Genomic DNA, 259,158 nt, shown 5'->3' on the forward strand with positions numbered 1-259,158 from the left:
CTTGCATTTGGGTCCACCTGCTGAAACCGTGACACTACCATTAGATAACAGCAGAACACAGTGTAAATAACTAAGTATCTGTCTTTAAAACATATATGTGCATATATCATCAAATGTCAAAGTCTGAAAATATAGTCGTTATTCTGGCGCAATTGTTTCCCTTAATGTCCTCGTTATCAGTCTGAACTTTAATACTGTTCATAACAAAACCTGCATGAAGAAAAGTGTGTTTGCCTATTAGCCCCCCCCCCCCTATTAGCATGGGTGGGGGATACCACTAGTTGATGCTGTGATTTTAGCAAGGTGTTAACAATCACAAATTGTTGTAAACATATAAAGACTGCGGTGACCCCTGTGCGTAATGCTGCATGATGGCCCTGCTGGCCCTGCAGGAGGACTACACCAATGGAAGAATCAGGAGAGAAAGTGACTTCAGGGACCATGACGATGACTGGCTAATATGCCGATTTAGATTCCCTAAAGCTGAGCTCTTGGATCTATGTACTGAATTGGGTCCAGTAGAGAGGGGCAACGTGCCAGAACCGTGCCATCCCGGTCCAAATACAGGTCCTCGTCACTCTGGGGACAATCGGCTGTTTCCAAAGGGAAATGTCAGACAGATAAGGTTTTTTTAAAGCCTGTGATGATCAGTGGTGTCCGTCAGTCACTCTGACCCCACAACTAGCGTAACGCCTTTGATTCAATGCTGTGACCTTTAACTGAAGCCCCTTATTTGAGTAGTACTGAACGAAAATGAGCCAGTAATCTAACCCTAATATTACAGTCTTTGTCTGTGCACCTGACAGACACATGCAATGTTGTTGGTTACAGACACCGGGTGTGTGACAAAGTGAGATACATAGTCTTTGACCATGAAGAAGAGTGAGCACGCTGATTTTTCCTGTCCTTACCTTAACAGGATGCAGGTATCCACCCGGCCGGGAGGGCAGCGTGTGCTCAGCCAACACCCCCCCCTGGTCCAGTGTCTCTGTTAGGTAAGCTATGTAGTTGGTAGCCAGAAGCAGGACATCCAGCTTGGACAGTTTGGTGTCTGGGGGGACGGAGGGCAGAGCAGCCTGAGGACAGAGGAGGAATCATTCAGGTTAAACACATCATATGCTAATAACAGAGACACATTCAACCACGTCTAGTTTTTAATTCAATCTTGTGAGCTGTTCGATGTAAAATTGAGCATTAGGAAAGAAAATGTCAACCTCACGACAACAACAAGCTCCTGTTTGTTGTTTTTGGCAGAACAACAAGAAAAACACAAAAAGAGAAAATATAGTATGAATCCAGCTGAAGCCTCAAAATGGTTACACAAATCAGAATCAGGGTCAATAAAAAGGACACGGAGGCGTGTCGCTGTCCTAACAATGCTGAAGCTGCAAGACGACAGGAAGGACGAGAGCAGACAGCACAACAAACAACAACAAAAAAAAAAAAAAACCCCACAAGGAAAAACCCCCCCACACAGGGGGGGGGGGGGAATTTTTAATTTTTTTTTTTTTTTTCCGCAAGTGGAAGAGCTATTTTTGGGGACATTTGCTGCTGTTCTGTTTCAAACTGCTCTCACTGGGCCGGCGGTTCCTGGAACATTTTGCTAGCAGTGTTTTGAATGTAACAGTCGTTCAGTCTGTGTTTGACAGCTTGTGTGTGCTGTCTGAGGGAAAAGAAAGGCTTGAAGCCACGGTGGCCCAGTGGTTAGCACTGTTGCCTCACAGCAGAGTTGGGTCCCGGGACCGGGCAGGGCCGCTCGCTGTTTTCCTGGGTCTCCTCCCACCACGCTAGGAAGGAGATGCAGGGCGTTGGATCCACGGCACAGAGACGACAACCTGCTCTAAAATTCTCTGGTCACTGTGATTAATGGGGCTCAGCGGGCCGACACGCTGCTCCACTAGAAACATCTCTGATAGGAAGTCAGTTCAAATCGCCTTAAAGGTGTTCCAAGTGATGAGACGCGTTTTTTAGGCTACATCATTTTTTGTCACATACAGCAAACATCTCCTCACTATCCGCTAGCTGCCTGTCCCCTGAACACACTGTAAAAAACATCTTCTCACTATCTGCTAGCTGTCTGTACCCTGAACACACTGTAAAAAACATCTTCTCACTATCTGCTAGCTGTCTGTCCCCTGAACACACTGTAAAAACACACTGTAAAAAACATCTTCTCACTATCTGCTAGCTGTCTGTCCCCTGAACACACTGTAAAAACACACTGTAAAAAACATCTCCTCACTATCTGCTAGCTGTCTGTCCCCTGAACACACTGTAAAAACACACTGTAAAAAACATCTCCTCACTATCTGCTAGCTGCCTGTCTCCTGAACACACTGTAAAAAACATCTTCTCACTATCTGCTAGCTGTCTGTCCCCTGAACACACTGTAAAAAACATCTTCTCACTATCTGCTAGCTGTCTGTCCCCTGAACACACTGTAAAAAACATCTTCTCACTATCTGCTAGCTGTCTGTGCCCTGAACACACTGTAAAAAACATCTTCTCACTATCTGCTAGCTGTCTGTCCCCTGAACACACTGTAAAAAACATCTCCTCACTATCTGCTAACTGTCTGTCCCCTGAACACACTGTAAAAAACATCTCCTCACTATCTGCTAGCTGCCTGTCCCCTGAACACACTGTAAAAACACACTGTAAAAAACATCTTCTCACTATCTGCTAGCTGTCTGTCCCCTGAACACACTGTAAAAACACACTGTAAAAAACATCTCCTCACTATCTGCTAGCTGTCTTTCCCCTGAACACACTGTAAAAAACATCTTCTCACTATCTGCTAGCTGCCTGTCCCCTGAACACACTGTAAAAAAACATCTCCTCACTATCTGCTAGCTGTCTGTCCCCTGAACACACTGTAAAAAACATCTTCTCACTATCTGCTAGCTGCCTGTCCCCTGAACACACTGTAAAAACACACTGTAAAAAACATCTTCTCACTATCTGCTAGCTGTCTGTCCCCTGAACACACTGTAAAAAACATCTTCTCACTATCTGCTAGCTGCCTGTCCCCTGAACACACTGTAAAAACACACTGTAAAAAACATCTTCTCACTATCTGCTAGCTGTCTGTCCCCTGAACACACTGTAAAAACACACTGTAAAAAACATCTCCTCACTATCTGCTAGCTGTCTGTCCCCTGAACACACTGTAAAAAACATCTTCTCACTATCTGCTAGCTGTCTGTCCCCTGAACACACTGTAAAAAACATCTTCTCACTATCTGCTAGCTTTCTGTCCCCTGAACACACTGTAAAAAACATCTCACTATCTGCTAGCTGCCTGTCCCCTGAACACACTGTAAAAAACATCTTCTCACTATCTGCTAGCTGTCTGTCCCCTGAACACACTGTAAAAAACATCTTCTCACTATCTGCTAGCTGTCTGTCCCCTGAACACACTGTAAAAAACATCTCACTATCTGCTAGCTGCCTGTCCCCTGAACACACTGTAAAAAACATCTCCTCACTATCTGCTAGCTGCCTGTCCCCTGAACACACTTTTTTACAGTGTGTTCAGGGGACAGGCAGCTAGCAGCTAGTGAGGAGATGTTTGCTATATGCAGTGTTGGTCATCTTACTTTAAAAAAGGAATTAGTTACAGTTACAAATTACTTCTCCCAAAAAGTAATTGAGTTAGTAACTCAGTTACCACACTGTAAAAGTAATTAGTTACTCAGCAAAGTAACTGTGACTTTATTTTTTATGTTCTATAACGCTATTATGTTCTATAACGTCAAATATGTTTATATTAACTGATTGAAGAATAAAAACACTATATACAGTATTTTATTTTTATTTTTTTTGGTATTTAGGATAGCTCTGAATGACTCAGACTCCACAGTGGACAGGGGTAGCATGTTATCAACAACATACCTTGCAATCAATGTGTTCAGCTCGGCCTTGGTCACCTGCTGCTAACCCGAAAAATCGAGCGTTGCTTGTTTTAACAGAGTGGCTCCGTCTCCTTCGCTGGAGCTCCCGCTAGCTGCATTTGGGTTGGGCTTGGGTTAGCAGCAGCAACAAGTGTTGTGTAGCATGTGTTGATGTGAGGGGCTTCATAAGATTCAAGTTGCTTGAGGCAGACGTGGATAAAGTCTTTTTTCTTGGGCATAGCGTGCATGTTACATAAACATTCTTGCCTTTAATTTCAATGAGCGAGAAGTAGTGCCGGTACTTCCAGTTCGAGAACGCTACCTTTGAATGTCCCTGGCTTGTCGCCATTGTCGCTGTCTTGTGTTTAGTGGTAGTCAGTGTAGTCAGAGCATGCAGTGAGACAGCGTGGGCAGGGCATCCGCCCACCCAGCCAATCATCATCGCATTTGCAACAGTGTCATCATCCCGACCACTGTTCTCTCCCGGCAGCTGATGTGTAGCCTGCTGCCTGACACCTCGCGCTTCATTCAACCAAATTGTAGTAACGCGCCACTTTACATTCTCAGTAACGATAACGGCGTTGCAACGACGGGAAAAGTAATTAATTAGATTACTCCGTTACTGAAAAAATAACACCGTTAGTAACGCCGTTATACTTAAACGCCGTTACTCCCAACACTGGCTATACGTGACGAAAAATGTTGTAGCCTAAAAAACGCGCCACATCACTGAGAGCACCTTTAATATAACCGTAGGAAAAACCAATCGCCGATCATCTCTTTAATTGTCGGTGTTGTAATGCTACCTGTTGCTAGGGATTTAGGTCTTAGTGTCACTATCGTCAGTGTTCTGGTAGCCTGATATTGCCACACTAATTCACTAATAAGTCTGGAACCTCTTAATGCATTTTCAATTTTCAAGGGGCATTATCAATGACACAGACCAAAATGCCTCTGGCAGCAAGTGAATAGACCTTCAACCAATCAGAGCAACGAAACATAGCCTACAACCAATCAGATCAATCAATGAAACGAGACGAGGCTCTGAGCGACCATGCAAGTTGGGGCGGTGCTTGGTCCGTTTTCAAGAAGGAGAAAGCCTGGTGTGGTGCGCTGGACAGAGACTACGTTCAATCATGACGCTCCTCTGTCAGTCATTGTCTTAAACCCGCCCCATGTGAGATAAACGGTTGTGATTGATCTGCCCAGGGCCAGGTCGGCTGGAAGTCTGTCTGAACGTATCTGTCAGAGCAAATGAAAAGTGAGCTGGCAGATTTCTCTGGTTTCCAGGCTAGGGTTCTGGTTCAAGACTTGATTATAACTCCATCTAGCTGTTATCTATGATAAGGCACTGCCTGTCAATGTATGCATGCAAAACACTCAGGACCATCAAAATAAATTCATCAAACTGAATTCAACACCCAAACAGGAAGCAGGTGCTAAGACACAAACTAGCAGGGAATGGCTCAGAGTGAATGTTGATGTTCAGTTGACTCAGTGAAAGGGGGGGAGTGAACGTCCGGGTACCTGCAGGCTGTGGAAGGCCTGGCGGAGGTTGCGAACGCGGCTCCGCTCTCGCGCTGCGTTTTCTGGGGAGTGCTGACTCCTCAGTGTCCTGGACTGGACCGCAGACTCCCAACCAGAACCAGAGTTTGACCTGGACCCACACACAGACTGCACCTGCAGCAGAAGACATGTTTACAGCCAATCAAATAGGTTCACCTGGCTCGGAGACATTAGAATACAGTGACACAGAAGAGAGATTCTGTCCCAATATGAAAAATGTCCTTTTACTTACTTTGATAAAATAACATAGTTCACTCTAAAATATAACTTCATGTTGCAGTGTGTATTATCTGCATACAGAATCATCAGATCCCCCTTTTTAACCCTCTTTCATAATTCTGACTTTCATTAGAGACTTAGGACAGAATTATGGTTATTATTATTATTATTATTATTATTAACTGGTCACACATTTAACTATAGGATATCTACTGACTTTTATGGCACTGAGAGAAACTGAAAATGAATAAGTTGTGTTTGTAGCTGTTAGATACATGAGATTACTATGGAGAACAGTTTCTCAAACACTCCTCAGAACGGCTCCTGAACATGTGAAACAGGCTTGACAAGCACAAATCTGTTTCAGTCCTCCACAGCTCTTCCTTCATTAGTTTAGACAAGTTAACAGAACTTCATTTAAGTTCTCTTAAATCAAACCCTTCATGAAAAAGGGAGATTCCTATTAACTCTACATATCTTAAACAATCCACATCACACTAATAAGTTAGTGTGATGTGGATTAGTGGCGTAGTTTAAGTGTTGCCTGCTCTCCTACCGCCAGAGTTTTCCTGTGAGGGATTACATTTGACTAAGTGCTTTCCTTGCCATTTTCCCTTTTTTATATCCTGATGATGAAGGTTGCTCAGTCTTTGAGGTTGAGACTCACCCACTTCCTGGGCTCCCGGCTGCTGCGTGTGCTGTGCCTGAGTGCGTGCGGGGATGCTGGGCTCTGCTGCCTCTGTGGCTCAGCGGTGGGGCTGGAGACCAGCTGGTGCCTCGCCGCGACCGACATGAGACCTTCCAGAGGATTCACGGCCATGGCTGCTGCCGAAGCGCTGGAGCAGACTCCCCTGAACACTGAATTCACTTTGGCTCAGTCTATTTTCATTGGCTGGAAGGTGGTTTGCTTTCCTGTGTTTGTTGTGGAAGTATCATCCACTAAGTGCTTTGGTAAACACACAGTCTGAGCTCATCTCTCCATCGGAGCATTTTAAACATCTGGTGTAAAAACTGGCTCAACAACAGCTGAAATCATTCATCATTCTGTAGCTACTGAGGACGTCCTGTTCAAGGATCTCCACCTCTCTCTCTGTAGGTGCCCAGTTCCACTCAGACCCCTAAAAAACCCACAATCCCTGGCTGCCTCTCTGCGCATCAGAGTCCACCCAGAGAGTTCCTCCCAGTCTGACCCTCTCTCTCTCCGTCTGTCTCGGCTCGTTTCCTTATCGGGTGAGGTAATGTGGGGAACTTCATGTGGTCCTTATCTCAGCCGCCCGCTCGTCCTGATCCTCCCTTGGCTGTTTGCTGCCAAGAAGAGCAGGCGGCAGGCTGTCAGGCCTGGGGGAGTGCAGCACTGGGAGGGTGTCCCGAGCCAGGGCACTGGGGGGCTTGGGAAACTCAGAGCTCTGCTCACGACTGGACAGGGGTGGGGCTGGAAGCCCGGGGCACTGCGACATTGACCATTACCAAAGAGAGGCTTTTGGTTTGTTGAAGACATTCAGGGCATCCCATCATGTTCAACAACAGCCTCGTCAGGACAGGAAGCCCGTTTGGAGACATCACAACACTCTGCACATGCTTTATAACTCCAGTATTCCACGGAGATTACATGAACACATCTGTAACAGACGCGTTTTCATCGTCTTGGCTTTATGAATCTTTTTATTTTGCATCCGTTTACGGTCAACACAGCAGCATTAATAGAACTAGTCACCTCACCTGAAAGCACCATTATCTACCTTTTGTGCGGTTGCTGTTAATGTCACTTTTCTAAATATAACCAAATCATTTTCATCATTTAACTAAATCACTTTCAGCAGTACAGATGGGAATCAGCTTCTTCAAGATCAACATGGTGATTTACTCTTTATTTTCACGGTTGGTACATCAATAAAGTAAGCAGTGTGAATTGTAGTATTTTAAGCAACTCAAAGTCAATCAAAGAGACAGGATGTAGAGTGAATGCAAAATCAAAAACAGCTGTGTTTTACATTAAAGACATGGAATGAGTTGTAAGAAATCCAGCCTAACTCAGAGGTCTGAGGCTCTGTGTTATCAGTGAGAGGAATGTCTGGCACCTTGTTCAGGCTGTCAACACAATACCACCAGGTGGCCCCTGACCTCCCATCTGCAGCTGCTGAGTAAACTGTGTAATGCTAATACTACAAGGCTGAGGGAGTTGTAAAGGGGAGTTCTGAGGGAGGCTTCAGTGCTCGTCTCGTGTAGCTGTGGAAGTGTTAGGGACCCCCAGCACAACTCCTCCTCCAGACCACAGCAACACCGTGCATTACATTACATTACAAGTCATTTAGCTGACGCTTTTATCCAAAGCGACTTACAATGCTATATATCAGATGTCAGAGGTCGCATGCCTCTGGAGAAACTAGGGGTTAAGTGTCTTTACAACACCTGCTATAGTGATTTTCTGCAGAACTTGAATAGCACTGAACTAATAATAAAAGGCCCATTGTGACAACCCAATCAATTCACCTTTTGCTCTGTCCATTTAGCTTCTTTCACTGTTAAAGTTTCACACATTGTCTCGTATTAACGCAGCATAACTATATCATCAGCACCTTCATTCATTAAGCGTGTCCTTCAGATTTAATCATTTAGCCCATATACTTTTGGGTCATGCCATAGATTAGAGAAATAGATTTTATTTTTATTTCAATAAGTGCTCTTGTTTTGAAGCTTTGACTCACCTACTGCCTTATGGGTATTAAGACAGCATGGCAGGTGTGTCATTGGTCAGTGAGCACAGGTTTCTAATCTTAGCTGTCATGTTATTGGATCACTACACAGCCCGGTGCTTCTCCACTGTCTTGGTGAAGTTCTGGATGTCCTCGGCCATCAGCTGGGGCTCCTCCATGGCGGCAAAATGGCCGCCGCGGGCCATAGGCGTGAAGGTCACCAAGTTGCGGTATTTCTGTTTGAGCCACAGTTTGGGAGTGTGCATCAGCTCATTGGGGAAGCAGGCGAAGCCAGTGGGGACGTCCACAGGGATCCTGTGAGGAGACATCACACATATTATTACCTCAGCCACACCTTTCACCTGATGAGTCGGGGCTACTGCTGGGTGTGCTGCTGGGAACATCAGCCAACAGGCCAGCACAGTCAGCCAATGGTCTGCATGTTGCATGCTGCAACAGGATGACTGGTCCAGTCCTGCTCAACTTTGATCTTTTCATTGTATGTGCTTTGAAAGGTTATTTGTGACTCATGATTGGTAGCATTGAAACGAGTAGGCCCCGTCACTGTGAACATCTGCTCTTTCAGCACCAGAACACTGGATCACTCACTTAGAGTGAGGCACGTTCAGGCCTTTGCCAAAGTTCTCCTTGTAGAACCTCATGGAGGAGACGATGCAGCCAGACGTCCAGTAGATCATTACGTTAGTCAGCAGGTCATCCAGGGAGAACTTCCTGCAAGACAGACAGACAGACAGACAGACAGACAGACACACACACACACACACGCACAGAGGTTACAGTAATGAGGAGCCCATCATTTGTTGTCTATGTTAATATTTTGGGATAGTACTGCGACAGAGGAGCCTGGCTGCTGCTGATACATACATGTGCTACTGCCACTGATGCTACTCACAGCGGACTATGACTAGCACTGGCTCCATTATGTTCTGCTGTGTTCTCTGTACCTGGTGAGTCCTCCATCCTCCAGGTCCCTGAAGTCGCGGCTCGTCCACGTGGAGAACTTCTCCAAGATGTAGGCAGCCAGACCCACTGGGGAGTCATTCAGTCCTCGACCTGAGGGGAGAGATGGATTTGCTGATTAAAAAATTATTCTATGGACCTTTTTTAGACTGGACTGAAGCCAGTGGATCCTGTTTTCAGGTCCTTACCCACGGTGTCAGGCTTGGTGGCCTGGATGTGCATGTAGCCAGACTCTTTGATGGACTCCACCACCAGTTTCTCCATGCAGGGGAAGAGACGCTCCATGTCCAAGTCAGTGAAGCCAAACAGCTTAGGGAAATGACGGCCCAGCATGATGGACAGGGTCATGGGCAGCCCCGGATTGGGTGGGGCAAAGTTCACATGCAAGCCTCTGACGCTCCTGGAGAGAAAAACTGGAGTAACACCTTATTTCAGCATCTCTAAAGACTTTGTGTTTGTGTGTGTGTGTGTTACCTGGGCTCCAACTGAGCCATGTTGGTAGTGACCAGCCAGCCCCAGTCTCCTCCATGAGCGTAGAACTGCTGGAAGCCCAGACGTTTCATCAGCTTGTGGAAGATGTGTGCGGCACACACGGAATCAAAGCCTGTAGAAACACACTCACACGTCAAATTTTTTTAAATGGACATTTCAATCGTAAAGTCAAATTCTGGGAGTAACGGTTTCTTTTCATCAGTGCTGTTTCCAGTAACCTTGCATATACAAGTACATGTGATCTGCATATTCATTCTATTCCCACATCTGGCAATAATATATTCCCATGTCTGCAAGAAAACCAACTTTCCAGACTCACCTTTCTTATGTGGTGCTTCTGAAAAACCGTAGCCTGGTATGGAGGGACACACCACCTCAAACACAAGGTGGCTGGGGTCTGATGGTTCTGTTAGCAGAGGGATCAACCCATAGAACTCATAGAAGGAGCCGGGCCAGCCGTGCACCATGATCAGAGGAAGAGCAGTGGATCCCTCTGGCACCGCCTTGGGCTTCACATGCAGGTAGTGGATATCAATGCCTGGAAGATGGTTAGAGGATGCAGGTTAGAGGTAGGCCCATATCTTCTTCAGGAGTGTGTCAGTAGTGGAGACCAAACAATCTATGGAATGTTGCGATCAAAAAAATGCCTTGATTCCGTTGTGATAAGTTGAAGTTGAAAGTTGAAATGTCTTTAATGTCCACAAGGGGCAATTTGGTTCACAACATGTAGCCAACACATAAACATTAACACAAAAAAGCACATAAAACCTAAAATAGTAAATAGATAAAAACATAAATACACATGTACACTACACTTAAGATGACAAGTATATGCTGTGAAATGGCAGGGATGGCAGATGACCTATAGTTTATTGAGAAACCCAACAGCTGATGGTACAAATGATCTCAGGTATCTGTTAGACCGGGCATGTTTTCGGAAGGTATACCTCCTTCCAGATGGTAGGATATTACATGCCTATTATTTCACTAGTATATCTGCATTCTACTATCTCTCCTTGTATTTATCCTTGAAATTGTTTGTGCAGTGGTAACTGGAGTCTTCATGGACATCAGCCACATATCTATGGAGATCTAGAACGGAAAAATGGCAGCTGAAGTAGACCAAGGCGGCGATAAATGACAAAATGAAACTTGAGATTGTGGATGCTCGTTCGACTTTAGGAGCTGATATCTCAGTCCCAGACAAAGAGGACTCTTAATTTTATGTCAAGACCACCACTGCAGGAATATCACTTAATTGCCTGTGCAGTCACTGATTTATTTGAATTTTTACATCAGGGCTGATGTCAGCTCTGACATGTAACCGCCACACGCCGCGGAACCGCTCCCTCACCTGTTCCTCATATGTTCAGTGCCCATAGCTGCTGCACCTGTATTCCCCTGTGTCTCTTTAAAAAAACTGCTCCGGGCGTCCAGATAGCTCAGTTGGTAGAGCGGGCGCCCATGTATAGAGGATTACTCCTCGACGCAGCGGTCGCGGGTTCGACTCCGACCTGCGGCCCTTTGCTGCATGTCATCCTCCCCTCTCTCTCCCCCTTTCACGTCTTCAGCTGTCCTGTCAATTAAAGGCCTAAAATGCCCCAAAAATATAAAAAAAAAAAAACTGCTCCGATTGGTCAGCGATCTCCTCACCTGTGCTGTACTGTAGCTGTCTCTGTACTACTGCGTATGTAGCAGGACCGACAGAAATCATCGATAAAGGCTTCTAAACCAAAAACTATACAACCGGACATGTTTCAGCAGGGATGTCATCCGGAATTTAAAATAAATTCCTTGACGTTACCATACATGTGCTGCTCTGGAGCATTTTAGTGGGTCGCACCAATTCTATGGGAAACACACACACACACACATTCATATGTCTGGCCCAAATGCAATTCATGTCATTTTGTTTGCACATGTTTGGGTCTGCACTTTATGGTGTGCAGAGCTTGCTCACCTTCAATGTTGGTTTTGAAGTGGGGGTACTGGTTGAGTCTGTCCACCTGTCTCCTCCAGTCAAAGCCATTTCTCCAGTAAGACAGCACCGTGTGCAGGCACTGGGAGTTGAAGCCATAGGTGAAGTGGCTGTCCTCCAGAGAGGGGACAGGCCGAGTCTGGTCTATCCTCCTGTACAGGTCCTGGGACACAGGGACACAGGGACAGCATGAGGAATGGCTAGGACTGTATGACTGACAGACTGCGAGACAGACGGAGAAGGAATCCAACCTCCAGCTCCTCAGCACTGGTGCTGACTGTAAAGGGACGAATGGTGATGTCCTCCCCTCCATCAGGGGGGGCTCCGGCCCCCCACCAGCCGTCCTCTGTCCTCAGGACCTGGGTCCTGCTCCTCTGGACCAGGAAGTAGAGCAGCCCTCCAACCAGCAGAGCAACCAGCACCTCCGTCAACATGCTGCAAGGACACGGACAGACAGGGAGATGGGGAGACAGGGACGGGGACAGGGAGGGACAGGGAGGGACAGGGAGGCAGGGACGGGGAGGCAGGGAGGGATGGGGAGACAGGGAGGCATGGGCAGGGACAGGGAGTGACAGACAGGGTTGAGATGGATGATTGAGAACTACAGACTTAGATATTTGACATGGCCATCATTAAAACACAATGTTAACATTCAAACGTTTAGATTTTTTTGTCATCCTAAATCACATGATGTAATGACTGCACCATTAAAGAGTTGTTCATAAAAGACAGTTATTATGGACCAAATCATAAAGGGTCATTAAAGTGTCTACTGTGGTGTAGTTTAATGAGCTCAGAGAAAACTAAGTGGCAGTGTTGCTGTGGCCAGCTGATAGGATTAGGATGGGACACGTGATTAGCCCCTGGCTACATTACTGCCCTCATTAGCGCCAAACAGCAGTGTTCCCGGACTCTGACTTAAGTTCACGGTGATGTTACGTAAGCTGATATGGTAATGTTAATGTAACATTCTACAGAAATGTCCCAGTTTGGGATCAATAGTCTGTCTCTCAAATTCAAATTGCTTTATTGGCATGAGCGTCTAGAATAATACAATTCAATAATAATAAGATGAGGAGAAAATACATATATAGGCCTACAAGTTTAGGAAACTAAAAAACTCTCTGCTGGTCCCATCCAGCCAGCCCATCACTCCTCCAGTCTCACTGTAACGTCTCTACACTGTAACGTTACTATACTATATCGTTACTATACTTTACCGTTACTTAGTAGCTCACAGTAACATTAGTTACTCACCTACTGACTTAATGTCCACGGACAAGTGATCCAACACGTGTGCTGCTTGTTACTCTGCGAGGGTGAAGAAGGGAAACTGCTTCCCGAGGCATGACTGACCTGACTGGCCGTGGGGAAATACCAGAGGTGCATGATGGGTAATGTAGTACTTTGCGAATGTGGACAAAGTGGGTTGAGTTAATAACTCAGGGGATTACTGCAGTTCAAATCAAATCATTCACCCGAAATATAGAATGAAGAAATGATCTTCACAGCGCAGAGACCGGGGAAAACTGTAAAGCAATATTTCTTTTCTACCATTAATATTGAACATAGTGCAGTTTGAAGATGATGATGATAGCTTTATTGTTTGATCTAAGGTCCATTTAAAAACATACAACACAATTAAAAGGACAGACATAAAAGGACAGAGAGAGAACTATAGCATGCAACTTTTTGTTATTCTCTTTCCTCAGAGCACTGCTCAGCTTTGTCATTAACCAACACAGGACGTCCCATGGAGTTTCAGACCAGGCTATGGTTCACACCAAAGAAAGCCATCAGTGATTGGGAGTGTCACTGAAATGGGTGTCCTGTTGTGTTCTTTAACCCCCCAACGAAACACAAGTAGAATTTAAGTTTCTCAGTTACTGTTTTTTCTGTCAGATGGTTTATAGATCCGGACATTTCCACACTTGAAGGCAGCATCATTTCGCAGAGAAAGAAAGAAAAAAAGACAACAGTCAGCTGTTCCACTAACTCCTGGGCAGTTCAGAGCTTGTGTTTGGTGTTTTAAAACATCCTTGTGGCAGAGACGGAGGCAGAGAGGTTTCCTGTACAGGACTCTCACACCGACTCAAAACACAACGACCGAGTCTGATCCACGTGCACATGACTGGCCACAGCAGCGGGACACAGGGGGAGCTTCTCCACAAGTTCAATCTGTTACAACTTTTCCTTGAGCTGCTGCAGTTTTTCAGCCTCCACCGCTGCAGCCTAAACACACTATCCCTATTCAAATAAATGGAAAGATCTGCGTTTTCACCAGAGCGTCCGAGTGTGTGTGAACGCAGCCTTAATCATGCAGACATTTATGGTTCATAAACACAACACCAGATGTATACAGGAGAGACACTGGCTGTACTGGGGTAAATAAACGTTTATTGAACAAGTAACAATGATTCTCAGTCGACAAAATGGCATTAGTAGGTGTGTGGGGTTCCTCCACACTGTCGCCAGCCAATCAGAAGCTCCTGCTCCAGTGGTGTGGCACGAGTCCAGGAGGAAAAAACAAAAAGGAACCAAACGCTGTGCTGAAACTGAATCCAACATCGCTACATAGATGTGAATAGAAAAGACATGTAATGTCTCCATGCCCGTCCTCTTTTAAAAACTGAAATTAAATGCAGCTCCTCTACAGAAATCAAGGAGCCAGAGCTGCTCACACTGACACTCCCCTTCTTTAGAGTCATACCATCAGGGATGTGATCACAATGCCTGATAAGGAAAAGCAGGATAATGGGGTTTTTACTTTAAGTCTCATAAAAAAAAAAAGAAATATATTTTTCTGTATATTTCTATCACATCTCTGGTGGTATAACATCTATGTACACAGCCAGACCCCCCCCCAGACTCCACATGGCACTGTGATGGTCCTGTGCTCTAACAACCGTTGTGTCCTCTGCTCTGGAGCATTTTAGTCCGTCTCCATGGAGCCACTGTGCGTCTCCTTGGACACCATGAGTCTCATCAGTTTCCCGTGGAGCTTCTCGATCTTCTTCACGTCCTGGGCCTGGTCTGTCTTGTACTGTAAACACTGCAGGGACGGACAAAAGACTACATGAGGACAAGGATAGCTACAGCACCATTACCGTCGATGGGCTGACAATAATCTCACATTGCTATACCTACAGTCACATATCAAACATGGAACCCTAAACAACAACTTCCACTTTTACAGATAAGTATCTCCTTCTCAATGTGTCCACACACACACACACACACACACACACACACACACACACACACACACACACACACACACACACACACTTGTATGGTGACCAAAGATTATATTTTTGATTACTTTAATAACCCTGATTGTGAGTGATTGATGCATTCAGCTGATCAATCAATCAATCAATCAACAGAAGACTACAGATTACAGCTAAGTATTTTCAGGGAATAAGTATCTTTGAGTACAAAGTATGTGTGATCTAACATTATGGAAACATTATGGTGTCACGTGTTACTAAATAGTTCAGGTAAACATGACGTCACTTACCACGGCATTGTCGGTGACTTTGATGCAAAGGTTTCCGTCGCAGTGTCTGTACTTGAGAACCACTCTCACCTGGAAACACAACAACTGACGTCAGTGACTCACCTATAGCGTCACACGCACGGCTCTTACAGGCTAATCCTCAGCTAACAGGCTATCCAGCTAGCATGCTAAGCTGGTTCGGAGGTGTAGAGGCTCACCTTCATGGGGTCTGTCAGATAGAGCTTCTCTGCTGCGCGCGCGAACTCCTCCCAGGTGTGATAGTGAGGCATGGTTCTGGGTTCTGGATCTGGCGGAGAGAGTCAGTCCGGTGGAAAACAAGAATCGGAATCAACGAGCCGCTTCGCTCGCTTCAGAACACCACATCAGCACCAGCGGCAACACAGCCAATCAATGAAGAGAACGTACAGCGAAAACACTTCCGGGGAACCGTTTCAAAACAAGAGCAGAACACGTTTATAGATAGAATCAAAGTTCTTTGATAGAATGAAGGCTTTATACACATTATGAAGTTTGTGGTAATGAGTAATAGTCAATAGTAAGTCAAACAAACAGAAAGCTGTTTTATTGATTAATATTTGATTGTGATAAAGTTTAAAATGTATCATCACTACTAACAAAACGTCCCACTGACACAGCGGCTATGGTGCCATTCATTAGCTGCGAAGCCTAATGTTTCTATCTAAAAAATCAACCCTGATGCTGAATCTGATCGGTATTCTAACTCTGGTTTGCCTCGTGCTTAATGGGCCCGAACTTTGTTTTGAAAGGACCCTTAGTCACAGGACCGGAAATATCCCTGAACTGTATGGTGAGGGTTAGGGCGTGGGTTAGGGTCATGTCGCCCTCTAGTGGCTGCACCTACAGCTGACTGAGACACACTCTACCAACACAATGCCTCAAAAATATACAATACAAGACCGGTATAATATACAGAGATGATAGATGAGTCTAATGTTCATCTGCAGCATAATCAACTAGTACGAACAGCTGTCCGAGATGTAACATACCCCTTGACATGTAGCCTACACAGTGAGTGAGTGAACGTTGTTGAGAAGTCTGGTCCTCCAGAGGGTGGAGGTCTGGTGGAGGTCTGGTGGTGGAGGTGGAGTTCATGGGTTGGGCACCAGATGGCAGACAGAGTTGTGGTATTCTCACAGGCAGGGTTCAAAATTAACACCATTTACCAGCCAAATGCTGGTAAAATATGCAAGTGGCTGGTAGATTTGCTTCACTCATCAGCCAAAAAAACAATGGTAATCTATTGAGTGGCTGGTAAAATGTAAACATTTACTAGCCACTTGGCTTGTACACTTTGAACCCTGCTCACAGGATAGTGTCTGAACTCAGGAGACTGGAGGAGGAGGAGGAGGTCTTCCTGAGTATTTCACAGAGAGTAACAGTCACACTGTGTCCAACATCACCATATAGTGTTAACCAAATACTAGGGGTGTGCAAAAAAAAATCGATTCACATTTGAATCGCGATTCAAGCTCTACCAATTCAAAATGTATTCATAGAATTCCAAAAAATCAATATATATATATTATATATATTTTTTTAAATTGTATGTCTACTGCAATCACATGGGAAAAGTAACTACATTTACATACTGTGAATTGTTTTTTTAATTGAGAATCATTTTTGAATCGAAAATCGATTTTGAATCGAATCGTGACATTTACTGAATCGTACACCCCTAATACCTTGATATGCATATTGTATGGTTGGTGAGCTCACAAAATATTTACACAGTGACATTTTTGATAAATAATCAGCCTATATTCAATCAGTAATGTGGATATTCAACTCAACTTTATTGATAGTGTCAGCACCTAACAGGAGTTATCTCAGGACACTTTCTATTTACACTATCATTTACAGAGACCCAACAATCCCCCCAACAGCTAGCATTTGGTGGAAAGCGCAGAGGAGGCAGAAACCTCGGCCAGATCCTGGCTGTAATATAACCGGTACTATGACGATGTGTGTAAAAAGTTCAGAACATGACATCACTTTCCTGTAATGCAGCCTTTAAAACCAGGAAAAGACAACACTTATGTCATTTTATGATATCCAGAATCTAAGAGGATATCTAGTCTCATGATATCGATATAATACAGATATGAATCAGTCACAGTGTGACGTGCATCTGTTTCAGAATCAAATACATGAAAGGACTCTATTTGAAATATAATAATGACTAACAGATGTTTAGCATCAAGTCCCCCTGACATCAACCTATAAGTCCAGCTATTGTCTGGTAACATTTCTACCAAAGTACATTACATAATAGACCTTTTTATTTTATTTTTAGAAAACCCTTTCCTAATCCTCTTTTAAACCCTCAGACAACCATCATGGTTAACAGAGCTTCCTTTAAAACAGAACAGTTAGTGTGTTTCCACAGTTGTTCTCCACAGATTATGATAACATAATGGACACAATATTGTATGTGGCGTTTTCTATTGCGGGGTGCAAATGTTCCACCAAAACAAGACTATTTAACAGAGGCACCATCGCTGCGTCCAGAGCTTACACCCTGATTTTTTAGTTAAGTTCTCATGACCTTTTGCACTTGCAGGCGGTGTGAAAAACTTTGTTGTAAAGAAAACTTTCCCTTTGAGCTGTGGTCTTAATAAACACTGCGGTCATGTGAACATAAGAAGTCCTGTCCTGTCTGTGCTCTGGCCCTTCACTACTTTAGGAACCTGGTGCAGCTGAGCTCAGGCCCATTACTGTGAGAATGCAGAGCTGCTATTGGCTTATTGAAATCAGCCTCTGGTTGTCTTTGTTCATTATCAGACAGACGAGAACATTAGGCTACATAGTAAATACCAGAATACATATTGGTAGCTTCACTGTACCTACACCACCAAACAGTCTTCATAGCAACCGCTGACCCCACCTCATCTCATATGTGTGTGTGTGTGTGTGTGGCATGATTGAAACATACTCCTGGATAAATTAGATTTAGAAAGAATTAGACTTAGACTTCTCTTTATTGATCCTTTTGGGATGACTCCCGCAAGGAAATTAGTTAATGTTTATATATATACCGTAGGCCTATATATAATAATTTTTAACACACACACACACACACACACACACACACACATAGCCTCAGTTGTCAGTGGCAACCTGTACGTGCTACGTCGGCTACGTCCCACCAGTTACGTCACTTGCTGCCTTCAGGTACTGTGGGAAAGTCGACGAATTGTGAATAGAGCGCACATAAGTGACCCAGCCAAAGAGCTTGAACGCAACGTTTCCATGTGTAGTTCAGGTGCCGGACAGAGGCCATAACCAACAGGCCACAGTGACATCAAACTGTGTTTCACAGAATGTTTGATGAGGTTTCTACAGCACTGTGTGTGGCAGTTTGGTCAAATATATATATTTGTTATTATAATAATAATAATAATAATAATAATAATAATAATAATAATAATAATAATAATAATAGCTGCATCGTGTACCTAATGCACCAGTCAGTGATTCAGTTTAGCTCGTCAGGATTCAGAGACTGAGTCAATCAGGGAACGGTTCCCAGCTGGGGGGACTAAGGAGATTTCCGTGCGGCCGTGAACGCAGAGAGCGGCAGCGGCAGCGGCAGCGGCAGCGGAGCGGTTCGAGGAGCGGCACAGCACGCCGCATCAGCGAGCCGAGTGCGTCACAAGAAGCCGAGAGCCGCTTCCAGTGAGCGTTCAGCAGCAGCAGAGCCGCGATGCAAAGGATCATGTAGGATTCCACTGTTGCTTTTTGAAATCCATATTTTTCTTTTTTCTTTTCTTTTTTCTACTTTTACCGGATAGGCTGCAGACTGACACGCCGCCGGAGCCCTGAACCGAGCCGGCAACTTTTGGAAAACTACAAGTGAGCCGTCGTTGGTACCGCGAGGACTTTGGGATATTTCTGGCCTGAAAACACTTTGGTCATGAGGTAAGAAGCTCCCAGCGGTCTGAATATAGACATATCGATATAGAAATCTATAAATCTAGGAGTGTAAGATAAGCAGATGAAGTCAGGAGGGAGAGAGATGTAAGCTGAACGTGTTGCTTTGTCACACACACACACACACACACACACACACACACACACACACACACACACACACACACACACACACACACACACACACACACACACACACACACACACACACACACACAGAGCGGCTGCTGCTGCAGAGCCCTTTTACCGTGTTACCGGCTCCATGTTCAGCTTCATGGACCGACAGGCTCGTGCAGCAGTCTGTGCTGCAGCTGAGGACGTGCACGGGGTTGGAATCATTTCCACTGCCGCTCCCACTCTGCACGGAACACTGTGATAATGGGGCAGCATTTATTTAGGATTGTTACACACTCACACACACACACTCTCTCTCTCTCTCTCTCTCTCTCTCTCTCTCTTTTTTTTTTTTTTCTCTCCCCCTCTCTGAGAAGAGGTGTCCTGGGGACCGAGGCATATGTGGCTGTTGTGTAACATGGGGGAGCCAATAGAGACTGTAGCCAAGCAGGACTCTGAGGGACAGGAGACATGTGAGGGACAGGAGACATGAACCAGTGCTGAAGCCGTGTGTCCGTTCTGGAAGAGAAGATAGTGACACTTTGCATGGGTCAGCTGCATGGAAGGTCAGGGTTAGCGGTGCTGGTGCTGGTGCTGGGACGGTCTGGGAACACTGTAGCTGCATGTTGAAAGCCTCTCAGTGGAGACCCACGCAGTGTCCACGTCTGGAGATGACCTTGTTTCTGAAGGAGTTAGTTTGTGTTGGGTGTGTCCCGAAATGGGCTGATGATGCACAAAGTGTTGCTTTCACTTGATTCTGTGTTCACACAGCCCAGCAGCCATTCTGTCTGATGCTGCTCAGAGATGTTCAAACAGCTTCTATGGGCGTGTTTTCCATCTGCTCTAACATAGTGTGTATGTGAACTAAGAAGTGAGAGTGCAGTGTGGCTGGCCGGCCCCTTTAAGAAGAGAAAACCCCTAATTGAATCCAGCTGCTGGAATCTGTGGAGGCCAGACTGTGTTAACAATAGCTTTGCTTGTTGTGTCCATGTCCCACAATGGAAACCACTAACGTTTCATCTCTCTCACTTCCCTCCTCTTCCTCAAACTTTACAACAACTCTCTCATTCCTTGTTTTAAACCCTGTCCTGTGTTTTGGACTTGAGCAGGCAGGAATACCGACTGAAACACAAGATGTCCCTGCTGCCAGTCACAGGGACAAATGAGCACCCACTCGGGAGCTACTGATGTGTGAGTGGGAGTCAACAGGTGTGTGTGTGTGTGTTAGAGAGAGTGAGAGTGAGTGGCGGCCCCAGCTGCTCAGAGCTGACTCCTGCAGGACACTTGGTGCTGTGTTAAATGTTCTAAATTTGCTGAAGAATTGTGTTCTAGGTCTTAAATAATTTTAAACCGGTCTAAATGTTCTCGTTAAAATGCTCCTGCAGCTCTCTACAATGTTTTTTTTGTTTTTTTTATTCTGTGGTGTTGTAGTTCTTTCTTTCCCTTCTCCAAATATAATTCGCTGTATTACAGCTACAAATGAGACCAACATGCAACTTATGTTGCAGCCGAGTGCAAGGCGGCGTGAGTCTCTTTTGGAACGGATTTTATTCTTCAGCTATTGGGAAGTGCAAATTTAGCGATCTTTCCAGACTCTGACATTGACTGTTTTTAATTTTTTTATGTCGTGATAAAGGTCTTAAATTTCATTTATAATGGCCTTCAAAAGGTCCTAAAAAGTCTTAAATTTGACTTGGTGAAACCTGCAGAAACCGTGCTGTAACAGGCAGCTTTTTCCACCTGAATATGTGGGAACTTTGGCCGCTGTCAGCGGACTTTGCTCCCACCGCTGTGCGCAGAGGAATGGATTGAAACGCTCCACTCTGCCGTTATCCTAGCTGCCTGTGAACACCCATCAGGAGTTCTTGGTCCACTGGCTGTCCGGCACAAACTGACACTGTTGGTGTTCAGCATTATCGACCCATTTCCAAAATCTCCCCAGTTAACCTGTGATGCGTTCACACAGCTGACTCGTGTAGCACACACCTTGTGCAATCCAAGTCCATTAGTTTCCAGTAACAGCTGGCTGAACGAGGAAAGCTGAGAGAGCTATAGTAGAGAATAATTCGGTCTGGCAATCAGAGTTTCCAAGCTATTTAAAAACTCCAATAACTCAAAGTGGTGCTTGGGGAACCATTGCTCTCGTGGTTTGACTTACTAAGTCGACTTTAAAGACGTGACACATTGTCCCTCATTTTGCCTGAGTGGATGTGGTATGAGACTGTACTGGGACATCTGTGTGTTAGTGTCTCTGCTTCACAGCTAGTCCTGAGCACAGGGAGTCCTTCATGCTGCGCTTCTCTTCAGACACTCGGCAGACATGTGTTGGCTGCTGGTTGGAAGGTCAGAGATACCTGGCTGCAGCACATTCCTGGACCATGAGCCGGAGGATGGATATGTAGGGTGGTCGTTTAGTTCCCTGCGCTGTGTCAGACGGCACGTCGCGCTGATGTCTTCTTATCTGGGGCGGTTTGATAAGCGCATGGTCAGGGTGGCGGGCTGTGAAGTGTCATGGTAACGGGCCCTGACAACTGCTGACAGGCCTCGTCTCTCTCCCTTCCGATGAATGAGATGAGCTGAGTCTGCTCTGCAGGACAGACAGCCACAGTCACTCAGCAGTTGAGCTAGCCTACTTTAGAATGATAATGCACAATTGATTTAAAGAACTGAAGACACTGACTCAAAGTGTGTTTTGAGTTCTACTGAGTCTGAGCTAAGTCATGGTAAAGCTCTTCTTCACAGGACAGATTAAGAGATTGTTTTATCATAATCAAAAGTAGGACTTCATCACGAGCTCCAGAAGAAAATCTACTTTCTGTTCTTTCTTTATGTTAGACTGTCCATCTAGATATCGTATTGACCTGAATATAATACGACCCTGATTATAAGACGACCCCTTCATTTGCAAAACTAATTTTTAGGAAAAAGACTTTTTGAAGACCAAATCTCATTTTAATAAAGAAATCTGTATGAGTGTTTTTTCTTAATTTAATCACAAAGTGCTGAAAAGACTGCAGCAATTCTCTCTGCAGTCTGAGGGCAAGCGCTGGGTGAGACTTGTCCTCCGCCGCAAACGCAGCCCGTTACGGCACATCATTCGCCTGTGCTACAAGCCAAGGCTCGCCATCTCCGTACATTACACTAGGTGACGCCATATTTATTGGCTATTTGGCAGTTGTTTGAGGACTCTGCTGCGTTCATCACATAGCCTGGTTGACACCAGGCCCTTCTCAGCTGTAACTGAGAGTGGGTCTGGGAAAGGTTCATTGACAGTTCATTTCCAAAGGGGCGTCACCAACAGACGCTGCTCAAATGCCTCTGGGCGCAATTGGATAGTCCTTCAACCAATCAGACCAAAGATCCGGGTGACGCTGCGCTTCGGTAGACACCATGTTGAATGTAAACAAAAAGCTGCTCGCCTCAACGGTTGTGATTGATGTAAAGCCCGCCTCAGCGGTTGTGATTGGTGCCTCGATTTTGGGGACATTGGAAATGGATTTGAATGGGCTCTTGGCCAGACTGACTTGCAGAGCAAATCTCAAATTTGTACATTAATCAAAACTTTTTATCATTTCTTTGCTAACTTGGCGTAATTTTGAGCTGCTTTGTTTGGGACGCTCAACGTGTCTCTGCATCTTTCAGGCATCCTCGCTCTGTTGGGAGTTTGGATTGAGGGCTTTGGTCATGATAGGCACATTCAGTTTACAGCTATTTGGCGCTACATACATACATACATACATACATACATACATACATACATACATACATACAGTACAGGCCAAAAGTTTGGACACACCTTCACATTCAATGCGTTTCCTTTTTATTTTCATCTCACTGAAGGCATCAAAACTATGAATGAACACATATGGAATTATGTACTTAACAAAAAAGTGTGAAATAACTGAAAACATGTCTTATATTTTAGATTCTTCAAAGTAGCCACCCTTTGCTTTTTTATTAAAAAGGAAACAATTCCACTAATGAACCCTGACAGCACCACCTGTGAAGGTAAAACCATTTCAGGTGACTACCTCATGAAGCTCATTGAGAGAACACCAAGGGTTTGCAGATATCAAAAAAGCAAAGGGTGGCTACTTTGGTAATCTAAAAATATAAGACATGTTTTTTATTTTATTTTGTAATATGTTTTTTGTTTTTTTTTGTTTATATGGTGTGTGTGTGTGTGTGTTGTGTGTGTGTGTGTGTGTGTGTGTGTGTGTGTGTGTGTGTTGTATGTATATATATATAATGTATGTATATATTGTATGTGTGTATATATATTATGTATCATTATATATATTGTATGTATATATATATGTTGTATGTATATATATATGTATGTGTGTGTGTATATATAATATATATATATGTATATATATATGTATATATATATGTATATATTGTATATTATTATGTATGTATGTATATATTGTATCTATGTATTATATATTATGTATATATATGTATGTATGTGTGTATTATGTATATATATATGTATATGTATGTATATTATGTTTATATTTATATATATATATATATATGTTATTATGTTTTGTTGGTATTATAATATGTGTATTGTGTATTGTGTGTATATATATATATATATATATGTGTATGTATATGTGTGTGTGTTATGTATATATATAGTGTTGTGTATGTATGTGTATGTATATATGTGTATGTATGTTGTGTATATATAGTATATTGTATATATATATATATATGTAAATGTGTGATAATATGTGAGATATATATGTATGTGTATATATATAATATATAATAAAATATATGTAAATATATATAATAAAAAAAAAAGAAAAACTGAAATATCACATGGTCATAAGTATTCAGACCCTTTGCGGTGACACTCATATTTCTTCTGATCCTCCTTGAGATGGTTCTACTCCTTCATTGGAGTCCTGCTGTTTAATTAAACTGATTGGACTTGATTAGGAAAGGCACACACCTGTCTATATTAGACCTTACAGCTCACAGTGCATGTCAGAGCAAATGAGAATCATGAGGTCAAAGGAACTGCCCAAGGATCTCAGAGACAGAATTGTGGCAAAGCACAGATCTGGCCAAGGTTACAAAAGAACTTCTGCAGCACTCAAGGTTCCTAAGAGCACAGTAGCCTCAATAATCCTTAAATGGAAGAAGTTTTGGACAACCAGAACTCTTCCTAGACCTGGCCGTCCAGCCAAACTGAGCAATCGTGGGAGAAGAGCCTTGGTGAGAGAGGTAAAGAAGAACCCAAAGATCACTGTGGCTGAGCTCCAGAGATGCAGTAGGGAGATGGGAGAAAGTTCCACAAAGTCAACTATCACTGCAGCCCTCCACCAGTCGGGGCTTTATGGCAGAGTGGCCCGACGGAAGCCTCTCCTCAGTGCAAGACATATGAAAGCCTGCATAGAGTTTGCCAAAAAACACATGAAGGACTCCCGGACTATGAGAAATAAGATTCTCTGGTCTAATGAGACCAAGATTGAACTTTTTTGGCGTTAATTCTAAGCGGTATGTGTGGAGAAAACCAGGCACTGCTTATCACCTGCCCAATACAATCCCAACAGTGAAACATGGTGGTGGCAGCATCATGCTATGGGGGTGTTTTTCAGCTGCAGGGACAGGATGACTGGTTGCAATTGAAGGAAAGATGAATGCGGCCAAGTACAGAGATATCTGAAAGAAAACCTCATCCAGAGTGCTCAGGACCTCAGACTGGGCCGAAGGTTCACCTTCCGACAAGACAATGACCCTAAGCACACAGCTAAAATAACAAAAGAGTGGCTTTGGAACAACTCTGTGACCATTCTTGACTGGCCCAGCCAGGAGAAACCTGAAAATGGCTGTCTCATGGCTGTACTAGCTCAAAAGGGTGCTTCTACTCAATACTGAGCAAAGGGTTTGAATACTTATGACCATGTGCTATTTCAGTTTTTCTTTTTTAATAAATTTTCAAAAATTTCTACATTTCTGTTTTTTTCTGTCAAGATGGGGTGCTGAGTGTATATTAATGAGAAATAAAATGAACTTTTTGGGTTTTAGTAAATGGCTTCAATGAAACAAAGAGTGAAAAATGTAAAGGGGTCTGAATACTTTCCGTATCCACTGTGTGTGTATGTATGTATGTATGTATGTATGTATGTATGTATGTATGTATGTATGTATATATATATATATATATATATATATATATATATATTATATATATATATATATATATATATATATATATATATATTGCTACTCGGTGTCGGCCAATACTCAAGTCAAAGTATTGGAATTAGTACCAGTAAGGAAAGAATGGTGTCAGAAGATCTCTAGTTCTCAGTCAGTCTCAATGAAGCAGTGTTTGTTGAACTCCAATGGCTCAAGATGTCCTGACCAACAGGACTTGCTCGGTCCTATGTCTGTCCCATGCAATGCAACAGAAGTGGTAGCAAACTCTGGAGTCTATCATCTTCTCCTATTTGATCAAAAAGTCAAGTGGACACAGAAAACTGACATTTCATTTGAATAGAGTGTATTTATATCTTTTCTGTGGTATTGTCCCCATGTAAGTGCATACTGATACAAGGTTCCCTCCAGACCAGGTGATCGATATGATTTTAAATTGATGCCAGAGACTGTAGTCTTGAATAATTCCTATGAGTGGTTAAAGAGAGTGTTCCTGTTCTTCTCTCTGGATCTGAAGCTGGATTGAGCTATAAAGCTGAATGAGTGCACGTGAAGGAGGACGGGAGATTGAAGGTATTGTGCTCCAGTGATTTCTTCAAAGTTTTGAAAATTTTGATCGCAACTGGCTCCCAGCCACCATCTGCTCCTCGCACTCCTTATCTCCTCCCTCTGCAGTCTCTCTCCTCTCCACCAATCCCTCCCTAATCTCTCTCTCATTTCACCTTCTGCTGCTCCTCACAGGCCATCTCTTTTTCTTTTACTTCCATCCTTTCAGCGCTCACGTCTCAGTGTCCTGTTCCAGTGTCTGCTGACTGACTGTTAGCAGAGGGAAAGTCAACCCAAGGAGCAGAGTAATCACAGTGCGTCTCAGAATTACTGCTGAGTCACTGAAAGACATGACTTTGAGCCTCAAGCAGCAATGAGCGTTACTCACTATAATCACACTCTGTGTCCCAGCTGACCCAGTGATTTCTCTAATCTGTGTGTGTGTGTGTGTGTGTTTGTGTGTGTGTGTGTGTGTGTGTGTGTGTGTGTGTGTGTGTGTGTGTGTGTGTGTGTGTGTGTGTGTGTGTGTGTGTGTGTGTGTGTGTGTGTGTGTGTGTGTGTGTGTGTGTGTGTGTGTGTGTGTGTGTGTGTCACTTCATGGACACTCAGGATATTACAGACCTGTTTGTGTCCCATCTGGATGTGTCAGCTGGGTTAGGGTGTTCCTCTGTTTGGGCCAGTTGGTAGATAAACACTTGTGCCCATCGCAGAGAGACATTACGCCAGCTGTCTTTACCTGCTCAGAATTAGGAGAGGTAGTGATGCACCGATCCGACTCTTCCTGTCCCGGTAACTATTATGATAGCCAATCCCAATCTGATCCTACTCTCTGTCTTCCAAATGGGAAAACTGTAAACTACAACCATCATGTATGTGAGCCAACAGATGGGCATTGCTGTGTTTATAATGATCCCAGGAAAGAAATTAATATGGATCATGCCATGACCAATAGAGTCAGTATTGGCACCAATATATTGATCTAGCGTATGCTGAATAATTCCTGCATCAGTGGCTCTAACAAACGTGTCCATGTGACCATCAAGCTCTCCAAGCTAACACTAGTCAAAGTGTTGACATATGGAAGCATCAAACATGCATTTTAGATGAAGGAGATGAGAGTGTATCCATTGTTCCTGGTCCTCATGCACACAAACACTGCAATTAGCTCTGTTAGGAAATTTAGAGCAAAAAGATGACATTAACATCAATTTTCAATTCAATTCAATTCAATTCAATTTCAATTCAATTCAATTCAATTCAATTTCAATTCAATTCAATTTTATTTATAGTATCAAATCATAACATAAGTTATCTCGAGACACTTTACAGATAGAGTAGGTCTAGACCACACTCTATAATTTACAAAGCCCCAACAATTCCAACAATTCCAGTAATTCCCTCAAGAGCAAGCAGTGCGACAGTGGCGAGGAAAAACTCCCTCTTGGGAAGAAACCTCGGACAGACCCAGGCTCTTGGTAGGCGGTGTCTGACGAGCCGGTTGGGGGTGTGATGAACAGTGGCGATAGTAGTCACATTAATAATGGAACAGTGACTGGATGTAGCGGGAAGCTGCAGGGTTCAGCAGGACGCAGCATGACATTGCAGGGCATCGCTGAGCTCAGCAGGGAGTGCAGCAGGACCACGGCGACAGCTGCAACCAGGGTCTTGGTGCCAACGTTCTCCAAGGAAATACGCTGGGGGAAAAAAAAAGCATAAGGACTCCGGGGAGTAAACTCCCCAGAAGCTAGGATTAGTAACAAGCATTTCTGGGATGGGCTGCACACAAATAGTAATAGTAATAGTAACAGTAATAGTAACAGTAATAGAAAGGGAGAAGGAGAGCAGCTCAGTGTGTCAAAGAAAGGAAGTCCCCCGGCAGTCTAGGACTATAACAGCATAACTATAACAGGTAACTAAGAGAGACAGGTCATAAGGAGAGGTAGCTTTTTCGGGCTTAGAACTCTCCCCCTGCCGGATCTGGCTTGGCTGGCCTGCCTCCCTCTACTTTGTTATGTATTATTAATCTAACAATTATGAAGAGAAGCAGTTGGGCCAGTTAGGTGAACACTGCAACTCCTCACTCCCTAACTATAAGCTTTATCAAATAGGAGAGATTTTAAGTTCATTCTTGAATGAGGTGACAGTTTCTGCCCCCAACCCAGATCGGAGCTGGTTCCATAGGAGAGGAGCCTGATAACTGAAGGCTCTGGCTCCCATTCTACTTTTAGAGACTCTAGGTACCACCAGTAACTCTGCATTCTGGGAGCGCAGTGCTCTAGTGGGACAATAGGGTATTAGGAGCTCTTCTAGATATGATGGTGCTAGACCATTTAGAGCTTTGTAGGTCAAGAGAAGGACTTTAAACTCAATCCTGGATTCAACAGGAAGCCAATGCAGAGAAGCTAATACAGGAGAAATATGATCTCTTTTCTTAGTTCTTGTGAGAACACGGCTGCAGCATTCTGGATCAGCTGGAGAGTCTTAAGAGACTTATTTGAGCAACCTGACAGTAGGGAATTACAATAGTCCAGCCTGGAAGTAACAAATGCATGGACTAGTTTTTCAGCGTCGTTTTGAGACAGGATATTCCTAATTTTGGCAATGTTACGAAGATGAAAAAAGGCTGTTCTTGAGGTTTGTTTTAGATTGGCATTAAAGGATATATCCTGATCAAAGATAACTCCTAAATTTCTAACAGTGGTGCTGGAGGCCAAGGGCAACACCATCCAGAGTAGCTATATCTCTAGATAATGAAGTTCGGGGTGTTTAGGGCCCAGCACAATAACTTCAGTTTTGTTAGGGTTTAACATCAGAAAATTATAGGTCATCCAGGATTTTATATATCCCTTAATGCACTCTTGAAATTTTGCTAGCTGACTGGTTTCGTCTGGTTTGATTGACAAGTATAATTGGGTGTCATCCGCATAACAGTGAAAGTTAATGAGTGTTTTCTAATAATATTGCCTAGAGGAAGCATATATAAGGAGAATAGAATTGGTTCAAGCACTGAGCCTTGAGGGAACCCCATGGCTAACTTTAGCGTACTTGGAGGATTTATCATTAACATTCACAAATTGAGATCGATCAGAGAAATAGGACCTAAACCAACTCAGAGCAATTCCTTTAATGCCAACCAAGTGTTCCAATCTCTGTAACAGGATTGAATGGTCAATTGTGTCAAATGCAGCACTAAGATCTAGTAAAACAAGAATGGAGACAAGACCTTTGTCTGCAGCAGTTAAAAGGTCGTTAGTAATTTTCACCAGTGCCGTCTCTGTGCTATGATTCTTTCTAAATCCTGATTGAAAGTCATCAAATAAACTGTTGCTATGTAGAAAATCACATAACTGATTAGCAACCACCTTCTCAAGGATCTTGGATAGAAAAGGAAGGTTAGATATAGGTCTATAGTTTGCTAAGACCTCAGGATCCAGGGTGGGTTTTTTCAAAAGAGGTTTTATCACAGCTACTTTAAATGACTGTGGTACATAACCTGTTAATAGAGACATATTGATCATATCTAGTAATGAGGTGTTAACCACAGGTAATGCTTCTTTGAGTAGTCTCGTTGGGATGGGGTCCAAGAGACAGGTAGATGGCTTAGCTGAGGATATCTTTAACAATAATTGTTGAAGATCTATAGGATAAAAGCAGTCTAAGTATATGTCGAGACTAGTCTTTATTTCTAACGACTCTGCGTTTAAAGGTGAACCGTTAGAAGTTGAGTGTAAAAGGTGATGAATTTTATCTCTAATTGTTGTAATTTTATCATTGAAGAAGCTCATGAAGTCATCACTACTCAGAGCTAGAGGAATAGATGGCTCAGTAGAGCTGTGGCTATCTGTCAGCCTGGCGACAGTGCTGAAAAAAGCGAGGTTGTTCTTGTTTTCTTCTATTAGTGATGAGTAATAGTCTGATCTGGCCTTTCTTAGGGCCTTCCTATAGGTTTTGGGACTTTCTTGCCAATCCAAACGAGATTCTTCCACCTTGGTGGAACGCCACTACATTCGAGGTTTCGATGGATTTGTTTTAATTTTGCGAGTTTGGGAGTTATACCAAGGTGCTAGTTTCCTTTGCTTCATCATCTTCTTTTTCAGGGGGGAGGTCTAAGGTCCGAGTCGTTGGTCGCATGCCGTAACACCGTCTACAAATGCATCAATTTGAGAGGGACTGAGGTTAACATACAGGTCCTCTGTTATGTTAAGGCATGACATAGAGTCGAATGCTGTTGGAATATCTTCTTTAAATTTAGCTATAGCACTGTCAGATAAGCATCTGGTGTAGGAGCTTTTATCTAATTTAATATAATCAGGTAGTAAGAATTCGAAGTGATTAAAGAATGATCTGATAATACCGAATTCTGCGAAAAATATTATTAAATCCTCAATTTCAATACCATATGCCAGCACAAGGTCGAGGGTGTGGTTAAAACAGTGCGTCGCCTTGTGCACACTCTGACTGAAACCGATTGAATCCAGTAATGAGTTGAAAGCAGTACTCAGGCTGTCATTGTCAACGTCCACATGGATATTAAAATCACCTACAAAGAAAGTACTTGGTCTGTATTAAGGCTAAAAATTTTAAACTCTGATGAGAATTCAGATAAAAATTCAGAATACGGACCTGGAGCCCTGTAAATAACAATGAATATAATTGGCTGTAATGTTTTCCATTTTGGATGTTGAAGATTAAGAACAAGACTTTCAAATGAGTTATAATGTAATTTAGGTTTAGGAGTAATTAGCAGGCTTGCATCAAAGATGGCTGCAACTCCCCTCCTCCGGCCTGAGCCTCTAGGAATTTGAGTATTAATATGGCTGGGAGGAGTGGCTTCATTTAGACTAACATAGTCTTCATGGCCCAGCCAGGTTTCAGTAAGACAAAATAAATCAATTTTATTGTCTGATATCAACTCGTTTACCAGTACTGCTTTAGAAGACAGAGATCTAATATTTAATAGTCCACATCTAATTTTCCTATTTTGTTCTATTGCAGTAGTTTTAATTCCAATTAGGTTGTTAAGTATAGCGCATCTTTCGTTTACCTTTGATTTAACCGATCTGAGCCGGGGGACAGACACCGTGCTTATTAGACTATGAGTGGGCGACTGCTCCAACGGAAGTACAGAGGGGCGCGTAGCACTGCACCTCTGATTACTAATATCAAACTTGGGTTGTCATGGTTTATGTCTGATAAACTCGTTCAGATTTTTTGATATGAGAGCGGCACCGTCCCAGGTGGGATGAATGCCGTCTCTCTCAATCAGACCAGGCTTTCCCCAGAACGCCCTCCAGTTATTCACATAGCCCACATCATTAGCTGGGCACCACCCCGACAACCAGCGGTGGAAGGATGACGTACGGCTGTACATTTCATCATTGGTCAGGTTTGGCAGGGGTCCAGAGAAAACTACTGAGTCCGACATTGTCTTTGCGTATGCACAAAGTGACTCAACATTCATTTTAGTGATCTCCGATTTACGACCATTACCACCTACGTGAAGTATGATCTTACTGTATTTACGGTTCTTTTTTGCCAGCAGCTTTAGATGGGTTTCTATATCGCCCGCTCCAGCCCCGGGGGCACATATGACCGTAGGTAGGCCTACTGTAGCCGCCGGGGCCGCTGGCTTCACATATCGCAGTATAGAGCTCCCAATAACCAGAACTGGCTTCTCAGCGGGTGTATCGCTGAGTAGGGAGAAACTGTTAGAGAGGCGAAGACGCTCCGGTTTAGAGCGACCTTCATCATGTGCACTCCCTGGTCTAGATCTAACGCTACGCTTCCCTCGGACAGTCACCCACTCGCCCGGCTGCTCGGGGTCTGCCGGGGGACAGCTAGCAGAAGCTACAGAAGCTACAGTATGTTGGCCCGCATTAACTACATGGTGCTGGCTAGCTACGGAAGCATACGATTCTGATTCCATGGTGCGGAGCCGTGACTCAAATTCACTAAGCCTTGCCTCCAGAGCAGCGAATATACTACATTTATTACATGTATCGTTATCACTAAAGGAGGCAGGGGAATAGCTAAACATTTGACACACAGAGCAAGAGAGAGCAGGAGAGGGAGAGGAATTAGCCATTGCTAATGGCTAAGCTAAAGTAGCTAACAGTGTTTTAACAATTGTAAATTCAGCGAGTCAGTCGCTGTAAGTGAAGCTAAGTATAAGTGCTTGAGTAAAACAATTGTAATTCAAATGCAATCCAGGCAAATAGCTGCTAATTTAAACAGTGAAGCAGAGTTCAGTAAGTTTTTGCCGGAGCAGCAAACTAGCGTTTGTAACACGGGAACACCGGAAGTGACACAATACGCTCACCTTACACGTCGGCACGTCACAGCACGTCTGTCCAATTAGTGCTGCCCATTAGTTTAGCCATCAGAACATAAAGCGTTGTCCAAATGACCTTAATATTGCCTTAACGCAGATTGGCTGCTGGTTTTATGGTAGAAACGATATAGAGAATGCACCATAGACATTTTAATGTTGTTTTAAAGATGTATGTGGTCATATCACCCAGCCCTACAACATCCCTCTTCTCTGAATACCAACCGCTGCTAAGTGCAAATCAAACGCTTGAAGCTGTCGTTTGTTAGCACGGCTGAACTCTAAAGCTAACTCTGAGTGCACCTTCATTCTTCCAGGGTCGTTTTGAAGCGGCTGTGTTGTTTTCTGATGCTTTTTATTTGTAGCTCTGTGCCTGATTTAATAAAAGATTTAATAACATAAGTATACTCCACTGCTCGACTATATTTAATATTTTACGTGTTATATAAGGAATTATTAATCATTAATTCAGCTCACCTCTGACGTGTGAGCTGTGTTTGTATTTGTATTCCCTCTTTATATAAATGTCTTCTATTAGAGTGTTTCTTCAGATACATAATAACACAGCAGCATGTGATTGGCCCGCACGACAAGCCACGACCATTGACATATATATATATATATATATATTGCCCGTACGACAAGCCCGACCATTGACATATATATATATATATATATATATATATATATATGTGTGTATATATATGTATATATGTATATATGTGTATATATGTATATGTATATATATATATGTATATATATGTATATATGTATATATATGTATATATATGTATATATATATATATATATGTCAATGGTTATCACGTGATCGGGGCTATATATATATATATATATATATATATATATATATATATATATATATATATATATATATATATATATAAATAAATATATATATAAATATATATATAAATATATATATAAATATAAAATAATGGACCAACAGATCCCGTTGCTCTGGACGGAGACCAGTGAAGGCTATTAGAAGCATATATATATATATATATATATATATATATATATATAATGGACCAACAGATCCCGTTGCTCTGGACGGAGACCAGTGAAGGCTATTAGAAGCATATATATATATATATATATATATATATATATATATATATATATATAATGGACCAACAGATCCCGTTGCTCTGGGACGGAGACCAGTGAAGGCTATTAGAAGCACTTTTCCGGTGATCTCTTGCTTTACTGCGCAGCCTCCAACTGACAGAGACAACGTAAATGTGACGTGAGCAACGTGTCTGAAAGTGTGAAGTCTTCTGGTAGCTGTGCCAAGAGAAATCTCAATCATTCCCAATCTTACAGAGATGGAGAGTGTAGGTATATGTAAGGAGATAACATAGGCACAGGCTAATTATTGATCACTAACATGCTAGTTAACATCAGTAATTAAACCTAAACAGCTCATGTAAGTCCAAACTGCCTGCGAGCTTCTCCTGTACTATACAGTAATTCCTCTACTATGCGACAGTAAGTCACTTGGTTATGACACAATTGTTAGCCTATTTTTATAAAAACGTCTGCTACAGAGCCATAACGTTAACCTTTTATACATTGTCGTGTTTCTTTAGAAATGAACAATGGACAAATAGTCTTTAATCGCTTCAGATGTAAAGTTATTCGCTGTCAAAGTGACGTCAAAATGAATCGCAGTCAATGGAATGCTAACAGCGGGTGATCACTTGTTAGCATCAAAATGGCGCCATAGGAGCTATGCATTCCAGATGCTCGCTTACCCCCTTGGCCACGACCGCTCATGAATGTGCATTTCTCCGCACTGCTCCTCCTTCTGGTTGAACTGATGCCACTGAGTCGTTATTAGCCGTCATGCTAACGTTAAATGTTAATGTTAACGTGAATTCAATTCAATTTTATTTATAGTATCAAATCATAACCGAGATATCTCAAGACACTTTACAGATAGAGTAGGTGTAGACCACACTCTATAAATTCCTAAACCCCAACAATTACAGTAATTCCCTCAAGAGCAAGCATTAGCAGTGGCTATCGCGACAGTGGCGAGGAAAAACTCCCTTTTAGGAAGAAACCTCGGCAGACCCAGACTCTTGGTAGGCGGTGTCTGACGGGCCAGTTGGGGGTGTGATGAACAGTGGCACATAATAGTCACATTAAAGATAATGGAACAGTGACTTCGAAGGTCATCGTGGAAGTTCATGTCATGTCGGATGCGGCAGGACGCAGCAGGATGCAGCCGGGAATTGCAGAGAATCGCAGAGCATAGATTTCTTAGGGCCTTCCTATAGGTTTTGAGACTTTCTTGCCAATCCAAACGAGATTCTTCCACTTTGGTGGAACGCCATTTACTTTCGATGTTTCGCGAGATTTGTTTTAATTTGCGAGTTTGGGAGTTATACGAAGGTTCTAGTTTCCTTTGCTTAATCATCTTCTTTTTGAGGGGAGCAACGGAGTCTAAAGTCGTCCGTAGGCAGGTCGTAGCACTGTCTACAAATGTATCAATTTGAGAGGGACTGAGGTTAACATACAGGTCCTCTGTTATGTTAAGGCATGACATAGAGTCAAATGCTGTTGGAATCTCTTCCTTAAATTGAGCTATAGCACTGTCAGACAGGCATCTAGTGTAGAAGCTTTTATCTAATTTAGTATATTCAGGTATTAAGAATTTGAAAGTAATTAAAGAATGATCTGATAATACCGAATTCTGCGTAAATATTATTAAATCCTCAATTTCAATACCGTATGCCAGCACAAGGTCGAGAGTGTGGTTAAAACAGTGCGTCGCCTTGTGCACACTCTGACTGAAACCGACTGAATCCAATAATGAGTTGAAAGCAGTGCTAAGGCTATCATTGTCAACGTCCATATGGATATTACAATCACCTACAATAAGTACTTTGTCTGATTTAAGGACTAAACATGATAAAAACTCTGAGAATTCAGATAAAAATTCAGAATATGGACCTGGAGCCCTGTAAATAACAACGAATATAATTGCCTGTAATGTTTTCCATTTTGGATGTTGAAGATTAAGAACAAGACTCTCAAACGAGTTATAATTTAGTGTAGGTTTAGGATTAATAACAGGCTTGAATCAAAGATGGCTGCAACTCCCCCTCCTCAGCCCGAGCCTCTAGGAATTTGAGTATTAATATGACTGGGAGGAGTGGCTTCATTTAGACTAACATATTCTTCATGGCCCAGCCAGGTTTCAGTAAGACAAAATAAATCAATTTTATTATCTGATATCAAATCGTTTACCAATACTACTTTAGAAGACAGAGATCTAATATTTAATAGTCCACATCTAATTTTCCTATTTTGTTCTATCGTTGCAGTCGTTATTGTAATTAGGTTGTTAAGTATTGCACATCTTTTGTTTACCTTTGATTTAACCGATCTGAGTCAGGGGACAGACACCATGCTTATTAGACTATGAGTGGGCGACTGCTCCAACGGAAGCACAGAGGGGCGCATTGCACTGCACCTCTGATTACTAATATCAAACTTGGGTTGTCATGGTTTATGACCGATAATAGACTCAGTCAGATTTTTTGATATGAGAGCGGCTCCGTCCCAGGTGGGATGAATGCCGTCTCTCCTAATCAGACCAGGCTTTCCCCAGAATGCCCTCCAGTTATTCACATAGCCCACATCATTAGCTGGGGCACCACCCCGACAACCAGCAGTGGAAGGATGACGTATGGCTGTACATTTCATCACTGATCAGGTTTGGCGGGCTCCAGGGGCCAGAAAACTACTGAGTCCGACATTGTCTTGTGCGTATGCACAAAGTGACTCAACATTAATTTTAGTGATCTCCGATTTACGACCACTACCCCCTACGTAGAAGTATGATCTTACTGTATTTACGGTTCTTTTTAGCCAACAGCTTTAGATGGGATTCTATATCGCCCGCTCTAGCCCCGGGGACACATATGACCACGAGCCGCTGGGCACGGGCTTCACATATCGCAGTATAGAGCTCCCAATAACCAGAACTGGCTTCTCAGCGGGTGTATCACTGAGTAGGGAGAAACTGTTAGAGAGGCGCGGGCGCCCGGGTTTAGACGCGACCGTCATCATGTGCACTCCCTGGTTTAGATCTAACGCTCGCGCTCTCGGACAGTCACCCACTCGCCCGGCTGCTCGGGGTCTGCCGGGGGACAGCTAGCAGAAGCTGCAGAAGCTACAGTATGTTGGCCTGCTTCAGCTACATGGCGCTGGCTAGCTACGGAAACATATGATTCTGATTCCATAATGCGTAGCCGTGCCTCAAACTCACTAAGCCTTGCCTCCAGAGCAGCGAATATACTACATTTATTACATGTATCGTTATCACTAAAGGAGGCAGAGGAATAGCTAAACATTTGACAAACAGAGCAAGAGACAGCAGGAGAGGGAGAGGAATTAGCCATTGCTAAATGGCTAAGCTAAAGTAGCTAACAGCGTTTTAACAACTGTAAGATCAGCGAGGCAGTCGCTGTAAGGGAAGCGAAGTATAAGTGCTTGAGTAGAACAACTGTAATTCAAATGCAATCCAGGCAAATAGCTGCTAATTTAAACAATAAAGCAGAGTTGAGTAAGTTTTTGCAGGAGCAGCAAACTAGCGTTTGGAACCGAACACGGGAACACTGGAAGTGACACAATACGCTTACTGTACACGTCAGCACGTCAGGGGAAGTGTGAAGCGTGGTGAGTTGAACCTTGCCAATCTCTCTCGCTGGATTCCTCTTTCTTTTTCCTCTTTGGGGCTACAGTATTAGCGATGTGTGCACGTTTAGTGTCCACTTATAGCATATATAAAAAATTTTCAGTGTTAGGGTTCTTTTTCTCACGTGACGCCGGCAGTCCATCACAGAAAGGGAAAAAAACACCGGGAGATTTGCTGATCCTGCTTGAAATGGAAAGCTAGTTTTGATTTAGAATGAAATCCTAACACCTACTGAAGACTTTGACTCTGAAAGGACTGAAGGTAAAATGAAACTGGTTGTTTGCTTCAGCAGCAGTGACTTTAATCTTTGTTGGTTGAGTGAATGATCCCTTTAAATGACAGCAGTGTGTTCCAGGTTCAGATACCACTGTATCATGTCTCTGCCGCGCTGCACCCGCTCAACAGCACCAACCGAATAGTTCTGTCCTGGCAACACAACGCTGCTACATTGACACTCTTTGTTTAGCCGATTGTAGCCTTGCTAGATCTTAAATGACGGGACAGGAGAAATAAGAGCTGCTGCTCCGGGGGGGGGGGGGCGTATAAAGGCCAAGAGGGAGGGAGGGAAGGAGGGAGGCGTGTAAAGGGTGAGTTGGGAAACATGTCATCCACGTCCCAGTCGGGCCTTATTTGGCCTCCATAATGAACAGGCCCTGGACAAACAGCTCCATCTTTGTCCCTGCACAATGGCACTGAGGGCTCTGTGCACTGAGAGAGAGAGAGAGAACCATCTGACACAACTGCCCAACAAGCTGGACCCGGACCCAGACCCAGACCTGGCACTGGACAGTTTATCAGTCACTCTGGCACCAAACAGAAGTGCTTTAAACTTTTCAAACGATGAAAGAGTTAATAAGCCGTTGTTCCAGTATCCCCGCCCTTTCCCATCACTTCACTTCACAATGAACACAGGTGATCTCAGTCAATTTGAACCAAGGTTATTTTTTGTATCATATTACTAACAATGTGCGTGTGCGTCTGTGTGTGTTCTCCGGTGTCGACAGGCGATAAGCAGGCAGCTTGTGAGCGGCAGCATTGTGACTGAAAGTTTAATCAGGCTCTTGTTTTAGAGTTGAGGGGACAGGAAGTGAAGCCCTGGCTGGCTGGCTGTCCTTTAAGGCCCTGACACACCAAGCCGACGGCCAGGAACTAGGGGCGACGCAGGCTGACTGTGGCGTCGCCTCTCTTCGGCCCTCGTCGTCTTTGTCTTGGCCAGAAATGAAGAAACTGGAACACGCCGCGGAGACTACTGCTGACGGCCAAGTACCACGTACGTTCTGCGCCAGCGTGAGAGGAAATAACTCTCCACACCAGCAGGCGGCGTAGTAATCTATTCGTCATCATTCAACAAGGGAAACCGGATACAAACGCTGCTATGATACCCCCATCTCATGAGGGTGGGAGGTCTATTACAGTCTTTATATTAAATATCACGGTATAGGATATTAGTTAATTAACATGTAGGTATGTAAAGATCTTTTAAAAGACATGTTATTGTTAAAATAAATATAGCTACACAAGTAGTTATGTATATCTACTGTTCCCCGCGCCATTTCACCTAAAACTACCATGAAGTGGGACTGCTACACGAAAAAAAGAGGACACGCTGAATCTCTAGATGAGCCGCAGCCGAACGGCGCCTGATTGAACCGTGCTGCAACATGTGTTACAGGTTGAGTTTTATAAAAAAACTAACTACAAAAAAAACATGCCACATGGTAAAACCGCCTGTGACCGCACAGAACAAGTTCTGCTTTCAAATTTTGACTTAAAGTAGAAAGAGAGGCATTATCAGCACAATGTACTTCAAGGTGGAGACTTAACTCTGATATAATGCTGAATATCTAATGCATCATATTTTCATTGTGATATTTTGTGAGTAGAATCTGCAACGTTCTCTGTCAGGTAATGTAGTAGTACAATGTTTTCCTCTGAAGTACAAGCACACACTAAGTCATTATATAGGCCTACAGTTGCATCTTCAGTGCTTTGGGTGCCTTCTGTAAGTAATTTCGGAGTTCAATGATGGTGGAGAACGCTGCGATACAGGAGGCCAAGCAACCTGCCCATTCCAAACATGCCTGTTTACTAGTGCACTAGTAATTTAAAAAGTTGATTTTGTGTGTGTGTGTGTGTGTGTGTGCGTCCTGGCTGTAATAATCTCCCCAGTGAACATTAGTCCGATTACAGCTGAGGGTCCAGCAGCACTGCAGCAGGCCGTGGGCTGGATTAGCTCTTTAACCTTTGTGTCTGGGCTTAAAATGATTAGTTTGGCGAGTGTGACGGATGTTAGAAACTTGGGTAATGAAGTGTGGACTGCCAGAGCAACAGGAATACTCTCATGTTCTCCTTCTGTTATCTAGAAGCTTACATTGTCTATGTATTTCATCACTGGCAACACATGAGTGAAGTAGGGTGAAGATGAGAGGGCTTATGGCGCTTACCCACTGCTGGTACCAGCTCTACTCTACTCTGCTCGACTCGACCGCGGTGCCCCGCCCTTCATTTTCCATTGCAGATTTAGTACCGCCTCATGCCTGAGGCGAGTGTGGCTGGTCGTTATAGCGACACCACAGGAAACTGTTGTGACCTAACGCGTGTTTTTGATTCTCGGCATGTGGCTGTTACCAGAAGACACATTTTGTTTCAAAAGAAGCTGGAGGCAGCTAAAGAAACACAGCTGGCTAAACTATTCAAAAATGGCGGGTTTGTTCAGGACCCCCCCGTCTGTCGCTAGCAATGATGATGCAGTGATTAGTGTCGATTCACTCCGACCAACCAGTAGTCTGCAGGTTTTCACCTCACCTTTTGCTATCACCTCAGCTCGCTTGGAACCTTGACGGAGGTGATACTAAAAAGGGACTTTTTTACGTAATGGAAAACCAAAAATTATGTAGAGATCATAGACTGTATATAAAGATGTAGAGATCATAGACTGTATATAAAGATGTAGAGATCATAGACTGCATATGAAGATGTAGAGATCATAGACTGCATATGAAGATGTAGAGATCATAGACTGCATATGAAGATGTAGCGATAGGCATTCACCAGATCTGCTGCCGTTGCCTGGATTGAGGACAGGATCTTGCTCCATTTTTTGCTACAACAGATAAATTAACCGGACTTCTTTCTGCGGATTGATGGTTTGATGAGTGAGTGATTGATTGATTTATTGATGTCCTTCAGGGTGATTAGAACTGCGTCCCTGGCAACACTCTGCTATGCATGGCAACGGTCTGTTATGCAGTATTAGCACACCGCAGAGTTAAGTGATTACACATGTGTAATAATCAAATGTATTGTAGTTTCTCAGCTCCACTATGACTGCATCATGCTGCCAGTGTTGCTGTGTTATCAGTGCGACTGCTGTATCCACACATGGAACCTCAGGCACACTGTCACTGGCAGTAAAACCTGGAAGTGGCCTACTTAACTGTATGTGGCAGGCTGTGAGGCCTCTGCCAACCTAATGCTCAGTGCCCTGCCGTGTGTGTGTGTGTGTGTGTGTGTGTGTGTGTGTTGTATGTGTGTGTGTGTGTGTGTGTGTGTGTGTGTGTGTGTGTGTGTGTGTGTGTGTGTGTGTGTGTGTGTGTGTGTGTGTGTGTGGTGGGGGGGGTTGGTTGAAGAAAGCTGACTTCTTTTTGTTATTAATCTGGCTGAAGAGGACAGGTGGCTGCTCCGTTTGTCCATCTGTCCCATGTCCCACAGCAGATGTCGGTCCTATCCACTTTCTCCTCTGTGTTGTGTGCCGTGTGAGCAGCGAGCACAGGTCAAGGGACACAAACTACACTACACTGACAAGATAATGTTATTGTGTAGTACAATACATTTTCTCCTGCATTTTCCTTCTGTAGAAGCTTCCCTAAATTGCTTAAATGGTTTCCAGATTTCCCCATATACTCCCAATTTGTTCTTAATATGTACAGTATGTTTTTCTCTCCATTGACATACATTGTGCCATATTCTTGATCCAAGCACCAACTGTAGCCTCCATTTTCTCCCAATTCAATTTTCAATTCAATTCAATTCAATTTTATTTATAGTATCAAATCATAACATAAGTTATCTCGAGACACTTTACAGATAGAGTAGGTCTAGACCACACTCTATAATTTACAAAGCCCCAACAATTCCAACAATTCCAGTAATTCCCTCAAGAGCAAGCAGTGCGACAGTGGCGAGGAAAAACTCCCTCTTGGGAAGAAACCTCGGACAGACCCAGGCTCTTGGTAGGCGGTGTCTGACCAGTATCTCAATATAGCAAAAATGAATACATTTATATTGTTAGGCTTTCAGATAGAGGTCTGTTGGATACAGGTGCAGCTATATTTTTTGGGGGTTGAGTGGAATATTCGCAGACAGGATGATCATGGTTTTAGTGAACACTCACAGACACAGTGCCTACATGTTCCCTGAGTCATTTAAAGCATATGTCCGGTATATGACGTTTGTATTTATTTAATTAGACAGGAGTTGTGTATGTCTGCATCAGCCAATTATATTAAAGTAGCTTTTTGTTTAGTGTATTTAATGTCAGTCTGTCATCATTTCCCAGAGCCCAGGTGTAAGATATGTGTATATATGTATGTATGTATATATGTGTGTGTATATATATATATATATATATATATATGTATGTATGTATGTATGTATGAATGTATATATATATATATGTATATGTGTATATATATATATATGTGTATATGTATATATATGTGTATATGTATATATATATATATATGTGTATATATATATATATATGTATATATATATATATATATATATATATATATATATATATATATATATAATATAAATATATATATATATATATATACATATATATATATATATAATATCTAATAGGGGACGACTAAGGTGGGCATTGTTTATCTTGTCAATCTTTACTCAGTTGATAGTGCATTTGTTTGAGGATCTGTTTAGCAGCGGATTACACACACACACACACACACACACACACCTGTGGACCTGAAAGGATTTGCCGAACTAACAAGGTGATTAATACTACTGCTGATTTTACATTTTCTGTTGATCGACTAATCGGCAAATCCTTTCAGGTCCACAGGTGTGTGTGTGTGTGTGTGTGTGTGTGTTAATCCGCTGCTGAAACTAGTCCTCAACAAATGCACTATTCTCAACTGAGTAAAGATTGATAAGATCTACAATGCCCACCTTAGTGGTCCCCTAATACTGTATCTGAAGTTTCTTTTATATAGGCCTTAGTGGTCCCCTAATACTGTATCTGAAGTCTCTTTTATATAGGCCTTAGTGGTCCCCTAATACTGTATCTGAAGTCTCTTTTATATAGACCTTAGTGGTCCCCCAATACTGTATCTGAAGTCTCTTTTATATTGACCTTAGTGGTCCCCTAATACTGTATCTGAAGTCTCTTTTATATAGGCCTTAGTGGTCTAGCACTGGGTCTCGGTAAACAGCTGAACATTCTATCTCATGCTGAAAAAGTAGAGACGATTGTAGACGAAAATGAAGAGAGATTTTATCTTAGTTTTTATTTTATGCAATACATTTTAGTCTCGTCTTTTTTCGTCAACAATAATGCATGTTAATTTAGTCTTAGTCAGCGTTTTTGTACATTGGCGCAGTCTCGTCATTGTCTCGTCTTAGTAATGGAAAAAAAGGTCGTTGACGAACATATTTAGTCTCGTCTGACGAAATTAACACTACCCTAACACTGTATCTGAAGTCTCTTTTATATAGACCTTAGTGGTCCCCTAATACTGTATCTGAAGTCTCTTTTATATAGACCTTAGTGGTCCCCTAATACTGTATCTGAAGTCTCTTTTATATAGACCTTAGTGGTCCCCTAATACTGTATCTGAAGTCTCTTTTATATAGACCTTAGTGGTACCCTAATACTGTATCTGAAGTCTCTTTTATATAGACCTTAGTGGTCCCCTAATACTGTATCTGAAGTCTCTTTTATATAGACCTTAGTGGTCCCCTAATACTGTATCTGAAGTCTCTTTTATATAGACCTTAGTGGTCCCCTAATACTGTATCTGAAGTCTCTTTTATATAGACTTTAGTTGTCCCCTAATACTGTATCTGAAGTCTCTTTTATATAGACCTTAGTGGTCCCCTAATACTGTATCTGAAGTCTCCTTTATATAGACCTTAGTGGTCCCCTAATACTGTATCTGAAGTCTCTTTTATATAGACTTTAGTTGTCCCATAATACTGTATCTGAAGTCTCTTTTATATAGACCTTAGTGGTCCCCTAATACTGTATCTGAAGTCTCTTTTATATAGACCTTAGTGGTCCCTAATACTATATCTGAAGTCTCTTTTATATAGACTTTAATGGTCCCCTAATACTGTAACTGAAGTCTCTTTTATATAGACCTTAGTGGTCCCCTAATACTGTATCTGAAGTCTCTTTTATATAGACCTTAGTGGTCCCCTAATACTGTATCTGAAGTCTCTTTTATATAGACCTTAGTGGTCCCCTAATACTGTATCTGAAGTCTCTTTTATATAGACCTTAGTGGTCCCCTAATACTGTATCTGAAGTCTCTTTTATATAGACTTTAGTTGTCCCATAATACTGTATCTGAAGTCTCTTTTATATAGACCTTAGTGGTCCCCTAATACTGTATCTGAAGTCTCTTTTATATAGACCTTAGTGGTCCCCTAATACTATATCTGAAGTCTCTTTTATATAGACTTTAATGGTCCCCTAATACTTTAACTGAAGTCTCTTTTATATAGACCTTAGTGGTCCCCTAATACTGTATCTGAAGTCTCTTTTATATAGACCTTAGTGGTCCCCTAATACTGTATCTGAAGTCTCTTTTATATAGACCTTAGTGGTCCCCTAATACTGTATCTGAAGTCCCTCTTTATATAGACCTTAGTGGTCCCCTTAATACTGTATCTGAAGTCTCTTTTATATAGACTTTAGTTGTCCCATAATACTGTATCTGAAGTCTCTCTTTATATAGACCTTAGTGGTCCCCTAATACTGTATCTGAAGTCTCTTTTATATAGACCTTAGTGGTCCCCTAATACTGTATCTGAAGTCTCTTTTATATAGACCTTAGTGGTCCCCTAATAATACTGTATCGGAAGTCTCTTTTATATAGACTTTAGTTGTCCCCTAATACTGTATCTGAAGTCTCTTTTATATAGACCTTGGTGTCCCCTAATACTGTATCTGAAGTCTCCTTTATATAGACCTTAGTGGTCCCCTAATACTGTATCTGAAGTATCTTTTATATAGACTTTAGTTGTCCCATAATACTGTATCTGAAGTCTCTTTTATATAGACCTTAGTGGTCCCCTAATACTGTATCTGAAGTCTCTTTTATATAGACCTTAGTGGTCCCCTAATACTATATCTGAAGTCTATTTTATATAGACTTTAATGGTCCCCTAATACTGTAACTGAAGTCTCTTTTATATAGACCTTAGTGGTCCCCTAATACTGTATCTGAAGTCTCTTTTATATAGACCTTAGTGGTCCCCTAATACTGTATCTGAAGTCTCTTTTATATAGACCTTAGTGGTCCCCTAATACTGTATCTGAAGTCTCTTTTATATAGACCTTAGTGGTCCCCTAATACTGTATCTGAAGTCTCTTTTATATAGACCTTAGTTGTCCCATAATACTGTATCTGAATTCTCTTTTATATAGACCTTAGTGGTCCCCTAATACTGTATCTGAAGTCTCTTTCATATAGACCTTAGTGGTCCCCTAATACTGTATCTGAAGTCTCTTTCTCGAAATTCAGCCTTGGTGCAGAATTACAGCCACTAGAGCCAGTCCTACAATGAGCTTTCCTTAGGATGTGCCATTTCTGTGTCTGTAGCTATTGAGGAGGAGAGGGGGGGGCAAGGTGGAGGGTGGGGGTGTGGCCTTGACCAACTGCCACTTTGCTCGTTTGAAAGCCATGATGTCTCTCTCTCATGGGTGGGCCAAATTCTCTGGGTGGGCAAAGCAGAGAAAGGGGAGGTAACCTTGCTCCTTATGACCTCATAAGGAGCTGATGGTCCTGATTGGTCCATCTGAGCTTTCATTTTCTCAAAGGCAGAGCAGGATACCCAGGGCTCTCTAATGGCATCTGAAGAATAGAGCAACACTGGACTTATGCCTTAATAAAGCTGTGTGTGTGTGTGTGTGTGTGTGTGTGTGTGTGTGTGTGTGTGTGTGTGTGTGTGTGTGTGTGTGGGTGTGTGTGGGTGTGTGTGGGCGTCCTACATCTTGCACTGAGGGTGCCAAGTCTGGTCTAATCAGCTCAGATAAAGAAAAACGCCATTCAGCTTCTTGATTTCTCTTTGTTTTATTCTCTTTGTTTCCATCTCCTCAATTTCTAGATTTGTTCTTTTTTCCCATCTTATTCCCATCACATTGAGAAGACATTTGATGCAAACAGTTGTTAAATGCAGATATATCTGTTCAGCTCTGCTGTTGTGCTCAAGCTTTCATTGTTTCAGCCCGTGCAGCATGTTGAGAGGGCCACATGTGACGTCCCTTCACTGTGCTGATGCAGCTTCTCACCCAGTGCAAATCACTCATGATAACTGCTGATATAGCGCCTTTTTGCTCCAGTTTTTCCTCATTAAAATGTGTGTGTTCCTGTTCTTTCACGGTCTCTTTGTCTTCATTCACTTCCATGATGTTCCTCTATCATCTTTTCCTCTTCTCACGCTCCACCTCGCCGTCGCTTCTCTCACTGTTACCGACTTTGTCACGCCCACACCAACAGATGGCTCGGAGCTCCTGTTTCACACCGCAAACACGGCCAGTTTATTAGGCTCTGACAGCAGGTGTGTGTGTGTGTGTGTGTGTGTGTGTGTGTGTGTGTGTGTGTGTGTGTGTGTGTGTGTGTGTGTGTGTGTTGTGTTGTGCATTATCAGTATGCAGGTCCAACACTGACAAGGGCTTAAAGCCACAGCTCTCATCAAATACATAACCTTTACTGAGAACCCAGCACCACTGGCACACACACACACACACACACACACACACACACACACACACACACACACACACACACACACACACACACACACACACACACACACACACACACACACACACCGAGACAGATAGACTTGAGAGCGTCTGGTGCTTCGCAGCACTGTCTGAATATTAACACTGGCTGTGCTGTTTCCTTCTCTGTGGATGATGTCTGTGAATAGAAATGACAGCTTTGAGCAACAAGTTGGCCCCATAAAATCCAAAGTAGTATCGGTGCTTTTAGTGGGCTTCTGATTTGTAGGTTTTATAAGCTGTATCAACATTTATTTAGCGACTTAGCCAAACTACGAAACAAACTGTTGCATCTAAATTTGCATTTCAAGATTGGTGTCTGCTCGTTCAGCCAAAGACGGTTTGTTGGAGAGAGAAACCGAGTAAAGACACTGTCAATCAGTACACAACAACTTTCCCAGCCTCAATATATTAAACTTGATACTGTGTCCCATGAAGCCGCCCCATTCATTCCTCTAAACGTCTGTCATAGGGCGGCACGGTGGCACAGTGGGAAGCACTGCTGCCTCACAGCGAGAACCCCGGTGGGGTGGGAGGCCTTTCTGTGTGCAGTATGCATGGGGGTTTCCCCCACCATAAAGACATACATGCTGGGTAACTGCTCCCTCTGGCCTTGATGAAGGTTCTGTCATTCCATTTCGAGTTGATCCCTGGGTGCAGGACTATGGCTGCACACCTTAATAGTTAGGATGGGTTTCCTGCACACTAGGGTCCTGTTGAGAGTAGAGCCCCTCGGATAAATTTGCCAGGCTATAGATACCAGTTTACTGGAGATAGATCCATAGCTATCTGTGCATATGCAGGCAGATGAAAATGAAAATGGGCTTTACAAAAGAGAAAAGGAGAGGATAAGGGGAAACAACTCCAAGTTCTTTCAGAAGAAAGGTGAACAGGTTTTGTTCTGGAGTTTGACACTCGCATCTCCGTCCTCCACTTGTCTGCTCACCAATACGATTCTATTCCAGTCTCGATCACTTGTCTTCCATTGTGTGGTATGCTAACTGTACGTACACACCACTGCCGACTTGAGCTTCTAAAGTTACCGCAAATCATTCATTTTCAATGGAAGCTGGCTTATCTCAGCTGCAAGGAGCGGCAAATCTGTCGGCGTCGCGTTTTGAGCGACCAGAGCGTCAATCAGAAAGTTGAAAGTATGTCAACTTTATGGTAATGAGCTATGACACGGTTCAGTGGCAAGCAGCGGCAAACGGCAGCAACCAATCGGAATATAGACGTCCTTCGCGCTGGCTGATTCCGGAGAAACATATGATGTAAACTTTCGTTCCTACCAAAACATTAGTTCCATAAAAATGGAGGAAAAGCTCATAATGGCCGTTGCTGGATTCCGTATCATTTATGATATGACATTGTTTGTGTATACGGACCAGATTACGTTACCTGCCGGTCACACGGTCTCTAAACAGTCCGCTCACGTGAAGTCCTGCACGGATCAACAGCTGGCGGCTGCTCGCTCTAGCTGCATTCTGCTGCGGTTCAGTGGCTAACGAGCGCGCTAACTGCTAACAGACACCGCTGCGACCAACAAACGCAGATCTCCAGAGGTCCGCTATTTAATTACTAAATTCACTTCTGAGACTTTTTTATGCGAGAAATCAACTATGTAGAGGTCAAATACGGGCCGTTTTATGAAAATTGATGGCTAATTGCAAATTTTGTTTGACTGTGTGTCGCAGTTCAGCAGGAGCTCAGCAGGCTAACATGACAGCGGCCGGTGCTGCCTCGCCGCCCGGTGTGTCCTCCTTGATAGACCCCGGCTCACTGTGCGCTAGATGGATCTCCGTCACGACCAGAAGCCCGCGGCGCTCCATACCCGTGCAAAGTCACCGTTTGCGGGTGACTGGACTACCAAATGCCGAGGCCCTGACAGAGCTCCAGGGCCTGCAGCTAGCCGCAATCTTTACCCATAGGATTGAAGGGACACCTGCAGCTAATGAAACCCCTCACATTCACAAAAATGCATTAAACTGAAATCGGACACAAGCGTTAGCTTTGTAAGACCTTATGGTAGCTGTTCTATAAGTGGCGTGACGAAATTCAAACTGTAAATATATTATAGTTATACCGAAATTGTAGCTAGGTAGGTAGCCTCGATCTTTAGCTACCCATAGGATTGAATGGACACTAGCAACTAACGAAACCCCTTCTATTCACAAAAATGCATTAAATTGAAATCGGACACAAGCGTTAACTGTGTAAGACTTTAGGGTAGCTGTTATATAAGGGGCGGGACGAAATTCAAACTGTAAATACATTATAGTTATGCCAGCAGCCGACCAGCTCCGCGGAGCCCCTAGCCCCGGTTGTCCAGTAGCTAACCCAGAAACGGTGACTTTGCCCTGGGTATGGAGTGCAGCGGGGCTGCCGCTGTCTCGTCAGACTGTGTGGACCTCCTGAAATCGGACACGTCTTACCAAATTTGCAATTAGCCATACATTTTCGTAAAACGGCCCATATTTGAGCTTTGTATAGTTGATTTCTCACATAAAAAAAGTCTCAGAATTGAATTTAGTAATGAAACATTGCAGTGTCTGAAATATGAGACCTGCTGTCGAGTCTCCAATGTGTTTATATGTGGTTCGCTCAAACCAATCAGCGTGCAGCTCATGTAAATATTCATGAGCATACCATATTTGGAAGAAAAGCTCTTGTTACAAATAAGGCCATATTCACAGGGTAGTTAAGGGCCCATAAAATAGCATTCGGGCAATTTTTAGCCCAACCAATGTTACATACCCTATTAGGAGACCTTAAGGAACAGTGTGAAATACCCTATATAATCATTCTATCACCCCTTTAAAGAAGCTCATGAAGTTGTCACTACTCAGAGCTATAGGAATAGATGGCTCAGTAGAGCTGTGACTCTCCGTCAGCCTGGCTACAGTGCTGAAAAGAAACCTTGGGTTGTTCTTATTTTCTTCTATTAATGATGAGTAATAGTCTGATCTGGCATTTCTGAGGGCCTTCCTATAGGTTTGCAGCCTGTCTTGCCAATCTAAACGACATTCTTCCAATTTGGTGGAACGTCATTTACTTTCAAGTTTTCGCGAGATTTGTTTTAATTTGCGAGTTTGGGAGTTATACCAAGGTGCTAGTTTTCTTTTGCTTTATCATCTTCTTTTTGAGAGGAGCAACAGAGTCTAAAGTAGTCCGTAGCGAGGCCGTATCCCCATCTACAAAATTATCAATTTGGGAGGGACTAAAATTAACATAAGAGTCCTCTGTTATATTAAGGAACGGCACTGAATTAAATGCTATTAGAATATCTTCCTTAAATGTAGCTATAGCACTGTCAGTTAGGCATCGAGTGTATATTAATTTCATATAGTTGGGTAGTAAGAATTCAAAAGTTATTAGAGAATGGTCTGATAATAAAAGATTCTGCAGAAATACTATTAAATCGTCAATTTCGATGCCATATGCCAGCACAAGGTCGAGGGTGTGGTTAAAACAGTGAGTGGCCTTATGCACACTCTGACTGAAACCAATTGAATCTAGTAGTGAGTTGAAAGCGATATTATGGCTGTCGTTGTCAACGTCCACATGGATATTAAAATCACCTACAATAAGTACTTTGTCTGACTTTAGGACTAAACATGATAAAAACTCAGATAAAAATTCAGAATACGGACCTGGAGCTCGGTAAACAACAACAAATATAATTGGCTATAATGTTTTCCATGTTGGATGTTGAAGATTAAGAACAAGGCTTTCAAACGAGTTATAATTTAGTTTAGGTTTAGGATTAATTAACAGGCTTGAATCAAATATGGCTGCAACTCCCCCTCCTCGGCCTGAGCCTCTAGGAATTTGAGTATTAATATGACTGGGAGGAGTGGCTTCATTTAGACTAACATATTCTTCATGGCCCAGCCAGGTTTCAGTAAGACAGAATAGATCAATTTGATTATCTGATATCAGATTGTTTACCAATACTGCTTTAGAAGACAGAGATCTAATATTTAATAGTCCACATCTAATTTTCCTATTCTGTTCTATCATTGCAGTGGTAGTTTTAATTCTAATTAGGTTGTTCAGTAGCGCCTCTATCAACCTTGGGTTGTCATGATTTATGGTCAGATTTCTTGATATGAGAGCGGCTCCGTACAGAGTGGGATGAATGCCGTCTCTCCTAATCAGACCAGCCTTTCCCCAGAACGCCCTCCAGTTATCTATGTAGCCCACATCATTCGCTGCGCACCACCCCGACAACCAGCGGTGGAAGGATGACATGCAGCTGTACATGTCATCGCTGATCAGGTTTGGCAGGGGTCCAGAGAAAACTATTGAGTCCGACATTGTCTTTCTAAATGCACAAAGTGACTTAAGATTGATTTTAGTGATCTCAGATTTGCGTAATTGGGTATCATTATCACCTACGTGAAGTATGATCTTACTGTATTTACGATTATTTTTATTTTTAGCCAGCAGCTTTAGATTGGATTCTATATTGCCCGCTCTGGCCCCAGGGATGCACACGACCGCAGCCGCTGGAGCCGCCAACTTCACGTTCCGCAATATAGAGCTCCCAATAAGCAGAGCTGGTTTTTCAGCGGGTGTATCACTGAGTGGGGAGAAACTGTTAGAAAGGCGAAGATGTTGGTGGTTAGCCATAGGCTCCAGTTTAGAGCAACTGCCACCATTGTGCGCTCCCCGGTTTAGAGCTAGCGCTACACTTCCTTCGGACAGTCACCCACTCGCCCGGCTGCTCGGGGCTGGCCGGGGGGGACTGCTTACAGAAGCTACAGTATGTTGGCCCGCATCAGCTACGGGGCGCTGGCTAGCATACGATTTTGATTCCATGGTGCGGAGCCGTGCCTCTAACTCACTAAGCCTCGCCTCCAGAGCAGTGAATAAACTACATTTATTACATGTATCATTATCACCAGAGGTTAAATTGGGATTTGTTATGTGGGGGGGCTTTCCCTAGGGGGGTCAATTTAAAAAAATTAAATAAACCGTTAAATGGCACTTTGTGGAGAGTTTTTTGCAAAGAAATGGAGAAATTGAGTCTTACATGATATGTGCAAAACTGCAAGGTTAAGAGCCTATACTTTGCATTGTTGTAGTATAAACAGGTATTAGGGCATTTAGCATTTACATTACTGTTAATCAGTCATCACTTGATTACACATTGTTTTACCTTGTTATGATATAAGAAGTGACCCATACAATGTGCCAAACATAATGTGCCACATGAAGAGACAGTGCAGCATGACAGTAGCAACAGCTGAGAAGATTTGGGTCTGTGGTGACCAGGTCCACCTCACACACACTTCTTCTCCCATTCTCTCTCTTTACTACAACACACACACACACACACACACACACACGCACACATGGCACCGAGTGGGGCTCTGCGATGCTCAGCCCTGCTGCTGGAGGAGATGCGAAAGCGAGACCCGGTTCCACGGCTTGGTCAGCGACATGAACTCGTAGTGGCCGGTGGAGCTTCCGAGCACCGAGCTTCCACCGCTGCGAACGGGGTTTTTAGCTTTAGGAGAAGGTGTTTTATCTGCTAATCCTACCGACGTAGACACTTTGGCGTTATGTAGTTGACCTGCAGTGGTGAATTGTCTGCAGTTCTGGGCGGGTTGTTGCCGTGTCCTGATTGTTCTCATCTCGGCTCCGCCGAGACAAAATAGACATGCCATTTCAAAAATCTTTCATTTATTGTCAGAAATATCATGTTTTCAAAAGCATCACTTTCATCAAATTTTATGTGACATATTTAGACTGCAAGCAGGCACATCCAGACAAACAAGCAGGCTTATGTGCCGGGGCTGAGCCCCAGAGAGCCCCGGCCCTGATTATCACTAAAGGAGGCAGAGGAATAGCTAAACATCTGACACACAGAACAAGAGAGAGCAGGAGAGGGAGAGGAATTAGCCATTGCTAATGGCTAAGCTAAAGTAGCTAACAGCTTTTTAACAATTGTGAGATCAGCGAGGCAGTCGCTGTAAGAGAAGAGAACTATAAGAGCTTGAGTATAACTAGTGTAGTTTAAATGAAAACCAGGCACTTAGCCTCTAAATTAAACAATAAAGCAGAGTTGAGTAAGTTTTTGCTGGAGCAGCAAAGTAGCGTCCGTGAGACAGGAACACCGGAAATGAGACAACACGCTTACCGTAAACGTCAGCACGTCAAAGCATCACACCACCACCACCACATACCGTCCCTGTTCACTAGTGATTATCTTGATGGATGTGTAGCGGGGGAGACAGTCTATGAACATGGCTCCTGAGTACTAAAATACAAAACTTGGTAAAGAGCGCTGATTTTTACGATGTAAAATGTTCTGCTTAGAATGTACCCCCCCCCCCCCAAGTACCAATATCAATATGGGACTCTTATACATCACGGACTGTCCCTAACCCTATCTAAGGAATTAACAGCCAAGGTGCACCATCATCAGAAACAGTGTGTTGGTATTTCAGGAGGGGAGGATAGGCAGGAAAGAGTGATGGCCAGGTTTTATGATACTGGAGACATGGGAGGCGGCAAGCTTGACTTCCGTAAATATTTTCAGTAATTGAGAAAATGCAAAGCCAAGGGAAAGCCATGTGAGAGGAGGGGAGCTTTTTGTTTCTTCTGCTGATGCTTTGGCTGAGCTCCTGTTGTCTTTGCACAAACACCAACAGCATACACAGAGACACACTTAAACTTATCTGCTTATCTGTTTGCTAAGGCTTGGAAACATAAGCAGGGAGACACAGAAACACTATACAAACCAAAGACAGTTGAATGGATCACTTTAATGAAGCCTCACAACACTTTGCAGGATGTACAGATCGCTGTGCGGTGGCAGTGCTTGTGTCTGACAGTGCAAGGTGAAAAAGGAAAGGTTTGTTTTATATTGTCAGTATTCTCACCAGTATATCTGCTGCTACCTAACATGGAGGATTCTGCCTGTAAAAGGGCTTTTATTTTGTCAAGCAAGGCCTTATGTAACATTCTTTTCACTCTAATCCCATACTATAAAAAACCCAATTCATGTACGCGTTCTGTTAGTGTTCATGTAATATGAGAGTGTGACACTTTGTGAACATGTGACCAAAAGGTCCAAGCAGTGATGTCACCTCGAGGCTGAGATGTCACAGATTGTGAACAGCAGCAAACACTTCTTTTGAATCATTGAAAGATATGACTTTACATTTAACTTGAGTTTCAGTCGAACCTGTCAGCAGGATATCTCACACACTGATCAGTGTTGCATCTGAGATTTCATTTATTGTCTTTTTCAGCAGTTCTGTTCCGTATTATGACTTCCTTTAAAAAGAGAAGAATGGGATTGGCTGTGTGCTTAGCTGGTGCGTTGTGCTGGTTCCTCAAGACTATTTAGCAGAAGCACCGTGGCTTTTCTCCGGTGCCTAGAACCGCCCAAGACGATTGTGATTGGTTTAAAGAAATGCCAATAAACCAGAGCACGTTTTCCTCCCATCCTCGAATGCTATGTGCGCTTTGGAGGAGGGTCTTGCAAAGCGAGACTACACAGTTTCTGAAAACACATACACACATACAGCCTACCAGTAGGTTTATGATGTGTCATCTGACCCCAATCACAACACCAAAAACCACAGCAGGTACGGAGGCCCAGCAGGATCAATCTGTTTGCTTTAAGGTTAATTGCCATGTTTCTTTTATTCAGCAGTAGAAAACATGCCCAGTAAACGGGGCGCCAGTGGGAGGAAGAGCTGAAATGCAAAAGCGGTTTCTTAATAAGAAAATAATGAAAGATTTTCAAAAGGTTGAACAGTGTGAATGAAATAAAAATTACAAAACAGTCAGCTTTAATAAAAAGGACTAACAATATAATTAATGAAGGCGTGCACTGCTGTCGGTTTGCTGTCAGCCTAACATGTAAAGTGTGAAATGGCTTCCCCTCCTCTCTGCAGGCTCCATTCCTCTTTGCTTTTCCACCATCAATCAGCTTATTACCAGCCGTCGTACTCCTTCTCTCTATCTTTATTTCTGACCACAGCAGCAGGCTGAGTCCAGAGCTCCGTGCTGCGACCCCTGCAGTCTTCTTGACATCATGGTCACAATGAGCTGCTGAGGCCCTGCAAGGAGACTCCGCAGGGCAGTCCCAATTTAACATTGCTACTTTGTTCTTCCACCCATTGTTTTATTTAGTGTGTACCTGTGAGCTGCAGCAGAGCACTCTTGGTAACTCCACGCTTTTAGTCAGTCCCCCACTTTTATCCACACTTACAATGAGGAAAATAAGTATTTGAACACCCTGCTATTTTGTAAGATCTCCCACTTGGAAATCATGGAGGGGTCTGAAATTGTCATCGTAGGTGCACGTCCACTGTGAGAGACATAATCTAAAAAAAAAAATCCAGAAATCACAATGTATGATTTTTTTAACTATTTATTTGTATGATACAGCTGCAAATAAGTATTTGAACACCTGTCTATCAGCTAGAATTCTGACCCTCAAAGACCTGTTAGTCTGCCTTTAAAATGTCCATCTCCACTCCATTTATTATCCTAAATTAGATGCACCTGTTTGAGGTCGTGCATAAAGACACCTGTCCACCCCATACAATCAGTAAGAATCCAACTACTAAGAGCTGTCCAAAGACACTAGAGACAAAATTGTACACCTCCACAAGGCTGGAAAGGGCTACGGGGAAATTGCCAAGCAGCTTGGTGAAAAAAGGTCCACTGTTGGAGCAATCATTAGAAAATGGAAGAAGCTAAACATGACCAGTAGTGAGCCATGTCAATCTCCCTCGGACTGGGGCTCCATGCAAGATCTCACCTCGTGGGGTCTCAATGATCCTAAGAAAGGTGAGAAATCAGCCCAGGACTACACGGGAGGAGCTGGTCAATGACCTGAAAAGAGCTGGGACCACCGTTTCCAAGGTTACTGTTGGTAATACACTAAGACGTCATGGTTTGAAATCATGCATGGCACGGAAGGTTCCCCTGCTTAAACCAGCACATGTCAAGGCCCGTCTTAAGTTTGCCAATGACCATCTGGATGATCCAGAGGAGTCATGGGAGAAAGTCATGTGGTCAGATGAGACCAAAATAGAACTTTTTGGTCATAATTCCACTAACCGTGTTTGGAGGAAGAAGAATGATGAGTACCATCCCAAGAACACCATCCCTACTGTGAAGCATGGGGGTGGTAGCATCATGCTTTGGGGGTGTTTTCCTGCACATGGGACAGGGCGACTGCAGTGTATTAAGGAGAGGATGACCGGGGCCATGTATTGCGAGATTTTGGGGAACAACCTCCTTCCCTCAGTTAGAGCATTGAAGATGGGTCGAGGCTGGGTCTTCCAACATGACAATGACCCGAAGCACACAGCCAGGATAACCAAGGAGGGGCTCTGTAAGAAGCATATCAAGGTTCTGGCGTGGCCTAGCCAGTCTCCTGACCTAAACCCAATAGAGAATCTTTGGAGGGAGCTCAAACTTCGTGTTTCTCAGCAACAGTCCAGAAACCTGACTGATCTAGAGAAGATCTGTGTGGAGGAGTGGGCCAAAATCCCTCCTGCAGTGTGTGCAAACCTGGTGAAAAACTACAGGAAACGTTTGACCTCTGTAATTGCAAACAAAGGCTACTGTACCAAATATTAACATTGATTTTCTCAGGTGTTCAAATATTTATTTGCAGCTGTATCATACAAATAAATAGTTAAAAAATCATACATTGTGATTTCTGGATTTTTATTTTTTTTGATTATGTCTCTCACAGTGGACATGCACCTACAATAACAATTTCAGACCCCTCCATGATTTCCAAGTGGGAGAACTTGCAAAATAGCAGTGTGTTCAAATACTTATTTTCATCACTGTAAATATCTCGACAGCTATTGGATGAATTGGCTGAGATTCATGGTGCTGAGAAAATTAATCCTAATGACTTTGGTGATCCTTCCTCTAGTGCCACCAGCAGCTCAAACCTTTCCGCAACCCCCAGCCCCCGCCTGCAGGACAGGCCCGCCAGGACCTTTGTGGCTCAGAGTATAAGATCTCCGCAACTTTTGGGCTTGATGGTGTTTTTTGCCTCCAACGGTGCCTTCCAGGCAGCTAACCCTAACCTTAACCCTAAACATAACCATTGCCCCGCTGCCTGGAAGAAGACGTTGGGGGCAAAAAACACCAAAGACCAACTTTTGGATGGATTACCATGCAATTTGTGAAACACTTTGGTTGATGAATGATATTCCCATCAGCCTCAACTGTACTTTGTGCTATTTAGCAAATGTTAGCACGCTAACACACTAAACTAAAGCCCCTGACACACCAACCCGACGGCCGACCGTTGACGGAAAAGGCAGTCGGACTGACCGAGGTCCAAAAAGTGCCTCAGAACACACCTAAGCGACGCCGACTTGAGAGTACGTTCTGCGTGTGCACAAGACGTAATACGTCTCCATAACAGCAGGTGGCGCTAATCTGTATTGTCTCCCAAAAAATTAAAACCAGCAGATTGGACGAACGCGTCACATGGGTCTGGCTGCTCCCAGATTTTTCAACTGGGCATAATGGCGGCTTCGTTCGGAATACGATCTCATATTTTACAAAGATAGTTCACCAAAACGTGTTTCTGAAAACATTTTAAGCGAGAAATAGGCCATGTAGTTGCTGAATCTGTCTTCATTTCAGAAAAAAATATATCAGCCTGTATCTAAAATGAGGAACCATAGCAACAGGGATGCAGTCGAAGCCTTTGTATATTATTTATTTCCAACCGTGAGTGAATCGTTAAGTCTTTCAGTACATCAGACTGGCATTACGTCGTCCAGAGGAGGCTCTGATCAGCAGTGTGAACGGAGGAAGCTGAACAAATCTCAACATTTTTTAGAATGTTTTTTTTTTAAATTTTAGGCCTTTTATTTGTGACAGGACAGCTTAGGCATGAAAGGGGAGAGCGAGTGGGAATAACATGCAGCAAAGTGCCGCAGGTCAGAATCGAACCCGCAACCACTGCGTCGAGGACTGAGCCTCTGTATATGGGCACATGCTCTACCAGGTGAGCTACCCAGGCGCTTTTGTTTTAGATTATTAAGGCTATTTCTTCCGCTGGAACCAACCAGATTATCACACGAAAGGCTCCAGGGTTCGCATGAAATGTACGAAACTGCTCAGGTGTGAAAACGCCTTTAATGAGTACATCATCCATGTTGTGCATGTATGTTTAGACTTTCTGTAGCTCATCGTCTTACACGTCTGCAGAGGCCTCCAGCCTTGTTATGGCAGCTGTCTGTAAACCCAGGAAACAGTCCCTGAAAGTCCTAAATAAAACCCCAACACACCCAAACAGATGCCTCTGTGAGTGCAGTTCCTCAGGCTCAACACAGAGCGGCTGCAGAGGTGGCAGGGGCCCCAACAAACCCTTTTTTAACATAAGCAAGAAGCATGTCAGTGGACTCTTATTTTGCTCGAAAGGAGATTCTAAAGCTGTGTGTGAGTTAACATGAGCAGGTCCTTGTCCTGCTCTGTTGAACCTAAAAGACATACATAGCGATGTTTTTCTTTGTTTGTCTGGTGTTGATTTTGAGCTGTGAGGGTATTAAGGCTATTGCTGTACGCAGACCGAATGAGAAAGACATGAACAATAGGATGAGAATGTGATTACCTTTCAGTTTAACCATCAAGCAGGCGGTCCATAACATATAGCCCAGAGCTATCTGACAGTAGTATGGCATTGAAATTGCCCTCACGCCACCAGCAGCTCAGCAGTTTCCTGAAGATACCATTCAAACAGAAGCGTTAATGCTGTGGATTACTCAGGTCGAATATGATGAAGGCTTCTGTTATCTTACTGGAGCGGCTGAGCTGCATTAAAGCAGCTTTAACTACTATAATGAATAAAATATATATTTAACACCAGAAATAATGAGGTTTGGTGAGTGAGATAACTCAATCATCATGTTCTGATACTCCATGTCTCTGGTATCGGACTAATCATTCAAAGTGTTCAGCAAGTGAGAGTGCCTCCAGCCTGTCAGTGGCATAATGAGTCGAGTGCTTACTACCTGTACAGTGTGCATGGATAAACCAGGTGACATCAGCCAACCTGGGTTGTGGGATTGGAATAATCTGGCGAAGTCACCCAGTGCATGCATTACTTGATTTCTTGTCCAACTGGGGGCAGAGCAACACACTGTAACATCAACATTAGGAGCCCATACCAGGCAGTTGCCACATGTAACTGTTTGTGACTAAAACATGTAAATTACTCTTTCAGCTCTCATATTTTCGAGATGTAACCACACTGGCGTTTGATAAATGTGAACATATTGTAGCAACAGAGCGTCTTACCAAACACAGCTAATGCTTGGCTGCAGATAGCTGTGTCAGCAACCCCATGCTGGCAGATCTATGTTATGTTTTTCATGCACACACACACACACACACACACACACACACACACACACACACACACACACACACACACACACACACACACACACACACACACACACACACACACACACACACACACACACACACACACAGTTTTAAAAAGAAAAACCTGGAATAATTGGTTCCTCACTCTGTGTAGCTACACACACATTTATTACACACACATTGCTCTGTTTGTCCCTAATCCTGTCAGTCCATTGGCCCGTTCCTCTCCAATAGAATGAAAAGTACATCACCATAGAGACCGCATCAATGGCCTATTAGCATGAGAGGTGAGCTGAGGAGATGAGAGGAGAGATGGTGAATGGACGGAGAGAGAATGAGAGAGAGAGAGAGAGAGAGAGAGTGCAGAGTTTAGGACAGATAGTGGGAAAGAGGACATACTGAGAGAAGAAGGGGAAAAAAATTGGCTGGAGGGAAAGGGATGGATGAATGGAGAGTGTGTTTGAGAGAGGGTGGAAGGCAGGGGGGGTGGTGGGGAGTGTAAAAGAAGTGATACATTTGCTCTTTCTGTTTATTGCCATGGATAACTGCTTTCCCTTCCTCTGCCTGTCTGTCTCTGCCTGCCTTCCTCTGCCTCTATCTCTGCCTCTCTGCCTGTGCTTGTCTGTCTCTGCCTCTCTGACTGTGCCTGTCTGCCTGTCCCTCTGTCTGTTTCTGCCTGTCTGCCTGTCCCTCTGTCTGTGTCTGCCTGTCTCTCTGTCTGTCTCTGCCTGTCTCTCCACTGGTCATGTGTATTGCTCCTGTTTCAACCTCTGTTACTCAAATCTAGAGTCAGCCTCTTCATTATACCCTTAATTTGGCTTCATTAGTGGAACATTGATAGAAATGTAATTTAGTTTTTTTTAAGACTTTTGAACTTTTTAGCGTCTTGATTGGGAAATAAAATGCCTCATTGTTGTACGCTACAGTTAGTCTATATATTAACCTGGATTTTGGCTACCAGAGAACCAAGGTTTCCCTCCCTGTTGAATTAAAACAGCATTATTTTGTCCCAGCATAGCATGATGACAGGCGTACTGTATCTATTTGGGTCTTTGGTGATAGAAGGATGAGGAATCTGCAGACAGCTCAGGTTATTTAGGAGCTGACATACTGTAGCAGTGGCTCACACCACTGGTTGGTCTGATGACAGACACCGGATACATTTTAACCTTTGACCTCCATGGTGTATTTTACATGACCTACATATTCTTTTAGGGTCAGGGCCATATGTGACTGAGTGTCACTGACACAGCGTCATTAATCACCTGTGTTGGCCTTTCTCAGGTGAATATAGCACATGCCATTCAAAGCCATGTAGGATCACAGGTTCCCTCCCCCTCTGCACCCATACTCCACTGGCCCTCAATAAATGACGATGGGGAGATTTCATCCATAGAACGGGTCTGCTGACTGTTTTGATGAAGGCCCAACATCTCTATGGATCCAGCCAGGCTATATACAGACCTCTGTGCTGTATGGAACTCATGGCTCAAGAGTACTGATATACTAACAACTGTGAGATTTTCACATTGAACGGTACACATTGATTGAACATAATTGATTGGAACTCAGGTTCCACTTCTACCCTTATTAATTCAGTTTAGTCAAGGCCTCAGTATCCTTCAAAGACAGCATGTTGCCCATGGCCTCTACCTCTTCTGAATGGCCCTTCTACTGGCTGCATCATACTGCCTTCCCAGTTCCTTTCGAAGGGCACAGGTCTTTTGTATTTCTTTGTTGTCTCGACGAAATACATTCATCATAAGCATGTGACCTGATTTGACCCTGCCCTCAAAGAATTGGAATCAGATTCGTTACGATACGAGACCCAACCATACTGATGACTGGTGTAGAAAAGGGTGTTATCTTCACAAAATACATTTATTGGCCTAATGATATTTTGAACATGCATCTCCAAAGCGAATTTATTGGTCAGGAGTGATTTAGGATAATTATTTAATGAAGTTGGGAGACTCAAAGAGACCTACAGTAGATGTCCTGACTTTTAGTCCCTTGTATGGGTCAAGCCCAAAAATGATGGACCCTACATTTCCCATAATGCAACCAATTGCCAACATCTTTCCAACTTCCACCCAACACCATTTTGTCCTAGCCCAAACTGTGATAACCCAAGTTATTTTCTCTAACTGGGGAACTTACCTTTGTGCATAAAGGTTGACACTTTAGCTAGGCCACCATGAGCTAGGTTTGACTGAGACTTGGAAGGATGATGTCACTGACTTGGGATGGCACGTTTCCTTCTTTGGTACCAGGTGGTAACATCTGTATCAGCATGAGTAAACTTCTAACAATCCCGCACATTTTCCAGGCTGATGAAGTGTGCAGGTCAGAATGTCTATTTTAGGAAAGGACAGAGAGACGACCCCCAACTGTAGAGCCATTGCACCCCCCACTCCCCCACCCAGCTGCTCCACTTTTAGCCCTGGCTGCAGTGTGGGTGGGTGGATGGGGGAAATGAGGAGGAGGTGTTACCAGCAGACCTTGCCGGTGGGGGCCTCGCCACTGTCACTGTCCATTAAATGCCGGTTGACCTCCCCCCTCTGAAGTCAGCCAGTCCGTGGTGGAGCCAGCCACGCAGCTGCTCACTCACTCAGTCTGTGGAGAAAGTGGACACTTCAGGAATTGGACCAAACGCCCAACAGCAGCTTCTCTTTTAGGTGGAGGTGCCGGATTCTCCCGAGACGCCCAGATGACTCGAGACTCGTAAGTTTCAGCGGCTGTTTGAGAAGCAGTGGAGCTACTGTAGGATTAAGATGGCAGCAGGTCACACTATTCCCTTTCCTTAGCGTCAGTATTATCACCTAAAGCAGATTTAGCATTTACAATCCAGGCTTCTGATTGAGGGTTAGCCCTTTGTCTCTCTTCCGACTCATATGAGGAACTAGCTTTAGCTTTTAGCGCCATCCACCTATCCATTCTTTATTTGGAGGCTCTCTCACCAGATGAGAAGCTCATGTGTTAAACTCCTCAGAGTCCAATTCGAGCGAGTTATGTCTCTCTGTGAGATGACGCAGCACTTTTGGAGCTGCTGTTGTATTTCCAGAGGACTTAATATTAAAAAGTGTATGTTTGTGGTGGTGATGGAGGCTGTTTGGTGCCTCTGTCATGGTAATTTCCCTAATACAGTATGTTGTATCAGTGTGAGCACTGCGGTGGAGGCGCTGCTGATTTGTGAAGTGCTACATTTATGAAATGTAAATGAGTGAAAGCGACCCATAAATATCTGCTTTCTTGCAAGGCATGCAGGCAAATGCCTTACAAAATGTGTCATCCTTCTGTCTGGCTATCTAAGTTGTGTTTTGCAGCCTTAAGAGATATTTACCATAGTTCTGTCTGGTTACATGTGAAGTTCAAAGATGTGTATGTCTCAATACAACAGAAGTAATGTTTGTATTTATCCTTTGCTCAGTGTGATGTCACGTCCTTCATAGAGCTGCAGCGTTGACTTAGCATCTGTCTGCATGTCACCTGTTGTCGGTCAGTTCACCCAGCAACAGTGACATCATTGTCCAGACGGGACAACAGAAGACAGAGTTATGCTCCTGTCCTGCTGTCTGTGTCATCCTAGATTGTTTAGATACAATTTATATTTGAAATATGTTAAGCACAATGTACTAACTACACAAACTGTTTTATAACAGTCCCAGTTTTATATTGACTTAATTTGGTTGCATTTGATCAGTGTATTGATTATCTGTGTCTGATCTATGTAGACAGTTTGACATGGCATAGCAGGATTACCACAGTTAGAAGTGATAACATGAATGATTTCCAATATTTACTTGTGGTTCTTCTTGAAAGGCTTCATATTTCTGTTGTTTCTGGCTCTAATCATGCTCACGGGTGGACGCACCCACAGCAGATGGTCTATGGCCAAAACACCCAAACTGTCACCACAGGGCCAATGGAATCTGAACCCTCATGAAACCTTTATAAACAAATTTAGGTTCAGGTTTCAACATTTGTAACTAAAGAAAAAAAAAAGGTCAAAATTCAACCCCTTTCCCATCATGCACTACAAACATGAACTTGTCTAACATTCTCCGGAGGAGCTGTTTTTGAAAACACAAATGTGTGAATCAGTTGGAGCGGACATTAAACGGTCTTTACCCTGCCAGCTCCCGAGTACAAAGTCTGGTTAGTGTCCGATTATGTGAACAGAGCCGCTTACTGTACGAACACACTGCCGCCAACTTGAGCTTCTAAAGTTACCGGAAGTCATTCATTTTCAATGGAAGCTTCTCTCAGCTGCAAGGAGTGGCAAATCTGTCGGTGTCGCGTTTTGAGCGACCAGAGCGTCATTCAGAAAGTTGAAAGTATGTCAACTTTATGGTAATGAGCTATGATGCGGTTCAGCGGCAAGCAGCGGCAAACGCCAGCAACCAATCGGAATATAGACGTCCTTTGCGCTGGCTGATTCAGGAGAAACATACGATGTAAACTTTCGTTCCTACCAAAACATTAGTTCTGTAAAAATGGAGGAAAAGCTCATAATGGCTGTTGCTGGATTCCCTATCATTTATGATATGACATTGTTTGCGTATAGGGACCAGTTAACGTTACCTGCCAGTCACACGGTCTCTAAACAGTCCGCTCGCAGCGAAGTCCTGCACGGATCAACAGCTGGCGGCTGCTCGCTCTGCCTGCATTCTGCTGCGGTTCAGCGGCTAACGAGCGCGCTAACTGCTAACAGACACCGCCGCGACCAACAAACAATACAAATTCTGTCATTATATATGTAATTCATAAAAGGTTTCTAGTGTCAATGTATTGGCTGTGCAGTGGCTGCATGTGCTTTTTCTTCAATCATGTGTTGAACATGATAGAACAGAGAAAGCTGCCACGTCAGAGCGGCCAAAGCCTCAAAAAGCTTCCCCGTACATTTTGACAAGCGTCCTTGACAGGGCGGCCAGAGCTTCTTTGCAGCTCAAGTCGTCGGCAGCATGTACGTACAGTTATTGTCCAGAGAGGTCACAGCGAGCGAGTGGCCGTGTTGATGATGTTTCTATCACACGGCTGGTGCGAAACCAGAAGAAAACAAACATCCAAGGGTGAAGAACCAGGGTGCTCTTACCAGCACCACCCCTCGCCTAAACCAAACGGAGGATTTCCAGGAAGTGAGAATGCATCTGAAACGATCAATTTGCTGTTGATGCTACATGTGAGGAAGGGAAACTTCGGATAATGTCCGAACCTGATTCATCAGACTTCATATGTGACAACGGCTTTACAGATTCTCTACTTTTTGTTGGCCGAGAAGGCAGAAGCAGTTTTGAGTGACAGTTTAGAGAACTATTAAATTAAAGCTTAAATGATTGATATGGTATGAATGAAAGTCTAACTGGGAGATTCTAACAGCTATATTATTTCATTAGAGGAGACTCGCCATTCTGTTGGCTTTGTTAAACCAGACTGATCTCATGAAGTGGCGTATGTATGACACGCCAATTCGTATGCCATTATTGGCGTGTTATCAAGACACATACTCGCTTTGTAGCGTGTATGTTAATGCCGTTTGGCCTCCATTCACTAACATTACCTTGCGATTGCGTGTGAATTTACGCCGTAGCGAGTAGTATGAAAGGGCGAAAATCAACAAACACAGGACTTTCACCAAGGAGACCGGAGACCAGGCATTGCGTCCCGCGCGTGACTTTTCCTAAATTCGACCGTCGCTTTCTACTTTTACTAACGCCAACCCCGTTTTTTTATTTCCTTAACCCAATCCCGTTCTTCTTTTCCTAAACTCAACTGTAGATTCTTGCGATAACACGTTCTTCTCGCGATAACACATTCTTCTCGTGATAAAATGCCAAGTGGCGTGTATGTGTATGTCCGCTCTATACAGCGTAGACATACACATGGATAGCTCAAAAAGCATACAGATAACACGCCACTTGGCTTAAGAAAGTTGGCCTGTATATTTACGCAAAGTCATGATGCCATGTTGGTTAAACTGCTTCTTCAGACAGTAGCTAATGGCTTCACCATTAATTGTTACAGCTGATATTATCTGCCACCAGAAACAATTCATTGCGTAAGTATGTCACTACTTGTTAGCATCAGCTAAAAATGAGAAGCCTGCTACTCCAATGTTTAGAGCATTACTAATAAAAAAGGAGGACAGACAAAATATTTGTTCGCCCCAGAGCAAAGGCAGCTATCAAAACCCGACCCTCACGGAGACATTGGATCAAAATATATAGGGGGAGAAAAAAAAATCATGTATTTGGTGAATTCATGTGAAAAAGTTTAAATGATAAACTGCAACTGATAGGTTTCCTCTCTGGGGTAGATGTTTGTAATGACTGTTGTATGATGTGTGTCCTTAATGAAGCATATTTTCTCAGCTTGTAAAATATAAGGTCAATAAGTGCTTCCCTTCCTCACACCTCTTCAGAGTGAATCACCTGCAATACCGACACACCTGCCAGCTCACATGATGTCACTGTTGGCAGGTGAAGTCTTGCTGTTTGCCTCGGGAGAACTATGTCCGACTAGATGCACTGCTCACACGAGATAAAAGAAATGGTGCGTGCCATAAGTGTTTGAGTCCCGAGCTGGCAGACAGGAACCAGATCCAAGGAGGCATTATACGTGTAAGATCTGTGAAGCCATTTCACTACTTCTAAAAAATATCAGGGTTTGCTTCACTCCCTGGTTTCAGGGTCAAGCTGCAGAGGAGAAAGGCAGAACTAGTGAAAGCAGCACGTCAGCTCCTGCTGAACACTATCAGTTTCATGTAAAATGATCCGTGAGCATCTCAGTGTTCCTGGAAACCCGCTGTGGGAGTGATGAGAGGACAAAGGCTGCTGTGTTGCACTGTGTTCTGTTCAGTTCTGCCATGGTGGCAGTAATAAGAAGCTCTCTGTCTATTGGAAGGGAGTGTTCTTACAGCCTGTGTGTTGTGTGGGGACAGTATGTCACATATTGAATAAAATGCACCATTGTTGACCATTTATTATATAAAACGTGTAATAATACAGTGGTATGCAAAAGTTTGGGCACCCCTGTAAATTTTCATGATTTTCCTTTATAAATCATTGGTTGTCTGGATAAGAAATTTCAGTTAAATATATCCTATAGGAGACAAACACAGTGATATTTGAGAAGTGAAATAAAGTTTATGTGATTTATGGAAAGTGTGCAGGAAATATTTAAACTAAATTAGGCATGTGCATAAATTTAGGCACCCTTGTCATTTTATTGATTTCAATACCTTTAGCACTAATTATTAGAACTCAAAATTGGTTTGGTAACCTCAGTGACCCTTGACCTCCATACACAGGTGAATCCAATCATGAGAAAGGGTATTTAAGGAGGCCAGTTGTAAGTATTTCTCCTCTTTGCATCTTCTCTGAACAGTGGCAACATGGGAGCCTCAAAACAACTCTCAGATGACCTGAAAACAAAGACTGTTCAACATCATGGTTTAGGGGAAGGATACAGAAAGCTGTCTCAGAGATTTAAGCTCTCAGTTTCAACTGTGAGGATCATTGTGAGGAATTGGAAGACCAGAGGCACAGTTCTAGTTAAGGCCCGAAGTGGCAGACCAAGAAAAATCTCAGATAAGCACAGGCGCAGGATGGTGAGAACAGTCCCAGTCAACCCACAGACCAGCTCCAAAGACCTACAACATCATCTTGCTGCAGATGGTGTCACTGTGCATCGTTCAGCTATTCAGCGCACTTTACACAAGGAGATGCTGCATGGACGAGTAATGCGGAAAAAGCCTTTTCTCTGCACACGCCACAAACAGTGTCGCTTGAGGTATGCTAAAGCACATTTGGACAAGCCAGCTTCATTTTGGAATAAGGTGCTGTGGACTAATGAAACTAAAATAAAGTTATTTGGGCAAAACAAGGGGCGTTATGCATGGCGGAAAAAGAACACAGCGTTCCAAGAAAAACACTTGCTACCTACAGTAAACTTTGGTGGTGGTTCCATCATGCTGTGGGGCTGTGTGGCCAGTGCAGGGACTGGGAATCTTGTTATCAGCAGATTCTGGAGAACAATGTCCAGGAATCAGTGACAAAGTTGAAGTTGCGCCGGGGCTGGATCTTTCAACAAGACCACGACCCTAAACACTGCTCAAATTCTACTAAGGCATTCATGCAGAGGAACAAGTACAACGTTCTGGAATGGCCATCTCAGTCCCCAGACCTGAATATTATTGAAAATTTGTGGTGTGATTTAAAGCGGGCTGTCATGCTCGGAAACCATCAAACCTGACAGAACTGGAGATTTTTGTAAAGAAGAATGGTCCAAAATACCTTCCGCCAGAATCCAGACTCTAATTGGAAGCTATAGAAAGCGTTTAGAGGCTGTTATTTATGCAAAAGGAAGATGCACAAAATATTGAGTTAATTATTCTTTTGTGGTGCCTAAATTTATGCACATGCCTAGTTTAGTTTAAATAATTCCTGCACACTTTCCATAAATCATATAAACTTTATTTCACTTCTCAAATATCACTGTGTTTGTCTCCTATATGATATATTTAACTAAAATTTCTTATCCAGACAACCAATGATTTATAAAGGAAAATCATGAAAATTTACAGGGGTGCCCAAACTTTTGCATACCACTGTAGTTATAGTAATAGACTAAAATTCACCACATAAAATGGGACAGAAGATAATGTTGAAGTTTCTTCAGTGTACTGTACTGGCTGATGTTTTTTAATCAGATTTTGTTCTGTGTTACAACACACATCAGTTCCAACCTCACGTGCACTTCCACAAACTGTCAAAGAACATATGGGACCCATTTCAAATAAATTGTTTGAACTGCTACAAGCCTGTAGTTGATCCAGACTAGTGCAGTGCCCGTTTGGAGGGCATAGCTGTTTGGAACAGGCCCATTGGTTGGTTCTCTTTTTTTCACAACTTTATCTAACTATAAGTGCGGTTCAGTCAGGCCAGTCTTGGCTGTGACTCATCTAGAGATTCGGCATGTCCCATTTTTTTTTTGTCTAGCCATTACACATCCAGGTAGGCTTAGGCGATGTGGCCCGGGCCGGGGGAGTATGGAGCCTGCTTGGGAAACTGCTTCAGCACGCAGAATGGCCAGAGATATGCCGCTGGCAACAAAACATTTGTGTGCTGGAGAACCCAGGAACTGGGCATTCATCGAACATGTGTTTGTGTACGTTCAATAACAGCAATCAGTTTTCGGCAGATGATCACTTTTTGTCACAACACCGGTAGCCCAATGCGAAGACATTCTTGGGCAACCCGTTCTCAGCCCGACCGCGGCGCTATAAGATGATCTAGTATTAGGAGAGATATCTGTAGCGAGTAGTATGAAAGACAGAAAATCCTCGCGAGGCAGGTTGGAGGGGGGGTGGATGGGTCAAACAACACAGGACTTTCACCCAGGAGACCGGGTTTGTAGCGGAGCCGGTGAACCGCAATCAATGAGCCTTCCAGATTCCTTGATTTGTAATTTAAAAAAACTCTCCCGGGTTTTCTGCGAGTAACTGGCTCATCTCAATTTTTCATATGTGAACAGCAACTATGAAACAAAGAAAAAAAGGAAAAAACCCTACACTCTGCTCTTGCTATACAATCACCTTTTATTTAGGAAAAACTAATGTTTCGGCCCTTCGGGACCTTCATCAAGAGTATCTCGAATGACAAACAAAACCGGATATAAATACATTTCTCCCCTCCCACTCTGTGTCTCCAGGTGTGGGACAATAGGCAATCACTTCTCAATGGGAGACCTGTGTCATTTTGCACTCATACCGACAAACACCATTTCATTTCATTTCATTTATTATACAGGAAAGTTAAAAGTAACATTAAGTTATAACATAAACGGGCCTGACTCAGTTTAAAAACTGGTTTCCAGCAGATTTCTGTTCTGCAGAGACATAAAACAACAATACAGTTACGGCACATTTGTACAGGACATTAGCATGGGCTAGACAGATACAGACAACTAAAGACAACAATACAGACAATGTGCAAGCAAGACTAGGACAATACATGAACAAATCAATGTGTGCAAGTGTAACTGTTGAGAAGGAACAGTTTGTATGCCTTTTTGAAATATGTGATGGATGGTAATGTTCTGATGTGATGGGGAATGTCATTCAAAATTTTGGTGTATGTATGAAAAAAGGATTTCTGACCATAGTTGTTTTTGTATGGGGGGGACTGGAATGAATGCCCGTGAGACGTACTGGTCTCATATTTTGTGTCAGGAGAAGTCCAGCAAGTGCTGGTAAAGTGCCATTTTGAATCTGAAAATAAAATGCAATAGCATGGCTGTTTATGTAGTTCTGGTAAGTCAGAGCGTGCAAGTGCAATGCAGTGGTGAGACCACTTTGGAAGATACTGCGGATCTTGAGAGCTTGATTGTATAGTCGTGCTATTGGTTCAGTAATTTCCTTGGTGGTAAGAGACCAGATTGGAAGACAGATGTTGAAAGCAAAATTGCATGTAGGTAGGTTTCAGAAACAGAAAAGGAAAGATATGATCTAATCTTGTTATACACATAAAGTTTCTGATTCAACTTTTTTGTTAAGTTAGAAATGTTTTCCCGGTATGTAAGGTGTGAATCAAGTAGCACACCAAGATATTTGTCTTTGTGACGACAAGATCTTGCTTTGCAAAGGTAATAGAATCATTAAAAGAGACTTTTTCTGGGTGAGTGAAAATACATACATTCAGTTTTCTTTTTTTATGGTCAGTGGTTCTTTTTCAACCAGTCATGTAAGAACTGAAGATCATATGATAATTTGGAATTAATGACATCAGGATTTGAGTCAGAGAGAAAAATCACAGTATCATCAGCGTACAGTAAGCATTTTGAATGATTACACACTTGAGGGAGATCATTGATGTATAAAAAAAAGGTAAGGGTCCAAGAATGCTGTCTTGTTGAACACCCATATCACAGACTAAAGGTTGGTAGGTAGACTTGGGTTGACTTGGGACTATATTGGGTGGGACCCAATATAGTCCCAAGTCAATATCTGCCTATGAAATCGTCTAGTCTTAATCTGCATTGCTATTTTTACTCGTTGTGAATATGCAGGCCACAAGAAGTAATTAGGTTTTGTTTTTGTTGTTGGGTCACTTTTACTCACGACATGCTAAACGGCAACATAGGATCCCATTCATTACACTAAGCTAAGCTAGCGCCACGGGACTAAGACAATGCATGCACTGAAACAAAAATGCGTTTGCCCACCTATATAAATATAGAGGAGACGGTGAATAACCCTATTTCAACAAACGGTGGCGTATTCCTTTAATGTTGCCAGGCTCTCTGTCCAGAAGAATGAGGCAGCCTCAGCACATCTTCCAGGAGTTATCTGCTGGCTCAGACATGACCCGTGCTCGGCAAGCAAATGGACAAGAAATACATTATCACAGAATGTCATTTTAGAAGATGGCAAGCTTCAAAATGTTACCACTCAGAGAATATATTTCTCTGGCCCCAAATCTGACTTCCTGTAGATTTTATCTTACATCAGAGTCATCATACATTCAGCCAGTCAGCAATGATTGTAAATTCATGCTTTCATTTTGAAGGCCGAACCAGCACTTCTCTGACACATGTAAGTAAACATCAGAAGAGTTAAGAAGCTGACGGGGATCACCGCTCCGTGTCCTCTCTCTCTATTTAGTCAGCTGTTTCTTTCTTGCCTGCTGACTGGCCTGATGATGTAATCTACTTTCCTCAGCAAGAAAACACACACACACACACACACACACACACACACACACACACACACACACACACACACACACACACACACACACACACACACACACACACACACACACAGTAGAGTTGAATAAAAGAGGAGGGCTGACGGTGAGATATTGTCCCCTCACTGGGACTCGGTCACAGCTCTGCTTAAACACACTGTTGGATTGCACACTGTTAATTAATCTCTCTATGAGAGCGCATACAAAGCAAGAGTGCCAAATGTAGTGAATGTAAATGCAGTGAAAGAAAAGTGACCGTATGAACTCACAACCCTGCAGCCAGCCATCTCTGCTATGTGTGTGTTGTGTGTGTGTGTGTGTGTGTGTGTGTGTGTGTGTGTCTTTGTGTGCGCAACTACGTATAGCTGATCTCTTCTGCAGTATTCATTATTTCTACTATGCTTGACGTTCATTTCAGCAGAAACAGACTGTGTGTTTCAGTTGGTGTGTCAGTCAGTGAAGTGTTGAAGGCGTGCGTTTGGCGTGTGTGTGGCATTTGAGCCATCCGTGCCCTGCAGCTTCCTGCGGTGATGCAGCCTGAAAAGGCATCAGGCCTCAGGGGAGAAGGACGTCTTGCTGCTCACCTCCCTCTCTTTCTTCTCCTGCTGCCTGTGTTTCTGTTCACAGGACTATTTACAGCCGCTATCTGCTTTATTCATCCTCCATCATCCTTCTTCACCTTCTCCCATCTCTCACCTTGTTCAGGCGGGATATCTGTTCTGTAGTGCTAAAGCCTGACTAATAGTTAGATCTCCAGTTGTCATCTTGACATTAGGCTGCAGACTTAATCCTGAATTACCGTACCATTACAGTCCTGTGTTCTGTAAAATATAATGGCATGGTACTGTGCTATTAGAATTGGATGGTAAATCAGATCACAATCAGACATGTGAGAAGCTAACTGAGCATCTTAAACAAGGTATGGCCCAACCAAAGTCCAGAACTTTCTTTCCATACTAACTTCTATTTTAAATATTTAGTAAGTATGAGGCGGTTATCACATGCTGAGTCACCCAGTCACAGTGCAGTATCTGAGTGCTCTCTCCCTTCTCTCCCCTCCTCCTTCTGTCTCTACCCCTCTTCTCCCCTCCTTCCTCCCTCCTCTCCCTCCTCTCCTCCCTCGCATCATCTGTGCTGCTAAAAGAGGCAGGAGCCTGTTACAGGTGCCTCCCACTGCTCCCCCCCACCCTCATTCCTCTGATAGATTGTAATAGCTCTTGATGTGTGCGCAGTGTTTGGACAGGTTTGACGGTGTGCTTAACCAGAGTGTGACAAACTGCTCACTTTGTAGACCTTTCATCGGTCACAGCCCGTTTCCTGGGGCGCATGCTACCTCTCCCTGCTTTGGAAAGTTATTTTCATAGTATGTGTCCTGTCAGTGTCAGACCACACCACTGTTTAATCATATATCATCCTTTATTTCTGAATCTGTAGAATATTGATACATTAGCCAAATATGTATTCCAACAAGTTAATGTTAGCTAATACTTCTGCAGTATATATAATGATAATTTAAGCAAAAACAGACATGTGTTTCAGTGTGTGTGTGTGTGTGTGTCAGTCAGTGAAGTGTTGTGTTGAAGGCTCAGTTAAGCACGGTGCTGGCTGAGAGCGTCATCGTGCACGTTAATTTGCTGAACAAAGGCACAAATATATATCGCTCCTCGAGCCCTTGTTGTTCCGACCTCCAGAGTTTGGTATAGCCTTCCCTCGCAGGCGTGTGTGTGTGTGTGTGTGTGTGTGTGTGTGTGCGCGTGAGCGTGTGTGTGTGTGTGCGCGTGAGCGTGTGTGTGTGTGTGCGCGTGAGCGTGTGTGCTGTGGGCTGATTTCATGCCTGTCCAGCCAGCCGGGAAAAGAGAAAAAAGCCCTTTATTTGCAACATGTGTAGTAATTACATCAACCCTTGAATTAGTTTGAAGCCTTCAAACCCTGGAAAAGCATGTGTTGTCAGTGACCGCTGCAGAGGAAGCTAATGGGCGTTATCGTTCAGCACCAAAAGCACCGGCTTCCAACATTATCAGCCCATTGGGATGGGCGGTATCAGTTGTTATCACTACCATAGATGTGAGGCGGTAGGATCCAACGCTACCTTCTAGTTGGCTCGGTAGGTCGTTATCATCCATTGGTAGGCTGGATCACCCGTCCAAGTGGATGGCTCAAACAAACACAGGACTGCCCCCTGGAGACTGGTGATCGTGTCCCGTGTAACACCAAATATCATTCAATCAGGAGAGACTTGGTTGAAAGGTGCAAATAAGTTTATTCATCACATAACGCACAAGATTGAACAGAGTCTTTGGCGATTTGACTTCATCGCCATGTAAATAATTTTATAAGAGGTAGAGGAGCCATGAGTAGGCATATCCCCCCGATGGCGCCTAGACCCTGGTGGTGGTGAAGGAGCCTGAAGAACTGGATGGATGTACGGGAGCGGGGCTTCTGGAGTAGGACCCAGGGTGCTGAGAATGATGACGACTGGAGGTGAATGGAGTGGAGGAGGGTTGCTCGATTTGCCTTACAGATTTTTAAAGCAGGGATGCAATGATGTGATTGGCTCATGGAATTCATGGCAAATTCTGATTGGTTTAACTGAAGAGTCAACACCCTGAATCAGCTGATCAGTTTAGGAAAGAGAAGAGAAAGCTTTAGAAGTCTTCCTAAAATAATTTACGCTGAGCTTCATATGTTGACATTTTTTAGGTTACGTAGGTAATTTAACTTTGTCTGAACTTGTTGTCTTTTTGTCCACAATGGAAATAAGCCTTAAATAAGTCGCACTTTATTGTGTTTTTATCCCTGGTGATTTTTGATGTCGGCCTATGTAATTATTGCTGTGCAATTTTCTTAAATAATCAAATCAAACAAACTTGCAGGGTAAGGGTTCCTAAACAACACCATGAATGTTAACCCAAACCACAATCTTTTCCTACACCTAACCAAGCAAAGTTAATTTTGTTTGAATTCACTGCAGGACTGCCAGAGCGTTGAGAAGGGGTCTTGAGCACGCTAACAGTGCCATTACCATGTGAAAAGATGATAACGGCCTTCTGAACCTACAGTAGGTGCAGCAGGCCCCTTCTATATCTCCTACATCTATTCAATGGACTGATAACATTCGAAATGGGTGACCAAAACTCTACTGAACTATCTACTAAATTACGAATGGCATATATAAGAAAGCCAAAGAATGAATGAATGAATGAATGAATGAGTTGGCATAGCAACCAATAAAACCCAGTAAGGGTTGCAGTACAGTATCAGCTCAGTGGGAAAGCCCAAATGTTTGGCTGAAAGCTTCCGATAGATATACAGTAGCTCCTGCCTAAACCACCATCTAAAGACATCAGATATTATAACTCTGGATTTGGATTTCACATGGAGCAGTAGTAAACATCATGATGTTTTCAGTGCTCTGATGCATGACTTAAATCTACATGCTTTATGTTTTCAGCACAATGCCAGTCCATTACATCTGAAATGGAGTGATTTAGACAGTGAATGTAAAGGAGAATTTCCCCCGTCAGAAAGGTGTTTGTCACTAATCCGGGTTCCAGAGCCACCAAACAGCCCTAATTCTGCTGCTTGTTTTTCCTAACTCTCCAGCATATTTCTGTAGGAGAGAGTGAGAGAGATGAGTTGGGTGGGTGTATGGCGAGTTAGAAATAGAGGGAGTGCGAGCGTGTGGAGAGTCACACAGATGAAAGCAGAGCGAGGATCTGGGAGGGAGGAAGGGAGTCAGCCACAGGCAGATGAAAGCGGGAGAGATCAAGTGGGAGACAAAAGGTATGCGATAGATGTAGCAGAGGGAACCAGGCGAGAGAAACAACACTGACGGAGAGCAATAGCCAGAAGGACTGAGCTGAGCCGTGCCGTGCTGGGCTGCATAACACCATCGCCGTGATTTCCCCCCCTAACAGCCTCTGCCACGGAGCCCAGAGAGCGCACGAGGGGGCTGTGCAGGAGCAGGAGCCTGTTGCCTGGATACCTCTGCTGTCGCCACGGCGGCAAAACGCCAGGATTGAACGGTGCGTGTGTTTTCTGGCTGGTGCTGCTGCCATGGGAAAAACACAGCTGGCTGACTGTCTGCATGGCTCCATCGCTGGCTGGCTGACTCGCTGACATCGCACGTATGAATAAGGAAGGAATCTCCCTGATACGGGGGCTTTGAGCAGAGGAGGTGGGAGGCTGGGGGTGGGACTTGCACTCTGCTTTGGATGATGAAGAAAGCTGTTTGGTAGAGAGGGAGAGGAAGCAGAGATTACCTTGGCGACCGAGTGAACGAGAGAAAGCTAGGGGAGGCGAGACCCTGAGACGGGGGAGGGGAGAGGAGTGGGGCCATGCAGATCCAGTCGTCCGGATCACAGTCCAAAGCTTCCAGCTTCATCCTCAGTCAGAGATGTGTGCTGGCCTCCAAAATGGAACCCCACCGGTACGTACCTGCTCTCATTCCAGTGGGTTCTTCTTCTGTTTCTCCATTAGCCTCTATTGCAAAGTCGTGCTCTTGTTGTGCTCATACAGCAGGAACCTTGTTAGCAACCGTCTTTATTGCTGCGTCCAAGGCCTCTGGTCTCATGGATGAGTAGTAACAAACTGTATGCTAGAGCCCTTCGCTTGCTGTCACATTTGAACCTGATTACACCTGCTCTGGAAACCGCTGGTTTTAAACTTTCAACTTCAGTTGATCCTTTCCTTTGTGTTGTAAAGAATGAAAGAAAAGCCCTTAATCACTTCGACACCAGAGAGACTTTAATGCACATGAAGTGCAGAAAGAACTGTGTTGTTAATGAGTTACTGAGTTGTATTTAAGCAATATATGGCATAACCTATTATTTTTCTTTTACCATTCAACAAACTTTTTAATTACTTTAAAACTGTTTATCTGGTAGTATTAATCGGTCAAAATGATAATTTTTATTGATTAACCCTATCAGAGTGCTGTATTTAGAACCTAGTTGCTAAATGTGTTTGCTCTGTGTTCATGCAGAAGCTGGACTTTAGTAGTTTGGCGGTGTCTGTTCTCCCTCAGGGCTTGTTTTGGATATGGCTAACTGCATCACTTCTCCTACATTTAGCAGCTGTAACGTAATGTTGTGGAAGAAGACACTGCTTAATTATTGATGCTGTTTGCTAAAATGTCAGAATCTCAGGGGGCCGAATGGGATGAGTTCACTTGGAGGAAGTGTTCCCTTTGAAAGATGGAATTCAGTTAAGGAAAATGGCCGCTTGTGAATGTGAATAAAATAAAGAAATCTATGAGATTGTGTCTGAATGGTGTAATGGACAGTTAAACATCAGGGTGTTGAGCCACAGAGACATGCTGTCCCTACACAGACTTTAACAGTGGAACGGAAATGTCATGTTTGACCCTCTTCATTTCCTGATTAGCTTGGTGGATAAGGTGAGCTTAGCTAGTTATTCCGGTCTGTCTGTCTTTCTACGTCAACAGCATATTCTGTCAGTCTTGTGCCCGGAGTGTGTGTGTGTGTGTGTGGGTGGGTGTGTGTGGGTGGGTGGGGGTGGGGGTGTTTGTAGGGTTACCCTCAAACTACATTTAAGGTAAAGTCATTAGTGCTAAAGTTGTTAATTTCTTTGTGATTAAAAGTGTATCTAAGTGTATCTGCTTTTTATGCTGCTGTTATGTGTCTATGCCAAAATATGACTTAATACCATACGGACACAGGATTTGGTGGCTAATTTGCAGCAATACAAACAGAAGAAAAAGAAAAGGTTTATTGGCACCTTTGTCCACCAAATAGTCTGTTTCCACACGTCTTTACTAATTATAGCCTGTTTTCTCTGTGCTACACCAACTTTGGTCTGTGTTGCAAATGCAACACATACAGTGCAGTATAGGTGACCCCTCCCCCTGGTTTCCCCTCAGTATTCACATGTGAATATTTGGCAATTCAACACAATTTCACAGATATTTAGCTTTGAAGGCATTTAGCCTCATTCCACTGTTGTGTTCACACTGCTGTTGAAACAAGCCTATACAGTTGTTCGTCTGAAGGCTTCACTTTTTGGTTTCCATGGTTAAATTCTGGGAGTGCTGCTTAGTCCAGTCCAGACCTGCCTTGTGGTCAATGTGTTCCCTGTCCCGGTGTGAATGGTAAGGTGATTGGACTCTTGTAAAATCTGCCAGGCTCCCAGTTAACACACGCGCTGAACCCTGGAAACACCCTGCAGTACACTACTCTGTGTGTGTGCTGTGTCTGCACAGTGACCAACACATGCAGAACATGCACGCTGACATTATCCCTGGAGAAAACAGTGTCTGGAGTGAGTTTCAGGATGTGGAGGAGATGCTTACAGTCCTTTGGTATCACAGATGTTTTAATTTCTGATACCAGGTGTCACTTTTAGTGTATGTCTCCTCTTTCTACCTCACTGACCAGGTGACCTCTTTTCTCTCACTTCCAGGATAGCTGCTGCTTTAGCATTGTAACTGCTTTTCTACTTGAAATGACTTCTACTTTCTCCTACTGCGTTCTTACCAATAAGCCAGCAGTAAAAGTCAGCCAAACTTCCATCTATTCTTTGGATTGTTTGTGACCCATTTGACAAAGGGTGCCATTTCATTTAGTGAAAGGTCAGATGGGCTTGTTAAGGGGATTCACACCCTGCTCTCTAGGGGGTGATCACGATGATGCTGGTTACCATGGCGCTGAAAAGGCCAGAGTCACTAAAGGCAATGAGAGAGGGGGGCCACCTGTGGATCCTTCCTCTGGGGCTGGGCCTCTTCACTCAGCTAATGGTTTCTGTGAGTGAGTTGGTCACAGCCTAATTGAATCCAAGAGGATTGTGTGTATCAGGCCCAACTACTCCTGAAACAAGTGTGGTGCTTGAGTAGGCCAGTCGATGGTCCAGGTAATTACTGGGCAATAGTGTTGTACGCCATAACGACCTGCATTAGGTGACTAGGAAATAATTAGGGAACAACATGTTAAATGTCATTCTCCGTTACATTCAACAGTACATGAAAACACAGTGGAAGTGTTCAACCTTAGAGCAATAATACCGTTCCTAATTGTGCAGCTAACAGCAGGATGAGTTTGCAATTGATCAAGGTAAAGGTAATCAAGTAAAGGGGATGTGATGTGGGCCCAAAAAGATGTTAAAATGAATCTTTCTACAAGGCCCAGAATTTAGTGCCACGCCCCTGACCCTGCAAGTGTCCTTGGGCAAGACACTGAACCCGGGATTGCTCCCGATGCTGCTCCATCGGTGTGTGAATGTGTGTGAATGTTTATCTGATGAGCAGGTGGCCCTTGGACGGCAGCCTCGGCCACCAATGTATGAATGTGTGTAAATGGTGAATGCTTCCTGTACTGTATGAACGAGCTTTGGGTAGTTGGCGCTTTATTAATACATTTACATATTTGAAAACCGTTGCGCACAATAATGATGATGCTCTCTGTCCATCTGGCTTTAATGTGTTGGACTGCACATGTACCCAGGTATAAATACACATATGACATTGAAATGTCGTATAGGATCAAGTGTAAGTGCATCAATCTTGCTCAGCCTGCTGTATTAGGTTTTTAATTATTTCTGCTTCAAGCTGCATGTATTTAAAATGAAGTAATTATTTTTTTTTAGATGCAGTCCAAAGCAGTAGTGCGGTCCTGTAGTGCATGTTCTGAAGGTGCATGAGAACAGATGGAAACAGCAGCAGCAAAAGCTGAGTGACTTACAGAAGGTAACTGCTGTTACTGTTGCTCTACACTGATACTTAGCTAATCTGTGCAATAGCATGTGTGATTTGTTTATAAAATAGATAGATATAGATCTATAGATAGTCTATATCCACAACCTTCCACTTCCGGGATTGTCCGTCCCCTTCCTCTTCCTTTGTGTTGGCGTTCTAACCTCCGGTGGATTTCTGAGGACTATGGTTAACTACTCCAGAACTACTTTTCTGTTACACGACTAAAACTACTTTTGATAAACCGGAGCACGTTTTTCTCCCATGCTGTTTGGACTAGTCAGACCCTACTCCGCAGTGCTGTGGAGGAAGGTCTGACAAAGCAAGACTATAAAATAGTCAGTAAAATAAAATAGATAACTCTAGTATAAGAAAGATAAAGGTAACTCAAGCTTGCTTTCTCTCTTTTCGCTCATGTGGACGAGAGAGCAGGAGTGTTTTCAGTTCATCAAAGGTAATTGTACGTCACCTCTGCAGCGTGTTCACGTCAGGGCAATGCTGATGAAGCGGTCGCAACTGTTGTTCCTTTTCCTCTGAGACGCGCTCGCAAAAAGATTACAAATTAACACAAAAATGTAGTTCATGAGAGCTACTGGCCGCTGCATCTGCAAAAAAACGCAAGTGTGAATGTAGGCTAATGTTAGGTTATTCACACATGTTCTCTTAACTACATTTTACAGTACGCACTAGGGGTGGAACGGTACATGTATTCGTATTGAACCGAAAGGGTAAGGGCTTCTCGGTTCGGTACATGAATTTACACGGAGCGTAATGCGAAACTACTGTTAGATACGTGTTTCTTTAGGGACACCTAATCTGTAGCCCCCTCTTTAGCTCTGACGCTCCCGAGCTCCGCCTACATGTCGACGGTCCAGTGAGTGAGTCAAAGCTAGCAGCACTATGGTGACTACCCTAGCCTATGGTGAGTGCTGGCGACCAACAACAGTTGATCGCAAGTTTGGGAAAACTGTGGTTTCCCAGTCAGTTCCAGTAGTACAGGCGAGAGAGTGGTGGATAAGACGAGGACTGTGTGTCACCGTTGTTCAGCAGTTGTTGGCTATGTGAGTGGAAATACATCTAACATGCTAATGCATATCCAACGCCATCACCCAGATGTGCCAATCACTGGAACGAGACAAAAAAAAACTGTCCAACTTCTCCTCCCATCTCGTGCTACGGAAAGCTCTCTCACGGTGACTGCTTATTTTATTAACTCTGAGTGGGAAATGAAAGCGTCAGTTGTACAGACGCGGCCCCTGTAGGAGCAGCAAGCACTCACTAGCTGAGGAGCTACAGGAGGTCGTGGCAGAGTGGAAACTAGAAAGGTATGCCTGTAGCACTTAATCGCAAGAATACTTTTGTGGGGGAAGGTCTCGCCTAAGAATGTTTTTGTTTTGTTATTATTCTATGTAATTTGCACTTTCATAAATGAGAGATGCTGTATTTTCAGTTTTATAGCTGATTGTCTTATTTTGTTTCCAAGTTCCAGATGGAGTCTGGAGATGATGTGGGGTACTTATTGTTTACAGTTTACATCTTACTGTACACACTTCAGCCTGAGACAGCTAGTCCCCCGGACTGGAGGACACTAGGTGGTACAGCCTGAGACAGCTAGCTCGGGGGACAGACTGGAGGACACTAGGTGGTACAGCCTGAGACAGCTAGCTCGGGGGACAGACTGGAGGACACTAGGTGGTACAGCCTGAGACAGCTAGCTCGGGGGACAGACTGGAGGACACTAGGTGGTACAGCCTGAGACAGCTAGCTCGGGGGACAGACTGGAGGACACTAGGTGGTACAGTCTGAGACAGCTAGCTTGGGGGACAGACTGGAGGACACTAGGTGGTACAGCCTGAGACAGCTAGAGGGGACAGACTGGAGGACACTAGGTGGTACAGCCTGAGACAGCTAGCTCGGGGGACAGACTGTAGGACACTAGGTGGTACAGCCTGAGACAGCTAGCTCGGGGGACAGACTGGAGGACACTAGGTGGTACAGCCTGAGACAGCTAGCTCGGGGGACAGACTGGAGGACACTAGGTGATACAGCCTGAGACAGCTAGCTCAGGGGACAGACTGGAGGACACTAGGTGGTACAGCCTGAGACATGCACAATAAAAAAAATTGCCTTCTGCATTTTTGTTTTGCCTTTCCCTCCAGCTGTACCGTGATGTCTGAACCGAGGTATGAATCAAACCGTGACTTGTGTGTACCGTTCCACCCCTGGTACGCACACATCTATCTTTAGGGTGAAAGGCTCCCACTGTCGAGCCCTGCTATATAGAGACAGACAGTATACGCTTTCATTACCTGAATATAAAGCATGTCATGTGACACTTCCGCCACAGCTGGGGGCTATGGCAATGTCATAGCATGGGATGACAGAATGGCAGAGATTCTGCTATACTTTGTTTCTCATAGTTTTTTACTAATAACGGTTTATCATTATATAATATAGTACTTAACATATCACGTTGCAGTTTAGAATTACATATAGCATTATAGATACCATATCAGCCCTCTGAGGAGGGAAAAGGTGCTCAGATTTCAGATGGACAGTAGTACAGTCAACTCAGGCCTGATATGTATTTTACTGTTCATTTTTATTGGCAGCAGTAAATGCCCCTGTGATTTGTGTTCCCATTGTTCCTAATGAGCCATTTCTCCCCTCCTCATTGATAATTGAATGCAGTAGGTTGTCACTTTAGTCACAGTTTTCCAGTGTGGGTGTTGTGAAGCCCTCGGAGACTGTGACTGATAAAATATAAATGACGACAAAAGTCATTATTGAATCCTGCTGAAGTAATTGGCCAGACTGTGACCTTTGCTCCCAGAAACAGAGCTGACAATCATCACTCCATTTCTGAGAGTGACACGCACACACGTGTGTGTGTGTGTGTGTGCATGTGCATATGTGCATCAGTAAAGTAGACAGCAGGTAACCTCCATGCAGACAAACAGCTGTTTGTGAATGAATGGTGAACCGGTACACTCTCTCTATCTCTCTTTCTGTCTTTTTAGAGGCGCACACACCTTGGCCTATGTTCGGCTCTGTTGCTAGGGTGACAACTCGGTTTGTAGTTCTAATAAAAAGGCAGCAGGGTTAGAAAAGGGAGCTGAAGGGGAGTCCAGTGTGTGACTGTTGATCACCACCTAGTCTGGATCAACAGAAGTACATTTCCAAGGATAACTGACATGTCCCCCTCATTCCACATTCATTCTGTGTTGGCGTTCTCAAACTCCGTTCTCTTCTGGAAACAACTAACTTGTAGCTAGCGAGCTACACGCTAAAAATGTTATGTTTTGAAGAACATTAACAAGACAGACCTGATTGGTTCTTTCAGGGAATGATTGTAAAGATTAATAAAGAATATGTTTAGATCATTTCCTCTCTAACTGGGAGGTTTTATAAAGAATATGTTAGATCATTTCCTCTCTAACTGGGAGGTTTTATAAAGAATATGTTAGATCATTTCCTCTCTAACTGGGAGGTTTTATAAAGAATATGTTTAGATCATTTCCTCTCTAACTGGGAGGTTTTATAAAGAATATGTTTAGATCATTTCCTCTCTAACTGGGAGGTTTTGGGACTGATTGGTAGGGTTGCTGTGGACCAAGTCCACACGGAGAGCCACTGGTAAGAGCCAATGAGGTTTAACCATGTATCAGCTAATTTAAATAGCTCACGTTACTGGATTTGGTCAACAGTTAACTTCATCTAATATTGTATGTGACGTTTTCTTTAGCGGGGTGCAAATGTTCCACCAAAACAAGTTCCTTCCTGAGACTATTTAGCAGAGCTTCTCCTGCCTCAGAATGGGCCTCTGGGAGGACATATTACGCGTGGGGTCTGTGGGTCCTCCCCCAGGAAATTTTTAGCGTGAAACACTTTATTTCCTGCATTCTGCGTACCGTATCCGGGTACAGCTGCTCGATCTGTGGCCAGGTATACTTGCAAAGGTGGTCTGGACTAGGCTAAAGTTCATACATACTCCCGTACTGTTGGTCCTAACTTAACCCTAACGTTCTCATTTTACAGCTAAACAGTAAAATATGTTTCTGAAAACACCTGAGGAGAGAAATAGGCAATGCAATACTGATAAGCGCTGCCTAGTTTGACTGCAGTTCACAAACAGTGATGGACACTGAGACTGCTAGGCTCTGATTGGTTGTTTCCCTGATGCCATTCACAGCAGAGAAACGTGATGATCTGATTAATGTAGGACATCGCCCAGATCAGCAGCACTGCAGCTGAGTCTTGCTGGTTGGAGATTTTGGAACAAAAGTATTGAAATTGTGGATAACATTGTTAGCTTTCTCATAATCAAAGAACTGTACTGTTGTGTTTATTTTTGGTGAAGATTTCGGAGTCTTTAGGAGAGGTGGGCATCCAATAATGGGTCAACTCTGCGAGCCCCTGTCTCCTGATTGGTCGCTCATTCTGGTTCTGACTCTCTCATCCAGGTTGACATGCAGCAACCGTGCCGTGGAGGAAGGTCTGGCAATGCGAGACTACTGCTTTCATAATGGCTTTTACTTTGTGTAGAGGTTGAAAATGCTGAAATAAAATGATTACATTTTTTAGAAGAACAACCTGAAACCATTTAAGAAGCTCTGCTTGTCCCTTGAGCCCACTTTGGAATCCAGTGTCCTTTACTGTGTTTCCAAACCCTGGCAGTACCTGCGGGCAGCGCTTCAGCAGGGACTCCTTTCGTCTGTTCCTGGCCTGATCACTTCCATATGGGCTGAAAGCACTCAGACTCTGCACCACACTACAAGTGATTGCTGATTAATGAGAGGGAGAGAAAGAGACCGATGAGGAGAAAATAGTTAGAGGAGGGTGAGTCAGTGAGGCAGAAAGCTATAAATTGAGTGAAAAAAAGAAGCTGAAGATTGAAGACATGGTTGCAAAGCCAGGGAAAGGAAGGATGCAGATGTGGGCTCCTTCCTTCCGTCCAGCTGCACTCCTCCCTGAACATCCCTCCGTCCCAGTACACCTCTCTCTTTCTGTCCTTCCGTCTCCTTCCTTTCCCAGCGAGGACTCCCCCTGGATTCCAGGTTCCACAACATTTTATGGTTCTGCTTGCATGTTTTGTTTCAGCTGCACAGGATTTATCATCCTCCCCCAGTTTGGAAACAGCTGACTCTGGCCTTTCAGAGCACAGTGTCAGTTTACTGTCAAATGGTTTCCAGCAAAAACTGCAGAGTGTATTTAGTGAGAGAGAAGTAGTCCAAGGAAAGAAATACCACTGCCATGAGTCCTATGCTGATCACAGCCAGAAGTCAAAGTGCTGTTGTGGCAGCAGCTGGAATGCTTACAGTCTCAGTGATTTCACAGGAAACTAATAGAAGCCAAGAACCGCTGAGAGTTCAATGAAATCCCCCTCATAACTAGGAAATGAATGCTGTAAAGACAGCTAAGTAAAACTTAGATAAGACTGCTCTACGAACAATATGATGATCTATAAAGCCATACTGTAGGAGGAGGGTTCACTTTACATGATGGGGTGTTCACTGTGTAATCGAAAGAATGCTTTATACCCCAACAACAAACTGAGAGAAATATCTTCTGTGCTTAACCAATAATTATTAATCTGCCAGTTGTTTTCTGCATTAGGTCGATAAAATGTCCGAAAATTTAAAAAAATGGTTTCCTCCTAAAGATGTTCAGTTTGCTGTGACATGACACAGATTGTTTTAGTCCGGAACCTTTTTGCTTAAATCACAATGAACACACTCCTCAGTATCAGCAGAAGGAATTGATTGGGTATTGGGAGAGAAAACGTTGATGTGTGATGGACGCAGCATTTGTAATGTCACCCATTGGTTTGTGGTTTTAAAGCCTCGAGTTTGGCGATAAGGCCGTTGCCATGCTGTTTGTTTGGAGCTGGGGAAGATGATGCGGCTAAACCTGTGTTGTTTATGGTTGCTATGGTGCTGTGCTAAGCTAAACCCTAAGAGGGAATGTTGCTGATTTTCAACCCTTCTGAAGCGAGTCATCAGGCGGAGATCTACCGGCATGTCATCTGCATGTACGGCAGAACAGAAGTCCAGTTAATTTTGCTGAAGTGAAAACACACAGTGAGAGGGTCAAAGTTTAACATGAAAACACACAGTGGTGGAAGAAGTATTCCGATCCTTTACTTAAAGTGATGGTTCGGAGTAATTTCACCCTAGGGTCCTTTGCACCATGATCTCGAGCCAAACACCCCCCCAGAAGCTTTTTTCACCTGGGTCGAACATTGGGAGCGTTAGCGTAGCGTAGCGTTATCAGCTGAATAGCTTAGCGCAGGGGCTAATGGATCCGAAGTGTCTCTTAACATTACCCCACTAATAATGCCCGAAATGATACCAAAGGTCTACAGTAGTACAAATAGGTTATGCACTCATAAAACGATGGATTGTAAAATTTGTAAGTACACCAGAAGTTTATGTAAATAACACTTGCCTGCTGGCTTCTGCTCTCTGCTGCTGCTGCTGCTGTTACTACCAGGCAGTAAGAGTGCTTAGGGACATCTACAAATTACAACACCGAAAAGAGATGCAACAAAAATATTTATTAATTTAATGATTAAATAAGGTAATGTCTCCAAACTTACCCCAATTATTACTTGTCTCCTGCTAGTTATATTACAGCACTTACTTTAAAAATAAGTTAAATTAAAAATATTTTTGTTGCATCTCTTTCGGTTTGTAATTTGTAGATGTCCCTAAGCACTCGTCTTACAGCAGCAACAACAACAGCAGAGAGCAGAAGCCAGCAGGCAAGTGTTATTTACATAACCTTCTGGTGTACTTACAAACTTTACAATCCATCGTTTTATGAGTGCATAACCTATATATACTAGTGTAGACCTTTGGTATCATTTCGGGCATTATTAGTGGGGTAATGTTAAGAGACACTTCGGATCCATTAGCCTCTGCGCTAAGCTATTCAGCGGCTAACGCTACGCTACGCTAACTCGTCCAATGTTAGACCCAGGTGAAAAAAGCTTCTGGGGGGGTGTTTGGCTCGAGGTCATGGTGCAAAGGACCCTAGGGTAAAATTACTCCGAACCATCACTTTAAGTAAAAATACTAATAACACTCTGTAAAAATACTCGGTAAAAGTCCTGCATTCAAAATGTTACTGTAGTGACAGTAAGTAGAAGTAGAAGTAGAAAGTGTCATGAAAATAAAATAAAAAAATACAAGTACCCCAACACCGCCAAAAACAAGCTAAGCCTCTGTCCTATTTTCAAATAAATGGGACCATCATTTAGTAAATGAACATCATGCTGTGTTAAAAGGAACCCCTACTAGTACGACATGTTGGCCTTGTAAGATTAACGTGGGCGTCAGCTATAAAAAGGTGGTACAAAAACACTCCATATGTTTTGTTTTTTGTTAAAAAATGCAGAAAATCTGTTCCCTCGTAGGCCGCCATGGTTATTTACGTCTCAATGCATTCTGGGGCAGTGACGTATAATGGTTGTACCCAAGGGGGTAAGCTTCGCTTCAGAACTCGAGCCATCATGGCGCCATTTTGTTGCTACCTGGCCATCACCTCCTGTTAGCATTCCGCTGACCGCCATTTTTTTTTTTACGTCACTTGACTGCAAATAACTTTAGATCTGAAGCGTTTAAAGACTCTATTTGTCCATTGTTTATTTCTAAAGAAACACGACAATGTATAAAAGGTTCCATTACCTTGTACCTCATGTTATGGCTCCGTAGCAGACATTTTTGTAAAAATAGGCTAACGATTGTGTCATAACCAAGTGACTTACTGTCAAACAGTAGAGGAATTACCGTATAGTACAGGAGAAGCTCGCAGGCAGTTTCGACTTACGTTAGCTGTTTAGGTTTAATTACTAATGTTAACCAGCATGTTAGTTAGCAATAATTAGCCTGTGCTTATGTTATCTCCTTACATATACCTACACTCTCCATCTCTGTAAGATTGGGAATGATTGAGATTTCTCTTGGCACAGCTACCAGAAGACTTCACACTTTCAGACACGTTGCTCACGTCACATTTACGTTGTCTCCGTCAGTTGGAGGCTGCGCAGTAAAGCAAGAGATCACCGGAAAAATGCTTCTAATAGCCTTCACTGGTCTCCGTCCAGGGCAACGGGATCTGTTGGTCCATTTTATATATGTCAATGGTTGTACCCTAACGTATCGGCTATTGACGGGTGCCAGTGGAGTCTTCCCTGCTGGAAGTTAGAGAGAATGCAGCCTTAAGGAGTGTCCCCCCTGCTGGAAGTTAGAGAGAATGCAGCTTTAAGGAGTCTCCCCCTGCAGGAAGTTAGAGAGAATACAGCTTTAAGGAGTCTCCCCCTGCTGGAAGTTAGAGAGAATACAGCTTTAAGGAGTCTCCCCCTGCTGGAAGTTAGAGAGAATACAGCTTTAAGGAGCTTCAGCGTTGGCGTCACTGTTCAGAGCCGTAAGCGTCGTCTAATATTTTTACAGTCTGTGTCTATAACTAATCCCAGCCATGAGAAGATAGTGTGACTGACAACATGAACCCAGAAGCCCGATTAGCATTCAGCCCTTCAGTACAACCTGTGCAGTGAAGGGTTACAAAGATGATTATATGTAAAGATAATGAGTTATCCTAATTAAGATTCCATATTCAATGATTAAAGAACACATTAGATAGTTGGCATTGCTGTGATTCCTCATTAATAAGCACAGCTCTAAAATGAAATGAGATCATCACACCAGAGGCCAGCTGTGCTGCATGGTCTGCACCATGACCAGATGGAAGACTAACCCTAACCCAAAACCCAGAACCCTCGGCCGGACTCCTCTCTCATTGCCTGGCTTTGTCAGACACACTCAGTGAGTTTTTCATAGCCCTTTTTGGTTGGTTTCTATTTTTAAATGCTTGGCTTGTTATGTAACTTTGGCCTTCAGCAGTGAAATGATCACACTTTCCACCCGTAGCAGTGATGGAGTGACTCAGTACAGTTAGGGAATGACTTGCTGCTTCTCTAGTTTTTATTTTGTAGCCACAGATAAGAAGGTGACCTACAGGAGAGTAGCGAGCTGATGGTCTACAGAGGACCATCTGGGATCCAGTCTTTATCCTGCTCTCGTCCTCTCTGCACTCCTAGCGCTGTTGCTCTCTGTACACCCCCCGCGCCCCCTTCACTCCTGGCAGGATGTGACATTATGGTGGTGAAGCCCCTAGAGCTGTTCTGTTCCTCTTTGAAATCAGAACCGTTCTTAAATCGGAGCATCATTAACATTAATGAAGGAGAAATTCTCATCTCATATCCTATTCCCCATTCCTATTCTCAGATCTGCAGATTCTTCATATATATGTGTGTGTGTGTGTGTGTGTGTGTGTGTGTGTGTGTGTGTGTGTGTGTGTGTGTGTGTGTGTGTGTGTGTGTGTGTGCGTGCGCACGTGTGTAACTGGGCTAGAGGCAGAGGGATATCTGGATCGCTCTGCTGTGTCTTTCAAGCTGTTTACTCACCTTGGAAATCAAAATGAAAGCATAATATTGATAGTTTTTTTCTGTCTCGTATTGAGATATTATACAGTCTAAGTTAAAACAATTCAATTTTCAATTCAATTTTATTTATAGTATCAAATCATAACAAAAGTTATCTCGAGACACTTTACAGATAGAGTAGGTCTAGACCACACTCTATAATTTCCAAAACCCCAACAATTACAGTAATTCCCTCAAGAGCAAGCATTAGCAGTGGCTATCGCGACAGTGGCGAGGAAAAACTCCCTTTTAGGAAGAAACCTCTGCAGACCCAGACTCTTGGTAGGCGGTGTCTGACGGGCCGGTTGGGGGTGTGATGAACAGTGGCGATAATAGTCACATTAGAGGTCACAGTGACTTCGAAGGTTATCATGGAAGTTCATGTCATAGCAGGGCACATCGTGTCATACTGAGTAGTGCAGTCCCCTATACCGGATCCAGACTACTCTGTGCATAGGAACATCACAGCAGGGCGTTGCGGGACGTAGCGTGGCGCTGCAGAGCATGGGTGGATGCGGCGGATGCAGCAGGACGCAGCAGGATGCGGCCGGGAATTGCAGAGAATCGCAGAGCATAGCTCTGCGAAGAAGAAACATAAGAACTCCGGGGAGTAAACTCCCCAGAGCTAGATTAGTAACAAGCAATTCTGGGACAGGATGCATACAAAAGTAACAAGTAGAGATGAGAGAGCAGCTCAGTGTGTCATAGGAAGGAAACAGCCTCCCCTGCAGTCTAGAACTTTAATAGCATAACTAAGAGAGGCAGGTTAAAGAGAGGTGCCTGGTCGGGCTAGAACTCTCCCCAACCGGATCGGGCTGTACTGGCCTGCCTCCCTCTACTCTTGCTATATTATTAATTATACAGTATATAAAACTGATGACTACGAGGAGAAGCAGGTGGGCCGGGTTAGGTGGACGCTGCAACTCCTCACTCCCTAACTATAAGCTTTGTCAAAGAGGAGGGTTTTCAGTTTACTCTTAAGTGTGGCGACGGTGTCTGCCCCTCGAACCCAGACTAGGGAGCTGGTTCCACAGAACCAAAAAATTTTTTAAGGATTAATTTGCGTCAAAATAAATTCGTCAATCTAGTCAAATATTGATCAAAAAATAACTCCCAAATTTCTGACAGCAGTGCTGGAGGCCAGGGCAATACCATCCAGAGTAGCTATATCTTTCAAAAACGAAGTTCGGCGGTGCGTTGGTCCTATCACAATAACTTCATATAACTTATCTACAATAACTTGTCTGAGTTTAACATCAGGAAATTGTGGGTCATCCAGGATTTTATATCCTCAATACACGTTTGAAGTCTTGCTAACTGACCACTTTCATCTGGCTTAATTGACAGATATAATTGGGTATCGTCTGCGTAACAGTGATAGTTAATTGAGTGTTTCCTAATAATATTACCTAGAGGAAGCATATATAAGGTAAATAGAATTGGTCCAAGCACTGAGCCTTGAGGAACGCCATGGCTAACTTTGGCGTGCTTGGAGGGTTTATCGTTAATGTTAACAAATTGGGATCGCTCAGAGAAATAGGACTTGAACCAGCTTAGTGCGATTCCTTTAATGCCAACTAAGTGTTCCAGTCTCTGTAACAGGATGGTATGGTCAATAGTGTCAAATGCAGCACTAAGATCTAGTAAAACAAGAATGGAGTCCTTTGTCTGCAGCTGTTAGAAGGTCGTTAGTAATTTTCACCAGTGAGGCGTACATCGCTGTCAGCAGGACCACAACTCTACAGAAGTCTTTTGGGAGAAACCTATAGACCCCAATGCAAACATACACCTGGCACTTTATGCAGACATGCTGATAGTGTGTTCTCAGTGGAGAGACTGGGGAGTACAGCTGATGTGTTTAGTGGAAGAGTTCAAATCCAAAAAAGGTCAATTAAATTTTGGCAGCATTTAAATCAAGCTGATAAAAATTCCATTGCATACAAAGCTCTCCTGAGCAACCAACAGTGTTCAGATGTCCACCCCCTCAACCAACTGGCTCGGAGGTACACTGAGCTAAACACAGTCAGTAATAGACAGACAGGTAGAGAGAGAGACAGGTACACTGAGCCTCAGAGCCGCCACAGACACAATCCTCAGTCTTCAATCAAAAGATTTGAAACTAAAATAAAAGAAGAGTATACAGAACAATGGCAAAATGAAAATAAAATACAACACAAACTCCTCTGTTATCAATCCCTGAACAGAGATATCATATTGGCCGAATATCTCAAAACAAAAAATCCAAAAGAAATACGAATTTTAACAAAATACAGAGTCTGTGACCATGAGCTTGAAATTGAAAGAGGCCGACATTTAAAAGTGTGGAGACCAAGAGAGGAACGAGTCTGTACACACTGCCACCAGGATATCGAAACAGAATTACATTTCTTATGTACATGTCCCAAATATGAAGGCTTAAGAACCAAATATTTCCAAAAATTCGAAAAACATATACCAGGCTTCACTACCTACACTGAGGACAAAAAGCTTCCTTTTTTATTAGCGGAAGATAAAAACACGGCATGGCTAGCAGCTAAATATGTCTTCTCCTGCCACAATACAAGGACCAATAAATAGAGAATTGTATAGATTATCATTTCTTTTCTAATTTATTATTTTAGTTATTTGTATTTTTTTTATATATATATATTGTTTCTATGTACCCTCTGAGGGAACTGCACAGAAGTTGTTTAGTATCTGCATTTATATCATAATTATAATATGTTTACTTGTATTATTATTATTACATCAGATGTATTTACTCCTTGTCATTTTATATGTATGCTTGTTCTTATGCTTTGGCAACCCAGATGTATTTTTTTTTGTCATGCCAATAAAGCAACATGAAATTGAAATTGAGTTAAGAAGAGAAGAGTATGGTCAACAGGATTAGATCCAGCAGTGATGAGACCACCAGAGAAAAGCTGCGGTGTCTCTGTGCTCCTCACATTTTCTCTTTATGCCTCATGTTGTTTTCCTTCTTTTAGTCGCCTTCTTCCTCTCCAAACACTTTGGGATGGATTCCTCTGGCTTTCTGCTCACAGTGCTTTCAGCTGAATCACCCTGCAAACCACACTACATCTACCACACAAACATGCACTGTGTGTGTGTGTGTGTGTGTGTGTGTTGCACATGTGTGTGTTGGAGGCACACTGTGTAGAGATTTGTGACTGAAACCATTGCAGGCAGAGGCTGTGGTCTCTGCAGTGGTCCTGCATTTATTCCATGGTATGAGAACACACTGACATCCCATCTGACCAAAGTGACCACAGTCAACAAAACATGCAGCAATGCAGTCATTATTCTTCAGTGTTTAAAGGGCCCTCTTTGATTGGCTGCATGTAATCATGAGAGCATCGCAGGCACAAACCAGACTGTCGTTAAGACATTAGTCCTTAGTCAGCTCACACACACATTAGTGTGTCTGCAGCAGAGGTGTCAAAAGTATTCACATTCATTACTCAAGTACAAGTATAGATACTAGGGTTTAAAAAGACTTCTGTAGAAGTTGAAGTATCAAGCTTTTTACTCAAGTAAAAGTGTAAAAGTACTGGTTTCAAAACTACTTAAAGTATAAAAGTAAAAGTAATGTAAGGGGGAAAAAATGCTATTAAGGACAAAAGCTTAGCCTGCCCCACAGGGGCCTATAGTGCACTACCCCACCTCCACAAAAACACATTTTTCTAAAGGCCATAATGACTATAATAATGTTATATTAAAATCATACGTACGAACTAAGAAGGGCTGAAAAAGGTGACACATCTCTTCTGTGTTTTTCAGACAACGGCAGCTACAGTCTGGTGTTACAATCCTCTCCAGTGAAATACAGACACACTTTACACCATTTAGCTGTCAGCATTGTAACCGTGTTTACTCCAGCTGCTAGCTAACGGTAGGCTAACGTTACCTGCTGTCTAGTGTAGTGTTAACTAGCTAACAGTAGGCTAACGTTACCTGCTGTGTAGTGTAGTGTTAACTAGCTAACGGTAGGCTAACGTTACCTGCTGTCGAGAGTAGCGTTAACTAGCTAACGGTAGGCTAACGTTACCTGCTGTCAGGTGTAGTGTTAACTAGCTAACGGTAGGGTAACGTTACCTGCTGTCGAGTGTAGTGTTAACTAGCTAACGGTAGGGTAACGTTACCTGCTGTCGAGTGTAGTGTTAACTAGCATCCCGTGCGGCGATGTTTCAATTCCCTCTAACGTCTGTTTTCAGAGCATCAGAGAGAAGCGCAGACATTTAAGTGGCACCTAATAAGGCACCGAAATCCGCGTTGCTATTCGGTCCGGTACCCAGCCAGCAATGACATGTGGGGCCCAGATGAGGGCTTCATGGGCGGCAAATGTGGGCCCCATTATGGGCTTGCACCCGGGATCCACATTGGGGCAAGCCGTGGAAGCCCAGACATACTAAAAGTGGGACCTGTAAGGGTACTGCATGGGTCTTAATTGGGCACTTCATGTCAGACCCATTTGGGCCCCACCTGCCCAAATGGGTCTAAAGTGGGCTTGCACCCGGGATCCAACCATGGCTACCCAGATGGGCTTTAAATGGGCTCTGTAAGAGTCTTATGTGGGTCCTAACTGGGCAATTCATGCCAGACCCATTGGGACCCCACCTGCCCAAAGGGGTTTAAAGTGGGTTTGCACCCAGGATCCAGCCGTGGATGCCCAGATGGGCTTTAAAAGGGACCTATAAGGGTGTTATGTGGGATCTTAACCGGGCAATTCATGACAGACCCATTTGGGCCCCACCTGCTTAAAGGGTGTTTAAAATGGGCTTGCACCCATGATCCACACGGGGGCCAGCCGTGGATGCCCAGATGGGTTTTAAGTGGGACCTGTAAGGGTCTTATGTGGGTCTTAACTGGGTAATTCATGTCAGACCCATTTGGGCCCCACCTGCCTAAAGGGCGTTTAAAATGGGCTTGCACCCGGGATCCACACAGGGGCCAGCCATGGATGCCCAGATGGGTTTTAAGTGGGACCTGTAAGGGTCTTATGTGGGTCTTAACTGGGTAATTCATGTCAGACCCATTTGGGCCCCACCTGCCTAAAGGGGTTTAAAGTGGGCTTGCACCAGGATTCAACTGTGAATGCCCCTATGGGCTTAAAGTGGGCTCTGTAAGGATCTTATGTGGGTCCTAACTGGGCAATTCATGCAAGGCCTATCTAAGCCCAACCATGCCAAATGGTTTAAGGAAACAATCTAAGAAAAACGAAGAATGAATATAAGTCCAAGATAAATACAAGACACTTGACGCTTTGAACTGCAAGAAATATATTGTTAAATTGAACAACAAAAATGATCTTTAAAAAACAATTTAAAGATCATGTCACAACATACCGGTAAACAAATCAAAAATATATTTTAAAAAAATCTCTGAAAAAAAAACATCTCTCCAAAAAAATACATTAATACAAAATTGTTACATCGAACAACAAACATAATCTTTAAAAAACAATTTAAATGTCACAACATACCGGTAAATAAATCAAAAATATATTTTTTTTAAAAATCTCTGAAAAAAAAAACCTCTCCAAAAAATACATTAATACAAAATTGTTACATCGAACAACAAACATAATCTTTAAAAAACAATTTAAATGTCACAACATACCGGTAAATAAATCAAAAATATATATTTTTTTTAAATCTCTGAAAAAAAAAAAAACACCTCTCCAAAAAATACATTAATACAAAATACACTCATGGCGTCTGTGTGGTGGATGCTCCTTTTTCTCTTTGGGCTCTTGCAGCCCTCTCACCTCCACGGTCACGTGCGCCGGTAAACTACTTCCAGCCAATTCCACTTCTTTGCGGTTCACATTTTGAGTCATTGCATTACTCTTCAGTGCACCTAAAAACAAAGGAGCATAAGTCAATTTAGCAAGGTTCTTTTTTGCTCCAACAAGTGCATGTTCTGCTCTTTCAATGGGTTGTCTCAGTCCATTTTTAGCACTAACAGTCACGGAGATATTCAAGCAGTTTAGCACCATGGATTTGGTTTTCTAGTTTGTGCTCACCTTTCTTTGAAAAGAAGTCAGTTACCAATTGTTTCCCCTCATTCTGTTTTCTCTCCTCCTCCTGTCTTTCCTTTCTTTTTGGTAGCCTGATTTGGGTTTCTTTGAGAAAGACATTTCTACAGCAGAAGTTTGTGCTCCACCAGACGCTCTCAACTGATCTAGCTAACATAATGCATGCAGGTGGACTAAACCATTTGGCACATTAGCAAGGGGGTGAGACCTTTTTGTATACAAAATGTAGTCAGTCAATCAACCAAGTTATTCAGCCAATACATTAACTTTACATTTCATCTGATATGCATTATGAAATGTTATTAGGAAATAAAAATATCCAGGTAAAATAAAATATATTCCAGACTTTTCAAGGGCCCTCTCTCCCCTTGGGCCCTGGTAATCAGTATTGGTTTTACCCCCGGTCCGATGCCCCTGGTGGGTCCGTGTACTTGGCGGCCAACGGATTTTCGTTTTGAAAGGAAAAAAACAAAAACGAAAAACAGCCAGTTTCCCAATTACCATTAGTAAATAGGAAAACAAAAAACGGAAAACAACCCATTATTCATTTTTTGTTCTGATATTCAGAAACGAAAAACCAAAACTATTCGTTATCCGATTTTTTTGATGTGTTTGTAGATGGAACTTCGGATTTGTAATTTTTCGAAGCCTTCGAAGTTATCGGTAGTAAGCTGCCACATACCGGAAATATTTGACATCAATGAGACCATGGACATTTATGATCTAAGGACGTAGATTTTAGACAATATGCTAGTTTTATATTAGAAAACCGAAAAATGGGATGTTTTTGAAGCTTGGTTTTGAATTCGATACGGGGTTTTCGAGAGGGTATGGGGAGCCGGTGTGAATGCTCAGCGAGGGACTTGTGGCGTAAACAACAGTTGACTTTTATTATGAAGTGGTCACGAGATGATCGCGCTCTCATTCATCCAAAATGAGTTCACACAACAAGACAACCATCATAGTCTAATAATAATAATAATAATGAAGCGAAAACATTTTCAAAATTTCTCATTTTCACATAAAAGGTCTCTAACGTTGTTTTGCCATTGCTTTGGCAAATATATCTGTCAAACAATACAAATCGAAACCATGATTTGGCTTTCCCTTATCAAATCTCGTAAAGACTCCGATTTAATACAACAATATCTGTCAAACAAACAGGGCTATAATTAGTATAAATAAGATATAAAATCAATATAAATGTGATTTTTGAGGTTAAAAACAACTAAGTAACTACATTTTAAATTAGTTACTTTTACTAGTAATTTTAATTGTACTTGAGTAAACAACAAAGTAACAGTACTTTTACTTAGCTAAGTAAAAATTTTTTTACTCTTTTCGCGGGATTTATTTAAATCTAAAAATTGCATAGACCTAGCCCTAGTCTGCATATCGGCCTAGCTGTGGTCAGCTTTTATTTACTTTAAGAGTAGCATTCATTTGTATGTTTAACAAAAGTGGTAAATGGCGATTGATTAAAAAAAAAAAAAAACTTGCCTCAGCAATACCTTCAGCGATTTCAACTTCAAGTTGGCCATCAGGACAGAAGTCCCTGACAAGTCCCTGCTGAGCACACCACCTCCGCACATTATTATTATTATTATTATTATTATTATTAGACTATGATGGTTGTCTTGTTGTGTAGATTCATTTTTGATGAATGAGAGCGGTCAGCGCTAATCTCCCGTGACCATAATAAAAGTCGACTTGTGTTTCGCCAGTAAAATGATTTTAATATTTGCATATTAAAAGCGATATGCAGACCAGGGCTAGGTCTATGCAATTTTTAGATTTAAATAAATCAGCAGAAGTGAAAAGAGTAAAAAAATGTTCTACTTAAGTAAAAGTACTGTTACTTTGTTGTTTACTCAAGTACAAGTAAAATTACTAGTAAAAGTAGCTAATTTAAAATGTAGAGTTACTTAGTTGCTTTTTAACCTCCAAAATCACATTTATATTGATTTTATATCTTATTTATACTAATTATAGCCCTGTTTGTTTGACAGATATTGTTGTATTAAATTGGAGTCTTTTGCGATTTGATAAGGGAAAGCCAAATCATGGTTTCGATTTTAGTTTGTTTGACAGATACTTTGCCAAAGCAATGGCGCAAAACAACATTAGAGACCTTTTATGTGAAAATGAGAGATTTTGAAAATGTTTTCGCTTCATTATTATTATTATTATTAGACTATGATGGTTGTCTTGTTGTGTAGACTCATTTTTGATGAATGAGAGCGGTCAGCGCTAATCTCCTGTGACCACTTCATAATAAAAGTCAACTTGTGTTTCGCCACAAGTCCCTGCTGAGCACACCGGCTCCGCACACTCCTCTCAGAAAACCCCCGTATCGTTCCAAACTGTGAACCCAACGCAGCTGCTATATCCCCACAAGACATCCCATTCTTTTGGTTTTCTAATATAAAACTAGCATATTCGTCTAAAAACATTTTTACGTCCGTATCATTCTTACTGTCCATGGTCTCATTGATGTCCAAATGATTTCCGGGTATGCAGCCGCTTACTACCTACGATCGCTTCCGGGTCACGAAAAAATTGAATGAGGAATAAGATTTATACACACATTTTAATTTCCGAGTTCCATCTACAAACACATCAAAGAAAATCGGATAACGAGATAGTTTTTCGTTTTCCGTTTTTTAATATCAAAACAAAAAACGAATAATGGGTTGTTTTCCGTTTTTTGTTTTCCTATTTACTAATGGTAATTGGGAAACTGGCCGTTTTTCGTTTTTGTTTTTTTCCTTTCAAAACGAAAATCCGTTGGCCGCCAAGTACACGGACCCTGGTGTCTGTGCCGCTGCTCATATCTATTTATCCAGAGAAAGTGAACACTAAGTGACGCACAGGTCTGCTTCAGAGCTCCGTGTGTTTGAGTCTGACCTGAGATGGGAAACGTCGCGTAATGAAAGGTTGACAAGTAAACGTGTGGCTGAGGGGGCGCCCTAGGATCATGTTTAATAAACATGTTTTATTTTGCTTGTCGTTCTAATTCTATTATTAATGGGAAGTAGACCTAAGGGCGACACGGTGCCCCCAACACATTTGACGCCCTAGGCAATCGCCTTGGTCGCCTATGGCAATCGCCGGCCCTGGTTGACAGCTATGCTGTAATGTATATCGAAATATCGGAAATGTGTTTAAAACTCACATCACCGTTATTGAATAAAAGTCTATCGTGATATATTAATTATTGTCCAACCTCTCCCGCTGTTTTTCCTTTTGGTTAGATTCTACATCAGATTAAACAGCACAAACCAAAAATACAGACCACTGTACAATCTGCAGTGTTATTTTTCTGGCAACATAATATTTCAACTTACCTCAATTTGTGAATGTCTGATATGAAGTTCTCCTTGAAGTCACAGCTAGCAGCAGTGCTTTCCGAATGGACTGTTAACGTTTTGAGCGCGAAACAAGGACATACTTTAGTCATTTTAAACCATTTCAAAAACCGATACCGATATTTACCGATGTTGAATTTTAAAGCCAATATCGGCCGATAATATCGAGCATAGTTATTTCTGCCCCAAGGGACAGGCGTCTGGGACTGGGCTATTATTTGAAGTGTTACGGTAGGCCTGCAACCTTTCTGAGAGTCCACTAATCAGCATAATTCAACACAGCGTAAACTCTGACCTATTTTGATGTTTTTTACATTTTTGGGAAGTTACAATTTTCATTTTCTGCACAACTAACAAAAATGACTGATGGATTGTTTTGGCAAAAGATCTACATGTATGCAATGTTTGTTCTTTGAAATGTATTGAGTTACAATTACTCAATCTCAACATGCTTGATTAGCCTACATGTAGAGTTACTACAAGTTACTAAAAATTGTACAGTAAGTAATTACATAACTCAATAGGCCTACATAGTTACTTTGCGCCTCTGCCATGCAGGACCCATATATGTGTTCCCAGTTCAAACCCATGGCCACTTGGCCCATAAAAATTCTATGCAGGACCCATATATGTGTTCCCAGTTCAAACCCATGGCCACTTGGCCCATAAAAATTCTATGCAGGACCCATATATGTGTTCCCAGTTCAAACCCATGGCCACTTGGCCCATAAAAATTCTATGCAGGACCCATATATGTGTTCCCAGTTCAAACCCATGGCCACTTGGCCCATAAAAATGCCATGCAGGACCCATATATGTGTTCCCAGATCAAAACCATGCCCACTTGGCCCATAAATATACCATGCAGGACCCATATATGTGTTCCTAGTTCAAACCCATGGCCACTTGGCCCATAAAAATGCCATGCAAGACCCATATATGTGTTTCCAGTTCAAACCCATGGCCACTTGGCCCATAAAAATGCCATGCAGGACCCATATATGTGTTCCCTGATCAAACCCATGCCCACTAGGCCCATAAACCTTCTATGCAGGATCCACATATGCATTCCCAGTTCAAACCCATGCCCACTAGGCCCATAAAACTTCTATGCAGGATCCACATATGCATTCCCAGTTCAAACCCATGCCCACTCGGCCCATAAATGTGCCATTCAAGACCCATATATGTGTTCCCAGTTCAAACCCATGCCCACTTGGACCATAAATATGCCATTCAAGACCCATATATGTGTTCCCAGTTCAAATCCATGGCCACTTGGCCCATAACAATGCCATGCAGGACCCATATATGCATTCCCAGTTCAAACCCATGCCCACTCGGCCCATAAATGTGCAATTCAAGACCCATATATGTGTTCCCAGATCAAACCCATGCCCACTTGGCCCATAAATATGCTATGCAGGACCCATATATGTGTTCTCAGTTCAAACCCATGCCCAATTGGCCCATGCCTGTCCCTTATGGGGCCCATGTAATCAGCTCATATGGGCTTCCTATGTGGGACTCATACTACAAAACCTACATGGGACCCGCTGATTTCACCCAGCCAAAGCCCATGCCCACACAGTAACCATGGAACCCGTACTTAACCCATCTTGGCCCCACATGTCATTGCTGGCTGGGTAGATAACGGTCGTTAAGGCACTGGTGCCGTATTAGCACCGGGTCTGTGCAGGTGCGATGGATCGCGTACAAACCAACAGGGTGTCGGAATGGTACAGTACAGGCCAAAAGTTTGGACACACCTTCTCATTCAATGTTTTTCTTTATTTTCATGACTATTTACATTGTAGATTCTCACCGAAGGCATCACAACTATGAATGAACACATATGGAATTATGTACTTCACAAAAAAGTGTGAAATAACTGAAAACATGTCTTATATTTTAGATTCTTCAAAGTAGCCACCCTTTGCTTATTTTGATAGCGCTGCAAACCCTTGGTGTTCTCTCAATGAGCTTCATGAGGTAGTCACCTGAAATGGTTTTCACTTCACAGGTGTGCTTTGTCAGGGTTAATTAGTGGAATTGTTTCCCTTATTAATAAAAAAGCAAAGGGTGGCTACTTTGAAGAATCTAAAATATAAGACATGTTTTCAGTTATTTCACACTTTTTTGTTAAGTACATAATTCCATATGTGTTCATTCATAGTTTTGATGCCTTCAGTGAGAATCTACAATGTAAATAGTCATGAAAATAAAAAGGAAACGCATTGAATGAGAAGGTGTGTACAAACTTTTCTAAGACACATGAAAAATCAGCTGTGGAATACTGCAGCTGTGAGCCGGCTCCCAGCGGCTGTGTAAGTCTGACTGTGCAGGCCACCTGTGAATCAGAAATAGCCTTTCTTTTAAAATGTCAACATGCATCAAACTAACTCTATATATACCACACATTTATAGCATAAAGATGTGTGTCTGCTGAAATCTCTATTATGAATGTGGGTGACTTTACCCTGTACTTCATCCAGTCATGGAACCACTGTAGCTGCTGCTCTGTGTCAATTAAAGATGTAAGGTTTAAAGGTCTCATGACATGGTGCTCTTTGGATGCTTTTATATAGACCTTAGTGGTCCCCTAATACTGTATCTGAAGTCTCTTTCCCAAAATTAAGCTTTGGTGCAGAATTACAGCCACTAGAGCCAGTCCTACAATGAGCTTTCCTTAGGATGTGCCATTTCTGTGTCTGAAGCTATTGAGGAGGAGAGAGGGGGGGGGGGCAAGGTGGATGGTGGGGGTGTGGCCTTGACCAACTGCCACTTTTCTCGTTTGAAAGCCATGATGTCTCTCTCTCATGGGTTGGCCAAATTCTCTGGGCGGGCAAAGCAGAGAAAGGGGAGGTAACCTTGCTTGTTATGACCTCATAACAAGCAGATTCCAAAACGACTCATCTGAGCTTTCATTTTCTTAAAGGCAGAGCAGGATACCCAGGGCTCGGTTTACACCTATCACCATTTCTAGCCATTGGGGGACCATAGACAGGCTGGGGGAACTCATATTAATGTTAAAAACCTCATGAAGTGAAATTTTCATGCCATGGGACCTTTAATCATTTGCCTGCATGTTCTGTAAAAGGTTATGAATGAATTATCCTGATTGATTTCTTTTCACCTCTAGTTTCTGCTCACAGTTAGCCACTTCCATATGTGCTGAGGTGTTAATGCATCATGGGAGAAAACAACAAATGGTAATATGAGTTCATCATCTGCTGCAGAGCGCTACCACACTTCAGCTTCTGTTGTTATTATGAAGCACATTAGCAGAGGTGTGTGTGTGTGTGTGTGTGTGTGTGTGTGTCTGTCTGTCTTTGACTGTGTAGAGGGCACACAGGAGACATGTTACAGAGCTGTTTCAAGAAGATTCAGTCTTGTAACAGAAAGTTATTTCAAATCTGGAGTGCATTTTCAGTAGCACTGTGCACGTATAAGAGCCTCATTCGGTGTTTCCTTGTCTCCATTTTCATGCCCTGGAACAAATCCTTTTTAAAAGGTCCTGTGTCCACCTGGCAGCAGAATGCGTGTCCACATGCGTCCTGAGTTAACACTTGTGATCGGATCTCATTTCCCTGCTCTGTATGCAAATAAACACGTTCATCATCGTTTGCATTTACAAAAATACATATTTGAATGAAAAAATATATAGAGTTGTTACTCTCACATAAATCATACATCATCACAAAAACATTTTACGAACCTAAAACAAAAAACAGTCTCCCGGCGGGACCTGTGCAGAAGAGACAGAGGGTTTTGAAAGTCTCTCAGAACGTTTGTAGCTTCTAACTGAATGTCTGTGGTTTGAAGTTTAGTTTCTATATTATATCTGCTTTATTTTACTTTTCATGTTCACTTATAGTGTTACTTTACTGCTGATGAAGACCCTAAATTTCCAGATTTTGCTTTTAATTTGCTTTTATTGTGAAGAAGTTATAGGAAGTGAAACCGTTTCACAGCTGCTGCTTTGACCACTCGGGCTCGCCGGCTTCTGAATAGCAACAGCAGAAGTTGCAACATAAGAATTGAATGTCTGCAGTAATGTCCTACATATTGGTGAATTCAGGTACATTTTATGAGATTATTGTCTGCCGGCGGTCCCCTGGGACCTCCATGCCGCCGACACAGCCGCCTTTTCCAGGCAGCAATCCAAAACACACCATTCTCTCACTTTCTGTGGCGTGAGAAATAGTTTCAAAATACTACTGTTTTAAAATACAAAGACAGCCAAGATATAGTGCAGAAGTGGACAAAGCCAGTGAATGAGTCCGTAAGTTCTGCTCACAGTTACGTAGGCGGTCCTTAATGTGGCCCAGGACACGTTCCCGTTCTCTGTTGCTGTTAGAATGATGCAGTCCAGACCACCTCCGTATGTTGTCTGAGTGATCGGATCTCATTGTGTCCTGGGTCGGTCTCTTTCTCTACTTGTATTCAGATTGTGACATACACAAATTCAAAGCACTGTAGTGCTTTCCTCTGTCGATCTGTGGTATTAGTAGTTGTAGTAGTACTACCCATCTGTGAAAAAGTTCTATATTGTCTGTCATCATGGGAAATGATATCTCAGCCTCTGTTGCTGATTTGAATTGGCCTTGTGAGAGTGGAACTGTGGTACTAAATATCCTGCCAGGTGTCCAGCTATCAGTCCCATGTCACTGAACTCTCTGTGAGCTAGTGATGTAGTGACAGATAATAATTACACATTCATTAGTTTGGTGCTCAGGGTGGAAATGGTCTGAATGGATCTGATCTCAGCTCCCCCTGGTGCTGGTGGGCTGTAACTACAGTCTGAAGACCCTGTCTCTGTCTCTGTCTTCATGTCCCCGTTCTGTCTCTGTCTTCATGTCCCATTCTGTCTTCATGTCCCCTTCTGTCTCTGTCTACATGTCCCCCTTCTGTCTCTGTCTTCATGTCCCCTTCTGTCTCTGTCTTCATGTCCCATTCTGTCTTCATGTCCCCTTCTGTCTCTGTCTTCATGTCTCCTTCTGTCTTCATGTCCCCCTTCTGTCTCTGTCTTCATGTCCCATTCTGTCTTCATGTCCCATTCTGTCTCTGTCTTCATATCCCCTTCTGTCTCTGTCTTCATGTCTCCTTCTGTCTGTGTCTACGTGTCCCCTTCTGTCTCGGTCTTCATGTCTCCTTCTGTCTGTGTCTACATGTCCCCCTTCTGTCTCTGTCTTCATGTCCCCTTCTGTCTCTGTCTTCACGTCCCATTCTGTCTTCATGTCCCCTTCTGTCTCTGTCTACATGTCCCCCTTCTGTCTCTGTCTTCATGTCCCCTTCTGTTTCTGTCTTCATGTCCCATTATGTCTTCATGTCCCCTTCTGTCTCTGTATTCATGTCTCCTTCTGTCTTCATGTCCCCTTCTGTCTCCATGTCCCATTCTGTCTTCATGTCCCCTTCTGTCTCTGTATTCATGTCTCCTTCTGTCTTCATGTCCCATTCTGTCTTCATGTCCCCTTCTGTCTCTGTATTCATGTCCCCTTCTGTCTTCATGTCCCATTCTGTCTGTCTTCATCACCTGTCCTCCTTCACTCTTCTCTGTGTTTAAGGGAACCATAAACTGGATTATTATTAATATTAAGATGTCGTAGAGTAACAGTAACAGTTTCAGGAAAAAACATCACAAACTTAGTTTGACTTTAAAAAGTGAAAGTAGTGAAGCCACCATGATTTTCTAAATAAAGGTATTCTTTGACATTAACATGGCAGCCTGTGCAGTAGTAGGAGACTCGCTGAACTATTTAGCAACAGATAGTAAATGAACATTAATTTTGTCTTTTTTGTGAAAGGAGTTTTTAATGACAGCAGTAGTCACATGGCCTGACTGATCACCATGGTATCACAGCTCAGAACATCGTCTTTTTTTTGTTGTGGGGGGGGGTTCCACCTTTATTCGACAGTACAGCTAGGTGAGAAAGGGGAGAGAGAGGGGGAAGACATGCAGGAAATCATCACAGGTCAGATTCAAACCCTGGACCACTGCGTCGAGGCATAAACCTCAAATTATTTGTGTGCCTGCTCTACCCACCGAGCCAACCTGGCCAGTGAACATCATCTTTAAGATGGTTGTCTATCGTGTTTTTGAGGAATTATCAGCAGCTGAAATGCATGATTGTACCGTGATTTCCTGTCTTTGTGTCTCTGCAGTGAACAGAGTATCTGCCAGGCACGAGCCGCTGTCATGGTGTACGACGACGCCAATAAGAAGTGGGTCCCAGCTGGAGGGTCCACGGGCTTCAGCAGGGTCCACATCTACCACCATACGGGCAACAACGCCTTCCGCGTAGTGGGACGCAAGATCCAGGATCACCAGGTGGGTGCAACCCTTCTTCAGTCAATGCCTGGAGTCAGTTGGTCTGATCCAACACTTTATTTACAGTGGAAATCAAGGTTGAATAACTGCTGTTAGAAATTGTAAACTGAAATCTCTGGTGGTGTTGGGGTTTCAGAATCACAATTACAAAAGCGTGTAATGCCTTCAAAGTGATATTCTGTCAGTAAGCTTTAAGAACTGTGTAGCCGCTGACCTTAGACCTTAACCACCACAACTACAACTGCTGTAAAACAGGAAGTACATCAGTGATGTCTGTAAACATGGGAACAGCTGTAATTATTATTTAATGGTCAAACATTTACTATTTGACATATATAATACCTTAGAATACACTCTAACCCCAACATATTGGTTTCACAGGTGTGTGTGTGTGTGTGTGTGTGTGTGTGTGTGTGTGTGTTTGATCGATGTTTAGCTACTGTGAATGAAACTCAACACTTCCTGTCGATGTTTCACAGTAAGAGTTGACCAGGAAACGGGCCGGAAAGCTTTTAATGTGAAACATCTGTGAGTGGAACTGAGTGGAATAATTTCATCAGTGAGAACAGTATTTCTGATACTAAGAGCAGCTTAGAGCAACAGTTGTATCATTGACATTAGAAATACATATGGAGGAAGTGTTAACAGTAAATCAAAATTGGAGCAGATGAGAAAACAGGGAGAATGTGATCATAAAAGAGACTCTGACGCTGCACTGTTGTCATCCTGCTGTGACCTTACCAAATAATAAAAAAGCATTGGGACGTCTGTGTTAGCGGGCTCAGGCTGATTCTCAGTTTGTGTGGCCAGTGACAATAAGCACCTGGACTTCCTCCATCTCAGTTTACTGGCTGCTTGTTGTAATCTTCAGTCCGTCAACAACAAAAGGCTTACTGTATGTGAGGGACAAACATTAGAATAACCACAGGCAGCGCTATACCTTGTTCAGTAAACTAGGGCAGGGATCTTCAACTGGGGGTCCGGGACCCCTAGGGGTACTTCAGAGTCAATGTGGGGGGCTTCCAAATTATTGTTAACTTTTGAAAGTTTTTTCATTAACATTAATCCAGGATACTATTAGCGAATATAAATCCCCACTGCTTACTGGCTTATAGTCAAGGTAGTCACTAAGGCCATCCACAGATGTGTGCCTCATGTATGTTTAACATTAAAAGATGATTTAGAAAATCATGCCAACAATTATTAGGCTATTTGAATAGCTTAGTATTCTATGCAAAATAGGTATGTATAAAGGCTTTAGGCCGCCCACATGTTATTGTAGGCCCAGTTTAATATGCACCTTCATTTTATCCAATATATGTAGTAGGGGGTCCCTGCTCTGTCTCTCTTTCAGCTAAGTGGTCCCACGTGTTACGGTGCTCAGGAGAACATATGGCTTTATGAAGGCAGGTCTCAGAACAGTTTCCTCTCTGTGTCACTGTGAGGTTCCTCAAAGACAAGCGTCCCTGTGAGAATGGTTTGGAGTCAGTCTCTTATTATTTTGGACATGAGATGACACAGGGATTAAACCACATTACACAGTGTTTCAGCTGATTCAGATGAGTGATTTTCCATCATTATGATGCAGATAAAGACCCTTCACGCTGTGTGCATGGAGGCTGCAAAAGTAGAGGGAGTCCCAGTCCTTAAGGTTCTCAATAACTCTTGACTCTGTGTTTCTGCTTGGCCGTGTGCCCAGGACACTGAACATCCCTGAAGTTAGCATCCAAAGCACCGTAAACACAGAGTGAGTGGATCATAAAGTCTCTTTACGAGCAAGTACTGTAAAAAGGAGCTTTTAGCACATAATGGCTGCAGAGCTCCAGTGTTGTCACTTTGTGTTTCATGAGTTTGGGCTTTTTCAGTATGTGGGTGTGTTGTGAGCTCCTGAGCGCAGCGGCAGGTGGACAGAGCGAGCGTCATGACTGACAGAAAGAGTCATAAATCTCAGGTTGGCCTTAAAGCATGCTGCCCCATTCAAGTTTTCCTTTCCACAAGACTGTTTCCTGTCAGTTTAAGTTCTCGACATGTCAGAAACATCGCAGTGTTCTTTGTTGCTCCGGAAATCAAGCTGTGATTTGTTTCTGATTGGGTTACTTGAAAAATGCTACCTCATTAATCATTTCTAAAAGAGGTTTCCTCTTTCCTCGTTTCCCTTTCCCCACCCGCTCATCATGGACCTCTCCAGGTGGTGATAAACTGTGCCATTCCCAAGGGGCTGAAGTACAACCAGGCTACGCAGACCTTCCACCAGTGGCGGGACGCCCGGCAGGTCTACGGCCTGAACTTCGGCAGCAAGGAGGACGCCAACGTGTTTGCCAGTGCCATGATGCACGCCCTGGAGGTGCTCAACTCCCAGGACTCAGGTAGGCCTGCTCTGTGTGGTGTGTCGGACAGATTGATACACTCCTGGCCATGTTGTCGATATGTGGAATGAGCTTTCAGCATTGGGCTACCAGGACGCCCCACTGCTACTCTGAATCAGCATTAGATATGAAGTGGACTGTCAGCTGAGCAGTTTTTAGTCAGTAGATTTGTCCATATTCACTTTTCCTTACTTAGACTTTTGTGAACATTGAGTGGGATGTATCTGTGTTGGTAGTGAGTACATTTTTTCATTATTTCCTGCATAGAGTAGCAATTGATTTCTCTTGATTTAAGCAGCTGATGCCAGAAGATGTCTTACATGAGATCAAGCAACATAAAGCCACTTTGACATTGTCCAGGTTTTTATTCCACAGTAGCTGTAGCTGCAGACCTCACCTACTTACAGGACCAAATCAGGTCAAGTTCACTTTAAACAGGTCTAACATCATTGTCTAATTGTCGTTGTATTAGGGATATAGTCTTTAGATCAGAATACAACGCTGCTATCCTAAAATCGCAGATGAGCTTTATTGTTTCCAGTTCCCAGGTGAGAATCAAAGACAGTCAGAGATTATAACAGAGGTTTCACCAGGTTAAAACAATCATTTATTAACCCAAAAATAGAATAACGTAATGTCAACATTTAACCTTCTTTATCCATCTGCCTTGTAACTTATTAAAAAGAAAGTAAATGGAACTAAAAGCGGTGACTACTATCACAACGACATCTCCAACGCGTCATGGAGGTACAACCAAGACAAAGAAAGGACCAAGTTATCTGGAAGATCAAATCAAGTTTAAAATAGGAATGAGGTACTGGTTTAACATCTATCAAGTGTTTGATAGGTAGAAACCTGAGTAAAAAAGTTAACCACTATGCTCCAGCTTTTAGCTTTTTCCATCACGTCTTTCGCTATAAAGTAAGAAACTGCGCTCGTTGTAATATATCCCCCTCCTTTTGATCACTTTTATATGAAGGCCCAATAGATGGTTGTGCTGCTTAAACCGGTAGACGGACTAACACAGGCGTATTTTTAGACTCTCAGTGTAGTCAACAATTTCCTCATCTTTGGAGTTGACTGTTCACGTCACCTTGGCGCTGGCCGGGTCCACCAGCAGCGGCTGAGGCTAGATGGTAACCGTAGCAGCTTAAACCGTGCATGAGGCAGGAAACGGGCGTGCTCTTTGATGTGTGAACTAAAAACTGCAGAATATACAAATGCTGTTCTATGTGGAGAAATGTAAAGTAAGAAAGTGGCACCCCACCCCACCTCCCATCTGATTCATGCCCAGCTGCTGGCTCGTGTGTGTGTGTGTGTGTGTGTGTGTGTGTGTGCTTTCATCTATTAGTGCATGCACACATCAGTGAAAGCAGCTGTGAGTCAAAAAGAAAGTATCTCTTCCTCTGACTCGGGGAAGAGAAGAAATTGATCAATTGATTAGTTTATAGGATGTCAGATAATGGGGTCAGCCCAGAATGGCAGTATTTAACCATGAGTAGAAAAGCAAAGAAAGTTAAAAGATGAAAAGTAAAAGCACTCATATGCTAATATAGATTGACCCCATTCAGAATGTTATGTCATTATTAATGAGTTTGATGAAATAATGTCTTTTTTCAGACATGGCAGTAGCTTGTCTCCATGGAGACATGTAATAAGTGCTCCTTTATTTTCAGTCTTTGTGGCCAACAGGCCAGGACCAGCTGCTTTTAGCAGGTTCGGGGGGTTAGCATGTGTAAACAGCGCACCACATGGGTCTGGCGTGTGTTTGCGCTCATCGGATGGTGACACCCCTCCCCTCCAAACCCTCCATCTGTCCCACTGGATGAGCTCATGGTCTCTGGCAACAGAGTGGCAGACTACACACTGCAACACAGCTGGACAACAGCAGAGACACTCAGACACGGAAAGACAGTCAGGCTTGGAAAGAAATGAAAAGAGAGAGAAAGGGACAGAGCAAATGAAAAAGTCAGAGAGAGAAGTGGAAAGCTCTGAGGTCTTCCCTGGCTGTTGCTGCTGCTGGAGGCTTTCCTGAGGCCCCTCACTGAGCTGTCCACAGACATGCCTGCTGCAGCCAGAGTCCAGCGCCTCCCCCAGGATCAGCAGAAGATCAGCCGGGGCTCAGATCACCCTCAGGAGTGAGTAGGACAGAACTACAACTCTTGTGTGTCTCAGGATTTAACTAGAAACCCTCCATGTTTGGGTAAAACGCTGAAACAATTAGTCATTGCTTGATCAACATCCTGGTCCTCACTGTAAATGTGAGGATCTTTCATATTATTGTAAATTGAAACTTTGGGTTTTGAAAGCAATTTAAAGACATCTAATGGCCATTTTGTCCTATTTTCTGACATTTTATAGACTACATGATTATTCAACACGTTAATCGTTTTGGTGCCTTTACTGATACCTGATCCTTTATTCCAGGGTTGGAGACATGACTACTGACCTTTGAAAACACAATCATAAACGTTCCAGTCTGAAGAATGTTGGCGTATGAACATCCTAGCTTGTAGTTGAAAGGTTTTGTGTTACTCTACTCAGGAATCAGGAGAGAAAAGGTAGAATGAGTTCATCTCTACTCAGCGTCATGCAGCTGTTCCACCGCTGCTTTCTTGCGCAAATAACGATGTGTGTGTGTGTGTGTGTGTATGTGTGTGTGTGTGTGTGTGTGTGTGTGTGTGTGTGTGTGTGTGTGTGTGTGTGTGTGTGTGTGTGTGTGTTTAAAAATGTAACCATTCAGTCACACCAGCCTCGGACATATTTCAGCTGGAAGCCAGGCCTCTGTGGAGACTTCTCCTGATTGGCTGCAGAGCCATTCTGTAATGTCATTGGTTAAGCCCGTGGTTCCCAACCTGGGGTCCGGGCACCCCTCAGGGGGGCGGAAAAGATCACAGGGGGGGGGCGCAAGTCTTTATCTGGTTTGAGGTTGAGGAAAAAAAAAATATTTGCACATGTTAAACAAATTATGATAATACACTAGAATATATAATATATAAAAAAGTCTGTATGAAAACTATATAGTTTTGTTCTCGCTTGAAATTGTAGGCAGGCTGCTTAGTGGGCCAAACCTCCGGGACCTCTTAACCTGGGACCCTTGCTGTCATCAGGTCAGCTGCTATCATCCTCGTCTTTCCTGCCGCCACAGCATCACTATTTTATGAATGAAACATGGCGGAGAAACGTAAAAGTGCTGATAACTGCTCTGTATCACTTCTCTGGGTTATCTTAGACATGAGTAGGGGGGACGTCAAGGAAAAAGGTTGGGAACCACTGGGTTAAGCTGCGCTCTAGTCGTCATGCAGCGACCGAGTACAAGACTGGAGGAACCACAGTTGTCATGGTCTCCTGATCTTTTAAAGAGTTTAATTGTACATGTCTTTGTGTGTGCTGATTTCTTTGACAAGCCATTGAAGTTTGTGCTGCAGTTATGAGTATGCAGATTCAAAATGCCATAAACAACCAGTATAATATAATACTTTGGGAGGGACTTCTGATGAATAAACATAACTAAGAAATCACAAACACACACTTCAAAGTATATGTAGATGGCTCAGCACCAGCCTGATAGGGTATGTGTCCGGTATAATGACTGGAACATTGTAGCTGAAAGCTACACAACTGCACAGGCTAGTGTAGCCGCTAGCATGACACGCCATATCTCTGAAGCTGTGTGGACATTTTACAGTGGAAGACCCTACTTGTCAGAGCTCTCTGGTGGACAAACTATTTGACACAAAATGCGCACACACATGCACATGCACGCAGCCTGACTTTATCTCACAGTTCTGCCATGAGGAGGAAGAATATTTATAAGTTGTTGAATATTGACAATGGCAGTGCCTTATTGGTTTAATCCTGAATTACAAGGGAAATGTATACATTTCCTTGCTTGGTAATATTCTCTAACCCTGAGATTTCAAACAGTGGCAGCAGTCATTTGGGCCTGTCCCTCTCAGTGGACTGAGGAGAAGCTTCCTTCTTACCATTGCAGACATGCATCCTGATGACTGCAGTTCCTCTTGTCTGACGCTCTGCCGTCTCTCATTAATTAGGCCTTTGCATCTGAGAGTGGTTCCTTCTGACAGTTACAGTTTTATAGACCCAACTGACTCAAAAAGTTAAATCTGTGTATACCAAATGTGTCAGGGTGAATTTGGGGAGAGTGGGTATAAAATGAAATGATACAGCTATGAAAACATGGAGTCATGACTGTCAATATTTACCTCAGTGAAAACATCATATAGCTTTGATTAAAAGCCGGAAAAAAAGTGATACAGATATACTGTCAACTGTCAGACAATCCCAATAGGGATTATTGATATTATCAATTCATGTGTTGAATCTGTTAAATAATGAATACATTTTTGGTCAATGTCCTTGTCCCATCACAAGTTGCTTTGTCGAAACAACAGTTATTTAGTTTACTATCATACAGTAAAACAGCACATTTGTGGAATTCTTTCCTTGCAAAATGACTTAAACAGCAATGTATAATCAAAATACAATAGTTGCAGGTCTGGATGCTTTGGTCCCCCTTGTTGTTTGTTAGGTCCGGCATGCTAACCCCCCAGGGAATACCCCAGAGTTTACGTTGCCCCTCGAGGCTGTCTAATAGGCCGGCCCACTTGTTGCTGGGCAGATCTGAAACTATAATAAGTTCATGTTTGGAGCTTGTGTGACTCTGACACATGATCTGCCATGTCACTGAGATATTCTAACAGGGCAGTGGGTTGGAATCAAATGTTCAGCAGCCATCCACAGGAGGTGAGGATGGCTGAGGTATAGATGTCACTCCTACTGCTTTTCTAGACTTCCTGACTCCCTGAGCTTTAAAATGATCCCTCCGCTTGTAGAACACGGTGAAGGACTCAAAGATAGACACAGAGGCAGACAGAGAAGAGCTCCGTTCACACTGGATGATAATACTAACCCTGTGTGATGAAATGAACCAAGTTCATCATCCTGTGTGACATGAAAGTCAAAGGTTCACTCATCAACTCATACATTATTTACCAGGGTTCCCAGAGGCCTCACTTCCGCAGAATATGTGGATTTAGAAAAAGGAGGTATTTTCTGAAATTAGTTTCTTCTTGTTAATCAAATGGAAAATCATCAGTTTGGCTCAGAACGTTGTCAGAGCAGCAGTTTGAAAAGAAATGACCGCTTTACCAGATGAGGCTTAGGACATAACCGTAAAACTGAGTCCTTGCATCACAACAAACAAGACATTGAAAGTCATTGAGAAGTCCTTAAATTAGTAGCAGTGTGTGTGAGGTCTGAATTCCCTACATGCTGTATTAATGGCGAAGCAGGTTTAAAATAATAAAGGCATGGATAAGGTTAACAGAGGTAAGGGACAGAGGTGGAGAGAGGTGGAAGCCAGATAGAGAATTTGAAGCAGCTCTGTGTGTGCCAGGTTGGCCGTCTAGTATAATGGTTATTGATGGAGTGTCCTAATCAGACCTCAAAGAACCATTTCACCTTCTGCTGCTGAAACAGCGATATCAGCAGGAAGCACGGAGACAAAGCTGCCAAGGAGCCATTAGGCAGCCACATCCCAACTGTGTTACAAAAGGAGCTTTTTTTCTTCATACATTCTTGTGGTTGTGCCTGCAATGCAAACTGTTTGGTATTCAGTCTGCAGTCACAGCTGTTTTGGGCTCCTACTTCTGGGTCCAGATTGAATAACTGTCTCAGAGTAGAGATCAGTAGGAACTGGACAAAAAATCTCGAGTACCACATATTTGGTCCTACTTTTAGGACTAGCAGTAAATGCAGTTTATCAACTCTCTTGACCTGAAAATGACTCCTGTCTCTGCCAGTCGGAGAGCTCTGTTAGGAGCTGCCAGGAGGGGGCTGAATCTCGAGCTTCACTCGACCGCGGCGAGCCAGACGGCTCGTTTGGTGATTCCCTGGATGTTATCACGGAGCACTTTCTGCTATTCCCAACGCTGCTACTGCTGCATCCCTTCACAAACTACAGAGCGGCCCGAGGCCCAAATCACAGAACGCACGCAAGTTAACCGCGTGACAACAGTTTGCGTTAACTCCTTATTATCACGTTAATTTTGACAGCATAAAATAAACAGTATGTAACAGCTCTTTCAGTGCTTCATACAGCTATGTCCTTATACCTGGATGCCATCTGATGATAAAGGATATCATATCTGAAATTAATTTGTATTTCTTTATTTCAAGTTATAGCAAAGCTATCTTGTTAGAGACACTGGTTGACGTCACAGGAACAACATAAGTTAACGAATGGTGTCGTTGAAAGGGAAAGATGGGAGGAATGCCCCAGGCTGCAGATCATTATCATATTCAATATTACACAGCTCCATACACAACACTATTACAGGCTGCTGGCTTAAATGACCTATGATTTAAATGTGCATAAGCATGTATTGTTTACTTATTTACTGTATAAATGGTGTGTTGGTAAATATCATTATGCCATTTTACATATTTATTAATTGTAGCATTATTATTATTATTATTATTATTATTATGTATTTTTGCATATACAACCTTGGTAACTAGTTACCTTAGCTACATTATTTCTCCTACACATTAAGCCTACAGTGCTGTTTTCTGCATTTAAAATTTTAAAATCTTGTCTAATACTACTAACCATGAATCCTCATTTCTGCTGAGGGTCTGCATGTTGTACTGTGAATGAGCCAGTGTCAGTCAGTGGAGGAAGCTTCATATAAATGTCTGAAGTGAGGTATTTTTAGTCTGGAAGGAATCCTGGCTTGATAAAGACGAGCCAAGATCTGATCCTGGCCCACGGCCACATGTCATGCTTTTTACTAGAGCAATATACAGTATTTCTATGAAGCAGGTGTCATTTTTCCATTCTGGCTCAGCCTGGGCTGTTTAGACGATGACATCATGGGCAAAATATGATACTATGCTGTGGATTCTAGCTTTTAGAAACAGCATGTGTCTGCCCTGTAATCCTGCTATCTGTGCTTTGACCAGACAGTCTAAATAAACCTGGACGTGGACATATATGTCTTACAGTCAGGTTCACTTTGACAGTTGCCTGTGATTGCAGAGTGTGTACGTCATTGAGCTCTGAGTTACTGGCCTCAGGTCCCACTGGAGACGCATGCTAAAAATGTACACACTCATCATACTGAGTCCACCAAACAGAGTCTGAGCGTCAGATGTTATTCACTAGCCCTGGGTGCTTTGTAGTCTCTCTGTCTAGGACGGGATGATGGATGGACATACTGGACTAATGCTCATCAGCACATGTACACAAAGACCTTGACCTGTTCGCATGGGACAGTGTCCGCTCTTCACTCAGACAAACTATAAATAGATGGATGGCAGCTTTGATGACAGCTGATTTCTCTGGGTGGGTCCCTATCCTCCACCTCTGTTCATCCATGTACACCGTCCGGATAAACACTCCGTCTCTCCTTTGGTGTTCACGGTGTCTTTTTCTCTTCTCTTCATCTTTTGTCTCCTTTTTGTCATCTTTTTTGAATTATTCCTTCCTTTGTTGGGTGTTGTCATTCATACAATCTACTGACTTGCTGTGGTAGTGTAGTGGTAAATATATAAAATAAACGCATAGTGTGTAATACTTGATCTTCAGCTCATAATGCAAATAACTAATAAATCGATCCGTCAAAATAGACTGAAAAAACTGAAACTAAGTGAGGAGAGCGCTGCAATGAAAACTTTTTATAGAAGGTTGATAGAAAGCCATCATTGGCTAGGGATTTACCTGCATGGAGAACATAGCTGTGGTTGTCTCTTCCTGTGTGATATCCTTCAGGTCTGGGGACCAGGGGGACATACTGAGATTATTGAGAAGGTCCTCCATAACATTAGAGTTGGGTACAGATTTGGACATGGACTCTAAACCTATTAATAATGCTCTGGTGTGATGCTCTTAGCCCTCGTAGCTGATTGGATAGTATCTTACCTGTGTTCCTATGTTCATAAAGATGTCTCCTGCTCCTGGTGTGTTGGGAGGAGATCAAACTCTCATCTCAGTACCTCTCAGTACAGACAGCATTATCAAACACAGTGACACACAATCTCAGCCACAGTCAGTAGAAACAACAAGGTTTACTTTTTGCATGTACTGCTGTACTGTATGTATTATATCAGCTTTTGTTTTTTCTTTCCTGGTGAGCTGGTGACTATTTCACAGTGACCATCAAACTCTCTGAGGTACTGTGGGGAGGCAGAGGCAGTACAGTGTATTTGTCATAGGTTGGTGATGAAAGGGCATATAACTGTGTTAAACCATCATCATTGGGACTTTTCTCTGCTTCATAGTCTTTTGAAATGTTGCTGGTGCTGACATGCAGCTGTGTTTTGCCTATGAAGAGATTCTGGAATGTGACTGAACGAAAAACTGGAGGAGAAGTGCTCTCTGCACACCTGTATTCAGACAGTGTTCAACCCTTTCTGTAAATGTATAGAATAGCAAACGGAGAGTTCATTTCACTTTAGCTCAATTGATGTAATAGTGCATATGCATATTCACTATATGTCAACAGTCTGCTGGAGGTTGGCACGCACACACACACACACGCACGCACAAACACACACGCACGCACGCACAAACACACACACACACACACACACACACACACACTGGTAATGATATTGAGGGTAGCAGTGTTGTGTTCTATTCTGTATCCAGCATATGAATAATAGATTGGATCCAGGAAGTACAAACTGGCTGACCAACCCATCAGGTAGAGAGTCCCACCACATCCTGTACGCATCTCTCTCTCTCTCTCTCTCTCTCTCTCTCTCTCTCTCTCTCTATTTCTGTCTCTGTCTCTGCCTTTGTGTTGCGCCACTCTGTTTCTCCTCTTTCTGTATCTCTGTCTGGCTCTCATTTTCTGTCTTTCTCTCCCTCTCTGCCTCTCATGTTCATCTCTCCCTCCCACTCTCCATCCCTCTCTCTCCTCTTCCTTTGTTTCCATCAATTCTGATCAGTTGGAGAGCCAGCACAAAGAACGACCACGGCAGGCATTTCAGCGTCATCTTTAAAGGTGCACCATCAGGATATTAAGGCATCAGAGAATAAAGAAGTTGCCCGGCTACTGCAGCAGAAGACAGCTCAATATTTGTATTTGTTGGTTCTTTGTGCAACTTTAGTTCATAACCATCAGTCTGAGCTTTACAAACCTCCAGCAGTGGATGATGCAGGGCTAAGGCACAGGAAATTGAAAGAAGAACCTCCGAAGCCTGAGCTATGGTTCTGTATGTGAGCTCCCAGGACTGTACTGGGGGAGCTGGGCTGGTGGGGGGGGCTGGCAGCAGGGTGGTGCTGGCACTGAGGCCTGGCAATGGGTCAGACGGGGCCCCACACGGACTGTGGCGCTATGTTTGCTGCCAGAGGAGGCCCACACTGACGCTGCCTTCATGTAGGTATACAAGAGGGATGGGAACAGACGTCTGTAGTTGTTTTAATGTGTGTGTGTGTGTGTGTGTGTGTGACTTTGAAAACGTGTATCAGTTGTAGAAATGTTTCTTTTTTACAATAGTCCCATGAACTATTATCAGCTTTGCCGAGGAGATATTGAAAACAGTTTGTCCTTGTTCTTTGTCTGCTTCGGTCTGTGAATACCTCCCTTTAGCTTTAGCTCATGCCTTCTCTCTCTGCCCTGTCTTTCCCAGCATTGTGTCTGATTGTGTTTATGGAAGCGGGCCAAGTCTAAGTGCTGTTGTCTTGGGTCATTAAATCAATTCTGATCTTGTAAGAACTTCCATTTGACGAGAAGGGAAAATGACTGAAGGCACCTTGAGAGTCAGTGGGTCTAGTGGCTGTTGTGACATTAACATTTAGAAATGTGAGATGCCATAAAATGACAGTTCCTTGTGTTAGATAATAAGATGTGTAATAGGAATATCAGGCCTGTTTATCTGATCTTAAGTCTTGTCTCCTGCCCTGTTGGCTGCTGCCTGTGTTCTGTCATTAGCACATACAGTAAGCTATTAGAGCAGACAGTAACGCAATTACACCCACAGGCAGCGGAAGATGGAGACGAGAGACCATGTCAGCGATTACAGTCGCAGATATTGGCTGCCTGTGGGCTTAATTCAATACTATTTCAACTGAGCCCATACAAGAAGGAACCTGTCAAGGTGGTAATAAGATGAGATGATTTGGATAAGCATGGCAGATAGAGAGCTAGCTCTGTGTTCCCTGGAGACGCTGTGCATTATTGTAAATACTCCAGACTGATCTCTAGCAGAGGTCAGATTGGCTGCCAACATGTTTCTGCATGAGACATATGCTTATGTTTATGTTTATTATTATTAATTTATTATGTGACCTATGGGATGGTAACAGGTCATTGACCATCATTTCCTAGTGCCACTCTCAGAGTTATGTTACAGAGTGATGTGTCTTTTCACTCACAAATCTGCATGTTTTCAACATTGGTCAGTAACGAGGAGAGAGAAAAGGTTCCATAAGAGATTCGTTAGTGTCTGAGCTTCTCCTGTGGATAAGTAGCTAATGCCGACAACAATGATGGTGTTAACTAGGGTCAGTGTGTGTGAGCACGTTGGTATTCAGAGTCATCAGGCTGGCTGCAGCCCACATTCAGCCCGCTTCAGACATTTAACACTTGGCTGAATACTAACTGCAATCAAATCTGCTCCATCCAGACCCAGAAGCCTCTGTGTGTGTGTGTGTGTGTGTGTTTCCTCCAGAAGCAGCTGCTCAGTTCTAGGCTCATAGGTTGATATGAAGTGGATGAGAAGCAGATGGAAACACAGAAAGCTGTCTTTGTATTTGTGTTGATCCTTCAGGTCAGGCCTAGCCTGGTTGACACCCTTCAACCCTTCAGTTGTAACTGAGAGTGGGTCTGGGCAAGCTTCATTCACAGCCCATTTCCAAAAGGGCGTCCCCAACGGACGCCGCTCAAATGCGCAGTTGGATAGTCCTTCAACCAATCAGACCAACGATCCGGGTCAGTAGCGGTTTTTGGCACGGGTGGCATTTTTATCATGACACATGGGGGGTCAGCACGAACACTTAAAAATATATATATATCCTCTGCTCTGCAAAGCTGTTATCTATTATCTATCATTTCACTGTGTGGGGAATTAGCAAATTGGCGAAAGGGGAGGGGGGGCTGAAACAGACTGTGTTAAGAACTAAAAGTAGGCTAGATAGTAGAAGTTTACGAAAAGCAATGAAACTTAGTAAAAAGAAGACAATGCTGCTCCGCCAAATCTCTTCCAAGGAATGAAACGTTGATGATAAAGAACAATGATTTAATAGTGATAAAGGGATGGTGCACTCCAGGCCAGTGGGCAGTATCTGCTCTAACGGCTCCTATAGTGGTCTAGTGGTATAGTGGTCGCATAGCATTACTGCATGTGCTGGGGTACATTTTCACATAATTTATATACAAGTGGACACCTGAGTATTGCCCCCATATTGATATAAATATACCCAAAACATATTGTAGTCAAATATAGTGATTGTGATGTCATAATGCAGCAACAAAGTAATCTGTATTTTCTGTCTTTAAAAAAACTGGTCAAATCACTGGCTGGTGATAGTCTGTATTTTTTAATCAATAAATCCCATTAAAGACCCAAACCACAGCCTGATAAATCTTCTTCCTCCAAAAACACATCAATGAGCAGCATGCTGTTAGGAAGTGAATAGCTAGTAGTACACAGGCCATACTGTACATACTACAGGTAGCTACAGTGCATGTAAATGTAAATATGTAAGTCAGGGTGCATTAATTTACTACAAATTGTTTTAAGACTGACTTGAAATAAATGGGCTTAGGAATGTTGGAAAGTATTGAGAGACAGCTTTGGTCTTTTCATTTATTTTTTTTGGGGGGGAGGGTGGTCGAAGGGGGTCTCGCCCAGGGTGTAATTCAGTGTTGAACCGCCACTGAGCCGGGTGACTTAGCAGCATCAGCAGCATCAGCGGCATCAACGGGTCGCTGCGCTTCGGTGGCCGCCATGTTGAATGTAAACAATATGCTGCTTACCGTCGCTGCGCTAACGTCATCGTGTAAAGCCCGCCTCAATGGTTGTGATTGGTGCCTTGATTTGGAAAAATTGGAAATGGGCTTGAATGGGCTCTTGGCTTGACTGACTTGCAGAGCAAATCTCAAATTTGCCGGAAGTTGGTCAGGGTTTTCCCAGGCTAGGTTAGGCCCTCATTAGGACTCCATCCTGTCTGTTGGTCTGTCTACATGACAAACACTACCACCTGTTGTACCTGGCGTATTTTCATGTAGAACCACTGAAGACGTCACATGCAGGCAGCACACAGCTCTAATGAGAATCTGTGCTGATATAGGGAAGAGGTGTGAGTACCCTTTGACATTTTTAGACCAGTGCCAAGTAAGTATAAACATACATTTGACAAAGCAAAAACAGAATGATTCATTATTTTTATCAAAGTAGTTGTCGGTGAACTTTCTGTTGATTGACTAATTGCTTAAAGTGATGGTTCGGAGTAATTTCACCCTAGGGTCCTTTGCACCATGACCTCGAGCCAAACACCCCCCAGAAGCTTTTTTCACCTGGGTCTAACATTGGGAGAGTTAGCGTAGAGTAGCGTTAGCCGCTGAATAGCTTAGCGCAGAGGCTAATGGATCCGAAGTGTCTCTTAACATTACCCCACTAATAATGCCCGAAATGATACCAAAGGTCTACACTAGTATATATAGGTTATGCACTCATAAAACGATGGATTGTAAAGTTTGTAAGTACACCAGAAGGTTATGTAAATAACACTTGCCTGCTGGCTTCTGCTCTCTGCTGCTGTTGTTGCTGCTGTAAGACGAGTGCTTAGGGCAGTCTACAAATTACAACACCGAAAAGAGATGCAACAAAAATATTTTTTAATTTAACTTATTTTTTAAAGTAAGTGCTGTAGTATAACTAGCAGGAGACAAGTAATAATTGAGGTAAGTTTGGAGACATTACCTTATTTAATCATTAAATTAATAAATATTTTTGTTGCATCTCTTTCGGTGTTGTATATTTGTAAATGTCCCTAAGCACTCTTACGCCCGGTAGTAACAGCAGCAGCAGCAGCAGAGAGCAGAAGCCAGCAGGCAAGTGTTATTTACATAAACTTCTGGTGTACTTACAAATTTTACAATCCATCGTTTTATGAGTGCATAACCTATTTGTACTACTGTAGACGTTTGGTATCATTTCGGGCGTTATTAGTAGTGGTTAAGTTAAAAGCACGCCGATCCATTAGCCTCTAGCGCCTAAGCTATTCAGCTGATAACACTACGACGCTAACGCCCCCCCCCCAATGTTCGACCCCAGGTGTTTAAAAAAACTCTTTTGGGGGTTTTTGTTCGAGATCATGGTGCAAAGGACCCTAGGGTGAAATTACTCCGAACCATCACTTTAATCAACTAATCTTTTCAGCTCTATAAAATATAGCATAAATACATTTAGTAATCTGAAAGGAGCCATTCTTCACAGTGAGTACTTTGGGCTGTCTCTGCTCCTGTGCTGCTCCAGAAACTAATATGACCAGGCTGACCAACACAGACTGTCCCTGAGCTCACAACCCCCCAACAAGGTCGGAGATACACAGACCGAAACGGTCAGCGTCCACATCGTGAAAATCATATGAAACATGAGCACTGACAACACTTGTAGACTTATTAAATGCAGGACTTTCACTTGAAACAGAGTATTTATTTCCAATGTGGTATTGCTACTTTTACTCAAGGGAAGGGTTTGAATACTTCTTTATCCATCTCACATCATTTTATGGTCCCTGACCAGTTAAAGGTTCTGCAATCATCATTCTTCTGCTCACGCTCCTTCATATTTACAGACTCTACAGATCACTAGGGCTGTGCTCGATTGAAGAAATTCTTAGTCGACTAACACTCATTCAATTGTATCGACTAATCGATTAGTTCATTTAATCGACAGATCTGTACATCTGAGTTTCTCCGCAAAGTGTTATGCAAAAGCACCACTTTAATTCTTGTGTTTACCAGAGATGTGCTCGTACGTTTCTTGGAAATAAATCATTCAGCATGAAATAAGCATAAAACATGACTAATCGACTAAAGAAATCTAAGTTGACTAAAACCAAAACGACCGATTAGTCGACTAATCGACTAAGAGGGAGCAGCCCTACAGATCACACAAATGACAGGTGACTTCTCCACAAGCCTTTGGCCCTGACAGCTAGAGAAGCTAAATACCCTGCAGGGCAACTGCAAGGCAAACATTGTGTTGCCATGGCAACCAGAATGGGATTAAAGTAACATTAAGCTGCGTTATAATATCCTCCGACATTTCAGCAGCACAGGAAATCCACAGGTGTATTTTTCTTGCAGAGGAATATGAAGATAGAATGAACAGAGCAGTGTGTTTGGCTTATGTTGCACTAAATGATTTTTATTTTAATAATACAGTGGCAACACATTCCTTTCATTGTATTTAACATACTGCAATTTAATTTCATATGTAAAAACTAATATTTCCATTAAGAACTGACAGGCTACTGTTGTTTAAAGCAAAGTCTAGTGCTGGGTGAGCTCATGCTTCACTTACTTCCTTGTTTTTGACCGTAGAGCTGTGTCTGGGATGTTGAAATAGTCAGTCATAATGAGGATGTCAGCTAAATGTCTAACAGGAGCTGTGTGTGTGTGTGTGTGTGTGTGTGTGTGTGTGTGTGTGTGTGTGTGTGTGTGTGTGTGTGTGTGTGTGTGTGTGTGTGTGTGTGTGTGTGTGTGTGTGTGTGTGTGTGTGTGTGTGTGTGTCGCCCCCTACAGGCCCCACATTGCCCAGACAGGGCCCCCAGGTTCAGAATGGCCCCACGCCAGAAGAGATGGAGCTGCAAAGAAGGTAAGGACAAAAGATCACGTCCATTTGGAGGCACCATTGTTTCTTCCATCTGCGTCCCTCCCTCTTCTCCCATTTAATTTCTCTATTTCTTTTTCTTGTTTTCAACACCTATCTATCAGTGTCCCACACACATGCACTCAGACAAAGACTTGCATACTCACATTTCTTTTTCTTCCCCATACAAGGCCACTCTTTCCCTCAGGTAATAATGAGCCTCTGGAACACACACATACCTGCATACATACACCCAGAGCTGTATTAATGGAGGCCAGCTGTTGGCAAAGGTTTATAACCTGTTCACCAGAAAGCTTGTTCAAGGATTTATGAGAATGAGTTGCCTACACGCACTCTCAAATGCAAACACAGGCGCCATGGGCATCTTGAACAGAACTATATTCACACACAGAGACACGTAAACCTCTAACTTTAGTATCAGTTACATGAGCCAAACAATGATGACTGATTCAGTAAGCAGGTCAGGTAAAGGCCAGCTGCTGCTCACCACATTGTAATGTCATGAATGGAAAAGTAACACTAACATAACGTAACATCAGAGTCAAGGAGAAACCTCATGAATGCAGATGCTCCCATACGTGGCTTTGATGGTCATCCTATCCAAACATTGTGGAGAGATGTGTAAAGGGGCCAGTATCGCCCCACACCTCTCTGGCCCGCCACTTGGGTCACTTTTTCAAACCGTCTGATGGCCATTGTCAGGTTCTTTTTGAGCAGCTGTTGCGCTGTCAGTAACGCAGGGAGTACACAGACTGTTTCAAATCATTCTTTAATCCAAGTTTTGAATCATAAACTTTCTTCAAAGCATTTCCATGATTTTAATTTGCTACATAAATGACTTTGTAAATGTGTCTGACCTGTTACCAACCTCTCTTTATCTGTATCTAACTAGTGTAACTGTCCCACCTCCTTTTACACTGCTCCAAAATGGCTTACTCTAGAAATCTAATTTTACCAGCTTTCACGGCACTGCAAACGCTCAAACAGTTAGTTTGCTTGACATATATCACTCCAGATCATCAGTTAATGGAACCAGCTGCCAGCCTCTGTCCCACTATGGAAAGAGGCCTGCTCGGGGTTTCTTTGGCTGGAACAATGGCTAAAGAATTTTTTTGTCTACACAGTCAGCCCATTGTAAAAACACAAAGCTTATAATGGGGAAAATAACCTGCCTAAGATGTTTGTCAAATGATTTATAACATGGCCACTGATGTTTGGCTACATCTTACTTCAGTAATGCTTCTCATCATGTGTCACACTGAGCCGTGAATACGGTTGGGTACCGAAACCGAAAATGATTGCAGTCCTGATGCTGCATCAAACGCTTCGGAAGTGAAGCCTAGGTAAATTCTTTACAACAGCGTGACAACAGTTGATTTCATGCTAACCGGCATTTGTCGCAAATTAAAAAGTAGCCGACATCAGCAATCAGTGCTGAAAGTGTTATTCAATGTATTCATCTTTTCTTTTGGTGGTCAGCGACAGGAGTTTTACCCTTTGTATAAGCCTGATATGGAAGATGGAAGAGAAAAGAAAGAATTGTAGATATGGATGAGGGAGAGGGATGTTCCTCTCGGCCTCATTAAATAAGATGAGCTAACAGTCCTCAGTGGGCACACATGTTCAGCCATTTCCATAGTCATCCTCTGGCTCACTCTGTAATCATGGAGATTATTCACCTATGGAGAGGCTGGACTGTTCAATGGTCTCTGTAGTGGAAAATATGATGCACATCTTCTTTTCCTTGTGCTCGTCTTCCTCCTTCATCACTTTGCATTGAGACACAGATGGATGAAGCAGAGTGGAGCAGGACGGCTGAGTGCAGATAAAGCACCTGTTCACAAATGCAGGGTGCTACTCTCAAATTAAAAAGACATGAGCTGGAAATAATAGGCTGTGGTATAAATAGCTGTGTGGTGCGTGGGAGCAAGGCAGTGTGTGTTGGAACAGAGAGGAAGTGTGTTACATGGTCTTGAATGGAAGTGAGGATGGAGACATAGTAAGGACAGAGAGTGTGTTAGCTGGTAGCACGCACGCACGCGCACACACATACACACACACACACACACAGAAACATCTGTGAAACCAATATGTTAGCTTGGCTTTTATAACAAGGTTGGGGTTTTCATGTTAGTGGACAGTTGACACAAATGTGTGCGTGCGTGCGTGCGTGTGTGGGTGCGTGCGTACGTACGTGTGTGTCTGTGTGCGTGTGTGTGTGCGTGTGTGTGTGTGTGTGTGTGTGTGTGTGTTGTGTGCGTGTGCGTGCGTGCGTGCGTGCGCATGCGTGTGCACTTGGACTGGATCCTCACTACAGTATGGCCATATGGTCCATCTGGGCTCCTATCCATTCATGCAACATATCCTGGTTCTGTGAGCCAATCAGGCGAGCCACTGAGTCCAGCTGGCCAACCGATTTAGCCAGACTTCAGTGTCCCTGGAGATTTAGCACAGTTGTCACTTGTGGCAAAACCTGAATGTGACATAATTTCATCTCAAGGCAACATAAAGACACATGCTGTGTTAGGGCCCTCCATGGATATTAATGAGCTGTTGCTGATGAACGTTGCACAGAGAAAGAAAAAGAAAACCAGAAGGGTATGGGTTCACGAAATGTTTCAAAGACGAGAGGAGTTATAGCATCCAATACTTGTCGTCTTTTGAAGACTATTTTGGGGCTGCTGGTCAGCCTCGGAGTGAATGTAAACAACAGTTTGGAAACGTTTTGGGAATTCCCTCTGGAGGTGAAACGTCCTGGGCGACACAGACAGCAGCTCACACACCGTAACATCACTGCACCACCTGTGGTGGATGTACAAAGCTATACATCAGCGTGAGAATGAGACTAACTTGCCTGGATGAGTGTATGTCTTTCCTGCTTCTAGAGGGGTTGGTGCTTTGTTAAACTGACTCGCCCAGAATTTTGTGTGTGAAGATTGCTGCCTCGGGACCACGGCGTAGCTTGGCGTCCGCTCCGTCGGCGTCCTCGCTGGGCCAGCCCTGCTCTTCCTTGTTTTTGTAGTTCAGGTTTTGAAGGTGTATTTACAAAAGTTTGTGATGTGGGAAAACAAGAATAGTCTTTTCAGCGTATTTGTCCTCGGTAGTGTTCTCTGTGTAGAAGCGTCTGGTGTGCTGGTATTTGCCACTGGTTCTAGCCTCTCAGTCTCTCATCCACACACCTGCCAATGAGACACACACGCCCCCCTAATGTCATGTGTCAGTTTAAACGGATATCTTAACGGTTAAGATGTTTTAGGTCAAATCGTTGGTTAGATAAATTGCTCAGCTTTATCTCCACTGCAGAATTATTTCATTTTTGTAGCTAATGAATTCACCCTTAACTATTCAACTGAAAGAATGAAATGGTATTGAGGGCCTTGCAAACCTTTGATCTTTATACCATTTATCTGCAGATCCTATTATAACGTTATTTGCATTCTGTCATGCAGCACACCTCCTTCCTCCTTTCTTGGCTCTTAATTTTGACAATGAGCCATTTGATGTTCCATTATTGCCCCAAATCCTCTCTTACTTCTACCTCAGAGGGTCTTCAACTCCTGGGGTTAATGCAAAGAGGAAAGGAATAAATGTGCATGTGCCCATATGTCTATGTGCATGTAGGGATTCAGGCCCTGCCGCAGCCCACGCTCCCTTAGCAACGGTTTCCCTGGCAACTCTTGTCAGGAGGAGAGTAAGACGCCAGTTAAAATGTGCATGAGGCTTTTCACAGCTTTGAATCCTGCCGTTTCCCTGCAAGGCAGAGAGGGACGTGGAGGGAAGACAAACCTGTTTTAGGTCCACCCATCAAAGGCAGGAAATATGTAGACAGTGCAGGTAGGGGAGCCATGTAGGAGTCACTGCATTAGTCCTCTGGAAGTGACAAAATACATGAAACGATGCTCATTACTTCTTAGTTCATATTAACATTGTCGCCTCTGGAATTTATATTTTTAAAGGGATCCTCTGATTAAAATCTTTCTCCATGACGACATGAAAGGTGGCTGTAAAAGTCATTTACAGTGGATTCATCAGTGACATACTGTAAGTGCAAAAAAAAAAACAATGTCCATAGAACATCTCCACCACTACATCCAAATGCTCAGTATGTTTTCAATTATTCTTTTGACATATCATGCAGAAATACTGTCACCCTCCAGTCACAAGTAGAGTATTAAGCTGTACTGAGTATCACTCAACAGGCTTCACATCACTTTGACCCTTAAATTGTTTGCATTTTTATAAAGGTAACAGATAAACTAGTAACAAAAGAAGCCAATTGGAATTTATTATTATCAAGAACAGGAACTATATATTTCTTTTCACCCATTATTCTCATTATTTTATGTTGCAAATGCAGAATCAAAAGCCCAAAACCAGACACAGAGCTCTTATTGACAGTCAACTTCAGTTCAGAATCACGAGTCAATCCATTTTATGCTTTACAAGTTGTTTTGCTTTCTGGATAAATCTTGACATTCTGAGTCTTGATCAGAGCACTCTTGTTCCCAAAAGTCAGAATCATAAACCTGTTTTGACATACTAAAGCAGGAAATGCACAAAGGAATCTAATATCCTTAACACCCACCAATTATTGCAATGCAGCAATTAGTTATAATAAGTTATAAGTTACACCTGTCTTTGACAAGTCAGGTTTGAACAGCTCTGCATGCTCATGTGCCCCATGTATTCAAACACACACACACACACACACACACACACACACACACACACACACACACACACACACACACACACACACACACACACACACACACACAAATATGAATAAAAAATGTTTCTGTCTCTGATCTGCCTGATTAGATTTTACTATTGTCACAACATTACATCTTGAGCTGTATGAAGATGTTCTGCTTCTTTTACAGTGCAGAGGATCCCACAGGGACTCTTTCCATGAGAGAAAATATATTACTGTAGATGAGGGAAGCCCCTCGAGGAGACTGGATAGAATCCTCAGAGACATGACCCTGCCACGCTTCCATCGGCCATAAATCCAGCGTACCCCTGTGTTTCTGTAATTACATTAATGGACCACTGAGACACTGTGAGAACTGGGACACTGTGTGTGTGCGTGTGTGTGTGTGTGTGTGTGTGTGTGTGTGTGTGTGTGTGTGTGTGTGTGTGTGTGTGTGTGTGCGTGCGTGCGTGCGTGCGTGCGTGCGTTTATATCGGATCAGGATGGTGCCATGGTGTGTATAATGTTATAGTTTCTCAGTCTCTCTCCATCCATCTAAACACCCAGATGATGTTTAGATAAATCTAAACACCCAGATGATCTGCTTACCTATCAGTCTCTTCTTTCCTCCTTCGCTGCCTCTATTTCTGCAGCAAAAAGCTCTTTTTATCAAACCGAAATCGAATCCTCTTTCTCGAACCACAAAAAACTTTTTTCCATTACCTTACCCTTACCTGCCATTTCCTCACTCCCCCCCTCCTACCCACCCACATTTGTCAACTATTTTGTAAAAAAGATAGATGACATACGCTCTTCATTCTCCACCACACCTTCTATCACCTTACCATCCATCACATCCAGTACTCTTTCCTCTTTCACCCCTCTATCTCCAAATCAAATTCTAACTTTGATTACCTCTGCCCGCCCAACCACCTGCCCCCTGGATCCTATCCCTTCTCACCTTCTCCAGTCCATTGCTCCTGACCTCCTTCCTTTCCTTGCTCATCTCATTAACATCTCCTTGTCAACTGGCTGTTTCCCCGATGCCCTCAAGGAGGCAAGAGTGACCCCACTACTCAAAAAACCAACACTTGACTCCTCTGATGTCAATAACTATAGACCCATCTCCCTTCTTCCATTTCTATCTAAGACTCTTGAGCGTGCCATTTATAATTAACTCTCTACCTATCTCCACCAGAACAACCTTCTCGATCCCCACCAGTCTGGCTTCAAGGCTGGCCACTCAACAGAAACTGCCCTCCTTGCTGTCACTGAGCAGCTTCACATCGCTAGAACAACCTCTCTCTCTTCCATTATCATCCTTCTGGACCTTTCTGCTGCCTTTGACACAGTGAACCACCAGATCCTCATTTTGACACTCCAGAATCTGGGTGTCTCAGGCTCTGCGCTCGCATTGCTCACATCTTACCTGGCAGTAGGGCTGGGCGATATATCGATATAAACAAATATATCGATATATTTTTAAATGAGATATGGAATTAGACCATATCGCATATATCGATATAGTTCAAATGTGATCCTTGCTCCCATAGATATGTCGCCGTGAGGTTCTAAACATACGTCAAAACCCGCCGCCATCTTGGAACAGGGGTCCGAAGCATTCAGATCAACGCTAAAGATGCCGGACTTTTGTACTGCTTAATTATGTTCGATAGAGGAAATGAAAAGAACAAACAGCATGGATAACATTTAACAGGTGACAATGTGTTTTATGATTATATATGCCGCCTTCGACCAGCAATCTGAGCTCCGCTGCAGCGGAGGCGAGGAGAGCCCGTGGCCGGCGCAGCGTCTCTTCCCCGGGGAAAAACACAGCTTCGCCTCGCTGCTGTGGGTCCCCGCTGATCCAGATCGGACCAGCCAAAGACAGAGTTGTGACCGGTAGGATCTTACACGTAGTCCAGGACCGAACTGTATGTCGATATCGGCGGAAAGTTCCACTAAGTTTGCCGGCGGCAGGCGGACGGAAAGAAGCTACAGCGGGGCAGCGACCGTCTGCGGCTGCAGGATCTGGAGCTCAGTGCCCGTTAAAATTACATGTAACGCTTAAATACATACAGAAATAAATAGTGGAGGAATGAGCCTGGACATTTCAGTCGGTTTAAACTTCACCTTGAAGCAGAAACTCTTAGTTCAGAAGGGTGAAGTTTCCGTTTGGACTCAGATCTGTGAACCGATCATAATAAATTTCTTTGTTTTGTAGTCGATAGTTCATCTTTTAGTTTACTTAAGTGGAAGCAGTATCAAGTGGAAGAATGGGACTATAACCTAGGCTTACAGGCATGAGGCATTACATTTTGAACAAAGTAGATTATATTAATATCAAAAGCTTAATTGACCTTTGGAACGAATCACAAATAGCCTATGGAGCTTTGATTTCAAAAAAGTTACTCCTGTTATACAGTATTTAGGTTTACATTTTATTGTTATTTGAACAGCTGAGCATTTAATCATGAACCAGGTGAAGAAACCGGTTTATTATTTATTTGATTTTGCAACTGTTTCTATGAAACTACTTGTGACATGTCATATTTGATTTGGGCTTTGACTGAACATTTGCTCTCACTTCACGGAAAAAATATCGCGATATATATCGTATATCGATATTCAGCCAAAATATATCGGGATATGACTTTTGGTCCATATCGCCCAGCCCTACCTGGCAGGCGAACCTATCGGGTAACTTGGAGAGGATCTAGCTCAGATCCTTGCCCACTCAAAACTGGGGTTCCTCAGGGATCAGTCCTGGGTCCCCTCCTCTTTTCTCTGTACACCAACTCTCTCGGGTCTGTCATTCAGTCGCACGGCTTTTCTTATCACAGCTACGCAGATGACACCCAACTAATTCTCTCCTTTCCTGAGTCTGAAACTCAAGTAGCAGCACGTATCTCGGCCTGTCTGACTGACATCTCTTCTTGGATGTCCGCACACCATCTGAAACTCAACCTTGACAAGACTGAGCTCCTTTTCCTTCCAGGGAAAGTCTCTCCTACCCAAGACCTGACTATAACAATTGACAACTCTGTGGTAGTCCCCACCCAGACTGCTAGAAACCTGGGTGTGACACTTGACGACCAACTCTCCTTCACTGCTAACATTGCTGCAACCACCCGATCGTGTAGATACATGCTGCATAACATCAGAAGGATACGTTCCCTTCTAACACAGAAGGCGGCTCAGGTTCTGGTTCAGGTTCTGGTTCAGGCTCTAGTCATCTCACGTCTAAACTACTGCAACTCCCTCCTGATTGGCCTGCCTGCATGTGCCATCCGACCCCTGCAGCTCATTCAGAATGCAGCAGCTCGGCTTGTCTTCAACCTCCCCAAGTTCTCTCACACTACTCCGCTCCTCCGCTCTCTTCACTGGTTGCCAGTTGCTGCCCGCATCCGCTTCAAGACACTAGTACTTACATACAGGGCCACAAACGGATCGGCCCCAGCCTACATCTAGGACATGGTTAAACCATATACCCCAACACGCCCACTTGGCTCTGCATCAGCCAAACTGCTTCAGTCAACAAAATCCCGACTGTTCACTGTCCTGGCTCCCAAATGGTGGAACGAGCTCCCCACCGATATCAGGATGGCTGAAAGCCTACACATCTTCCGCCGAAGGCTAAAAACACATCTCTTCCGACTACACCTCGGATAAAAAAAAAAAAATAAAATAAAATCTTGAACCTGCACTTTCATATGTCTCTTTGTAGCTTTGCTTATTTAAAGCTAATGTACTTGCACTTACTACCTGTTGTCTGGAGCATACCTGTCAAGTATCCCGTTTTGGCCGAGAAAGTCACGTATTTTACCCTTCTTTCCCACCGTCCTCCCGTATTAGTATTTTCCCGTAAATCTCCCGTATTTTAACCTGCGTTATTAAAAAATAATAATACCCCGGGCCCGAGCGGAGTAAAAAAAAAAAATTCCCAATCTGAGCTCTGTCACTAGCCTCGCGATAACTGCCACCTGCAGTAGCCTACTACAGGTACTGTAGGTGGCTGTTGTCGCAAGGTTAGTGTGTGAGGTCAGATGATGAGTGACAACGCGGGGGAAAAAAAATAAATACAGAGACGGATGATGGATGCTACGACAGAGACGGTGCGCTGCCAAAACGTATGAAGGCTTTACTATGCATTCCCCATAGCAATGCAAGTTGAGAAATGGTGTTTAGCGTGGTACGAAAGATTGTTACAGAGAATAGGATGACGTTAGACAACAGAACTGTCTGCGCTCCACTCTCATGTAAAATGAACCACTCTGGCCCAGCCCACTAATACAATCCTTCCAAAACAGTCTTAAAGAATGCAAAGTCTGCAACAAATTTGCACAATAACTCACTAAAGAAAAGTTATGTGAAATTAAAAGAAAAACTGTAAAAGAAAAGCAATATGAAATGAAAAGAATGTGTGGAATGAAAATAAAATGTAGATGGAGAAAGAGACAGACTTTGATAGGGACAATCCCATGCTATGCTCAGTCTCTTATTAAAAGGACAGGGGAGTAAGGGAGATGGAGGTTTAGCAGACATAAAAGAACTTTCTGAAATCTCCATCACACTTTTCCCTTGCATCGTATTGCTCATGATAATCCTGTGAAGCTGATAGGTGGATCTGAGCCCCTGAGCCCTCTGCAGCCATGTCACAGCTAAGCTCTGTGGGTTTGAGAGAATCAGCTTTGGTGCTACCTAAATTCACTTTAATAATGCAACCAAATACTGCATTAGGTAAATGCACTGATACAATCCTTTCCACTGGGTGGAAGTGTGTAAAAGAGGGCACAGAGAAGGATGACCATTCTACCTGATTGTTAAAAGACTCTGCATAACATATATATTGCCTGACGTTCATAGATTACTCATCATCTTTGTTTAAATTTCTTTCATTAACCACTTTATAATGTTCAAATTTGTTGACATCCTGGTACAAACCATAAACATCTTTCACATAATCATGACAGTTCAGACTAATGTGGCTCTGAAGGGAGCCGTACCCAGCAAACACTGAGACGTTAAATGACTGTTGTTTGAACGTCCAATCAAGATGTCCTGTTATAGTTCAAAATAGTTCCAAAATGAAAGTTGTGCTGACGTCCGGGACGTTACCTGGCCATCTACTGGACGTCCTTCCTGGACGTTCTAGCAAGGCCCGATCTAGAAAGCCCTGAATCCGAATCAGAAAAGGATTGATTGGCAAGTAAGTAGCACTTAAAAGAGATTTACCTTGGTTGTGCATACATAAACATATTATTAATATGAAATAAACAAACAATAAATACAAAGACAAATATGTACACCATAAGACTTTTGGCTCTTACAAACAACACAGGATTAAAAGTAGGGATGCACCGAACCCAGATTTTTGGGGTTTGGCCAAATACCAAACCCACTGGTTAAGATTCTGCCGAACACCGAACCAAACTCTACTCCCATCCTCTACTCCCATCTTTTATTTTTAATATTTTATTTTTAATTTAATACATACTGTATACTGTGTACATATACTTATACTTTACTTATATTGTTTATATTCTATTGGACATGCACCGTCCTTCTGCTGACACCCAGTGGTGTAACCTGGATCTGCAGCCACAATTTGCACATGAAAAGCTCCCTGAACACACCATGCTTTCACATCATTAACATCACATGGAATGATTTGGCATCAAATAAAACCAAAATGAAAATCTATTTGGCCTCTGTTTTTTTTGCTCAGACACAATATCCTCGCTGTGTGTTTTTAATGACTAATATTAAGACAACAGTAACTGCCCATGGGTCAACACAGACCACACTAATCCACTCCTTTTTACTCACTCTGCCTGTCTTTACTTCAATATTATATATATTTCTGGACTCTGGTCTCGAGTAACACAAGTTATATTGTGACATTTCACAAGACACAATAGATTCATATGTTGTGAATTTTTTCATTAATGTGTTTTCTCCTCTCCTCTCCTCTCCTATCCTCTCATCTCATCTCCTCTCCTGCCTCCTCTCCTCTCCTCTCCTCTCTTCTCCTCTCCTCTCCTCTCCTCTCCTCTCCTCTCCTCTCCTCTCCTCTCCTCTCCTCTCCTCTCCTGTGTCCTCCAGGCAGCTTCAGGAGCTGCAGAGGCAGAAAGAGATGGAGCGGGAGCATCAGGAGCGAGAGCGTCAGGAGAAGGAGCGCCTGGAGCGAGAGATGCTGGAGCGCGAGCGTCAGGAGCGTGAACGTCAGGAACAGGAACGTCAGGAGCGTGAGGCGCAGGCTGAGCGGGAGCGCCTGGAGCAGCAGGAGCGCAGCGAGCAGGAGCTGCTGGAGAAGGCTGAGAGGGAGCAGCAGGAGCAGTTGGACAGAGAGCAGCAGGACTGGGAGAGAGGGAGACGCATCTCCAACGCCGGTGAGTGATGCACTCACACACACACACTTTGAGTCTCTGACACTATTGGACGAGAGGAATGTGCAGATTTAGCTGATTAATGATATGTTAAAAGATGAACATGTTCTTGCTACTCTGAACAATCGATTGAAACACGTCTTCAGCAGAGCATTCTTATGCAAAGAAAATACTACAAGCCAAAAGTTTGAATAGGGAGCTTTATGAATGGAGGTAGTTTCTTGTAATAATCTTGTCTAAAACATGTGAAGCTGACTCTGGACTGAGTTGTGTCCCCATTCCCCAAACTGTATCCTAATTGTATTATACATCAGTTCATTAATTAGTATCTATCAGTCTTAGTACTGTTTTGCCTTCAAATACATGCTCCAGTGCATTGCTTTCAAACATTAACTTGAATGACACGGCCAATTACATTTCTGCTGTGTTTACAAAGATGTTTTACCGCATCCACAATTTGCTTTAAATGTTGCAGCTGTGAGCAGTTCTTCCACTCCCTTTGTGCATTGCATAGTGGGAAAATAGTTTGCATCATCAACATACTCAACACAAAATCAAGCAATTTTTAATTTGCAGGATTAGTGTAGTGAGTATATTTCATTCTGTGTCTTCAGTGTGAGGTATACGTGCTCAGACCCTGGTTGGATTCATATGTAGGGTGGAGTTGGGACACCGCCAGTTGAACTTTAACATGATCTAAATGTTGAGCTGTAATAGGTTCAGTCTAGATGAACATGCTTTCCAATAAGAGCAGCTCTCTGCCTCAGTGGTAGAACGGTTAGCTTCCGCTGTCGGTGCCAAGCTACAGTATGGCTCACACTCTGCTCATCTGCCCATGGGCTGCACAGGCGCTAACAACAGACTGCTAATCACTGGGGCGTGCTAGTCTTTGCATGTGAGTTAAGGGTTGAGTGCATTATTTTTTAAACCTCTTGCACCAGTCACACACACATAACTTCTGACACTTCACACTGACACACACACACACACACACACACACACACACACACACACACACACACACACACACACACACACACACACACACCCTACCCCTATGGCATTATGGGAAAGTGGAGCTGTGATAGATCGAGACCCCCAGGGGATGTGTGTGTGTGTGTGTGTGTGTGTGTGTGTTGTGTGTGTGTGTGTGTGTGTGTGTGTGTGTGTGTGTGTGTGTGTGTGTGTGTGTGTGTGAAAGGAACACGCAGCTGTGTATTCTGTGTCTATTTCTTTTATTTCGATGTTTTGAGGTGGAGCTACTGTTTTTATGTTGACTTTGGTTTGGTGCAGAGAAGCTTGGCTGCAGTGTGGCTCTGTTGTCTTCTTATGTGTGTGCATGTGTCCAGCTCTGTGTGTAATCACTGCATTGTGATTGTGTGTTAGTTGTTGGGGAGCAGAGCAAAGCTGCGTCCTCATAGTCACATGACCTGCCCAGAGCTACAGAGAGGATGAAAGGAATGATAAAGAAGTATGGGAAAGGTCAAAGTTTAGGGAAAGGAGCAGATGATGAGTGACGCAGGAAGAGATAGTCAGTGTGGAGATGTAGAGCGGGGGAAGTTGGGAAATCTCGATTAATGAAAAATAGATGCAAGAGAGATTGTGTGTGTAGTGGTGTGGAAGTGGGGATGAGCATTGACTACAGTTGGAGAGGATAAATGAGCTGTAGACATTATCTGTCAGCTGACTGCTGGTCAGCTGTTGTTCACATGAATGTGTTCCTGCTCATATTCCTGATCAGATGCCTGTGACTTGAAGCAGCTGATTGAATAAACCCTACAACATAAAGTTGGGACAGAAGCATTAATATTATGTCAGTGTTGTGGCTTAGTAATCAATTTGGTTCCATTAAATGTTATTTATAGTGTCAAATCCTAACAAGAGTTATCTCAGGATACTTTACAGATAGAGTAGGTCTAGACCACACTCTATAATTTACAGAGACCCAACAATTCCCCCCAAGAGCAAGCATTAATGAATGAATTAATTAATTAGTATATACTGTAGTATCAACCCTGAACAAAAACATTAAATCCAGTCATAAGAATAAGGACTAGAGAAAAGGGTAGAATGACATCACTGGTAAGGGGAAGTGGAGTAGAATGCGAACATGATTAACAAGTTTACATCATCCTCACACACACAGAAGACATGTGGCAGCGCCTTGCTCACGGGCGGGTACGCTCAGCTCTACAGCAGCACACAGACAAACAAGGATAGACACATGATGAAACAGAGGAGGGATTTAAATGACATGACAGACTGCTTTATGAAGCCTATTAGTTATGAAATGAATTATCCATGGTGAGAACCTGACCCTGGTGACCCCCCCAACGCTGCCCACTGTACCATCACGTGACAATACATGTCACCTGACCTGGAGTCATATATAATGATACTAAGAGTCTACAGCCAAGCTTCGAGCTAATTGCTATTGTCAGCATGCTAACATGATGAAGTTAATCTGTTCACCAGGTTCGCAATCCTACTTTAGCCTGGTAGCATGTGCTAATTAGCACTAAACACAAAGTACAGCTGATGTTTTTGGTCAATAAAAAAAAAAAAAGTATTGTAAAAAAATTAAAATGTTAGATGAATGTCAGGTGATCAACAACTTTATGACAATCCATCCAATAGACACTCAAAACCACCAGTGTGAGCGTCATGGTGGAGCTGAAGTCAGGGAATGCATCCTCTCTGGGGCTGACACCTTGACCAGGTGTTAATTGGTCTTACATTCATAAGGCCTAGTACCTCCAAAGTGTTCGGTTGCTATGATACGGAATATCCGTGGAAGTAAAAATGTGGGCACAAGCTGGAGTACTCTCTCTGGATGAAGGGAAGGCTGAATCACGCAGGGAGAGAGGACAGATGTATATTTACAGACCAGCACGTGGATGTGACGGTTGGTCTTGTCCTGCCCTTCCTCCACTGTGATTGGACAGCTGGGTAAAAAGTGGCCGTGACAAGCGCAGCCTTTTATTCAAATTGAACATTCTTCAATATCAGTGAGCAGAAACAAACGTGCAGCGCTCAGTGCAAAATACACGCTCAGTGCCTCCTCGCGCCCACCTCATGTTTGTAACATGGTGTGACTATGTGGCTCTGCAAAGCATTCAAACAATACGCTGGCCTCTACCAGGTAGAGCGCACTCAGTGCTCTTTAGATGATTTAGTTCATCTACAGATAACATGTCATTTTTCTCCATCAACCAATTGATTGGTTGAAAAGTTGGTAGAATTTTGCTCGACCAAGAGCTATGGTTGACTACAGCCCTAATCCTCTCACAAAATTCAATTCAGTTTTATTTATAGTGTCAAATCCTAACAGACGTTATCTCAGGACACTTTATAGATAGAGAAGCCTACGTCAAGACCACCCTCTACCTGTAAAATGTCCTGAGACTAAATGAAAATGTTGAGTTATTTCAGTGTGGTAGTAAATGTACAGTGTAGATTTCAGTTTGTCTCTGCCGCTCATTAAAACCCAGTAAAGTCCCGTGTCCTGTGAAGTGAAGGGGGTTAGCCCTCAAGAGAGCATCAGTGTCCCAACCCCAGTCTGGAAGCTGAAACAGGACCGGTCAACAACATGTTTACAACAAGAGTGGTAGAGCCGTCGTTGGTGTGCACTTTGTTACAATACTGTTACTGACCAAGAGGAGATGAACAGGGATAAGGAAGAAGCTAGAGGAAGATCAGGAAAAAAATCACAATGACATTATTTTCCCATATGGGCCCGGTTTGTTTGCTGTTAGCCTAATGGGACTCTAGATCTACACTAAAGCATCTATGCTGTGTTGTCCTCTCTTGTCTTGCGTGTCTATGGCTCTGTCCACATTGCTAACACCTGTCCACTAACGTAGACGCATCACTTCAGCCCAACAAAGTACACACAGCCTGGAATAAGACTTTGGTATAGCTCTGTGCTGTTTTTTCCTGCTTCATCTGCCCCCTTCTCTTTTTTCCTCCCTCCCTACTTCCTTCTCTCTTTCCTGACCTGCTGTCTTTCCCTTCTGTGTGCATGACGGCTGCTTCTTTCCTTCCTTCCGTCCGTCACTCCTTCCCTACTGTCCTGTCTTGTCCTTGGCTTGTCCAATCGCGTGGCGTACATTTAGCCTTCGAAAGCACCCTGTACACTCCCACGCCTCAGGAGTACAGCAGGACGTCATCCACACCTGTCTCCCCATCCACGCCCACCTACCCAGCCCCCGGGACGCCCTCACCCTCCTCCACCACGCCACCAACCCCGCCTCTAAGGCATTCGGCTTCCAGATTCGCCACCTCTCTTGGTTCTGCCTTCCACCCAGTCCTGCCTCACTACGCCACTGTACCAAGGCGACAGCAAGCCTTCCCCCAAGCCCCTCCTACTGCTCTGGCCCCCGCCCCCCCCACCCCTCCTCCACCCAAGTCTGTGGTGTGGTCAGCGAGCAACTTCACTCCCCTGCCACCCTCACCCCCTGTCATGATAAGCAGTCCCCCAGGGAAAGCTGCCGGTCCGCGGCCCCTCATCCCCATTGCAGCACCTTCCCCTCTCACCCAGAAGCCCCCCTCTCCGGCCCCCAACGGCCCGCCCATGTTCCCTGCACCTTCTCCCGTGACCATCCTGCACAGCCACACCCCTATCAGCAACGCGCCGCCCCACCCCGCCTCCCCCACCTACCCGCCCCCTCTCCCTCCCCCAAAGCTCCCCCTCCGTCTTCCTCCTTCGTCTCGTCTTCCCCCTCCTCATCCCAGGCTCCTGGTGTGCCCTCTCCCTCCACAGCGCCCCCTGCTGCTGCCGCCGCCGCCACCTCTGCCTCTGCTGAGCACCTCTCCCTCCACGTGGGCCTGGGCCTGTCGGGGCCGGGGGAGCCGGACACAGCTACAGGCCCAGAGGGGGGCTCCTCCTGTCATCCCCCGCCCCAGGGTAAGGCCTCCAGTCCACACTCTTGTCTCTCTGTCTCACTGGCTTTGTCCCCTCTGTGTCTCACTGCTTCCTGACTCACACACTAACATGGGGGCTAGTGAACACTGTTAGCTTGCTACTGAGTGGGCCACAGTACAAAGTGAGTCCCATAACACAGGCTGATGGTGTCAGAGGAGGACCGGGTCGGCCCTGGCTGCTGTAGCCACACTTCTCCTCAACTGTTGATTAAAACAGCTGCTCACTGATGGTTAAGGGATGAAGTGGCTGTTGCTCAGGCCTGGCTGATTTCATAAACTGCATGTACGTCCATTTGTCTGACGACTCTTCATTGCATATGAAACATGTCTGGTCTTACAGCATGGCACGTCTGTCTATTTGATATTTATTTGGAAACAAAAACAAACATTTCACTACAATTATTCACTGAGATCCTGGTTCAGTCTAACACATAGCAGTGCTCCAGTGACCTTTCTCTCTTTCTCTGATTGGCCTCGGGAGCTGTTCTCATCACCTCTGACCTCAGAGGTCCCCCTTTAATATTGATCACAGCTCAGTATGTTCACATTACACCATAGATTCTCTCTGTATGTATGTGTTTGTGTGTGTGTGTGTGTGTGTGTGTGTGTGTGTGTGTGTGTGTGTGTGTGTGTACGTGTACATGTGTCTCTCTCAATGTCTCTGCTCCATTTATTAGAATGTATTCCTTCCAGATAGGGTTGAGCTTTAATATATCTGTTATGATATCTATTTTCAATACAATAACCATGTGTAACTAACCACATTTGTCATGTTGCCCAGTCCTGTTTGAACTATGGACCCTGTCACTAATGCTGCATGTTGATCAAATACAATGTGTTGTGATATGATGTGGCATGATGTTGTATTCCATGTTCATTATTGCACCACAGATTCAATGACAATGGTGTAACCTGTTAAAGAAGATTTAACAGGAGTTTTAGCATCTTCCAGGGATATAAGTGTACAGTACAAGAAGAGTGTGTGGAGTAAGGTCTGGCTTTACTACAGATGTATTCTGGGGTAGGAGAAAGAAACGCTCTAGGTTGTTTGCATTTCTTTAAACCAATCACAATGGTCAATCACTAAGCTCTGGACAGTGACGGTGGCAGATGAAAAATTAAACAGTTTCAGAAACAATTAAAAGTTCCTCATAGCTACTTTAAATTAGCCGATACATGGTTAAACCTCATTGGCTCTTACCAGTGGATCTCCGTGTGGACTTGGTCAACAGCAACCCTACCAATCAGTCCCAAAACCTCCCAGTTAGAGAGGAAATTACCTAAACATATTCTTTATAAAACCTCCCAGTTAGAGAGGAAATGACCTAAACATATTCTTTATAAAACCTCCCAGTTAGAGAGGAAATTACCTAAACATATTCTTTATAAAACCTCCCAGTTAGAGAGGAAATGACCTAAACATATTCTTTATAAAACCTCCCAGTTAGAGAGGAAATGATCTAACATATTCTTTATAAAACCTCCCAGTTAGAGAGGAAATGACCTAAACATATTCTTTATAAAGCCTCCCAGTTAGAGAGGAAATTATCTAAACATATTCTTTATAAAACCTCCCAGTTAGAGAGGAAATGACCTAAACATATTCTTTATAAAACCTCCCAGTTAGAGAGGAAATGACCTAAACATATTCTTTATAAAACCTCCCAGTTAGAGAGGAAATGATCTAAACATATTCTTTATAAAACCTCCCAGTTAGAGAGGAAATGATCTAAACATATTCTTTATAAAACCTCCCAGTTAGAGAGGAAATGATCTAAACATATTCTTTATAAAACCTCCCAGTTAGAGAGGAAATGATCTAACATATTCTTTATAAATCTTTACAATCATTCCCTAAAAAAAACAATCAGGTCTGTCTTGTTGCACCGTCCAACTTTTCTTTAAAACTTGACATTTTCAGCGTGTAGTTTTCAGCGCTAGCTACAAGTTAGTTGTTTCACAAAACGAACTGAGTTTTGCAAGGCGAGAGACATCCGGTGGAACGTTTATCCAGCGATTATCCAGTAAATGAACTGCCATCCATCCAGGCTAAGCAGAAGATTACAGGGAGGGAGGGGGCAGACCAAAACTGAATGACTCTGTGATGCTTTCCTAACAAGTGACAGTTTGAACTTAATTTTCCGTCTTCGCCCATCCCCCACCCTTTGTACCCTCGCCCAACAGACATGGTGCAGACCCCAGGGTTGACCACCCCCACCCCTCCCCCACCTCCACCCCTGCCACCCAGCTCCACTGTGACCTCCATCCCCTCCACCCCAGTCGGCCACCCTCCCCCTCCCCCACCTCCTCCACTCCCTCCTACACTGACTCCAGGCGGGACCCCCCCTCCTCCCCCAGGTCCCCCCTCCTCCTGGAGCCCCCCTCCCTCCCCCGGCGCCTCCCCTTCCCGCCGGACTCTTCTGCCCTGCCGAGGAGCGTCCCGTCTCAGGACTGGCTGCCGCCCTCGCCGGAGCCAAACTGCGCAAAGTGCCAAGGGTGAGCACTTGATTGGTTGTCTGATCAATGGAAGGCTGGACAACGCATGTCTGTACTCACGAAGCTCTTCATATCTGTACCATACAAGCTATAGTACATAAACACATTATTACACATTATTAGCTGCATGTGCACACACAGCCCTCACACATTATATTCATAATCATCATCACACGCCCGCATGTACGCACGCGCGCGCACACACACACACACACACACACACACACACAATGAAATGATAATGAAATGATGATGAAATGATAATGAAATGATGCATACAGCGTGTGTTTTTTTATATTTATAGATTTTCTGATATAGGACGAACATAAAAACGACCAATCATATGATTTCAGTTCAGTACCATGTTGATACTTCCGTGTGATTGTAAAGAACTCGTTACATTTGTATTTCACATGAGGTGTTGCTTGTATCCCTTCAGAGTGACGATGCAGGGGCTGCTCTGGCAGCAGCCATGTTGGGGGCTGGAGGGGCCGCGGGAGCCAAATCTGAAGCCAGAGGCAACGGCCTTCTGCCTGGAGGAGGAGGGCTTATGGAGGAGATGAGTGCCCTATTGGCCAGAAGGTAGAGTCCCATTGTCACATAATATTGTTAGCTTCATTATAGATAAAATAAATATAAATATGGACTGTTCTCTCTGCTGCCCTCTGGCAAGAGGTTGCACAGTATCGGGTGCAGAACAGCCAGATTCTGCAACAGCTTCTTCCCACAAGCCATCACACTTCTCAATTCAAAATAACCCCTTAACCACTATCTCACTGAATATGTCTCTCTCTGTCTCTCTGCTATCTATCTATCTCTCTCTCTCTACCTCTCTATCTATCTATCTATCTATCTATCTATCTATCTATCTATCTCTCATGCTCAGAACGTACATTTATGGCAAATTCAGTCAGTCATAAAAAAGCTACTAGGACAGCACTCCAATCTGATAGTTTTTTGCCACACAACAGACATTTCGGGCAGCGCCCTTCCTCAGCGTGTGTACAGTCAATTACAACCAGTACTGCACACACACACAGGTGGGTTTAATACTACAACCAATACTACACACAGGTAGGTTTAATACTACAACCAATACTGCACACACAGGTGGGTTTAATTATATACAACACATTAATCCCAACAGATGGAGCTAGAACCAGTCCAGATCAGGGTTAAACACAAACCAAAACATTAATAAGCAGTGAAAAATAATTTTAGTAATTGAACCTTAAAGGGGTGATAGAATGATTATATAGGGTATTTCACACTGTTCCTTATGGTCTCCTAATTGGGTATGTAACATTGGTTGGGCTGAAAATGGCCTGGTTGATATTTTACTGGCCCTTATGCATCCCTGTTTTTTGGCCCTATTTGTAACAAGAGCTTTTCTTCCAAATATGGTATGGTCATGAATATTTAGATGAGCTGCGCGCTGATTGGTTGAGCGAATCCCCAATACACATACATTAGAGAAGCGACAGAATCTCATATTCCAGACACTGCAATGTTTCATTACCAAATTCACTTCTGAGACTTTTTAAGCGAAAAGCAACTATATAAAGCTGAAATATGGGCCGTTTTACCAAAATTGATGGCTAATTGCAAATTTGGTAAGACGTGTCGGGACTTTAGGAGCTCCACACAGTCTGACGAGAAGTGTAGCGCTGCTGGGCTCCATACCCAGCGCAAAGTCACCCTTTGTGGATACTGCACTACGGGGCTCCGCGGCCAGCTGCCGGCATAACTCTAATATATTTACGGTTTGAATTTTGTCACGCCACTTATATAACATCATTCCCCAATGTCTTATAAAGCTAACCGTTGTGTCGTTGATTTTAAGGCATTTTTGATTAAGCGCCGGAGGCATCTTTGGAAGACGAGCGCCGGCTGCTATATGTCCCATTCATTACAATGGGGAAATACCGCCGCTAGCTAGCTACACTGTCGCCATAACTAAATTATATTTACAGTTTGAATTTCGTCACGCCACTTATATAACATCATTCCCCAATGTCTTATAAAGCTAACTGTTGTGTCCGATTTGATTTTAAGGCATTTTTTATGAACGTGAGGCGTCTTTGTAGGACGAGCAGCTGCTTGCTATATGTCCCATTCATTACAATGGGGAAATACCGCAGCTAGCTAGCTACACTTTTGCCATAACTAAATTATATTTACAGTTTGAATTTCGTCACGCCACTTATACAACATCATTCCCCAATGTCTTATGAAGCTAACCGTTGTGTCCGATTTGATTTTAAGGCATTTTTATGAACGCGAGGCATCTTTGTAGGACGAGCAGCTGCTTCCTATATGTCCCATTCATTACAATGGGGTTCATACCGCAGCTAGCTAGCTACACTGTCGCCATAACTAAATTATATTTACAGTTTGAATTTCGTCACGCCACTTATATAACATCATTCCCCAATGTCTTATAAAGCTAACTGTTGTGTCCGATTTGATTTTAAGGCATTTTTATGAACGTGAGGCGTCTTTGTAGGACGAGCAGCTGCTTGCTATATGTCCCATTCATTACAATGGGGAAATACCGCAGCTAGCTAGCTACACTTTGCCATAACTAATTTATATTTACAGTTTGAATTTTCGCCACTTATACAACATCATTCCCCAATGTCTTATGGCTAACCGTTGTGTCGATTTGATTTTAAGGCATTTTTATGAACGGAGGCATCTTTGTAGGACGAGCAGCTGCTTCCTATATGTCCCATTCATTACAATGGGGAAATACCGCGCACTAGCTACACTGTCGCCATAACTAAATTATATTTACAGTTTGAATTTCGTCACGCCACTTATACAACATCATTCCCCAATGTCTTATAAAGCTAACCGTTGTGTCCGATTTGATTTTAAGGCATTTTTATGAACGCTTAGAGGCATCTTTGTAGGGACGACCAGCTGCTTGCTATATGTCCCATTCATTACAATGGGGATACGTAATAGCTAGCTACCACACTGTCGCCATAACTAAATTATATTTACAGTTTGAATTTCGTCACGCCACTTATACAACATCATTCCCCAATGTCTTATAAAGCTAACCGTTGTGTCCGATTTGATTTTAAGGCATTTTTATGAACGCGAGGCATCTTTGTAGGACGACCAGCTGCTTGCTATATGTCCCATTCATTACATTGGGGTTCATACCGCAGCTAGCTAGCTACACTGTCGCCATAACTAAATTATATTTACAGTTTGAATTTCGTCACGCCACTTGTATAACATCATTCCCCAATGTCTTATAAAGCTAACTGTTGTGTCCGATTTGATTTTAAGGCATTTTTATGAACGCGAGGCGTCTTTGTAGGACGAGCAGCTGCTTGCTATCGGTCCCATTCATTACAATGGGGAAATACCGCAGCTAGCTAGCTACACTGTCGCCATAACTAAATTATATTTACAGTTTGAATTTCGTCACGCCACTTATATAACATCATTCCCCAATGTCTTATAAAGCTAACCGTTGTGTCCGATTTGATTTTAAGGCATTTTTATGAACGCGAGGCATCTTTGTAGGACGAAAAGCTTGCCTATATGTCCCATTCATTACAATGGGGAAATACGCCCCGCTAAGCTAGCTAACTTACGTCAGCCATAACTAAATTATATTTACAGTTTGAATTTCGTCACGCCACTTATATAACATCATTCCCCAATGTCTTATAAAGCTAACCGTTGTGTCCGATTTGATTTTAAGGCATTTTTATGAACGCTGGTATGCTCTTTGTAGGACCAGCAGCTGCTTGCTATATGTCCCATTCATTACAATGGGGAAATACCGCAGCTAGCTAGCTACACTGTCACCATAACTAAATTATATTTACAGTTTGAATTTCGTCACGCCACTTATACAACATCATTCCCCAATGTCTTATAAAGCTAACCGTTGTGTCCGATTTGATTTTAAGGCATTTTTATGAACGCGAGGCATCTTTGTAGGACGAGCAGCTGCTTGCTATAGGTCCCATTCATTACAATGGGGAAATATCGCAGCTTGCTCACTTTCGGATAACTAAAGTATATTTACAGTTTGAATTTCGTCACGACATGAATATTACAGGTTCCTCAAGGTCTTACAAAGCTTAGCTAACACTTGTCCGATTTCGGATTTCAATTGAATGTATTTTTGTGAATGTCAGAGTTAGGAGGAGGCTAGCTAGCTCTCATTGATGGACTCCATCTCACCGTGGCTCTATCAATGAGACTCGCGGACAAGAGGCGTTTATTTCCCCGATTGTTTGTTTAAATAACTCAACACACATACCCATTATAAGATTAACTGGAACCTGCGGGCTGCGGTAAAAGATTGCGGGCTAACAAGCTCGCTGACACTGCGGTCAGGGCGGCGATGTAGCAACCCAGGCAGCACTAACACCGGCACTAAACTCTGACACACAGTCGGAGAAAATTTGCAATTAGCCATCCATTTTCGTAAAGCGGCCCATATTTGAGCTTTATATGGTTGATTTCTCTCATAAAAAAGTTTCAGAAGTGAATTTTGTAATGGAATAGCAGAGATCTGCGTGACCTAGCTAGATTCAGAAAACAACCTCTCTCTCTCTCTCTCTCTCTCTCTCTCTCTCTCTCTCATAAACACACACACATGCAGACGTAAGTATGTGAATAAAGCTAGGCACACATACAACACACTCTGCACTCTCACACACACGCACATTCACTCACCAATATTAATAACTTTTCACTCACTCTCTCAAACACGCACATATTCACTCACAAATACACTGTCAAATATCAACATATACTTTCCATTCCATGTGATAAGCAAATGTGGTGGGATTCAGCTATTCTCAAAGAATATGTTTTGTTCTTTAAGAGAAGGAAAGGTTAAAGGATGTGTTTCTGTCTCATAAAAGTGAGGCATGTTTGAAGAATATTATTTGACTAAGGAACCATTATACTTTAATTGTTTGAAGGAATTTCATGATTTAATGTCATGTTTGAGGCATATTGAACAATATTGATTTATTGTTGGCCTAATATCAGTTTTAGGCTGTGATTATTTTTTAATCTGTGTTAATTTAAACTCTTCAGATGTATGTGGACACAAAGTCTTTTGAGTAAAAAATGCAAATAAAACTCCAGCAGTTCATAACCACTGTCTTTAGCTTGTTTAAAAATGGAAACTTTTGTATGACTTGACTTGTGACTTGCTTGACCAAAGCTATGACTTGACTTGACTTGCTTGATTGTCACAAAAAATGACTTGGACTTGCTTGAGACTTGAAGGTTAAGACTTGAGACTTGCTTGCGACTTGCACATGTGTGACTTACTCCCATCTCTGCTATTTACCCACCGAACTGTCTTGCGGTCGGTTTTGCATTCTATCACCCCTTTAATAAAAACTCAACTCTTCAAGGAGAGTCCAAAACTTACCAGAGACTACACTACCAGGCCAGAGAAACCAACAAGAAAGAAAATAAAACATGGACTCAAATCATTTCAGTTTACATTTTTGCAGAAGAAGAATTGACTTCATTCAGACAGTTCCACACTGTCAATAACTGTAAAATATAAAGTCTACATTTGGGGGATTAAAGAACACAGCAGGATGTCACACAAATGGGCCGTTTAAGTGACACTCCCCCCGCCGCAGCACCCTGCAGGCAATCACCTGAGGCTCTGGGAAGATAGCCGTACGGTTTCTGATGAAATCCAGATCTTGTTTCATATACTTTCATAATTTGAAATAAACATTCTTTTGTTTGCTTATTTTAATCTTAATTTTAATGATTTATTTTGTGGTGACATTAGATTCCCATTAGATCCCATTGGTCCTTACCTTAGGGCCCATCATACTGCTACATTCCATGTGTATTCACTGGATGTCAGGAATAGCAGATTCAAATAATAAAAGGGACCCAAAACAGGGTGTTTTCACTTTGAAAATACAGCAACATGCTCTAAATGTCAGAATGAACAGCCAGCATTTATGCTGAGGAGAAAAACAATAAGACGAGAATGTGTATACATATATATGCTACACGCCATGCACCTGATGGGCTCTTTGAATTCCTTTTGAAAAATAATTTCATGCAACTTGAGTTTAACTGTATCTGGGCTTTGTATCTCACAGGAGAAGAATTGCAGAGAAGGGCTCGTCACCTGAACCTGACCAGAGATCAGTAAGTACCAGCTTCTGTCCTGGCAACATTTTGTTTATTTAGGTCTAAAATATCCTGACTCACGGCTCACTGTTGAATCACACAAACACTCCTCTGTGTAGTAACAGCCATGGGTTCCTCAGTCTACAGGCTGTACCACATTCACCACATTCCTGTCCACAGTGTGATACATGACACACTACAGTCTAATCAGTACTCTCACATACCCTAACATCTGCAGAGAAAACCAGGCCTGCATTTAAAACAGGCTTATTTCTAATGTATCATAGTGTTTTATCATATTTTTTATCCCATCAGTACAACATGTCATACTCACCAGTCTCTAGTCACTTTCACTTGGCTGTTTTTTTGATCAGCTGTAAGCTAACGTCAATGAAAGGATTATTAAATGTCTTCCAGCAGCTCATGGAGCATAATCCCTCCCTTTCCTGGAAGGCTTTTAATGTCAAACATCTGCATGAGGTGTTGACTTGTAGTCACTTAATTGACCTAAACTACAGAATAAGACTTCTAACGTTTTTTTTTAACTTATTTTCACCATGCATATTTGAAGTCTGATTTTAAAAGAGAGAAAACAAGGCTAAGTCAGTGTATGGGTTATAGGTTGTCACAAATCACCTGCACTACACAGGTGTACCATCGCCGCCATGGGACATTAGTAGCACCATTATAATCTACACCTCAATGAAAAAAAGATATATAAGTATAGATAGGGGTGTTATTAGGGAAATTAGTAATTCAATTCAATTTCAATTCAATTATATTTATAGTATCAAATCATAACATAAGTTATCTCGAGACACTTTACAGATAGAGTAGGTCTAGACCACACTCTATAATTTACAAAGCCCCAACAATTCCAACAATTCCAGTAATTCCCTCAAGAGCAAGCAGTGCGACAGTGGCGAGGAAAAACTCCCTCTTGGGAAGAAACCTCGGACAGACCCAGGCTCTTGGTAGGCGGTGTCTGACGAGCCGGTTGGGGGTGTGATGAACAGTGGAGATAGTAGTCACATTAATAATGGAACAGTGACTGGATGTAGCAGGAAGCTGCAGGGTTCAGCAGGACGCAGCATGACATTGCAGGGCATCGCTGAGCTCAGCAGGGAGTGCAGCAGGACCACGGCAACAGCTGCAACCAGGATCTTGGTGCCAACGTTCTCCAAGGAAATACGCTGGGGGAAAAAAGCATAAGGACTCAGGGGAGTAAACTCCCCAGAAGCTAGGATTAGTAACAAGCATTTCTGGGACGGGCTGCACACAAATAGTAATAGTAATAGTAACAGTAATAGAAAGGGAGAGGAGAGAGCAGCTCAGTGTGTCAAAGGAAGGAAGTCCCCCGGCAGTCTAGAACTATAACAGCGTAACTATAACAGGTAACTAAGAGAGACAGGTCATAAGGAGAGGTAGCCTGTTCGGGCTTAGAACTCTCCCCCTGCCGGATCTGGCTTGGCTGGCCTGCCTCTACTTTGTTTTGTATTATTAATCTAACAATTATGAAGAGAAGCAGTTGGGCCAGTTAGGTGAACACTGCAACTCCTCACTCCCTAACTATAAGCTTTATCAAATAGGAGAGTTTTAAGTTCATTCTTGAATGAGGTGACAGTTTCTGCCCCCCGAACCCAGATCGGGAGCTGGTTCCATAGGAGAGGAGCCTGATAACTGAAGGCTCTAGCTCCCATTCTACTTTTAGAGACTCTAGGTACCACCAGTAACTCTGCATTCTGGGAGCGCAGTGCTCTAGTGGGACAATAGGGTATTAGGAGCTCTTCTAGATATGAAGGTGCTAGACCATTTAGAGCTTTGTAGGTCAAGAGAAGGACTTTAAACTCAATCCTGGATTCAACAGGAAGCCAGTGCAGAGAAGCTAATACAGGAGAAATATGATCTCTTTTCTTAGTTCTTGTGAGAACACGCGCTGCAGCATTCTGGATCAGCTGGAGAGTCTTAAGAGACTTATTTGAGCAACCTGACAGTAGGGAATTACAATAGTCCAGCCTGGAAGTAACAAATGCATGGACTAGTTTTTCAGCCGTCTTTTGAGACAGGATATTCCTAATTTTGCAATGTACACGAAGATGAAAAAAGGCTGTTCTTGAGGTTTGTTTTAGATTGGCATTAAAGGATATATCCTGATCAAAGATAACTCCTAAATTTCTAACAGTGGTGCTGGAGGCCAGGGCAACACCATCCAGAGTAGCTATATCTCTAGATAATGAAGTTCGGAGGTGTTTAGGGCCCAGCACAATAACTTCAGTTTTGTTAGAGTTTAACATCAGAAAATTATAGGTCATCCAGGATTTTATATCCTTAATGCACGCTTGAAATTTAGCTAGCTGACTGGTTTTGTCTGGTTTGATTGACAAGTATAATTGGGTGTCATCCGCATAACAGTGAAAGTTAATTGAGTGTTTTCTAATAATATTGCCTAGAGGAAGCATATAAAAGGAGAATAGAATTGGTCCAAGCACTGAGCCTTGAGGAACCCCATGGCTAACTTTAGCGCGCTTGGGAGGATTTATCATTAACATTCACAAATTGAGATCGATCAGAGAAATAGGACCTAAACCAACTCAGAGCAATTCCTTTAATGCCAACCAAGTGTTCCAATCTCTGTAACAGGATTGAATGGTCAATAGTGTCAAATGCAGCACTAAGATCTAGTAAAACAAGAATGGAGACAAGACCTTTGTCTGCAGCAGTTAAAAGGTCGTTAGTAATTTTCACCAGTGCCGTCTCTGTGCTATGATTCTTTCTAAATCCTGATTGAAAGTCATCAAATAAACTATTGCTATGTAGAAAATCACATAACTGATTAGCAACCACCTTCTCAAGGATCTTGGATAGAAAGGGAAGGTTAGATATAGGTCTATAGTTTGCTAAGACCTCAGGATCCAGGGTGGGTTTTTTCAGAAGAGGTTTTATCACAGCTACTTTAAATGACTGTGGTACATAACCTGTTAATAGAGACATATTGATCATATCTAGTAATGAGGTGTTAACCACAGGTAATGCTTCTTTGAGTAGTCTCGTTGGGATGGGGTCCAAGAGACAGGTAGATGGCTTAGCTGAGGATATCTTTAACATTAATTGTTGAAGGTCTATAGGATAAAAGCAGTCTAAGTATATGTCGAGACTAGTCTTTATTTCTAACGACTCTGCATTTAAAGGTGAACCGTTAGAAGTTGAGTGTAAAAGGTGATGAATTTTATCTCTAATTGTTGTAATTTTATCATTGAAGAAGCTCATGAAGTCATCACTACTCAGAGCTAGAGGAATAGATGGCTCAGTAGAGCTGTGGCTATCTGTCAGCCTGGCGACAGTGCTGAAAAGAAACCTTGGGTTGTTCTTGTTTTCTTCTATTAGTGATGAGTAATAGTCTGATCTGGCCTTTCTTAGGGCCTTCCTATAGGTTTTGAGACTTTCTTGCCAATCCAAACGAGATTCTTCCACCTTGGTGGAACGCCACTTACATTCGAGGTTTCGAGATTTGTTTTAATTTGCGAAGTTTGGGAGTTATACCAAGGTGCTAGTTTCCTTTGCTTCATCATCTTCTTTTTCAGGGGAGCGACAGAGTCTAAGGTCGTCCCGTAGGCATGTCGCAACACCGTCTACAAATGCATCAATTTGAGAGGGACTGAGGTTAACATACAGGTCCTCTGTTATGTTAAGGCATTACATAGAGTCGAATGCTGTTGGAATATCTTCTTTAAATTTAGCTATAGCACTGTCAGATAAGCATCTGGTGTAGGAGCTTTTATCTAATTTAATATAATCAGGTAGTAAGAATTCGAAAGTGATTAAAGAATGATCTGATAATACGAATTCTGCGAAAATATTATTAAATCCTCAATTTCAATACCATATGCCAGCACAAGGTCGAGGGTGTGGTTAAAACAGTGCGCGTCCTTGTGCACACTCTGACTGAAACCGATTGAATCCAGTAATGAGTTGAAAGCAGTACTAAGGCTGTCATTGTCAACGTCCACATGGATATTAAAATCACCTACAAGAAGTACTTGGTCTGATTTAAGGACTAAACATGATAAAAACTCTGAGAATTCAGATAAAAATTCAGAATACGGACCTGGAGCCCTGTAAATAACAACGAATATAATTGGCTGTAATGTTTTCCATTTTGGATGTTGAAGATCAAGAACAAGACTTTCAAATGAGTTATAATGTAATTTAGGTTTAGGAGTAATTAACAGGCTTGCATCAAAGATGGCTGCAACTAGTGGAGTGGAGTGGCTTCATTTAGACTAACATATTCTTCCTGGCCCAGCCAGGTTTCAGTAAGACAAAATAAATCAATTTTATTATCTGATATCAACTCGTTTACCAATACTGCTTTAGAAGACAGAGATCTAATATTTAATAGTCCACATCTAATTTTCCTATTTTGTTCTATTGCAGTCGTTTTAATTCCAATTAGGTTGTTAACTATAGCGCATCTTTTGTTTACCTTTGATTTAACCAATCTGAGTCGGGGGACAGTCACCGTGCTTATTAGACTATGAGTGGGCGACTGCTCCAACAGAAGCACAGAGGGGCGCGTAGCACTGCACCTCTGATTACTAATATCAAACTTGGGTTGTCATGGTTTATGTCTGATAAATTCGTTCAGATTTTTTGATATGAGAGCGGCACCGTCCCAGGTGGGATGAATGCCGTCTCTCTCAATCAGACCAGGCTTTCCCCAGAACGCCCTCCAGTTATTCACATAGCCCACATCATTAGCTGGGCACCACCCCGACAACCAGCGGTGGAAGGATGACGTACGGCTGTACATTTCATCATTGGTCAGGTTTGGCAGGGGTCCAGAGAAAACTACTGAGTCCGACATTGTCTTTGCGTATGCACAAAGTGACTCAACATTCATTTTAGTGATCTCCGATTTACGACCATTACCACCACGCAAAGTATGATCTTACTGTATTTACGGTTCTTTTTTGCCAGCAGCTTTAGATGGGTTTCTATATCGCCCGCTCCAGCCCCGGGGACACATATGACCGTAGGTAGGCCTACTGTAGCCGCCGGGGCCGCTGGCTTCACATATCGCAGTATAGAGCTCCCAATAACCAGAACTGGCTTCTCAGCGGGTGTATCGCTGAGTAGGGAGAAACTGTTAGAGAGGCGAAGACGCTCCGGTTTAGAGCGACCGTCATCAGTAACCCCTTTATTATTTCACAGCATTTGATACATTTGCTATCTGTGTTACTGATAAACACAGCTGAAGATATGCAGTCTGTGTAGAAACTCCCTGATCTCCCTCTGAGTGGGACTCATGTTTGACCTTTGACCCTTGTCTGTCAAACAGGAGGAGGGGGGCGAGATCAACACAACCCCTAAAGTGTCAGCCTGTAGCACACCAGGTGAGTATCAGAGGGAACCCTCCTGATCCACGGCAATCACTTTCATCGTTTGATATTGGACATCCGGTCACATGGGTAGAGAAGTTTGGTTTTCATATGGGTTTCCTTTTTCTGCAGACATGCCCAGGAAGCTATGGGAAAGAACAAACACCATGAATGGTAGCAAATCTCCAGTCATCGGAAGGTACTGCATCTTCGCCACTCCTCTGTTGGACATGTTCTTCTCTGTATTTGTTGTGTAATGTTACTGTACATTTTACATCTAAAATGGTTCAGAAGTTTCATTCATTTGAATTCATGTGTTGTCTACCTGAATGGCTAGCAGCGATGCTACTAAACATCCACCATAGGGGCATATTAAAACACATTAGCATCAGCTAGCTTTAGCATGATGCACTGCTGGGGCCGCTCAGCACTGGCTAACATCACTAAAGCTTATGTTGCCTTCATGTGCACGTTGATGCACGCGTCTGATACCCAACGAAAGCGGAGGGGACTGTGTGCCAATGAAGAGGAATAGCAGCGTATCACATCTAGCTAAGCAGTTATCAAGGCTACTGACTGGATTGTATGTTGGATGAATGAATCCCAACCACATGTATATTTCACTGCTAACATCCAGCCTTATATGAAACACATGACCCTGCATTCATCTTAACTGGGACTGTCTATTTCTCTACCCCAGTAAACACATTATTTGGAAACTGCTCAGTAATACTTCAAGATCCAACTGTAGTAAGTATAGTTAAAACAGTGCTAAAGGTTCAGTAGAGAGAATACCTTCAGAACAAAGCTGAGCGGGCGTCCTGATCAGCCCTGACTCATTAGGCTGGGGGGTGTCACATAGATACTCAGCTGTGTCTCTGCTGCTCACACAGACGAGAGGCTCCGTGGAGAAATCCCATGGGAGCAGATTCCTCCAACAGGTAGAGAGAAAAGGCCCTGCAGGCTTGTGCAGAACAAGACAGGTTTGCTGTGATGGACGTGGTTTTATTTTCTAATGCTTGGATCAAACCTTTGGAATGGATCATGTGTTCCTGTGGTTTGATATCTTCTCAGATCTTCTGAGTCTTTGTGGTTGCATGCTGCTCTGCCTGCTGCCCTTTTTCTTTAAAACAGGGAAATCCAAAAGTGTGTGTCACACATTATACACCCGCCCTATCAGACACACAAAACAGTCCACCCAGTGAACAGGAGACCTGGCCCAGTGTTATCATTGTAGCCAGAACAGATCCAGCAGACCCTCTCAGATAAGGCCCTGCGGTGTGTGTGTGTGTGTGTGTGTGTGTGTGTGTGCACATGCATGATAGAGGAGAGCAGATGAGCGCTTATTATAACTTCAATATGTGACCCACAGAGAGACGTGTTAAGCACATGAACTTATAACCCTACACATGTTTTCATTAGAGTTGTTTCAGTACCAATACCAGTAACTGAAAAGCATCCCATAATGCCTAAAACATTGGTATTCGTATCGGCGAGTATGTGAGTCTATGCACCGATCTCATACCACGTCATTTAGCCCCGAAGAAAATCTACTTTGAAGTAGTTTATTTCTGTTCTTTCCTCATGACTGACTGTCTAACCAGATATTAAAAAAACGTTCTCTGTGTTTAACTGATTATGTTTCACGAAGGGTTAACCTGAGACAGGCTCTGCAACAGTGGTAGCAATTATATCACAACCATACAGGGTTAGTAGTGCACAGCTGGTAAAATAATAATATAGTAGATATTTTAAATGCACTGTTAATGGATTTCAAGTTCAGGTATTGGAATTAGTATAGTAGTATTAGAAGGAAAGAATGGTGTCAGAAGATCTCTAGTTCACACTAGTTTTTATAGATTTTATGATTATTATCATAAAAGCAGCATTCATGGCAATTTAACATAAGATAAGCCTTTATTGTCTCCCATAGGAGAAATTCATCTTGTGCATTTGAGAAACAAATGGCGACACATCGCGCATAAACACCCAATAAACATACAGTTAACCTACATAGAAACATAATCATACATTATCTCATCCAATGCTTTAATGAACATCAATACCCCCACACACACACACTCACACTTTTTCTCACAATCACAGAAGAGAACCCACAACACATTCTCCCCCTCGTATTCCACTTCATTTTGATAATGTTTGCACATTTCCTGTGATCTCATGCTGTGGTCAACTTCTAACTTCTGTATTGCACAATGCCCAATACCATATCAAATATAACATAGCATATATATATATATATATATATATATATATATATATATATATATATATATATATATGCTATTTCCAACCCATAGCTACTAAATGGCCCGCTGCAGAGCTCATTTCCTTTTCTTTCACTTCAACTTCCTGTCATGCTTCCTCTCTTGAAAGTGATTGGCTGCTGTGTGAACAGAGCTAGGACCCCTCTCAGTGTGGCTGGCATCCTGCTGGCTTAGCGCTTGTCTTCAGACATGTGAGAAGAAAAAAGGTTGCACCTAGCAAGTTTCAACGAAAGATGCAAATTGAAAAGAAATGTGTCTTTGAGGAACATTTTGAAATAAATGACAGAGACCTTTTCCTTATGAAGTTTTATAAATTGTTGAGAGCCGTGTGTGTGTGTGTGTGTGTGTGTATATGTATGTGTTTACATGCATGTCTAGGTAAGTGTGCATGCTATGTCCAGGATTTGGTTCCTAAATGCAGTTTTAGCAGCATCTTTTTGTGTGCACATGTTATGAAACTATTAGAGAATAACTGAAGTAAATTCAACAGGTTTTTGCTGTCAGATGCCACAGCAAATAATCCTGGGTGTGATGAGAATCAGGGTTGATTTTGAAGTTTATGGCACAAAATGTTGAAATAATTATTATTTTTTTCATTAGACATGCACAGTTTGTGTGATATTTATCCAGTGATACTCCAGTTTCAGTTGTTTTTCATCCGTAAGATGAGTTGCAGTCTAATGTATTTTCTATTTTAGGTTAAGTCAGATGCTGCACATTGAGTGATCACAGTGAATTCAAAATGTGTATAAATTTGATATACATGATAATAATGTAGCAGCCAGAGTTGAGCATCCTGTTTCTCTACCTCAGTCCTATCTGTGGTTCTTTTCCTCTGAGCTTCTTTGGGTTCTTTGTCTCTCCTCACAGACCTAAATCCACTCCTACACCTACTGCATCCTTAAGTGCCAACGGTGTGCCAACAGAAGCTGTTGACTATGACAGATTAAAACAGGTAGGTGAACCGACTTTAACATTCATTCAGAGACTTTATGCTTTGTCACAGCACATGATACAAATGTGACTGACCCTTACCCAACCAGATCAGAATTCCTCTACAGGTCTGTTCTGACTAGAACAAGTCAGATAGTCTTTCCACTGACACTGTACTGGAGTCAGTGAGATGATCCACTCATACTGTATCAGTGTACTGTTCTACCTCTCTGTCACTGACAAGGATTTCATAAGACTTTCACATGTTACATGGTTTAATACAATTGCTTTAATTACTTCCACATTTCACATATGTTCATGTTTCATCTATTTGGCTTTCTTATTTAATTCCATTGGATGTATTTTGAGAAGTGTTTCTTCCTGAACCTCCTATTTGCAGGGCCTAGTACTATATGCTTGTTTCTAGTACTGAGCAGATCTACAATGGCCATCATTTGCAAAGTAAAAATTCAAGTTTTGCAAGCATGACGGTAATCTGACTGTATTCTAATTATCAATTAGCTTGTCAACTGTTGATATTTCATTGTGATTGTGCCGTCAAATTGCTAATCTCAGGCATAGTTTACACTGACACAAGGGTTTCCATTGGTCTTTTTTCCCTCACTAATTGTACAGCCCTGTTAGCGTGCAGCTGTAAGGCAGCTCCTCCCTCTGGCCTGAGTCAATGAGCCTGTTAGATAAGTCCTCTCTGAGTCTGGCCTATCTGTCCCCACAACTGCTCACAAACCTTTTACTATACTCACTGTCATGGTTGCTTTCTTATTCAGAAGGGTTTGGAGGTAAAAGCAACCAGTCGTCCAACCCATACGATGATATCGGTGGTTTGTCCCCCCCCCACTCTAATACGACCCACAGGAGAGTTTCATATCTAATCCAGAGAAGGTAACGGTCGCGATTTTAAACACGTCATTAACGTTGTGAAATGGCCCCAGTTTGGTTAGGTTTAGGCACCAAAACTACTTAAGTTGGTTAAGTTTAGAATCTTAGAAAACAATCTCACAGGGAGTCCCACACGGGGACCAAACAGGGATTAGCTACTTCGTAAAGAAGACCGATAATTTCCCTTTGCCAGTCGGCAGTGCCTCCACCTAACTAAGTCCTAAAGCCTCTGTGTTAGCAATGTCCAAAGGGAGTGGAAGGTGGAGTCTGACATTTATGCCGTTTGTATGCAAAGGTGACTTTGTTTCTTTATTTTTTAGGACATTCTGGATGAGATGAGGAAGGAGCTGTCAAAGCTAAAAGAAGAGCTCATTGATGGTAATTATCATTGAAACCTGTGATGTCTTTTCACACACACTAACAGTGAATCTATACACCAAACACTACAAATGGCAATGCAGCAGGCACTCTTACTTTAGTTTGTTAAAGTGATGGTTCGGAGTAATTTCACCCTAGGGTCCTTTGCACCATGACCTCGAGCCAAACACCCCCCCAGAAGCTTTTTTCACCTGGGTCTAACATTGGGAGAGTTAGCGTAGAGTAGCGTAGAGTAGCGTTAGCCGCTGAATAGCTTAGCGCAGAGGCTAATGGATCTGAAGTGTCTCTTAACATTACCCCACTAATAATGCCCGAAATGATACCAAAGGTCTACACTAGTATATATAGGTTATGCATTCATAAAACGATGGATTGTAAAGTTTGTAAGTACACCAGAAGTTTATGTAAATAACACTTGCCTGCTGGCTTCTGCTCTCTGCTGTTGTTGTTGCTGCTGTAAAGACGAGTGCTTAGGGACATCTACAAATTACAACACCGAAAAGAGATGCAACAAAAATATTTTTTAATTTAACTTATTTTTTAAAGTAAGTGCTGTAGTATAACTAGCAGGAGACAAGTAATAATTGAGGTAAGTTTGGAGACATTACCTTATTTAATCATTAAATTAAAAAATATTTTGTTGCATCTCTTTTGATTGTAATTTGTAGGGCCCTACAGCTACCTCTACTACTGCGTAGTAACAGCAGCAGCAGCAGCAGAGAGCAGAAGCCAGCAGGCAAGTGTTATTTACATACATTTCTGGGTATTTCTACAACCCCTAATCCATCGTTTTGAGTGCATAATATTTGTACTACTGTAGACGGTTTTATATTTCGCAAAGCATATTTTTTTCATTAGTGGGAGTAATGTTAAGAGATACCAGATCCATTAGCCTCTCGCTATTCAGCAGCTGATAACGCTACGCTTCCACGCGTAATGTTCGACCCAGGTGAAAGCTTCTGTTTTTGTAAAGTCTCATCAGGTGCAAATACTCGAATATCACTTAAGATAACTTGTATTTCAGGGGTTTCTTCTGTTTAAAGTGAAATGCTGGCTGAAGACAGAATGTGAAAAAAACATACTCTCTTCTCACAAACGTACAGTAATACATTGGTTGATGGCAAAGGTAATGTATTGTTATGCCTCAAAATGTGAATAATGTTCACATGCATCAGTGTATGTAGCTGCAGCACTCATGTTGTTGCAGATGACAAATGACTGCATTCACAGCAGCCCGAACAGACACTACTGTACGTGGGCAGAGCGTGCCCATGTTGCTCCACGCTTTCTGGATGGGTAGTCCGAAATGTGAACCAGTATTCTGAACTATTTTATGAGCTGCTTGTCTGTTGCACCTTAAGCCAAAATGTGGGATCAGCATTTTGTATAAAGTAACAAAACATGCCTTTCAAAAATAAGATTGCACTTAGCAATGCTAGCAGGAGTTATACTTACAAAGGAATATGAGAACACACGGGGCCCACTAATGGCTTGATCCAGTCCTGAATATGAGGAATAAATGAAAGTACGATTCTAGTTTGTTACAACTTGGGTCTTTATATATCTATATTGTACCTACCAAAGTAGTTTCTGCAGGCCAACAAACACAAATCGTCATACAATCAGATTGTAGGTCTTAAACAAACTCAAAGTGTCGATAATAATCAAATCCAACTTATTTTTGGAGTTGTTGCCCTGTTCCAGATGAGTATAATGTTGTCATTATATATATATATACACTATAATGATAAGAATAAGGGCCAAACTATGGCTATAAGTTGGAATAAAGCAAAGCTTTCCTTCAAGAGGTCAACAGTCCTGTCATGTTAACCGCTGTTAACCGCTAGCAGACAGCTTGATTCAGTCTAAAATAACGTTAACTCAAACTAAACACTGGGTACAACGGATACTACAGCTGATGTAGCAGCTGTTATTTTCATGTTTTATTTTGAAGGTCTTTTAAAGTTATTACATGCTGTTTCAGCTAGCGGTTAGCTAAACTAACGTAGCTTCCTTTATTCTGTGCGTGGTGGTTTATGTGATGAGTAGTTCCTTCGCTCGATAATGAAAATACGTACACAGTCTTGTACCTTGTACTTTTTTGGGATTTTCTGTTTGTTTTTTCACTCAAAATGATATGTTGTATGCTTATGAGTCACATCGTAGCTGGTTAGCCTAAGGCATGGTCTAAAACTCTTTATATACGGATTTTTCCAGACGTCAATGGGAGAAATGAACGGGAAATTTACTTCAGGAACCCAAGGTCTCTCGGATGAGGGGCGGGACTGTTGAGCTCTATAACTGTGTTTAAGTTGTGTTTTGGTACCTTACTTTACACCACATGCAGCCTTCTGAACTGGGTGATTCTCACATGATGCGTCTGTCTTTGTCTTTGTGTCCTCAGCAATCAGGGAGGAGCTGGGGAAGTCCAGCACGGCGTAGAGGAACCAAACTCCCTCTTCAAAACATGGACATCCACGCGACCCGACGGACAAACCCCCGGTCAATTTAAGACATGACAGAAAGGAAAATAAAATCAACCGACGGTGATGATGACAATAATCATATTAATACTGAGAGATGACATTATTGGACAGAACAACAATGGACAGGGAGGCTTGTAACTCTGAGAGCCTGCTGCCCCCGCCCCCTCCCACTGAGGGCATCGCATCCTGGAGGACAGTGTCTGAAACAGAAGCAAATGTCTTTATGCAAAGTAGATTTCTCCCTCCTTGTCCTATAACAACAAGAAAGAAAAAGAAACACAAAACAATCTTGAACTCTTCTATGACTCTGTATTAACCATTGGCGCATAAGTGAACAGCAATGGTGATGCTAAGAATCAGAACTCTTGTGATGTAAAACGAATGAAAAGGCACGTTTAATTAAGAGAGTTGGGAGGCAGGAAGAATGGGGGATGGAAAATATCAACTTTTTTCCCATAATGCCATAGGGGTAGGGTGCGTGCGTGCGTGCGTGCGTGCGTGTGTGCGTGTGTGTGTGTGTGTGTGTGTGTGTGTGTGTGAGTGAGTATGAGTGTGTGTGTATGGGGACTGACAGTCTCTGGTGAAGTCCACCACTGCAGGACACTGTAAAGCTTGTCTTCCTCAAATACTATTTTAACCTGAATATGTACAAAAGAGAGAAAAAGTTATTTAGAAAAAAGCATCTATCCACCATGTCTGTCGCCGTGTAGAGCTACGGCCATATCAAGTAGCTGAATAATCCAATCTTTAAACAGGATGCTCTCTCGTCTGTGGAATCATAATCACAAGTGCTGTTGTCTCCCGTCATGTCTTTGTCCATGCTGTTGAGTGGCAGGTGGACGGACACGGAGGGCAGCTGCCAATCACACGGCAGCCGTCATAGCTCTCTACCAAACCTTCTCTGGCAACGCAAAGTGCTGATTGGCTGATACCTGTCATGCTAGTTGACCATGGTGACGTGACGTGTAGCTAGAACTGACTTTTCTTCCTGTACGTTTTGGTTTGAAGACTCCCTGGGTCTCTGTCATGTTTGTCATATTTAGGTACTCTGCATGCATGATTGTTTTCTCTAAACGCTGAGGGTCACAAGTCTGCCACGGAATGACATTAGCTGTCACAAGTTTTATAACAAGCAATAAGTGTAGCATCTATTTGAAGGCCCACCTGTCCCAGTCCTAACACCACCAAACATGTCTCCATGTCTGTCTGTCCCCATTGGACAATGTTACTGCGGGACACCTCGCCACTTCTCGTCAACTGTATCGCAGATATTCTGTGACCCTGAAGGCTGACAGGACACAATACCAGAGCAACACTGTAAGACATGATTTCATGGAATATCATAATTTTTTAAGTCACAATACTCTCCTTTTTGTTTTTGGTTAATTTTCTATTAAGTATTCCAAGGATACTGTGTCTTTTTACCCTTTATTATTAAGTGTTATTATTTTACTGCATTTATAAACTTAACCTTTTGGAAGGTGCACAGGACAACCCAAATGTGTGAGAGATGGTGTCCATATGAGGACATGAATGTGCCATTTACTATTTCTAGTGCTTAATGTTTCATCTTCTTTTCTCCTGCCAATGTCAAATCATTAACATGAGAAACTGTATTTCACAAAAAACTTTATGTCACGTTATTCTAAAAACACTTCAGTGCTGAGTTTGTTTCACTAAAAGTACAATCAACCTGAGAGGGATATGTTGGAGCTGTAGTTAATGTCTATGTCCCACTCTGTCCTGGTGAGACTCTGCGGATATGTCTCTCTCTGTGGGCTTTACAGGACAACAATCTTTTGACTTTCCAAAGGAATCCAAGGTGATAGGATATCTTGAACCGGTTCTCAAATGATGCTTTATGTTTTAGCATCTACAGCGTGTGGTATCTTGACTGTTCCATGTATTATAATTGAGAACTTACAAGGCAATACAGTGTGCATGCTATCACCACAATTCACCCATTTCATATTTATTGCTTTCATAAAGTTGGGAGACTTGCAATTGGCCTATTTTGAAAAAGAATGTTGGCTGAAATATCCTGACTTTTAGTCCTACAATTCCCATAATTCAACTCCATAGCATATTTTCATTTGACGCTCCCTGCCTGATAAATGAAGACATCTTTCAAACGCCACACTCCCACTTTGTAATGTTAAACATGTAGTCTCCAAGCCTAGGCCGAGATAACTCTAGTGACATCACTATGATGTCATCACGGTTATTTTCTCAGACTCGACAAAGCCTATCAAGAAGCACAGAAGACATTATACAACTGTTTTCACTGTCTGATAGGAGAGCCCCTTTATTATGATGGGGAGAAGCAGCTACCGCGAGCCAAGGGTTGGTTAATCAGTGGCTGTGTTCTATGTATATGACGATGTTCAAGGGCTCGGATGTTTGAAGATGAGAAGTCACAGATTTGAGAAAGTTGCTCTCATTTGCTTTGGATTAGGTCAAGTTTGTTTAATACTGTGATGAGAAAAATGAATGGGTTAATTATGGTCAGGTCTGTTTCATGCTCTCTCTCTCTGTCGATAAAGTCGTTTCCTCTTCTCATCCACTTTTCCAAATGGAGACCCTGACCCAGCCATGAGGCTCCCTGTCCTGAGTTTTTACATCCACTGCACTTTAAGAGCAAACTCACAGAGCAATCCAACATGCTCTGACAACATAGCCTCTGTCGCAAACAGTGTGGCTTCCTCACCAAAGGATTCAACTAAACATAATCACTCTCAACAAAGTCGCCTTTCTGATTTTTGTATCATTTTGACGAGAATAAGATGTCTGTCTCTATATTCAGTCCGTGATGGCAGGTGAAATGTTGTGATCAAGACAAACTCTTTGTGATGCTGTGTGGTTTGTGCCTTGTTCCGAAGTTGCATTTATTATGTCAAAGACATAAAGATGACTAGTAATAATATCTAGGGACTGTCATTATGATCTCATGCAGTTTTTATTAAGTTTGGCTTTGTTTTTTATTTGAAGGGAGAATTTATTGACCTTGGTACTGTTCCCCGCAAAGAAAATGTCTTTGCACCAAGATCTTTGTTTTTTCCATACATGTGATTTATTTCAATACTGCTGTGAGGTTGCTTTTCTAACAGCTCAGGAGTACAATCAAGCGTTGAGAAATGAGGCCTGGAAGGGTTCAAAGATGAGCTTCGCTCTGACATGATTTTTCTAAACCTGAAGTCCAGATGAGTCTGACTGTGTGTGTTCTGCATCTCAGCTTTCTTTACACGCTTAGAAATCTGTAGTGACGTCTGCCCCATGCTGATGTCAGATTACTGATGGAAACATTTATCTTTGTCCTTCAACCCAGTTTTCTGCCGAGGGAACTGATGCATTTGGCTGAAGTGAGATTCCAGATTTATTCTTTTCTCATCTGCATTGTACCATACTGTTCTCATGTTAGTTAGTCTTTTCTTACATGCTAACATTGATTTGTTTGAGCAAATTAAATAAAAATTGCAGTACAAGAATAGAAGTTGTTTCTTTTAAAATGATGCTCACTGTTAGGAACCTTGAGCGGGGTTTTCAGCTTTACTTGTTTTAGCCTCATCTTATTTTTCAGACTTTTATAACAACTGTCAAACTGCATTTTAGCTAATTTTGTCCCTCATGGTCTCTTCAAATTGTAACTCCAAATGAGAGTTCCATATGTAACTAATTTACTAACTCTTTAGTCAGAAAACTGACTCAGTAAGTAAATCTAAAGTTTGCAAACATTACATTTATAGAACCTCAGTTCTATAAATGTAATACATGTAGTAGACATGTAGTATACATAGTAGACATGGTGTATTTCATTGCTTAGGAGTTCAACTTTTTGGTTGTAAGAGAAATATTGTATTAATTCTTCTTTAAAATGGTAAAATGTCTCACTTTAAGTGAATATTGACATTGAAGTCCCTGCAGGCCTTATCGCTTCCTGGTGTGCTCACGTCTGTCATTACAGCAGCTCAGCCTCGGCTTCAATAACGGTGACAACATGTCTGACAGCGGCTCACATTCATGCTTGGCGGAAGAGCACAGGAAGAGGAAGAGCATGCCTCTTTATTTCTTCAAGCCTGATGGATGATGCATGCAGTCTCTCTGCAGTCCTTCCTCCGTGTGCAGCTGTCTGTCAGTGAGCTGAGCCGGACTGCTGCTGCTGCGCTGCATGGTGAAAGGATGACTGAACCGGGGTCAGCTGGGGATCTGCACTTTCATTGTGCTCGGCCACAAGAGATATTCTCAGAGGACTGTACTGACCCTTCCTTCCAGAGTCAGATGCAACAAACCTCAATATTTTAAATGTTTTTGATTGTGCAAAATCAGGGTTTTGGCCCTTTTTAACACTCCTGCACAACTATGTTTTTGGGAACCTTGGTTTTGTGTACTTACTTATTTCCAGCTCAGCTGTCCATCCGTTGCCTGTGACATTGTAGCCTACATTTTAATTTTTGCGTAAGGTATTTTGTAGAGATGGCCCGATACCATTTTTTGCTTCCCAATACCGATTCCGATACCTGAACTTGCGTATCGGCCGATACCGAGTACCGATCCGATACCAGTTTGTCATATATTTTATTATGATTTAACAACTGTATACTACTATCCCTGTAAGGATGTGATATGATTTCTATCTTTGTTGTCGGTCTGGCTCAGGTTAAACTCTTTGTGAAACATGAACAAATGCAAACAATGAATGCCACAGAACTTTCTTTTATTATCCAATTTGAAAGTCAGTTATAGTAGGCTATAAAAGTTGCAGAAAAGCAGCGTATCTAAATACAACATATTTGACGAAGTTATTAGAAGTTTCTGGGCGACACTTGCAAAAACTGCAGTTGCTACAAATATTACTATACTTCTGGTCTGTTTAAGATTAAAGAGACTTGATGTCCTTTATTGGTTGTAAAAAAGTTTCTGGGCAGCAACACTTCCTGTGGGCTGGGCATAGAGAGGTCTGGCAGTGCATCTGCAGTTCACTTGAGGTTTTGTTTGACTTGCTTCCATAGAGGGGCTGTGCTGTGGTGACTGCAGAGAGAAAGATGAGGAAGCTGAGACAACGATAATGCTGTTATTGGATTGGACCATTTGAATTTTCAAAATCAGTTTTTTTTTCCTCCTAATGTGTTTCTGAGCTTATATGAGTCGCAGGTGTCACAGCAGTCAGCTCACCCATAAGCATTTGCTTCTCAATTTCCCACAGAGATGCTACAGTATGATCAGCTACATAATTACTGTTTCATGAATACCTGACAAGTTTCTTATTTGCAAGATTTCCTCATAACAAACCAGAAATATGAGGACAGATACGTGTTTACTATGCAACAATTATGCAAATATGTGTCATGTTAGAATGAATGTAGCTACTGTGATAAAGCGTCACATGTGAACACAGTGCAATCGAAGTGAAGCCTATACGTAATGCATCTGATTAACAGCATGACAACAAGTGTTCAGGAGTAGACAGGAGCAGAAACATCTAGTGTCACTTTTTATTACCCATAAAGATGCATACAATTTAAGAATGTCACTGATTCTAGGCACAGGCTGCATTATTAAATAATATAGACCTATATGAATGTGTTATCTCACATTAATACTAAATGTAATGTTAGTAATTTAATAACCGTAACCTTAAGTGGATTTATATTTGACTACTTTTTATGGTCATTTTCTCAATAATTATTTATTTATTTCTCATTTATTAATTTATTCGTTCGGGTGTTAGTGTTGGATGTGATGGAGAGTTTATTATGGTTTTTGCCACTTCTACCATTTTGTGACTCTCTCTAACGGTAATATGACACCAGTAAACAAAGTAGTCGTGACCCTCAAAACCAATCCCAACGCAGTTAAAATCCACCGATAACCAATCAAATTGCAGAGCAGTTTGAAATGAACGCTGAACAAGCCAATCAGCAGCCTTCGCGCCTTCCTAGTCACTGGTGGGTTTTGCCCAGTAAGGGAGGGAGAACGAGCGCTACGTCAAACGTCAGCACCGTCCGTTTTTATTAAAATATAAAGTTTAATGTATTAATTCCTCGTTTTATTTGGGAATATCTCATCAGTTTTACTCGCATGGTAATAAGGTAAGTGCGTCCGTTCAACGCATGTGCTTGTGACTGAAACAGGAAGTCGCTTTACATTTGTCTTTGTTGGGAAGATAACGTTATAACAGAGACTGGGCTCCGACTAGTCCCTGGAATCTTAACTTGTTTCCACTGGTCCAGGTAAATGGTACTGGGGCAGCTGTTGGCTGATATATGTTCTCCTGAATAGTTTTAATAAAGATACTGGAGATTTGTTGGGTTAATGTTAGAAATGTTTGACAGCAGCATTGTGACGTCAACTAACATTATAGCGTTACGTTATGGACACTTTGAGTTTACACACACACACACACACACACACACACACATACACACACATGTATGCATGTAGCTAGTGATTAGACGACGTCTGATTCCGACGTTAATGAAGGTAACGTTAGCTAGATGTTTTACTGTTTGCTCCCAGCGGGTCGGTCCGTTGCCGTGTGTTGTTTGAATGCATGACGTGTTCCCTCCTAAAGGCTGTCTGTTGTCTTAACGCTAACCAAGTTACGGTTAAAGAGACCGCTCCGCACGTTATAGCTACATACATACATACATTGCATTAAAAAGAATACCATTTACTACTATTCAAGACGACAAACCGTCAGCCAGTAAAATATATTTATTTTATGTAGAAATAGTGTAACTGAGAGAGTGTAAAAACACGCATGTGACTTTAAGTTAACAAAACAATTAACAACATTGTTCCAAATAATTTCAGATCTAATTACATCTGATGGCGTTACGTTTTATATAAAGTCTCCTGACAATACAGAGTAATATAATAAGCAGTGACACATGTGATGGCAGGTTATCAACACAGGGAGGGAGTTTGTGTTGCCGTGTTATTAAAGGAAGGCGCGCAGATGTCTCCTGCTGCTATGGCTTAGGGTTAGGGGCTGCTGTGAGAAAACAACTCAGTTCACATGTTGCATTGCATTTCAAAGGTGGAGCTAAACAGGTGTGTGTGTGTGTGTGTGTGTGTGTGTGTGTGTGTGTGTGTGTGTGTGTGTGTGTGTGTGTGTGTGTGTGTGTGTGTGTGTGTGTGTGTGTGTGTGTGTGTGTGTGTGTGTGTGTGTGTGTGTGTGTGTGTGTGTGTGTGTGTGTGTGTGTGTGTGTGTGTGTGTGTGTGTGTGTGTGTGTGTGTGTGTGTGTGTGTGAGACTTGTATTTAAAACTCCTCCTAGTCCAGTCCGTATCCTTTCATCAGCCCAGCATGAGATCTGATGGTGGGAAACGGACTTCCACATCCCATATGGAACAAGCCAGGAGAGCAGCACAGGGACTTACTTTGGGTGTGTCATATCCACGTGCTTTTCACTTACATGTTGTGGACTCTTATGTTTTACAATCTTAGATCAAATGGATTAGGGGTTGACTGCCTTTGTGTGACTCTCCCCGTAAGCCAACTTCTCAACTGTTGTTGTTGTTGTTGTTGTTGTTGTTAATTTGTGTATAGAGGCATTCAGGAGATTTGATTGGACAGCAGAGTGGTTTAGTAGTCAATGGTCCGCTCTTATTGTCAGTTTTGAACACAAAGGGGTTCTTTGATATGTATATTAATTTATCCTCAGATGGATAATTTAGGGTAAAAATTCAACCTGTACAACTCAAAGCAGTTTCTATATGATACCTGCCATTTACTGAAGTATGGCGCTGTGTTAACCACTGGCTTTTTAATTAGCAGGGCTGCTGACTGGAGGCTGGCCCTACGTTAGGCAATACAATGTGGCTAAAATTTAAAGACCTACATTTGCTTTGCTGAAACCAAAGAATGTGTTTAAGTCAGTCTTCTTTTCTCTCAGTAACTTCCTTTTGTTGTTAAGGTGCCACTAATCAAACATTCCTTCGTATTGCAACGAGTCCTTTATGTTTGTATGCTGGCAGTTACAAGGCGATGTGGAAAAGTGATTTAGAGACAGAAACATGCCCATGCTTCCATTTATCTCTATGAAGGTTTTTTGAAAGAGCTGTGTGTGACACAAGTGTATGTCTATACATGGTTTGCCTTTTTCATTTTCTTTTTCTTTCATCTTGCAATTATTCAGCGGTTGGTTTCTGCAGCATGGCAGAAAAGTCCACAGAACTCAGTGGGCGTGCAGTGATATATCACTACTTTAGGCTGCAGATTTGGCAAAGCTACGAGCACAGTTTAGTTTCCTGTCATCATGTGTACAGTGTCTCTGTGAGACAGACAGCTCTGGGTGAGCCCAGCAGGGACATACCTGTCAGCAGTTCTGCAGTAGGACACGGAGCCTCCTGCTCACTCACTAATGCTGCTGACCTGGCCTGGACTGCCTCTTTGTGTAAGGGGTGCACTCTACAGTCACATTGGGCCTTTCTAAAGTGCTAGCTTATGGATGTGGCCCAGACTCTCAAAATGCTGCCATGGTCTTGAAACAATTTGATCAGGTGTGTAAACACAGACCGCATTTCAAACCGAAGAGATGGAAATGGTCTAATTCATAGTCTTAATGAAGTCTGACATATTGTGATACTGTATTGACCTTTGTGGTAAAGTCACTGTACCCCTCCAGGATATTATCAAGTTATCTGAACAATGCTGAAGCAGGTACAGCCAAATAATCCATATCACAGACAGCTAGGCTACATGTAGCAGGGCAGTTGGCTGAGTTTAACATGTGTGTTTTTTGAGTAAAAGGTTGACCTCACCTTGCTGTACCATTCATCTGCCTAGCTTCCTTTCACACATGAGCAAACGGAGTTAAATCGGAAACATTTTTCTATGTAGCTCAGTGATTCCCTGTCTGAGTATTTTTCATGGTGTCCTAGGCCTCAAACATTTCCCAATAATGATTGTGAAAAGTAAGTTGGTCTCATTAATTACAGCAGCAGCTGTCAGTATTTTATATTGCATGGAAGTTTGGAATGATATTGTATTGTGAGCAGTTACTCGTAGTTCCAGTGTATATAAATGCAGTGGAGAGACAGAAAGTTGTGCCATAAAGAGACAGGGACAATGAGCCCATTGAGATTTTGAGAGGGCTCTATAGTTATCATTGAACTCATGCTGTGCTTCAGCGGACTGTAAGGCCTCCTGCACACTGGCTGCGTGGCGTGAGCGTGTCAGCCGCGTGGCGTGTCTGTTTTTATTTTGGCTCCCATGTTAACCGGTTAGAGCTTGCCAAGGGGATAAGCTTCGCTTCAGAACTCGAACCTCCTATGGCGCCATTTTGATGCTACAAAGCGATCACCTGCCGTTAGCATTCCACTGGGTAGCATTCATTTTGACCTCACTTGACAGTGAATAACTTTACATCTGAAGCGTTTAAAGACTCTATTTGTCCGTTGTTTATTTCTAAAGAAACATGACAATGTATAAAAGGCTCCATTACCTTGTACCTCACGTTATGGCTCCGTAGCAGACGTTTTTGTAAAAAAAGGCTAACGATTGTGTCACATAGTAGAGGAATTACCGTATAGTACAGGAGAAGCTCGCAGGCAGTTACGACTTACATGAGCTGTTTAGGTTTAATTACTAATGTTAACTATCATTTTAGTTAGCAATAATTAGCCTGTGCCTATGTTATCTCCTTACATATACCTACACTCTCCATCTCTGTAAGATTGGGAATGATTGAGATTTCTCTTGGCACAGCTACCAGAAGACTTACAACTTTCAGACACGTTGCTCACGTAACATTTACGTTGTCTCTCTCAGTTGGAGGCTGCACAGTAAAGCTAGCGATCACCGGAAAAGTGCTTCTAATAGCCTTCACCGGTCTCCGTCCAGAGCAACGGGATTTGTTGGTCCATTCTTATACTGTCTATGGAGCTTACACACTGCCGTGTGACATGCACGGCAAAAGCTATGGCTCAAGCCGCACTGAAAACGTGTGCGTGCTAGAAATAGGACCGACGCCTATTTTTCACGCGACACGCAAGCATGTTGGAAGCGTTTCCATGCAAAATGGAATAGGAAAAGATATGTCATTTTGACACAAATACATTTAATAAATGACATGTTGATGTTTGAAAGTCTCGAGGTTTTGACATAAATGCAGATATAAATGTCATTTAAAAAAATTATTGATTTTCAAATATTGCACCTGTCAGTACACGACGAAATATTTTGTAGCCTATTTTGCCGTCAATACTGCCAACGTTGTCTTTGCTGTAATCAAATCGGTATATATTTATGTTTATGGGAAACATACATGTGTACAGACAAGGCTAGCAGCAGCGCCGCGACAGACACGTTTCTGGTGTGCAAAGACATAGAAAACGCCACGCAGCCGCCACGCAACTGAAACGTCACGCTCACGCCACGTAGGCCTGTCACGATAACAAATTTTGCTGGATGATAAATTGTCCCAGAAATTATTGCGATAAACGATAATATTGTCGTTGAGAGACCATTTTCATCTAATATGATATAATGATAATGGCATAATAATGCAGGTACACCTTTTCAAAGATCAATAAACTTTTATTTCTAAAGAATATTTAACACTGCAACTGGAAGACATTTTAAATATCCACAATATGTCTTTGATCTCTTCAGTATGTTGTCTTTCACGCTGTTGTTTGCCGTTTGTGACACGTATGTTCTCCCAGGTAATTCATAGCCTGCTGGCTGTCAAACATTTGCAGCATTCCTCGAGTGTTAATAAATTAAATCTGTCTATATGGCTATCTGCCACATGGTGAGTAAATGTTTGTAGCAAAATAGTTCTGTCTTTCAGTCTTCATATTGGCGAAGGTGCGGCTTCTGCTCCTCTGCAGGTCGGAGCTTCGTTGGGGGGGGCCGACACACACACACACACACACACACACACACACATCAGGGGTGTGATTCTTCCGGATAAATCCGGAAATCCGTTTTTTCCGACCTGAAAATGAGACTCTCGTAAATTTTTTAGGAGAAGGGGTTAAGGTTAGGATAGCCGATTGGTCAGGGGATAAGACCTGAACAATATCAGGTTACGTTGGTTTGTTATATTCAATTTTATAGCATTTGAAGAAAAAAAAATTAAATGGTTTTAAAACAGTATCCTGACTAAACTTTAACATACACCAGTCTGTGATCCACTCAACATCCTCTGATCTTAACTGTTAGTCAAAATAATTAATAATTTCTGCTTTTTTACCTAAAAAAAATAGGTACAATGTCATAAATTTGGTGAATAAAGAAAGCTTTTTTGACAAAAACCTTTTTAAATTTTTTTTGCAGAAAGCGACAAACGGGCCAGAAAAAAGCGCTAAAAAAAGTGAATTTTCAATTTTTACCCAGAAGGACAAGGCAATACAACACAAGGTTTAAACGTGACAATGACTAAGACATATAGTTTAAAAAAAACTACAGTAAAACATGTGATCATGTGAAATTGTATATATACAATACCTTGGCCACAATTTCTGTAGCTTCCTTTTCAACTAAAACAGTTAATTTTATATTGTGGTGCTTTCCTCAGGTATTTGGAGAAACCAACAAAAATCTGTATATTCTCAAATAGTATGGTCTTAGCCACTACTAGTTGTTTGACGATGACCTGGCCAAAGTAGTAAAGTTTAGTTAGATAGATAGTTAGATATTATTGCAATATGTAAATCCACATTGACTCTTAATTTAACTAACATATGGTTGGAAGAAGTAAAAATTTATCCAAAATGTTTTAGTTTTTAAAAATTATGACTTTTATTATTGTGTAATGTCTAGGGATGTAACGATGCACTCCGAGCCGGTTGAAAATCGATGAAAATATGTGACGATTCGTGTCGGTTGAGATGTTAAAAGAATCGCGATACTAGGGCTGGGCGATATGGACCAAAAGTCATATCCCGATATATTTTGGCTGAATATCGATATACGATATATATCCCGATATTTTTTTCCGCGAAGTGAGAGCAAATGTTCAGTCAAAGCCCAAATCAAATATGACATGTCACAAGTAGTTTCATAGAAACAGTTGCAAAATCAAATAAATAATAAACCGGTTTCTTCACCTGGTTCATGATTAAATGCTCAGCTGTTCAAATAACAATAAAATGTAAACCTAAATACTGTATAACAGGAGTACCTTTTTTGAAATCAAAGCTCCATAGGCTATTTGTGATTCGTTCCAAAGGTCAATTAAGCTTTAGATATTAATATAATCTACTTTGTTCAAAATGTAATGCCTCATGCCTGTAAGCCTAGGTTATAGTCCCATTCTTCCACTTGATACTGCTTCCACTTAAATAAACTTAAGATGAACTATCGACTACAAAACAAAGAAATTTATTATGATCGGTTCACAGATCTGAGTCCAAACGGAAACTTCACCCTTCTGAACTAAGAGTTTCTGCTTCAAGGTGAAGTTTAAACAGACTGAAATGTCCAGGCTCATTCCTCCACTATTTATTTCTGTATGTATTTATGCGTTACATGTAATTTTAACGGGCACTGAGCTCCAGATCCTGCAGCCGCAGACGGTCGCTGCCCCGCTGTAGCTTCTTTCCGTCCGCCTGCCGCCGGCAAACCTAGTGAAACTTTCCGCCGATATCGACATACAGTTCGTCCTGGACTACGTGTAAGATCCTACCGATCACCACTCTGTCTTTGGCTGGTCCGATCTGGATCAGCGGGGACCCGGGCAGCAGCGCAGGTAAGGCTGTGTTTTTGCCCGGGGAAGAGACGCTGCGGCGGCCACGGGGCTCTCCGCCCCGTCCCGCCCGGAGCTCAGATTGCTGGTCGAGCGGCATATATAATCATAAAACACATTGTCACCTGTTAAATGTTATCCATTGCTGTTTGTTCTTTTCATTTCCTCTACGAACATAATTAAGCAGTACAAAAGTCCGGCATCTTTAGCGTTGATCTGAATGCTTCGGCCCCCTGTTCCAAGATGGCGGCGGGTTTTGACGTATGTTTAGAACCTCACGGCGACATATCTATGGGAGCAAGGATCACATTTGAACTATATCGATATATGCGATATGGTCTAATTCCATATCTCATTTAAAAATATATCGATATATTTGTTTATATCGATATATCGCCCAGCCCTACGCGATACACGTTTTAAACAGCAGGGGGCACTGAAGCAGTAGCCTATATTCTGACCTCGCTTTACAGGCGCGATAGCAGCGAACAAGCTGTAGCTTTTAACAGAAGCAAAAATGGCGGCGGCAAGTGTAGATGACGTTGATATTGAGGATGCCCCAAACTCATTCAAATCGGACGTGTGGCGGCATTTTGGCTTTCCGAAGACTAAAAATGAAAAAGGTGAGGTGGTAACGGACAAAACAAAAACTGTGTGCAGATACTGCAAGAAGATGTTAATATACACCAATAGCACAACAAACATGATGCAGCATACAAACCGTCACCACAGTGAGAAGCTCCAGTCACCGCCGTCTGCACGTAAAAACCTGTTAGTGGGCCAAACCACACTGACCGGCGGATTTGCAGCCCCACTTGCGGCGACGAGTGCGAGAGCCAAAGAGATCACAAGGTGTATCGGCGTTTTCATGGCAAAAGATATGAGGCCATTTTCTGTCGTAGAAAATGAAGGATTTAAGCTACTCGTCAACAAATTGGAGCCCAAATACACCATCCCATCACGCCCCCACTTTAGCCAGACTGTCATGCCAGCGCTTTACAGGGAAACAAAATCTAAGGTAATTGAGACCCTCAGAAAAGCATATATTGTATCAATTACAATCGATGGCTGGACCTCCAGGGCTACCCAGAGTTATCTTACGGTCACAGCCCATGTGATAACCAGTGAGTGGGAGATGGTTAATTTTGTTCTCCAAACTCGCACATTGTTCGAAACACACACCGGAGCTAATATTGCTGAAGTTTTAAAATCAGCTGTGAGTGAATGGGGGCTTCAAAAGGCCAACCATGGAATTGCTGTGGTCACGGACAACGCGAGGAATATGGATGTTGCTGTCAGAGAGGCTGGGCTGGCCCCCCATGTCAGGTGTTTTGCCCACACTTTGAACTTAGCCATCCAAGCGGGTTTGAGTGTGCCCCGCGTGAGTCGTTTGTTGGGCAGAGTGAAGCGTATTTCTGCCTTCTTTCACCGAAGCTCCACAGCCACAGCTGCGCTCGCAGCCAAACAGATACTACTGGAGCTTCCACCGCATAAGTTAATCATCGATGTCGCTACGCGCTGGAACAGCAGTCTGGATATGATCGAATGCTATCTCGAACAGCAAGCGGCTGTGACAGCAACTCTCCTGAGCAACGACGTTCGACGAAATCTCCGTGACATCGATACCTTGGATGGCTCAGACATCCGTGATGCGGAGGACATTGTGAAGCTTCTAAAGCCACTCAAAACAGCCACCACTGTGCTGTGTGATGAAAAAACCCCACTGTGTCTCTCATTGTGCCCTTAAAGCATATGATTGAGCATAACATGGCATCCAACGAAGAAGATTCCCCCACTGTGAGCAATATAAAGAGAGCTATACTGAACAACCTTTACAACAGATACACTTCAGAGTACAACCACCTGCTGGAGTGCACCGCATTAGACCCCAGATTCCGGGCTCTGCCTCATCTAGAGAAAGACCAACGCGATGATGTATTCCACAGACTGAAGGAGAAAGCTGTACTGATGTTGCAGAACCAGGTAACCTATTGTATTTATTTTACTCTTTCTCTAAATTGTATTTATTTTACTCTTTCTCTAAATTGATTTTTTTAAATAATTTGTTTATTATTATGGCATATTTTTCTAAATGTGTTTCCAAATGTGTTTGTGTAAACTCTGAGTAATGATACAAATAAATTATAACAAATTATATTAAAATCTTGTTTTTATAACAATGTGAAACCCCTGTCAATGTTGTACTTAGATTTTACTTAGTCTTTTTATTTCTGCTATTCTTCTGTGCAGGATGAGGGCAAAGAATGTGCCAGTGGTCACCCCCCTGCAGCAGAGCAGCCTCTTGACCAGACAGAAGGAGCAGAGCTGAAACAACCTCCTTCCAAGAAAACAGCATTGGAAGATCTCCTTGGAGGGACTTTTGATGAACCAGTTGCACAGCACATCAGTCCGATTGATGCAGAAATGATTAAGTACAGAGCTGAAACATCCATTTCCCTCAATAGCTGTCCACTCAAGTGGTGGAAAGAGAATGCTAGGCTATACCCACTGCTATCCAGTATAGCAAAAGCATATCTCTCCACAGCAGCCATCTCTGTCCCTAGTGAAAGGGTTTTTTCATCAGCAGGGGACATTGTGAATGTGCAGAGATCTCAGCTTCTGCCAGAAAATGTGGATATGCTGATATTTCTTAAAAAAAACATGTAAAAAAAAAAAAAAGAAAGATTCTAAGCTAGGAAAGAGCACCGGCAAAGCCTTAGTTTGTTTATATGAAAAGATTTATTTTATTTGTATTATTTATTTTATTTGGGATTTGTTTTAATATTTCAATTTAGTTTTGTTATTTGACAAAGATATTTCAGTTTCAGAAAGAAATGTGCAGCATTTTGTCTGAGTGAGAATAAAATAATAAAAGGAAACTTTTTCATTTATCTTTCTTAAATCTCATTTTGTACAAAAAAATCGTGATAAAATCGTATCGTGAAACCAGTATCGTGAATCGTATCGCATCGCGAGTTCAGTGAATCGTTACATGCCTAGTAATGTCAGAAGGACTGTTTTGCCGGTCAAATTAACTTTAATGAGTGCATATTGAAATATTACACTGTTGGTTGGCAAAAAATGCATCTCAAAATGCATCAGATTGATGCTTTAAAATCTGTAATATTTAAAATATCCTTCTCACCCTTTGCACCCCTGACCCATTTTCATGCCTGAACAGTACTATTACACATCTCATAAAGAACGCATGCTGAGTATGCAGGTTAACAGTCTGGCAGACTCATTCAGTAAGCCTTCTAAATGACCACACAGTTAAATGAAAACATCTCAAAGAAAAACAAACAGTATATAGCCTTCATAAAAGGATAGGTTGGGGGGAGGGGTGCTGTCGCCGCATCATGGGTGCGCCGTATATTTTCCTGCTTTTTTGTCTTATGCCAATCACACCTATGACATATACACACACTGGCGCAACTCTGACATACTTTCCACACTCCGTGTCCGCGGACAGCTGTAGGTTTGTACCGGTTAATGTTCTGTGCATTGTCGAACACATGCAGCCACTTTCCTGAATCCGCTTGCGAGACTGACACAAGTCCACAGCGGCGTGTATGTCCGAGCCTAGTACCCTATATTTATCTGAGCCTGTCAGCTGTGTGGTTTGGAATGAAAGGGAGAAAACTGGACGCCGAGTAACACGGTTGATATCGCTCATATACTTTTATTTTTTTTTGACGGCGCCTTAACTGCAAAGTGCTGCGGGAAACCCTGCTCCAACTCTCAACTAGCGTTTCTCTGTCTGTCTCTCTGTGTCCGGAGTCACACACACACACACACACACACACACACACACACACACACACACACACACACACACACACACACACACACACACACACTCTATCTAAAGAATATCTAAAACCCAGCCTACACTGTTTAGATGAAAAGCTTTCCATTTGTTTCCCTTCCTCTCTGTTCTTTTCTCTGTTTGCATCTTCTGTCTGTCTGCTCTCATGTCTCTGCCCTCTTTCACTTTCTCTTTGTTCCCTCCTCTTCACTCTATCTTCTGCTCCACTCTTGCCTTCTTCTCAGGTCAGTGACGATGCCTTCTGTCAAGTATCAGAGAGGGGACATGGTGATGGGCCGCTGGCCTGGCAGCAGCCTGTATTATGAGGTCAAGGTGCTGCGCTTTGATGCCAACAGTCAGCTTTACACCGTCATCTACAAGGATGGCACTGAGCTGGAGCTCAGGGAGCAGGACATCAAGGTAGCCCCAAACACAACTCCACTCAGTCTTCTCACACTTTAATGTAACTTTTTTTTTTGTGTGATATCATGGTGTAATCATCTTTTTTCTAGGTTGTTGTCAAGCTAGTGCAGGCTTGAACCACAAGGGTATTATTAAACAAAAGTGTGTTAAGGGAAGGTTCAGCGGTTAAAGTTTCTAACATCTACAATGGCAATAATAAAAAGAGGAATAAACAATGTTAAACCCAAATTTACTTAACAATTAGCTAATCTGATTCTTCTTAATTGTTCAGCCCTTATTAAAATTCTAGGTTGTTATCAGTTATCAAGGTAGTGCAGGCTCAAACCACAGGGGAATTATTTAACAAAGTGTGTTAGGGGAAGGTTCAGAAGCTAAAGTTTCTAACATCTACAGTGGTAATGATAGCTAAGCCAAAGGGTACTACTGCTGCTGACCTTAATGATACATGTTGCTTTACTCAGGCAGATAAAGGGAGTTCCCATGTTGGTCCACATTTCAGCTTGAAAAATAGTATGTCTTTTTAAAGAATTAAAAATGTAGTTTTCCTGTCATTGTTGAGGCTATATGGCAGTTTTAGCCAATGTGTAGGAACACTGCAAGAAGACTGCCCAGCGCCGAAACACAAATTATTATTATTTTTAAAATGTCTCGTCTATTTAATGATTTGGAGGAATACCACTGTAGCAGACGACCTCTACTAAACTATGATATATAAAGTTAATATTAAACACAAGATGAGGCAGTTTTACTTATAAAAAAAACAATCCCATTTGTTAATAATGGCTGCTATCTCCTCTTTTTCCTTCAGAGTGCTGCTGGTTTCCAGCCTCGTCCACGCTCCCGCTCGCGTTCACGATCACCGGGCCGCCGTCGCAGCCGTTCCCGCTCCCCAGCAAGGAACACGCGGCGCTCGTCCTCCCGCACAGCGGCCGCCGTCGCTGCTGCAGCAATCACAGAGAGTGCACCGGCCTCCCGCAGGGATACTAAGCTGAAGGATGCGCAGGAAGTCATTCTCAGTCCCCTGGTGAGTGCCACAGCTGCCTTCTCATCTGTTGCCAATCACTGTTCACCTGTGATACATGACTGTTTGAACAGCTATCTAACGCTATAGAGTAATGTGGCCCAGTGGACTGCCCGGTTGCCTGGTCAAACTAGGCATGCAAAGTTTTACACCAAATTAAATTCATGTAATCTCTTGAAGAAATGATAGCCTGTGTGGAATTTGAAATAAAAAATGTACAATCAGCAGTCATTAATCAAAACGCTTACAACACTAAGCAAAGTGGAGCTACATTCTGTTGTTAATGATGTTACTAGGCAACAGTCTTTGTTCCAGAGCAGCACATCTTATTCCTAGAAAGTGCCTTGAACGTGGAGGAAGTAGCTTCCTGCGACACCAACCCGGCCATTCAGTATATCACACGGCTGGCCTACCTGCAATACACAACTATAATACGCCTCCATGCATGTCAAACAATGCCTAAGCAAATAAACACATCCTACTCCTTAGACATTATAGCTATAAAACATAACTAGGTCATCGATGTCCTAAATCATCAGTACTTTGTCATCGAGGGGAAATGTGTCACTTTCTGTCTGCCGTGCTGGATTTTGACCCTAACCCTTCACATTCTCTCTGCCTTGTCCTCACATTGCTTTTTTTGCCCTCTTTGTCTCTCTTCATCTCCATCATTGTCCCTCCATTGTGTGATGGGCAGCAACAGACAAAGGCAGCTGAGAACAATAGCAACAATAAGCATGAGCAGAAAGAGGAGAATAACACTGCTAACAAAGTAAATGAGGTAAGTTCAATCTTGTAACTAAAACAATATTTTCTTCTCAGTACACACAAGAACATTAACACCGATGAAGACAGACCAAATTCATGAAATACACATGTATTGAAAGCATTAATGCTTTTTTTTATTCAAAGCTTTTCTTCTGTTGCGTATCTCTGAGGTTGAGATGAGTTTTGTCAGATAGATAGACCAACACTTGATGTTCCAGCTGCTACTCATGCTCTACTACTGTTGGCTCTGAGGTATGTTAGAGCTAATGGAATGTCATGATGCATGCACGTTCCAGCTGAGAGAGGCCCCCCCTCACAAGATCCGGCTTCATTTAGCCCCTCACATGGCTACCAACATGTGACTTTACTTTACCAGAGCTTCACTGGCTCCTACGGTAGACATCTGGGAATCTTAAAGGAGTTGTTTCAGTTCCAGTTTTGCTAGCTTAGTTGTTTGGCTTGTTCAGCTAGTCTCTGAAGTCATGTTATGTGACCGTCAGGGTGTCAAATTAACCCTAACCCTAGCCAAAGTGGCTGGTGGATGCCCAATTTTACCAGCCACTTACATTTTTTACCAGCCACTTTTTCCGGAATTCAAATTTATAAAAAGTGCACTATTATACTTTTAATTGCTTTATTAAATTACTTATTATTAATACATATTTTATTAATATAAATTTATTTATTATGTGTCAGTAGCTTGTTGATCTTTACATTGTTAGTTAATTTCCTATCCTGGCCTGAGACACACATTCATACGGTTTGATAAAGGACTTATTGGACTTAAACTTATCATTGATCTTACAATAACAAGTGTAGCTGTCCTCAATTTAGGTCATCCTGTACGTCTCATCTCTGGTTTTGTGTGTGTGTGTGTGTGTGTGTGTGTGTGTGTGTGTGTGTGTGTGTGTGTTGTGTGTGTGTGTGTGTGTGTGTGTGTGTGTGTGTGTGTGTGTGTGTGTGTGTGTGTGTGGGGGTCAGTTACTTGAGCAGTAGAGATACAAGACAGGATTAAAACGGCAGCAGCTCCTTAAACATCGTTACATTGACGTTAAAATGTATACAGGTTGGCAGGACGGTCTGAAATGTTTTGCATGGTCTTCGCTGCACGTTTGTCAATGCGCCACTTGTTCGAGAAGTACCTTCTCTTTTTCTGTACTTGGCTCTCAACTGTTTGTACATCCATAGCTACTGCTGACTCCGCGGCGGGCCTCTTAACACCGGGGATATGTCGCCACATTTTTTAACAGATAATTTTCCTTTTGTCTGTACCTCAGCTCAGCTAGCTAGCTACATGTGTCACGGACTCACGGACTAGCGCTGAAAACTAGCTACTCGACTATGCGTGGTCAAAGCCCCGGTTTCATTTCCTGTAAGTTCTTCACAATAAAGGTCCTCCGTTATGTTGGTATTTGAATGCTTTTATTATGAAGCAGCAAAATCTGGACATTTTGGGGATTCATTAGCAGTAACGTAACGCGACTCCTATAAGCTTTGTGCATTGTTACTTAACAACAGCATTCTTTGACAAAAACTGTCCAATCCGTTACAAGGAATGTTTTACAATCCACCTGCCACTGTGGCTGGTAAAAAAGGCAAAGTCGCCAATTTGAAAAAATACCCGCCATTGGCGGGTGGCGGGTGCTAATTTCCCACCCTGGTGACCGTAGTCTTTAACACTAGATAGTTATACACTCTGTAAGACGCTTTCTGACAAAGCAGCTCAGTCATAGCTTTGTGATAGTGTTTTTATGTACAAAAGAAGCTACTCCATGAGCTGTAAATGAATAAGGATGGGGATCGTAGGGAAATTATACTCAATTCAATTTTATTTATAATATCAATTCATAACAAGAGTTATCTCAAGACACTTTACAGATAGAGTAGGTCTAGACCACACTCTAAAATTTAAAATGACCCAACAATTCCAGTAATTCCCCCAAGAGCAAGCATTCAGTGTGACAGTGGCAAGGAAAACCTCCCTCTCAGGAAGAAACCTCTGAACTCATCAATCAATCAATCAATCAATCAACTCATAGATTTGTTCTCTAACCTTTGGTTTAGGGTTTGATTTAAAAGTAAATCTAATTCAGTAGAAAATCCTTAACCATTTCTATCTTAGTGCTTTCATTTTGAAGTAGGGCTACATGATATTGGAAAAAATTTACATTTTATTTTTCTTTGTGCGATATATATTGGGATATGAAAAAAAGACTAATTCTTATAAGGTGACATAAATATCTCTATTTTGGAAATAAACAATTCTCAACTAGTGGGATGATTTTGTAGAGGAGTGCAGCTACATAGAAAATAAAAATGAAAAAATAACTTTTCTTTTTTTTAATTTTTTTTATTGATGTTACAAGACATAAATACACATTTGGTCATATAATACATATTTTTTTATCTTGTCCTACAACGTCTTCTTTTTCCCCCAGAACTAAATGAATACCCCTCCACCCCACCCACAATAAAAGAAAAAAAAATAACAAAAGATTAAACTAAAATATACTGGTAGCAAGAACAAAATAGGGGAGTGTCCCGGGTATTCTATTTTACACAAAGTCTGATCTTATTGGCCTAATAAATTCCAAGAATCCATTCCACAACCTCTCAAACCTATCCATTTCAAATCTAATAGTGTACGTCAGTTTCTCCATAATGTATATATCATGCATCACATCCACCCAATTTTCCTTACTTGGTGCATCCACCTTTAGCCACTTCCTAGTAATTCCCTTTTTTCCTGCTAGTAGCATAATTTTAAACATTTTACAATTCGGATTCTTTTTACCTTGCATATTAAGTCTTCCCAAATAAAATGTGTCAAAATTGAAAGGGAGATTAATCCGTAATATCTTGTCTATACATTGTTTGAGTTCCATCCAATATTTCTCCATTGAAGGACAACTCGAGAAAATATGAACATGATTTGCATTCTTTTCCCCACATCCCCGCCAACAGCTTGTATCCCGATATTTTGTCTGAGCTGGAGTTCTAAAATATCTCACTATGTTTTTCCACCCATGTTCCCTCCAAGTTAAGGATGATGTCACTCTCCATATTTGTTGAGTGAGATCTTCCCATTCTTCATCCATCAATTTTATATTTGCCTCCTTTTCCCATTTTTGTTTTATGTAGTGTGTATCGTCTCCTTTTAAAATTTCTATCCCTACATATATCTTTGAAATTAATTTCCTGTTTAGTTTAGATTGGTATGCGGAAATAAAGAGTTTTATAATGTTTAACTCAATGTCAAAATTTTCCTTTTTTATATCATGCTCTAAATAATGCCTCACTTGCAAAAATCTATAAAAATCTTGATTTAAAACTTTTACACTTCTTATTTTCTAATAGTTCCCAAAACATATGAGGGCCTTGTTCCCAATTTTTAAATCTACTATCTCTTCTATTAGGGGAAAATTCTGTATCATATCCTATCCACCTTAACAGCTTATTATTGTGTGTCAAGTTATTCTTTGTAACAATTTCAAACCACACTTTAAGTGAAATGTCAATCCAAGGATTGGGTATATTTTCCGATTGGTGCCTGAGTTTATTATTCCCGATAAATGCCTGAATTGGAGCTTCCGTTGACCTTTTCAATTCAATTTCTTTCCACCTAGCAGAGTAGGAGGGATTACACAAGTTCAACAAAGGCTTAATTTGCGCTGCTTGATAATAACTCTTTAAGCACGGGAGAGCTAGTCCCCCCTTCGCCTTAGACAATTGTAGTGTTTTATATCTTATTCTAGGTTGTTTTCCTTGCCAGATATATCTTGAAATAATTCCATTCTATAAATTCCCTGTCCAGTATCTCCACTGGTAGATTCTGAAATAGATATAACACCCTGGGAAGAACATTGGTTTTGATCCCCTCTACTCTAGTTGTAAGAGTCATAAAGGGGATCAAATTCCACCTTGTAATGTCTTCTTTTATTTTGGAAATTAATGGGTTGTAGTTTGCTGATTTCAGTTGGCCAATATCTTTTGTTAAATTAACTCCAAGATATTTCATTGATTTTAAATTCCACTTAATATCATAATTTTCTTTAACAGATTCGGAGGGGCTATAGTTAAAAGTGAGAACTTGTGTTTTCTGTACATTAATTTTGTATCCAGACATTTGGCCAAACTTCGCAAATTCTGACATGAGTGCTGGCAAGGATGTATCAGGACTAGATAAGAATATTAGAACATCATCTGCGAAAAGTGCAAGCTTCTGACATGTACCCTTTATCTCTATGCCTTGTATTTGTGCCTTTTGTTTTATGGATTGGCTAAGTGGTTCCAAAAAAATTGCGAAGAGAAGGGGGCTAGCCGAACAACCCTGCCTACATCCGCGCCTTAATGAAATAGAATTTGATAAACTACCATTAATCTTAATCCTAGCCGTTGGATCAGTATACAAGGCTTTTATTGTCCTAATTATTATATCATGGAAGTTAAATTTTTCTAACACACTGTAAAGGAAATCCCACCTGACAGAATCAAACGCTTTCTCCGCATCCATTCCCATAACCATTGCTTCAGTATGGTTTTCTTTAATATGCTGCAACACATATAAAGCCCTTCTTATATTATCCTGCGTTTGGTCCAACTGAATAATACTCGGTAAGAGTTTTTCAATACGCCTAGCCAATATTGCAGTGAAAAGTCTATAGTCCTGATTCAGGACACTAATAGGTCTATAACTGGAACAGTCCAATTCATCCTTGCCCTCTTTAGGCATTACTGAAATTATAGCTTCCTGCCATGAATATGGTATTTCCCCCTTCTTTAACACCCAGTTAAATGTTTTTCCTAACACTGATATTAATGATTCCCTGAACAACTCTGAGGAGTATCCATCTGCTCCCGGAGACTTATTCACTTTAAGTTTAGAAATGGCAGATCTTATTTCCTGAGCTGTAATCTCTGATATCAAGCATGAATTTTGTTCTTCTGTTACCTTTGGTAATGAAAGTGTATCTAAAAAGGCTTCTATGTCTGTTTTATTATCAATGAATGGTTGGTCGTAAAGTTGTTTATAATATAATTCAAAGCATTTTTGTATGTCTTCTGTCTTATACCTTATTGTTTTATTGTGAAAGTCCCTAATCTTATATATATTACTTCTGGCCTCCTGCTTTCTTAACTTGTATGCCAATAATTTTGTTGATTTACTACCTGTTTCATAATACCGTTGTTTTGTGAACAGTAACTTTTTTTGTATATCTGCTGAGTAAATATCATTTATCTCCGCTGTTTTCTTCCTAATTTCCTGATAAGTTTTATCATTCGGCCTTTCTTTATGTTCCTGTTCTAATTTCTGTAGGTCCAACTGTAATGCAGCAAGATTCCTTTGTCTCAATTTTTTTAAATAAGCAGCCTTGGCAATTATTTTCCCTCTTAACACCGCCTTGCACGTGTCCCATAGTACTGGTGGGGACACTTCCCCATTATCGTTCTCCTCTAAATATCTTTGAATTTCCGATTCTAGTTCTTCTTTAATGTTTCCTTTTAATATACTGGTATTAAGTCTCCAGAATGTTGATCTTTTTTTTAGATATCAAAGCCAAAGTTGCATAAACCGGACTATGATCAGATCAGTCAGCCACCCCTATCTCACAATTCCCCACCATATGTCTATCTTTATTGTAAATTAGGATGTAATCAATTCTTGAGTATATTTTGTGTGGAGAGGAGTAAAAAGTATAGTCCTTGGTTGTAGGATTCAATTCCCTCCATACATCCATGATACCTAATTCCCCCATCATATCTCTAATTTTATTTGGAATCACATTCTTTTTTACTCCCCTCCCTGTGGTATCTAATAGAGGGTCCAGCCTTTGGTTCAAATCCCCTCCTGCAATTAACACCCCATCCCCCTCTGATGCAATCAAACATTTGTCTATAAAAAGACCAATCTGATCCAGGGGATGCATATATATTCAGAAGACTGATTAATTCTCCCTCTACTCGTCCTTTAACCCAGACATATCTTCCATCTTTATCGCTTATCACTGACTGTTTTTGAAATGGGATTTGATTCGATATTAAAATCGCTACCCCTCTCCTGTGACCTGATTTATATGAAGCAGCATATACCTGGTTATAGCCATTTCTGTTTAATTTTCCATGTTCTTTTTCTGTCAGATGGGTTTCCTGCAAGAAAACTATCCCTGCCCTGTCTTTCTTCATTTTACTTAAAGTTTTACTTCTTTTAATTGGGTTAAGAACACCATTCACATTATAGGAAACCACTTTAATTAAGTTTTTTTGTATAGCCATATTTTCGGTCTAATTGTTCTCATTACTATCCCCAATCCACCCCCTATGCTACCATATAAACACACAACCATGAGCCTAACAGAACCAGCTCTAGAACAATTTTTCCCCAAATCACAAAACCAAAACAAGAAGACTTACAATGTTGAAAAAAGAACTTTTCTAATGTCAACCATTGTTGGTTGAACTTTAATACTTTATAAACACCAAAGCAAGTAAGCGCTGTGACTACTCTTCTGAAGTGGTTTTAGAAATGAGGTAGTTAAATACACTGGTTGACTGATGACACCATAAAATACTATCGATCCAGGCTAAAGTCAGATTCATGACGTGTTCTTAAACAGTAGAATTGTTCGCACCTGTGTTCTTAGGATTGATGAATCCCACGTCTTCGTAACTGAAAGCGCGTGCCAGTTGTTCCTAATTAGCATAAGATAACGCCCCGCAAATTCCCATATAAGGACATGACACTTCCTGTGCACCTCCTGGGAGACTGCGTTAGAGATTGTCAGAGACGTGGTGGAGGAAGTACTGAATCGGTACTTAAATAAAAGTACAAATAAACAGAGACATATTTACTTTAGTAAAAGTAGAAGAAGTCCACTACCACAAACAAGGCCTGGCTTTTAAAAGAAGTTCCTATCCTAACCAGCATAAAATGGAAATATGTTGTTAGAATGGGAATGGTTTTATTCATGGATGTATTTTATTTTCTTTAACCATGCAAGTAAGCAAATAAAGTGTGTTAAGCAGCGCAAATGGGGAGATGTGAAGAGGTCCAGCCAAATAAATAACATATGAACGCGTCTTACGCAGCCTGGCGGAGGAGTAAACGACGCTGTGGAGAGAAATAGATGGCAACTATGATTTAAAAACGGGAATAATAAAAAACAAACATTTTAATTTTCACTTTTACCGGAGGCTGTATTACCGAGGGTCAGCGGCGCTGCCCCCGGGCTCTGGAGCACCGGAGCCGGCTTGGATCAGCGGTGCCCCATATATATATCTACGGCAACAAAACTTCACTGGTGAGACAAACGTGTGACGGTCAGGAAGACGTTTTGGCAGGGGGGGAGGGGGGGACTGATCAGAAAATGTAACGGAACGTTGTAGAAATGTGGTGGAGTAGAAAGTATAGATAATTGCTGCAACATGTAACAAAGTAAAAGTCAAAAGTATGTACTATTGAGTCTACTTAAGTAAAGTACAGATACGTGAAAAATGTACTTAAGTACAGTTACGAAGAATTTGTACTTTGTTACATTCTACCACTGCATTTTGGCTCTATAAATAGCGATCAATCACCAAATAACGCAGGATTTAATCAGTTTAATTGCTGATGTAAATTGCAGTGTTAGTGTTTTTTTGCATAATATGATTTTTTTTTTTTCTCAACAAATGATCAGAAATACATTACAGTACAATACTATCATTGTAAACGACAGAATTAAATAAAATGCAGTAACCAATTATTTGGAGCAAATTGTCATCACTCAAATGTGCGTAAGAGTGCTTTTCAGTGTTCGTAGATTTTGTTCTTAGCTATGTCAGAATCTTCGTAAGAAGGGTTTAAGAACACATTTATTCGTAAGAACGGTTGGTGAATGAGGCCCAATGATATTAATAGTGCATGCATGTTGCTTCTTGTAAATTTCAGGTTGTGGTTGACTAGCGGGGCCTGCTATAACACTTAAATCAGTTAGGTTATATCAGACACTGACTGCTGTTGGAGATTAGTGTTACGTTTTCAGCTTCGTGGCTCCGAACCGTAACGTTAGTTGGGACAGACCCCTTGATTCTTAAGGCTAACTATATTAGCTTTAGCCTGAATTGTAACAGCTTTCTGGCAACTCTCGGTGGAAAATGGCCGGGAGACGTCGTGATAACGTTGCATTAATCAGGTCCTGCGATGTGAATATCCCACATACTACCATCGTGATGTTGACGATGAAACAAAATATCGTACATGATAACCCTTATATGAAGAAATATTTTGTCTTACGGCACATAATAAAAAATGCATTAAAATACTTACCTCCATTAACGGTCTAACTATAGAATAAATTCTCTCCATAGTATCAGCGTATTCAACTGCACTGTGTATTGGCAGCACTGAGTTTAGTCTTTTTTGTCCATCCAACTAACATACTATGTAGTGATTAAAAAAAACCATACATCAGCAACATACAAGAATCCATTTAGAAATGAAGAACTAGGAATCTTAATGTGTTTTTCTGTTCTACCCTAACGTTCGTCAGAAATGTAGCAGTGACCGGATTCTTCTTTTCTTTCCACGATCCTCTGCACCTGTCACTAAGACTTTATGGTGTGCAAGAACTTTATTAAAATTGCTAATTTGCTTTGTATGTTTTAATGACCCAAAATCTTCCTTCAGAACACTGATGCTATAGTAGAGGCAGAGCCTGAGAAGAACCAAGGCCGTTACAATCTGCGCCGCAGGAAGGACGAAACCAAGCCAGTTGAGGCCAAAGCACAGCAGCTGGAGGAGAAGGAGGCCGAGCCGGCTGCAGCTCCTGCTGCCTCCCCCCCCCTCCCTCTGGACTTTGGAGGGAAGATAGGTAGGTTACAGTATGGTGCCAACAGGCAGCAATTAGCCAGGGGACCATCTATAAAGTAGTTTCATTGAAACCAGCGCTGCTATTTAAGGGCACACAACTGTGTTTAGTCATTTCTGAATTTTCCGGTGTTTGAGGCTGTGTTCTGTTTTAGTTAGAGGTGTGAATCTTCACTGATCTCCCGATTCGATTACGATTATGTCAGCGATTCGATTTGATATCTCGATGCATCACGATGTGTCAAATAAAGTTTTCTATTAAAGCCATGTAGGATATTTAATTCATAGCTTTTCAAGCTTCAAAAACAAAATATTCTGCAGTGCTCTAATACTAAATAAATTGGATACATAAAACTACACCACTGAGCACATGGCACTGAGTGCGCCTGAATGTGCAAAACATAACAGAATATGTAAACAGAAATGTTGTTAGGCCACCATTAAATTGTAAACAGAAATAATCGATTATGAGCCTGCCGATTATCGATGCAGCATCGTCCATGTCCACGATTCGATGCATCGATTATTTGATTAATTTCAACTCCTGTAGTGTTAGTGTTGCCTCTCTGACTCAGTGGAAATAACTGAATTTAATCTTTTACAGGACAGTTGCATTGTACCTTTGTAGTAACTCAGGGTACTGTATATTAGAGATGCCAGATAAAGTTTTTAGCCTCCGATACCAATTGTCGATCATCAATGAGCAATATCTGCTGATTGAGGGCCGATGTCGATAATTTTTGTGTTTCTGATGTGGCTGTGTCAAGCATTGGCCAGTTTGCCTGTTTGTAGTGTATCGGGATCTCCATCTGGTGGCAGTGTAACCAGCTATATAATGGTGGGTCACTCTTTAGTAGACCTATGAATTGGGGGGGGGGGGAGCATCATGCAGCAGTTAGGAATAAGCACCAAAACAACTAGTTATAGTTGCTTGTTACTATCGTTACGTTACTATCTGGCGTTTGGGTGCTGTTTTTTCTCACTCTTCGCTGGGTGACGACTCTCCAACTATTGTTTTGTTTGTATTAGTGTGTGCGCGCCTCAGCAACCACGTGCAGCTGCTAGCCAATAAGGTGGGTGGGAAGTGGCCGCAGGATGACTTCACCACACATGAACAGCCAATCAGGCACAGGCACGCGGTTGTTGTTCTCGGCCAAGTGTTTAACGATATGTGAGTAGTAGTTTATCATTGGCTAGAAGAGATGAATGCTGAGCACCTGATCACGCATTTTTAGTAAACATCGACCGATAATGATCGACAGTGAATCAATCGGGGTATCCCTACTCTATATTCATATAATATGTTTCAATTATGAATTGAATTATGTTCAAAATATGTTTGTTGGTGTTAATATGTTGTTCATCACTGGGAGAACTAGTTGGCTCACGGCCTACAGAGATCCTGGCAGCGCAGGCAGGAAGACCGAATGTAGCATAAACTAGCACTGGGCAATATTAATATCATAGGTCTTTTCTTGGTTTTAAAGGCTACATTACAGTCAAGTGATGTCATGTGACAGTTTTATTGTTTGCCTTTACCCACTTAGTCATTGTATCCACATTACTGGTGATTATTTATCAAAACTTTCATTGTGTAAGTATTTGTGAAAGCACCAATATTCAACCCTACAATTTCGATACAATATCGACATTGATGTATTTGATCAAAAATATCATGATATTTGAATTTTTTTTCCATATTGCCCAGCTATAGCTGGTAAGGTTTTAACACAACAGTGTGTATTCTGTGCTCTCAGAAACTTTGCACAGCTTTACAGAGAAGGATTCACTGCAATAGCTTGTATGTTGGGGAGCATAATAGTGGTCTGTGTGAAAGCAGTCACTTCATTTATTTGCAGCAGTGTCTCCATGGCGCTGGTGTTTAGCTAAACATGCAGACATGTTGTGGTAAAGGAAGTGTTTCCTTCCTCCAGGAGCATACTTCTGGCTGCTCTTCCTGCCAGCCTGGGTTCTCTTCCTGGTACTCCAAGTCAACCTGGAGGACCCCAGCCTGACCAACTTCCCCCCTCCTCTGCCCCCTCTCCATGCCTTCTGGGATGCGCAGGCTCTTGGATTTGTCATCTTGTGGGTCTTATTCCAGGTCCTGCTCTACATCCTCCCGGTTGGAAAGGTGAGCGAGAAGCGCTAAATGCATTACCCACAAAAATGCATGCATGACTTAGTTAATTAAGAGAAATTACACACAAACACAGTTTCAGCCTCTCCTCCGTCATCATCAGTACAGCCAGTATAGTACTCACTGGTACAGTGTTGTTAGCTGTGGCAGGAGGTAGACAGCTCTCATTCTTTCCCCCCTGAGTCATTTTTGCCCCTTAGTTCTTATTTCTCCAACTGAATTTACTCTCCTCAATGATAAACCTTTTGAACATTGTTTTGTGTTTGGTGGGATTTCAGTCCAAATAGTACTTTCTTCTAATGTAGTATGTCTTTCATCTTCTGATATAATGGGGAAAGACGTAAAAATGCATGCATGAGTTAATTAAGAGCAATTACACACAAACACCATCTGTTTCAGCCTCTCCTCAGTTATCAGTACAGTAGTTCACCAGTACAACCAGTGTAGTAAGGTGTATTCACTGGTGCAATGTGTCTTTCATCTTCTGGTACAATGGGGAAAAACGTCTCTCCTAACAGATGTTTGCAATGAAATACTGACTTGGTGTCTGAAGTGAATGAAAACCAATACTACCGGAGAAGCAAACGTGGCTTTTATTCCTATCTACAAATGTCATTAGCATGCATGTGTTTACTGGTCATTTCCATCACGGTTAGTTCAATGTGCTCTTGTTCATCTGTTAATCACACCTTCTTGTGTTTCTGTCTTTAGCTGAGCGAGGGCATGCCACTGCGGTCTGGGGAGAGGCTGAAGTACAGAACCAATGGTGAGGCTGAGTGAAGGAAATGTGAGCCAGTTGTGTCTGTAACTGCACGCAAGTCTCCGTTGATTCAGTGAATTTATGTTTTTACTACCATTCACCAATGCTGACAACTAATCTTAAGGTGCTGGCTCATCTGTTGCTTTATTAACGGATCACACAGGCTTAAAATATTCTTAAAGGGACAACGATTTTGCTGTCCTATTCAAATGTAATCTTTTAACCCTCCATGCTCTGTAGTTTCAATCACATTTAAAGTCCATCTGTATCCAAACCTGTCTGTGTCCCTCCAGGTTTCTTTGCCATGGTGGTGAGTAGTGTAGCGGTAGCAGCAGCTGTGCACCAGGGTGTTGACCTCACCTACATCCACAGCCACTTCCTGCAGCTCACTACGGCCTCCTTCCTCATATCTGTCCTGCTCAGCCTCTACCTGTATGTACGCTCTCGCTCGGCTGCTGCAGAGCAGCTGGCTTTGGGGGGAAGCTCTGGTAAGATCCATATTAGTCACTGATCACATCACTTTGTGTTGTGCCTCTTTTATTCATTCATTTATTTTCTCTCCCTCTACTTCACCAGGCAATGTGGCTTATGATTTTTTTAAAGGACGTGAGCTCAATCCCCGCATCAAAGACTTCGATCTGAAATTCTTCTGCGAGATGCGCCCTGGTCTGATTGGCTGGGTGAGTTGTCATGGGACACTAAAGCAAACATTTGTCTTAAAAATATATTTAGTGAGCACTATCAGGGTTCCCAGGTGTCCTGAAAAAGTCATGGAAACGCCTGGAAACTGATTAAAAAGACCTGGGGTCTCATTTCTAAAACATGTATGTAGGATCCTTACTAACCATGTGTACGCACATCTGTAAGCAATGTTCCCTTTATAAATCACAGATCACCCACAAGTGTGTGTACGTGAATCAGCCTCTTATCCCGCCCTGTACACTCCTATTTTTAACCATAAATAGTCAATGCAAAGCACGTGATGATGATCATGAATGCTGATCAGTATGTTAGTGACCCTGTCAGTTGTTCTTTAGTTACCCCGAATCATGACGACTGGCGGAGAAAAAGCAAAAAACTTCTCAGACGCTCGGGAATTGCGGCAAATTGAATTATAATTTTGGCCTGTTCTCGCACAGTGTAGGGAAACCTGATCTATAGACTACCTATATCAATAATAGGGGTGTAAGATTAAGAAAATGTCTCGATTCGATTACGATTTTTAGGCTCACAATTCGATTCAATCGATTTTAGATTAAAAAACAATTCTCGATTTCAAAAAACGATTCACAGTATGTAAATGTAGTTACTTTTCCCATGTGATTGCAGTAGACATACAATTTAAGGAGGACTTCAGCTACCAGGTTGACTGTTGAAATGTGAACTCAACTGGGCACATTGAACTTCTTCTGTGTCGTGGAGTAACTGTACATGCAATGGAGTAATCACAGACAAAGTCAGTGTGCTATCCTCACACATGATGTTGGTGGCCTCCTTTATTGGTTTCAGGGTCACAGACATTTCTTCAGCATTGTTGACATCCGCTTCGCTCAGGGTTAGGGCTGGGTACCGAACGTCGATACTTTTATGGTATCGAAAAAAATACTCCAATCCTATGAGTATCAAAAAATTCTTTATCTTTCGGTGGCAAATTTCGGTTCCAAAAGCGTCTGAGCACGTAAGCGCAAGCTTATCTGTCCTCTCTGCATATTGACACAGAGCGGAGCTCCGACCGACACACACGCACACACGGCGAGGTGCGGACGGAGTAAACAGTCTGCAGTTTTGTTGAAGTCACAGAGAGTCACGGTTGGTTTCAAGTGTGGTTACAGTTTTTTAAAACTTCACGCAGACGGCGTTTTCTGCGATATGGTATTAATGGCGAGCCGAAAGCGGTCGCAGTGCTGTTGACGTTACACTTCCTCTTAGACAAGCAGCCACAACGGTGGTTTCTCTGCCCTGATGACTGACTGACAGGCTGAGCTTGCAAGGCAAGGCACTTTTATTAATGTTACTCTGAGTGAGCAGTTTTACCAGAATTTTTTAATTTTGATAACTCTTTTGATTCTTAAGGTGAAATTCTGAATTAAGGTGGAAAATAAAAGCTTTGTGTTTAATGTATTTTTGTTGATGTTGAAATGGATTTTAAAACATATGGTATCGAAAAAAGTATCGTTAGGAATCGGTATCGAAACTGAGGTATCGAAATTGGCACCGGATCGAAAGATTCTGAACGATACCCAGCCCTACTCAGGGTACAGAACACATCTGTTCCACTTTTTCTCACCTTGAGAGAGAGAGAGAAGCGCAGCGCAAATGGCTGGTTGTTGCTCGAGGAATCCTTCAATCATATCGAAGGCACTATTCCATCTAGTAGCCATGTCCGTCTTTAACTTGTGAGGTGGCAGTTTGAGTAGCTTTTATTTCTGCTCAAGGACATGACTTGCGCTGGTGCTGCAGTGAAAAAATCCAGTGATTCTACTAATCCCCAGCAAACGTGACACAGTCGGCAGTTTCAGAGCTCTCTGATCGGCGAGGTTAATGGTGTGTGCGAAACACTTAACAATGCTTGAAGTTGCCCAACTGCGTTGCCCAACTGCGTAGCAGCTACCATGTTCGTAGCATTATGTGTAACGATTACTAGGTCGGAGGTTGTGAGATGCCATTCCTGAGCAACAGTCTAAAGTTTGTGGTGTTTCCAAAATACATATATGCCACCGTTTGTTGAAATGGGGCTTATCACGGTCTCCCCTAGCTGTAGATAGGTGGGCCAACGCATTTTTTGTGTTTTTAGTCCGGTGCAACACCAGCAGCGCTGCCGCTAGTTAGCTTAGCGTAGTGAATGGAATCCTATGTTGCCGGTTAGCATGTTGCGAGTAAAAGTGAGCCAACAAAAGACAAAAAAACAACCTAATTACTTGCACTGAGACAAAAAATGCCCACCTATCTATAGCTAGGGGAGACCGTGATAAGCCCTATTTCAACAAACGGTGGTGTGTTCTTTTAACTTTTGCTTTGCAAAGCCTGCATATAGCATGATTCCTATCAAGTTCCATCTTTCCCTCGAGGCTATAAAAGCCAAAATGTGTCCAAACTCTTGCCTTCTATGAGGATGGAGCAGGTTGAATAATTCTTTCCGTGAAGTTTGCCATTGTTTGCGCTGACTAAACTACTTCTGCTGCACTCCTCCTTCTTCTGATTATGACAAGAGTGCCCAGGTATCAGTGTGAATTTGACGCAGCGCCATCTATGGGAATGGCGAGGTAATGTCATTTCAGGACAATAATGTCAAAAAAATAAAAGAAAAGAATAGATTTTTGGAATTGATTGTGAATCGGTAGAGCTTGAATCTCGATTCAAATTCTAATCGATTTTTTTGCACACCCCTAATCAATAATACCTTCCAAAATGGCAGGCATTACTGCACTCTGGACAGCTGCGATATACCAGACATATATGATAAGATTTAAAAGAACTATATATTATATCCAAACAAGCCTTAGCGATAAAGTTGAAGATTATATATCATAAACTTAAAACAAAAAGTAAGGAAATTTGTGTTTGGTGGATTATTTCTCTGTGGTAACAATGCTTTTTGGCAATAAATCTTATACTGGTGGAAAGCCTGTTTAGTTCCCTTTCAAATGGTGCCCCATTTGTAAGGAAAATGCATTTGTGGGATGAGCAGCAGCGCTGAGTATGTGGGCATACACAGCCACAACAGCCTGGCACCTCCTCCTGTTCGTGCCAGAGTGACCAACACAACCACGTTGGCTGACTTGCCACAAATGCTGGTTGAAGAATGGGATGCCATCCCACAGCAGTGTGTGACCAGGCTGGTGACCAGCATGAGGAGGAGGTGCCAGGCTGTTGTGGCTGTGTATGGTTCTTCCGCACACTACTGAGGCTCCTGTTTGTGAAATGAATAAATTGTTAAATTGCCAATATGTCTTGTTTCTTCAAACTTCAATCATCCAATCCACCAAACACCAAACGAGTCAATGGCAGAATAAGCTGTTTGGCATTGGCAGAGAAGATTTGGCAAATATTTCATGAGCGCAACCCACATACTATGCGCTGCTGCTCATCCACAAATGCATGTTCCTTACAAATGGGGCACCATTTGAAAGGGAACTAAACAGGCTTTCTCTGGAAACAGCCGGCTGCTCCCAGAGTGGTGAGGACCTGTATTTGGACCTCCTGCAGGGCCAGCAGTGCCATCATGCAGCATTATGCACGGGGTTCAAAGCAGTATTTATAGGTTTACAACAATTTGTGATTATTAACACCTTGCCAAAATCACAGTTAACTAGTGGAGAGATACAATTTGAAGACAGAAGTGTAATAGGCAAACACACTTTTCTTCATGCAGGTTTTGTTATGAACAGTATTAAAGTACGGACTGATAACGAGGACATTAAGTGTAACCATTGCGCGAGAGCTTAACAGCTGTATTTTCAGACTTTGATATTTGATGATATATGCACAGTTTTAAAGACAGATATTTAGTTATTTACACTGTGTTCTGCTGTTATCTAATGGTAGGGTATTTGATCCTATCCTGTATTCCATGCAGTCGGGCCATCCCCTCCTCCTGCACTCCGTAGCAGACAATGTGACGGTGAGACAGCGGCGATAAATATTAAGAACGAATTTCGATTTAAGATTTGAGTTGGAGGTGTTTATGGAACAATTATCACTCAGTACAAGCGCAAATAACACTGCTGGATTTCATCTTCATGGTAACGATGATATGGAGTGAAGAAATGTGCGTATCAGTACTTGAACATATGAGTAATTGTTATTCCCGCATTTACTTTCTGCAGTCTGACTTCAGTTCACCACCTCATCATCTGCGTTGCCAATTCCCATTGTCTCCAAAATGTGCGTTAGCATTGGTCAGAGTTTGCGTGGAGGACCGCACATTCTCCCGTCAAGTTTGTTTTTTATAAATCACAACCTTTGCGTGAGAAGTGGCGTACGCACATTTTCAGCCCCGTTTTGTGCGTACGCCACGTTTATAAATGAGACCCCTGATATCCTGGAAATAAACTATGGAAATCTTTAGTTGACAGACAATGTGACTGGCTGACACTTCACTAAGCGGCGGAGGGAGAGAATAGTCTTGTCAACATAAAGTAGCAAATGTTACCACGCAAGTCTTTTAATAAAACTGTGTGTTTTGCTAATGTTTGGGTGAAAACACCAGAACTTTTGCCTTTAAAATTAACAAATTCTAATGTCAGCAGCCTGTAGCACAGGTTTATTTTGAGCTAACAGTCCTGCGCCCGATATATTAAGACACTTTCTAACCGACTGAAAGACCAAACTTTACAAAAGTATAACGCTTGAATATTACAATACTTTTTTTCAATATATTGATGTGTTCTTTCAGACTGGACACAGGTGTAAATTGGATAAATGTAGACTTTTGAAAAGAGGTTATTGTACAGTTAGCAGTGCTGCGTAACATGTAATCAACCGGAGACACTTTAGCATTGAGAGCTAGTGCTGTTCTGTATTTACAGTACAGGAAAGGTCCTGGCAAATAATTTCTTGAAAAGAGTGGGAACCCTGAAGATGTTAATTGTTCTTATTATTAAAGGCAAAACAGGCCTTTTTGTATTTTCCTTTAAATATACGTTTTTCTAAAATTATACTTTCTAAAAAATCCCAATATATCGCCTTACACATTGTATCGAAATATATTGCAATTTATTGAATCGTGACCCATGTATCGTGATACGCATCGTATTGCCAGATTCTTGCCAATACACAGCCCTAGTCTGTGATAATACAGGAGTCATAGAGTTTGTTTTATGGGCCCTGTCACTCTCTGGTGGCCAAATGTGGAGTTATTTTTCCCCCTCAGACATGTGGCATGATGAACACCTTGGGTCCTAACTTGCACCCGGCGCGGCGCAGAGCCCGTCGCAAGTGTCTTTGCTAGTTTAAGACCGTCCAGCGCCCACGTTGTGTAAATGGCAAATGTACCTGCGCTCATCTGTGGCCCATGGGTGTGCTGGTCTTACAGGGAGGTGTGTTCAGGTGCATTCTGGGCGTATTGCTATCTTGAGGCAGCGGGAAGTGATCGCACCATTGACCAAGAAAAACCTGGTCTAAAGTCAATAATGCAGCATTTCATTGTTATTTTAACAATCGTAAAGTGAGCCTAGGCCCACACTCAGGGATGTGCAGCAGCACACAAACATGCAAAAGATTAAAAATAAAAGTATTACAATGTGAAATAGTATTATATGATCTGCTCACGAGCTTTCACTTCACACACGAGCAGATCAGTTTCTTCTCTCCTGCTTATCATAATGATGATATTATGAATCATAATAGCAATGCTCCAAGGTCCAAACGCGTCTGGATTTTAAAGGGAATGGGAGATGACTCTCTGATTGGTTTATTGCATGTTATGCCAAAAACACACCTAAAATTATTGAAGACACTAAGTGTACAACCAACCATTTTGAACCATACGCACGGACCCTTTTTTCTACCTTCAAACTAGCAAAAGTGGATTTGGACACGCCCTAAACGCAGCTGCGCTCTACGCTTGACGCTGTGCGCTTAGATCGTTAAAATAGGGCCCCTTGTGTTTGCTTGTAGCTATGAGGCTAATGCAGACATTCAGTTTAGATTTTATAGCATTGGAGAACCACAGCTTATGAACATGGGTCCCTGTGATCGGCAGGCTTGGGCCGGTGTAAAACCGGAACTGTATACCAAATTTTACGCCTAGTGCTGCGTTTCAATACTGGTTCAACACGCCCTCTTTCACCACGCCGCCTTTAGAAGTGTCTTAAAAACTCACGTGAACTTGGTGAGATGGAGCCTCGAACGGCTGAGGTAGCGAGTGAACGATGGTCACTCCAGAGGTGGATATCACCCACAGTGCATTGCAGTTATGCATTTGGTGCAAGAAAACCCCTCTATGGGTAGGTGGTAATATACAAAGGGTAAAACTCCTGTCGCTGACCACCAAAAGAAAAGATGAATACATTGAATAACGCTTTCAGCACTGATTGCTGTTGTCGGCTACTTTTTAATTTGCGACAAATGCCGGTTAGCATGAAATCAACTGTTGTCAAGCTGTTGTAAAGAATTTACCTAGGCTTCACTTCTGAAGCGTTTGATGCAGCATCAGGACTGCAATCATTTTGTTTCTTCAGAACCTTGAATGAGACTTGTCAGGTATGGTCACATTAAACATTGCTAATGATTTTGGATGTTATTTGTGTGTCATTGTTCAGTGTTTGATCAACTTTGCACTGGCGCTGGCTGAGATGAAGCAGCAGGCTCTGGATGCTCCGTCCTACTCCATGATCCTTGTCAACCTCTTCCAGCTGCTCTACGTGGCCGACGGCCTCTGGAACGAGGTACGCTCAGCTCAGCACATTTTCTCCAGAGTACCAATAACTGGTTTAGCAGGGTTTCACTTTTTCCTGGCTCAAAATGGGCCTTTGGGGGGACAAATCTCCTGCCCCAGGAGATTTGGAGCATCAAAGACTTCATTTCCTGCGTTCTAATACATGTTCAGGCACATATTTATGGTAAAATATCTTAATATATGTCAATGAAAATACAAAATTCTGGTGGCAGGTAACAATTCAAATTTTTTAATATAATGGAATATTATACAGTAAGGGAAGGTGGCTTTTGCCTCAGACTATACTTGACCACAAAGTCCAGTTCATCTGATTAGTATGAACAGGGCATGAACAGATCTTTTTTTATTTTTTTTTTTCCAAGGAGCAGTTGACAAATGTAGGCGTGACTTACATAATGTAATTGCTATTACTGATTTGTACAATAATAACCTATAGGCCTACAGTAGAGTAACAAACCGCCCCTACGGTTCAGCAGGCACGTGAACCGCGGATTAATAGCAAATGTAACCATCGTAGTGTGAAATACAGTTTAACTGCTGCTGTTAAATGAACGGGGCTCAGCAGAGAGTCGGGGCAATGCCGCTAAAGCACTCAAAACTTTGGTTTTCATGCATACTAACATACGGCACACATCAGGTGTTAAATAACTGTACCAAAGCATGGGCAAAAGTATTTAACGCGGCTACGAGACAATTTTACAGGTTATGAAACGTCTCAATTTAATGGTGCAAGACGGTTGCACAACCCGCGACAGGCAGGCAGCAGGAAAAATCCATTGATACATAAAAGAGAATGTGTTGTTCTGAGTGTCTCTCTGTGTCCTCAGGAGGCCATCCTGACCACCATGGACCTGATGCACGATGGCTTTGGCTTCATGTTGGCGTTTGGTGATCTGGTGTGGGTTCCCTTCACCTACACCCTGCAGGCCTATTACCTGGTCAGCCATCCCAACCCCCTGAGCCCCCCCGCCGTGGCAGCCCTCGTTGCACTCAAACGTAAGGAATCAAGCCACTGAGCATCTCGCTTTGATTTCATAACTGCATCTGTCTTTTATTTTTTCTTACGTTATCTTGAGGTCATGTATTGTATTGACTTATTGTCTAGTCCCAAAGAGATAAAGTTAACATTCTATTTTCCCAGTTTCCAAAGCTAATGTTTTCTCTGGGTGTCTCTGTCTTTCAGTCGGTGGCTTCTACATCTTCAGGAAGTCCAACTCTGAGAAGAATGCCTTCAGGAGGAACCCGTCAGACCCCAAACACTCTGGTAAGTTCTCCTGCAGGCTTAAAGCTGATTATGACCAGGGTGGGAAATTGGCACCCGCCACCAGCCAATTTCTCAAAGTGGTGGGTGACTTTGCCTTGCATACCAGCCACAGTGGCGGGTGGATTGTAAAACATTCCTTGTAATGGATTGGACAGCTTTTGTCAAAGAATGCTGTTGCTAAGTAACAATGCACAATGCTTAGTGGAGTCGCGTTACGTTACTGCTAATGAATCCCCAAAGTTTCCGGATTTAGCTGCTTCATAATAAAAACATTCAAATACCAAAATAACTGAGGACTTTTATTGTGAAGAACTTACAGGAAATGAAAACCGTTCACGGCCGTGTCTTTGGCCACGCATATTTCCGTCAACTCCAGACTTTTGTCGAGTAGTTTTCAGCGCTAGTCCGTGACACCATGTAGCTGAGCTGAGGTACAGACAAAACGAATATTATCATTTAAAATGTGGTGACATATCCCTGGTGTTAAGACCCCTCCACGGCTATGACTGTACAAACTGTTGAGGGCGAAGTAAAGAAAAAGAGAGGGTACTTTTGGAACAAATGGCGCATTGACAAAACAAACAGCGAAAGATCGTGCAAAACATTTCAGACCGTCCTGCCAACCTGTATTAAACTTCAATGTACGCTGTAACGATTTTTCAGTCACTGAAAGCTGCTGCTGTTTTAATCCTGTCGGCTCTCTGCTGCTCAGTTCCCCCCGCAACTGACACACACACACACACACACACACACACACACACACACACACACAGTGGATGCAGGAAAAACCGGAGATGAGACGTACAGGATGACCTAAATTGAGGACATCTACGCTTGTTATTTTAAGTGAAATGATAAATAAGTTAATGATAAATAAGTCCTTTATCAAACTGTATGAATGTGTTTCAGGCCAGGTTAGGAAATAAACTAACAATGCAAAGATCAACACGCCACTGACAGAAATGTTCAAATTTATTTATTCAAGAAATTATTATTTTTTGTCTTAAATCCACCAGCCATTTTCATATTATACCAACATTTGCAGCATCCTGAACCTTTTTGGAAAAGTTACTAGGACAGTAATTTTATTCTCTCCAAAATAAGTTTCCTTTTTATTTTGAAAGAACTATACAAAAAAGCAACTTTCACTGTCTCTCGCAACTTCATTGCAACAAAAATACAAAAGGCATCGCAACTTTTTACAAAAGCTCCCGCAAATCAGGCATTTTGGGCCACAACAATCTCAAGAAAAGGCCGCAAAATCCTGGGACTGTTTAATGCTATGTTACTGAGAGATGAGTCAATATTTTTTCTGTTCATTAAACATGTAGGCCTACAATTACTGTAGATTATGATTGACCAAACACAATTTAACCATGGTCTCGCAGGATTTTTTTCACATCACTTTTTATTTTCCTATATTAATAAAATATGTATTACTATTAAACATGTTTGTATTAAAGCAATTCAAAATATGCTAGTGCACTTTTTATAAATTTGAATTCCGGAAAAAGTGGCTGGTAAAATTGGGCATCCACCAGCACTGTGGCAAAAAAGTTAATTTCCCACCCTGATTATGACTTGATTACCCTCCAAGGGAAAATGACTAAGGCTGACCGGCTTTTTGAGCTGAGTTACAGTATGTCCACATTTTTTGTCTGTTAAATAACATTAAGTTATGATTGTTTGTTTGTGTAAGAAACCAAAGTTAAACTAAAGTTTATTCATCCCATCCTCTGACTGCTTATTATATACAGTGGGGCAAAAAAGTATTTAGTCAACCACCAAATGTGCAAGTTCTCCCACTTAAAAAGATGAGAGAGGCCTGTAATCTTCATCATAGGTACATTTCAAATATGATAGACAAAATGAGAAAATAAAATCCAGAAAAATCACATTGTAGGATTTTTAATGAATTTATTTGCAAATTATGGTGGAAAATAAGTATTTGGTCAATAACAAACGTTCATCTCAATACTTGTTATATACCCTTTGTTGGCAATGACAGAGGTCAAACGTTTTCTGTAAGTCTTCACAAGGTCTTCACACACTGTTGCTGGTATTTTGGCCCATTCCTCCATGCAGATCTCCTCTAGAGCAGTGATGTTTGGGGCTGTCGCTGGGCAACACGGACTTTCAACTCCCTCCAAAGATTTTCTGTGAGGTTGAGATCTGGAGACAGGCTAGGCCATTCCAGGACCTTGAAATGCTTCTCCTTTGTTGCCCGGGCGGTGTGTTTGGGATCATTGTCATGCTGAAAGACCCAGCCACGTTTCATCTTCAATGCCCTTGCTGATGGAAGGAGGTTTTCACTCAAAATCTCACGATACATGGCCCCATTTATTCTTTCCTTTACACGGATCAGTCGTCCTGGTCCCTTTACAGAAAAACAGCCCCAAAGCATGATGTTTCCACCCCTGTGCTTCACAGTAGGTATGGTGTTCTTTAGATGCAACTCAGCATTCTTTCTCCTCCAAACACGACGAGTTGAGTTTTTACCAAAAAGTTCCATTTTGGTTTCATCTGACCATATGACATTCTCCCAATCCTCTTCTGGATCATCCAAATGCTCTCTAGCAAACTTCAGACGGGCCTGGACACTACTGGCTTAAGCAGGGGGACAGGTCTGGCACTGCAGGATTTGAGTCCCTGGCGGTGTAGTGTGTTCCTGATGGTAGCCTTTGTAACTTTGGTCCCAGCTCTCTTCAGGTCATTCACTAGGTCCCCCCGTGTGGTTCTGGGATTTTTGCTCACCGTTCTTGTGATCATTTTGACCCCACGGGGTGAGATCTTGCGTGAAGCCCCAGATCGAGGGAGATTATCAGTGGTCTTGTATGTCTTCCATTTTCTTATAATTGCTCCCACAGTTGATTTCTTCACACCAAGCTGCTTACCTATTGCAGATTCAGTCTTCCCAGCCTGGTGCAGGTCTACAATTTTGTTTCTGGTGTCCTTTGACAGCTCTTTGGTCTTAGCCTTAGTGGAGTTTGGAGTGTGACTGTTTGAGACTGTGGACAGGTGTCTTTTATACTGATAACAAGTTCAAACAGGTGCCATTAATACAGGTAACGAGTGGAGGACAGAGGAGCCTCTTAAAGAAGAAGTTACAGGTCTGTGAGAGCCAGAAATCTTGCTTGTTTGTAGGTGACCAAATTCTTATTTTACCAAGGAATTTACCAATTAATTCATTAAAAATCCTACAATGTGATTTTTCTGGATTTTATTTTCTCATTTCGTCTCTCATAGTTTAAGTGTACCTATGATGAAAATTACAGGCCTCTCTCATCTTTTTAAGTGGGAGAACTTGCACAATTGGTGGCTGACTAAATACGTTATTGCCCCACTGTACATGATAATAATATGTCTACATTGTGTGTGTATTTGTGTGGGTGTGTGTGTTCCCTGCAGATGTGAAGACTATCCCCACAGCCACAGGGAAGAGTCTGCTGGTGTCCGGCTGGTGGGGGGTGGTCCGCCACCCTAACTACCTGGGAGACCTGCTGATGGCTCTGGCCTGGTCTCTGCCCTGCGGTCAGTCTCAAACTACAAAGCACTTCAGGATTTTCCTTCTATGGCTGTCCCGACATAGAATTCACAAAGTCAAATCTGATTTACATTTTTGTTGAATCATGTTTTGTTTTTTTCTTCTCATTAGCTTGCATGTTTTCCACACAGACAAAATAGCTGACACACGACTGGCGCTATGACTCCTCAGTTGTATTTTTTACCTTTTTTATCTTTAAGATTTATGTGAAAAAATAGCAAAAACATTATTGGCCGTGATGTGACCGGGAGGGCATCACGTGACTGACACAGAAGTTGTAATTCCAACGTTTGGCCACAAAGTCAAATTGGCTTCAAAGCCCGGCGCACTTTATACACGCCTCCAATACTACTATGAATGTATGCAACAGGATCACAATGCTATCAACATCCACATAGTTTTTTTTACCAGCTGATGAATTCAGTCCCATTGAAATGTTTTTGACGTTCATCCCTGCAGGCTTCAGCCACCTCCTGCCGTGGTACTACATGATCTACTTCATCATCCTGCTGGTGCACCGAGACTCCCGCGACATGGCCCAGTGCAGGAGGAAGTACGGCTCGGCGTGGGACGAGTACTGCCGAACGGTTCGCTACCGGATCATTCCCCGCGTCTACTGAGGAACCTGGCACTGCTAAGGGCTTTTAACCCAAATAATGGCTGTGAAGTCTTACTAAAAACTCAAATATGAATGGATTGACTGACTGATTTGACTTTTTATAATCTTTTTTTGTTTGGATTTTTCAAATCTTGATTCTGGACTGAAGGAGCTACATTACTTGATTTATTTTTTTTTTTTTGATGGAAGAAAAAATGTCAATCATTGGTTTTGTGGACTATTTAAAAATTGCCTTTTTAATAGAAAATACTCAAAAATATAAACTCAAAGTTTGCAAACTCTGGGGGAAAATAGAAATGCCCCTTGCTAGGAATGTCTTGTTAGGATGTATATTTTTGTATATACACATTTGTTTTTATACATCAAGAATATCTCACCATTTGAATAATTTTGGTAAGTTTTGCTCTTTGCTCTCATATTCAAAATGTTCCAATGTATCAGCCTGGCTATTATGAATCATTTTATAAGTACGCCTTCTTACGATTAAACTGCTTGTGTATATTGTGAAGGATGGGCTCAAACATGCCATCTGTTTATAATAACGTGCACAGTGGAACTAGGACTCATTCTTTCTCAGGACCCAGAAGTTTAATTGGAAAAGTTTTGTCTTAATACTTTGATTGTGTGTCTTTATATAGATATCTAGTTTTGACTTGAGAGTGTAAAATGATTTTGGGGGTTTCAAGAAAATGCACTAATGTGTAGATGCATGTTTTTTTCCTTCCATTATCAGTCCCAACAGGTATTTGATTTGGCTTTGCTACCTCAGGTTCACTCACTCCTCCAGAGGGCAGTGTGTGTCATTCTGAGCATGATGTCACTGCTTAAAACGGAAAACGACTTAGACTTGTTTTTCATTCAACAACCACCTAATGGTAGTATCTGTTTAACCATATTGCATGTTTCAGGCTAAACTACATTTTTCTAATGAAACAATGTGTTTTTTTGTTCTCTTTTATGAACTGGCTGTTCATTTCCAACCACTGCCACATGAGTTTTGTCTGAACCTTTTGAAGCTTTAACTTTGCGGGTCATGACTATTTTGATGATGTTTATACTGTGACAACATGGAGAGCTGTTGACTGTGGTAGCATTTACAAACTGCATTTGCTAACCCCAAAAAATATTTTTACACCTGTGCAGCTAAAGATGAGTACATAAGTAGCAATACATTGACTAGGTAGCATTTTTGATGCTGTGCTGACTGAATACCATGTAAATAAATCATGTTTTTTTTTTTCAGTAAACTGGCAACAGTAGTGGTAATAGTAACGTTTTTAATAGATATTTAATATTGCTTCTTTTTTTTTAGGTTAACTTTGTAATTTTGACCACTGTAGTTCTGTCTACACCTAGATCTGCTTTTTTTCTGGATAATAGTTCAACATGCATGAAATCAAATGGTCTGTAACACTCCGTGATCAGAGAGAACACAGGGCACATTATGGTGATGTAGAATATGAATATCTTATTATGTCTCCTTGGCTCTGCAGTCTGAGTACAAAGCAATAAGTTGGATGTACTATCTGACAACAGTGAATGAGAAGTAAAGTGGGCCCTGACTGTCAGTTAGGATGACTCCCATCTGTGACAGTAGCTGGAAAAAGCTTATTTGTACAAATGTTGCAGCATGAAATAAAGATCTACAGTATTTCCTTTTTCTGCTTCTTTGGACTTTGATCATGTGCAGGCATGGTGACAGTGCTACTGCAGGATGAGCGTGAAAACAACATCCAGTGTTGGTTTTCTCTGGGTGCAGGAATGTGTGTGTGTGTGTGTGTGTGTGTCTTCCTTCCTCCCTCCCGATGCTCCTGACGCAGCATCAGGTGCTCGACTCGAGGAGAGTAGGAACTAGTGCAATGAGGAAATAAAGAATCCCTGTGTACTTGATGACTCTAGAAGGTGTCTGTTTCTGTGTCCACGGGCAGATAAGTTTGAAACACTTTCATTTTGAATGTTTGTATGTTTTGTTGTTAAGGGTTTTGTGTCTCAGTCAATATGTGATTTATCTTAAATAGATTTGAGAATTTTAACACCCTGTCACATAGAGCAGGGTGAAGGCTGAGGTGCATCAGACTCAAAAGATGGATCAGCCCGGGTCATAAGCCAGAGGCCTGTACTACGAAGTAGGATTTAGCGTTAACGAGCTAACTTAACCCTCATGCCCTCCTTAAAAAAACATCATATATCAATATTTCTTTCTGCTTTTTTTTTCATAAATCACTTAAACAACTTTTAACCTAATCCAAACTACCAAACATTCAATCATTTTCAGGATTTTAACCCTTTAAATGCCAGTTTATTTGAAGTATTTCATTTTTTATTACAAAAAAACACAAAATAATGTTTTTTTTTCCATATAATGAATAATACGTAGATGGGGCTTTGGTGGTGATTAGAGGCTTGGATATGTCAAAGATAAGCAACAAAATTAATTTGATTGCATTAGTATTTTTTACATAGTTCCAGATACTCCCTTTGGACACCTTCGAGGCAAAAATGTACATGTCCAAAAAACTGATATTAAATCATCATATATCAATATTTGTTTCTGCTTTTTTTTCATAAATCACTTAAACAACTTGTAAATTGCTCAAAACTACCAAAAATTTAATAATTTTCTGAATTTTAACCCTTTAAATGCCAGTTTTAAATCTTTGAAGTAACAATTATTTATGAAAAACCCAACAAAACATTAATTATTTTCCATAAGATAAATCATAGGGGAATGGGGCTTTGGTGGGGATTAGAGGCTTGGATATGTCAAAGATAAGCAACAAAACGTATTTGATTGCATTAGTAATTTTTATGTAATTCCAGATACTCCCTTTGGACACCTTCGAGGCAAAAATGGCCCCATTGACTTCCATTATAACCACATGTTTTGATCTCACTGCCTTTACAGTATAAAACCATGCATTCTGTAATATCAGCATTTCATTTGGAAGAAAACTAGTCATATTTGACATTTTTACAGTATTTCACCAGATTCAACCATTTTGCCCTTGTAGGCCGATGCATGAAATTATAGTTATATTATGGAGCTGTGTGTGTGTGTGTGTGTGTGTGTGTGTGTGTGTGTGTGTGTGTGTGTGTGTGTGTGTGTGTGTGTGTGTGTGTGTATATGTGTGCATGCTGTGTGTGTGTGTGTGAGAGTTTGCGTAAACCTGTAAGCAACCAATGATCATTTTAGGGCTGAAAAAGATCTTTTGAAGGATGCATTTCATGTGTCTTTGAAGACGTGCTTGAATAAAAACATTGTCTCCTGCATGTGCTGTAAACTGGCGCTTATCATTTCAAATGGTTTGTGGGACATGGTGGCCCTGAAGACTGGTCTCCCACTATGGACATCCCACAGGCTCCGGTGGATTCCCCTTTGGGACCGGTACACACCAGCCAGGTGTGAAGTCCCATGTATGTTAAAAATCTCTTGAGCATCCACATCACTCCATCCTGAGATTGAACACTTCCCGTGTAGGTTTGTCATTTCCTGAATCAGCTGGATCAAGTCAAGAGTGAAGAAAAGGTCGAAAGAGGATGCCACATCATGGATTCTTGATATGGCATATCTCGTGGGCTCTGACATCATGCCGGTCGGTGCTTGAATGTTGCGCGCAGCGGCCTCAGTATTAGATGGAGACCAGACTTGCCAATTCTTCACTGTCCATTCAATGTTAGGATGGACAGGATCTTCAGTGTCCTCTCCACTTTCAGAGGAAGGGTTAGAGGCACTCACAGAGTTGGAGGACACCAGTGACCATTTTGTCAGACTCCAGAAACTTGTGTCATCTTCAGATGAGTCCTGCAGTTGGCTGGAAGATAAAGGCTCCTTCTCTTTGCTCCAGGTCTTTCTCCTTCTCTAGAGCCAGGTGCATAAACACACTAATAGTTGGTTTTGTTTACAACAAATGCAGGAGACAATGTTTTTATTCAAGCACGTCTTCAAAGACACATGAAATGCATCCTTCAAAAGAAGCCCTTTTTTCACCCAGATTTACACAAACTCTCTCTCACACACAGACACGCATGCACACACACACACACACACACACACACACACACACACACACACCACACACAACACGGCTCCATAATATAACTAGCTAAAGTGGCGCTTTTTCACCACAAACTCTCTCTCACACACAGACATGCATACATACATGCATGCACACACACACACACACACACACACACACACACACACACACACACACACACACACACACACACACACACACACACACACACACACACACACACACGCACACACACACACCCAACCCACACACACACACACACCCACCCACAGACACACACAAATATACATATATACACACACACACACACACACACACACACACACACACACACACACACACACACACACATATACACACACACACACACACATACACACACACATATACACACACACACACACACACACACACATATACACACACATACACACACACACACACACACACACACAGAGCTCCATAATATAACTATAATTTCATGCATCGGCCTACAAGGGCAAAATGGTTGAATCTGGTGAAATACTGTAAAAATGTCAAATATGACTAGTTTTCTTCCAAATGAAATGCTGACATTACAGAATGCATGGTTTTATACTGTAAAGGCAGTGAGATCAAAACATGTGGTTATAATGGAAGTCAATGGGGCCATTTTTGCCTCGAAGGTGTCCAGAGGGAGTATCTGGAATTAGATAAAAAATACTAATGCAATCAAATCAGTTTTGTTGCTTATCTTTGACATATCCAAGCCTCTAATCACCACCAAAGCCCCATCTACATATTATTCATTATATGGGAAAAAAATCATTTTTTGTGTTTTTTTTTATAAAAAATGACATACTTCAAATACATAAACTGGCATTTAAAGGGTTAAAATCCTGAAAATGATTGAATGTTTGGTGGTTTTGATTAGGTAAGAAGTTGTTTAAGTGATTCATGAAAATAAAGCAGAAAAAAATATTGATATATGATGATTTAATAACAGTTTTTGTGTGCGTGGACATTTTTGCCTCGAAGGTGTCCAGAGGGTACAAAATGAATCATTTAAGTATAAAAGACATGTAAGAGTAAAAAAACACTGGATTCAAAAAATTTGACTGAAAAGAAGGATTCCTACAAAATTTCATGCCATAAGAAGTAACACAGCAAAAATGATCACGAAATGAAAAAAAAAACTTGAGAAAAATGTACAAAAATGACCGAAGAGGGCATGAGGGTTAAAACAATGCACAACCATAACAATTTAAAACCTGCACAAGCTATAAATACAGCACTTTCTTACCTTTTTAGAAGTGCTTTCATCTGGTCTTCTTTGAAGAAAAGGCCCTAATTATGTCCTTAAAATTCAAATCACGAAGGATGTCATGCTCAATAGACATCAGTTTGAGATGACTGACTCTGTCTGACTCTGCATTCTCTATAAGAACAGCATCACTGTTATTATGGTCTAACCAGGTTTCAGTTAAAAACATAAAATCAAGATTGTGCTTAATAAAATCATTGATTAAAAATGATTTACCCGCCAAAGACCTGACATTTAGTAAGGCTAGTGTTAGTGTGTTAAAATATTTTTTTGGGACAGGCTGTTTCTGACGAGGAATGGATGCTAAATTTGCTAAGTTCAATTCAATTCAATTCAATTCAATTTTATTTATAGTATCAAATCATAACATAAGTTATCTCGAGACACTTTACAGATAGAGTAGGTCTAGACCACACTCTATAATTTACAAAGCCCCAACAATTCCAGTAATTCCCTCAAGAGCAAGCAGTGCGACAGTGGCGAGGAAAAACTCCCTCTTGGGAAGAAACCTCGGACAGACCCAGGCTCTTGGTAGGCGGTGTCTGACGAGCCGGTTGGGGGTGTGATGAACAGTGGCGATAGTAGTCACATTAATAATGGAACAGTGACTGGATGTAGCGGGAAGCTGCAGGGTTCAGCAGGACGCAGCATGACATTGCAGGGCATCGCTGAGCTCAGCAGGGAGTGCAGCAGGACCACGGCGACAGCTGCAACCAGGGTCTTGGTGCCAACGTTCTCCAAGGAAATACGCTGGGGGAAAAAGCATAAGGACTCTGGGAGTAAACTCCCCAGAAGCTAGGATTAGTAACAAGCATTTCTGGGACGGGCTGCACACAAATAGTAATAGTAATAGTAACAGTAATAGAAACAGTAATAGAAAGGGAGAGGAGAGAGCAGCTCAGTGTGTCAAAGGAAGGAAGTCCCCCGCAGTCTAGGACTATAACAGCGTAACTATAACAGGTAACTAAGAGAGACAGGTCATAAGGAGAGGTAGCTTTTTCGGGCTTAGAACTCTCCCCCTGCCGGATCTGGCTTGGCTGGCCTGCCTCCCTCTACTTTGTTATGTATTATTAATCTAACAATTATGAAGAGAAGCAGTTGGGCCAGTTAGGTGAACACTGCAACTCCTCACTCCCTAACTATAAGCTTTATCAAATAGGAGAGTTTTAAGTTCATTCTTGAATGAGGTGACAGTTTCTGCCCCCCGAACCCAGATCGGGAGCTGGTTCCATAGGAGAGGAGCCTGATAACTGAAGGCTCTGGCTCCCATTCTACTTTTAGAGACTCTAGGTACCACCAGTAACTCTGCATTCTGGGAGCGCAGTGCTCTAGTAGGACAATAGGGTATTAGGAGCTCTTCTAGATATGATGGTGCTAGACCATTTAGAGCTTTGTAGTTGGCAGTTAAGTGCTTCTTTTTCTTACTTAGCGGATTCACCATTATTTTTCTATTACCTATCACAACATAGTTTGAAGAAGAATTTAATACACAGGGCCCAGGCTTTTCCTGGAAAGAGTCATGAGTGCAACTAGGCGTGCAGCATGTACCCAGCACATATCAGTTAAAGCTTGTTGCATTTTGTACACAAGCATACTTATCAGTCTGGGGAGAAGGAGTTAGCTGCAGTCCTCGAGGGGGTCAGAGGTGCCTGGCGTTTTACTTTCAGTGGTTGAGTCAAAACAAGTCAGTTTGATGCTGGGGGCGAATGATGGGAGAAGGCAGTGGGGCAAATTTGATTCCAGCATCTACCAGCTGCTCCATCCGGTCAGTGAACCCCAACATGTGGCAGGTGGAAACAGGGGAAAAGGTGAATGGGGAGAGAGATGGATCCTCAAAGGCGTCGGGGTTGGTAAGGGGGTTTGAGGAGCGTTGGACGGGTGAAAAGGGGGGTTGAGATTTCTCTTCTCCGCTCTGTGGTCTCCCATGGTCAAATCTTTGCTTAGGTGGGGGCTGTGGTGGATCACTGCCGCACTTTGTTGCGTCTTCCTCTTGTTTTGATTAATCTTGTCTCATGTCCTTGGCCGAGGGAGCAGATGTGTGGCGCAGAAAGTAAAGTAGGTAACAGCTTTACTCCTGGCTTGTTAAGGAAAAGTCCATCTGCTTTAAAAAGATGTCTGCGGTCCCAGAAAATGTTAAAATTGTCAATGAACTGCAGTGAAGAGTTTTCAGTTTATTCTTAAATGTTGGCACACTGTCTGCTCCCCGAATCCTGACTGGGAGTTGGTTCCACAGCAGAGGAGCCTGATAGCTGAAGGCTCTGGCTCCCATTCTACTTTTAAAGTCTCTAGGAAACACAAGTAGCTCTAAATGCTTGGAGCGTAGTACTCTAGTGCGGCAATAAGGTACTAAGAGCTCTTCTAGATATGATGGTCTTAGACAATTTAGAGCTTTGTAGGTCAGGAGAAGGATTTTAAAGTTTATCCTGGATTCAACAGGAAGCCAATGCAGAGAAGCTAATACAGGAGAAATATGATCTCTTTTCTTAGTTCTTGTCAGAACACGCGCTGCAGCATTCTGGATCAGCTGGAGAGTCTTAAGGGTTTTATTTGAGCATCCTGATAGTAAGGAATTACAGTAGTCCAGCCTGGAGGTAACGAATGCATGGACTAGTTTTTCAGCATCGTTTTGAGACAGGATGTTCCTAATTTTGGTAATGTTACGAAGGTGGAAAAAAAGCTGTTCTTGAGGTTTGTTTTAGATGGGCGTTAAAGGATATAGCCTGATCAAAAATAACTCCTAGATTTCTGACAGTAGTGCTGGAGGCCAGGGCAATACCATCCAGAGTAGCTATATCTTTAGATAATGAGGTTCGGAGGTGTTTAGGGCCCAGCACAATAACTTCAGTTTTGTTTGAGTTTAACATCAGAAAATTGTAGGTCATCCAGGATTTTATATCTTTGATGCACGCTTAAAGTTTGGCTAACTCACTAGTTTCATCTGGCTTGATTGACAAGTATAATTGGGTGTCATCCGCATAACAGTGAAAGTTAATTGAGTGTTTCCCAATAATATTGCCTAGAGGAAGCATATATAAGGAGAATAGAATTGGTCCAAGCACTGAGCCTCGTGGAACGCCATGGCTAACTTTACCGTACCTGGAGGATTTATCGTTAATATTAACAAATTGAGATCGATCAGAAAAATAAGACTTAAACCAGCTTAGTGCGATTCCTTTAATGCCAACTAAATGTTCCAGTCTCTGTAACAGGATGGTATGGTCAATAGTGTCAAATGCAGAACTAAGATCTAGTAAGACAAGTATGGAAACAAGACCTTTGTCAGCAGAAATTAGAAGGTCGTTAGTAATTTTCACCGTCTCTGTGCTATGATGCTTTCTAAATCCTGACTGAAAGTCCTCAAACAAACTACTGCTATGTAGAAAATCACATAACTGATTAGTGACTATCTTCTCAAGGATCTTGAAGAGAAAGGGAAGGTTAGATAATGGACTATAGTTGGCTAAGACTTCAGGATCGAGTGTGGGTTTTTTCAGAAGAGGTTTTATCACAGCTACTTTAAATGACTGCGGTACATAACCTGTTAATAAAGACATATTAATCATATCTAGTAATGAAGTGTTAACCACGGGTAACGCTTCTTTAAGCAGCCTCGTTGGGATGGGGTCTAAGAGACGGGTAGATGGCTTAGCTGAAGAGACTTTTATCATTAATTGTTGAAGGTCTATAGCAAAAAAGCAGTCAAAGTATATTTCAGGTCTTGTCGTTCTTTCTAGTAGTCCTGTATTTAAAGGTGAACCGTTGGAAGTTGAGGGCAAAAGGTGATTCATTTTATCTCTAATTGTTATAATTTTATCTTTAAAGAAGCTCATGAAGTCGTCACTACTCAGAGCTATAGGAATAGATGGCTCAGTAGAGCTGTGACTATCTGTCAGCCTGGCTACAGTGCTGAAAAGAAACCTTGGGTTGTTCTTATTTTCTTCTATTAATGAGTAATAGTCTGATCTCTCACTTCTGAGGGCCTTCCTATAGGTCTTGCCAATCTAAATGACATTCTTCCAGTTTGGTGGAACGCCATTTACTTTCAAGTTTTCGCGAGATTTGTTTTAATTTGCGAGTTTGGGAGTTATACCAAGGTGCTAGTTTCCTTTGCTTCATCATCTTCTTTTTGAGGGGAGCAACAGAGTCTAAAGTCGTCCTTAGACAGGCCGTAACACCGTCTACAAATTTATCAATTTGGAGGGGAGTAAAGTTAACACAGAGGTCCTCTGTGTTATTAAGGCATGACATTGATGCAGCCCAGCATTGTGATTACACAAAAGCTGCCTAGGAAGCTGCTTCAAGCCTGTTGTGTTGATGGAACTTTTGGCTTTCTTGTGTGAGGGACTATTAAATAATATCTACTGTTGAGCCTACATTGTACATAACAGTTGCACTGATTTGGATCTTTATAGTCATGCATGCTAACATAGCACAGCTCATAAAAATCAATTACCGCCCAGCTATCTACCATTTCTGAAATGGCATAAGGTACATTACAGGGCAAATGTAAATCTTACATATACCCACAGGACATATGACAGCTAACGTCGCTGATTAACATTACAGCAGAACTCATGCTTTTTGGCTCAAAGTTAAATGCTCTACTGTTGGCCAGGGAACATTGACACCCAAATTACATTATTAACTTGTACACTATGGATGTCCTTTAAACGCAATGAGTGATTTGTAATGCTTCACTAGAGTTCAGTACCATCTCTTAGAAGGAAACATGCAGATGTGAGACACATTGGCACAACTGCATCACAGTTACTGTTGACTTGTGTGATACCCGTCTGTGCAGAGAGCAAGAGGTGAGAAGAATCACAAATGCTTGAGTCAGAAAAGCAACAGTGACAGCTTGAGTTTATTCCTTTCTGCACAGAGATTGTGCAAATAAACTCCTGTTGAGTTCACATAGGGTAGGACTTCCATTCATAGCCAGTTTTCTCAATTAATTCTCCTTCCCTGTTCATTTCATTGCTATGAGTAGTTTAGAGTTGTTGTTTCCTGTGAAAATATTGCAACTGCTGAGGGGGAGGAACATGAATGTAAAAAAAAAAAAAATCTGACCTGCTTGTTTTCGGGATGATCTGGGCCTGCCATAAATAATGTTTCCATCACACTGTCCCTTATAATCCTCATAACATCTTACTTGCTGTTTGATGGCTGGCTGGTGGATTATGACGATATGGATAATTCATAATACCACTTACAGAGAACACAAACTCACCATTCTTAAAATCAAAAACACTGAAATTCAATGATCTGATTCATTTTCCAAATGGCACAAATAATGTTTAATACACAATAGACAACATACTCCTGGCTGGCAATATTCAAAAATATGTTTTAATAGAGATGGGGGATATCATTTAAGGGGAGAGTTCTTTTTGAAACATCTTTGTGTTGGTACAACATTAAAAACTTTTTGGATTTCTATATGTGGAGTGAGATTGTGGAACCAATTGAGTACATTGTTAAAACAATGTCAAAGTACTGAGCCAGTTTAAAAGTACAAAAATATGGTTTTCACAAAATACAGGGAGGAGGAAGGCTTTGGACTTTCAGATTCATTGATTTGTTTACTTAGATTATTTCTTTATTTTTATGGACAATATATACATAGGAACAATGTCTTTACCTTTTGGTGTGTAAATATACATATGTTGGAAATTGTAAAGATAAATATGCTATAAATACTTTATGATGTAAACATTCATGGTGATTAGTAGTGGAAAAGTGGGTAGGATTAAACAAGCTTTTGCTTCTTCCTATTACAGTTTTTGGACATTTTAAAATAATATTTTGTGCATTTCTGCGTTTTGTTTATTATTTAAAATTGTTCGAAATGAAGCATGAATATTCATAAATTTCTAAGGATTCACAGTGCCACATGTATGTTTAACATTAAAACAAGATTTATATTGTCATTCCAACAACTATTTTAATAGCTTAGTATTCTATGCAAAAAAAATGTATGTATATAATAAAGGCTTTAGGCCGCCCTACAAGTTATTGTAGGCCAAGTTTAATATGCTACATGTTATACAATATATGTAGTCGGGGGTCCCTGCTCCGTCTCTCTTCCAGTTAACATGAAGCTAATCAGCAGTTAACTGAAAACACATGTGTAGGTGTTCAGGGCCTATACAAGCTGCTGCCTGCACCTTGTCTATCACAATTGTGAAACAACTATTATTTCCAATTATCTATTTAGTATTAATATCTTCCTCTTTCTGGTTTTCTACAGAATGTTCACATACTTGGGTTACGGGAACAAAACCGAGCATGTCCCATTGAGGGACATTATGGTGGAGTTTGCGGCGTGTGAGGAGACGACTGAGGAAAGAACCTCTGTGGTTCTTAGTGGTCTGGGTGTGCCCCTCACACGTCGCGACCATCTCTGCCAGACGTACATAAATTATAAACCCAAGGTATGTATTGTAAATGGTCTTTCCTGAGATTGAAAACAAACTATTGTGGGGTGTTGTGGAGATGCCAGCACTCTCAATAACTTTCTGAAAGAGAAAATGACTGCTACATATTTGAGCTGTTACGTTTATATTTATTTAAATTGTATTATTTTTATCTGGAATGTTTTAATTTTATTATCTTGTCTGTTATTATTATTATTATTATTATTATTATTATTATTATTATTATTATTATTATTATTATTATTATTATTATATTGAATTACTTGCCTCTCGATTTGAATATGATAAAACACATCCCATGGGTTTTATGCCTATGTCTGGTTTTACTCTGATTTATTTCTTAGCTTGTGTGAATTTAATATATTGTAATTTATTAATATTTGTTTATTGAGTGAAGCACTTTTACTTGTTTTAACCACTTTTTAACTCCAGCACTTATTTTACTAACCTTAAATGGTATGTGTACCTTTTAACCTCAAGGGCAAGTCACTCAGGAAGGATTTTAGTCCTTTATTAATGTTAAATAACGTACAGTATGTTGGATCAAAGACATGATCTGGTATTTTACCTGGATGATACGTTAATGTAGAAAAGGACAAATGGATCGGTCTGATGTGTTTAACCCTCATGCCCTCTTCGGTCATTTTTGTACATTTTTCTCAAGTTTTTTTTTTCATTTCGTGATCATTTTTGCTGTGTTACTTCTTATGGCATGAAATTTTGTAGGAATCCTTCTTTTCAGTCAAATTTTTTAAATCCAGTGTTTTTTACTCTTACATGTCTTTTATACTTAAATGATTCATTTTGTACCCTCTGGACACCTTCGAGGCAAAAATGTCCACGCACACAAAAACTGTTATTAAATCATCATATATCAATATTTTTTTCTGCTTTTTTTTCATGAATCACTTAAACAACTTCTTACCTAATCAAAACCACCAAACATTCAATCATTTCCAGGATTTTAACCCTTTAAATGCCAGTTTATGTATTTGAAGTATGTCATTTTTTATAAAAAAAAAACACAAACATTTTTTTTTTTCCCATATAATGAATAATATGTAGATGGGGCTTTGGTGGTGATTAGAGGCTTGGATATGTCAAAGATAAGCAACAAAACTGATTTGATTGCATTAGTATTTTTTATGTAATTCCAGATACTCCCTCTGGACACCTTCGAGGCAAAAATGGCCCCATTGACTTCCATTATAACCACATGTTTTGATCTCACTGCCTTTACAGTATAAAACCATGCATTCTGTAATGTCAGCATTTCATTTGGAAGAAAACTAGTCATATTTGACATTTTTACAGTATTTCACCAAATTCAACCATTTTGCCCTTGTAGGCAGATGCATGAAATTATAGTTATATTATGGAGCTGTGTGTGTGTGTGTGTGTGTGTGTGCACGCGCGTGCGTGCGTGCGTGTGTATGTGTGTGTGTATATGTGTGTGTGTATGTGTGTGTGTGTGTGTGTGTATATATGTATATTTGTGTGTGTCTGTGGGTGTGTGGGTGGGTGGGTGGGTGGGTGTGTGTGTGTGTGGGTTGTGTGTGTGTGTGTGTGCGCGGTGTGTGTGTGTGTGCGTGTTGTATGCGGCGTGTGTGTGTGTAGCGTGTGTGTGTGTGTGTGTGTGTGCATGCATGTATGTATGCATGTCTGTGTGAGTGAGAGTTTGTGTAAATCTGTAAACAAACAATGATAATTTTAGTGGTGAAAAAGCGCACCTTACTTTAGCCAGTTATATTATGGAGCCGTGTGTGTGTGTGTTGTGTGTGTGTGTGTGTGTGTGTGTGTGTGTGTGTGTGTGTGTGTGTGTGTGTGTGTGCGTGCGTCGTGTGTGTGAGAGAGAGTTTGTGTAAATCTGGGTGAAAAAGGCTTCTTTTGAGAAGGATGCATTTCATGTGTCTTTGAAGACGTGCTTGACTAAAAACATTGTCTCCTTTGTTGTAAACAAAAACAACTATTAGTGTGTTTATGCACCTGGCTCTAGAGAAGGAGAAAGACCTGGAGCAGAGAGAAGGAGCCTTTATCTTCCAGCCAACTGCAGGACTCATCTGAAGATGACACAAGTTTCTGTAGTCTGACAAAATGGTCACTGGTGTCCTCCAACTCTGTGAGTGCCTCTAACCCTTCCTCTGAAAGTGGAGAGGACACTGAAGATCCTGTCCATCCTGACATTGAATGGACAGTGAAGAATTGGCAAGTCTGGTCTCCATCTAATACTGAGACGCTGCGCAACATTCAAGCACCGACCGGCATGATGTCAGAGCCCACGAGATATGCCATATCAAGAATCCATGATGTGGCATCCTCTTTCGACCTTTTCTTCACTCTTGACTTGATCCAGCAGATTCAGGAAATGACAAACCTACACGGGAGGTGTTCAATCTCAGGATGGAGTGATGTGGATGCTCAAGAGATTTTAACATACATGGGACTTCACACTTGGCTGGTGTGTACCGGTCCAAAGGGGAATCCACCCGGAGCCTGTGGGATGTCCATAGTGGGAGACCAGTCTTCAGGGCCACCATGTCCCACAAACCATTTGAAATGATAAGCGCCAGTTTACAGCACATGCAGGAGACAATGTTTTTATTCAAGCACGTCTTCAAAGACACATGAAATGCATCCTTCCAAAAATTACTTTTTTCAGCCCTAAAGTGATCATTGCTTGCTTACAGGTTCACAGGTTTGACATATCCAAGCCTCTAATCACCACCAAAGCCCCATTCCCCTATGATTTATCTTATGGAAAATAATTAATGTTTTGTTGGGTTTTTCATAAATAATTGTTACTTCAAAGATTTAAAACTGGCATTTAAAGGGTTAAAATCCAGAAAATTATTAAATTTTTGGTAGTTTTGAGCAATTTACAAGTTGGTTAAGTGATTTATGAAAAAAAAGCAGAAAAAATATTGATATATGATGATTTAATATCAGTTTTTTGGACATGTACATTTTTGCCTCGAAGGTGTCCAAAGGGGATTATTGGAACTATGTAAAAAATACTAATGCAATCAAATTAATTTTGTTGCTTATCTTTGACATATCCAAGCCTCTAATCACCACCAAAGCCCCATCTAGATATTATTCATTATATGGAAAAAAAATATTTTTTTGTGTTTTTTGTAATAAAAAATGAAATACTTCAAATACATAAACTGGCATTTAAAGGGTTAAAATCCTGAAAATGATTGAATGTTTGGTAGTTTTGATTAGGTTAGAAGTTGTTTAAGTGATTTATGAAAAAAAAGCAGAAAAAAATATTGATATATGATGATTTAATAACAGTTTTTGTGTGCGTGGACATTTTTGCCTCGAAGGTGTCGAGAGTAAGTTTTTTTAAGGAGGGCATGAGGGTTAAATGATATAGGAAATGAGTTTCATTTGGTTTTCTACTGCCCTTTTTATTGTGAACAGTGTGATGCCTTGTATAGTAGGATAAAAAACTAGTTATTGATATGATAGATGGCTGTTTACATGTGAAACAGTTATCTTTGAGAAAGCCTGGGAAAAGAGAAGAAAAGCTCTTTACCGGGACATAAAGTCTATCAATCTTGGATGTAACAGGTTGGATTAATTGCACAAAGACCCCAAAAAACTCTGGACTTCCAGGCTGGATACAAAACCTTCTGTAAGGGCTACGAAGACACCAGAGACATCAGCACAACGCGGGCGACCGTTAGCCTCTATCTCCAAAAGACGGTATGTTTGAACAGTCCAACACCCAGCAGAAGCATGACTGCAGCCCCGTCCCTCTAACTGCCTCAACACCAACTAGCTAAGCTCCCCCCTAGTCTTCATGTGGCTTGTGGCGGGTATTTACGCACTGAAACCCAGCGGACTAGCAAAGCCGCCTGCACGCAGGCAACCCCACAAAAACCTGCTGACGCGCTCCCAAGACAGCTGCCGGAAGCAGCTGACACTAACCACGTCACCACAACACTACAACCCCCCCCAACTGACTCCAAAGGGAATCTGCTCTTCAGCCTGCAGGGACAGAGCAGCAGCCGCACTACCCAATTCTGTACTTTAGGGTGCCGACCGAATTACGTCGGTATTCCGAGGACAGATTCACGTTAAATCAAACCGTCCCCAATTTCGGTACCTGAGACCATGTGGTGTCCGAATAACGGGATAAATGAGTTTCTGACCATGAAGCCATCTTTCAGTGGAAACCGCTATCAACTTTTTTAAAAGCTCTGAGCAGACCCCCTTACCCCCACCAATACATTTCTGGAAGAAACTTGATACCGTAACTTGATAAACTTGATAGGCTAAAATACTCCACCCTGCAACGTACCTAAAACACGGGAGGCTTGGCCCTCCCCAACCTTAACGTGTACTACAGAGAACTTCCAGCTACAGGCCCTCAGAGTGTGGATGGACCCCTCATTTACCGTCCCATGGAGAGAAATAGAGCAAAACCTCACTGGAAGTCTAAGACTGCAAGACCTTTCCTATCAGTTGCGTGTTCAAAAAAATACAACACTTCTTTGTAGCGTCAAGTTCTACATTACGACTATGAGATCATCAACACAAAGTCCCACGAAAACTGAAAGAAATAGTTTTTCTCCATAAACTGCTCATGTGTGGCGGCTAGATAACAGTTAAATTAAGGAAAAAGATGGGGGTGTGGATTAAAAACCACTCGTGGAACAAATAGAATCAGATTACTATATTGTATACTATATATGCTTAACTTCTGGCTGTAGTTGTATCCTTTCTAGCAACAACCCCCAAGTAGGCGTGGCGCCAGTGCCCATTATGCTTATTGGATAATCCGGGTATGGTATATAATGCTCACTCTGACCAATATGCGAGTAGCTGTGTTGTATGTAAACCCATGTTTGGCCTCTCTTGCCTGGAAGAAGCAGAAACCGACACAGCTGCAAAGGATAACTAAGGATAAAACAATAAGTGAAGCAGTTTGCATTCAAACTTCAACACAACAAATGTAATAAGATGCCCAGCGGAGCATGTGGCAACGCCATACTTGAGGCTTCAAAATGGCCGTCTACAAACACATTTTTTCAGTCTGGTCAGTAGTTTGTCAGATAAGGAGGAAATAATAAATACATGTTTTCAGACTCACATGCTGAAGAGGACGTTGTGTTGAGGACAGACTCCCAGACTCTTGTCTGATGGCACTTAGGTGCGTCCAGATGTCTCTGCCCAGGATGTAGATGGTACCAGAGGTCAGAGGGAACAGACAGTCAGGATGGAGCTGCAGGGACCACATCATTTAGATCAGGGGGCAGCAAACTTTACTATGAAGAGTCATTCCAAGGGGAAATCAACCTGAAACCACAAACATTTGAGCCTTATAAAAGAAGCAAACAGTAAATGAAGTCTCAATAAGCCTATCAACATTACTAACAGTTGGAAATGAACATCTGTTAATGATAGAGTTGGTTGCCATTTCTATGGCCCTGTCTTTGACAGTCCTAAGAGCATACCAGATGTGTCTCTGGACCCGTCGCTGTGCTCCATCTCTCACATGGTGCCGCTTTGGATCCCAGGAAGGACAGGATCTTTTATTTACAGATAGTTACCACGATGGAGCTTGCTACAGGTATGCTACATTCAAGAGACCATGGGATGTCAACGTACACTGTAAAAAAAAAAAATCGTAAAAAATAATTCTCCTTATCTCTCCCTCTCCCCCTCATCATCTCTCCCTCTCCTCCTCATCATATCTCCCTCTCCTCCTCATCTCTCCCTCTTCTCCTCCTCATTCCTCCCTCTCCTCCTCCTCATCATCTCTCCCTCCTCCTCATCTCTCCCTCTCCTCCTCCTTATCTCTCCTTATCCTCCTCCTCCTCATCTCTCCCCTCTCTCCTCATCTCTCTCTCTCCTCCTCCTCATCTCTCCTTCTCCTCCTCATCTCTCCCTCTCCTCCTCATTTTATTGGGCTAAAAATACCAATAATATCAAAGCTGTACAGCTTGTCTGCTGCAGCCTGACTGGCAGAAAGATTTGTGCTGTGATCACGTAAGATGCTTCCCATTGAAATACATTAGTTTAAAAAACGTGACCCCAACACACAAATCTTCACAATATCGTGATGGTATCACATTCTAATAGATTTATTTTCGTGATGCCATCACGAACTGACGTGAGACTGGGTTGGGGATAATATAGGCACAAGCTAATTATTGCTAACTAAAATGCTAGTTAACATTAGTAATTAAACCTAAACAGCTCATGTAAGTCGAAACTGCCTTCAAGCTTCTCCTGTACTATACGGTAATTCCTTGTGACACAATCGTTAGCCTATTGTTATAAAAACGTCTGCTACGGAGCCATAACGTGAGGTACAAGGTAATGGAGCCTTTTACACAGGGCCTGTTCTAGCCCTTTGGTTGCCCTAGGCGAGATTGAGTTTCCCCCCAGTCTCACATTGCCAGATCTCCACAGTTCTGTGTCAGCGATAGAGTAGGAATGTATGTTCATTTTGGTTTCTAGCTTCCACGTAAGTTAGATTGCACCAACATTTGATTTGTGTGCATGGTGACTTATGATGGGGGGGGTCTGGGGGTCCACCCCCTGAAAATTTTGAGCATTAAATACTTAATTTCCTGCATTCTGGTGAATTTTTATTCACTTATTTTATTTTTTTTTTTACCTTTTTCTGAATAAATTTATGCTGGAAATTTCTTTATCTAAATGGAAACAGATTACAATCCAAATATAAAAACATAATGGAATATATTGCAGTAATGCTCTCAGGCATTCTGTATTGCTTTCATCTATTTATTCTCCTTTGGATCGATGTTTCTAATTATATCTGAGTCAGCACACATGTAGCCTAGCATCATTTACTCTTCCCACTTTTGCTTCTTTTGTTGAGGAAGTAACCACCTTAAATGTGCATATTAAAATTATTCACCTGAATGATACATTAATTAATTTTAATGAATTAATAAACCCCTGGACTGTAATATTTCAGATGTGTTTGAGCAAGATTTCTGCTCATGTTCAAAACTTTGTGCACATTCAAAAAACAGTATATCTCAACTGTGTTCTCTGAGGTTTGGAGAGTCGTGATATTTTGAGACAAATAAAGTGATAATACAATAGGCTATTACAAGAATAAAGTCACTATATTTCAAATAGAAAATAATCCACCTGAACCATAGTCTGCTGTGCTTTACGTGATTGCTCTGCTGAGACGGTAGATCTCAGACCTTCTGACAGACTCAGAGCCCCGTTTGGGTCTCTGGTTTCTGAACGAGACAGTTTAGGGAAATGGCCGTATGCTGCTCTACATCGGAGGTGGAAACACAAAACTACGCAGAAATAGGGACACATCTGCTGCAGCATGCCCACAGCAGAGCGCGTCCATTATAAACCTGAAGCTGCACAGACCAGGGAAGGCGCGCTGCAGCAGCTCCGTATCTGTGCCGCTGCTCGTCTCTATTTTTACAGCGAGAGTGGACACTAAGCGACTTCAGAGCTCCGTGTGTTTGAGTCTGAACCGTAGACTGGAAACGTCGCGTAATGAAAGGTTCAATTCAATTCAATTCAATTTTATTTATAGTATCAAATCATAACAAGAGTTATCTCAAGACACTTTACAGATTAGGTCTAGACCACACTCTATAAATTCCAAAACCCCAACAATTACAGTAATTCCCTCAAGAGCAAGCATTAGCAGTGGTTATTGCGACAGTGGCAAGGAAAAACTTCCTTTTAGGAAGAAACTTCGGCAGACCCAGACTCTTGGTGGGCGGTGTCTGAGGTCAAGGTGCGCTGAGGTGGGCCCTTATTCCTGAATGTATACCCGGGGAGGTTAGCCCCTTTCTGTGGGCCAATGGGTGGCTCCCCCTGGGTGGGCCTTGTAAAGTCGGCTTCGCAATGCCACCTATCCAAGCCGGCATTGTAAGGCCGCTTTGCAAATAACGACAGTTAGGTTTAGGCACCACTGTGCTAGAATGGTTAAGTTTAGGTAAGGGGGTTGGGGGGTAACAGCCCTCACCTGTGGGTGCTAGTCTGGCATCTCCTAGCAGGTGGTTGGCACTGTGAAGCCAGCATTGCAAATAATGACAGTTGTGCTTACGCACCACTGTGCTAGAATGGTTAAGGTTAGGGATAAGGGATGAAATGGGATGTTGGTACGGGTAACAATCTCTGCAATGGTAACAGCCCACACATACAGGTAGGGTCCTTTGGTGTTTTGAACCTTCACAATAAACTTGCTGTTCTTTCATGAAAAAAGAACCAAAGTGTTGTTTTTTCATACGGCCGAGGCGTAACGGTTTAACTGAAGCAAATGCCATGTATCGGTGCATGCAACGCACGCGTGTAAATTAGCAAGATACGTCAATGCGATTGAGCCAGCTGGTGGCCAGATTTGGACGAGACTGGAACCACATGGTGTGTGTGTGTCTAGCCATTCTGGCTTTGTAAAGCCCAGCTTTGCAATGAGTGTGTTTCTGACACTTTGAAATAATCTGTTGGATGCTGTTCCGCTGGCAGCATATATGCCGTGATTCGCTACGGAATCCAACAGCTAGTTTCAAAGTGTGAAAAATGTTTTCATTGTAAAGCCGGATTCGCAATGTCATCTAGCAAATGCCGGCTTCGCAAAGGAGTGGTTTCTGACACTTTGAAAATAATCTGTTGGATGCTGTTCCGCTGGCAGCATATATGCCGCATTTCGCCACGAATCCAACAGCTAGTTTCAAAGTGATGAAAAATTTGTTTCATTGTAAAGTCGGCTTCGCTAATGCCACTCTATCCAAGCCGGCCTTGTGTAAGGCCAGCTTTGGCAAATAACGAACAGTTGGGCGTTTAAGCACCACTGTGCTAGAAATGGTTAAGTTTAGGTAAGGGGTTGGGGGTAACAGCCCTCACCTGTGGGTGCTAGTCTGGCATCTCCTAGCAGGTGGTTGGCACTGTTGAAGCCTAAGCAAAAATATGACAGTTGTGCTTACGCACCACCGTGCTAGAATGGTTAAGGTTAGGGATAATGGATGAAATGGGATGTTGGTACGGGTAACAATCTCTGCAATGGTAACAGCCCACACATACAGGTAGGGTCCTTTGGTGTTTTGAACCTTCACAATAAACTTGCTGTTCTTTCATGAATAAAAAGAACCAAAGTGTTGTTTTTCATAATATGGCGAAGCGTAAGCGGTTTTAAATTGGAAGCAAATGCCATGTATCGGTGTACGTACCGCACGCCCGTGAAATTAGCAAGATACGTCAATGCGATTGAGCCAGCTGGTGGCCAGATTTGACGAGACTGGAACCACATGGTGTGTGTGTGTCTAGCCATTCTGGCATTGTAAAGCCAGCTTCGCGAATGAGTGTGTTTCTGACACTTTGAAATAATCTGTTGGATGCTGTTCCGCTGGCAGCATATATGCCGCATTCGCTACGGAATCCAACAGCTAGTTTCAAAGTGTGAAAATGTGTTTCATTGTAAAGCCGGATTCGCAATGTCATCTAGCAATGCCGGCTTCGCAAGGAGTGTGTTTTTGACACTTTGAAAATGTACGTCAACCTGGGAACTAGGTAAGGGGGTGATAGCCACGATCATCAAGTGATGATCCTCCAAAGTGTGTTGGCCGGCCTCGCAATTTCACTCTGCCATTGTAAAGCCGGCCTGCACTTCATTATTAATTTAATTATATGTCCTCCCATTTCCTATTCATTCGCCATTGTAAAGCCGCCTGCAATTTCACTCCCATTGTAAAGCCGCCTAGCAATTTCAATTTCGCCATTGTAAAGCCGGCCTCCAATTTCACTTCGCCATTGTAAAGCCGGCCTCGCAATTTAATTTCGCCATTGTAAAGCCGCTAGCAATTTCACTTCCTTCATTACTCAATATTGAAATGAGAGTACTAGGCAACGTAAAATATTTCGTGCCGGGTTAAGTGTGGCCATAGTGGGGGCTTAAGTGTGGGTTCCGCGACCGAACGGAGGTCAAGGTGCCCTGAGGTGGGCCCTTTTCCTGAATGTATACCCGGGGAGGTTAGCCCCTTTCTGTGGGCCGATGGGTGGCTCCCCCTGGGTGGGCCTTGTAAAGTCGGCTTCGCAATGCCACCTATCCAAGCCGGCCTTGTAAGGCCGCTTTGCAAATAACGACAGTTGGGTTTAGGCACCACTGTGCTAGAATGGTTAAGTTTAGGTAAGGGGGTTGGGGGGTAACAGCCCTCACCTGTGGGTGCTAGTCTGGCATCTCCTAGCAGGTGGTTGGCACTGTGAAGCCAGCATTGCAAATAATGACAGTTGTGCTTACGCACCACTGTGCTAGAATGGTTAAGGTTAGGGATAATGGATGAAATGGGATGTTGGTACGGGTAACAATCTCTGCAATGGTAACAGCCCACACATACAGGTAGGGTCCTTTGGTGTTTTGAACCTTCACAATAAACTTGCTGTTCTTTCATGATAAAAAGAACCAAAGTGTTGTTTTTTCATAACGGCGCAGGCGTAACGGTTTAACTGAAGCAAATGCCATGTATCGGTGTATGTACCGCACGCGGTGAAATTAGCAAGATACGCCACGCGATTGGAGCCAGCTGGTGGCCAGATTTGGACGAGACTGGAACCACATGGTGTGTGTGTGTCTAGCCATTCTGGCATTGTAAAGCCAGCTTCGCAATGAGTGTGTTTCTGACACTTTGAAATAATCTGTTGGATGCTGTTCCGCTGGCAGCATATATGCCGCATTCGCTACGGAATCCAACAGCTAGTTTCAAAGTGTGAAAATGTGTTTCATTGTAAAGCCGGATTCGCAATGTCATCTAGCAATGCCGGCTTCGCAAGGAGTGTGTTTTTGACACTTTGAAAATGTACGTCAACCTGGGAACTAGGTAAGGGGGTGATAGCCACGATCATCAAGTGATGATCCTCAAAAGTGTGTTGGCCGGCCTCGCAATTTCACTTTGCCATTGTAAAGCCGGCCTCGCAATTTCACTTCGCCATTGTAAAGCCGGCCTAGCAATTTCACTTCGCCATTGTAAAGCCGGCCTAGCAATTTCACTTCGCCATTGTAAAGCCGGCCTAGCAATTTCACTTCGCCATTTAAACCCTAGCAATTTTAATTCTCGCCATTGTAAAGCCGGCCTAGCAATTTCAATTCTCACCATTGCAAAGCCGGCCCTCCAATATTGAAATGGTATACCAGGGCAACGAAAAATATTTCGTGGCGGGGTTAAGTGTGGCCATAGCGGGGGCTTAAGTGTGGGGTTCCCGGACCGAACGGAGGTCAAGGCGCGCTGGAGGTGGGCCCTTTTCCTGAATGTATGCCCGGGAGGTTAGCCCCCTTCTGTGGGCCGATGGGTGGCTCCCCTGGCGGGGCCTTGTAAAGTCGGCTTCGCGAATGCCACCTATCCAAGCCGGCCTTGTAAAGCGCAGCTTTGCAAATAACGACAGTTGGGTTTAGGCACCACTGTGCTAGAATGGTTAAGTTTAGGTAAGGGGGTTGGGGGGTAACAGCCCTCACCTGTGGGTGCTAGTCTGGCATCTCCTAGCAGGTGGTTGGCACTGTGAAGCCAGCATTGCAAATAATGACAGTTGTGCTTACGCACCACTGTGCTAGAATGGTTAAGGTTAGGGATAATGGATGAAATGGGATGTTGGTACGGGTAACAATCTCTGCAATGGTAACAGCCCACACATACAGGTAGGGTCCTTTGGTGTTTTGAACCTTCACAATAAACTTGCTGTTCTTTCATGATAAAAAGAACCAAAGTGTTGTTTTTCATACGGCGGAGGCGTAACGGTTTAACTGAAGCAAATGCCATGTATCGGTGCATGCAACGCGATGCGGTGAAATTAGCAAGATACGTCAATGCGATTGAGCCAGCTGGTGGCCAGATTTGGACGAGACTGGAACCACATGGTGTGTGTGTGTCTAGCCATTCTGGCATTGTAAAGCCAGCTTCGCAATGAGTGTGTTTCTGACACTTTGAAATAATCTGTTGGATGCTGTTCTGTGGCAGCATATATGCCGGCATTCGCTACGGAATCCAACAGCTAGTTTCAAAGTGTGAAAATGTGTTTCATTGTAAAGCCGGATTCGCAATGTCATCTAGCAAATGCCGGCTTCGCAAGGAGTGTGTGTTTTGACACTTTGAAAATGTACGCCAACCTGGGAACTAGGTAAGGGGTGATAGCCACGCATCATCAAGTGATGATCCTCAAAAGTATGTTGGCCGGCCCTCGCATTTTCACTTTGCCATTGTAAAGCCGGCCCTCGCAATTTCACTCGCATTGTAAAGCCTGCAATTTCACTTCGCCATTGTAAAGCCGGCCTAGCAATTTCACTTCGCCATTGTAAAGCCGGCCTAGCAATTTCACTTCGCCATTGTAAAGCCGGCCTCGCAATTTACTTCGCCATTGTAAAGCCGGCCTAGCAATTTCACTTCGCCATTGCAAAGCCGGCCTCGCAATATTGAAATGGTATACCAGGGGCACGAAAATATTTCGTGCCGGGGTTAAGTGTGGCCATAGCGGGGGGCTTAAGTGTGGTTTCCGGGACCGACCGGAGGTCAAGGTCGCCTTGAGGTGGGCCCTTTTCCTGAATGTATGCCCGGGAGGTTAGCCCCTTCTCTGTGGGCCGATGGGTGGCTCCCCTGTGGGCCTTGTAAAAGTCGGGCTTCGCGAATGCCACCTATCCAAGCCGGCCTTGTAAGGCCGCTTTGCAAAATAACGCAACAGTTGGGTTTAGGCACCACTGTGCTAGAATGGTTAAGTTTAGGTAAGGGGTTTGGGGGGTAACAGCCCTCACCTGTGGGTGCTAGTCTGGCATCTCCTAGCAGGTGGTTGGCACTGTGAAGCCAGCATTGCAAATAATGACAGTTGTGCTTACGCACCACTGTGCTAGAATGGTTAAGGTTAGGGATAATGGATGAAATGGGATGTTGGTACGGGTAACAATCTCTGCAATGGTAACAGCCCACACATACAGGTAGGGTCCTTTGGTGTTTTGAACCTTCACAATAAACTTGCTGTTCTTTCATGATAAAAAGAACCAAAGTGTTGTTTTTTCATACGGCGAGGCGTAACGGTTTAACTGAAGCAAATGCCATGTATCGGTGCATGCACCGCATGCGGTGAAATTAGCAAGATACGTCAATGCGATTGGAGCCAGCTGGTGGCCAGATTTGGACGAGACTGGAACCACATGGTGTGTGTGTGTCTAGCCATTCTGGCATTGTAAAGCCAGCTTCGCAATGAGTGTGTTTCTGACACTTTGAAATAATCTGTTGGATGCTGTTCCGCTGGCAGCATATATGCCGCATTCGCTACGGAATCCAACAGCTAGTTTCAAAGTGTGAAAATGTGTTTCATTGTAAAGCCGGATTCGCAATGTCATCTAGCAATGCCGGCTTCGCAAGGAGTGTGTTTTTGACACTTTGAAAATGTACGTCAACCTGGGAACTAGGTAAGGGGGTGATAGCCACGATCATCAAGTGATGATCCTCAAAAGTGTGTTGGCCGGCCTCGCAATTTCACTTTGCCATTGTAAAGCCGGCCTCGCAATTTCACTTCGCCATTGTAAAGCCGCCTCTTCATTCCGGCCTGCAATTTCACTTGCCATTGTAAAGCCGCCTCGCAATTCACTTCGCTATTGTAAAGTCGCCTAGCAATTTCACTTCGCCATTGTAAAGCCGGCCTAGCAATTTCACTTCCATTGTAAAGCCGGCCTAGCAATTTCACTTCGCCATTGCAAAGCCGGCCTCGCAATATTGAAATGGTATACCAGGGGCACGAAAATATTTCGTGCCGGGTTAAGTGTGGCCATAGCGGGGGGGCTTAAGTGTGGGTTCCCGGACCGACCGGAGGTCAAGGTGCGTCGAGGTGGGCCCTTTTTCCTGAATGTATGCCCGGGAGGTTAGCCCCTTTCTGTGGGCCGATGGGTGGCTCCCCTGGGGGGGGCTTGTAAAAGTCGGCTTCGCCAATGCCACCTATCCAAGCCGGCCTTGTAAGGCCGCTTTGCGCAAATAACGACAGTTGGGTTTAGGCACCACTGTGCTAGAATGGTTAAGTTTAGGTAAGGGGTTGGGGGTAACAGCCCTCACCTGTGGGTGCTAGTCTGGCATCTCCTAGCAGGTGGTTGGCACTGTGAAGCCAGCATTGCAAATAATGACAGTTGTGCTTACGCACCACTGTGCTAGGAATGGTTAAGGTTAGGATAATGGATGAAATGGGATGTTGGTACGGGTAACAATCTCTGCAATGGTAACAGCCCCACACATACAGGTAGGGTCCTTTGGTGTTTTGAACCTTCACAATAAACTTGCTGTTCTTTCATGATAAAAAGAACCAAAGTGTTGTTTTTCATCACGGGCGCAGGCGGCTAAGGTTTTAACTGAAGCAAATGCCATGTATCGGTGCATGCAACCGTGATGCGTGAAATTAGCAAGATACGTCAATGCCAATTGAGCCAGCTGGTGGCCAGATTTGGACGAGACTGGAACCACATGGTGTGTGTGTGTTCAGCCATTCTGGCATTGTAAAGCCAGCTTCGCGAATGAGTGTGTTTCTGACACTTTGAAATAATCTGTTGGATGCTGTTCCGCTGGCAGCATATATGCCGCATTCGCTACGGAATCCAACAGCTAGTTTCAAAGTGTGAAAATGTGTTTATTGTAAAGCGCATTCGCAATGTCATCTAGCAATGCCGCGGCGCAAGGAGTGTGTTTTTGACACTTTGAAAATGTATCGCCAACCTGGGAACTAGGTAAGGGGTGATAGCCACGATCATCAAGTGATGATCCTCAAAGTGTGTTACCGTTCTGGCCGGCCTCGCAATTTCACTCCGCCATTGTAAAGCCGGCCTCAGCAATTTCATCACCGCCATTGTAAAGCCGGCCTCGCAATTTCATTCGCCATTGTAAAGCCGGCCTAGCAATTTCACTTCCCTCAATTTCCCTTTAAAGCCGCTCATTTCATCAATTTCACTCCATTGTAAAGCCGGCCTCGCAATTCACTTCGCCATTGTAAAGCCGGCCTCGCAATTTCACTTCGCCATTGCAAAGCCGGCCTCGCAATATTGAAATGGTATACCAGGGGCACGAAAATATTTCGTGTGCTAGCGTATAATGGCCATAGCGGGGGGCTTAAGTGTGGGTTCCCGGGACCGACCGGAGGTCAAGGTGCGCTGAGGTGGGCCCTTTTTCCTGAATGTATGCCCGGGGAGGTTAGCCCCTTTCTGTGGGCCGATGGGTGGCTCCCCCTGGGTGGGCCTTGTAAAGTCGGCTTCGCAATGCCACCTATCCAAGCCGGCCTTGTAAGGCCGCTTTGCAAATAACGACAGTTGGGTTTAGGCACCACTGTGCTAGAATGGTTAAGTTTAGGTAAGGGGGTTGGGGGTAACAGCCCTCACCTGTGGGTGCTAGTCTGGCATCTCCTAGCAGGTGGTTGGCACTGTGAAGCCAGCATTGCAAATAATGACAGTTGTGCTTACGCACCACTGTGCTAGAATGGTTAAGGTTAGGGATAATGGATGAAATGGGATGTTGGTACGGGTAACAATCTCTGCAATGGTAACAGCCCACACATACAGGTAGGGTCCTTTGGTGTTTTGAACCTTCACAATAAACTTGCTGTTCTTTCATGATAAAAAGAACCAAAGTGTTGTTTTTTCATACGGCGAGGCGTAACGGTTTAACTGAAGCAAATGCCATGTATCGGTGCATGCACCGCATGCGGTGAAATTAGCAAGATACGTCAATGCGATTGGAGCCAGCTGGTGGCCAGATTTGGACGAGACTGGAACCACATGGTGTGTGTGTGTCTAGCCATTCTGGCATTGTAAAGCCAGCTTCGCAATGAGTGTGTTTCTGACACTTTGAAATAATCTGTTGGATGCTGTTCCGCTGGCAGCATATATGCCGCATTCGCTACGGAATCCAACAGCTAGTTTCAAAGTGTGAAAATGTGTTTCATTGTAAAGCCGGATTCGCAATGTCATCTAGCAATGCCGGCTTCGCAAGGAGTGTGTTTTTGACACTTTGAAAATGTACGTCAACCTGGGAACTAGGTAAGGGGGTGATAGCCACGATCATCAAGTGATGATCCTCAAAAGTGTGTTGGCCGGCCTCGCAATTTCACTTTGCCATTGTAAGCCGCCTCGCAATTTCACCGCCATTGTAAAAGCCGGCCTCGCAATTTCACTTCGCCATTGTAAAGCCGGCCTAGCAATTTCACTTCGCCATTGTAAAGCCGGCCTCGCAATTTCACTTCGCCATTGTAAAGCCGGCCTAGCAATTTCACTTCGCCATTGTAAAGCCGGCCTAGCAATTTCACTTCGCCATTGTAAAGCCGGCCTAGCAATTTCACTTCGCCATTGCAAAGCCGGCCTCGCAATATTGAAATGGTATACCAGGGGCACGAAAATATTTCGTGCCGGGTTAAGTGTGGCCATAGCGGGGGGGCTTAAGTGTGGGTTCCCGGGACCGACCGGAGGTCAAGGTGCGCTGAGGTGGGCCCTTTTTCCTGAATGTATGCCCGGGGAGGTTAGCCCCTTTCTGTGGGCCGATGGGTGGCTCCCCCTGGGTGGGCCTTGTAAAGTCGGCTTCGCAATGCCACCTATCCAAGCCGGCCTTGTAAGGCCGCTTTGCAAATAACGACAGTTGGGTTTAGGCACCACTGTGCTAGAATGGTTAAGTTTAGGTAAGGGGGTTGGGGGGTAACAGCCCTCACCTGTGGGTGCTAGTCTGGCATCTCCTAGCAGGTGGTTGGCACTGTGAAGCCAGCATTGCAAATAATGACAGTTGTGCTTACGCACCACTGTGCTAGAATGGTTAAGGTTAGGGATAATGGATGAAATGGGATGTTGGGTACGCGGTAACAATCTCTGCAATGGTAACAGCCCACACATACAGGTAGGGTCCTTTGGTGTTTTGAACCTTCACAATAAACTTGCTGTTCTTTCATGATAAAAAGAACCAAAGTGTTGTTTTTTCATACAGCGAGGCGTAACGGTTTAACTGAAGCAAATGCCATGTATCGGTGCATGCACCGCATGCGGTGAAATTAGCAAGATACGTCAATGCGATTGGAGCCAGCTGGTGGCCAGATTTGGACGAGACTGGAACCACATGGTGTTGTGTGTGTCTAGCCATTCTGGCATTGTTATAAGCCAGCCGCCCAATGAGTGTGTTTCTGACACTTTGAAATAATCTGTTGGATGCTGTTCCGCTGGCAGCATATATAAGCCGCCATTCGCCCTACGGAATCCAACAGCTAGTTTCAAAGTGTGAAAATGTGTTTCATTGTAAAGCCGGATTCGCAATGTCATCTAGCAATGCCGGCATCGCAAGGAGTGTGTTTTTGACACTTTGAAAATGTACGTCAACCTGGGAACTAGGTAAGGGGGTGATAGCCACGATCATCAAGTGATGATCCTCAAAAGTGTGTTGGCCGGCCTCGCAATTTCACTTTGCCATTGTAAAGCCGGCCTTCATAATTTCACTTCGCCATTGTAAAGCCCGGCCTCAATTTCACTTCGCCATTGTAAAGCCGGCCTAGCAATTTCCTTCGCCATTGTAAACTGCTTTCCCCCATTTACCATTCACTTCGCCATTGTAAAGCCGGCCTAGCAATTTCACTTCGCCATTGTAAAGCCGGCCTAGCAATTTCACTTCGCCATTGCAAAGCCGGCCTCGCAATATTGAAATGGTATACCAGGGGCACGAAAATATTTCGTGCCGGGTTAAGTGTGGCCATAGCGGGGGGGCTTAAGTGTGGGTTCCCGGGACCGACCGGAGGTCAAGGTGCGCTGAGGTGGGCCCTTTTTCCTGAATGTATGCCCGGGGAGGTTAGCCCCTTTCTGTGGGCCGATGGGTGGCTCCCCCTGGGTGGGCCTTGTAAAGTCGGCTTCGCAATGCCACCTATCCAAGCCGGCCTTGTAAGGCCGCTTTGCAAATAACGACAGTTGGGTTTAGGCACCACTGTGCTAGAATGGTTAAGTTTAGGTAAGGGGGTTGGGGGGTAACAGCCCTCACCTGTGGGTGCTAGTCTGGCATCTCCTAGCAGGTGGTTGGCACTGTGAAGCCAGCATTGCAAATAATGACAGTTGTGCTTACGCACCACTGTGCTAGAATGGTTAAGGTTAGGGATAATGGATGAAATGGGATGTTGGTACGGGTAACAATCTCTGCAATGGTAACAGCCCACACATACAGGTAGGGTCCTTTGGTGTTTTGAACCTTCACAATAAACTTGCTGTTCTTTCATGATAAAAAGAACCAAAGTGTTGTTTTTTCATACGGGCGTAACGGTTTAACTGAAGCAAATGCCATGTATCGGTGCATGCAGCATCGCGATGTGAAATTAGCAAGATACGTCAATGCGATTGGAGCCAGCTGGTGGCCAGATTTGGACGAGACTGGAACCACATGGTGTGTGTGTGTCTAGCCATTCTGGCATTGTAAAGCCAGCTTCGCAATGAGTGTGTTTCTGACACTTTGAAATAATCTGTTGGATGCTGTTCCGCTGGCAGCATATATGCCGCATTCGCTACGGAATCCAACAGCTAGTTTCAAAGTGTGAAAATGTGTTTCATTGTAAAGCCGGATTCGCAATGTCATCTAGCAATGCCGGCTTCGCAAGGAGTGTGTTTTTGACACTTTGAAAATGTACGTCAACCTGGGAACTAGGTAAGGGGGTGATAGCCACGATCATCAAGTGATGATCCTCAAAGTGTGTTGTCGGCCTCGTAATTTCACTTTGCCATTGTAAAGCCGCCTCGCAATTTCACTTGCCTGTAAAGCCGGCCCTCGCAATTTCACTTCGCCATTGTAAAGCCGGCCTAGCAATTTCCTTGCCATTGTAAAGCCGCTCCAATTTCCCTTGTAAAGCCCCTGCAATTTCACCCATTGTAAAGCCCCTTTCTCTTTAAAGCTCAATTTCCCCATTTAGCCCTCAATTTCTTCGCCATTGTAAAGCCGGCCTAGCAATTTCCTTCGCCATTGCAAAGCCGGCTTCCGTAATATTGAAATGGTATACCAGGGGCACGAAAATATTTCGGTGCGGGTTTAGTGTGGCCATAAGCGGGGGCTTAAGTGTGGGTTCCGGGACCGACCGGAGGTCAAAGGTGCGCTGAGGTGGGCCCTTTTTCCTGAATGTATGCCCGGGAGAGGTTAAGCCCTTTCTGTGGGCCGATGGGTGGCTCCCCTGGGTGGGCCTTGTAAAGTCGGCCGCGAATGCCACCTATCCAAGCCGGCCTTGTAAGGCCGCTTTGCCAAATAACGACAGTTGGGTTTAGGCACCACTGTGCTAGAATGGTTAAGTTTAGGTAAGGGGTTGGGGGTAACAGCCCTCACCTGTGGGTGCTAGTCTGGCATCTCCTAGCAGGTGGTTGGCACTGTGAAGCCAGCATTGCAAAATAATGACAGTTGTCTACGCCGCACCACTGTGCCTAGAATGGTTAAGGTTAGGGATAATGGATGAAATGGGATGTTGGTACGGGTAACAATCTCTGCAATGGTAACAGCCCACACATACAGGTAGGGTCCTTTGGTGTTTTGAACCTTCACAATAAACTTGCTGTTCTTTCATGATAAAAAGAACCAAAGTGTTGTTTTTCATACGGCGGCGATTAAGCGGTTTAACTGAAGCAAATGCCATGTATCGGTGCATGCACCGCATGCGGTGAAATTAGCAAGATACGTCAATGCGATTGGAGCCAGCTGGTGGCCAGATTTGGACCGAGACTGGAACCACATGGTGTGTGTGTGTCTAGCCATTCTGGCATTGTAAGTAGCCATCCATGTGTATGAGTGTGTTTCTGACACTTTGAAATAATCTGTTGGATGCTGTTCCGCTGGCAGCATATATGCGCGTGCATTCGCTACGGAATCCAACAGCTAGTTTCAAAGTGTGAAAATGTGTTTCATTGTAAAGCCGGATTCGCAATGTCATCTAGCAATGCCGGCTTCGCAAGGAGTGTGTTTTTGACACTTTGAAAATGTACGTCAACCTGGGAACTAGGTAAGGGGGTGATAGCCACGATCATCAAGTGATGATCCTCAAAAGTGTGTTGGCCGGCCTCGCAATTTCACTTTGCCATTGTAAAGCCGGCCTCGCAATTTCACTTCGCCATTGTAAAGCCGGACCGCAATTTCCTTCGCCATTGTAAAGCCGGCTAGCAATTTCATCGCCATTGTAAAGCCGGCCTCGCAATTTCACTTTCGCCATTGTAAAGCCGGCCTAGCAATTTCACTTCGCCATTGTAAAGCCGGCCTAGCAATTTCACTTCGCCATTGTAAAGCCGGCCATTGCAAAGCGACCACAATATTGAAATGGTATACCAGGGGCACGAAAATATTTCGTGCCGGGTTAAGTGTGGCCATAGCGGGGGGGCTTAAGTGTGGGTTCCCGGGACCGACCGGAGGTCAAGGTGCGCTGAGGTGGGCCCTTTTTCCTGAATGTATGCCCGGGGAGGTTAGCCCCTTTCTGTGGGCCGATGGGTGGCTCCCCCTGGGTGGGCCTTGTAAAGTCGGCTTCGCAATGCCACCTATCCAAGCCGGCCTTGTAAGGCCGCTTTGCAAATAACGACAGTTGGGTTTAGGCACCACTGTGCTAGAATGGTTAAGTTTAGGTAAGGGGGTTGGGGGGTAACAGCCCTCACCTGTGGGTGCTAGTCTGGCATCTCCTAGCAGGTGGTTGGCACTGTGAAGCCAGCATTGCAAATAATGACAGTTGTGCTTACGCACCACTGTGCTAGAATGGTTAAGGTTAGGGATAATGGATGAAATGGGATGTTGGTACGGGTAACAATCTCTGCAATGGTAACAGCCCACACATACAGGTAGGGTCCTTTGGTGTTTTGAACCTTCACAATAAACTTGCTGTTCTTTCATGATAAAAAGAACCAAAGTGTTGTTTTTTCATACGGCGAGGCGTAACGGTTTAACTGAAGCAAATGCCATGTATCGGTGCATGCACCGCATGCGGTGAAATTAGCAAGATACGTCAATGCGATTGGAGCCAGCTGGTGGCCAGATTTGGACGAGACTGGAACCACATGGTGTGTGTGTGTCTAGCCATTCTGGCATTGTAAAGCCAGCTTCGCAATGAGTGTGTTTCTGACACTTTGAAATAATCTGTTGGATGCTGTTCCGCTGGCAGCATATATGCCGCATATCACGACGGAATCCAACAGCTAGTTTCAAAGTGTGAAAATATGTTTCATTGTAAAGCCGGATTCGCAATGTCATCTAGCAATGCCGGCCATAGGAGTGTGTTTTTGACACTTTGAAAATGTACGTCAACCTGGGAACTAGGTAAGGGGTGATAGCCACGATCATCAAGTGATGATCCTCAAGCGTGTGTTGGCCGGCCTCGCCAATTTCACTTTGCCATTGTAAAGCCGGCCCTGCAATTTCACCGCCATTGTAAAGCCGACCTCGCAATTTCACTTGCCATTTTAAGCCGCCTAGCAATTTCACTTGCCATTGTAAAGCCGCCTAGCAATTTCCCCTTTAGCCTTTTCTCCTTGTAAGCCGCCTGCAATTTCTTTGCCCCTTTCCCATTGTAAAGCCGCCTGCAATTTCACTTCGCCATTGTAAAGCCGCCTAGCAATTTCCTTCAGCCATTGCAAAGCCGGCCTCGCAATAATTGAAATGGTAGTACCAGGGGCACGAAAATATTTCGTGCGGGGTTAAGTATTAATGGCCATAGCGGGGGCTTAAGTGTGGGTTCCGGGACCGACCGGAGGTCAAAGGTGCGCTGAGGTGGGCCCTTTTTCCTGAATGTATACCGGGGAGGTTAGCCCCTTTCTGTGGCCGATGGGTGGCTCCCCTGGGTGGGCGCTTGTAAAGTCGGCTTCGCAATGCCACCTATCCAAGCCGGCCTTGTAAGGGCCGCTTTGCAAATAACGACAGTTGGGTTTAAGGCACCACTGTGCTAGAATGGTTAAGTTTAGGTAAGGGGGTTGGGGTGACTAACAGCCCTCACCTGTGGGTGCTAGTCTGGCATCTCCTAGCAGGTGGTTGGCACTGTAAAGCCAGCATTGCAAATAATGACAGTTGTGCTTACGCACCACTGTGCTAGAATGGTTAAGGTTAGGGATAATGGATGAAATGGGATGTTGGATACGGGTAACAATCTCTGCAATGGTAACAGCCCACACATACAGGTAGGGTCCTTTGGTGTTTTGAACCTTCACAATAAACTTGCTGTTCTTTCATGATAAAAGAACCAAAGTGTTGGTTTTCATACGCGAGCGTAACGGTTTAACTGAAGCAAATGCCATGTATCGGTGCATGCGCTGTCGTGATGATATTAGCAAGATACGTCAATGCGATTGGAGCCAGCTGGTGGCCAGATTTGGACGAGACTGGAACCACATGGTGTGTGTGTGTCTAGCCATTCTGGCATTGTAAAGCCAGCTTCGCCAATGAGTGTGTTTCTGACACTTTGAAATAATCTGTTGGATGCTGTTCCGCTGGCAGCATATATGCCGCATTCGCTACGGAATCCAACAGCTAGTTTCAAAGTGTGAAAATGTGTTTCATTGTAAAGCCGGATTCGCAATGTCATCTAGCAATGCCGCCGCCAAGGAGTGTGTTTTTGACACTTTGAAAAGTATCGTCAACCTGGGAACTAGGTAAAGGGGGTGATAGCCACGATCATCAAGTGATGATCCTCAAGAGTGTGTTGGCGACTTTCGCAATTTCACTTTGCCATTGTAAAGCCGATACCATATTTCATCCCATTGTAAAACCCGACTGTAATTTCCGCCGCCATTGTAAAGCCGACTAGCAATTTCACTTCGCCATTGTAAAGCCCGACCTCGCAATTTCCTTAGCCATTGTAAAGAGCCGTACTAGCAATTTCATGCCCATTGTAAAAGCCGGCCTAGCAATTTCACTTCGCCATTGTAAAAGCGGCCTAGCAATTTCACTTCGCCATTGCAAAGCCGACCTCGTAATATTGAAATGGTATACCAGGGCACGAAAATATTTCCGTGCCGGGTTAAAATGTATGGCCATAGCGGGGGGCTTAAGTGTGGGTTCCCGGACCGACCGGAGGTCAAAGGTGCGCTGAGGTGGGCCTTTTTTCCTCGAATGTATGCCGGGGAGGTTAGCCCCTTTCTGTGGGCGATGGGTGGCTCCCCTGGGTGGGCCTTATGTAAAGGTCGGCCGCAATGCCACCTATCCAAGCCGCCGGCCTTGTAAAGGCCGCTTTGCCAAATAACGACAGTTGGGTTTAGGCACCACTGTGCTAGAATGGTTAAGTTTAGGTAAAGGGGGTTGGGGGTAACAGCCCTCACCTGTGGGTGCTAGTCTGGCATCTCCTAGCAGGTGGTTGGCACTGTGAAGCCAGCATTGCAAATAATGACAGTTGTGCTTACGCACCACTGTGCTAGAATGGTTTAGGTTAGGGATAATGGATGAAATGGGATGTTGGGTACGGGTAACAATCTCTGCAATGGTAACAGCCCACACATACAGGTAGGGTCCTTTGGTGTTTTGAACCTTCACAATAAACTTGCTGTTCTTTCATGATAAAAGAACCAAAGTGTTGTTTTTCATACGGGCTAACGGTTTAACTGAAGCAAATGCCATGTATCCGGTGCATGCACGATGCGGTGAAATTAGCAAGAAGATACGTCAATGCGATTGGAGCCAGCTGGTGGCCAGATTTGGACGAGACTGGAACCACATGGTGTGTGTGTGTCTAGCCATTCTGGCATTGTAAAGCCAGCTTCGCAATGAGTGTGTTTCTGACACTTTGAAATAATCTGTTGGATGCTGTTCCGCTGGCAGCATATATGCCGCATTCGCTACGGAATCCAACAGCTAGTTTCAAAGTGTGAAAATGTGTTTCATTGTAAACCCGGATTCCGCAATGTCATCTAGCAATGCGGCCGCAAAGGTGTGTTTTTGACACTTTGAAATAATGACGTCAACCTGGGAACTAGGTAAAGGGGTGATAGCCAACGATCATCAAGTGATGATCCTCAAGCGTGTGTTGGCCGGCCTCGCATAATTTCACTTCGCCATTGTAAAGCCGGCCTAGCAATTTCACCCTTCGCCATTGTAAAAGCCGGCCTCGCAATTTCAACTTCGCCATTGTAAAAGCCGGCCTAGCAATTTCACTTCGCCATTGTAAAGCCGGCCCTCGCAATTTCCGCTCGCCATTGTAAAGCCGGCCTCGCAAATTTCACTTCGCCATTGTAAAGCCGGGGTTAGGGTTAGGGTTAGGGTTAGGGGTTAGGAAGAAAAAGTCGCCGCCATGGAAACCATCTCGCTCCACTGGCCAGGAACAAGACCCCAGGGGTCGCACCCTCGAGGCAGGGAACCCCCAGCAAAATCGTTAAAGGCTGCCACCTGTGTGCGAAGGGGACTCAGGGAGGCAGGGCAAAGGACGAGACAAAGGTTATGGTTAGGTTAGGGGTCAAGGGGTAAGGGTAGGTTTAGGCAAGAGTTAAAGGGAGAGGGGAATGGGAGGGTAAAAGGTGGGAGAGGTTGGGGTTAGGGTTAGGGTTAGGGTTAGGGTTAGGGTTAGGGTTAGGGTTAGGGGTTAGGGTTAGGGTTTTTGTAAGGAAGATGAAAACTCACCATGGAAACCATGGGTATTGAAGTCATCTTAAGCACAAACCAGGCCACATCCACACAACCAAGTGACCCCGCCCCCACAGAGGGACCCCAGTCCACAAACAATTTGGCATCTAATCTCTGTTATGTTAAACTTTAACGAGATGGGAAAAAGTGCTTCAAATTTGGTTCAAAGACCCTTGGTTAGAGCTGTAGAGATGGAGGAGGCTTACCATGGAGACCGCATGGGATCAGCCTGGAAAAAGGAAATCCAGGCGTTACCACGGAGACCCGATGGGGTTGCCCAAAAGCCAAAGTGAAGGCCTACCATGGAGACCACATGGGATTAGCCTAGAAATGGAGATAAAGGCACCACGGGAGACCACGTGGGGTAAGCCTGGGAAAGTCAAAAGACAATAAAGATGGACCAAGAGGTCTTTGGTTTGGATTGTGTTGAAAACCAATTGGTTATGGTTAAGCGAAGAAGCACTGGGTTAGGCCAGATTGAAAAACACCAGGTTATGGTTAGGCTAAAGAGCACTTGGTTATGGTTAGATTAAAACATCTTGGGTTATGGTTAGGCTAGAAAGCACTTGGTTATGGTTAGATTAAAAAGCTTGGGTTATGGTTAGGCTAGAAAGCACTTGGTTATGGTTAGATTAAAAATCTTGGGTTATGGTTAGGCTAGAAAGCACTTGGTTATGGTTAGATTAAAAAATCTTGGGTTATGTTAGGCTAGAAAGCATTTAGTTATGGTTAGATTAAAAAATCTTAGGTAATGTTAGGCTAAAAACCACTTAATTAAGTTTAGGTCAAGAGCCAAAAACATTATCTCTGGGTCCTATTCTGATTATGTCCTGCAAAATGACAAACAGTCTTTCACACATTCTTATTAAGATTTAATGCAAATTGTGGGACACATCATCAGCAGTGGACCTCAGAGTCATCAGGTGTTTCGGCCATTATCACTGTACACCTTCATCCGAGGGGTGGCCCTCCAGAGGTTGATCAGACCCGGAGTGTGTCCCATAGCCAATTGGAAACATTTGAGGTTAGTTTTATATTTATTATTTTTATTATTCACAGTCTAGATATAACAATACCTTAGTAAAATTGAAATATGATAAAGTTAAAAAAAAAAGTTAAATTATCACTTACCAACGGATCCACTTGAACCTCCGAAAATAGAATAAGTTCAAAGCATGTGATCACTTCCTGTGTTCCATACACACGCTCAACTACAGGAGGCACTGTTAGAGTCCCAAAGGACATGAACAGGCTGTGCTGTGCTGTCTTCACCTGCACCAGTCTGCTGTGTCATGGTTTCAACACTAAAACCTAAAAAGGCCTTAAAGTGCAAAAGGAACACTAGGAAGGAAGCACATGGCAAAATGGATCAATTTGGTGTCGATTAGACATTAGTATGGTGGTGAAAAGTGAGTAGAAAAGGTGAAAAATCACTCCAATCTATTAAGTATGCATCAGTGGGCGTGGCTAAAGCCTTTTATGCTCCAATGGGCTTTTAAAGGGCCAGAAAAGAGTGGAATTATAGGGAGTTGAGTTATAAATTCCACTGTATACAATCATGGAGGTCAAGTGGCTGTAGGATGGTGTGGAGCAGTATACAGATAACTTAACAGGCTTTTGTGGGAGGCTATGAAGCTCAAAAGCTGTAACCATGCCTTACAAGGCCTAAAGGTTTGTGAGGAAACTCAGGTGGGACTATCGTGCCCTCCATTAGCCGTGCATGTCCAAAGCGCAAAGACAGCCAGCAATGAGTAAATCCTCAAGCTAACAGAGCTATGCTACAGCAGGTAGAGATCAACAAGACGCTATATGCCACAATGCCACCAAGCATCCGTCACCAGTCCAGGAAAATGCAAAACATTGCTTAATGAGTATGTAAGATCCTCCAACATGACTGTGATGATTGCATTCAGCAAAAATGCTATTTGTAAGGTTGTAATTAGTGCCTGGTGAAAGTGGGTGGAATCCATGCGAGGGACAAGGCCACAAAGGCGGCCGATCGGTGCGGTACGGGCTCGGAGTAAGGGTTTTTGTAAGGAAGATGAAAACTCACCATGGAAACCATGGGTATTGAAGTCATCTTAAGCACAAACCAGGCCACATCCACACAACCAAGTGACCCCGCCCCACAGAGGGACCCCAGTCCACAAACAATTTGGCATCTAATCTCTGTTATGTTAAACTTTAGCGAGATGGGAAAAAGTGCTTCAAATTTGGTTCAAAGACCCTTGGTTAGAGCTGTAGAGATGGAGGAGGCTTACCATGGAGGCCGGGATCATGGCGCCTGGAAAAGGAAATCCAGGCGTTACCAAGGAGACACCGGGGTGTTGCCCAAAACCAAGTAAAACTGAAGGCTTACCATGGAGACCACATGGGATTAGCCTAGAAATGGAGATAAAGGCCCCACGGGAGACCACGTGGGGTAAGCCTGGGAAAGTCAAAAGAATAAAGATGGACCAAGAGGTCTTTGGTTTGGATTGTGTTGAAAACCAATTGGTTATGGTTAGGCGGAAGAAGCACTGGGTTAGGCCAGATTGAAAAACACCAGGTTATGGTTAGGCTAAAGGGCACTTGGTTATGGTTAGATTAAAACATCTTGGGTTATGGTTAGGCTAGAAAGCACTTGGTTATGGTTAGATTAAAAAGCTTGGGTTATGGTTAGGCTAGAAAGCACTTGGTTATGGTTAGATTAAAAATCTTGGGTTATGGTTAGGCTAGAAAGCAGTTGGTTATGGTTAGATTAAAAAATCTTGGGTTATGTTAGGCTAGAAAGCATTTAGTTATGGTTAGATTAAAAAATCTTAGGTAATGTTAGGCTAAAAACCACTTAATTAAGTTTAGGTCAAGAGCCAAAAAACATTATCTCTGGGTCCTATTCTGATTATGTCCTGCAAAATGACAAACAGTCTTTCACACATTCTTATTAAGATTTAATGCAAATTGTGGGACACATCATCAGCAGTGGACCTCAGAGTCATCAGGTGTTTCGCCCATTATCACTGTACACCTTCATCCGAGGGTGGCCCTCCAGAAGGTTGATCAGACCCCGGGTGTGTCCCATAGCCAATTGGAAACATTTGAGGTTAGTTTTATATTTATTATTTTTATTATTCACAGTCTAGATATAACAATACCTTAGTAAAAGTGAAAATGATCAGAAAATCAGATGCATAAAATATAAAAAGCAATATACAATTATCACTTACCACGGATCCACTTGAACCTCTGAAAATAGAATAAGTTCAAAGCATGTGATCACTTCCTGTGTTCCATACACCGCTCAACTACAGGAGGCACTGTTAGAGTCCAAAAAGGACATGAACAGGCTGTGCTGTGCTGTCTTCACCTGCACCAGTCTGCTGTGTCATGGTTTCAACACTAAAAACCTAAAAAGGCCTTAAAGTGCAAAAGGAACACTAGGAAGGAAGCACATGGCAAAATGGATCAATTTGGTGTCGATTAGACATTAGTATGGTGGTGAAAAGTGAGTAGAAAAGGTGAAAAATCACTCCAATCTATTAAGTATGCATCAGTGGGCGTGGCTAAAGCCTTTTATGCTCCAATGGGCTTTTAAAGGGCCGAGAAAGAGTGGAATTATGGGAATTGAGTTATAAATTCCACTGTATACAATCATGGAGGTCAAGTGGCTGTAGGATGGTGTGGAGCAGTATACAGATAACTTAACAGGCTTTTGTGGGAGCGGTATGAAGCTCAAAAGCTGTAACCATGCCTTACAAGGCCTAAAGGTTTGTGAGGAAACTCAGGTGGGACTATCGTGCCCTCCATTAGCCGTGCATGTCCAAACGCAAAGACAGCCAGCAATGAGTAAATCCTCAAGCTAACAGAGCTATGCTACAGCAGGTAGAGATCAACAAGACCGCTATATGCCACAATGCCACCAAGCATCCGTCACCAGTCCAGGAAAATGCAAAACATTGCTTAATGAGTATGTAAGATCCTCCAACATGACTGTGATGATTGCATTCAGCAAAAATGCTATTTGTAAGATTGTAATTAGTGCCTGGTGAAAGTGGGTGGAATCCATGCGAGGGACAAGGCCCAAAAGGCGACCCGATCGCGGTCGATGCGGGCTGGGTAAGGGTTTTTGTAAGGAAGATGAAAACTCACCATGGAAACCATGGGTATTGGAAGTCATCTTAAGCACAAACCAGGCCACATCCACACAACCAAGTGACCCCGCCCCACAGAGGGACCCCAGTCCACAAACAATTTGGCATCTAATCTCTGTTATGTTAAACTTTGCGAGATGGGAAAAAGTGCTTCAAATTTGGTTCAAAGACCCTTGGTTAGAGCTGTAGAGATGGAGGAGGCTTACCATGGAGACCGCATGGGATCAGCCTGGAAAAGGAAATCCAGGCGTACCACGGAGACCACGTGGGGTTGCCCAAAAGCCAAAGTGAAGGCCTACCATGGAGACCACATGGGATTAGCCTAGAAATGGAGATAAAGGCACCACGGAGACCACGTGGGGTAAGCCTGGGAAAGTCAAAAGACAATAAAGATGGACCAAGAGGTCTTTGGTTTGGATTGTGTTGAAAACCAATTGGTTATGGTTAGGCGAAGAAGCACTGGGTTAGGCCAGATTGAAAAACACCAGGTTATGGTTAGGCTAAAGAGCACTTGGTTATGGTTAGATTAAAACATCTTGGGTTATGGTTAGGCGCAAAGCACTTGGTTATGGTTAGATTAAAAAGCTTGGGTTATGGTTAGGCTAGAAAGCACTTGGTTATGGTTAGATTAAAAAATCTTGGGTTATGGTTAGGCTAGAAAGCACTTGGTTATGGTTAGATTAAAAATCTTGGGTTATGTTAGGCTAGAAAGCATTTAGTTATGGTTAGATTAAAAAATCTTAGGTAATGTTAGGCTAAAAACCACTTAATTAAGTTTAGGTCAAGAGCCAAAAAACATTATCTCTGGGTCCTATTCTGATTATGTCCTGCAAAATGACAAACAGTCTTTCACACATTCTTATTAAGATTTAATGCAAATTGTGGGACACATCATCAGCAGTGGACCTCAGAGTCATCAGGTTTTTTGGCCATTATCACTGTACACCTTCATCCGGGGGGTGGCCCTCAGAGGTTGATCAGACCCCGGGTGTGTCCCATAGCCAATTGGGAACATTTGAGGTTAGTTTTATATTTATTATTTTTATATTTCACAGTCTAGATATAACAATACCTTAGTAAAGTGAAAATGATCAGAAAATCAGATGCATAAAATATAAAAAGCAATATACAATTATCACTTACCACCGGATCCACTTGAACCTCTGAAAATAGAATAAGTTCAAAGCATGTGATCACTTCCTGTGTTCCATACACCGCTCAACTACAGGAGGCACTGTTAGAGTCCAAAAGGACATGAACAGGCTGTGCTGTGCTGTCTTCACCTGCACCAGTCTGCTGTGTCATGGTTTCAACACTAAAGACCTAAAAAGGCCTTAAAGTGCAAAAGGAACACTAGGAAGGAAGCACATGGCAAAATGGATCAATTTGGTGTCGATTAGACATTAGTATGGTGGTGAAAAGTGAGTAGAAAAGGTGAAAAATCACTCCAATCTATTAAGTATGCATCAGTGGGCGTGGCTAAAGCCTTTTATGCTCCAATGGGCTTTTAAAGGGCCAGAAAAGAGTGGAATTATAGGGAATTGAGTTATAAAATTCCACTGTATACAATCATGGAGGTCAAGTGGCTGTAGGATGGTGTGGAGCAGTATACAGATAACTTAACAGGCTTTTGTGGGAGCGGTATGAAGCTCAAAAGCTGTAACCATGCCTTACAAGGCCTAAAAGGTTTGTGAGGAAACTCAGGTGGGACTATCGTGCCCTCCATTAGCCGTGCATGTCCAAACCCCAAAGACAGCCAGCAATGAGTAAATCCTCAAGCTAACAGAGCTATGCTACAGCAGGTAGAGATCAACAAGACCGCCTATATGCCACAATGCCACCAAGCATCTGTCACCAGTCCAGGAAAATGCAAAACATTGCTTAATGAGTATGTAAGATCCTCCAACATGACTGTGATGATTGCATTCAGCAAAAATGCTATTTGTAAGGTTGTAATTAGTGCCTGGTGAAAGTGGGTGGAATCCATGCGAGGGACAAGGCCACAAAGCGGCCCCGATCGCGGTCGGTAACGGGCTGGGTAAGGGTTTTGTAAGGAAGATGAAAACTCACCATGGAAACCATGGGTATTGAAGTCATCTTAAGCACAAACCAGGCCACATCCACACAACCAAGCGACCCCGCCCCACAGAGGGACCCCAGTCCACAAACAATTTGGCATCTAATCTCTGTTATGTTAAACTTGCGAGATGGGAAAAAGTGCTTCAAATTTGGTTCAAAGACCCTTGGTTAGAGCTGTAGAGATGGAGGAGGCTTACCATGGAGACCGCATGGGATCAGCCTGGAAAAGGAAATCCAGGCGTACCACGGAGACCACGTGGGGTTGCCCAAAAGCCAAAGTGAAGGCTTACCATGGAGACCACATGGGATTGGCCTAGAAATGGAGATAAAGGCACCACGGAGACCACGTGGGGTAAGCCTGGGAAAGTCAAAAGACAATAAAGATGGACCAAGAGGTCTTTGGTTTGGATTGTGTTGAAAACCAATTGGTTATGGTTAGGCGAAGAAGCACTGGGTTAGGCCAGATTGAAAAACACCAGGTTATGGTTAGGCTAAAGAGCACTTGGTTATGGTTAGATTAAAACATCTTGGGTTATGGTTAGGCTAGAAAGCACTTGGTTATGGTTAGATTAAAAAAGCTTGGGTTATGGTTAGGCTAGAAAGCACTTGGTTATGGTTAGATTAAAAAATCTTGGGTTATGGTTAGGCTAGAAAGCACTTGGTTATGGTTAGATTAAAAAATCTTGGGTTATGTTAGGCTAGAAAGCATTTAGTTATGGTTAGATTAAAAAATCTTAGGTAATGTTAGGCTAAAAACCACTTAATTAAGTTTAGGTCAAGAGCCAAAAAACATTATCTCTGGGTCCTATTCTGATTATGTCCTGCAAAATGACAAACAGTCTTTCACACATTCTTATTAAGATTTAATGCAAATTGTGGGACACATCATCAGCAGTGGACCTCAGAGTCATCAGGTGTTTCGGCCATTATCACTGTACACCTTCATCCGAGGGTGGCCCTCCAGAGGTTGATCAGACCCCGGGGTGTGTCCCATAGCCAATTGGAAACATTTGAGGTTAGTTTTATATTTATTATTTTTATTATTCACAGTCTAGATATAACAATACCTTAGTAAAGTGAAAATGATCAGAAAATCAGATGCATAAAATATAAAAAGCAATATACAATTATCACTTACCACCGGATCCACTTGAACCTCTGAAAATAGAATAAGTTCAAAGCATGTGATCACTTCCTGTGTTCCATACACGCTCCCAACTACAGGAGGCACTGTTAGAGTCCAAAAGGACATGAACAGGCTGTGCTGTGCTGTCTTCACCTGCACCAGTCTGCTGTGTCATGGTTTCAACACTAAAACCTAAAAAGGCCTTAAAGTGCAAAAGGAACACTAGGAAGGAAGCACATGGCAAAATGGATCAATTTGGTGTCGATTAGACATTAGTATGGTGGTGAAAAGTGAGTAGAAAAGGTGAAAAATCACTCCAATCTATTAAGTATGCATCAGTGGGCGTGGCTAAAGCCTTTTATGCTCCAATGGGCTTTTAAAGGGCCAGAAAAGAGTGGAATTATAGGGAATGGGGTTATAAATTCCACTGTATACAATCATGGAGGTCAAGTGGCTGTAGGATGGTGTGGAGCAGTATACAGATAACTTAACAGGCTTTTGTGGGAGCGGTATGAAGCTCAAAAGCTGTAACCATGCCTTACAAGGCCTAAAGGTTTGTGAGGAAACTCAGGTGGGACTATCGTGCCCTCCATTAGCCGTGCATGTCCAAACGCAAAGACAGCCAGCAATGAGTAAATCCTCGAGCTAACAGAGCTATGCTACAGCAGGTAGAGATCAACAAGACCGCAATATGCCACAATGCCACCAAGCATCTGTCACCAGTCCAGGAAAATGCAAAACATTGCTTAATGAGTATGTAAGATCCTCCAACATGACTGATGATTGCATTCAGCAAAAATGCTATTTGTAAGGTTGTAATTAGTGCCTGGTGAAAGTGGGTGGAATCCATGCGAGGGACAGAGGCACACAAGGCGGCCCGATGGGCGGTCGTACGGGCTGGGTAAGGGTTTTGTAAGGAAGATGAAAACTCACCATGGAAACCATGGGTATTGAAGTCATCTTAAGCACAAACCAGGCCACATCCACACAACCAAGCGACCCCGTCCCCACAGAGGGACCCCAGTCCACAAACAATTTGGCATCTAATCTCTGTTATGTTAAACTTTAACGAGATGGGAAAAAGTGCTTCAAATTTGGTTCAAAGACCCTTGGTTAGAGCTGTAGAGATGGAGGAGGCTTACCATGGAGACCGCATGGGATCAGCCTGGAAAAGGAAATCCAGGCGTACCACGGAGACCGCTGGGGTTGCCCAAAAGCCAAAGTGAAGGCTTACCATGGAGACCACATGGGATTAGCCTAGAAATGGAGATAAAGGCACCACGGAGACCACGTGGGGTAAGCCTGGGAAAGTCAAAAGACAATAAAGATGGACCAAGAGGTCTTTGGTTTGGGTTGTGTTGAAAACCAATTGGTTATGGTTAGGCGAAGAAGCACTGGGTTAGGCCAGATTGAAAAACACCAGGTTATGGTTAGGCTAAAGAGCACTTGGTTATGGTTAGATTAAAACATCTTGGGTTATGGTTAGGCTAGAAAGCACTTGGTTATGGTTAGATTAAAAAGCTTGGGTTATGGTTAGGCTAAAGAGCACTTGGTTATGGTTAGATTAAAACATCTTGGGTTATGGTTAGGCTAGAAAGCACTTGGTTATGGTTAGATTAAAAAATCTTGGGTTATGTTAGGCTAGAAAGCATTTAGTTATGGTTAGATTAAAAAATCTTAGGTAATGTTAGGCTAAAAACCACTTAATTAAGTTTAGGTCAAGAGCCAAAAAACATTATCTCTGGGTCCTATTCTGATTATGTCCTGCAAAATGACAAACAGTCTTTCACACATTCTTATTAAGATTTAATGCAAATTGTGGGACACATCATCAGCAGTGGACCTCAGAGTCATCAGGTGTTTCGGCCATTATCACTGTACACCTTCATCCGAGGGTGGCCCTCCAGAGGTTGATCAGACCCCGGAGTGTGTCCCATAGCCAATTGGAAACATTTGAGGTTAGTTTTATATTTATTATTTTTATTATTCACAGTCTAGATATAACAATACCTTAGTAAAGTGAAAATGATCAGAAAATCAGATGCATAAAATATAAAAAGCAATATACAATTATCACTTACCACCGGATCCACTTGAACCTCTGAAAATAGAATAAGTTCAAAGCATGTGATCACTTCCTGTGTTCCATACACCGCTCAACTACAGGAGGCACTGTTAGAGTCCAAAAGGACATGAACAGGCTGTGCTGTGCTGTCTTCACCTGCACCAGTCTGCTGTGTCATGGTTTCAACACTAAAAACCTAAAAAGGCCTTAAAGTGCAAAAGGAACACAAGGAAGGAAGCACATGGCAAAATGGATCAATTTGGTGTCGATTAGACATTAGTATGGTGGTGAAAAGTGAGTAGAAAAGGTGAAAAATCACTCCAATCTATTAAGTATGCATCAGTGGGCGTGGCTAAAGCCTTTTATGCTCCAATGGGCTTTTAAAGGGGCCAGAAAAGAGTGGAATTATAGGGAATTGAGTTATAAATTCCACTGTATACAATCATGGAGGTCAAGTGGCTGTAGGATGGTGTGGAGCAGTATACAGATAACTTAACAGGCTTTTGTGGGGGCGGTATGAAGCTCAAAAGCTGTAACCATGCCTTACAAGGCCTAAAAGGTTTGTGAGGGAAACTCAGGTGGGACTATCGTCCCTCCATTAGCCGTGCATGTCCGAAACAAAGACAGCCAGCAATGAGTAAATCCTCAAGCTAACAGAGCTATGCTACAGCAGGTAGAGATCAACAAGACCGCCCAATATGCCACAATGCCACCAAGCCTGTCATACCAGTCCAGGAAAATGCAAAACATTGCTTAATGAGTATGTAAGATCCTCCAACATGACTGTGATGATTGCATTCAGCAAAAATGCTATTTGTAAGGTTGTAATTGGCGCCTGTGTGAAGGAAAGTGGGTGGAATCCATGCGAGGACAAGGCCACAAAGGCGGCCGATGCGGTCGGTACGGGGCTGGGTAAGGGTTTTTAAGGAAGATGAAAACTCACCATGGAAACCATGGGTATTGAAGTCATCTTAAGCACAAACCAGGCCACATCCACACAACCAAGCGCCCCGTCCCACAGAGGGACCCCAGTCCACAAACAATTTGGCATCTAATCTGTGTTATGTTAAACTTTAACGAGATGGGAAAAAGTGCTTCAAATTTGGTTCAAAGACCCTTGGTTAGAGCTGTAGAGATGGAGGAGGCTTACCATGGAGACCGCATGGGGTCAGCCTGGAAAAGGAAATCCAGGCGTACCACGGAGACCCGCGGGTTGCCCAAAAGCCAAAGTGAAGGCCTACCATGGAGACCACATGGGATTAGCCTAGAAATGGAGATAAAGGCACCACGGAAACCACGTGGGGTAAGCCTGGGAAAGTCAAAAGACAATAAAGATGGACCAAGAGGTCTTTGGTTTGGGTTGTGTTGAAAACCAATTGGTTATGGTTAGGCGAAGAAGCACTGGGTTGGCCGCCAGATTGAAAAACACCAGGTTATGGTTAGGCTAAAGAGCACTTGGTTATGGTTAGATTAAAACATCTTGGGTTATGGTTAGGCTAGAAAGCACTTGGTTATGGTTAGATTAAAAAAGCTTGGGTTATGGTTAGGCTAGAAAGCACTTGGTTATGGTTTAGATTAAAAAATCTTGGGTTATGTTAGGCTAGAAAGCATTTAGTTATGGTTAGATTAAAAAATCTTAGGTAATGTTAGGCTAAAAACCACTTAATTAAGTTTAGGTCAAGAGCCAAAAACATTATCTCTGGGTCCTATTCTGATTATGTCCTGCAAAATGACAAACAGTCTTTCACACATTCTTATTAAGATTTAATGCAAATTGTGGGACACATCATCAGCAGTGGACCTCAGAGTCATCAGGTGTTCGGCCATTATCACTGTACACCTTCATCCGAGGGTGGCCCTCAAGAGGTTGATCAGACCCCCGAGTGTCGTAGCCCATTAGCCATTGGAAACATTTGAGGTTAGTTTTATATTTATTATTTTTATTATTCACAGTCTAGATATAACAATACCTTAGTAAAGTGAAAATGATCAGAAAATCAGATGCATAAAATATAAAAAGCAATATACAATTATCACTTACCACCGGATCCACTTGAACCTCTGAAAATAGAATAAGTTCAAAGCATGTGATCACTTCCTGTGTTCCATACACCGCTCAACTACAGGAGGCACTGTTAGAGTCCAAAAGGACATGAACAGGCTGTGCTGTGCTGTCTTCACCTGCACCAGTCTGCTGTGTCATGGTTTCAACACTAAAACCTAAAAAGGCCTTAAAGTGCAAAAGGAACACTAGGAAGGAAGCACATGGCAAAATGGATCAATTTGGTGTCGATTAGACATTAGTATGGTGGTGAAAAGTGAGTAGAAAAGGTGAAAAATCACTCCAATCTATTAAGTATGCATCAGTGGGCGTGGCTAAAGCCTTTTATGCTCCAATGGGCTTTTAAAGGGCCAGAAAAGAGTGGAATTATAGGGAATTGAGTTATAAATTCCACTGTATACAATCATGGAGGTCAAGTGGCTGTAGGATGGTGTGGAGCAGTATACAGATAACTTAACAGGCTTTTGTGGGAGCGGTATGAAGCTCAAAAGCTGTAACCATGCCTTACAAGGCCTAAAGGTTTGTGAGGAAACTCAGGTGGGACTATCGTGCCCTCCATTAGCCGTGCATGTCCAAACGCAAAGACAGCCAGCAATGAGTAAATCCTCGAGCTAACAGAGCTATGCTACAGCAGGTAGAGATCAACAAGACCGCAATATGCCACAATGCCACCAAGCATCTGTCACCAGTCCAGGAAAATGCAAAACATTGCTTAATGAGTATGTAAGATCCTCCAACATGACTGTGATGATTGCATTCAGCAAAAATGCTATTTGTAAGGTTGTAATTAGTGCCTGGTGAAAGTGGGTGGAATCCATGCGAGGGACAGAGCCACAAGGCGGCCGATGCGGTCGGTACGGGCTGGGTAAGGGTTTTTGTAAGGAAGATGAAAACTCACCATGGAAACCATGGGTATTGAAGTCATCTTAAGCACAAACCAGGCCACATCCACACAACCAAGCGACCCCGTCCCCACAGAGGGACCCCAGTCCACAAACAATTTGGCATCTAATCTCTGTTATGTTAAACTTTAACGAGATGGGAAAAAGTGCTTCAAATTTGGTTCAAAGACCCTTGGTTAGAGCTGTAGAGATGGAGGAGGCTTACCATGGAGACCGCATGGGATCAGCCTGGAAAAGGAAATCCAGGCGTACCACGAGAGACCCGATGGGGTTGCCCAAAAGCCAAAGTGAAGGCTTACCATGGAGACCACATGGGATTAGCCTAGAAATGGAGATAAAGGCACCACGGAGACCCGCGTGGGTAAGCCTGGGAAAGTCAAAAGACAATAAAGATGGACCAAGAGGTCTTTGGTTTGGAGTTGTGTTGAAAACCAATTGGTTATGGTTAGGCGAAGAAGCACTGGGTTAGGCCAGATTGAAAAACACCAGGTTATGGTTAGGCTAAAGAGCACGGTTAGGGTTTAGGGTTAGGGTTAGGGTTAGGGTTAGGGTTAGGGTTAGGGTTTTCACATAGACAATGAATGGGCGAACATCACTTTCCATAATTTGAGGACAGATTTTCATCTATTAGACAGGAATCTGGAATTTCCAAAATTCCATATTCCATATTTTTCTTCCATATTCCATATTTCAATTTATATAAATAAAATATCATGTCATATATTTTTTGACCACTGGATGGCAGTCTAACTTTAAAAATTAAAAATTCCAGATTTCAATCTATAATTCCAAAAAAAGTCAGATATTATTGTTAAAAGTTGAAACTTCACCATATATTCTATTTAAGTGGTTAACGACTTCCTGTTATGCCAGAAGTGTCAAAATTGACACACTTAACCAACAGCGACCACAGCAATCAGCGAGAAGTGGTAGTAAGTCTATATCCCATTTTCATGGCCTCAATCTGCAATTCCAAAAAATGTCAGATATTATAGTTAAAAGCCAAATCTTCACCAGGTGTTTTAAATAATTGTTTGACTTTCTTTAGTGTCAAAAGTGTCAAAATTGGCCAGCTCTCCCATTCCGACAACAGAAATCAGCCAAATTCGGTGGGTCCTAAGTCTCTAACAGTTTGTTTTGCCCCAAATATGCCCTAAAGAAACGCAGCCCTAAATTGATGTGGGGGTTGGAAGAATTAGCTAGTTTTGAAGCATGGGTGCGTTAGAACCATGAGCAATTTGTTTTTTCTTGGAAAATGTTTCTCCAGGACCTTTTTAGGAGCACAATGCAGGTCATTTGGAGTTTATTGGTAGCAATTTGTAGTGTAACTTTTGGTTATCATATTTGTTATAAAGACTATTTCTGGAGTCCTTCAGTCCATATGATGGCATTGTCGGAAAGGGCAAGAACGACCTGAGCCTTGCCATCTTTGAACAAAACTTCCACCACCTTCCTCTCCAGAGCTAGGGGGTGTTAAAGGTTGAGATTTTCTACCATTTTAAAGGTCATAAATCCCCAAACGAAGCACTTAGAGATATGGGACAGGAACCAATGGAAGGCTTTCAAAGAAGCTCTAACAAATATATCTCCCACCAGCAGGTGACGCCCTTCTGGGGCTAACTGGCAACGGAAGGGGTTATAGGCCCGGTCCCAGCATTGTTCCGTAGCCCTCAGTCAGTCAATGCATAGCGGTGCCTTGCGGGTTTCTCTACGTCAAAAGGTTCCAAAAGACGGGGGCCTAAATTAATTCCAAATTTCAATCTACTGACTTGAGATTTGGGTGTGTCCAGAGTAAGCGTCACCGATTTCCTTTGGCACCACGTTTGGGGCCCTTCCTTTGGGGCCACAGGGTCAAAAAACTAACAAGTCATAGGAGGGATACCAGGTATGTTTCAAAACAAGTTTCAAGTCCCTTGCTCCTGCATGGCGAATATGAGCCAAAAACATGTTATTGGGTTGGGAGGCGGCGAATATGCAACTTTTGAATGCGTTGAATTCGCAGGAGCCACGAGCAAAGGCAGCATGTGAGAGGAAAGGGCCCGACGAGCTGGCGTGAGCATCTTTGAAGCGAAGCGCCACCCTTCCTGTCCAAAGTAATGGGGGCCGAATTAATTCCAAATTCCCATCTATCGGGGGATGCCCTCATAGATGGAAATCTGGAAAAAGAAATTAAAATGCTCATATTTCAAAGACAGTGAGAGGTACCAAGCTGATCCCTATACACAATGGAAGCCTGGAGATTGATGCATCCAATACAGTTCACAGTGTCAATGTAGGTACTTTCTGTTCTGAGTTATCAAGTATATTTTTTTTTCAAAACCCATCAATGGGTATGCCCATGGATTTGACCTTCAAAATATAAAGGTCAATAACTCAGGAACACAAGGTGCTAACTGGCACGAGGGGCCCAACTGTTCCCGACAGCCCTGCGTGGATCTTTACAACATATGTCAGAACCAGGTTGGTAGCCCCTTGTTTTAGGTTCGAGCTCTGGTCTGTCCCAAAAACATTGGGTCCATGAAAACTTATATAACCTCAGAGCATAGTTCCGGTCTGAGCAAAAATGCTAACAAGGTCATTTTACGGTACAGTCTTGACCCAGGCATCACGGAAAGGTCTACAGGAGCTGGCGTCGGGTATGTGGAACAAAGCTCCCGCCCCTTCCTGTCCAGAGCTAGGGGGTGTTAAAGGTTGAGATTTTCTACCTTTTTAAAGGTCATAAATCCCCAACCACAGCACTTAGAGATATGGGACAGGCACCAATGGAAAGCTTTCAGAAGCTCTAACAAATATATCTCCCACCAGCGGGTGGCGCCCTTCTGGGGGCCTAACTTGGCGACGGAAGGGTTTATAGGCTCGGTCCCAGCATTTTTCCGTAGCCCTCAGTCAGTCGATGCAGCGGTGCCTTGCGGGACTCTCTACGTCAAAAGGTTCCAAAGCGAGGGGCCTAAATTAATTCCAAATTTCAATCTACTGACTTGAGATTTGGGTGTGTCCAAGTAGAAGGTCACTGATTTCCTTTGGCATCACGTTTGGGGCCCCTTCCTTTGGGGCCACAGGGTCAAAAACTAACAAGTCATAGGAGGGATAGCAGGTATGTTTCAAAACAAGTTTCAAGTCCCTAAATCCTCGCAGCGGCCGATTATGAGCCAAAAACATGTTATTGGGTGGGGGAGGGCGAATATGCAACTTTTGAATCGATGGTGCAGAGCCACCAAGCAAGGCATCGTAGGAAAGGGCCCGACAGGAGCTGGTGTGGACATCTTTGAACCGAAGCCTCGCCCCCTCCTGTCCAAAGTAATGGGGGCCTGAATTAATTCCAAATTCCCATCTATCGGGGATGCCCTCATAGATGGAAATCTGGAAGAGAGATTAAAATGCTCATATTTTAAAGACAGTGAGAGGTACCAAGCTGATCCCTATACACAATGGAAGCCTGGAGATTGATGCATACAATACAGTTCACAGTGTCAATGTAGGTACTTTCTGTTCTGAGTTATCAAGTATAATATTTTTTCAAAACCCATCAATGGGTATGCCCATGGATTTGACCTTCAAAATATAAAGGTCAATAACTCAGGAACACAAGGAGCTGCTAAGGACGGGGGCCCAACTGTTCCCGACAGCCCTCGGGGATCTTTACAACATATGTCAGAACCAGGTCGGTAGCCCCTTGTTTTAGGTTCGAGCTCTGGTCTGTCCCAAAAACATTGGGTCCATGAAAACTTATATAACCTCAGAGCATAGTTCCGGTTTGAGCAAAAATGCTAACAAGGTCATTTTACGGTACAGTCTTGACCCAGGCATGCGGAAGGTCTACAGGAGCTGGAGTCGGCCATTGTGAACAAAAGCTCCGCCCCCTTCCTGTCCAGAGCTAGGGGGTGTTAAAGGTTGAGATTTTCTACCTTTTTAAAGGTCATAAATCCCCAACCAGAGCACTTAGAGATATGGGACAGGCACCAATGGGAAAGCTTTCAGAAAGCTCTAACAAATATATCTCCCACCAGCAGGTGGCGCCCTTCTAGGGGCTAACAGCCTTGAGGAAGGGGTTATAGGCTCCAGTCCCAGCATTTTTCCGTAGCCCTCAGTCAGTCGTTGCTAGCGATTGCCTTGCGGGACTCTCCGCTCAAAAGGTTCCAAAGAACGGGGGCCTAAATTAATTCCAAATTTCAATCTACTGACTTGAGATTTGGGTGTGTCCAGAGTAAGCGTCACTGAATTTCCTTTGGCATCACGTTTGGGGCCCTTCCTTTGGGGCCACAGGGTCAAAAAACTAACAAGTCATAGGAGGGATAGCAGGTATGTTTCAAAACAAGTTTCAAGTCCCTAAATCCTCGCAGCGACGATTATGAGCCAAAAACATGTTATTGGGTGGGGGGAGGGGCGGATAATGCAACTTTTGAATCGATGGTGCAGAAGCCACGAAGCGCAAGGCATCGGAGAAGGGCCCCGAGCGAGCTGGCGTGGACATCTTTGAAGCGGCGCCACCCTTCCCTGTCCAAAGTAATGGGGGCCTGAATTAATTCAAATTCCCATCTACGAGGGGATGCCCTCATAGATGGAAATCTGGGAAGGAAAATATGCTCATATTTCAAAGACAGTGAGAGGTACCAAGCTGATCCCTATACACAATGGAAGCCTGGAGATTGATGCATACAATACAGTTCACAGTGTCAATGTAGGTACTTTCTGTTCTGAGTTATCAAGTATAATATTTTTTCAAAACCCATCAATGGGTATGCCCATGGATTTGACCTTCAAAATATAAAGGTCAATAACTCAGGAACACAAGGGTGCTAAGGAGCGAGGGCCCCAACTGTTCCCGACAGCCCTCGGGGATCTTTACAACATATGTCAGAACCAGGTTCGGTAGCCCCTTGTTTTAGGTTCGAGCTCTGGTCTGTCCCAAAAACATTGGGTCCATGAAAACTTATATAACCTCAGAGCATAGTTCCGGTCTGAGCAAAAATGCTAACAAGGTCATTTCACGGTACAGTCTTGACCCAGGCATCTACGGGAAAGGTCTACAGGAGCTGGAGTCGGCCATATTGGAACCAAAGCTCCGCCCCCTTCCTGTCCAGAGCTAGGGGGTGTTAAAGGTTGAGATTTTCTACCTTTTTAAAGGTCATAAATCCCCCAACCGAAGCACTTAGAGATATGGGACAGGCACCAATGGAAAGCTTTCAGAAAGCTCTAACAAATATATCTCCCACCAGCAGGTGGCGCCCTTCTAGGGCTAACTGCAACGGAAGGGTTTATAGGCTCGGTCCCAGCATTTTTCCGTAGCCCTCAGTCAGTCGTCACTAGCGGTGCCTTGCGGGACTCTCTCGAAATCAAGGTTCCAAAGAAGCGGGGGCCTAAATTAATTCCAAATTTCAATCTACTGACTTGAGATTTGGGTGTGTGCAGAGAGTAAGCGTCACTGATTTCCTTTGGCATCACGTTTGGGGCCCTTCCTTTGGGGCCACAGGGTCAAAAAACTAACAAGTCATAGGAGGGATAGCAGGTATGTTTCAAAACAAGTTTCAAGTCCCTAAATCCTCGCCGCGACCCGTTATGAGCCAAAAACATGTTATTGGGTGGGGAGGGGCGAATATGCAACTTTTGAATCGATGGTGCGCTTAGAGCCACGAGCAAGGCATCGGCGAAGGGCCCGACGAGCTGGCGTGGACATCTTTGAAGCCGGCCACCCCCCTTCCTGTCCAAAGTAATGGGGGCCTGAATTAATTCCAAATTCCCATCTATCGGGGGATGCCCTCATAGATGGAAATCTGGAGGAAAGAAATTAAAATGCTCATATTTTAAAGACAGTGAGAGGTACCAAGCTGATCCCTATACACAATGGAAGCCTGGAGATTGATGCATACAATACAGTTCACAGTGTCAATGTAGGTAATTCTTTCTGTTCTGAGTTATCAAGTTATAATATTTTTTCAAAACCCATCAATGGGTATGCCCATGGATTTGACCTTCAAAATATAAAGGTCAATAACTCAGGAACACAAGGTGCTAGCTAGGGCCGAGGGCCCAACTGTTCCCGACAGCCCTCGAGGGGATCTTTACAACATATGTCAGAACCAGGTCGGTAGCCCCTTGTTTTAGGTTCGAGCTCTGGTCTGTCCCAAAAACATTGGGTCCATGAAAACTTATATAACCTCAGAGCATAGTTCGGTTTGAGCAAAAATGCTAACAAGGTCATTTTACGGTACAGTCTTGACCCAGGCATCTGCGGAAAGGTCTACAGGAGCTGGAGTCCGCCATGTGGAACCAAAGCTCCGCCCCCTTCCTGTCCAGAGCTAGGGGTGTTAAAGTGTTGAGATTTTCTACCTTTTTAAAGGTCATAAATCCCCAACCGAAGCACTTAGAGATATGGGACAGGCACCAATGGAAAGCTTTCAGAAAGCTCTAACAAATATATCTCCCACCAGCAGGTGGCGCCCTTCTAGGGCTAACTTGGCAACGGAAGGGGTTATAGGCTCGGTCCCAGCATTTTTCCGTAGCCCTCAGTCAGTCGTCACTAGCGGTGCCTTGCTGCGGGACTCTCTCGTCAAAAGGTTCCAAAGACGGGGGCCTAAATTAATTCCAAATTTCAATCTACTGACTTGAGATTTGGGTGTGTCCAGAGTAGGCGTCACTGATTTCCTTTGGCATCACGTTTGGGGCCCTTCCTTTGGGGCCACAGGGTCAAAAAACTAACAAGTCATAGGAGGGATAGCAGGTATGTTTCAAAACAAGTTTCAAGTCCCTAAATCCTCGTACGGCCGATTATGAGCCAAAAACATGTTATTGGGTGGGGGAGGGCGAATATGCAACTTTGTGTCGATGGTTGCAGAGCCACGAGCAAGGCATCGGCGAGGAAGGGGCCCGACAGGCTGAGCGTGGACATCTTTGAAGCGCCACCCTCTTCCTGTCCAAAGTAATGGGGGCCTGAATTAATTCCAAATTCCCATCTATCGGGGGGATGCCCTCATAGATGGAAATCTGGAAGAAATTAAAATGCTCATATTTCAAAGAGCAGTGAGAGGTACCAAGCTGATCCCTATACACAATGGAAGCCTGGAGATTGATGCATACAATACAGTTCACAGTGTCAATGTAGGTACTTTCTGTTCTGAGTTATCAAGTATAATATTTTTTCAAAACCCATCAATGGGTATGCCCATGGATTTGACCTTCAAAATATAAAGGTCAATAACTCAGGAACACAAGGTGCTAAGGACGAGGGCCCAACTGTTCCCGACAGCCCTAGGGGATCTTATACAATATATGTCAGAACCAGGTCGGTAGCCCCTTGTTTTAGGTTCGAGCTCTGGTCTGTCCCAAAAACATTGGGTCCATGAAAACTTATATAACCTCAGAGCATAGTTCCGGTTTGAGCAAAAATGCTAACAAGGTCATTTTCACGGTACAGTCTTGACCCAGGCATCTACGGAAGGTCTACAGGAGCTGGAGTCGGCCATGTGGAACCAAAGCTCCCGCCCCTTCCTGTCCAGAGCTAGGGGTGTTAAAGGTTGAGATTTTCTACCTTTTTAAGGTCATAAATCCCCAACCGAAGCACTTAGAGATATGGGACAGGCACCAATGGAAAGCTTTCAGAAAGCTCTAACAAATATATCTCCCACCAGCAGGTGACGCCCTTCTAGGGGCTAACTTGGCAACGGAAGGGGTTATAGGCTCGGTCCCAGCATTTTTCCGTAGCCCTCAGTCAGTCGATCATAGCGGTGCCTTGCGGGACTCTCCGTCAAAAGGTTCCAAAGAACGGGGGCCCTAAATTAATTCCAAATTTCAATCTACTGACTTGAGATTTGGGTGTGTCCAGAGTAGGGCGTCACTGATTTCCTTTGGCATCACGTTTGGGGCCCTTCCTTTGGGGCCACAGGGTCAAAAAACTAACAAGTCATAGGAGGGATAGCAGGTATGTTTCAAAACAAGTTTCAAGTCCCTAAATCCTGCGGACCGCGATTATGAGCCAAAAACATGTTATTGGGTGGGGAGGGCGAATATGCAACTTTTGAATCGATGTGCCATGGAACCCACCGAGCAAGGCATCGTGAGGAAAGGGCCCGACGAGCTGGCGTGGACATCTTTGAAACCGAGCGCCACCCTTCCTGTCCAAAGTAATGGGGGCCTGAATTAATTCCAAATTCCCATCTATCGGGGGGATGCCCTCATAGATGGAAATCTGGAGAGAAATTAAAATGCTCATATTTCAAAGACAGTGAGAGGTACCAAGCTGATCCCTATACACAATGGAAGCCTGGAGATTGATGCATACAATACAGTTCACAGTGTCAATGTAGGTACTTTCTGTTCTGAGTTATCAAGTATAATATTTTTTCAAAACCCATCAATGGGTATGCCCATGGATTTGACCTTCAAAATATAAAGGTCAATAACTCAGGAACACAAGGTGCTAAGGACGAGGGGCCCAACTGTTCCCGACAGCCCTCGGGGGATCTTTACAACATATGTCAGAACCAGGTCGGTAGCCCTTGTTTTAGGTTCGAGCTCTGGTCTGTCCCAAAAACATTGGGTCCATGAAAACTTATATAACCTCAGAGCATAGTTCGGTTTGAGCAAAAATGCTAACAAGGTCATTTTACAGTACAGTCTTGACCCAGGCTCTACGGAAAGGTCTACAGGAGCTGGAGTCGGCCATGTGGAACCAGGAGCTCCGCCCCTTCCTGTCCAGAGCTAGGGGGTGTTAAAGGTTGAGATTTTCTACCTTTTTAAAGGTCATAAATCCCCAACCGAAGCACTTAGAGATATGGGACAGGCACCAATGGAAAGCTTTCAGAAAGCTCTAACAAATATATCTCCCACCAGCAGGTGGCGCCCTTCTAGGGCTAACTTGTAGAGGAAGGGGTTATAGGCTCGGTCCCAGCATTTTTCCGTAGCCCTCAGTCAGTCGATGCTAGCGGTGCCTTGCGGGACTCTCACGTCAAAAGGTTCCAAAGAACGGGGGCCTAAATTAATTCCAAATTTCAATCTACTGACTTGAGATTTGGGTGTGTGCAGAGTAGGCGTCACTGATTTCCTTTGGCATCACGTTTGGGGGCCCTTCCTTTGGGGCCACAGGGTCAAAAAACTAACAAGTCATAGGAGGATAGCAGGTATGTTTCAAAACAAGTTTCAAGTCCCTAAATCCTGCGCACGGCGATTATGAGCCAAAAACATGTTATTGGGGGGGGGGGTGGGGGGGGCGAGATATGCAACTTTTGAATCGATGGTTGCGCAGAGCCACGAGCAAGGCATCGTGAGGAAGGGCCCGACGAGCTGGCGTGGACATCTTTGAAGCGAGCGCCACCCTTCCTGTCCAAAGTAATGGGGGCCTGAATTAATTCAAATTCCCATCTATGGGGGATGCCCTCATAGATGGAAATCTGGAAAAGAAATTAAAAAGCTCATATTTCAAAGACAGTGAGAGGTACCAAGCTGATCCCTATACACAATGGAAGCCTGGAGATTGATGCATACAATACAGTTCACAGTGTCAATGTAGGTACTTTCTGTTCTGAGTTATCAAGTATAATATTTTTTCAAAACCCATCAATGGGTATGCCCATGTATTTGACCTTCAAAATATAAAGGTCAATAACTCAGGAACACAAGGTGCTAAGGGCCGAGGGGCCCAACTGTTCCCGACAG

General features: G+C 42.8%; 6 protein-coding genes across 7 annotated transcripts in view; 3 read left to right on the forward strand and 3 right to left on the reverse strand.

Moving 5' to 3' along the window:
- LOC120547034 (transcription factor 24-like) overlaps nt 1-7,174 on the reverse strand; it is a 9,454-nt gene extending 2,280 nt beyond the window's left edge. Inside the window, exons 1-3 of the mRNA XM_039782384.1 lie at nt 6,346-7,174; nt 5,421-5,573; nt 912-1,076 (exon numbers count right to left, since the gene is read on the reverse strand). Coding sequence (XP_039638318.1) covers nt 912-1,076; nt 5,421-5,573; nt 6,346-6,498 — 471 coding nt within the window. The 5' untranslated portion in view covers nt 6,499-7,174. The remainder of the gene's footprint in view (nt 1-911; nt 1,077-5,420; nt 5,574-6,345) is intronic.
- A 351-nt stretch (nt 7,175-7,525) lies between these two features.
- Nucleotides 7,526-13,211, reverse strand: ephx1 (epoxide hydrolase 1, microsomal (xenobiotic)). The gene is made up of 9 exons (XM_039782383.1): nt 13,080-13,211; nt 12,074-12,257; nt 11,805-11,985; nt 10,164-10,382; nt 9,827-9,956; nt 9,541-9,752; nt 9,337-9,445; nt 8,981-9,103; nt 7,526-8,686 (listed from the first exon to the last, which is right to left on the reverse strand). The coding sequence occupies exons 2-9, from the start codon at nt 12,254-12,256 to the stop codon at nt 8,476-8,478; spliced, it is 1,368 nt and encodes a 455-aa protein (XP_039638317.1). The 5' UTR covers nt 12,257; nt 13,080-13,211; the 3' UTR covers nt 7,526-8,475.
- Nucleotides 13,212-14,197: 986 nt separating this feature from the next.
- srp9 (signal recognition particle 9) lies at nt 14,198-15,736 on the reverse strand. The gene is made up of 3 exons (XM_039782877.1): nt 15,540-15,736; nt 15,343-15,411; nt 14,198-14,874 (listed from the first exon to the last, which is right to left on the reverse strand). Exons 1-3 carry the CDS (start codon nt 15,609-15,611, stop codon nt 14,755-14,757), a joined length of 261 nt encoding a protein of 86 aa, XP_039638811.1. The 5' UTR covers nt 15,612-15,736; the 3' UTR covers nt 14,198-14,754.
- Nucleotides 15,737-74,686: 58,950 nt separating this feature from the next.
- Nucleotides 74,687-161,031, forward strand: enah (ENAH actin regulator). Its single transcript, XM_039782876.1, is given in 16 exon segments — nt 74,687-74,796; nt 103,127-103,292; nt 105,481-105,658; nt 120,442-120,514; nt 131,328-131,614; nt 135,727-136,352; nt 136,355-136,517; nt 138,719-138,899; nt 138,901-139,030; nt 139,470-139,612; nt 145,153-145,201; nt 150,522-150,576; nt 150,694-150,760; nt 153,720-153,804; nt 155,003-155,060; nt 157,465-161,031. Coding segments are annotated over 16 exon segments (2,391 nt in total). The 5' UTR covers nt 74,687-74,704; the 3' UTR covers nt 157,503-161,031.
- Nucleotides 161,032-163,489: 2,458 nt separating this feature from the next.
- Nucleotides 163,490-202,485, forward strand: lbr (lamin B receptor). Its single transcript, XM_039782878.1, has 14 exons — nt 163,490-163,632; nt 174,293-174,467; nt 175,279-175,494; nt 176,189-176,272; nt 184,925-185,108; nt 187,039-187,235; nt 187,953-188,007; nt 188,295-188,489; nt 188,578-188,681; nt 195,264-195,389; nt 196,228-196,396; nt 196,584-196,664; nt 200,073-200,195; nt 200,668-202,485. Exons 1-14 carry the CDS (start codon nt 163,622-163,624, stop codon nt 200,826-200,828), a joined length of 1,881 nt encoding a protein of 626 aa, XP_039638812.1. The 5' UTR covers nt 163,490-163,621; the 3' UTR covers nt 200,829-202,485.
- Nucleotides 170,655-173,652, forward strand: LOC120547324 (E3 SUMO-protein ligase ZBED1-like). 2 transcript variants are annotated; one of them, XM_039782879.1, is made up of 2 exons: nt 170,655-172,222; nt 172,490-173,652. In XM_039782879.1, the coding sequence occupies exons 1-2, from the start codon at nt 171,992-171,994 to the stop codon at nt 172,904-172,906; spliced, it is 648 nt and encodes a 215-aa protein (XP_039638813.1). In that variant the 5' UTR covers nt 170,655-171,991; the 3' UTR covers nt 172,907-173,652. Both variants share the same exon structure in this region; 1 of them encodes a protein (XP_039638813.1).
- Nucleotides 202,486-259,158: the final 56,673 nt, after the last annotated feature.

Source organism: Perca fluviatilis, chromosome 18, assembly GCF_010015445.1.
Source record: "Perca fluviatilis chromosome 18, GENO_Pfluv_1.0, whole genome shotgun sequence".
Classification (NCBI taxonomy): Eukaryota; Metazoa; Chordata; class Actinopteri; order Perciformes; family Percidae; genus Perca; species Perca fluviatilis.

Coding starts and splice junctions, on each gene's coding strand:
- ephx1 (XM_039782383.1), bottom strand. CDS start 12,256: ATGTTGACGGAGGTGCTGGTTGCTCTGCTGGTTGGAGGGCTGCTCTAC. Junction 11,986..12,073: donor CCAGTGCTGAGGAGCTGGAG/GTTGGATTCCTT, acceptor CCTGTGTCCCAG/GACCTGTACAGGAGGATAGA. Junction 9,957..10,163: donor AGAAGCACCACATAAGAAAG/GTGAGTCTGGAA, acceptor GTGTTTCTACAG/GCTTTGATTCCGTGTGTGCC.
- lbr (XM_039782878.1), top strand. Junction 176,273..184,924: donor CTGCTAACAAAGTAAATGAG/GTAAGTTCAATC, acceptor ATCTTCCTTCAG/AACACTGATGCTATAGTAGA. Junction 187,236..187,952: donor ACATCCTCCCGGTTGGAAAG/GTGAGCGAGAAG, acceptor TTCTGTCTTTAG/CTGAGCGAGGGCATGCCACT.
- LOC120547324 (XM_039782879.1), top strand. CDS start 171,992: ATGATTGAGCATAACATGGCATCCAACGAAGAAGATTCCCCCACTGTG. Junction 172,223..172,489: donor TACTGATGTTGCAGAACCAG/GTAACCTATTGT, acceptor TCTTCTGTGCAG/GATGAGGGCAAAGAATGTGC.
- srp9 (XM_039782877.1), bottom strand. CDS start 15,611: ATGCCTCACTATCACACCTGGGAGGAGTTCGCGCGCGCAGCAGAGAAG. Junction 15,412..15,539: donor ATCTGACAGACCCCATGAAG/GTGAGCCTCTAC, acceptor TTGTGTTTCCAG/GTGAGAGTGGTTCTCAAGTA. Junction 14,875..15,342: donor AAGTCACCGACAATGCCGTG/GTAAGTGACGTC, acceptor CCGTCCCTGCAG/TGTTTACAGTACAAGACAGA.